Source organism: Schistocerca serialis, chromosome 6, assembly GCF_023864345.2.
Source record: "Schistocerca serialis cubense isolate TAMUIC-IGC-003099 chromosome 6, iqSchSeri2.2, whole genome shotgun sequence".
Classification (NCBI taxonomy): Eukaryota; Metazoa; Arthropoda; class Insecta; order Orthoptera; family Acrididae; genus Schistocerca; species Schistocerca serialis.
The window spans coordinates 304,553,457-304,841,814 of record NC_064643.1 but is presented as its reverse complement, the minus strand read 5'-3'; the positions used below and the strand labels follow the sequence as shown (position 1 = coordinate 304,841,814).

General features: G+C 41.1%; 2 protein-coding genes across 3 annotated transcripts; one reads left to right on the top strand and one right to left on the bottom strand.

Moving 5' to 3' along the window:
* Positions 1-82,123: 82,123 nt before the first annotated feature.
* On the top strand, positions 82,124-119,861 carry LOC126485120 (adenosylhomocysteinase). The gene is made up of 8 exons (XM_050108755.1): positions 82,124-82,267; positions 82,503-82,693; positions 85,482-85,634; positions 92,919-93,107; positions 95,814-96,029; positions 118,275-118,472; positions 118,547-118,741; positions 119,250-119,861. The coding sequence occupies exons 1-8, from the start codon at positions 82,240-82,242 to the stop codon at positions 119,379-119,381; spliced, it is 1,302 nt and encodes a 433-aa protein (XP_049964712.1). The 5' UTR covers positions 82,124-82,239; the 3' UTR covers positions 119,382-119,861.
* On the bottom strand, positions 119,808-273,736 carry LOC126485119 (eukaryotic translation initiation factor 2-alpha kinase 1-like). Of its 2 annotated transcripts, none has more exons than XM_050108753.1 (11): positions 273,558-273,736; positions 250,547-250,648; positions 215,849-216,094; positions 215,228-215,393; positions 214,907-215,092; positions 198,882-199,070; positions 197,609-197,900; positions 193,516-193,698; positions 135,938-136,135; positions 135,297-135,434; positions 119,808-120,844 (listed from the first exon to the last, which is right to left on the bottom strand). In XM_050108753.1, exons 2-11 carry the CDS (start codon positions 250,626-250,628, stop codon positions 120,584-120,586), a joined length of 1,941 nt encoding a protein of 646 aa, XP_049964710.1. In that variant the 5' UTR covers positions 250,629-250,648; positions 273,558-273,736; the 3' UTR covers positions 119,808-120,583. The 2 variants fall into 2 exon arrangements, with proteins under 2 accessions (XP_049964710.1, XP_049964711.1); XM_050108754.1 differs by lacking the exon at positions 273,558-273,736 and adding an exon at positions 273,430-273,448.
* Positions 273,737-288,358: the final 14,622 nt, after the last annotated feature.

Sequence of the window (288,358 nt, the reverse complement as noted above, 5' to 3'; positions counted from 1 at the left end):
CAGTGTGGGTTTAGGCCTCTCAGAGGTTGTCAGGACCAGATCTTTAGCTTACGGCAAATAATGGAGAAGTGTTACGAGTGGAACAGGGAATTGTATCTATGCTTTATAGATCTAGAAAAGGCATATGACCGGGTTCCTAGGAGGAAGTCATTGTCTGTTCTACGAGATTATGGAATAGGAGGCAAACTTTTGCAAGCAATTAAAGGTCTTTACATGGATAGTCAGGCAGCAGTTAGAGTTGACGGTAAATTGAGTACATGGTTCAGAGTAGTTTCAGGGGTAAGACAAGGCTGCAACCTGTCTCCACTGTTGTGCATATTATTTATGGGTCATATGTTGAAAACAATAGACTGGTGGGGTGAGATTAAGATATGTGAACACAAAATAAGCAGTCTTGCATGTGCGGATGACTTAGTTGTAATGGCAGATTCGATTGAAAGTTTGCAAAGTAATATTTCAGAGTTAGATCAGAAATGAAGATTAGCATCTCCAAAACGAAAGTAATGTCAGTGGGAAAGAGATATAAACGGATTGAGTGCCAAATAGGAGGAACAAAGTTAGAACAGGTGGACGGTTTCAAGTACTTAGGATGCATATTCTCACAGGATGGCAACATAGTGAATGAACTGGAAGCGAGGTGTAGCAAAGCTAATACAGTGAGCGCTCAGCTACGATCTAATCTCTTCTGCAAGAAGGAAGTCAGTACCAAGACTAAGTTATCTGTGCACCGTTCAATCTTTCGACCAACTTTGTTGTATGGGAGCGAAAGCTGGGTGGATTCAGGTTACCTTATCAACAAGGTTGAGGTTACGGATATGAAAGTAGCTAGAATGATTGCAGGTATTAAAGGTATTAAAATTCATGGAGAAGAAATAAAGACTTTGAGGTTCGTCGATGACATTGTAATTCTGTCAGAGAGAGCAAAGGACTTGGAAGAGCAGTTGAATGGCATGGACAGTGTCTTGAAAGGAGGATATAAGATGAACATCAACAAAAGCAAAACAAGGATAATGGAATGTAGTCTAATTAAGTCGGGTGATGCTGAGGGAATTAGATTAGGAAATGAGACACTTAAAGTAGTAAAGGAGTTCTGCTATTTGGGGAGCAAAATAACTGATGATGGTCGAAGTAGAGAGGATATAAAATGTAGACTGGCAATGGCAAGGAAAGCGTTTCTGAAGAAGAGAAATTTGTTAACATCGAGTATAGATTTAAGTGTCAGGAAGTCCTTTCTGAAAGTATTTGTATGGAGTGTAGCCATGTATGGAAGTGAAACATGGACGATAAATAGTTTGGACAAGAAGAGAATAGAAGCTTTCGAAATGTGGTGCTACAGAAGAATGCTGAAGATTAGATGGGTAGATCACATAACTAATGAGGAAGTATTGAATAGGATTGGGGAGAAGAGAAGTTTGTGGCACAACTTGACCAGAAGAAGGGATCGGTTGGTAGGACATGTTCTGAGGCATCAAGGGATCACCAATTTAGTATTGGAGGGCAGCGTGGAGGGTAAAAATCGTAGAGGGAGACCAAGAGATGAATACACTAAGCAGATTCAGACGGATGTAGGTTGCAGTAGGTACTGGGAGATGAAAAAGCTTGCACAGGATAGAGTAGCATGGAGAGCTGCATCAAACCAGTCTCAGGACTGAAGACCACAACAACAACACTAGTAGATGGGAACAATGGCAGGAGGGTGTCCACAATGAGGAAATCAAAGAAAAACTGGGAATGAACTCTACAGATGTAGCAGTCAGGGCGAACAAGCTTAGATGGTGGGGTCATGTTACACGCATGGGAGAAGCAAGGTTACCCAAGAGACTCGTGGGTTCAGCAGTAGAGGGTAGGAGGAGTCGGGGCAGACCAAGGAAAAGGTACCTGGATTTGGTTAAAAATAATTTTGAAGTAATAGGTTTAACATCAGAAGAGGCACCAATGTTAGCACTGAATAGGGGATCACGGAGGAATTTTATAAGGGGGCTATGCTACAGATTGAACGCTGAAAGGCATAATCAGTCTTAAATGATGATGATGATGATGATGAGGATTCTGTCTTTAATATTGTATCTCATGTTGTGATCCAGATTTCTCGTATTTGAATGGTGTGTAGTATTTCTCATATTTTTGTTCAGTTAACAAGTTTCTCGTACGAAATTTAATAGTCCACTGCAGAACATGAAGAATTAGTAGTGTTTTTGGAAATGTCAACAATCTTGACTGTAATAAGACTGACAAAACTTTGTATCAATATGTAGTACATGTAGAAATGATCAGGTGTTGTCTATTTGAAAAAGGGATTACTTACAGACGTTTCCAAAGTGGAGAAGCTGGCGTGCCTCAACGAAACAGATAACAATAACAAAGGTGCAGCTACAAAGAAGGTATGGCTGAGGAGAGGCCAAACTAACTTCTACTTCCTGAAGAGGTGCAGCAGTCTTTTCAATAGTTGTAGTCTGGATGAATGACTGATGTGGCCTTGTAACAATAGCCGACATGGAGCTGCTGTGTTGGTACTGCGAATAGCTGTAACAAATAGGAACCTACAAGTTTTATATTTCCCGAGAGTACGCGGCGCATGAAAAGGAAGCGGTGGTTGGGAAGGGAGTGAGACAGGGTTGTAGCCTATCTACGATGTTATTCCATCTATATATTGAGCAAGCAGTGAAGGAAACAAACGAAAAATTTGGAGTAGGAATTAAAATCCATGGAGAAGAAATAAAAATTTTGAGGTTTGCCGATGACATTGTAATTCTGTCAGAGACAGAAAAGGACCTGGAAGAGCAGTCGAACGGATTGGACAGAGCCTTCAAAGGGGGACATAAGTTGAGCATCAACAAAAATAAAACAAGGATAATGGAATGTCGTCAATTAAATCAGGTGATGCTGCGGGAATTAGATTAGGAAATGAGACACTTAAAGTAGTAAAAGAATTTTGCAATTTATGGAGCAGAATAACTGTCGATCGTCGAAGTAGAGAGGATATAAAATGTAGACTGGCAATGGCAAGAAAAGCGTTTCTGAAGAATTTGTTAACATCAAGTATAGATTTAAGTGTAAGGAAGTCTTTTCTGAAAGTATTTGTATGGAGTGTAGCCATGAATGGATGTGAAACATGGACGATAAAGAGTTTAGACAAGGAGAGAATAGAAGCTTTCGAAATGTGGTGCTACAGAAGAATGCTGAAGATTAGATGGGTACTGAATAGATTTGGGGAAAAGTGGAATTCGTGGCACAGCTTGACTAGAAGAAGGCATCGGTTGGTAGGACTTGTTCTAAGGCATCATGGGATCACCAAGTTAGTATTGGAGGGCAGTGTGGAGGAAAAAAATCGTAGAGGGAGACCAAGAGATGAATACACTAAGCAGATTCAGAAGGATGTAGAGGCAGTAATTACTTGGAGATGAAGAAGCTCGCACACCATAGAGTAGCATGGAGAGCTGCATCAAACCAGTCTCTGGACTGAAGACCACAACAACAACAACACGCAAACCTTTGGAGACAAGAGAAGCAGTGCCTGAATACCAAGAATTCAGATGACAAGAGAGTGCTTACTAATGAAAAAGCTGAAAGATGGAAGGGATATATAGAAGAGCTATACAAAAGAAATGAATGACAATAAAGAATGACCGGGACTGACGACCTTAGCTGTTTAGTTCCCCTTAAACATCCCAACAACCACCACCATCCCAAAGAATGACCGATTGAAAAAGAGACATTCACTGTAGCGTACTGTATATAATCCCAGTGGGTGAATGTGCTTGCTAAGAAACGACGTGGTCGTATTCCCAGCTGCTCAAGTGGAGATAACGGCTTCGCAGCCGTGTATTTCTGGAGAGCTGTTTTCACAGGTCGTTGCATGATGGTTTCCTCCCGATCAGCATAAAGAGCAATTATCCAATTTCTTGTCGCAGAAGAGGAGCATACTTCACAGATTTATAGCAGCACGGAAGGGGGTACTCAGAGCAGTGTCTCGCATGGTGCACAATATCCCAGTGGTGTCAGCGTTATGAGGCGGGACGAGCAAACATGAAGGCCTGGGTAGGTGCACGTTGTCGCTACCAATGCTGCGATTTCGGCTGTGAAGGAGCTCATACGGACGAATCGTCGGATCGCCACAATTTTTATTGCTGTTGAGATGTCAATAAGCAAAGGAACTACGCATCACATAGTCCATTGTTTATGCACAGTGGGTGCCCAAACATCTTTCAGAGAATCAGAAGATGGCAAAAATGGATGTTTGCATGGCCTGCTTGTTGAGATGCACAGAGCTAGGAGGGGATTTCATTGCTCAGATTACGGCTTGTGATGAAACGTAGTTTCACCACTTCGACCCTGCCTCCAAATGGATGAGCATGGAGTGACTGCTCACCTCGTAAAAAAAAAAAAAAAAAAAAAAAAAAAAAAAAAAAAAAAAAAAAAAAACACTCTGCCCAGAAGGCCAAAAATGTGATCCTCAGTTTCTTTTTTGGTAAAAAAGGACCTCAGCCCATCGACTGGCTACCACGGAGAGCAACAGTTAATGATGAGCAGTACTGAAACAGGTTGCTGATTGTAACGGGACATTCTCCTCTAGCATTACTTTTACTTAACAGTAGTTGTCGACACCAGCAATATTTTTCGAATTTTGGGCAAATGAATATTGTCTCAGCTGCTTATCTGAAAACTTTCATATAATTTTTTACACAATTTGTTATTTCAAGTTGAAATTTATGAAAAGGAATTACTTTATTTTGGATGTTATAATCGATAAATACTAGTTCTGAATAAACAGTTAAAATTTTTTTTTAGAAACTTTTGAAATTATAAAATTATTTGGCACACTTAAAGTTTCTATTATTGATTGGGCAATCTAGTACTGTTTACTATGCTTATTTCTGGATTCATTTATGAAATAATAATCCCCAATGAATAGAAATTCATTTGTCAAGAAAAAATTGTAAGCCCTTTGCAATATGGTTATTTCCGCAGAGTGAGGTTGTAGTAAGCATGCCTCTGATGTGATCGGACGTATTTTTGTATTTTGGGCGAATAATGCAATCTCAGCCTTGTTAGTGTGAAAATTCAGAAAACTGTATGATATACAAAAATGTGACAAAGTATATTAACGTAACAACAAAAATTGTGCATCAACAATCTTCAATTTTATTTAGATCAATTCAACCACAAGGACCTAAAATGTGAGAATTTTAGCTCGAAGAATCAGACCCCTAGACAAGAAGAACTGGTGCCAACTCTACACGAAAAGCTGAGTAAACTAGAAAGTTTTTTGCAATCTTCGCTTCTCTCAAATTTTCATAAAAGACTTTGCTTATTGTGGAGAATAACTGGAATTAGGAAGGAGGAGGGGGATTACATGAGGCTCAAACGGATCATCTTGGACACGCACAGGGGCAAGCTATTGGATGAGATAGTTCTTCTCCAGGACAACGCTGCGCCACATGTGGCTAAGAAGACCCTAGAGCTCCTTCAAAAATGTCAGTGGGAGATCCTAGAAATCCTCCTTACAGACGCAATATCTTCAAATGTGGCTCGCGTATCTTCAACCACTTAAAACAATCTCTGAAAGGTCAGAGGTACACCTATGACAATGAAGTACAAGACACCATGGAAAACGGGATCCGTCAGCAACACCTCTGTTTCTACACTGAAGCCATCCACTCCCTACGAGTATCAGCGTCAACGGCAGTTATGTATAGTTAATCTTTTCAATAAGAACTGTAATTGTAATATTGTTATTATAATATCTTTATATATAACTGTAGGCTTCTTTTCATTTCGGAACACCTCATGCAAAAAGGTGGGAGCAAGTACATGAAGATACGAGACTGAAGATATGATACTGCGTGAAGAATTCGACAAAGCAGTGTAACACAACATTCCCTCAGAGTTATTAATATCCTGGTAAGAGCTAACCTTTTCAGAACTATTCCACCTGGCGTGCAAGATACAGGCGGAAAACCATCAGACTTCAAGAAGAATTTAATCATTCGAACACCGAAGAGGGCAGGTGCCTAAGGGTGTGAATTGTAACGAACCTTCGTGTAATAAATCAAGATACTGACCCGAATTATTTACAGAATTGTAGAAAATTGTGGAAAAGCGCTGGAAATGAACCACCAGGTCATCGAATGCGTCAGTCGAATACAAGAGCCGCCCGGCGTGGCCGGGCGGTTCTAGGCGCTTCAGTCTGGAACCGCGCGACAATTACGGTCACAGGTTCGAATCCTGCCTCGGGCATGGACGTGTGTGGTGTCCTTAGGTTAGTTAGGTTTAAGTAGTTCTAAGTTCTAGTGGCTCTTAGCACTATGGGACTTAACTTCTGAGACCGATGACCTCGCTGTTTGGTCTCTTCCCCCAAAAAACCAACCAACCAACTTAACTTCTGAGGTCATCAGTCCCCTAGAACTTAAAACTACTTAAACCTAACTAACCTAAGGACATCACACACATCCACGTCCGAGGCAGGATTCGAACCTGCGACCATAACGGTCTCGCGGTTCCAGACTGTAGCGCCTAGAACCGCACGGCCACCCCGGCCGGCAGTTCTAGGGGATGTTAAAAGTCCCATAGTGCTCCTAGTCATTTGAACCATTCGAAGACAAGAATCCCCAACACTGATTCGGCACCTGGTGGCACTAAAATGTCTTCTTCCAACATCTGTGTAACACTTGATGACAAGAGGCTATAAGACGCGCAAGGACCTCTTTCTCTAGCTGTCTGCGGAAAAGTTAAATATTTCTTACATGCAACCAGAGTGAACTTATAGACATATAACTATTAAAATAAGTCACTCTTCAGTATTGCCTCCCACGTTCCTGCGTTTCTCCGTAACGGTTTTTCCATTCTTCTGTAAATACACTGACGGTAAAAAAACTAAACAAACGACAGTTGGTAGGCGTGTTTCTATATCTGAAAGATGATATTTATTCAGATTCCGACCTGTCTCATAAAAGTGGCGCTAGTAGCGTCACTATTAGGATGCAAATCAGGTTTGCTTTAATACACTCTGTAACGGTCGTGAGCGTTTGTTACGTTTGAGATTGGACGTGGTGAGTTAATGTTAGCGAAGAATGACTTTAAGACAACAAAGACGCTTGTATCAACACCTCACTGAGTTCGGGAGAGGTTATGCAATAGAGCTACTATAAATTGGATGTTCCTTCTGGGATATTGCAGAAAGACTTGACAGGAATGTGGCCACTGTACTTGACTGCTAGCAGCGGTGGTTACGAGACTACGGTCGCAAGATGCTATGGCTGCGGACGGCCACGTGACATTACCGAGAGGGAAGCCCATCTTGTTCGGCGTATGGCTCTGACGCACAGCACTGCAGCTGCAGCAGCAATCTGAGCAGCAGTTGGCATCACAGTCAAACAACGAACTGTTACAAATTGGTTACTTCAAGGACATCTCCGAGCCAGACGATCTGTAGTGTGCATTCCACTGACCCCAAACCATCATCATTTGTGACTTCCGGGTGTCAAGCGAGAGCTCATTGGAGGTCGAACTGGTTGTCTGTTCTGTTTTCTGATGAAAGTTCGTTCTATCTCGGTGCCAGTGATGGCTGTGTGTTGGTTACAAGGAAGCCAGTTGGAGCCTGCACCCAATCTACACCTACATCCGGAGTTAATGGTCTGGGGTGCGGTTTCGTATGACAGCAACAGCACTCTCGTGGTTATCCCATGCAACCTGACTGAAAATTTGTATGTCACTCTGATGATTCGATCTGTTGTGCTGCCATTTATTAACAGCATTCCAAGGGGTGCTTTCCAACAGGATAACGCTCTCCCACATACCGCTGTAGTAGCCCAACATGCTCTACAGAGGGTCGACATGTTGCCTTGGTCTGTTCGATCACCAGATCTGTTTCCAATCTAGTACTCATTGGACATCATCGGACAACAACTGCAGCGCCATCCGCCACCAGCATTAACCGTCCCTTTATTTACCGACCAAGTGCGACAGCGTGGAAGTCCATCCCACAAACTGATATCCGGCATCTGTAAAGCACAATGCATGCACGTTTGCATGCTTGCATTCGACATTCTGGTGGTTACAACGGTCATTAATGTACCAGCATTTTTCATTTGCAACGGCTTATCTCGCGCTTGCATTAACGTGTGATCTCGCTATGCTAATGACTTATATATGTCACCTAGGCAAATGTACTACCGAAATTTCATTACTGTATATTAATTAGCTTATGGCGTTGCAGTTTTTCCCGTCAGTATAATTCGTATCAGTATTTTGCAACTGATTGTTCGGTAGTATTCAAAACTTTTCAGCAGGGGCATTCTTTGGAACCGGATTTGTACATTATTCTTGAAGCCTAAGGTATTTCGCCTATCTCGTACACACGATCTGACCAAAATTATTAGAAAACCACCATGAAATGCGGAACTGTCCACTAGCTATCACGAGAGGCGGACCCGGCAGTGTAAAAGGAGGCTGGGAGTATTGTGTTGTCAGTAGAGAAGCGGTAACGGGAGAGAGTCAATCAAGTGAGCTCAGTGTCTTCGGATGTGGAGTTGTCATTGGATATCGCGTTAGTAACATGTCCACCAGAGACATTTCAACCCTCCTAAAGCTGTTCAAGTAGACGGTTGGTGATGAGACTGTGAAGTGAAAATGCGAATGTACAACCATAGCTAAACGAAGACCAGGGAGACCTCATATATTGATAGACTGGGATCGCTGCGCATTACGGAGGGTGCTTGTAAAAAATCGTGTGAAAACATCAGAAGGAACAGAAGGAATAACTCGTGAGCATCAAAGTCCGACCAGCAGTCAAGTACGGAAGAGGTGATATGTGGGGGTGTATTACATGCTTAGGGTGTAGTCTCCTTATTGCACTTAAGAAAATGCTAAATGCAGAAGGATATGAAAACATTCTAGAGCATTGTGTACCGCGTACAGCAGAGGAACAGTTCGGATAAGGTGACTATCAGCATGATAATACACCCCGTCATAAAGCAACAACTGTAAGGCAATGGTTTCTGGATTGTTAACATTCCTGAAGTGGTCTGGCCATCCCGTAGTTACCACCTGAACCAAGTGGAACACCTTTGGGATAAATTAGGACGTCGACTTCTCTCCGCACCGCGGAGTCCAACAACACTGCCATCTCCGGTTTCGGCTCTTGAGAAGGAATGGGCTGCCATTTGTCCACAGACTTTCAGACACCACACTGAAAGAGTCCCCAACAGATTTCAGGCCGTTATAAAGGTGAAGAGTTGACAAATCCCGCATTAATGTCTCGTAATAGGTGTCTGAATACTTTTGACCGAGCGAGGTGGCGCAGTGGTTAGCACACAGAACTCGCATTCGGGAGGACGACGGTTCAATCCCGCGTCCGGCCATCCTGATTTAGGTTTTCCGTGATTTCCCTAAATCACTCCAGGCAAATGCCGGGATGGTTCCTTTGAAAGGGCACCGCCGACTTCCTTACCCGTCCTTCCCTAACCCGATGAGACCGATGACCTCGCTGTTTGGTCTCTTCCCACAAAACAACCGATACTTTTGATGAGGTAGTGTATCTTGCATACCAGGTGTAATAGTTTTATCATGGCTGACTCCCCCCCCCCCTTTCGATGTCAATTTCTCACTATTTCATAGAAATCCGTGACGTATCAACCCTCGTTCTCACCTTTACGCTGTGTAAGTAAATGCTCGCACCTCAACGTGCTTTCTGTGTTCTATTAGCCCGTTGCTGATGCTGCGGGTGCTAAACGTAGCATGACAAGGCAAATGTGTTGCTATTGCTACCGCCTCGCATCATAACCGACGTGGCATTCTCTTAGACATGGACACATGTTCCACAAAGTTTCTGAGCTGGAGAGTAAAAGAGTACTCCTGGCGAGTGAAGCTGCAGCTCTGTCGTGTGTCACAGTAGTTCCGAGAGCAAATAGCGCCTAGAGGTCATGAGCAGCGAAAATGTAGTGGAGAGGTGAAGTCAGCCTTTCCGTATGGAATTTGAATTACATTCCTGCCGACTATGAATCTATCGTACAGTACATAACTTGTCGAGTGTGAGCGGTTTATTTTTTCTAATTTTGAACAAGAAGACAAGCGGGGAGGAAGATTAGGGTTTAATTCCAGTATCCCGTCGACGAGTCACCAGACACGGGTCACGCGCGGTTAGGATTAGGGAGGTAAAGTCATCATGTTCTTTTCAAAGGTAGGGGGCCTGCATTACGCCTGAAATAGTTTAGCAAGACTCCGAAAGATATAAGTATGGTTGGCGACAGTTGAATTTCAACACCGTTTCTCTACAATAGAAGGAATCATCTCGCAGGTACATACCAAAACACTCTTCCTCATAAGTATACTTCCATTTGTTGCAAATTGTCTGGTACCTCCAATTAACATTCTGACTGAGAAAGTTGTGATCCCATACCTGGCTGATAACCTAAATTACCCAGTTTCAGAAATTTTATGCTTCAAGAGATGCGTTTAACACAACAGTTTTATATATACCGAAGCGCCAAAGAAACTGGTGTAGGCATCTTTTAACGAGTTACAGTTTCTCTCTACAAAAAATTCTGCTACCTGAGAGAATAGAACTTGAAAAATGCAGAACTTGTCATACTCTAATTGGTTAGTTATATACTGAAACAAAACACCCAGAGAAACTTGCTGGAAGGATTCATGAATTTTTTCGTCTATTTGCTTTACCAGTTGGTTACTGATTACGCGAAGGATAGGTACTTCTGCCAACATCATGAACGTTCATCCTTCCACTTTTAAACGAACGAATCGGTTCACGAAGAATACCTTCGATCATCACAGCAGAAATTTTGCGAAGAATGTCAACAATTTTGAGATTTATTTTGTCACGAAATACCGTATCGCAGAACGGATTTTACATTTGTCCTGATTTTCAGCTGCAACACTACAGTAGGTGAACGAGAAGCAAAGCTGCTTTAAAAACGCTGAGCTTTAGCTGAGCCAAAGAAGGAACTGTTCCGTTCCCACCACTACCTCCCATGACACTTGAAAACAAATGTTACTCTCTGAATACCCATCATACATCACCGTTGACACCTGCACAATTGTGCAAACTCGTATAGAGTGTTACATGTGCTGTGTTTGTAAAGAAAACGTTTCCATTAACTCATTGTTCCTGCCTGCCTTCAGACTTTAGTTGTATACTGCTGAGTTATCTCTAAGGTTTTCTTTCCGACAGAGCTGTAGGCAAGCAGTAATACACAACTGACAGATATACAGACCATGCACGTAGCTGCGGGATGTACACCATCTCATCATAGATATCCAGACACCAGTACTGGCCATTAATATGGGGTGTCTCCCAAGGGCGCCCATACGATAGTTTGGAGGGATGGGGGATAGGCTTGGGGGTGTGGAGTATTCTTGATACTTTGGAAGACGAATAACGCCTTGTAGGTAGCCTTTAAAAAAGTCCAATTCCGACCCTGCCACAACCCAGTGTAATACTGTCTTCCAAATCGTTTTCTTGAAAGAAAAACACTTGACTAGACTATATTTTTTCCTTTCCTTGAGAGCTAGGTGGGGGAGGGGCTTGACCTCCCTCCTCGCCCACTACGGGCGCCCTTAGTATATTCACTCTTTGCCTTTATAACTGTTTGAACTGTACTAGAGAAACTTTTCATTGATGTGCCTGAATGTCTTTGGACGAGTGACAGCTCATTCTTTCTCAAGAGCCGAAACGAGACAAGATAGTGGTGTTGGACACTGGGGTTTGGTGCGAACTCTACGTTTTAACTCACCCCAAAGCTGCTCTGTTGGGTTGAGGTCGGGACTGAGGACAGACCAGTCGATTTCAGGAATGTTGCTTTCCGCAAACCGTTGCCTCACAGATGTTGCTTTATGACAGGTTACAGTGTCATGCGCCGGCCTGTGTGGCCGAGCGGTTCTAGGCGCTTCAGTCTGGAACCGCGCGACCGCTACGGTCGCAGGTTCGAATCCTGCCTCGAGCGTGGATGTGTGTGATGTCCTTAGGTTAGTTAGGTTTAAGTAATTCTAAGTTCTAGAGGACTGGTGACCTCAGATGTTAAGTCCCATAGTGCTCAGAGCCATTTGAGCCATACAATGTCTTGCTGACAACAACAATCATTTTCTCCGAACTGTTCCTCCACTGTAAAATGTGTTCATCCCCTTTTGCATTTAGCATTTTCCTAAGCATAAAAGGGGACTACATCCTAACCACGAAAAGCACCCCTATACTGAAGTAGCTGGACATACTAAAAAACTGTACTGTATGATCGATTACACTGAAGTATAAAACACTTTTTTCTGAAGTATAGAGCATCGGGAAGTATCAACACCCTGTCGACATTGGCCTACACTCATGCTCATAAATTAAGGATAATGCTGATACATGGTGAAGAAACGCTCTGGTGGGCGGTTTGCGGTTTTAAATCATCTCGGGGTATGACCATGCGGTGCGTTTGACGTCTGGTCGTCGCACGGCGGCGCTGGCAGCAGTTCACATATGCAGAGGTGTGTTGATACATGTCAGAGTACGGTGCAGCGAGTAAGTGTGCAGACGTTATCAGACGTGCTACTGGTGAATGTGTGTTGAAAATGGCTCAAAGAACAAATATTGATGACGTTATGAGGGGTAGAATAGGAGGGCGACTGGAGGCTACAGTACGGGACGTCCACTAGAAGACATGTATCTCACCTTCAGTGTCCGCAGATGGCCACAGAGTACTGCAGGTAGCCTTGCTCGTGACCTCACTGCAGCCACTGGAACAGTTGTCTCCAGACACACAGTCTACAGACGACTGAACAGAAATGGTTTAATCACCTGGAGACCTGCAAGGTCCATTCCACTGATCCCTGGTCACAGGAGAGCCCATAAAGCCTGGTGTCAAGAACAGAGTACATGGTCATTGGAACAGTGGTCCCAGGTTATATTCATGGACGAGGCCAGGTATAGACTGAACAGTGATTCTCGCCGAGTTTTCACCTGGTGTGAACCAGGAACCAGATACCAACCCCTTAGTGTCCTTGAAAGGGACCTGTATGGAGGTCGTGGTCTGATGGTGTGGGGTGGGATTATGATCGATGCACGTACATCACTGCATGTCTTTGACAGAGGAACTGTACCAGGTCAGGTGTATAGGGACGTCATTTTGCACCAGTTTGTCCGCCTATTCAGGGGTGCAGTGGGTCCCACCTTCCTCCTGATGGATGATAACGTACGGCCCCACCGAGGTGTCATCGTGGAGAAGTACCTTGAAAAAGAAGATATAGGTGAATGGAGTGGCCTGCCTGTTCTCCAGACCTAAACCCCATCGAGGAAGTCTGGGATGCTCTCGATCGACGTATCGCTGCACGTCTTCAAACCCCTAGGACACTTCAGGAGCTCCGACAGGCACTGGTGCAAGAATGGGAGGCTATACCCCAGCAACTGCTCGACCACTTGATCCAGAGTCTGCCAACCCGTTCTGCGGCCTGTGTACGTGTGCATGGTGATCATGTCCCATATTGATGTCGGGATACATGCGCAGGAAACAGTGGCGTTGTGTAGCACATGTGTTTCGGGAGTTTCCTCTACTTATCACCAATACCGTGGACTTACAGATCTGTGTAGTGTGTGTTCCCTATGTGCCTATGCTACTACCGCCAGTTTTGTGCAGTGCCACGTAGTGTGGCACCACATTCTGCAATTATCCTTAATTTATGAGCCGGCCGCGGTGGTCTCGCGGTTCTAGGCGCGCAGTCAGGAACCGTGCGACTGCTACGGTCGCAGGTTCGAATCCTGCCTCGGGCATGGATGTGTGTGATGTCCTTAGGTTAGTTAGGTTTAAGTAGTTCTAAGTTCTAGGGGACTGATGACCACAGCAGTTGAGTCCCATAGTGCTCAGAGCCATTTGAACCATTTTTTTTAATTTATGAGCATGAGTGTATATGTGTCAATATCAACCCCCTCACACATCAAGGCGGGGACAAGGCTTTAACGGCTTTTGCTTATGTTCGGAAGTTACAAAGGCTGTGCTAAAAGAAGCACTAAAAAAGGTACTATCTACTTACGTTATAGTTATTACCGTTAAAAGAGTATTGAAACGCTTACTCCAATTTAAGCATAACGTAGTAAGACTGTTATTAACGAGAACTCGTCGCCTCCGCACCCCACTTCTGGCACCATCCTCAATGCTGCAGCAGCAGCAGCGCCCATAGTCTACAGCGCTACTAAGCTGAAAGCCGATAGTGTCGGTATTGTCTGGTATGTGTTCCTAGATCTTCCCTCCCCGGGGTGATAAGTTGCAATACAGCATCACCGGTCTATTGCGGTCTAACTGTGTCGGTGAGGCAGTAAATTTCCACAGGGCAGTGACTGCGTCACTGCAATTCACTTTGGAGGTGTGGCGGTGGGACTTGTAGTCCCGTACCACCCTCTGACGGTGATAGTGCTACATGAGTCAGGCAGAAGAGTTTTGCTTAACATGGGCAGGTGAAGGTGTGGCAGTGGGACTTGGACCCTCTGACGGTGATAGTACTACATGAGTCAGGCAGAAGGGTTTTGCCTAACATGGGCAGGTGAAGGTGTGGCAGTGGGACTTGTAGTCCCTCCCTACGAGGCATCAGTAATCAGCAGTTTTTGTTGCCGACTGTAGGTGTCCTCCTAGAGGCAGATCTTCAATATACGGTATCTGACGATAGTGGCTGAATATTTGAATGAGATCGTAGTTGTGTACACCAAACAGACGAGCAACTTCCACCCAGATTGTGTGTTCGCTCTAAGCCTGGAATGACCCACCGACGCTTGTCGACAGATAAACAGCAGAACATAAGCCGCGTTATTCCATTCACGAGTGGAAACACAGCACGCAGAACTGCACTGAAAATGGAGAATGAATTTTTCCTCCTTTGCACGGTAGGCTTGTTCGTAGTGGTTTCTTTTTCTCAATAATATAATGTGAGGTAAATTCTAATGCAGAACTTTTTTATCTGTTTAGTAACTGTCTTAGACTAGAACAGTACAGAATCATCGAGTAACACTGAAGGAACGAAGTATGGGCCTGAAGAATTATTTCGATACAAAAGATTCGCCAGTGAGTACACATCAACATTCCTTTTAAATGCGCACTTCGAAGAATACCCTTGTGGAGAGAACTAGCAGAGCAGCAAACGCTACTTTTTATTAATAACGTGTGCAGGCAGTGGAACCCAGTGGATTATAAAGCGCAGTAATGCAGTGCTGAACTTCCTACAACTTCTATTGTTCACAGATGGATTAGCCGGCCGAAGTGGCCGTGCGGTTAAAGGCGCTGCAGCCTGGAACCGCAAGACCGCTACGGTCGCAGGTTCGAATCCTGCCTCGGGCATGGATGTTTGTGATGTCCTTAGGTTAGTTAGGTTTAACTAGTTCTAAGTTCTAGGGGACTAATGACCTCAGCAGTTGAGTCCCATAGTGCTCAGAGCCATTTTTGAACAGATGGTGGTGTTTTCAGGTAACGAAATAGCCATGTCTGTGGTGGTGAGTATCAGTACTCCACGCTAGTCTCTACTACTACTTGTTGCCTGTATTTATACAAGATAAGGAAAAGTGTCACTGTCATCCCGTTTGAATGGTACACATTAGCTGGTGTTCATTTGAGATGAACTCCCACCATTGTTGAGTACTGTGTCTCTTGTTGCCAAGATACAGTTTCAACACGCTGGCGCATCATTCCAATTCGACATTAACGTGCATGAGCACCTAAACTACAGATAACCTGATCAGCAGACTGAAAAGAAAGGTAATGTCTCATAACAATCGCGACCACCGCATCTCAGTGCTATGGATCTGTACAAAGTTACATGAAGTCACTGATCATAAAACCCAGTACAAACTGAAGAGAAATTGGTTAGTAAGATCTTAGCTGCCTGTGTCATTCCACTACAGACAATAAACGAGTATTTACAGGGGAGTAACGTAAAACGCAACATCCCTTTTATTTCGTAAACGGTTATACGTATGGAAACGCGGTTTTTGGCAAATGTTAGAGCGTCGAGGGACACGTATGCTTTTGTTTAGTTAATGTTTTTAGCGTTGGTATTAACGGAGATATTGAAGCAAGTATTTTTTTAAAAATGGAACCGCATACTTTTTATATCTGCATTCGATAGCTCTCGCGAAGATAATTAAATGTGTGTGAATTTCTAAGGGACCAAACTGCTGAGTTCGTCGGTACCTAGACTTACACACTATTTAAACTAACTTACACTAACTTACGCTAAGAACAACACACACATCCATGCCCGATGGAGGGCTCGAACCTCCGGAGGGAGTGGCCGCGCAATCCGTGTCATGGCGCCTCAAACCACGCGGTCACCACGCGTGGTTTGGCTGTGTGCTTCTTAGAGGTAAAATACATGCTGTAAAACAACTGTCTCTACCTACACTGCTATAAATTATGTGATATGGGATACATTCATTGAACGAAACATTTTATTAAAAATATTTTGGTTACCACCTGCACACTGCAAAACAAATATTCTTCGTAACGAAATGTCAATCCATGCTGAACGTAAGCGCGTAATGACAGTGTTACCAGCTATGTGCAATACACGCTGTCAACTTGTTTGACGTTGCAGTGCAATTTCGTACACATGTAAATGAAATAAATAATTTACTAACAGTGATTTGGTAACCATGTAACTAATGTTACATAAATTTTGTCTTCCAAAAAAATAAATTTATCCTTTATTTAAGCACGTGTCAAACTGTTGGCCATGGACTTGACCGAAAGGCACATTTGCAACCTCCGTTCGAAAGAACGATGAACAGATGTAATTACAGTGGATGATATGGTAGAGCATGCACTGCCAGTTGGCTTCGTCATATACTGCATCTTTGAATACTCCCCAAAGAAACAAATCAAGAGGAGTCAAATCAGGATACCTCGCAGGCCATTTGACAATAGAATTTCGTCCTATTCAACGTCCAGGGAAGTTGTCATTTAGTATCTGTGTTGCAACAAGGAACAAGGGAGCTGGACAACCATCGTGTTGCAGCCACATTGCCGGCCGGTGTGGCCGAGCGGTTCTAGGCGCTTCGGTCTGGAACCACGCGACCTCTACGGTCGCAGGTTGGAATCCTGCCTTGGGCATGGATGTGTGCGATGTCCTTAGGTTAGTTAGGTTTAAGTGGTTCTATGTTCTAGGGGACTGATGACCTCAGATATTAAGTCCCATAGTGCTCAGAGCCATTTGAACCATTTTGAGCAGCCACATTCATTGTCGAATATTCGGTGGTCCTCTTGTAGAAGAACCGGTAGAACGTTCGTCAGAAAGTGTGCATATTGCATAAGAATGTTCATTTAGAACGCCTAGGATGAAGTAATGTCCCACGATGTAATTTCGTATGATACCACACCACACGTTTACGCTCCGCGGCCGGTGATGTTGTATCTGACGTAGCCAGTGTGGATTTTCGGCTGCCCAGTAGTGCATGTTAAGCAAATTTAGATTAGCGTGGTTAGCAAACGTTGCTTCATCGATGGAGAGCACACATTGTAAAAACGTAGGGTCGTCTCTCAGCTGCTGAAGGGCAAACCGATAAAATTCTGTACGACGTTCGAAATCCCGGTCGTAGAGTGGCTGATGTAGTGACTGATGATGAGGATGATGATGATGATGATGATGATGATGATGATGATGATGATAAATGATGATGATGATCATCATCAAGACTGATTATGCCTTTCAGCGTTCAGTCTGGAGCATAGCCCCCTTATAAAATTCCTCCATGATCCCCTATGCAGTGCTAACATTGGTGCCTCTTCTGATGTTAAACCTATTACTTCAAAATCATTCTTAACCGAATCCAGGTACCTTCTCCTTGGTCTGCCCCGACTCCTCCTATCCTCTACGGCTGAACCCATGAGTCTCTCGGGTAACCTTGCTTCTCCCATGCGTGTAACATGACCCCACCATCTAAGCCTGTTCGCCCTGACTGCTACATCTATAGAGTTCATTCCCAGTTTTTCTTTGATTTCCTCATTGTGGACACCCTCCTGCCATTGTTCCCATCTACTAGTACCTGCAATCATCCTAGCTACTTTCATATCCGTAACCTCAACCTTGTTGATAAGGTAACCTGAATCCACCCAGCTTTCGCTCCCATACAACAAAGTTGGTCGAAATATTGAACGGTGCACAGATAACTTTGTCTTGGTACTGACTTCCTTCTTGCAGAAGAGAATAGATCGTAGCTGAGCGCTCACTGCATTAGCTATGCTACACCTCGCTTCCAGTTCTTTCACTATGTTGCCATCCTGTGAGAATATGCGTCCTAAGTACTTGAAACCGTCCACCTGTTCTAACTTTGTTCCTCCTATTTGGCAATCAATCCGTTTATATTTCTTTCCCACTGACATTACTTTCGTTTTGGAGAAGCTAATTTTCATACCATAGTCCTTACATTTCTGATCTAGCTCTGAAATATTACTTTACAAACTTTCAATCGAATCTGCCATCACAACTAAGTCATCCGCATATGCAGTCATATATATATATATATATATATATATATATATATATATATATATATATGATATCTAAAATATCTCCTCACCGGTGTACATGTCGGCACGTAACGAATGTTGAAGGAGAAGTGAGCGGCCCGCAATGCAGACAAAAAATGGTTCAAATGGCTCTGAGCACTATGGGACTTAATATCTGAGGTCATCAGTCCCCTAGATTTACTACTTAAACCTAACGAAATCCATGCCCGAGGCAGGATTCGAGCCGGCGACCGTAGTAGCCGCGTGCGCAGACAAGTAAGCAGGCAAATGTGTTGGCATTCCGACACAGCGTAGCACGAAATCTCTGCTTGGTGGTGTTTGCATCACTAATACCGATTCCGGCCACCGTACTCCCAATTTGTAGAACGTTTCTCGACTTTTTTAACGCCAGTTTCAACGTGAACATTAACAAACGCTAATCACCGTAATTGTCTTCTCAATAGCTATCGAATGCAGTTATAAAAAGTATCGGCTCCACTTAAAAAAAACGTTCTTGCTTCAATATCTCCGTCGACACCCGCGGTAAAAACATTAACCGAACAGAAACATACGCGTCACTTGACGCTCTAACATTTGCCAGAAACAGCGTTTCGATGTGAAACCGTTTACGAAATTAAATGGATGTTGCCTCTTACGTGACTCATCCTGTATATTTGAGAGAATGCCGCAGATTTTATGTGCTATTGTAATCCTTGCATCGAAACTGGTGTTCGTCACTTTCGATAGTGTCTCAGAACTAATTTCTTGGTCCGAGGTACAAGTTAGTTATTTCTATAAACAAGAAAATATTTTCCGACCAGTAGTTTCTTGCCTCAAAGTACTCGTTTTAGGTAAGTCTGCAATCTGTAAAATTTTGTTCCTAAAGGTTTGGGACGTCCTATTTAAGTAGGCATTTCCAGAAAGTAAGGTACACAGGTCAATCGACTCTAAGATCATTGCACAACAAGAGAGGTGCGTTTTTAGATGAGAATACACGTTCCGGGTAGCCTGTAGACACAGCTCTGCTGCGATACGGACAACAGGTGCATCACAGTACGTGCGAGAAATGGCGCAGCAATTTGAAACGTAATCCAGGGTTGAAGTACGAGTTACAGTACGATTCTTGCGGGCAAAACGTCAAAATTGCACACAGATTCACCGTGAAATTATGGCGATGTATGGAACAACTGCAATGTCGCGCGCAGCCGTAGCGATACGGTGCCAGGTACTTGACCGAGGCGGAACAGCCGTGGATGGTGGTGGCGGTCGGGAAGGGAGGCCATCGACACTGGTCAAGTCCGACAATTTACAGGCAATTTTTCAGGAAAGCTGAAAGAAAAATCTGAGGAAAGAGATTTTCCAACTATGACGGCGTTCACACAGCGGTTCTCGGTTGACTGCGTGACCAAGGAGCGGATTTCTGTCGTCAAGGAATTGAGAGATTGGTAGAACGTTCTGGTCGTTTTCTACAGATACTTGATGAAGTTGCTGAAAAACTGTGCCACATATCTGTGTCACTTTGAAGTGCCGTGCAGTATTCAACAAACTTTACTTGGCCTGCCATAAAATGTGTAACTTACTTTTTTTAAAGTCCTCTCGTACTTTCCATTGTGTTACGGCGACGTTTAGTGCATTGTCGCCACACCAAGAAACGAATGAGATGCTGTCAAAAACCAGGGTCGTTTCACAATAGAATTAATGTTAACATTATGACGTATCATCTGATAATGAAGAGACGCTAAGTCTCGTTATATCATTACATTACTATAGCGTAATCTCCAATTTCTGTTTTTCAAAAATTGCCATTAATAGGAATTTGTGGCCTTAGTCGTAGTTTCCCATGCCAGTATACGGGTCTGGGTAAAGTTATTCTGTGCCGATGCAAACGCTTGGAGTTTGCGCTGATGTCGCTGCCTGTAGCGAACGCCCGACCTTATCTCTGAAACGTGTCTTGCTCTGTGCAACACTGCGACTATCTGTATTGGTGACGTATGTTCGCTCTACCCGCCGTCCTTGTCTCACGCTGATGGATCGAAACGGACCCTACTGACAGTAAAACTTGGCCGTTCGAGGTCTGAGATATTTTCTTCAGCTTGTTACACCTCTGGTTTGCATGAAATTAAAATCTAGGCGACGAACACGATTTTTAAGGATTTCCAGAGTGAATGACGGAGGGCATTCTCATGGCCAACTGAGCTGAATTCCTTTCCTGTCAAATGTCCCTGTCCCTACTTTTCCTACCGGCTTAGCCCTGGCTGTTAACTGGTCGCCACGCCTTTCATATCTCAATTGTAGAAATATTTCTCATTGCATCTCAGCTGCTTGCAGAATACACCGTATCGCCATCCGGTTCAAATGGTTCAAATAGCTCTGAGCACTATGCGACTCAACTGCTGAGGTCATTAGTCCCCTAGAACTTAGAACTAGTTAAACCTAACTAACCTAAGGACAACACAAACATCCATGCCCGAGGCAGGATTCGAACCTGCGACCGTATCGGTCTTGCGGTTCCAGACTGCAGCGCCTTTAACCGCACGGCCACTTCGGCCGGCTCGCCATCCGGCCATGAAATGAACGTTGCTTTCGTAACCTTGTTTGTCCTGCTAGATAAACACGATCTGTCCCAAGGTTATGAATTTTTTAATCATGTTTTAGAAGCAGGTCGTTTTATCTCAGATTATTTCTACTACACTTATACTTCATGACGTCTTTTGGAACTACAGCATATTCTTTAGATATCTTTTCCTACTGCAGAAGAATGCAGAGGATGCCGCTTATAAATTTACTTATTTGTTTGTGGGTCTGTTCTAGCAAATATTTGAGTCCTAGATGACCCTGAAATTAAATTTAGAAGATCTTGAGTACAAGGTAAGTCCAGCGCGTGTTACACACTTGGCTGTAGTAACAGATGGAGGTCCTCATCTCTGCCCGTTGGCGAAGAAGTGTGGTACCCACGCCCTAAATATGTTGTGTCCGCCAATACAGGGTAGGGAAGATCACTGCTAACGGTACTCTCTTCTTCCGAGTGGGCGCTCGGGCTAAGTTTTGCTCTCCATATTTCAAACCTGTGCTTTTGATGGACGTTCGCCTAGGTTCTCTGCAGCTTTTCCTGCATTGTAAAAGTTTATCAGCGGAAAAAAGATCTTGTGTAAAGTGATTAGGATCTACCCGGAGGTAATGTTGCCAGTTGCAGTACGGAACCTATTCTTCAGATCAGTATTTCAGCGCTGTGAAGGCGGACTCGACATATACTACGTCCCTTGTATTTGTCGTTCACCTGTGAGAAGCCGATTTGTTAGACCAATAATGTCACAGTGACGTTTACTCTTTCATTGTATGTACACTCTCTCAATGACGTTCACAATTCATTGCCACAAATATACAATAAGTACCATCTTCTACGAGGCACGAAGCATTCGCCACAGGTCTGTACAAGATCAGTCAATAATAATCACTTCTTCGTCTATATGTGTACTCTGCAAACCACTGTGAAATGCGTGTCAGAAGGTGCTTCCCATTGTATCACTTATTAGCGCTTTATTCCATTCCATTCGCTACGGAGCGCCGGAAGAATTATTGCTTAATTCTCCCTGTGCACGCAGTAATTAGTCTGATCTTGTTTCGGAAATCCCTAGGGCCTAGAGGAAGATCTGCTGTGTGTTGTCGGATATTAATTTCCTGAAATTTTAAGTTAGGCTCATGCGGGACAGTGGGACAGTTGGAGTTTATCTTCAGACGTCTGACAGTTCACGTTTCTCTGTATCTCCATGGCGCTCTCCCACGGGCCAAACAAATAAAATATTATAGAACTGGCCACAAGAGTGTTTTATAACCAACACCTACTTTGCTGATTGATTGCATTTTTTCAGTATCCTACCAGTGCCCATAGCTGTGTCTCTGCGTCACCTGTTTTATCTATGTGATCATTCTGTTTCAAATCCCAACAATTTATGGCAACCAGGTATTTAATTTATAAGAGTTGATTGATCCCAACAGCGACGCATTAGAATTGTAGTAATAAGATGCTATGTTTATTTCGTATTGTGAAGTGCACAATTTTACATTACTGAATACTTAAAGTGAGTTGTCAGTCTTCGCACCTCTTTGAACTCTTTTTAAGGTCCGAGTGAATATTTGTGCAACGTTTTTCAGACATCACTTCATTAAAGAAACATTATCACTTCCGACAAATCAGAGGCTACTACTAATATTGTCTGCCAGGACACAAATATGCAACATGAAGAGCCACGGACCCGCTTCACGCACCTGGCCACAGCTGTAGTTACTCCAGCAGCTGTTGATGGCTTTCCATCCAAGATAAATTTCTGTGTCGTCCCTACCTACAATTTCTCAACTCAGTCACTAATTTTGTGTAACGCACAGCGTGACAGTATTTTTGTTAATAAGAGTTGGTCTCGTACAGAGTCAAAAGCTTTTCAGAAGCCAAGAAATACTGCATCCTGCTTTGATACATAGCTTGCAGGATGTCTGGAGGAAAATTCCAAGTTGGGCTTTCGCACGAACGATCTAATCCCTACCTTCCTCTACACTTTTTGTCCTATACAGTTCCCTCTAGTAGCATGGATGTTATTCCTTGATGTCTTAACAGATGTCATATCACCCTGTCCCCTTTTCTGATCAGTGTTTTCCGCATATTCCTTCCTCGCCGATTCTGTGCAGAACCTCCTCATACTCTTACATTATCATTCCACCTAATTTTCGACATTCTTCCTTATAAACCATATTTCAAATGATTCGAGTCTCTTCTGCTGCGATTTTCCCACAGTCCATGTCTCACTACCATATAATACTGTGTTCCACAACACAGTACTCCATGGTATATTGTTGTTAAAAGAGGGGCTAACTCAGCCGCTATTCTTGGATAGAATTTGGGGGGGGGGGGGGGGTTTCCGTGCGCTAATAAAGATTCGTTCAGTTTTAATGATTTTAGCTCTTCTCATCGCCACTAGCACTAATATCCATGCAGTCACACGTAAAGTAAACTGAAGCAATATTTCTTGATATTCAGCGTTCCGTAACTCAATCGGTTAAAATGAAACCCTTGTAGGATCACTTTATTGTCTGTCTGCTAAGACCCCATTTTCTCAGGATCGGATAGAGATATCCGGTTGAAATTTATATCAAATACTAAGGTGTACGATCCACTGCCGATGTAAAACGATTTAAGCTTCTAAGTCAAAGCAATCAAAAGATACGACCATTTATGTCACATATTTCTATACTCGCAGACTCACTCAACAAAACTTATTGGTAGGGTGACCATACGTCCCGATTAATCGGGATTGTCCCGTTTATTGAGGCTCAAAAATTTGTCCCGACTTTTTTTTTAAAAAACAAGCAATTCGCCCGATTTTCAAGGATTATTTTCAGACATTTACAAAGTGGTTAAAATATTTTCTGAGTGTCGATTTTATAAACTATCAATTGAAATTGACATTCCGTACGTTGGTACCCCCTGATAATGTAAAGCTTAAGCATTATAATTGTTGCGTACTCTTATTTTCTTTCCTTGCTTTTGCTTGCCATTGTTGTCAGCACTCAGTATCAGTTTCGTGAAGTGCTAGCACGTCGTGGCGATGCCGAAACGAGAATCAAAGTTTTCGGAAGAGCTTCAGAGGAAATTTCCTTGCTTCACTGCTACAGACAATGACTGTTCAGCAAAATGTAACGTATGTAACTGTGCTATATCCGTGTCTCATGGCCGGCCGGAGTGGCCGTTCGGTTCTAGGCGCTGCAGTCTGGAGCCGAGCGACCGCTACGGTCGCAGGTTCGAATCCTGCCTCGGGTATGGATGTGTGTGATGTCCTTAGGTTAGTTAGGTTTAATTAGTTCTAAGTTCTAGGCGACTGATGACCTCAGAAGTCAAGTCGCATAGTGCTCAGAGCCATTTGAACCATTTCGTGTCTCATGGTGGTGCTGCAGATCTCAAGCATCATATGGAATCAGAGAAACACAGGAAGAATCTTCGATCGGCTGGTTCCTCGCAAAAAATGACGAGATATTTTGTAACTTCCAATACACAGGAACAGAAAAACGTAGCTGCAGCAGAAGGAACCCTGTCATTCCATGTAGTTAAACACCACCAAAGCTATCTTTCTAATGACTGCAGTGTTCAACTAAACAAAAAAAAATTTCCTGATGATAAGGTTGCAGAAAATGTTTCGTGTGGAAGAACAAAGTGTGAAACAATTATTAACAATGTTATAGCTCCGCATTCCCAGAAACAGGTAATAGCTGCTGTAAACAGTGCAAAATACTTTTCAATATCTACTGATGCTAGCAACCATGGGCATCAGAAAATTTTTCCTGTGGTAGTTCAGTATTTTTCTGTAAGTGAGGGTGGACTGCAGACGAAATTGCTTGATCTTGATGAATTGCAGAACGAAAAGACCGAAACAATTTCCAATTATCTTTCTCATGTTATACAGCCATTCAGTATCGTCTCAAAGTGTGTTGCATTTGGTGCAGACAATACTAACTGTAATTTTGGGGTGTTAATGAAGAAAGAGAGTAATAATGTTTTCACACATCTGAAAGAAATATTTAAAAACTCTAACATTGTTGGCATAGGTTGTCCAGCACATGTTGTTCATAACACACTTCAAAGTGAGTGCTTGTGATGTTTTACCTGTTGACATTGACTGCATTGTCATGAAGTTGTACAACCATTTTCATATTTTTTCTATTCGTGTTGCAGAACTCACTGAATTCTGTGAATTTGTTGGTATCACTTACAAAAATTTACTTTCCTTTTCCAAAACAAGGTAGCTTTCATTGTTGCCAGCCATAGAAAGGATCTTGAAAATGTATGAACCTTTGAAATCTTACTTTTTGTCACAGTCTAACTCAAAGTGCCCTGCAATCTTAAAGAGTTTTTTCAGTGATCCTATAAATGAATATTATTTACTTTTTGAGCATTCACAAATGGGTATTTTCCAACAATCCATTCTGAGCATTGAGAAACAGAATAATTCCATATGTGAAGTATTGGCAGTCTTAAATAAAGCTTTGACAAGTCTAAATTCAAGGAAACATGAACATTTTGTACCACTAAGTGTAAAAAAACTGCTGAATGATTGTGATGACCAGTCTGTTAAGAAATTTGACATAGCAGTATCAACGTTTTATGATGCTTCAATAGACTATTTATCTTCATGGTTACAGGGAATAGCTGCGTTTTCTGTATTCTCATGGATGATGCTCACAGAACCACCAGAATGGTCAGTAATTGAAAATACTTTAATGTGGCTAAATGAAAAGGGCATTCTAGTAAATGACAGCCTCTTATTTGATGAAATAGTTCATATACAATCATTTGTAAAACAAGTGGAAACAGACAGTGAACAATGGAATCAGTTGATGGCACATGAAAAATGGCGTAGGTTTTTCAGATCTTGCCAGTCTAATGAACAGTTCAGAGAATCGCTTAATATAGCGCAGTACTTCTTTTCACTCCCTGCCCCCAATGCAAATGTTGAAAGTGTTTCCAACTTACTATCGTCACAGTGGCCAGATGAGAGGAATAGATTTATGGAGAGGAGCGTTAAGCGTATTTTACTGACCTGTTTAAACATCAGTAAATACAGTTGCACTGACTTATATTCATACCTGTTAGGCAAACCTGAGTTGCTGAATGAAATTTCATCTTCGAAGAAATATGATTGCAGTGTGGAATCCACAAAATCATAAATTCCTGGTGTTCACTAAGAACTTTTTTGTAGTGTTTGTTACTGTATATCTTTCTACATTCTGTGTTATAAATGTTACATTTCTTAGTAAGTAAATTTCTGAAAACTTGAAATGTACTTCTTTCCAGTCTTTCCATTCTTTGTTTGGTTTTGTACACACACACACACACACACACACACACACACACACACACACACAAATATCAGTGAAGGCTATATTTGCAGAGGAAGAAGAAGTGTTAGCATTAAAAGTGATATTTAATGAGAAATAAAAATTGTCCCACTTTTTGGCCAAGAAAATGTATGAAAGTCCCACTTTTGTCCGAAGAATATATGGTCACCCTAGTTATTGGGTACTTCCTGTTGACCTAGGATCATGAAATTTGGCAGGAAGTAAGCCTTCACAGTATCAGTAAAGGAAAAAAATCTGAAAAATTGTTAATTTGTAATTATGTTACACAAAAAATATTTTTTGACATTTGTTGTCCGTCCGTCTATGTGTCTGTCCACGAACGGGTAGATATATCAAGATGAAAATAATGTGAATACTAAGGTCTACGGTTCCCTGGCGCTGTAAAAAAATTAAGCTTCCAAGCCAAGGCAGTCAAAAGTTACGACAATTTTTATGCTTCGTATTCTGATACTAGCAAACTCAGTCATCAAAACCTGTAGATGACCTATCTATATACGTAATAAAGTTTTTGCGGAACTTTCAGAGCGCAGACTCTACTCGTACTTAGTCAGGTTTTTCTTTGTGAAGAAACATGTGAAAACGGATTACACGATAGCTGATTCTGCTTTGTTGTTCTCAATTTCAGTCCCAGTGTCATCCATGAGTGTCGGGAAATTAACTTTGAAGCTTTCACAAATGACGAGAATTTCTTTGGGTTTTGTGAGAGGTATTTCTGCTTCGATAGCCGTTGAAGGTTTCACACATTTCTCTCCTGACAGCCAAGCGTGTTTCCTTTAACATTCCTCTATTTATAACGCTATGTATGCTCGTAAACCGGTTGCGTTGTAGTTGCAGTTTCTTTAGTTGTTGTGGTCTTCAGTCCACAGACTGGTCTGACGCAGCCAGTTTTTTTAGTTGTTGTGGTCTTCAGTCCACAGACTGGTCTGACGCAGCTCTGCATGGTGCTCTATCCTGTGCTAGCCATCTCCGAGTAACTTCTGCAATCTACATCCTTCTAAATATGGTTAGTGTATTCATCTCTTGGTCACCCTCTACGAGTTTTACCCTCGACGTTTGTCTCCAATACCAAATAGGTGATCCCTTGATGCCTCAGAACGTGCCTTGCCAACCGATCTCTTCTTCTAGTCAAGTTGTGCCACAGATTCCTCTTCTCCCCATTTCTATTCAGTACCTCCCAATTAGTTACGTGATCTACCCATCTAATCTTCAGCATTCTTCTGTAGCACCACATTTGAAAAGCTTCTATTCTCGTCTTATCCAAACTGTTTATCAACCATGTTTCACTTCTATACATGGCTACACTCTATACAAATACTTCCAGAAATGGATTCCTGACACGTAAATCTATACTCGATGTCAACAGATTTCTCTTATTCAGAAACGCCTTCCTTGCCGTAGCCAGTTACATTTTATACCCTCCCTACTTCGACGGTCATCAATTATTTTGTTTCCCAAATATAAAAACGAATTTGCTACTTTGTATCATTTCCCAATCTAATTCCCTCAGCATCACCTGATTTAACTCAACTACATTCCATTATCCTCGTTTTGGTTTTGTTGATGTTCATCTTATATACTCCTTTCAAGACACTGTCCATTGCGTTCAACTGCTCTTCCAAGTCCTTTGATGTCTCTGACAGAAATAAAATGTCATCGGCAAACCTCAAGATTTTTATTTCTTCTTTATGGATTTTAATTCCTACTCCAAATTTTTCTTTTGTTTCCTTTACTGCTTGCTCAATATACAGATCGAATAACACCGGAGATAAGCTACAACCCTGTCGCACGCTCTTCTCAACCACTGCTTCTCTTTCGTGCCTCTCGACTCTTATAAATGCCATCTGGTTTCTTTACAAATTGTAAATAGGCTTTCGCTCCCCGTATTTTACGCCTACCACCTTCAGAATTTGAAAAAGAGAGTATTCCAGTCAACATTGTCAAAAGGTTTCTCTAGTCTACAAATGCTATAAACGTAGGTTTTCCGTTGCTTAACCTACCTTCTAAGATAAGTCAGTATTGCATCGCGTGTTCCTAAGTTTCTACGGAATCCAACCTGATCTTCCCCGAGGTCGACTTCTGCCAGTTTTTCCAATCGTCTGTAAGGAATTATTGTTAGTATTTTGCAACCGAGACTTAGTAAACTGATAGCTCGGTAATTTTCACACCTGTCAGCACCTGCTTTATTTGGAATTGGAATTATTATATTCTTCTTGAAGTTTTTGTAGAAGTTTATTTTTTCACACTGTGCACCATTGGGGGTCTGTCCCATCGCGATGTGTTCTGCTAGATAGATGCACTGATGAACCAAAAATTCTGTGTAGTGAGTACTGTACTAGTCTTTGGTAGATTTCCGGAGGTAGCTAGCACTGGATTTCTACGCACAGATCGAACAATACCCATAAATTACGGACTAGTGCTTTTTTGGTGCGAGCTGGCTCCGTCGGGTTGAAATCAGTCGAATTTGATGGCCATGACATCAACATGAGTTCACTATCACCCTCTTCAAGCCACCGTAGCCACGGACATTTATCGTGCTGCGGTGTCCAACGGAACCTTAGGTGAATGTTTACGGTAATACAATACTCCCCCATTAGCCTGCAGCCATGTTTCAAGCAGTCGCTCGCCTAGATGACAATGTATCTGGGCACGAGCATCGAACTGCTGTAGCAAGAAACGTGATTCATCCCCTCAGGCACGCATTTCCACTGGTCCGTGGTCCAGTCTCAATTATTCCGTGCCCACTGCAATTGTAATTGACGATGTCGTTGGGTCAATAACAGAACACATAGGCGTCGTCCGCTGCGAAGTCTCTCCTGCTTTACAGAATGGGCAAGCCTCCGACATCTACGTTCTGTGACGAGACGTGGATGTCCAGAACTTGACGCCTACTCGGGGTCTTACCGTCCTTCAAACTTCCCGTAGATGCTCACGACATTAGCACGCAAACAGCCGAGTATCTTCGCCGGTTCCGAGATGCTGATTCCAAGGCGCCGGGCCATAATATCCTGCCCTCTGCTAAAGCAGATTTTCCAGCAGCCCAACGTCGCTATGATTCCTCATTCGTCTCAGCTTCGCTTGTATACTTTCCTTAGCGCGCCATGTGTGCGCAACGCCAGCACGTGGCATTTGACATTGCGATGGTCTGTGTCCATAACGTTTTGGCTCATCAATTTTTGTATGGTCAGTTATTCTTCTAAACTTCAGGCACAGTTTCTCTACATGCTCATAACCAGAGTTAAAAGTTAATGTTTCTCATTGCGATACGACGATACTGCCTCTTCATTTAGTTTGCTGAACATCTAAACCTTTTACTTGTTTTTGTTGCAATTTGCACTTTGGTAAGCACTGATGCTACAGCTACCTCAAGTTCACTGACACCAGTTTGAAGGCTGACGTCGTCAAAGTGTCTAGGTCTATTTATTGTCTTTCTCTATAATATATTTTGATGATGAAAGGGATTCAAGACGATCTGTTCTAGCTGAACTTCAGAAAAGGCAATTACTATTGTTTCAGAGGGTGTCTTGCCATGCTTACGACTTACAAAAATCTAACCATCCCAGTCGATGTTTCGTCCAATGATTTCGTCGACTGATGACAGTATGATAAGTAAACATTCATACCACAGAAGTGAAATTTTCTCTGAAGTCCTCTGTTACATCAGGGGATGAGACTGGTGGGCGATAGAAAGATCGGGTTATAAGTTTATGCCCACCATTGACACTGAGTCTTGCCCGAACAACATCGCATGTAGCTTCAGTTTTCTACTCTGTACATCTGAATTTTGTTCAGTCGTTGGTAGTCGACACAGAAACATCATGTGCCATCCTTTTTCACCAGGACCACAGGAGAGGACCAAGGACTCGTTGAAGGTTCAGCAGCACCTTTTCTACTTCATCCTAGATTTTCCACTGTTCAGCCTACGACACCCCATACGAGCACTGGCCTATTGGCGGATAGTCCCCATTTTTGTTACGATGTCTTAACATGTCCATTTGGGCTGTCTTTTCTCCACCCCGAATTTGAAAGCACCGTAAAACTGAGACGGAATGGCTATTACCTGCTGACGTTGTTCTTTGCTCAGGCCAGATCGTTTTGGTAGTTAGATACTAACTTCCTTCTCTACATTGTCGGTTGTGGTAGCGGCGCCTGATTCTTCGTCTGTGACACCAAGCTCCCCATCCTGGACTGGTTTGGCTGTTCCTCCACACAAGTTGTGGCTGCTCATGACAAATAGTTTTTCAAACTTCTCCTTGACCACCTACAATGCTCGTGATCGCCATTGACATGTAGATTTTTGTTATGAGCATGAGCAGCTTTTTGCAATCGACAGAAGCTCCACAGTTTAACTGGGCTTATCGACTGACGACTGGACCTCATCTCGTTGATAATGATGGGTTGACAAATTCTTCAGTGGCTAAAAACCGCCCTGAGCGATGTTTGTTGTATGTACTTCTTGGAACAGCTTCGTCTGTCTGGATCTCCGATCTTGCACGTTTTGTGAATGCTTGTGATGCCTGCCAGAAAGCCTATCCCACCATAACGTTACGACCACATTCTGCTAAAGCGACAAATTCGAAGGGCTGCGTTCTACTGTTAATGGTTATTCTTGCAATACATGTTTCTGTCAGCTGATGGTATATTTCCTAATTGTGATCTACAGAATAATTGTTTTTGTATCACGGAACAGTCTTCTTTAACTGACGAGAATAAGCATTCAACGTTACAGAAAAAGAATGTCTTGAATCTTCTAGCAGCGGCATAGGTTACTCGTTGAGATTTCATGACAGCAGCGGGGACAGCATCTGGACGACGCCAGGCTACATTGTTGCCTGATTCCCCCTCCCACCCATGATGTTATGCAGCATTGCCACGTTTTCCACTCCCATTCTCCCAAATCCTCTGTTAAAGTTCAATTGCACTATATGTGAAATGAAGGGAAATACGAAAATTCGCAGGAAATTCAAAATGACTTATTTGCTCTGTATGTAAAATAGTGGGATAATCCAAAAATAGTTGGAAAATTCAAACAGTCCAGTTGTGGCAAATGTAAAATGGTGGGAAATTCAAAAATCCGAAATGGTCAGTTACCCTATTGATTGAAAAGCTAAGTAGATCACTTGTGCTGAATAGGGAAACCTAGATGGAGCACCCAGGGAAACAGGCCCAGCCTGTGTGGTTGTTTGATATTCTCCTCCTAAGTTTCGAAATGACTTGCTCTAAGTTTAAAATTATCTGCTGTTCAAACATTTACAGCAGCAACAGGACATGAACAAATGCATCTTTATTTAAACAAAAATGGGATATGGTCTCTTCTGTGGTCTCTGAATGTGGCGATCGCAAAGTTTGACGCCATAATAAGCATTTCGAAAGGAAATTCAAAATGTCACAGAAGTACATTCATCCTCCTGGGGATAACTTCTACAGTGGCCAAACAGCCAAAAATTAAAGAAAAAAGATAATTTAGGCTCTACGTTTATGAAGTTCAACAAAAAAATTTGTGTGGCATGGTTGGCAGCTATTAATACGGGCAGTAACATGACTTGTCCATAGCCAATCCACAGTTCTGCCTTAAACCCAACTAACTTATATGCACCTGGCATGTGGTGAAAACTTTACAAGTTGAATCACGATTATCAAAAACATGGCAGATGCATGTGCCCTAAAGAGAAGGATATTTTACGACAGTAGTCGTCTATAACCTACTTGTATACAGCATTTCAACAAGAAAAAGCAGTTGCCAGCGTCAAGTGCAGGAACGGGCGCCATCTAGATATTGAACACAGTGATCCAGTGGCATGCAAGAGCACCCAGTCCATTCTGCTACCTGCAGTCCAAGAGAGAGAGCCACCCTTCATAAACACAGTGCAGCTACATTAGTCACACAGTCCAACTGACCACTAGCAGCTGTGCTCAAGACTAGTGGTGTTTTCTGCTGGCTAAGAGCACAGGGATAGCAGTGGCACTAGACTTGGCAATAGGCCTCTAACCCCTGTAAGAGGTTTTCATGCTCATAAAAAATTGGTGCGGGGTGGCACTTCTATCTGCTAGCAGTGTGGAACATCACGATATACTGCATACATACAACAAATCGTTGACTTTACGTCGACATCGGTCAATTTTGCGATGAAATCAATGAATATCGCAACAAAATCAATAAATTTCGCATCACACCTCCTCGCTGTCGTTACACTTCCGTCTGGGCTAAGCATACGTGTTATGTGTGTAGCAGGGCATTTCTGATTTCGTTAGATATTTACTGTCGCGCTTAATTCATAAGCATTGCAAACAAACAATTTAGAACTGATCATACTAGCATCTTCTATGCCGTTTCCTTTACAGTACACAACATTTTCCGAGAACCATTCCAACAAATCCATTTCATTCGCTTTTCCTAATCTTGTTTTTATGTCACTGTCTTCGTTTTTGCATCAAACCTGCTCCATACCGTTACATTTCACATCATTACGACCCTAGCGCTAAGTCACTCTTTTCGTTTGATATCTGTTGTCGTCCTTACTTCATAAGCACTCCAAGATAACCTCTAGAAGTGTCTTTCTAGAAAGGTGTGTTTTCAGCGAGCTTACATGTTTCCACGAGATTTCTAAGTCGCTCTGATGAATAGTGGAAATAAAGTGCAATAGCCAATAACAACGCAAATGTATTCAGATGTGGCTTCTTCAACAAGATCACTACAAATTTATATCGTCGTCGGTGGTAGCTAGCATTTTATTTCTGAATCTCTAATGATACTGATGCAGGCAAGAAGTTAAACTCCAGTCATCCTTACTACAAACAACAAATGCTACTGAGCCAAATGCATGTGAGTCTACAATGATGTTTACAACGAGCCCAGCATTCAGAAAATACTTGGTTACCGCATTGAAAAACGAGGCAGGAAGATTCGAAATGAAGGTATGCGAGCATCAGTACGGAGATGAACTGATTCGAAGAAAGGCAACATTCTAAAACGATAGAAGAGGAAATGGACATACGCAGTATAACGCATACATACAACAAATAAGTCAGTTTTACATCGAAATAAGCGAATTTCGCGTGGAAATCATTGAATTTCATACCAAAGTCATTGAGTTTTGGGTCAAATTCCAGCATATCAATCAATTTTTCCATCGAAATCTGTCTGTATGTCAGTCAGAAAGACGCTACATACAAATAGTGAACTTCACATCGCCCATTCGCTTCTTGTGTGACAGACTCCAACGTTAATAGGGAATACAGCTTGACTTTTTCAATTTTATGTCGAAATCACTGTATTGTACATTGAAAAAAAGTTTTCGGGCACTTTGGGTTCAAACTAAGGAAATTGTGGTCACCACAGCAGCATTTTTAAGATCGCAGTTTGTAGCTAAGCACGAGCAACGTGAAAGCCTCTTACCTGTATGTGTTGCAAGTAGTTCTAGATCATCATCATCATCATCATCATCATCAGTGTTCTGCCAAAAGGCAGGTTTTCACATGGTAGTTCTCCAGGCTGTCCAGTCTTCTGCCATCCTCTTCAGGTCCGCATAATTTCCTCTTCCCTTTATGTCGTCTATCATCTTGTATCTTCTTCTTCCTTTCAGTTTTCTCCCACAAACCAATCCTTCCAAAGCGTCTGCTAGCAAGCACTCCCTTCTCAATGAATGTCCCAACCAGTTCTTTTTCCTTTCTCTTACAAACTTCAGCAGACATCTTCTCTCACCAACCCTTTCCAATACTCTTACATTACTCACTCTTTCTATCCAGCTTATTCTCTCCATTTTCCTCCACATCTCAAATGCTTCTAACCTTTTTTCATCCTCTCGTTTCAGCGTCCATGTTTCTGCACCATATAGTGCCACACTCCAGACAAAACATTTGCCAAGCCTTTTCCTTAGACCTTTATCTAATTTGCCACATAAGAGTCTCCTCTTTCGGTTGAATGTCTACTTCGCTATGGCAAATCGAGTTTTCACCTCCTGGTGACATCTCAAGTCTTTAGTTATTGTGCTTCCAAGATATTTAAATGCACTTACTTGGCTAATGGTAGATTGTCCTATTTTAATATTGGACAGTCTGCGTCTTGTACTGATGACCATACTCTTTGTTTTTTTTGTGTTTATTTGCATCCCAATTCCACCTGAGGGATCTAAATACGACAGAGTAAATCCTTCGATTGATGAAAGCCGTGCCATGCTCTGCACTAGATGAATGCTGATAAGTGTCATATGTTTGCAGTTAAAGGTAAGTGGTGGCACCATATACTCTTTTGGAAACGTGCGGTCAGTTAATCATTAGACACAGACAAGGCACGTCTCCACAATACTTTTAGTTCATTTTTGCCGTATTCAGCTGAGGTCCCTTAAACACGACTTTGGTGTTAAAAGTCTCTTGCTAACCAAAGGTTGTGGATGGAGATGACATCGAGGATCTGCCGTTGCAACTGACACAGCATTATACATGACAACTTGGTGCTGTAGGCACATCAAACACTCTAGCAAAGCAGTACTACAGAAGATCCTTCTGGATGCATCTAGCATTGCATGTTTAACACACAATTCCATTAAATGGTGGGTGCTGAGGTAACAACCAATAACGTTCCAGATGCTTTCACGTCAGATAAATGTAACGGTAAGACATCAGTGTTAGTGCTCCTCTAGCCACTGGAATATGACTCATATGTCTTACGCCACAAACAGTTATAAGGGCACTTGTGCAGGAGGTATTTTGCTGGTCAAGGTTGTGAGAATCAGGAGGAGTGATGTGAAATTGTTGTGCACGTGGATTTGGAGGAAATTCAGCAAGTTTGTTAAGTTGTGAGACATTGAAATATGTTCAGCTATAGTTAGACTTTGAAATATGTCCAACAATCATCGAACTGAGAGTTATTCCATATCTTATGGAGTTTCATTTTTGACGGCTTCTCTGAAATTTGTTGGATGAATTTCATACTTTGAATATTTCTTATGAAGCAAAGTATATTGGAAACTGAACAATTCGTGCAGAAACCACATAACGCCTCACATCTATATGTTACATCGAACTTGCAACACAATACCTGTGTTACAGTAAAGATTGTGACAAAATTGTAACAAATGACCACATGTCAGAGAAAAATTGTAACGAAACGCCCCACGTTACAGAAAAATTGCAACAAAATATCCTATGTTACAGCAAAAATTATAACTATTTACTCTGTCTTACAATTTAATTGCAACAAAATGCCCCATGTTACAGTGAAATTGTAAAACGAAGCCCCATGGTACAGCAAAATACTAACAAATCAACCCATGTTACTTTAAAATGGTTACAAACTTCCTATGTTACAGTGAATCTATAACGAATTACCCCATGTTACAGTGCAATTGTAACAAATTGCCTCCTGTTAAAGAAAATTATGACCAATACCTAATAGACCTCTATGTTACAGTAAAATTCATTAGACACCTACAAGCTGTAGAGATCAGTGAGAGCTTTAGGGCAGACCCAACATGACAAGTTGGTACTAGTTCTGTGTCACCCAAATACTGATCATGTTGATGTAGTGCTATTAGTAGAATCAGTGTCATAGCTTTTACAAGTGTACAAACATTTACATTTGCAGTGGTATTACGAAGGATGTCTTAGCTCCAACCAAGTTGTTTCTTACTGAGTTTATTTACACTACTGGCCATTAAAATTGCTACACCAAGAAGAAATGCAGATGATAAACGGGTATTCATTGAACAAATATATTATACTAGAACTGACATGTGTTTACATTTTCACGCAATATGGGTGCATGGATCCTGAGAAATCAGTACCCACAACAACCATCTCTGGCCGTAATAACGGCCTTGATACGCCTGGGCATTGAGTCAAACAGAGCTTGGATGGCATGTACAGGTACAGCTGCCCATGCAGCTTCAACACGATACCACAGTTCATCAAGAGCAGTGACTGGTGTGTTGTGACAAGCTAGTTGCTCGGCCACCATTAACCAGACGTTTTCAATTGGTGAGAGATCTGGAGCATCTTCTGGCCAGGGTAGCAGTCGAACATTTTCTGTATCCAGAAAGGCCCGTACAGGACCCGCAACATGCGGTCGTGCATTATCCTGCTGAAATGTAGGGTTTCGCAGGGATCGAATGAAGGGTAGAGCCACGGGTCGTAACACATCTGAAATGTAACGTCCACTGTTCAAGGTGCCGTCAATGCGAAAAAGAGGTGACCGAGACCTGTAACTAATGGTGCCCCGTACCATCACGCCGGGTGATACGCCAGTATGGCGATGACGAATACACGCTTCCAATGTGCGATCTACGGCGTTGTCGCCAAACACGGATGCGACCATCATGATGCTGTAAACAGAACCTGGATTCATCCGAAAAAATGACGTTTCGCCATTCGTGCACCCAAGATCGTCGTTGAGTACACCATCGCAGGCGCTCCTGTCTGTGATGCAGCGTCAAGGGTAACCACAGCCTTGGTCTCCGAGCTGATAGTCCATGCTGCTGCAAACGTCGTCGAACTGTTCGTGCAGATCGTTGTTGTCTTGAAAACGTCCCCATCTGTTGACTCAGGGATCTAGACGTGGCTGCACTATCCGTTACAGCCATGCGGATAAGATGCCTGTCATCTCGACTGCTACTGATACGAGGCCGTTGGGATCCAGCACGGCGTTCCGTATTACCCTCCTGAACCCATCGATTCCATATTCTGCTAACAGTCATTGGATCTCGACCAACGCGAGCAGCAATGTCGCGATACGATAAACCGCAATCGCGATAGGCTACAATCCGACCTTTATCAAACTCGGAAACGTGATGGTACGAATGTCTCCTCCTCACACGAGGCATCAGAACAACGTTTATCCAGGAAACGCCGGTCAGCTGCTGTTTGTGTATGAGAAATCGGTTGGAAACTTTCCTCATGTGAGCACGTTGTAGGTGTCGCCACCGACGCCAACCTTGTGTGAATGCTCTGAAAAGCTAATCATTTGCACATCACAGCATCTTCTTCCTGTCGGTTAAATTTCGCGTCTGTAGCACGTCATCTTCGTGATGCAGCAATTTTAATGGCCAGTAGTGTACAATGTCACAGTGGAAGTAGGTCACTTGTGCTAAGTACAAAATCCAAGATGGTAATGCAAGACGGTGGACCTATGATGACAGAATTAAAGCTAGAGATCCAGAATATCATCAATGACAACAGAATTCGAGATGGTGCTCGAAAGTGAACTGCTGATGCAGGCGGAGACCAAAATAAGTGTTCCAATTTCTATGATGCTGCAGTCCCTTACTTTTCCACTGAACCTCAGTGTACAGCCTCACGATCCATAAAGTGGACTCACCACTTGTGCTCTGTACACCATAGTGGAAGGTTGGTTGTCATGAAGTGTCATCAGAGGTCTACCACATCCAAATCGAAAAATCTTTCTTGCACAGTTGGAAGTAAGTACTAAGGTTTACTATTGTTATCATTATGTATGTTTACCTGTCCGTGTGGTCCTGTGGTTTTCTTTTATGTCTCCCTTAACACAACAGCTCACTTATGTAGACGAAGCAGTGCCTGATACATTTGAGAAACAACAGAATTCATGTCAGCATGTAGACATGCTTCATGACACAGCTCCCAACATATTGGAGTGGAAATCAAATGAAAGACTGTTTTCAAACTCTGAGGATCCACTATATCCATCACTAGCACCGCTATGTCAGCACACTGACAAGATCTCTGATGCAGGGCCTGATATGTAGAAGTAGGATGCAGAATTGTTTCCAGGCTTTAAGCTTTCACTATATCCAACACCTGCACTAGTAGTCAAGTATCAGTTAAATTGTTTCACAATGCTACTGTTCAACACTACTGATCAGTTGATCACCAACAGCTCAAACTTTGATAATGTTGTTTTAGTATCTGCTATAGACTTCAGTGTTATAGTAGAAATAGAGCATGTACGGCAAGTAAAAAAGGAACAGTTCATTAATAATGGGTGGAATCAATTGTATATCAAACTGAAACACATTGAGGATTGCTTTACAACCAACTACACTCCATTCCCTCAAGATATCTATGTTTTCAGCAGCGACAGTGTATTTACCATCAACACCTTATGAAATGATATGATGACATTAATAGCTTAGGACGCATCACAGTGCACTTATTTAAAGTGTCCTAGTGTTGTGAACATGCACATCTTGTAGACTGCAGTGTGGACTGCCATGGACAGACTCAATCTATGGCAAATGCATGTTATACTGCTCTTCAGTGATGTTTTCAGGTCTGTTGGAACATAAAGTTCATGATGAGGAGAAGGAGTCAGACATCTAGACAAGTACCAGGTGATCAAAAATTCAGTATAAATTTGAAAACTTAATAAACCACGAAATAATGTAGATAAAGAGGTAAAAATTAAGACACATGCTTGGAATGACATGGGGTTTTATTAGAACCACCCAATATTGCTAGACGCGTGAAAGATCTCTTGCGCTCGTCATTTGGTGATGATCGTGTGCTCAGCCGCCACTTTCGTCATGCTTGGCCTCCCAAGTCCCCAGACCTCAGTCCGTGCGATTATTGGCTTTGGGGTTACCTGAAGTCGCAAGTGTATCGTGATCGACCGACCTCTCTAGGGATGCTGAAAGACAACATCCGACGCCAATGCCTCACTACAACTCCGGACATGCTTTACAGTGCTGTTCACAACATTATTCCTCGACTACAACAGCTATTGTTGGGGAATGATGGTGGACATATTGAGCATTTCCTGTAAAGAACATCATCTTTGATTTGTCTTACTTTGTTATGCTAATTATTGCTATTCTGATCAGTTGCAGCGCCATCTGTCGGACATTTTTTGAACTTTTGTATTTTTTTGGCTCTAATAAAACCCCATGTCATTCCAAGCATGTGCGTCAATTTGTACGTCTCTATCTACATTATTTCGTGATTTGTTCAGTTTTCAAATTTATACTGACTTTTTGATTACCCGGTATATGTGCACACCGCACCTGAGTCTGCTAGTATAAACAAAAATTCCACAGCAGTTAACATATAACATACCTATATTTGTTAGTTCTCTAAATGGTTCATGTGCAATACAAACTGAACTCAATGCATAAAAAAATAGTTATTTAGAAAATATTGCATAGAACCGACGTAGAAGAAAAAGAATGACAATGTTTTAACGTTTTATGACAGGGTTGGCAAGGGGGCTAGTGGACTCTGAGTTGTAACATCATAGGAGGTAGAAAATGAATGATTTTTTAATTTCCTGCCAGGACAGGATTCTAAACTTAGAAAATGTGAAGTCAGACAAACATACAGCCTGGGCCAGTGTATCTAGGTTCGCCATATTGGATTCTGCCTTCATAAGGCCGAGGAAAGCTGACAGTGATGAAGCCTGGACTCAAATCTCTCAGATCCACCGTCTTGATATCTAATGACATAGGACAGACGAAATCTGACAACCTTGCAAGCTGGGCCCATCTCCATGGTTCTGCCATGTTGCATTCTATGCTTCACACAAGTAACCAATTTGCACTTTCAACCAATAGCATAATTCACCATCTTTTATATTCGAATTTTCTGATATTTTACACTTGTCACAATTGGACTATTTGAATTTTCTACCATTTTTTTTAATTTCCCACCATTTTATACATTGGGCAACTGACCTATGACATCTTCCGATGTTCTATGACTTCATAAGGGGCGAGGAGGTGTGGAGGGAATCGAGGAAACCTGGCAACAATGCGTCCTGGGTGCATTTTCTCCAAGCCCCATTACTCCAACATCAAAGGAAATGTTGTCCATGAAGGATTTCCATCCGTATCGGCCTCTCCTCTGCCGGCCGCGGTGGTCTAGCGGTTCAGGCGCTCAGTCTGGAACCGCGCGACTACTACGGTCGCAGGTTCGAATCCTGCCTCGGGCATGGATGTGTGTGATGTCCTTAGGTTAGTTAGGTTTAAGTAGTTCTAAGTTCTAGGGGACTGATGACCACAGATGTTAAGTCCCATAGTGCTCAGAGCCATTTGAACTATTTTTAGCCTCTCCTCTACAGATGGACTCCTTGGTTAGTTTTGCAGATAGGTTGGTGGCTGATACCACTGTAGGGTAACAGAGAGTGACTGCAGTGTTAGGGAGCGACTTCACCCCATAGGTTGACTCTACACCGATAAGCCAGAACATTATGACTACTGCCCACCGCGACGCTGGATGCCGCCTGCGGGTGTTGCGGGCACGTGACACGGTAACAAAACTATGTATGTGGAGCAGACATGGACGGGAGTTACCCTAACGAAGATATCGGCTGCAAATGTGGAAATCCATTCAGGTAAGCGACTTTGACAAAGGACAGATTATTATTACGCCTAGTCTGTGAACGAGTATCTAGAAAACAGTGAAGCTGGTCAAATGTTCATGTGCTACTGTCGTGAGCATCTACAGAAAGAAGTAGAATGAAACTGCTGCTAAGGGATAAATGGTTGGACGTCCACGACTCTTCACAGAACGTGGGGTTTGGAGGCTTTTATGCACTGTAAAGCAGGATAGATTCTGATCTGTGGCAACTCTGCTGAAAGAGCGCAATGCTAGTACATACACAAGTGTTTTGGAGAACACCGTTCATTGTACATTGCTGAACATGTAGTTCTGCAGCAGACCTCTCCTAAGTGATCACATGTTGACCCAAGGACATCGTCAATTACGATTGCAGTGGGCACGGAGCCATCAGGATTCGATCTTCACTCAATGGAAACCGTCAGCTCTTTCGGTGAATCACATTTTTGCTGCAATAGGTCAACAGTCGTCTCCACAAACACCGTCATCGAGGTGAATGTGGCTCGAAATGTGCAGCGCGTCATGGATGCAGGTTGTTGGGAGCAGTATTACGCTATGGGGGACATTCTCCTGCGCTTGCGTGGGACCTGTGGTTGTAATCAAACACATACTGATAGTTGCGAACCACCTGCATCCCTTCATGCTTGATGCCTTTCCTGGCGTGATGTCATCTTTCAGCAGTATAACTGTCCATGTCTCGAAGACAGTACCATACTACAGTGATTTGAAGAGCATTATAGTGAACTCACGTTGATGTCCCAGCAACCAAATTCACCTGATGTAAATCCTATGGAACCCGTCTGGGTCGCTAATTGGCGCCATCACCCCATACGCAAATCAGTGGCCCGTTATTTACACGAATTTCATGACCAGTGCGTTGACATAATATGCGACATACCTCCATAAACCTACCAACAAACTGTCGGCTCACTGATACGCGGAATCAGTGATGTATTTCGTTCATAAGATGGACAAACAGGCTATTAAGCAGGTGGTCATAATGTTTTGGCTCATCAGTGTAATCGTCTGCAGTCGACTGGTGTGTTTAGGACTGTTTTGGTGTTCGATGTCTTGTGGCATAACAGTCATTGCACGCTCGTCTTCTTTCTTTACAGTAGTGCATAATGTGTCCAGGGCGTCCACACTGAAAACATATCAGAATGTTGTTCTCCAGCCTCCAAATGTCTGTTTTTCTGTGTAGCATTGTGCTTGGTGGAGAAGTTGGTTTTAGTTTTACTGGCCGGACGCTGGGGTATTTTTTGACTGTTGCGGTGTATGTTCGAGCTGGTCAAGTCCAGTCTTCATGACACTTTCGGCTAGTGGCAGAGATTGGTGGCAAAGATTGATACACATCTTCTGCAACGCTCTCTATTACTCCCTGACGTATGATGTCGATATCCTTGGCTGCTATCTCTTGTGCACGCTGTCTGACGTTACTGGCTGTATCTCTTCCCTTACCATTTGGCGTTTGAGAGAGATGAGCTCATGGTGGTCTTCAACAACTGCCGTAGGGACCACATTCAGCATTCGGTCATACGTCTTTTCCTGATTATTTTCTGTTGCATTTCCTAGATTCGGTAGCACCACTTCGTTAATTCCTCTGTTGTTGTGACATCATTTAGCCAAATAACTTCGCACATGTCTTCTGTAACTCCTTTCATCAAGTGTGAGATTTTGTCGGATTCTGTCATACTCGGATTTACAGTGTGGTAAATGGCCAAAACATTCTTCACTTACGACCATGTCTTTCCTCCAAGACATTGGATCCTGTTCTTCGTTTGATCTTCTGTCATGCAGATTTGCTGCTGATTGTCACCAAACATTTTCTTCAGTTCCGCCTGGAATTCGTCTGAGCTATTGAAATTCTCTTCATTGCTCTCGAACCACACTTGGACTGTGTCACCCAAGTGAAAGTACACATTTGCCTTACTCATATCCCCCACCCCCTCTTCTATATGGCGACTCAGTCGATTCCTTTCAGCTATTTACTCTGGCTCTGACCAAGGTCTCCAGAGAGCAGCTATGGGATGATTGCTGTGTGGCTGACTTACTGCTGTGTTGGAATCTGTCTGTGTCCTCAATATACGGATCTTAGGATTGGTGTACTGTTTGAATTCCGGTTCCTGTCCATGTAAGCGAGGGCTGTTATATTGCGCAACTGGAGCCATAATGATGTAGATGTTTTGAAGTACCCAGAAACTTCACCCAACAATGCCATTTCAAAACTGTAACCAATTCAAAATATGAAGGGACGGCCGTCAGTGAAGTACAATACTTAGAACTGAAAGTACGTCTATTATTGACACCAGTGCACAGCCAGAACAGAACTGATCTGCTGGAGAGAGTGTGCAGCTATTTACACAAACAACGAATATTCCAGAATGCTGGTATTTATACAAATAACGAACATTGCACAATACACAAACATTATAAACATGAGATACTTCAAGAATATTTCGGAAACGATAAATAATAAATAACAATTAACTGCTGGTAATCTGGTCTGTACTGGCGACCAGTAGCGCTCCAACATACACCACACCACATGCATCATAGCTCATGGCATTATTGTCAGAACACCAGTTCTGGCTCGTCATGTACATTCTCCAATATCGATTCTATAAATGTTGTTTTGGCTGTCAAAATTCAGCTCCTACAATCGATTTTCGCTCTATATAACCACTCTTCCACATTTGAGCTGTGACTGAGTTGTAAAAACGAATGTCGTCTGGTGTGGTTCGCTAGAAGACCCCAAAGGGGTCCCTCCCTGGAAAGGTTTTTCCTATAGTTTGCACACACTGGCTCCTTTTTGCTGAAGTGTAAGAGTTGTGTGGTTAAATATATCTGGTACGAGACTGAAACTGAAGCTACGGGGAGCGAAACAAAAGCAAAAGTGGTTAACTCTCTTTCCAAGCGTTGCTTTACAAAGGAAAACCCAGGAGTATAGCCATAATTTAATTCTCGTACCAGTGAAAAATCGAGTGGAATAGATATTAGTGTTAGTGGCGAGAAAGAACTGAAATCGTTAAAACTGAACAAAGGCCCAGGGCCCAAACGAATCTCTACCATCTTCTATACCCAATTCGCAACTGTTCCCTTGTTAATTATAATCTGTTATAGATCCCACGAATAAAAGAAGTGCCCAGTAACTGGAAGAATGCACAGGTCTCATGTGTCTACAGGAAGGGTAGCAAAAGTGATCCACAAAACTACCTTCCAATATCCTTGATATCAATTTGTTGTAGAATCTTGGAACACATTCTGAGCTAAAAAGTAATGAGATATCTCGAACATTTTTAGAAATTTCTTCCTCAAATTAAGGCCTATGTATGATACCAGTAGACTTAATTTGGCCAGGAATGCTGTTTTTGCCAGTGCTAGTCTGCTTTTGATGTCCTTCTTCCGTCCGTCATTGGCTATTTTGTTGTTTAGGTAGCAGAATTCCTTAACTTCGTCTACTTCGTGGCCATCAAACATGATGTTAAGTTTCTCGCTGTTGTCATTTCTGCTACTTCTCATATCTTTTGTCTTTCTTCGATAGTCTTTCACCATGAATTTTAATCCCACACCTGAACCCTTCTTGTATTTCCATAACTGCTTGTTAGATATACAAATTGAACGGTAGGAGTGAAAGACTACATCCCTGATTTTCTGGCACGCTGACGTCATCGATAACTCACGGGGTTTCCCTAAAACCCCACCCCATCTGAGAAAGGCCAATTGCCTTATGTATAAAATGATAGAAATTTTGGCAGGAAGTTCAAAATTTTGGAGGGAAATTCAAAAGTAGCCCAACTGCTGTAGTGCAGAAGTAGGGCAGTTGTCCTAAGTATAAATTGGGCGGAAATTCGAAATGATGCATTGTTATGCCGGTTCACTTGGAATACTGGGACATGGAATCTGAGACTTGGAACGCCAGGACAAGCTCTGTGACATCAAAATACAAGATGGCGATGCAACATAACCAACCTGGGTAAAATATGACTGACAAAAGATGGCTGACATGAGATTGTGATTCAATCTTAGTATGTCATTGCAAATTAAGATTTGAAATACTGGCACAGTCTTGCTATGATGTCGGAAAACAAGGAGGCGGACATGGATAAAAAAATGACCAACACAAGATGGCCGATCTGGATAAAACATGACCGACCTGGAATTCCGGTGCAATCATAGTACGACGTCAGAATCCAAGACTTGGAATATTGGTGCAGTCTTGCAATGGTGTCAGAATACGAGATGGCAGTGCAAGATGACTGATCTGGAATACTGGGGGAGGAAATCCAAGATTCCGAATACTGAGACACACTCTATGATAACAGAGTTTTGTCTGCAGGTCCAAGCCTGTCTGCTGACATGTTTTCCCTGCAAACTACTACTCTTTCAAAGGTGCATACTCCATCTGCCCTTTAACAGTACGCTGGGATGGGAGGAGGGGGGACACTCTGCTGCCACCCCTGACAGCCCACCCCACATACCGTGTGCACTGCACTAGCCCTGGCAGCTGCCCTGCCGCGGGCTGCTCCCACTGCCAGACAACAGCCCTGACTTGCTCCCCTAAGCTAAAGTCCAAATTGTACATTGCGTAGTAGAAACACTTGCATCTTTATTTATACAAATGCCTTGACAGGGAGAGCTCTCTATTCCACCATCGCAAATTTCAGAATCACCAGACTGGTTGAGAAGTCTGCCATTATCCCGTCCTTGGTAATCCTGCTAAGAGCCAAGTTAAGATGAGAACAACTGAGTCTTTATTTAAACAAACACCACGCTGGGGAGGCTCTCTTCCTGTAATTTCAACACATGTTGAGTGTCCACAACCACTCACGGGACGGCCAGGACTGCGCACTGCCGTAGAGAGCAGACTGGCGTGGCACACTGCTGCCACAGCCATCTCGCCAGTGATGTAGCGTGTTCCTTCTCGCCAAAAGACAGATTTCGCTACCGCAATCCTCAGAAGTTCACTGCACATGTCATATTCGCAACTGGTCATTAGACGCTCCAACAGGTGTTAGGTCACCTGTACCCACCTGCTTTCACCTGGCCAGCATCACGTCATAGCGTTATGAATGCGTACAGATGTTTGTGTCTCCTATTCCTGCACTGCCACTCCCAGGAGGATGGACAGAGCTGACTTTTACAAGATGAATCGCAACTATCAAAGACGAGGTAAATATAGACGATGAAAAAACATCTTTGGAGAGTAATGGCCTGTATCGTCCTTATCTACAGCATTTCAACGCGAAAAACTATCACCAATATCACACACCTGACCACAGTGCGTCTTGCCGATATTGTCTAGATAGTGCGGGCAAATGGAACCCACAGTCCACCCACGTAACGGCTAAGCATGATGCTCATAGCCACACACCACGTCGGTAAATACCAAACGATGCCTGGCTTGGTGTAAGGAGCGTTAACATTGGATGACTGAACAGTGGAAAAACGTTGTGTGGAGTGACAGATAACGGTACACAATGTGGCGATCCGATGGCAGGGTGTGGGTATGGCGAATGCCCTATGAACGTCATCTGCCAGCGTGTGTAGGGCCAACAGTAAAATTCGGCGGCGGTGGTGTTATCATGTGGTCGTGTTTTTCATGGAGGGGGCTTGCACCCCTTGTTGTTTTGCGTGACACTATCACAGCACAGGTCTACATTGATTTTCTAAGCACCTTATTGCTTCCCACTATTGAAGAACAATTCGGGGATGGCAACTGCATCTTTCAACACGATCGAGCGCCTGTTCATAATGCACGGCCTGTGGCGGAGTGGTTGCACGGCAATAGCATCCCTGTAATGGTTTTGCCTGCACAGGGTCCGCACATGAATCATATAGAACACCTTTGGGACGTTTTGGAACCTTCGTGCCAGGCCTCGCCGATCAACATCGATACCTCTCCCCAGTGCAGCACTCCGTAAAAAATGGGCTGCCATTCGCCCAAAAATCTTCCAGCACCTGACTGAACGTATGCCTGCGAGAGTGGAAGCTATCATCAAGGCTAAGAGTGGGCCAATACCATATTGAATTCCAGTATTACCGATCGAGGGTGCCAAAAACTTGTAAGTCATTTTCAGCCAGGTGGCCGGATACTTTTGATCACGTAGTGTATGTTGGCATAACACGTGATATAGTACCTCTTCTAATAGATTTGTGACTATCGCCTCCTACTTTACCCTCGTTCAAGTAGGCTAGATCTGATATTACGTATTATTAAGACGAACTGTCAGCTGCAGGATAAAGTGTGTGCCTAATCGTTGGTGTGAAATTACACTAGAGAGAAGAGGTTGACTTCAGTCAACTGTTACAACACACTGTATTCTATTACTTAAGTGTCCCTCGTGTTAAGACTCAGAGTGACTCGAATAGGATGGTTCACAACGCCTCAAACTCCTTCCCTGAGCTGCACAAAAGGAATTGAGTGTTGAAGATCACACCAAAAGATTTGTTTCAGCCTTATGTAGGATTTTCCTGCTTAAGATCAATTCTGCTGGTGTGTATGTCATCCGTTCTCATTTCGAAATGTGGGTACGTCTTCCAGAGACAGAAGACCGCTTTCACTGGTATGGGATGACTTTGTCTTCTGACATCATGCATAGCTGCTTGCTCTGGCGTTTCTGGAGACATACATGAATTCGGAATTCTCGTTAGAAACTTGGATGATTTGTAGAGGAGAGTGAGTATATGATATTTTGAATAGGAACCCATATCTGGACCGTCTCATTTCAGCTGTGTAACGCGTCCACGTCTGCTGAGGGAAAGAGGAAACTCTCAAGAGTTGGTTGTCCTGATCAGCGATGGAGTACACAAAAGCTACGTCAGAACGGTCGCCTGGCGTCATTTACCGTCTACCTACTATAGAGACAGAGGAAGATCTGCTGGCACTAGAAGTTGGAGAGACACCAGGTGCGACGGAGAGTGTATGCTATAACATGCTTCGTAGGTACAACGTCTGTAATGATGTTGGTGGTCACCACATCGAGCCGCTGTTTTATTGCATCAGTACTGTTCCGTACGTACATTACGCTGTGTTCTTTTTTGGTTCGGAATAATGTAAACACGTGATGTTTCAGTGTTAATACAAACAAACGTGCTTAAATGATACATGGATAAATATCTGCTGGAAATCTTAGATGTCCTATGTACATAGTAAAACATAATTTATGTGGGGAATCACTTAAAAATGCAGTTCCGGCCCAGACAATAGATCACATGCTGATTATAGGAACGACGGCTGGAGTTTAATGTTTCATTGCATGTATTTAAAAATTTCCATCACACCAAGCCATTTCTACGACGAAAATTGGCGTTAGTTAAAAAATTTACATTGCCGGCCATCAAAAGAGTGTGTAGGTCGCTATGACAACCTGGCTGACAATCCTACAGTTAATTGGGTATGTTTTGCAATCTGAATTAGCCAAGGGAGCCTACTGTTTGAACCTATTGAATCTACTACTACTACTGTTACTACAAAAGCTAGTATGGTATAAAAATATAGCACATTTATATGTACAAGCATCTCTAAGAATCGTCAGAAATGAAATGTGAGATGTGCAGTTTCTGGTGTGTGTGTGTGCTGTTAGAGACTTTGCTTCAGATAAACCTTAAACCCTATTAAGAGGACTATGAATACTCAGTGAGCCTGCATACAACACACTGTAGAATATCGTTGCTAGTCAATCCCTTTTGCAATTTCACATGCATATGGAGCAGTGGGAGAATGGATATGTGTCTCTGTGAAGTAACTTTAAGCGTTCAATTGTGGTGAACCCGTGTCACCTTGTACTCTGCAGTGTGGATTCCTATGGGGAGATTCAGTCTATAGCGGACATATCATAACTGCTCTTCGATTATGGTGTCAAGTATGTGTTATAACATAAAGTTAGCGTTCCTGACTTCTGGTCTGTGTTAAATACAGGGAGTGCTGTGGTCTAGCATCTGGCACTGGTGACTGTTTTTTGTACTGAAATGTTGGCTGTAAGAAGGGAGCAGTCTACCATGAGGAGGATGAATGTGCATCTCTTGATTTTCTTGAGATGCACATTGAGAGAGAGAGGAGTGGTGCTCATCCAACTGCGTATGGAGCAAGGAGAACGAAAATGTGCCTCTGCCAACTGATTTTGAGCGTGGTGAATCTGTGCGACTTGTACTCTGTAATATGGATCGCTATGACGTTACTGTAGCACACTGTACGTTCGGATCTCAAACGCTGCTCTACAGCGCACGATTATTTCGTCAATGAGTTCACCTACAGCTCTCGCAGAATGTTAGCTACAGCTTTGGACTCTGACAGTAGTGTGTGCTTCACTCATTGGCTGATGTGGGAGTATCTGATGTCTGCCCGTGTCTCGTGCACAAGCAGAGGGGACACAGCTGGCACCATCCGTCACCCCGAGCTACCACACACATGTGACAAAACAGTCTGAGCTATTATGCTGGGCTTTGTATCATTTGGCATGCATCGCCCATGCAGACTGCATCAATGGGTTGTTCAGTTTTCACGTCAGGACGAGTGTTCTGTAGTTAGGAAGCCAGCAGACTTCCCATTATTTTAAACTTAGGGTAAGTTAATTTCCTCACCTTTTTAACTTATCGTAGCTGGTGTGGAGGCGTAAATTGTTTAAACTGTAATATCGGAGAGGGTGTCGATGGCTATTGGAGCATAGCACACGTGAACTTGAGGGGATGGGGGGGAAGTGAGCTGGCATAGGGTGGAGCAGCTTTCCCTTCCAATGTTCGTTTAAGATATAAAGTGTAAGGATGAAAACACAGAATTAGGAGCCACTGACTGTATACCTTCGAGGGATCTGCATGATCGAATGCTACACTGTTACAAATACACCGACAGGTCTGAGCTGGATTGTGAGGCTATGATGTCATAGAGCCAGTAGTAGTATTCCAAGTCTTGAATTCTGTCGTCTTGCAGTTGTGCCAGTATGCCCTGATCGCCATGTTCACTCGCCATATGGTATTCTGACGTTATAAAGCCTGTCCCAGTATTTCAAGTCTTGGATTCCAACGTCACAGAGCCAGTATTCCAGGCCAGACATGTTCGGCCGCCATCTCGTAGTTTGACATCATAGAGTCTGTCCCAGTATGGGCAGTATGGGATTCCAAAGACATGGAGCCAGTAATTCAGATCATCCATCTTGCATTGTCATCTTCTATTCTGACATCATAGATCCAGTGGAAAAGTTTGATGTCATTATACGTTGTGTAAAACATGCCAAACCATCGAGTAAAGATTCTTTAGCGAGGTTCTTACGTTCTCATCATGCCCTATTCTACAACAAACACATGCACGCACACACACGCATATACATCGATAGTGATATGTTCTGTAAAGGAAAACACTCGTACGATCAATTTTAGAGGTGGTCTCGCATGAAATCATAGACGTCCTTTTTGTTGGGCAACATTTATGTGTAGTTCAGACGAAAGTGTAGCAGTATGGCGAGAATTCACATCTTTCCGTAAAAATGTATCGATTTAAGCACAAAGTTGGCTGATTTGGCTTGGACATGTGCTTGATGAATGGAAGAGTTTTGCGTTGCACTGTGATCTTGCTTCCTGCGTTGACGTTATTGATCAATTTGTAATCGTGGCAAACGTGCAGCTGTCGATTGTATCAATTTCATATCTAATGGTTCTCAGTAAAGTCTCACAAAAAGAATGACTCCACACATACCACAAAATTTGTTTCGATCTTTTCCCAGCTGATGTGAGGTGAGGCACTGTTGTGCGCTATAAAGGGAAAAGCACAGAAGACGCTTGTACGATCAGTTCTAGATTCTAATTTTTAAAATTCCACTGGCGAGGGCTATACATTATATTCAACTTGCAGCCTTTTTCTCAATAGATTCTGTGTAAAGTATAGCACTAATGTTTCACGAATTAAACGTCCACATGCCTCTGAATTGACTCATCATAAACATAGCCTTAGCGAATTTCTTCTTCTCATGATTCCAAACGGAGTACTGAACACACCTGTACCACAATTCTTTGTCCTTCCCCCATAGGTAAATCTTAACGTGATAATTCAGTTGTCGAAATTTGTGGATGTCTTCCTACCTGTGGGCGCTGCTGTGTACTGTAAAAGGAACAGCATAGAAGATGTCAGTATTATCCATATTGTGTGTATATCCCATATTGCTAATAGAAGTACCACTCCACGTCAGTCACTTACGAGCACAATTTCATTACCGTGACTGATTGCGGCCGTGTAGGTGGCAGAATGCCGGCGTGCTTCATAGTGACACTTACCGACCATATTAGGTCGAAAAGGACGCTAGAGCGGATGTGAGTTGCAACAGGACCAGTTGCGGGCAAGCAAGAGTGTTATGTGTTGCGAAGAAAAACATGGCTGACAAGCAATGCGAATCAGAGCCAGCTGGGTGTAGTCCAGCAACAGCCAATGCTGCAATATACTTGCTACGACAAAAATGTTGGGATTGTCTTAAGCCCTAAACGAACATAGTCTGGAGTGAATAATTACTCAGTCATTCATGTACTACAATGGTTTCCTCTCAGTATCATAGCATACACCACGAGTCTGTGACACCCGGAACGACATCCTCGAATGCAGTATGGGGTCTGCTGTTCACAGCTGGCCCTGAGTCACAAAAGCAGCAGCCACTGGAGCAGAGAGGCGCCTGCTTGCTGAAAGGCGGTTATGGCCGCATTTGTGGAATGGTCAGCTGCGTTGCCACACTGTCATCAGCCCTGCTCTTTGTGGTGTCAGCAATTCCGGATGTCTGTTCCTCCACCAAGCTGTTCCAGACATATGCGGCTGAGGGCTTGAATAAAGGAGTTAATTAAACAAATCTACTGTCGTCCTGACATCTCATTTCAATCTCAACAGGTGACCAATAGCCTAAGTGTGCTGTGAGCGTCATGCTTAGCCATTGCACTGATGGACTGGGGATTCTATTTGCCTAAGCGTTCCGGAGAATGTTGTCAGGATGCGCTGTGGTCTAGCATATGATATTTGTGACAGTTTTTCGTGCTAAAATGCTGTGGATAAGAAAGATACAGGCCATTACTCTCGTAAGATGTTGATTTTTCATCATCTGTATTTACTGCAACTTTAATAGTTATAAGTCACCTTGCAGATGACAGCTCTGTCCAACCTTCTGGCAACAGCAGTGCAGTAATAGGAGGCACAAACATCTGCCTGCATTCCTAACATGATGCTGGCCAGCTGTAAGCAGAGAGTTACACATGACCTAACAGCTATGAAGTGCCTAATGACCAGCTGCAAATACAACACTTGCAGTGTAACTTCTGAGGTTTGCAGTAGCGAACTCCATCTCTCAGTGACAGGGAGCACGCTGCAACACTTGTGAGGTGGTTGTGGCAAGCAGTGAGTCTCACTGGTCTTCTCTATACAGCAGCACATAACTGTGTCAGTTCCGTGAGTATTCGAAGGCGGTCCACAGGTTGTGAGCTTACCAGAAGAAGACCTCCTGGCTGTGGTGGTTGTTTAAATAAAGACGCAGTTGTTCCCTTCCTATCTTGTCTCTTGGCAGGGGTACCTCAGACAAAGTGGTGGCAGACTTCTCAGTCAGCTTGGTGCGTGTGAACTTTGAGACAGTGGAATAGGTATTTGTTTAAATAGAGATGCTAGTGTTCCTGCTACACAGCATACAGTTTGGGCTTTAACTTAGAGGAGTAAGTCAGGGCTGTTTCTCGGCAGTGGGAATGACCCATGACTCATCAGTGACGTCGCCAATGACGTCAGCACGCCATAAAATCACGCCAGAACCTGCATAACTATACTACTAACGCCAATACAGCGTCAGTTTCACAGAACCTCAAAATCGGATGTGCAATGCCCATGTTACAGTACAGAAACAGAGAGCAACAGTAGTACTCCAAGTGGCCTAGCAGTGACCTTCTAATTCGGAAAAATGCGGTGTAATAAGCTATATTGCTTTGTGAAATACGAGTACTAGACAATAAAATTATTCTTTTATACTTTGTGAGTGCGTCTGGTAGTGCGGTGGTAAACTGTATGTATTTGTAAAACTCAGTATTACAATTTCAACGGTGTGGCTGTTTTCAAGTGGAAATTACGATCCTTATTAAGACCTGCTTGTGTGTATTGCGCACATTGAACTGCATTGTAAATATGTTGCTTGTATTCTGCTTAATTTTTGCTCTTATTCACAATATTCGGTGGCACAAATGATTCTGTATTTGTTTTTGTTTCATATGAAACAAAACTGGTTTTGCCACATGGTATTCTGTGGACTCATGTCTATTTTATGGTACTTACGAATCCATATGTGAACCGCTCGATTTAAATACGTTATAAATATATTCTGGTTTTTCTTTTTTCTTTTTTTTTTTTTTTTTTTTGTACTCACACATTTGATGAAGAAGACAGAAATTTTCATTGCTTCCTGTTAAAATCACGGTTTGTAGCACCTGTTAATAATGTGTGAAAACACTGACAACAGAGCATACTCATCTAACCTACTTTCATACTCTGCAAGCCACACTTAAATTCATGGTACTAGGTGGCAATTCAAAGCAGAATTCCATACTCATTTAGTGACCTTTAACTTTTAAGCGCATGGAAATTATTGTTCTGAATTCTGCATGTACAATGAGGTGACAAAAGTCACAGGATAGCGATGTACACATATACAGGTGGCGGTAGTATTGCGTACACAAGTATAAAAGGGCAGAGCTGTCATTTGTTCTCAGGTGATTCATGTGAAAAGGTTTCCGATGTGATTATGGCTGCATGACGGGGATTAACAGACTTCGAACACGGAATGGTAGTTGGAGCTAGACACAAGAGAAACTCCATTTCGGAAGTCGTTAAGGAGATTCACTGTGACAAGAGTGTGATGAAAATATCAGATTTCAAGCATTACCACTTACCACGGGCACCGGAGTGGCCGACGGCCTTCAAATTAACTATCTGTTAGGACAGTGCCGCGAAATTTGGCGTTAGTGGGCTATGGCAGCAACGACCGAAGCGAGTGCCTTTGTTGACAGCACGACTTGTCTTACAGCTCCTCTCCTGGGGGAGCAATGACCTCTATGTTTTGTCCCCTCCCCCAAATCAACCAACCAACCAAACCTCTCCTGGACTCATTACCATATGGACTGGACCCTAGATGACTGGAAAATCGTGGCCTCGTCAGATGAGCCCCGATTTCAGTTGGTAAGAACTGATGATAAAGTTCGAGTATGGCAAAGATCCCCCGAAGCTATAGATCTAAATTGTCAATAAGAAACTGTGCAAGCTGGTGGTGGCTCCACAATGGTGTTGGCCATGTTCACATGGAATGGACTAGGTCCTCTGGTCCAACTAAACCGATCATTGACTGGGAGTTGTTATGTTCGGCTACTTGGAGACCATTTGCAGCCATTCATGCACTTCATGTTTCCAAACAACAATGAAATGTTCGTGGATGACAATGCTCCATGCCACTGAGCCAAAATTGTTCGCATTTGGTGTGAAGAACATTCTGGACAGTTCAAGAGAATGATTTGGCAACCCAGAGCACAGGTCATGAGTCCCATCGAATATTTATGGGACACAATCGAGAGGCCAGTTCATGAACATCCTGCACCAGCAACACTTTCGCAATTATAGACAGCTATAGAGGCAGCATGGTTCAGTATTCCTGCAGGGGACTTCCAACAACTTTTTGAGCCCATGCCACGTCGAGTTGCGGCATTGCGCTAGGCAAAAGGAAGTTTGATACCATATTATGTGGTATCCTTTGACTTATACCACTTCACTGTGTATCAATGGGCATCCACATCAGTGTAGACTTTTACTTTAAGAGTAGTTTTTACGGCAGACAACATTCATACCAAACTCTACACATCAACGTACTGCTAATTTCCTGAGAGCACTTTTCCAAGAAAAGTCTAACAAAAATCTCTTGGAATGATGAAATTAGAGAAATTTTAGCATTACAGACCCTTACCAACAACTAATCTTCTCTCACTCCACCATGAATTGTGCTGAGAAGTAAGAGGACAGGGATAATGATAATGACATACAACTTTAAATGATTCTGATTGGACTAATCTACCTCTCCCCTTCTTTCCTACATCTTGTGTTGAATCAACATTCCCATCTAAGTATATAGCCACTTGTATTTCTTCAACAATTATTTGCAGAATCTTATTTCCCACTAGTTCAGTTGTTTATTCACAAGTTATGGAAGGGAGAGCTTTCCTTGTCTCCATATTTCTCTCATAAAATCAAACTTCTAGATTCTCAGTATAAGAGTATCTTGGGGATTTTAGAAATAATATCAGTAGATGACCCTTGAGCTGTCATTTATCCAAATATGGCAATTTATTTATTTAAATACATAAAATAACCAGCTGATTTCAGAGTTAAGGTTAGAGGATGATCCTCCTTTGAAATATCATTTAGTCTAATGTGGTAATTTATTTATTGGCATAAAATTATTCAAATAAAAAAGCTTTTTAATATAACACATTTTAACATAGACTAAAAAGTATACGAACGTTTCTCCTAGCGCCAACCAGTTTCCTAACTTCCTACAGATAGTTTTGAAAGTTTTTGGTTGTAAATTTTTAGTAGTTATGACAGTACCTGTGAAATTTAAAAAGAAAGATGTGGGACACCTGCAGTACACACACAACTGATGCATGATAAGTTCAACTCGGTCACTAACAGTTTTATGGCTCTGGATACGTAATTGATCTGTTGTGTGATTTTTCACAACGACATTACTCACCACACCCCTAACGATTACCTACTGTATGTGACCCACGTTTTTGGTTTTAATTTTTACGTTTATTGTCACAACTATAACAAATTTACAAGCAAAAATTTTCAGGACTATTTGTATGGGGTTATGAATCTGTTTGGGGCTAGGAGAAATTATTTTACTCTTCTTAGTCCATGTTAAAAATGTTTACTATTAAGAAGTTTTTATTTAAATAATTATTTGCTGCTTTATAGGCTCGTGTGAGTGAAATTTTTCAGTCAATTTCAACATTTGCATGACAATACAACAGGGACTAATGGTAAATTTAGAGCTTATTTCAATTACTCTTCACCTGGATTAACCAGTATATTGCATCCTTTACCTCATATATCGTGGAAAGAAAGTGAAGATAAAAATTAAAAATAGTCGACCTCAGACAGAGGCCACGAATCACTGCTGCTGGAACAGAAAAAAGGGTATGTAGTGGTAGGACACAAAGTACCCTCCGCCTGACAAGAAAGCGAGGAAATATCGAGTTGTCATCCAGTTCTAAGCTAAACTGAAAGTTCTAAGTCTCTAGCTCATTGGTAACTTAGTTTGAAATCAATCACAAAATTTGTAACAAACAGAAAAATGGACAGAAAAACAAAGTACCCTCACCACATACTATAAACAAATGAGACTTAATATAATATTTTGATCAATTTCTGCGCTTTATTGGAAGTTTAAAGTCTCTAGGTCATCAGTAAATTAGTTTAAATTTTAACTGAAAAAATTGTACCGAAAAGACAAGCAGACAGAAAGGTTAAGTACAGTCCACCACACACAAGACTCGACAGCAGGTTAATATTACATTTTCATCCTGTTCTGAGCTATGATGAAAGTTTCAAGTCTGTAGCTCATCGGAAAAGTAGTTTAAATCAATTGCAAAATTTGTATCAAACAGACAAGAAAGCGACCTAATAAAAACGTGTTAATATATAGGTAACCATACTTGGCTAAATATCATTTATATAAAAATGGAAATTTATTTATCTAAATAAATAGCCATATGTGGCTAAGTGACCACTCAGCAAAGGGTCATCTACTGACAGTAACTCCGAAATCCGTAAATAGTGACTGTTATGTTGAGAATCAAGGAATCTAATTTGGTGAGAGAAATAGGATCACTGCACTGCTCTTTACAGAAGTTTAGCACATTATTCATGTTATTTATTTAACTGAATGGCATAACGATGGACTAGGGATAGCATCATTGATTAGTAATCAAAACATTCTCAGATCCAGTATCGAATCGTATCACCGATTGAAGTTTGGATAAAAATGATCAGCAATAGCTGCCAAAGACTTCCAACATTAGAAATAACTCTCACTCTACTAATGGCTTGTCATAGTAGGCGGAGGAGTGGAAAGAGGGTTCAGGGTACTCTCTTGCCCTTAGGGTGGGAAACTGCCCCTAAAGGAAGGAAGAATGAGTAATGATCAACGACATGAGGCTGCAGAAGTTAATTGAAACCACTGCATTAAAGACGCATATGTAGCCTGTAACTGAAAAAGTGTAATGATGACCTCTCCATTGGCAAAAGATTTCAGAATAGTTCCCCGTTGGGATCTCTGGGAAGAGATTGCCAAAGGGGAAGTGACCATGAGAAAAAAACCGAATAACCAAGGAAAAGATAACTTTCTACGAGTTGGGTCGTGGAATGTCTGAAGTTTGAATGTGGTAGGGAAGCTAGAAAATCTGAAGCAGGGAATGCTGACTAATGCGCAGTCTACGTATTGAGAGAGTCAGTGAAGTGAAGGATTTCTGGTCAGATGAGTATAGGGTAATGTCAACAGCAGCAGAAAATGATACAATGGGAGTAGGATTCGTTGTCAGTAGGAATGTAGAGCAGAATGTGTTCTGTGAACAGTTCAGTGATTAGATAGTACAATTATACATGCCAATGTCGCAAGCAGAAGACGAAGAGATAGAGAAAGTGTATAACGATGCTGGTTAGGTAATTCAGTATATAAAAGGAGATGAAAATCTAATAGCCATGGGGTATTGGAATGTAGTTGTAGGGGATGAAGTAGAAGAAAGGGTTACAGGAGAGTATGGCCATCGTACTAGGAACGAGAGAGGAGAAAGACTAATTCTGCAATAAATTTCAGATAGTAATAGCAAATACTCTGTTGAAGAATCACAAGAGGAGTAGATATACTCGGGAAAGGCCAGGAGACATGAGAAGATTTCAGTTAGATTACATCACGGTCAGACAGAGATTCCAAAATCAGATTCTGGACTGTAAGGCATACCCATGAGCATATATAGACTCAGAGTATAATTTATTAGCGGTGATGAGTAAGGTTGTTGTTTAAGAGATCAGTCAGGAAGAATCAATGTGCAACAAAGTGGTATAGAGAAGTACTGAGGAATGAAGAGGTACACTTGAAGTTCTCTAAAGTTATAGATACTGCGATAAGGAATAGCTCAGTAGGCAGTTCAGCTGAAGAGGGATAGACATCTCTAAAAATAGCAATCACAGAAGTTGGAAAGAAAAACACAGTTACAAAGAAGGTAATTGCGAAGAAACCATGGGCAACAGCAGAAATACTTTAATTGATCGATGAAAGAAGGAAGTACAAAAATGCTCAGCGAAATTCAGGAATAAAGAAATAAAAGTCACTGAGAAATGAAATAAATAGGAAGTACAGGAAAGCTAAGACGAAATGGCTGCAAGAAAAATGTGTTGAAATCGAAAAAGAAATGATTGTCGGAAGGACTGACTCAGCACATAAATGGTTCAAATGGCTCTGAGCACTATGGGACTTAACTCCTGAGGTCATCAGTCCCCTAGAACTTAGAACTACTTAAACCTAACTAACCTAAGGACATCACACACATCCATGCCTGAGGCAGGATTTGAACCTGCTACCGTAGTGGTCGCGCAGTTCCAGACTGTAGCGCCCAGAACCGCTCGGCCACTCCAGCCGCTCAGCACATAGGAAAGTCAAAACAGCCTTTGGTGAAATTAAAAGCAAGGATGGTAACATTAAGAGTGCAATGGGAATTCCACTGCTAAATGCAGAGCAGAGAGCAGGTACGTGGAAAAAGTACTTTGCAGGCCCGTATGAGGGGGAAGATTTGTCAGATTTGATACAAGAAGAAATAGGAATCGATTCAGAAGAGATAGGGGATTCAGTATTAGAATCAGAATTTAAGAGAGCTTTGGAGGACTTCAGATCAAATAAGGCAAAAGGGATGGATAACATTCCATCAGAATGTCTGAAATCATTGGGAGAAGTGGCAGCAAAACGACCATTCATATTGGTGTGTAGAACGTATAAATCTGGCGATATACCATCTGACTTTTAGAAAAATATTATCCACACAATTCTGAACACTTCAAGAGCTGAAAAGTGCGAGAGTTATCTCACAATCAGTTTAAGAGCTCTTGCATCCACGTTGCTGACAAGAATAATATACAGAAGAATGGAAAAGAAAACTGAGGCTATATCAGATGACGGTCAGTTTAATCAAGACATCTTCATAGGATTTTTCGACCTGGAAAAAGTGTTCGACAAAGTAAAATGGTGCTAAAGTTTGTCATTCTGAGAAAAATAGGTGAAAGCTATAGAGAGGGATGGGTGACATACAATATGTGCTAGAACCAGAACTAGTAAATAATAAGAGTGGATGACCAAGAACGAAGTGCTCGGATTCAAAAGAGTGTAAGACAGGAATGTAGTTTTTCGTCCCTACTCTTCAGTCTGTATATCGAAGAAGCAATGATGGAAATAAAAGAAAGGGGCAGGAATGGGATTAAAATTCAAGGTGAAAGACTATCAATGATATGATTCCCTGACGACATTGCTATCTTAAGTGAAAGTGAAGAAGAATTTCAGAATCTATCGAATGGAATGAACACTCTAATGAGTACTGATATGGACTGAGAGTAAATCGAAGAAAGACGAAAGTAATGAGAAGTAGCACAAATGAGAACAGCGAGAAATTTAACATTGGAACTGATGGTCACAAAGTAGATGAAGTTGGGAAACCAACAACAGAAGAGAAACGAAGCGTTTGAGATGTGGTGCTACAGGCGAAGACGAATGTTGAATATTAGGAGAACTGATGAGGTAAGGAATGACGAGATTCTGCACAGAATCGGAGAGAAAAGGAATATATGGAAAACATTGACGAGAGGAAGGGACACGATAATTGGATACCTGTTAATACATCGCAGAATAACATCCATGCTACTAGAGGGAGCTGTAGAGGGTAAAAATTGTAGAGGAAGACAGAGATTGGAATACATCCAGCAAATAACGGAGGACGTGGGTTGCAAGTGCTACTCTGGGATGAAGAGGTTGGCACAAAAGAGGAATTTGTGGTGGGCTGCATCAAATGAGTCAGAAGACTGATGACTCAAAAAAAGAACTGGAAGTTCAAATGACTGTCAGTGTCCCTGCATCAGTTACAGATCATGACTCAACACTCATATCAAGCTTTGCATTACCTTCACGCTTTTCCATTCCCCTGTGATGTCTCTTTCAAACCAGAAAATTCATCAGCTGCCTGACTTTGGCTCTTACAAGTTTCACCAACTAGGACTCAAGGGAAAGTGTAAACATGATATGTCGACTGAGAACACATTAATCATTCTATTTCGATTTACTCACAAGCAACTTGTTTCCAAAGGTCGTGAGACAAGACAATTCTATTTTACATTACCTACCTTCTTGAAATAGAAGAACGCAGTGAAAGTGCTGGCATTCTTTAAATTCTCATTTACAACGGAAATCCTTTACTTTACCGCTAAAGTTTCGTCACTATCCGGTGTGAAACTGATATTGTGGTCTTAGGTCGTCCCTTTTCCAACGAGATAAATTCATTTCTGTCTCGGTTTCGGCTGTACTCAATAATTTAATCATCTCATTGTCCTTGGTAATCAGTTCAAGAGGATGACCTGTCACTATTGTTGTGCTGGCAGGTGTTGTGAAAAGCTCTGGATGTTATGACTTTGTTGGCTTACAGGTAGATAGAATTTGGGCAAACCTGAATGTTTTTCAGATTTGTTCGCAAAGTTCCTTTTTTTCTTGCTGTTAACTTAACTGCATGTTTATAAAACCAGTTCAAATTAATAATAATACTTTAGTCCAGAAAATAAAAAGTTCTTGTCTAGCTCACAAATGAGTAAAATTAACTAAAGCTACATGTCAATTTATTTCATCCACTCGTATGCAAAGTACTAAACAGTATCTACACAACACACAGAAATCTACATTGAAATTTTTAAAACCGTTATAACAACTTTGTCACATAACTATTAGTTGAACAACTTTTAAATTAGATAATCTTTTGACATAGACTGTAATCGTAACTAATCTGCATATTTAACGAATAAAAAACGACGAATTGGGTGAGCTGCATCTTATAACTAAAAATTTTTAAATATTGCATGTGGAATGTCAATTTCTTTCACTCCTTTTCCTGTTCATTCATATTTTACGGTATCATCATTTGCAACAACATTTTAAACTTAGGGCTGTGGAGTGTATAGAAATTATTCCGTGGGGAGGGAGGAGGCAGAATTTATATTTTGCTTTATAGCCGAAAAGCGGAATGGAAACTGTTGAGTACACTTATACTATAAGGATATTACCTAACATAATCACAAACAATAATCTCCAGTAATCGTTTCTGAAACTTATTCTCCTACTGACTATTGATTTATTCTCATGACTTGTGTTGTTACTTCATCAGTTAAATGAGAAATCGGCAGCATCAGTGGAAGCTGCTATATGTATTTGATTATTATTATTATAAACATTACATAATTTAATTTTGTTTCCTCACAGAATAATTTTTGCATTTAGTTTACAGCACTTCTCGAATGAGGCCATGTGATCTCTTTCAACCCTAAATTTCATTTTTTTATATGTGTGGTGTAGAAGAAAAATTAAAAGCTATTGTCAGTAAAATGCAGGTGAGCTGTGATGTGCAGAACATTATGAGGCTTTCCTCAGTGGGTGGCACTCATCCGGTACTAAATCTCTATACATAAAAGGTAGTGTCCTGACCGACTGACTGACTCACTGACTCATCATCACCCAGAAACTTCAAATTTGGAGAAGGTGTGAATCTTGAACTGTAAGTGTCGTTTAAGGATTTTTCGGAATTCCAACTTTATGGGGATGAAGGTCTTTTTAAAAAAAATGTCGCTATTAAGGCAATTTTGAAGCATGGCCTACGAAAATTGGTATTTGGTTTCTTAGTCAGGAATAAAGAAATATGTGTTTCAGCATTTTTGGAATTTTTAACCCTATGGCAGTGAAATACTGGGTGATAGCTCTTTTTTTGGAAGTATATCATTATCAAAGCACTATTTAAGTATTTTTAAAGCTACATCTATAAACATTGGTCTTTGACTTCTTGGTTCCAAATAAACAAATACGTGTTTCAGTGCTTTTGTAAACTGATCCCCTAAGGCCGTAAAACAGGGGATGGTTTTTTTTATGAAAATATGTTATTATGAAAGCATTTTTAATGTTAAATCTATGAACATTTGAATTTGGCTTCACAGTTAGAAATAAAATATACACATGTCACTTTTCCTGGAAATTCAGGCCCTAATGGGCTGAAATAGGATCAGACTGTTTCACTGACTCATCACTGTCCTGCCCAAACCATTAAGGATAGAAACTTTAAGTTTGGAGAGGGGGCAGATCATATACTGTAGGCTTTGTTTAAGGAGGGATTGTCAGAAATCCAACTCCTAAGGGGGTGAAATAAGGGACGAAAGGCTTTTTGAAAGTATGTCACTATTAAGGGAATTTTTAAGACAGAACTTCGAAAACTGGCGTTTAGTTTCTCACTGAGAAAATAAAAAATAAGTCTTTCAGCATTTTTGTAAATTCAACCATTAAGGTAATAAAACAGTGGGTGAAAGTTTTTCGAAAATAAAGAATTACTAAAGAACTACTAAAGGATTTTTAAGACTACATCTATGACAATTGGTAATTGACATCGCAGTTAGAAATTAAAAAAAAAACATATTTCAATGTTTATGGAGATTCGTCTTCTAAGGGAATCCATTATGGAATGAAAATTTTTAAGAAGATATTCTGTTAAATTAAAAAATTTAAAGCTAAATATATCGAAATTAGTATTACACTTCTCTGTTAGATATAAAGAAATATTTGTTATGCGATGAATGTTGATATGGAAATATCTCCAGAAGAACGCAAAGGCGTGATAAAAAAACCTTTGCATCACAGCTACCAGAATCGCTTTCTGGTCAGAAGTACATTCGGAAAGACTGTGCTTATATGGCCCTAATTAGACTGAAAAGCTTACAATCCATTGCAATTTTGGAACAACACACAATTCGAGTAAATAAAAACAAAAGAAATCTCTACAGGCCATACAGTCGATGAGAGCGAAGCAGTGGGTGCTAAGCTAGTAACAAATATAATGCCAATAGTGAGATTTCTATATCATGACAAACTACTGTAATATGAAGGCGATATGCCTATCTCTCTGCAGGATTCCTACCATGCACTTTACTTTCATATTATTACATGGTTAGCTGGTAAAAATAACCTAATAGCATCACATCACAAATCACAGATAATGGTGTTTACTCATAAACATGTACAGCATCTTGCTCCACAGACGAAGTTGCGAGACCATTCCATGTTACTAACCTCAGTTATAAAATTCTTGGAGCTAATCTGTGAATCACAACTGGCATGGCATTGCAGCACCCTGAAAGAGTTCAGCAAATAAATAGTAAATTGCTTGAAGTTTAATCCCAGGCATGGCCAGGCAGTACAGGCCAGCTAGGGTTATGTTCTAAGGAGATAAGCCGCTGGCAGCATTGTCGACATTGTGTAAAAACATGCTAGCCAGATGGGCTTGTTAAGCTGGTCACAGGCGAAGTGTGTAGAGCCCCAAAAGACGCAACGCAACATGACCAAAAGTGAAGTAATATTTGCATGCTACCAAGAAACTCGCATGTTGTAAATTCAACTGGGCCTAGCAACCTGTGCTTAGGGCAGACCAAGCTAAGGAATGCTGACAGCACAAGTAATAGCGAGGAAACTTACTTGCCCCTTCAGTAAGTCTATGTAAGAAGCGTAGCTATAAGGCTATAAATAATCGAGCTTAGGGTCTCAAATCATTCAGTGATGCCACCATTCTGTCTGCATCTTGAACCAGAGAGAATTATGGGATTTTGAGTTTCAGAGAAAGCACGACCCACCATGGCGATGAAGATTGGCTGCACATCTGCCACTGACAGTATCATCGAGTTCCAGCCCAAGGCGTGCCTTACCTGTGGCAAGGCTGCTGTAGGACTTCAGGGAAGTTTCACCTATGTGGGAAGTTGGGGTACAGCCAGCTTCCACCCTCTGAGTGACTTTTCCCAATGGAGTGCAAGCTGTCTATGATCTATCTGGGAGAGATGTGCCCTTGTGATCTCATAGCCACCTAGATGTCATCGGCCACTGTCCTTGTCTACCCCTGGGAGTGACCAGTGCACTGCTGCTCGGTATAAGGATATCTAGCATCGGTTACTGCAACCAAACGCATGATGTGGGGACAATGGGTACAAGTGGGGCTGCTTAGCCAACACGGCTCTGGAAGGCATTGGCTACCACTCTGGTCTTTGCCTGCTAGCAGCCCATGGGTGCCATGGCAGCTGTCGCCATGGCCTGGGGCAACAGACGTCATCGGCATGATCGGAGCGACAGCGCATTCCCCAAGTGGCTGCATTTGGATGTACACAGCACATTCCTGAGGCAGGCTAGAGTGCTGCATAAGTCTGCTTCAATAAACATCTGTCAATGCTACTGCCGTTTGACTGCACGCCCTGGTGTGAATCTGCCCTTTCCCTCACCCGATGGGTAGCGACCCCAAATAGACTGGATCATTACATTTGGTGTCAGTAAGTGGTTATTACATTTCACAACACAAGTGCATTAGTAGTAGCAGTACGTTTCTACAATTTTGCGAACTTTACCTCTACAGAAATTAGTACCAGAAACACAAATAACCCATTAATACACTCAAGAAAACTTTTTCCTTCACATCATCATCCAGTTACACTCTGAACAGTCGAGTGCCAAACGACCAGCCAGGTTTTCTTTTTTGTTGAGAGAAGTGATTGTTGGGCAGCTGTTGATGTCCAGTCACTGTGGTGTGATATAGAGCATAAAGGCTGCGTACTTTAGTAAAGTGCATATGGACAGTGGTATTTGTCATACCTCCACTTCAGTAGTAATGGCTCAGCATAATGGGGTGTAGTGAGTTTCACTTTGTTTATATTTAAATTCAGTATTAGTGGAATATGGGCAAGAGTTTGTGTAAGGTTACATTTGCAAGGCCATATGCATTAGTGGGCTCACCAGTAAGGTGTCAGTTTTGCACTCTTGCAGGGTATGAATTGCTGAGCAATAAGGTTGTGTTTTACATATAGACATGTTGGTAGCTTGGTTAGCGATTGTTCAGAGTGTAGGTGGGTGATGATACATGGGAGAAAGTACTTTATGAATTTTTTTGGAGTATTGGTGGGTTATTTGTGTTTCTGGCACCAGTTACACTAGAGGTAAAGTACGCAAAATGTTAGAAACATGTTTTGCTGCTACTAGTACAGAGTCTGCTGCTGCTCTAACAGAGCAAGTGCAGGTGTTAACACAGGAAAATTTTCAGAAAAACAGGAGTATGAGGACCTCCTTCGTAGATTTGAGGCTTTGGAAGCCAATAGGTTTAGTCGCAGCCTGAGTCAAGGGAGCTTAAGGATAGTTGGGGGTAGTTTCTTTATCTTTTGACCCATCACTAGCTGCACTTTTCGATCCCTCTTCGGCTAAAACAATGGCAGCTGTGTTGGTTTTCATTAATGATTTTACAGCTAGTGCTGCAATGAGCGGTTGGTCAAATGAAGCAACCCTTCGTGTGGCTGACTTACGTTTAACAGAGGAAGCGTAGACATATATGGTATGCATGAGACCGTCAGCAAAGCACAGTCATTTCAGCAGCTGGTTGCTGGACTGCTCCATCGTTACCAAAAACAAAATAGCTTTTTCGCGAGAAGCTCTCAGTACATTGAATTTGAAATGTAATGAGTCGGTGGAAGTGCAGAGACCACTATGCTGTTACTACAGGAGGCAGAAAACGGGGCGCTAGACGTTTTCTTGCGAGAAATTCCTGCAGAAATGTCACAAAGAGTCTGCACTGAGAATCTTAGTGATTTAACAGTAGCATTTAGAATTGCAGCGCCATTGAAGGAAATAGATTTCGCCATGAAGCAACGGGTAGATCACCATGTGTTCAATTCTGAGGTCAGGTACTATAGGTGTGGACGTAAGGGCCATATGCAGAAACAGTATAAGCAACCACATGTTACTCATGTGAGTAAGTGGACCACCTGAGTGGGAAGCAGCTCCTCAACTCAGATGGGAACGCTTCAACAGTCAGAAAGCAGTCCTGATAGATTTTAACACTGCACAATTCAGTGCACAGATGGAATGCTGCTTAGTGGGCTTAGTGAGTGACATGGAACAGAGGTTTCCTGTAGACACAGTGGTGCAAGTGTCTGAACCTAGTGAGCAGAAGGAGACTGCGCCACCACGATATAAGTTACGTGGCATTGGCGATAGTAGTGTTGTGTCATTGTTTATGTTGGTAGTTGACTATACCAATGGGGGAAATGGAAGTCTTAACGTATGTGGATGTAGGATATTCAGCAAGTCTTGGACTACATTCAGCCTGACTGGGTTGCCTCCAAACATGTCTCCACCAATTGTCTGGTTGAAGGCGTATGTGACACTCATCAGTGAGGAGAACGTGATACCAATCCCGAGCGGTCCATTCGGCATATTATTGGGCCCATTTTTGCCGCGCTGCATGGTGTCGTGCTTCCAAAGATGGACCTCGCCCTGGACGTCGGGAGTGAGGTTGCGCATCATGTAGCCTATTGCGCACAGTGTGAGTCGTAACACGTCGTTCTGTGGCTGCACGATAAGCATTATTCAACATTGTGCCGTTGCTGTCAGGGTTCCTCCGAACCATAATCCGTAGGTAGCAGTTATCCACTTCAGTAGTAGTCTTTGGGAGCCCCGAGCAAGGCATGTCATCGACGGTTTCTGTCTCTCTGTATCTCCACCATGTCTGAACAACATCACTTTGGTTCTCTCCAAGACGTCTGGAGACTTCCCGTGTTGACAGCCCTTCCCTGGCACAAAGTAACAATGCGGACGCGGTCGAACCGCGGTATTGACCGTCTAGGCATGGTTAAACTACAGGCAACACGAACTGTGTACCTCCTTCCTGGTGGAATGACGAACTGATTGGCTGTCGGACCCCTCCGTCTAATAGGCCCTGCTCATGCACGGTTGATTACCTATTTTTGCTGGTTAAATGTCATCTCTGAACAGTCAAAGGGACTGTGTCTGTGATTCACTATCCACAGTCAACGTCTGTCTTCAGGAGTTCAGGGAACTGGGGTGATGCAAAACCTTTCTTGATGTGTGTATTACGAAAGCATCCGATAATTTGAGTCACAGTCTTTACTTTACTACAATGGATGTAAAAAGTGGTAATCATCAGATAAAAGCAACACTTGACAATAGACCAAAGACAGCATTTACTGTGACATATGGACATTATCAGTACAAGCAGATGCCATTCGGTTTAAAAAAATGCACCTGCTGCTTTACAGTGGTATTAGATGCAGTTTTAAGAGGGTTAAAACCTAATACCTGAATGGTCTATTTAGATGACATAGTAGTCTATTTAAAGGATATACAAGAACATGTGAGATGATTGAAACATGTTTTTAGTTGTTTATGGTCAGCATGTTTGATGCTGAAAATGCACAAGTGTTATTTTGCTCAACTCAGGGACATATGCAGTGTGCAGACTGATCCTCATCTTACAGAACCAGTTAAAATTTTCCAGTACCACAGACGACCAAACAGATACAGTCATTCATTGGCTTATGCAGCTACTATGGTAAATTCATAAAGGATTTTGTAAAAGCAGTTGAACCTTTGAACAGGTTACTTAGAAAGGCTGTAAAGTTTCAGTAGACACAAGAATGTCAGCTAGCATTCGAGAAACTAGAGGATGCATTGAGTTGAAATATACAGGTTTCTTCAGATTTTGAAAAAGAGTGCTTCTGATGAGGCAGTTGGTTGTATTTTGGATCAGATGATCAATGAACAGGAGTACCCAGTAGCATATGTTCTGAGGCAGTTGAATAATGCAAAACCTAGCTACTCAACAACTGAAAAAGAAATGTTAGTAGTCACATACGGTATTATGTATTTCGGGTGTTAGTTGTATTTTAGAAGAAGTAAAGTTATGACTGACCATGCATCAGTGAAACGATCTAAAAGACGCATCTAATTGTCTAACACTTTGGCCTATCAAGTTTGGTGAGTTTGATTATGAAGTTGTTCATAACTCAAGTAGAAAACACGAAAATGTAGACACAATAAGTTACAAAGTAGCCTTGACGAGTACAGTGGGAAAGAGTGTGTGGGAATGGCAACAAGCACAAGCAGATGATAAAGACTGTCAGACTTTTAAGTTTCAGCTACGGTATATATATATATATATATATATATATATATATATATATATATATATATATATTTATATATTTATATTTATGTTGTGCAGTCACCAAATGTGGACCATGTGTCATGCTCCTGGCAATTTTTTAAATGGAAGTGTTAGAGCAGGCTCATGATTATGTGTTATCAGGTATGGTGGCCGATGTACAATAGATAGGCACATTGTGGAATGAAATGAAATGCAGTGTGGCTAGGCCTTCCTGTTGGGTAGACCGGTCGCCTAGTGCAAGTCTTTTTAGTTGACGCCTCTTCAGTGTCTTGTGTGTCAATGGGGATGAGATGATGATGAAGGCAACACAACACCCAGTCCCTGAACGGAGAAAATCTCCGACCCAGCCGGGAATCAAACCCAGGCCCCTTTGAATGGCATTCTGTCGCACTGACCACTCAGCTATCGAGGCGACCATGTTGTGGAATGCTTTTGGTGGAGGACTGGGAAGTGCACCAGGAGCAGTATGTCAGAGACTGTGTACTATTGTAAGATGGCTATTTTTTATGATGTTATTGGATGTGTTAATATTTGTAAAGGAAAATAATATACTCGAAGAATTGTGGTCAGAGAAACATTTGTTAAGCAACAGTATCTGTGTCTGCAACTGCAGCACTGTGGAGTCATAGAATCTTTGACAGCCAGTAGTGGATAGCTGCGGTGTGCAGCAGGAGGATTTTTTCCGTTGACTTTACAATGTAATACACAGACGCATTTTAGGAATTTTGTGAGTTTCAGATGTATTACAAGGAGGAATGATGGCTCAGACCAGTGGTTGGAATACATACAGACATACTGTAATGGATCATAAATGGTGAAAAACTTTGACTCAGGTGCGGCGAATTATTAATGCTGAGAGTAGTATAAACTGCCTGTGAGAATTGGACGTTCTGTGCTACAGACGCATCTCTCTGGAATAAGTAACCAAAGGTGTAAATTTGAGGACTCTGTGTGAAGCGATTACAGAGATCGGACGTGTTTTATATTGGAGAGATTTTGCTATTGTTGTGCGACGCTGTTAAGCTCCATTGTGAATGTTTAGTTAGTCGACAGCACAAGAAACATATTCAAGAAAATAATACGTATTCAAAGTGTGTATTTATCGATTTATAAAAGATAGGACAAACATTCTTTAGATATCACGTGATGGAGATCGATCGGAGGTGCAGTGTGGAATGATACTGCGAGGCTGCATCTTTTCATGGTCAATATTCTTCGAGAGAATATCTCAGAAGCAATAAACTTTTCGTTGATAAAAAAGTTAGACACATCAATCTATATGCATCATACAACATAGCACATAGTTCTGCTGAACGATCTTCCTAACGAAATAAACATTTTAGAGATTTCAGGTGGAGCAGTTCCAATGAGGAGTATCAGCGAGATCGACGCTGCGGGACATATATCTAGATCTCCTGTGGTATTTAAAACCAAAGACTTATATTCTTTAGCTTTTAAAAGACTGAAGCTAAAACCTAAATAAAACCACTGGAAATCATAAATAAGAAGGAGAGAATTTTCTTAAATAAATTTCTTAAATAAATAAATAAAATAAATTAAAATGCGATAAAATACAAAAGGTTTTGAAATGTAAGGCAAGGTATTATTTGATGAGGCAAAAAGTTTATTTTTATTTTTGTAGACTCCTATTGTTGGTCCACTTCACGTTCAACACAGTCAAATTTTTTTTTGTTGTTCTATTGACTGATCTCCTGAGTTAATTTACTGTATGATGGAAGTTATTAGATTAGATGAATTTTCGTATTAGAGTCTATAATTGTTTTCTTTAATAAGTTACTTCCTAAATGAAATTTCAGAACTGGAAGATTGATTCATGTGTTTCATTGGAATTCTGTGACAAGATTATGTACCCAATTTGTCTAGACCAACTGCAGTTAGTTTTTAGCAGCATTTTTTTTAGCTCCTGCAGAGTCTTGCTGGGTTCAGAGTCTTGCTGAGTTGCTGTTTATCCCAGTACTTTATTTTGCAGGTGAGGTTCATAATATGTAATTGTTTCATTTCCTTTGCACAATGTAGGTTCTGTCTGTTTCTTTATTTTACCAGGGCCATATGTCAGTGCAGAAATTTTCGTGCATTTCAAGTTACAGTCTTATACAGGTCGACATTACAGTTTGGTTTGTTTCTTCTCTTTATTTATAAAGTTACGTTTTTTTTTTTCTTTTCAAACAGTTTGCACCCAACTGAGTCGACTGAGCATGAAATTATTGATTTGCTTATTTATTTGCTTATGAATGAGATCGGTTTTCACGTACACAGGATTCTTTTCAATTTCATGTAAGTGATGAGGCTTTGAGCTCAGTAGTACATTTAGGTTGTTAGTTCACATTCCCAGGTTTGTATTTAAGGTAACACACTATGAAGTAAAGGCTACTAACTTACACTATGCATGCAGGAAGTGGATATTTCGCACCCGAAAATCACATTGCAGAGATTACCAGAGGCGTCGAAGCCATTTGCAATGCTTGGACTCGACACTGTGAACCATATAACAGAACATCTGCAGGGAATAGGTTTGTTCTTACAGTCATCGACCTTCTATTTCTGGAGCAACAGGATACTACTTTGGCACAGTTGGATATTGAAGTTTGGAATGCCTGATCAGTACTCACAGCTTAATGTACGAACTTCGTTTCGGTACTTAATAAACAGCTATGCCATTTGTTGCATTTTCAAAAATTATGAACGAGTCTGTACCACCCTCAGACCAATGGTAGGATGGATCGCGTCCATAAGACTGTTTCGAAAATGCTAAACTTTTATGTGAATGCTAGACGTGAGGACTAGGATATCCATCTTCCATGTGTTGTTTCCATGTACAGCTCAAAGATTCACACAGAAACATGCTGCCACCATTTGAGGTAGAGTACAGGATGAAGATACAATCAATCTTTGGAGTTTTAAGGCCTAAATTATAACCGAACTGCGAATCAGTTAAGAAGTTTACGAGTAGAACATGGGAGGTATGGAGAAACGTACAAAAGGCTAACACAAAGGCTCTGGAGCGCCAGGAACAGCTAACCCGCCCCTTGGGCAGACTACCACAGTATCGAATAGGGCAGTGGACATTGCCCACTAATCCCTATACACGAAAAAGTTCTTGACCAAATATCACAGACCATAGCAGGTCGTGGAGATTACCTCATTACTTAATGTAAAGGTACAGTTTCCTACAAAAACGTGTATCATGTACATCAGTTTGGAGAAACCATTTACGGGTATGGTGGGTGCAATACCACAATTATCTGTGATATATCCGGTACACAAAGGTGAAGTAGGCTGAAATAAGGAATCTCTAGTGGTTAGGAACATAAGGCAAAAGACATGCCCTATGCTTTGAAGTCATGTACTTATTTAAGTTCTTAGATTCTTTGCAATGTTATTTTGGTGCAGATGAATTCTTGATTTGTGTTACGTGTGCTTTCCATTGTGTTGCATTTGGGTGGATTCAGTGTTTTCATATCATTATCAAGAGTATTTTTCTTTTATTATTGCAGGGTTACTGTCTGGTTTTCGTTGGTGTTGTTTCTCGTTTTCTATTTGTCGTTGGTTACTTGTTTCAGAAGGAGGAAGGAGGAGGTGGCTGGACTGTTTCCTCAGCTGGTTACTTTGTGGGTAATAGTAAATGGATATGTATAAGAACACAGGAGGTACTGTTGATTTCTGATAGTAGCGAAGCTCATGTGTTAATGTCATTAGTGCCTTTGGAGAAGTTCACTCAAGGGCGTATTGTTGTCTATGCAGACAGACTGATACAGGCTGATGTGAGGCGGGTATGTTTTTAGGGAAAGCGGATGAGACAAGTTGCGAAAAGGAAATTTTGCCCATGTGGTATTGGCTGTACTCGGTCTTTTTGCCAGAAACTGTGTGGGGAAACTTCTAGGAAAAAGGGAAACTTGAGGGGTTGAGAAAATTAGAGTTGTTAGGAAGAAGTATTATCATTAACAATATGGCCTGTGAGATAGCCAGGAAGGATTTCCGCCCTCAATCCACACTCACTGGTACAGCTGTCATGGCACTGACACACAACATTTGGTATTGGCCAGTCCAGTCATGAAGGGTATTACTCACCCAGAATCTGACTTACTTCAATGCCACCCTCAATCCTGAACTTATTTACTCATTAGATAAATTTATCAAATCACAATAGGATAAAATTTCAGATTTTACAACATGTTGAAAATTTTCAAGAAAATCCTCAAATCAAGATTACGTCAATAAGCATTTCAGCTTCCGGTAGTGACATGTCTGTACTAGGTCTTGGCAAATCTATTTCTATAATAAATACAGATGTGCACAGTCGACAGATACTCTAACACAGCAGTTGCCAGTCTAGTGGTAGCCAGCATAGGCCAAGGGCACAGTTGATGGAAGTAAAACCTCTGTATTAAGTAGTATAAGTGTTAGTTTAAGTCTTGTATTATAAAAAGGTATGGGAGACCGCACTTTCAAAGTAATGTCATGTTAGTAGTGGATAAGGGAGAAACCAATGGGGTGAGCTCATGGTGGGAGCTGGGAGTTGCCATCAACATGGTAGAGAGGTTTCTGTGGCTGAAGAGTAATTTTAATTAAAGACTCATCTTGGAAATTTTGGACAAATCTTTCAAGAGAGGGAAGACATGCCCCCAAAAAGTTCAGCATGCGAACTGTCAATTTTTTAAACTTTAGTTGCAGCCATGGCCTGGTAACAGAGGCCAGCTTGGGCAATGTGTTAATCTAGTAAGCCACTGGGCAGTATTGCTGACATTACATAAAAACATTCTGGCTAGATGTGTTTGCTCCCTGCCGCCGTTGGATAAGCAGCTGCAGCAGCAAGTCGTATACTCCTAGCTCACTCATTTTACATAGTTTAATTCTTAATTTCTTTGCGTGTTTTTGGTACTTGCATTGTGTAATTCATAAATTTCGGGCGTATTATAGTATTTGAGAGTTGTAGCATCGCGTTTTAGTACCTGAATAGTGTAAATTCGCGTAGTCGTTTGTCTACTGTTTTGTTTTGAACGGCCAGTGTCGGTTGGTCGCAGTCAGTGTGCTCCCTGCCGCCGTTGGATAAGCAGCTGCAGCAGCAAGTCGTATACTCCTAGCTCACTCATTTGTTACATAGTTTAATTCTTAATTTCTTTGCGTGTTTTTGGTACTTGCATTGTTTAATTCATAAATTTCGAGCGTATTATAGTATTTGAGAGTTGTAGCATCGCGTTTTAGTACCTGAATAGTGTAAATTCGCGTAGTCGTTTGTCTACTGTTTTGTTTTGGACGGCCAGTGTCGGTTGGTCGCAGTCAGTGTGCTCCCTGCCGCCGTTGGATAAGCAGCTGAGCAGCAAGTCGTACACTCCTAGTTCACTCATTTGTTACATAGTTTAATTCTTAATTTCTTTGCGTGTTTTTGGTTCTTGCATTGTTTAATTCATAAATTTCTGGCGTATTATAGTATTTGAGAGTGTAGCATCGTGTTTTAGTACCTGAATAGTGTAATTTCGCTTAGTCTCCTTCCGCCGCCGAGCAGTGTCAGCAGTGCGCAAGTAGCAGCATTACTGCATTTACTAGGCAATCTTGTATTTTAATAACCGTTTAAATTTTGTCGATTTGTTTGCGCTCTCTGTAGATTAGTTCAGACGTTCTTAGCAAAACAGTTTTTAGCATGGATAGGGACTGCAACTGCTGTGTTCGGATGCAGGCTGAGTTGGCATCCCTTCGCTCCCAGCTTCAGGCAGTGTTGGCTTCGGTCACACAGCTTGAGGCTGTTGCCAATAGGCATCACTGTGGGGGTCGGGATGGGGGTTTGTCGGGGACGGCCAGCTCGTCCCACGCATCCCCTGATCGGACTACGACTGTGGTTGCCCGGGATACTGCCCGCATTGAGGCTGATCCCTCACCTGTGGTAGAGTGGGAGGTCGTTTCAAGGTGTGGCAGGGGGCGAAAGACATTCTGGAGGGCTGAACGGAAAGCCTCTCCAGTTTGTCTGACGAACCGGTTTCAGGCTCTGTCTCAGGCTGATACTGATCTTCGGCCTGACATGGCTGCTTGTCCTGTTCCAGAGGTTGCCCCTCAGTCTGCAAGATCCGGGCAGTCGCAGAGGGTGGGCTTACTGGTAGTTGGGAGCTCCAACGTCAGGCGCGTAATGGGGCCCCTTAGGGAAATGGCAGCAAGAGAGGGGAAGAAAACCAATGTGCACTCCGTGTGCATACCGGGAGGAGTCATTCCAGATGTGGAAAGGGTCCTTCCGGATGCCATGAAGGGTACAGGGTGCACCCATCTGCAGGTGGTCGCTCATGTCGGCACCAATGATGTGTGTCGCTATGGATCGGAGGAAATCCTCTCTGGCTTCCGGCGGCTATCTGATTTGGTGAAGACTGCCAGTCTCGCTAGCGGGATGAAAGCAGAGCTCACCATCTGCAGCATCGTCGACAGGACTGACTGCGGACCTTTGGTACAGAGCCGAGTGGAGGGTCTGAATCAGAGGCTGAGACGGTTCTGCGACCGTGTGGGCTGCAGATTCCTCGACTTGCGCCATAGGGTGGTGGGGTTTCGGGTTCCGCTGGATAGGTCAGGAGTCCACTACACGCAACAAGCGGCTACACGGGTAGCAGGGGTTGTGTGGCGTGGGCTGGGCGGTTTTTTAGGTTAGATGGCCTTGGGCAAGTACAGAAAGGGCAACAGCCTCAACGGGTGCGGGGCAAAGTCAGGACATGCGGGGACCAAGCAGCAATCGGTATTGTAATTGTCAACTGTCGAAGCTGCGTTGGTAAAGTACCGGAACTTCAAGCGCTGATAGAAAGCACCGAAGCTGAAATCGTTATAGGTACAGAAAGCTGGCTTAAGCCAGAGATAAATTCTGCCAAAATTTTTACAAAGGTACAGACGGTGTTTAGAAAGGATAGATTGCATGCAACCGGTGGTGGAGTGTTCATCGCTGTTAGTAGTAGTTTATCCTGTAGTGAAGTAGAAGTGGATAGTTCCTCTGAATTATTATGGGTGGAGGTTACACTAAACAACCGAACTAGGTTAATAATTGGCTCCTTTTACCGACCTCCCGACTCAGCAGCATTAGTGGCAGAACAACTGAGAGAAAATTTGGAATACATTTCACATAAATTTTCTCAGCATGTTATAGTCTTAGGTGGAGATTTCAATTTACCAGATATAGACTGGGACACTCAGATGTTTAGGACGGGTGGTAGGGACAGAGCATCGAGTGACATTATACTGAGTGCACTATCCGAAAATTACCTCGAGCAATTAAACAGAGAACCGACTCGTGGAGATAACATATTGGACCTACTGATAACAAACAGACCCGAACTTTTCGAATCTGTATGTACAGAACAGGGAATCAGTGATCATAAGGCCGTTGCAGCATCCCTGAATATGGAAGTTAATAGGAATATAAAAAAAGGGAGGAAGGTTTATCTGTTTAGCAAGAGTAATAGAAGGCAGATTTCAGACTACCTAACAGATCAAAACGAAAATTTCTGTTCCGACACTGACAATGTTGAGTGTTTATGGAAAAAGTTCAAGGCAACCGTAAAATGCGTTTTAGACAGGTACGTGCCGAGTAAAACTGTGAGGGACGGGAAAAACCCACCGTGGTTCAACAACAAAGTTAGGAAACTACTGCGAAAGCAAAGAGAGCTCCACTCCAAGTTTAAACGCAGCCAAAACTTCTCAGACAAACAGAAGCTAAACGATGTCAAAGTTAGCGTAAGGAGGGCTATGCGTGAAGCGTTCATTGAATTCGAAAGTAAAATTCTATGTACCGACTTGACAGAAAATCCTAGGAAGTTCTGGTCTTACGTTAAATCAGTAAGTGGCTCGAAACAGCATATCCAGACACTACGGGATGATGATGGCATTGAAACAGAGGATGACACGCGTAAAGCTGAAATACTAAACACCTTTTTCAAAAGCTGTTTCACAGAGGAAGACCGCACTGCAGTTCCATCTCTAAATCCTCGCACAGACGAAAAAATGGCTGACATCGAAATAAGTGTCCAAGGAATAGAAAAGCAACTGGAATCACTCAACAGAGGAAAGTCCACTGGACCTGACGGGATACCAATTCGATTCTACACAGAGTACGCGAAAGAACTTGCCCCCCTTCTAACAGCCGTGTACCGCAAGTCTCTAGAGGAACGGAGGGTTCCAAATGATTGGAAAAGAGCACAGATAGTCCCAGTCTTCAAGAAGGGTCGTCGAGCAGATGCGCAAAACTATAGACCTATATCTCTTACGTCGATCTCTTGTAGAATTTTAGAACATGTTTTTTGCTCGCGTATCATGTCATTTCTGGAAACCCAGAATCTACTATGTAGGAATCAACATGGATTCCGGAAACAGCGATCGTGTGAGACCCAACTCGCCTTATTTGTTCATGAGACCCAGAAAATATTAGATACAGGCTCCCAGGTAGATGCTATTTTTCTTGACTTCCGGAAGGCGTTCGATACAGTTCCGCACTGTCGCCTGATAAACAAAGTAAGAGCCTACGGAATATCAGACCAGCTGTGTGGCTGGATTGAAGAGTTTTTAGCAAACAGAACACAGCATGTTGTTATCAATGGAGAGACGTCTACAGACGTTAAAGTAACCTCTGGCGTGCCACAGGGGAGTGTTGCTTTTCACAATATATATAAATGACTTAGTAGATAGTGTCGGAAGTTCCATGCGGCTTTTCGCGGATGATGCTGTAGTATACAGAGAAGTTGCTGCATTAGAAAATTGTAGCGAAATACAGGAAGATCTGCAGCGGATAGGCACTTGGTGCAGGGAGTGGCAACTGACCCTTAACATAGACAAATGTAATGTATTGCGAATACATAGAAAGAAGGATCCTTTATTGTATGATTATATGATAGCGGAACAAACACTGGTAGCAGTTACTTCTGTAAAATATCTGGGAGTATGCGTACGGAACGATTTGAAGTGGAATGATCATATAAAACTAATTGTTGGTAAGGCGGGTACCAGGTTGAGATTCATTGGGAGAGTGCTTAGAAAATGTAGTCCATCAACAAAGGAGGTGGCTTACAAAACACTCGTTCGACCTATACTTGAGTATTGCTCATCAGTGTGGGATCCGTACCAGGTCGGGTTGACGGAGGAGATAGAGAAGATCCAAAGAAGAGCGGCGCGTTTCGTCACTGGGTTATTTGGTAACCGTGATAGCGTTACGGAGATGTTTAATAAACTCAAGTGGCAGACTCTGCAAGAGAGGCGCTCTGCATCGCGGTGTAGCTTGCTCGCCAGGTTTCGAGAGGGTGCGTTTCTGGATGAGGTATCGAATATATTGCTTCCCCCTACTTATACTTCCCGAGGAGATCACGAATGTAAAATTAGAGAGATTAGAGCGCGCACGGAGGCTTTCAGACAGTCGTTCTTCCCGCGAACCATACGCGACTGGAACAGGAAAGGGAGGTAATGACAGTGGCACGTAAAGTGCCCTCCACCACACACCGTTGGGTGGCTTGCGGAGTATCAGTGTAGATGTAGATGTAGATGTAGTCACAGATGAAGTGTGCAAAACACCAAATGCTGCATCACAGTGTGAAGAAGAGTGAAGTAATATCTTCTAACTCAGAGCACTTACGTGCTGCCAGGTAACCCACACGTTGCAAATTTAAATGGGCCCAGTAACCCATACTTGGGGCAGAGTGAGCTAGCTGACAGGACAAGTAATAGGAGGCACACTTACTCATCCCCCTCCAGTAGGACTACATCAGAAACGTGACTATAAGGGTATAAATAATCGAGCTTAGGGGCTAAAAACATTCAGTCGTGCCACAATTTGTTGGCACCTTAAACCAGAAGAGTTACAGGCTTTTGAGTTTCAGAGAAACCAAGATCCACCTTTGGTGATGAAGATTGACTGTCTATGGGTCGCTGACTGACTCATTGATTCTGGCACAAGGCGCAGTGGGACTTTGGAGACGTTTCACTGAAGCTGGGAGCTGGGCTACAGCTAACTTGTGCCCTCTGAGCGACTCCAGCCAATGGACTTCAAGAAACTGTCTACAATGTAGCTGGGAGGCTCACCCTCACAGCCTCCTAGGCACTTGGACATCGTCGACCATCGTGCCTACCCCAGGAGGGGGCGCGGGCGGGTCCGGGTCATTGTTACACGGCATCAGCACATTTTGTGTCGGCTATCGCACGATATGGGGACAACAAGTGTGTACAAGTGTGCTTAGTTGACTCTGGAGGGTCTGGGCGGCTACACTTGCCTTCCCCTGCTGGAGGCACTAGTGTCATAGCAGCTGCTGCCATGATCCAGGACACCTGATGTCATCAGCGTGATTGAGGTGTCAGTGCGCACTGTAATTGGCTGCATTTGTATGCACACATTGTGGCTGTGAGGTGGGCCAGACTGCTGTATAAGGCTGCTTGAATACAGACCTGACAATCCTACCACTATTTCACTGCACGCCCCGATGTGAATCTACCTACTCCCTCCCAGTTTCTCTTGGCCATCCTGAACCGTAATGATGTGGAACAGGTTGGGTTGTTACAGTTTGTCCACTTTAAACATTTACTTCTGAGGCTAGAACAGCTACAAATGTGCTCCATGCATTGGTACATCGTTGATGGATCTTTAGCCGCAACAACCCTCAACCTATACTGATAGCAGGTGTGAACACAACTGGATTGTGGTGTGATCTTCTACCACAGTGACATCCAATTAGCACTAAATAAATTACACAAAAGTGAAGCCTTTAGTACAGATCAATATACTGCTCTTAGAAGCAATGAAAATACCTTTTCATATTTGCACCAGTTCCCAGTGGAAAAATTTATTTCGAGGAGAAACTTGACTCTGGAACCCTCAATTGTTCAGAAATTAACTGAGCTTATCTCTTGAAACATAAATCCTGCTCCTGAATGTTGATAGCTATTTAACCAGGAACAGTTGTTCCCTACCAATTTCACTGGTGAAGCAAGCGCTTTGAAGTTTCTTTTTCTCAGCTACTCAGTGTGTTTAACATTTGTATACGCCCTAAAAGTGAAAATTTGGCCAAGTGGGATTAGGATTCAAGTACTGAGGGTTCCATAGAAACTTAATTATGTATATAGACAGTTCATCAATACTGGGAATCTAAAATATCGACTATTTTCGGTTGTTATCGATATCGACCACGTAATGTATCGTTCTCCAAGAATTACAAAGCTTTCCAAAATGTTTTAATTTTAAGTTTTAAGTTGGATAACAAATGACAAAAAATAATTTGTTCGTATGATGTAATTACAGATTGAAAATTTTGGTATTTTTGCTCTTATTTGTACCATGACACATTGGTTCTTGTCAAATTTCATCATTCTATAGCAACGAGAAGTATCCTATAAGTTTTGATGATTGAGTCTGCGAGTGTCAAAACTTAGTATGTAACATAAATAGCCATATCTTTTGGTCGCATTTACCTACAAGTTTAAATTTTTTGCGCCACTAAGAGACCATAGACCTTAGTATGTGACACAAGTTTTAATTTGATATATCTACCTGTTTCTGAGGAAAAGGGTTCTTAATTGTGGAACAGAGAGACAGACAACAAAGTGATCCTATACGATGGCTTTGCTTTTACTGATTGAGGTATGGAACCCTAAAAATCTGGTATTAAAACGATTTTCAGGATGACTGTACAGAATTTACATTTAATGCAGTGGCCATATGCAACTGAAATATTCTATGACAGGTATTATGAAATAACTTGTATATATTATATGAAATAAATTGTCAATCAAATGAAGATAATATTTTCGTTTGTCATAAACTCCCAATGTGGAATGTTTATACTTGCTCCTCCAAAACAGCATTAACGAGTACTACAGAGGCAATGGTCATCATGCAAGATTTCCAATTTGTCAAGCCACATGTACTGAACATCACATGAAAAGATGAGTGGGAGGAAGCGGTGATAGAGAGACTGGCAGCTTAACATGTACAGCAGGCTCGCAAGGGAGATTGTGGTTTATGGAGTCGATATGTGACTAACAATACCTAATAACAAAGATAAGAATGCACTTCCAACACTTAAATTTCATCAGTCATTTCTGAAGAATGGCATTGGACGAGCTTTAACTTGTTAGTACTACTTAACAACAGATATATTTTTCATGTGTGTGTATGGCGATGAGCAACTAACTTTGTGCAAGAGATTAACCTGGTGACTGAATCACCAATTTCAAACTAATATCGCTACTACTCCTGCATCACAAAATACAAGGACCTAAAAAGAATCATGGCCTTTTAAAAAAATGATAATTTATGTACATAATTGCTCTTACATATTAATGATATAAATATGTTGCAAAGTTCATAAGTCTCTGTATTACTTGGTGCAAACAAAAACATATTTTTGTTGGGCATACCGATTTTTATAAAACACTTTGATTTGCTATTATGATGAAATCTGTGTTGCACTGTTATTTACCAAACGTAATGATATGTTAAATGTAGCATTATAAAATTTCGTTTACAAGATGTTGTTTTAATTTTAATCACACAATTTAAGCCAAAATGATATGTCTGGTACTGTCACAATAGATAATAAATAAGTACATGGAAAATAACCAGATATCACTGAAACTGACAATGGGCTTACAGCAACATCCTCTGTTGTTTTATTTCAAACTTATCCAGACACATTTGTCTCATTTGTTTAACCTATTTTAAGCATTACCATCATTTAATTTTACCTAGTGTGATATTTTCTGCCCAGTGATTTGACTGTGAGAAATGCCGAACATAAATAAAGCTGCTGTGTAAAATAGATGTCAAGTTTTCAGTTTACTGAGCCTTTTAAAATAAAAAAAGGTCTCAAGGTCTTGTACCTGAACTGGGCACATGAGCATAAATTGGCAGTATGGCATGTGGATGCAGTCTTGATGAGCTGCCAAGAGAATAATTTGTACACTGGTGGCAGACTTATTGTTAGCATGAAGAATTCTTCTTAGAATTGGCGATGCTGGACAGTAGTAGATAAGGGTCTAGGCTCTAATTTATACCACTGGTTTGTTCATTCTTGCCTGAACCGCTTTACTGTTACATAAGGAGATGGTGATTTTGAAGCTCAAGTGAAAGGTCTCATTTGTGGGAAGAGGCACCCATTGAGGATGAACTTTATTGCACTCATTTAGGCTTATAGTCTTTTACTGACTTTGATTTTAGATTACTAGTGAATATTATGGCCTGTAATAGATGTCTTCATGACACTGATGTTATAAAATGACAAAGCCATTTTAGATTAATAATGTGACATCAGGGGAACAAGGACAAAAACAATCTGTTTGTTGCAGGTACTCATTTTCGAACCATATTCTGAAAAGGTGTTAATAATTAATGAATCCGAGTGTGGAAGTCATAAATTGCACATTATTGGAAGTGCCCTATGGAACACACATTTATTAAGCAATATTTGGGAATCGCATGCAATTCACGGTAAATAAACATTGAATGAATCTGAGGTAAGTACATATTTTTATATATCAACTGTTTTCAAATTTATTGTTGGAGTATTCGAGCTTCTGACTATAAATTACAGTTAACTGGGTTGATGAAATATAAACAAATATGACTATTCTCCGTTTCTGATTTCTCTTTATCTTGTTTAACATTTTAATATTTTATGATTGTATGTATCTAAAAGATGAATTTTGTTTGATCGCTGCACAGTATTCGTCAGTAGCAAAATGAGTGCTGCTTATATCCGTCAGTAGGTTCAAAATGGTTCAAATGGTTCTGAGCCCTATGGGACTTAACATCTGTGGTCATCAGTCCCCTAGAACTACTTAAACCTAACTAACCTAAGGTCATCACACACATCCATGCCCGAGGCAGGATTCGAACCTGCGAGCGTAGCGGTCACGCGGTTCCAGACTGAAGCGCCTAGAACCGCACGGCCACAACGGCCGGCTCCGTCAGTAGGAAAATGACCATTACTGTGCTGATATTCACAGTTTTGGTACTGGTAATAAGGACTTGTGAAAATTTATTTTATTTTAACTAGTTTGTCTGTCTTGTCAGAAGTGAATTTAGGAATTCCTACATACAAAATATTGGCGCCAAAATTATGTGCATGTTGATACATAGTTCTAGAATGTATGTCTGCACGTTTGCACTCTGAAGTGCAATTTCTTTGGACCAAGAGCGTTATATAAATAAAGCGCGCTCGTGTTACCGGGGATTTGGGAGAATAGGAAGGAAGGAATCTTGTTTTTCGGGTGGAGAAACATGGTCTCTAAACCACCGTATAAAATAGGTGAGTGCCTACAAATGGTAAGAAACTGTAACAGGTCTTGTCAACGCACATATTTACTAGACGGTCTTAGAAACAAACACGTGCTGTTGCCGGCGAGTGACATGTTTTCAGCGATACTTTCTCGTCGTTGAAAATATTTTTGTTACATGAAGAATTGTGGGAATTTTTACCAATATTTCCCGTAATTTTTCCTAAAGCAGTGCATATTTAGAAGACTCTTCTGTTGTAAATTTAGCTGACATCAGCCTGGCCGAATGGGGCCGTAAGGAAATTACGCTTGCTGAAAATGAAATGCCAGGACTGATGGCTATCCGGGCGAAATACGGAGCAGAAAAACCTCTGCAGGGCGCTCGGATAAGCGGGTGCCTTCACATGACTATACAAACTGCTGTGCTGATCGAGACACTGTTAGAATTAGGAGCTGAGGTAGGTAAACATAATTACACTCTTAAACTAATTTCTTGGTTAGTACTAAGTGACACGATGCATGGACTTACTCGCTGACAATACCAGCGTATAAGGTACTCTTAATATATATATCCTAAGAAGTGGCATGTTGCAAGTGCATCTACTTCAAGGTATAATAAATGGGCTATACACAATTTGTCATCTGTTTATTATGGCAGTATGTTTGTGAATAGCCTTCTCAGTCCAGCAAAAATATTGAGTTACAAAGAGCTGTTCGTTTTCAAATACAGGAGTAGACTTCATTGTCTTACGTTGCGGTCACAGGTTCGAATCCTGCCTCGGGCATGGGTGTTTGTGATATGGCCTTTGGTTAGTTAGGTTCAAGTAGGCTAGTTCCAAGTTCTAGGGGACTGGTGACCACAGCAGTTAAGTCCCATAGTGCTCAGAGCCATTTGCATTCTCTTATAGAATCCTAGCATATGTAGTTTTTTTAATATCTGATCTTCCCCAGGGCAATCAGTTACGTGGCAGGTTTTTAAGTATTGTTGGTCTTGAGCAGAGGGGTGCTATTAGAGAGAAATGTTGCCAGACCAGCATCTGTTTGTTGCTTACACAGTAGGAGCACACTAATGAATTAATTTTTTTAAAAAAATTTAAGCAATTTAAGCACAGTCCTGTGTTTTTCATTTAATATATATGTTGAGTTACTCCTTGAACATATTCAGCTTCCATTTATTTGTTCATACAAAGCTGAAAAATTTATAATTGTGTGATTGTACAGCACAGAATTTGTGCAGTTTCCCAAGTTCACACAGAGACTGTGCACTTTCTTGAATGGCATTCTCTTCAGTAAGTATTAAATATAGTCCAAACCACAACTGACGGCATTTCGTGCAGCTAAAGACATGAATGAAGATTGTGTTGTTGCCGATTCCGAGGAATGGTTGCGGTAAGTGCAAGTGCTGTGAACTTGATGAAAGCATGTGTACTGCAAATTGTCTCTCTCTATTGCTTTCCCAGAATTTGTAGCTTATCACCACAATCGGCTGTGACAATATGCAATAAATGGTATAAAGATTGAGTAAATAGTTCACTGTGATCACGTTTAATGCTCGCATTGGTTAAGTCATCCAGAGCCAAGAACTCTACTGAACACTTGTTGTCAGAAGGCGTGACACACACACACACACACACACACCAAAAAAAGGTTTGCATTACCTCGGTTCTGAGAGTTCCAGAACCTGTACAGAAAATTGGAATAGAGATCAACATAATCATTTCTGCCCTTTTTATTGCTCATGAAAACAACACATTGCATGTTGTACCAAAATACAGCGAGACTTTAAGAGGTGGTGGTCCAGATTGCTGTACACACCAGTACCCAGCAGCACGTCCTCTTGCATTGATGCATGCCTGTATTCGTCGTGACAAACTGTCCGCAAGTTCATCAAGGCACTGTTGGTCCAGATTGTCCTACTTCTCAGTGGCGATTTGGTGTTGATCCCTCAGAGTGGTTGGTGGGTCATGTCAACCATAAACAGCCCTTTTCACTCTATCCCAGGCGTATTTGATAGGGTTCATGTCTGGAGAACATGCTGGCCACTCCAGTTGAGTGATGTCATTATCCTGAAGGGAGTCATTCACTAGCTGTGCATGATTGGGGGGGGGGGGGGCGTGAATTGTCGTCCATGAAGACGAATGCCTCGCCAATATGCTGCTGATGATTGCACTATCGGTCAGAAGATGGCATTCACATATTACACAGCCATTACTGCACCTTCCGTGACCACCAGCGGTGTACATCGGTCCCACACAATACCACCCCAAAACAGCAGGGAACCTCCCAGCTTGCTGCACTTGCTGGACAGTGTATCTAAGGAATTCAGCCTGACTGGGTTGCCTCCAAACACGTCTCTGACGATTGTGTGGTTGAAGGCGTGAAGGCATATGCAACACTCTTCAGTGAAGAGAACATGATGCCAATCCTGTGCGGTCCATTCAGCATGTTGTTGGGCCCATCTGTGCCGCACTGCATGGTGTCATGGTTGCGAAGATGGACCTTGCCATGGGTGTTGGGAGTAAAGTTGCGGATCATGCAGTATATTTGCACACAGTTTGTCATAACACGTCGTTCTGTGGCTGCACGAAAAGCATTATTCAACACAGTGGCATTGCTGTCATGGTTCCTCAAAGACATAATCTGTAGGTAGTAGTCATCCACTGTAGTAGTAGCAGCCCTTGGGCGGCCTGAGCAAGGCATGTCATCAACAGTTTCTGTATCTCCTCCTTGTCCCAACAACAACGCGTAGGTTCACTGGGAGATGCCTGGACACTTTCCTTGTTGACAGTGCTTCTTGGCACAAAGTAACAATGCGGACGTGATCAATCTGCGGTGTTGACTGTCTAGGCATGGTTGAACTACAGACAAGACGAGCTGTGTACCTCCTTGGTGGTGGAATGACTTCTGATCGGCTATCGAACCACGTCCATATATGCGCTGCTCGTGCGTGGTTGTTTACGTCTTTGGGCGGGTTTAGTGACATCTCTGAACAGTCAAAGGGACTGTGTCTGTGATACAATATCCAAAGTCAAGGTCTGTCTTCAGGAGTTCTGGGAACTGGGGTGATGCAAAACTTTTTTTTGATGTGTGTAGATGTGCAGAACAAGCCTAATCTCAACTGCCATTATGCATGACTGCAATTATAGATATGAGGCCTATCTTGCCGTCTGTCATGACAATTGCGATTTATCATTAAGATTCAGAGTACCATTTACAGAAATTTCTAGTGTTTAACTTTTTTCATAGGTCCAGTGGTCAAGCTGCAACATATTTAGCACCCAAGATCATGCTGCAGCCGCCATCGCTAAGAGAGGCATCCCAGTGTACGCTTGGAAGGGAGAAACAGATGAAGAATATATATGGTGCATTGAACAGACACTTGTTTTTAAAGATAATAAGGTATTCAGTTTTGATTGATACATTTGTGAGACAGATAATTGGTAATGATATACTACAGTTTCAAACAATTTTCATTACGACTATTTGGCTCAGAAAGGGGAGGATAGATGGTAGTATAAGCATCCTATCACTGAACTTTGTCCCAGTGTCCTGATAAAAAAAAAAGATCACCACTTCACACACACACACACACACACACACACACACACACACACACACACACACACACACACACACACGCGCGTGGGGGGGGGGGGAGAGAGAGAGAGAGAGAGAGAGAGAGAGAGAGAGAGAGAGAGAGAGAGAGAGAGAGAGAGAGAGGAGTCAAAGTGGTGTTGACTGGAAAGGCTTGTTCCAGGTATATTATTAAATTATTGATCATGAAGATGGATATGTATAGGAAACCTTGTTATATTTGTGTATGTTCCAAGAGACAATACACATTATCATTACACTGCACTGTAACTTCTGTCTGTATCAGTATGGATGATGGATATGCGTTCATTTGTTTGTCGCAGTAACACCCCCCTCCCCTCGGGGATCTTGTGGCTCTGTCATGAGTTCTTGCAGGGCGCAGGTGCACACAGAGCCCCAACTGTTGTGGCCTTTTTTTTGTTCCCGAGCTGCATTCCATTCCTTGGGCCCATTACTCCCTGCCCTCGCTCCTTCCCCTCTCTCGGAGCCCTGCCTTACATAGGCCCACCTAGCCTCCTGATTCGTGCTACTGTATGGTTTTGTTTCTCTTGTTCTTTTTTGGTGTTTGGGTCCCCCATTGGGGTTTGACGTCCCCTTCTAAATTTTGTCACTGTAATGTGAGCCATCTGAGGAAGAACACCTTACTTTGCATCTTCAGCTTGTGGCTGTACTGCCTCTTTCATTTTTCTTGAACGCCATTGTCTTTTATGCCACATAGCCAGCATGGTACTCAGCCTGTGTGGTAGGGTCGTTATTTACCCTTTTGTTTGATGCTTGTTATTCTGCAGCATCAGAACTCCCAGCAATGGCTACCATGCCAGACGGCACTTGCTTTGGTTCGGTTACGTGCACAGGGAGAGCCCCTGATTAGAGTGGGTGGTATGAGGATGGTGGCTTTGCGCATGAAACACGTTAAGCTCCAAAAAAAGTGGCCATTCTTCTACTACAACCATTTCTTTATTTTGGAATGGATTTTTTAATGCGGTTTTGTTATGACCTTGCAGCCTACCCTTCCCTGGCTGCACACTGGGAGAAGGGTCGGGTTTGTTGGCTTGAGGTGAGAGCCTTTCTCTGCTAGCTGATTCACCCCAGTATTGACAGGGACACTTTCACCGCCACCAAGCCGTTATTTTTGTGTGGAAACTATCAGACTAGTTTGGTGAAGTGGGCCTCTGAATAAGATATAGCCCTTACTTCCTCGACCTATGAAAGAGTAGTAGTAGTAGTAGTACCAGTACCAGTACCAGGACAAGGCCCCTCCGGAGCCCCCAGAGGTGCCAACTCCCCATGACAACTAGTCTGACCTCTTGTTTATGAATGCCACCCCGTCCTTATTGGGAACGTATAATGACCCATTGGCGTAACCACCTTCAGACCATTTACCTCCCATTTGGATCCCAATGCTGTACTTATTCAGTGGCATTGAAATGGGTATTAGTCACCTTCCAATCCAGAGGTTGTCATTCTTCAGGACTCTCATGCTGGTGCTCACTCAGGTTCCATGCTTTGTCGGAACCGGGTTTCTGGTGGCATTTGCATGTTGGTCTGTACAGACGTTGTTAACACGTGGACCCTCTTCGTACCGCATTAGAAGTGGTTGCTGTCCTGGTCCACATGGACTCCGCAGTCATGATTTTCAATCTCTCCCTTACCTCCTTCTCTTGTGGGATTTTAATGGCCATCACCCCTTGTAGGTCACTGCTTTTTTGTCTAGCCGAGGTCTCCTCGTAGACAGGTTTCTTGCGGACCACGATCTGTGCCACCTTAATGATGGTTCCCATACCCATTTTAGTCTGCTTATGGCAATTTCTCTGCCATTGATCTTTCACTGACTTTCCCTCCCTTCTCTCTTCATTATGCTGGTCACCATGTGATAGCCTATGCAATAGCAACCAATTCCCATTGATTCCCTCATTCCCTTCCCACCTCCCAAAACCCAGTGTACTCTGCTGGGCTTTCCATTGCACTGATTGACCTCTGTATAGCTCCCAGGTTGTTTACCTCTTCTTTGTCAGGTTGTATTGACAAGCTCATCCATGATATGTCCAATAAGATTATTCTCACAACTGCCATTTTTGGCGTTACACTATGCACACTCCAAGGCTGCCAAGTGGTCTTTGTATGGATCCATCAGTTCTTGTGGAACATCTTGCAGCCCATTTTGCGACAGCATTGGTGTCAGCCTCCTATCCCATTGCCATCCTCCTCTGGAAACTGGGGGCTGAAGTTTTCAACTTAGGTTTTACTTCTTGTTAGGCAGAATCGTATAATGAACCTGAATGCGAACATTTTCTGACCCTCTACTCTTCCCAAAATTAAGCCCCTGGCCCCAATTCCGTCCCTAACCAATTGCTTCAACACCTCAGTCCTGCACAGTAACCATATCTCCTTGGGTGTTCAACCATATTTGGCTCTAGATGTTTTCCACTCTCATTAGAGGGACAGTATTGTGGTTCCTGCCTGGTAAGGATCCATCATCCCTCAATCGTTACCGGCTGATTAGTCTGACTAGTGTTCCCTGCAAGTTATTTGAATGGATGGTGACTCATCAGCTCTGTTGTGCCCTCGAATCTTGGGAGTTTAGTTTCCTGTCAAATATGGCTTTCAGGAGGGACAGTCTACAGTCAATTATCTGCTTCAGTAGGCCTTTCCTCAGTGCCACCGCCTTGTAGCAGTTTTCTTCAATCTTCATAAGGCTCCACAGCTTGGCGCCATCACATCTTTCGTACACTCCTTGTAGCTGGAAACATGCCTGACCTTATCGATGGTGTCAGTATAGAGACGGGGATTAATGACTGTGTTGTTGTTATAGCGACTGTTGTTATGAAAATTAATAAATTGGTCAAGAAGGTGAGGAGAGTTTCTGCTAGAAAGAATAGAAAAGCAAATGTTAGCATCTCGCTTAGACAATGAATTGCAATAATTTAGTTTCATTAAGATGGACACAGAGGAATTATGGGCCAAGTTCAAGCAGAATGTGAATCTTGCTCTGGACAAGTATGCACCTAGTAAGTGGTTAAGGACAGAAAAGAACCACCCTGGTTTACCAACGAAATTCAGAAAATTCTGAACTTTTGTTTCAAGAGAGAATATGCAGATGGCAACAGGCAAAAGTTAGAAGAGATTCGTGCATCTGTGAAAAGATCTATGCACAAAGCATACAACTGCTGCCACTGTCATACCTTAGAAAAAGATCTGGCTGAGAACCCGAGAAAATTCTGGTACTATGTAAAAGTGCTAAGTGGGTCAAAGGCTTCCATTCAATAAATCATTGAACAGTCTGGTGTGGCAGTTGAAGATAGCAAAACGAAAGCGAAAGTTTTAAACACTGCATTTCAGAAATAGTTCGTGCAGCACAACAGTACAAAGACCATTGTTTGACTGTCACAGAGTGTCCCATATGGATGACGTAGTAATGGTAATAAGCATCCCTGGCATAGAGAAACAACTGAAAGAGTTAGAAATAAAAAAATCGTCAGGTCCAGATGGGATCCCAGTTTGGTTTCGCAAAGAATACTCTACAGCATTGGCCCCTTAGTTTGCATTCATTGCTAATCGCTCACCAAGCACAAAGTCCCCAGGGTCGATAAAAGTGCAGGTGACTCCCATATATGAGGGGTAAAAGAATAGACCAGTATCTTCAACAGCACTTTGCTACAGAATCCTTGAACATATTCTCAGTTTCAATATATTTCATAGAGGCCAGAAAGCTTATGTCCACAAATCAGCATAGTTTCAGGAAGCATTGCTTGTTTGGAACTCAACTTGCCCTTTCTTCACACAATTTAGTGTGAACTATGGATGAAAGGCAACAGGCAGATTAATTTCCATATTTCTAGATTTATGAAAAGAACTTTACATGGCATCCTACTGTAGACAGTTAACAAGGTTGCAAGCATGTGGAATAGGTTCCCAGATATGTGAGTGGCTTGAAGACTTCTTAGTTGATAGAACCCAGTATGTTGTCCTTGATGGTGAGTGCTCATCAGAGACAAAGGTAGTGTCAGGAATGCCCCGGGGAAGTGTGATGGGACATATATTATTTTCTATATACCTCAGTGATGTGGCAGACAGAAAGGGTGGCAGTCTGCAGTTGTTTGCTGCTGATCCTGTCCTGAACGGGAAGGTGCCAAAGATGAGTGCCTGTAGAAGAATACAAGAGGACTCGGATAAAATATCTAGTTAGTGTGATGAATAGCAGCTAGCTCTAAAAGCAAGGAAAACGTAAGTTAATGAAGATCAGCAGGAAAAAAGGAACCTGTAATGTTCAGATACAGCATTTGAAGTGTCCTGTGTGACAAGGTCACACCATTTAGATATCAGAGTGTAACGTTGCAAAGCATTATGAAATTGAATGGGCATATGACGATAATGGTAGAAAAGGTGAATAGTTGACTTTGGTTCATTGGGAGAATTTTAGGAAAGTGTGGTTCATCTTTAAAGGAGATAGCTTATAAAACACTAGTGCGACCTATTTTTGAGTACTGCTCAATTGTTTGGGATCAGCACCAGACTGGATTAAAGGAAGACATCAAAGCAATTCAGACGGGCTACTAGATTTGTTACTGATAGGTTTGAAAAATATGCAAATGTTACTGAGGTGCTTCTAGAACATGTATGGGTATCCTTGGAGGGGGGGTGGTGGTGGTGGTGGTGGTGGTGGTGGTGGTGGTGGTGGTGGTGGTGGTGGTGGTGGTGGTGGTGATCTTTGTGAGGAACACTGTTGAGAAAATTTGGAGAACTGGAATTTGAAGCTGATTGCAGAACAGTCATACTGCCACTAACATGCATTTCGCGTAAGAACCCTGAAGATAAGATACGAGAAATTAGGGCTCATACAGAGGTATATAGACAGTCATTTTTCCTGTGCTCTAAGAGTGGAACACAAAAGGAGACAGCTAGTAGTGCTACAGGGTACCCTCGGCCACGCACTTAATGGTGGCTTGTGGAACAAGTGCATAGATGTGTATGTATGTAAGGTCCTCCTTGGCACTCCGTATGGTGTTGGTAGCTTCATGCAGCATATATACGTCGAATGATAAAATACAAAACAAATATTTGAACTACTACAGGATATCACATACATAAAAATGACATTTTTCTGTAGTCTTTAACTAGCATAAACAAATTAAAATTGTAGATATGCTTGCTTATTTATAGACAAGGTGGCATGCCATATAACTAAGTGTACCTCTGTTTTTTAAGTAATCTAATTAAAATGTGAAAGTGTACAATAAGTCATTCTTTTTACTTGTACTGGATACTATATTAATCATTTCTTTTGTTTCCTTCTCATTCCTAAACCTAGTTAAAACATTTGTATCATTTTGGGTTTGCTTTTGTAAGGTACTTGTTTGTAAGTTATAACAGGCAAATATATACATGTTTTCGTATTATTATTACCCTTAATTCATCATATGGACTTCAAGAGCATCAGCTCTCTTACTGTCCTAATATTTCTCTATAATAACATATCTGTAACTTTCCTTTATGATTGAAATTTAAAGTATACCATGTGCAATTATGGTTCTACTTAAAAGGACCTGTCACATCAGACCTATCACGATCTTCCACTTACTGCAATGAAAGGGTATACTGACCTTCCTGTGACCATACCATAGGGTATTTAAGTGGGATTTCATTTACATGGAATACTTATTTCATACTTGATATCTACAAAAAATGTAAAGTTCCTTTTGGTGCAAAAACATAAATACCTTGGCTATAAGCTATGTGGATATTTGAACAAGACTACATAGTGGATTTACTGATGTCACTCGTGCAGCCCACGGTTTAAAATCACTTAGTATGGCAGAAATGAGAAAAAGCTTGACTTCTTATGCTACAGTTAAGCTAGCCATTTTTAAAAAATTACACACACATTTATCATTCAGAAAATTCAAACACTACAAATTATCTTTGTGTAAAATCTATAGCAGATTGTGTTACTGCCTCGTAAAAAATAGTACAATCTCATACCAGTTGTCGCCATTTAATAAAGTGGGCCTACAAAATCCAGCCATAAAAAGTGAATTTATTGCAACTGTAACCTTGATAACTAGTAACTGGACTCGCAGTAAATTAGAGCATAGTTTTCATTGTGGAAGGCCCCAGAGGATGTTCTCTGTCCTGCAGTATTGCCCATATTGGAATTACCTTTTCTGGTAGACTTTGCAAATAGAAAAAAAATTGTAACGAGAAAAATTGGTACTTCCTTATAGCAGTCATACATTCAAAATTGCATCCCGTTTCTAGACTTTGCAATTAGAGCTGTTTATGTTTCCTGAACCTGCCCTTGCCCTCCTCCTCTCCCCATTTTGCCACTGAACCGCTGAGGTACTCATCCCACCTCTCCAGTGCTTGATCTCTCTCTCTCTCTCCCCTCTCTCTCTCTCCCCTCTCTCTAGCTGCTGTTTTCAATCAGTCTTAAAGGTGTTTATTTCCACCTTTAATAACTTATGCCTGGGGGTTATGATAGCTACAAGAGTTAACATGCTATGTAGGTCCCCCCCCCCCTCCTCCTCCTCCTCCTCCTCCTCCTCCTCCTCCTCCTCCAATATGAATGAATGATGTACTGATGGTAATATTCAGCAAAGTGCCTGCCTTGAGTGGTCAAAAAACTTTTTTTTCTTCATAGATTTAAATCCAGTGAAGTTGTTTACAGAGTACAGTGGTTTGACTACAGGGAAAGTTTTCCACATTTCTTGGAACACAGCTATTGCCCCACAGCTGCATTTTGCCACTATACACTAGCACTTGGCAACAACTTCGTCAGGATTGTGCCCAGAGCAAGATATCAGTAGCGCAGTTCGTGAAGTTGATAAATTATAACCATAACTGTATTTGATTTCCATACGCTCTCCAAGAAACTTAAGAAATTGAATATGTCCAAGCATCACTGAAAAATAATGTGTGTACAGTTTTAGTTACACTTTCCTGTTTCAGTTGCAGTGATTTATCACTAACATTAGGAATTAATTGTTAATGTTTTCTGATAGTTACTTTATCAGTTTTATCTTCCTCTTCAGTTTTAATAAGTACAATTGTAATGTTGGTATATGTGGAAATTAACTTCTTTCTGATTTTTAGCCCCTGAACATGATACTGGATGATGGTGGTGATTTGACTAATTTGGTGCACACAAAATATCCAGAGTATCTGAAAGACATACGTGGCATTTCTGAAGAGACGACGACTGGTGTACATAACCTGTATAAAATGATGAAAGAAAATATGTTAAAGGTTCCAGCATTTAACGTGAATGACTCTGTAACAAAGGTAGGCTTGTAAAAAGAAAAGAACAATTTTCTTGCACGATTTAAAATTAAATTGTAAAGTTTTGCTGCAAAATTTATTTTTCCAGATTAAAAGTTTATACAATGACATTAGATTATGCTGGCAATCGTATTCAGATAATAAAATGTTTCTGTGTGTAATTTGTCAAACATTGTGCAATCAAGAACTGAGTCATATTTCAGTACACAATTCATTTTTCTGCAAATTTCCAAATAAAAAATATTATCCTGTTGTCCATCTGTCACTGTAGGAAACATTTTAAAAATTTGGTAATGTTTTCATTGCCATTGTGCTTTCTCACACCTTTACATAACTTGGTTTACTTGTAATTGCTGGAAGTTTACCTATCTTCCATTGGTTAAATATGCTTACCAAACTGCCATTCTCATGCTTAAGTTATATGATTTTGTGCAGAAATTTTATTTTTCTGTGCATAAAGATGTGGGAACATTCACAATCAATGGAAAAGAAAAAACTTATCTTTTCAGTCTTAATCAAGGGTTTGCTAGTGTGCAAATGTCATTGAATGATTGATTGTGGTAATATCAGCTACAGGAGTGACCGGACACTTAATAAGAATAGTTTATACATGTGTCCCCAGTGTGCACGCATGCGCTGACGTAGATTCTTCCCTTGAAAATTAAAATCGGTCTCATTTAGCAATTATCTAGCTGCTGATTTTTAACCCCTATTTCACTTTATGGTATTTATTGCAAATAATAATTTCAGTTTAAGTGTAATTTAAACTACCAGAAGATATTGGAAATCTATAAATTCAAAAGTAAATTAAAAAATGTCTCTTGTCAACAATGTCTAAAATTTATTACTGCTATTTATTGAGCTTGTACCCACTTGATGAATAGTCAACTTCTGCAAAGTAACAAATTGTGTAGAGTAAAGAATTAGGAACCCTTGTTGGCTGTGCGGCAAGTAGCAGTGTTCATCATGTAAATATTAAGCTAATAGTAGAAGATAGTCATTTAATATCACTAAGCTATTCAGAGTAACAGCTTTCCTAATTGTACTGCTCTTGACATGAAAAAAAAATTGTCTTGACTCAACTGTTTCGAATAGGTTGCTGGAAAATGTAAAACGGCTAGTTTCATGCCAAGTCACCCACAGCAATCAAATGATACTGTGTGCTGTATTGTTGTGTTTATTGTAGCAGGTTTGGTCATTTTGCTGATACAAAATTTCATAGCAATAAGTATCATTATTAAACTTTCCCAGTGGAATTCAGTTTATTTTGGTTATATGTGCAATTTAAATGTTTATCTCCATATACTGCTTCCATTCACTGCAAAGCACTGACATGTCATTTCCCAGGTGGGAAACGATACATGTCATATACCAGCTGTTGTGTAAACACTGTTTGGCCTTTTACATTGGCATGACTAACACCCAGTTGTTCAGGATATAGGGGCAAAGGCAGAGGGTATATACAGGCAACCCACAATATCCTGTTGCAGAAAATGCTGTACAAAATGCCATGACCTCAGTGCCTGTTTCGCCACACGTGCCATTTGGATTCTTCCCCCAGACACGAGTTTAAACTCTGCAAGTGGGAACTAACACTATAACATGTCCTTAGTTCTCGCCACCCACATGGCCTTATTTTACATAAATTCCTCAGCATGTATCCGACTAACTACTCTATTCTTCACTCCATTTTAGTTTTCTAGATTTTTCATTTTCTGTTGGCTTTTCACTGCCCCTCCTCCACCTCAGCTACATATAATGTGCTTGGCTTTTCACTCTTTTTAATTTGTGCAAGATGTTGTAGAAGTAATCTCTGTCTTGCATATTATCCTGTCTTCCACCTTTAAGGTCTCAGGTTTTCAAATCTTGCCCGATGCAATCCCCAACAATCAGTCTTTCCTTCTCATCCCAGGTGGTAAGTCTCCCTTGACACAGGGTTCTGGGTGACTTTTCTGAACTACTTTCCTTTTCCTAAAACCCTACAGTCCTTTTCCTTCACCTCTCTTCCTTCCCCTTCAACTCTTCTACCAGGAGGAGGAGCCACTGGCTCCGAAAGCTTGTAAAAGTTAAACCCTTTTGTGTGTGCATTCCCTGCTGCCGCTTAGTAATTAGATTTTTTTATCTATCGATTTACATTATATTATCAGTAATTGATTATTTTCATTTATAGGATTTGTATGTTGTGGTAAGTGGATGATTAACAGTGATATCATTTATGTTTAAATCTGTGTTGTAGTATGTACCATGCCCTGTAAAATTGTAGAAGAATTACTGATAGTTTGGAATAGCCCATTTCAGCAGTCACTCTGTCAGTCAGTCTAAATGTCCACCATACACAGTGGTGCACAGGAGACATTATTTCAGATTTACAAGCAGAATTTGGGTGATTAATTTGTCTAAAGCCACACAGGTAGGTCATCAAATCTGGAACTGTTAAGACATTGATCTTACTACAGTTTCTTTTTTCTTCTGTAGAGACTTTAAGTGATATCTCTAAAGGGATGGTATTACTGCTGACTTAATGTTGGGTAATCCTAGAGATTGAGTGCTAAACACCACATTGAAGCAGTACTGCCTTTTTTAGCCTTTTCTATCTAGGCAAGGCATGTTAGTGTTTTAGAGCATTGGTGCCTAGTGTTTGCGTTTGTGTGTTTGTGTTTTCTACTATTCATTACAACAGTTATTAAAGTAGAAACATTTCATTTTCAGAGCAAGTTTGACAATCTGTATGGTTGTAGAGAATCCCTCATAGATGGCATAAAACGAGCAACGGATGTCATGTTAGCAGGAAAGGTTTGTGTTGTTGCTGGTTATGGAGATGTAGGCAAAGGTTGTGCTCAGTCACTTAGAGCATTTGGTGGTAGGGTCATAATTACAGAAATTGACCCAATAAATGCACTTCAGGCTTCAATGGAAGGCTATGAGGTAAGTTAATGATATATGGATTATGTTAAAGAAACATCATTTGTTTTTAAATGAGTGTTAAGTGCATGATGATGAGGAAAATTAATTTTGGTGGCATTATGATTATTAATAAGGCCTGTAACAGTGAACCACACTTTACTTTAGGTACAGCTATTAGTTATATAAATATGTGGGTTCACACTCCCAGAGAAGCTCAATGTTATGGTTTCAGTGTTATGTGAAGCCAGACATCCTGCCATCCATGAGGTTTTGCCAGTATACGTGTTTCGGGCACATGCCTTTCCCCTGTACAGTAAACCCACTATGTGGTGAATTTGGACACCCACTCCATGAGGGGAGTGCTGTGTTCCACCACCTGTGTGCTTTATCATGGCCCCAGGGGCTCAGCATTCATTTGCTGAGTACGGGCTTGGCGACCCCGAGGTCCTGAGCTGGGGACTGGTAAGCGCCGCCAGTCTCCTGTCACCGTAACCCCCGGACATGCTTCAGCGACCACCGTATGGCGCAGCGGTGGAATGTTGTGTGCTGCGGGGAATGGTAATCTTGGCATGACCACCTGGATTGTGAGGAAGGTCTACATCTATAAAAAACCCTCAATCTTACAGTGTGCTGCGCGCCTATAAGATGCATGGTTGTTGAGGTGGAACAGTCGCAAGCGGGCAACCTCTGGGGCACCTGTCGCGCCCCAGTTGTATAAGGCTTACTCAGGCACGCGGGGCTCTGTCTGAGCGGACCTTTGGTTCCCTAGCTGCTCGTGGGACCGCAATGGACCCTTTGACCTCTACGTTTCCCCCTACCAGTGGATTGGGTGGGCCACTGGTAGGAAAACAGACCCCATCGAAAAAGTGACTTCGTGCTGCGAGTCCTCCAGTGCCTGGTGCTACTAGAGATGTATCAGACTGTCGTAACAGAGCACATGCTGATAACCAGAATGTGTTTTTGATTGTCAAACGGAAGGTGGGTAGCTTTGAGAGGGTTTCTCCCTTTTACATCCACAAGGGTCTTGAGGGAATTGCAGGAACACTGAAATCTGTGAAGCGACTGCGCAATGGGACCCTGTTAGGTGAGACTTCTAGTTCCCGTCAAGTTGCTTCTCTTCGGAAAGCAACCTGTCTTGGAGAGTACGCTATCGAGACTGAGCTCCGCTCCACTTTGAACTATAGTAAGGGTGTTGTGACATGTAGGGACTTGGTGGATATCCCCAAAGACGAGTTGAAATCTGAGTGGGCTGACGAAGGTATTGTTGACGTGCAGCATATTATGAAACGAGTCCATGGGGACCTAGTCAAATCCGACTCGTTTCTTCTCATGTTCAGTTACCTGAGACTCCCAGAGCATGTTAAGCGGGTTTCTTACGTTTGCCAGTACGGCCATATTTCCCCAATCCAATGCGCTGTTTTAAATGTCAGTGCTTTGGGCATACTACGTTGGGGTGCAATGGGATAGCCACTTGGGGTAAATGTGGTCAGCCTGCCCATCAAGGAGCCAATTGTTCATCGCCTGTGAAGTGCGTGAATTGCTCTGGGAGTCACCCTGTCTGGAGCCGGGTCTGCCCCATTTGTCTCGAGGAACGGAAGATACAAGAGATCAAAACATCTAAGCGCATCCCCTATGGTGAGGCCAAGAAGCTCTTTAAGGCCATGCAGCCTCCTGTGTTTACAACATCTTTCGCTTCCGCTCTGTAGAAACCGGTGCAGTTGGCCACTGTTGCTACACAAACGGAGGTTGCTAGTGTCAGCATTAATACCTGCGTTTGCCAGTGCACTTGTGCTGCTGCGGTTGTTTTGCAACCTGCAGCTCTCCCCACAACGTTGGAAAGGCCGTGGTTGCTGACATTGGTGTACTTCCTGCCCCTCCCCATATAGCGCCTTCTGCCCAGGCGAGTAAAACTCTGTTGACAAGGTTCTGCATTCTAAGCCCCTGTTTTGGAACACCCTGCCAGCGTCCACTAATGGGTCGACCATGTTACAGCCGTGATCTCCCATGCTGCTGAGTTGTCAATCCCACAGTCCTCAGGTCATCTCAAGAGGCGTCCTGTCCCTTGGTGGACCACTGAGTGCCGCTCAGCCATCCGAGCCCGCCGTGCAGCTCTGCGCCACTTCAAGTGCCGTTCCTCAGCTGACAATCTTGTGGCCTTTCAGGTGGCAAGGGCCAAGGTGCGGCGAGTGATTAAAGAGAGCAAACGACGGTCATGGCAATCGTTCTTGAACTCAATCTCTCGCTCCTCTAGTTCTACGAATGTATGGGAAGCCATCAGGAGGATTTCCAGGAAATGCAGCCAACTACCTGTCATGGCATTGCTGCATCAGGGATGTCTCCTCACGGCGCCCAGAGACATTGCCCAGGCATTTTGGAGAATCTACCGCCACTATTAACTGTGATCCAGATTTCTGCCGCTACCGCACTGCCATCGAGAGGGGTCACTTGGACTTCCGGTCTCCAAATTCTGAACCCTACAACTGCCTTCACAATGTGTAAACTGGATTCGGCGCTGTCTGTGGCAATGATACTGTGCCCGGACATGATCAAATCCGGTACAGCATGCTGCAGCACTTGTTGCTGCCATCCAAGGAAGTTCTCCTGAATTGTTTTAATATGATATGGTTACTGGCACGTTCCCTGACTCATGGAGGGAGGCGATTTTGATTCCCCTCCTCAAACCGGGGAAAGACTGAACGCATCCCAGTAGTTATCAGAGTATTGCTTTGACAAGCTGTGTCAGGAAGACGTTGGAATGCATAGTCAACCATCACCTGGTTTGGCTGTTCAAGACCAGGCAGCTCCTTAGCCACTCTCAATGTGGCTTTCGGAGATGTCGTTCAACTATAGACAACTTGACCCTGCTTGAGGCAGCCATCCAGCAGGCCTTCATGTAACCAGCATTGTCTAGGTGTATTCTTTGACATTAATAAGGCGTATGACACTACTTGGCGCCGCCTTATCCTCAATCAACTCCATCAGTGTGGCTTTCGTGGCCATCTCCCCGTCTTCATTCGGTCCTTCCTTTCCCACCGCCTCTTTCGATATCGGGTTGGTAATGTGCTATCTGATTTGTATGTGCAGGAGAATGGTGTTCCTCAGGGAAGCGTTTTAAGTGTCACCCTCTTTGCCGTTGCCATTAACAGTATCACGTCCACTATCCGGAGTCCTGCCCAGTGCTCCTTGTTTGTGGACGATTTTGCTGTTTCCTGTTCTTCCTCCGGTCTTGTCACAGCTAGTCAGCAGTTGCAGCATACGATAAAGCGATTAGAGGCATGGACTGCGAAGACAGGTTTTACCTTTTCTGCAGACATACATGTGTGTGTGTGTGTGTGTGTGTGTGTGTGTGTGTGTGTGTGTGTGTGTGTTCGTTTTAATCGTTCTAGACATCTTTTTACCTCCCCTGAATTGCGGCTGAGGGACACCATTCTTCCTTTTAGAGACACTGTGAGGTTCCTGGGCCTCACTTTTGATTCCAAGTTGTCGTGGTTGCCACACCTTAAAGACCTCAAGGTGCGGGCCCTGAATATTTTGAAGTGTCCGAGGCATCGGTCCTGGGGAGCAGATCGGGCGCGTCTGCTGCAGTTTTATAGGGCTTTCGTCCGGTCACGTCTTGACTATGGATGCACCGTGTATGGGTCAGCGAGGCCTTCGTATCTGAAGATTCTTGACACAGTACACCATGAGGGTATCAAGCTGGCCACTGATGCCTTCCGTACCAGTCCCATCCCCAGGCTGTGTGCTGAGGCAGGGGAACCGCCGCTCGCCATCCGGCGGAAACTCCTCATGGTGCGACGGGTGTGTCCATTCCTTGCCTGTCCTACCTCCCCTGCGTACACTACTGTTGCCCAACCGTCTATGGAACGTCTCTTTTCCAGTCGTCCCAGGGCAACGAGACCATTTGGGATTCGTGCCAAGCATTTGCTCGAGTCCCTTGGTGTGGAGCATGTGGCACCCCAACTCCAGGGTTTTACCGGCCTGCCTCCCTGGTTGCTCCAGAGACCCAGCGTCCTTTTAGACTTGTCAGAGTACCGGAGGAGCTGCACTCCTGTGTTTGTTTTTACCTTCTTATTTTACGATATTTTAAACCAGCATCCCAACCATGTACCAGTATTTACAGATGGCTCTAAACAGGGGGACTCTGTTGGTTGTGCTGTTGTTTTCCCTGATCGAGTCGTCAAGTTACGGCTTCCTGTGGCTTTTACCATCTTTGATGCCGAATTGTTTGCGATCTTGCGGGCATTGGAGCAGATGAGATGTGTTCCCAGTCTTAAGTTTCTCATCTGTTCTGACTCCCTGAGTGCCCTTCAGACCATGCAACACTTGTACCCAGCGGATACGGTCATCCAGAACATCGATGATGCCCTACTCCACCTCCAACGGCAGGGGAAGGAGGTTTCTTTCTGCTGGGTGCCGGGTCACGTGGGTATTAGGGGAAACGAACTGGCGGATGTGGCTGCCAAAGATGCATGTTCCCTCCCTCACTTTGTTGAATGTGCCATCCCCCTCCATGCTGTTACCTCCCTTTGCGTTTTCGTGTTACGCGTCAATGGGAAGAGGGGTGGCTGGCAGTCGGTAAAAATAAGCTGTGTCTGGTCAAGGCCACCACATGGCCATGGCGTACGTCCTACCAGTCATGCATGCGGGATGAGGTTCTCCTCACTCGCCTCCGCATTGGGCACAGTCCCTTAATGCGCAGTTTTTTACTCCGGCGGGAGGACCCCCCAATCCGCAGTACTTGTAGTGTTCAGATTACTGTCCGCCACATTTTACTTGACTGTCTTTTATTCTCTGACCAGAGGGCGGTGCTTTCCTTGCCACCGGATTTGCCCTCTATTTTGCAAGACGACGCAACGACTGTCGTTAAGATCTTAAGGTTTTGTGTACTGTCCAGTTTGCTGCCTCTGATTTTAGGGAGAGGATTTAAATGTTCTGCTGGTTGACTGGCTCACCCAGGTTTTAGGTAAGAGGTCTGCCAGTCACGATTACCTACTTGTTTCAGTTCGATTTCTGTTCTCTTTTCCTTGTGTTTCCTTTCCTTTTTAGTGTGTTTCTTCTCCTCTTGTTTTGCCTGTATGTGAGGATTTGGAACTGCGTCAGGTCTGTGTCTTTTAGCCGTTCTCCTTGTTCGCTGTCCGTCTTCGTCCCTTCACCGCATGTGTTACTGTTTCTATGCATTTGGGCGCTGATGACCACGCTGTTTAGCGCCCGAAAACCTCAAACCACACACACACACACACACACACACACACACACACACACACACCTTGTAGGACCGAAGACGGCGAACATTCCATTGGAGCAGAGTCGTCATGATGAGGAAGAGATGTAGGGGTTGTAGGGGTGTCGCCGCCTGCAGAGTGACAGCCGGGGAAAAGTCGCCACTACAGGGCACAGAAGCAGTAGGATCCTGCTCCGTGGGGTCATCAGCTTGCTTGTGCAGTCGGCCTGTGGAGTCTAACCCTGAAAAACGGTCGTTGGTGGTGCGCACCACTCCGGGGAACAGATCCTCCAGTGTCTTCCAGACTGGATGCTGTCACAAGTCAGTTGGGGAACCCGTAGCCTGAGCACCCCACGTCATCCACTCCCTCTCGGTTCTAGATCTCACTAAAGTTTGCCCACTCTCTCTCCTGGCCCTGCCTTCGTCAACCCATGAAAGAGCAAGAGGAGGAGAAGAAGAAACAGAAACATAAGTGCTCCTCCTCCTCCTTTGAGATTTTAATGTGAATCGCCCCTTGTGGGCCCGTGTTTCTTCAGCTAACTTAGGGTCTCCTCATAGACAAGTTTCTTATGGGCCACAAGCTGTACCTTCTTAATGATTCCCCTACCCATTTGTGTCCACTTTATCTGCTACAGATTTTTCGCTTACTTTCTCCTTCCCCTCTCCCTTCATCACATTGATCACCAAATGATGACCTCTGCAATAGTAACCACTTTCTGTTCATTCTGTCATTCCCTTCCCATCAGGTTATGCCACTAGGCTTGCCAATGCACTTATTGGCCTCTTTATACTTCCCATGTCATGTTTACCCCCTCTTTGTGAGGTTTTATTGATGAAGTCATCCATAACGTGTCCAATTCAAGTATTTGCGCTGCTGGCATTGCTGTCCCTCACTTGATGCACCCCTTTCACTTCTTCAGTCTCGTGGTAGAGGACAGCCACAGCCATTGCCATCTGTGATTGCTGCCAGGCCTTGCAATGACTTAAGCAGCACCTGTCCTCTGCCAGTCTTGTTGCCTTTAAAGATCTTCATGCCAAAGTGCGTTACTTAAGCACGACAGGTTCTTCTGTCCCTTCATCATGGCTGTGGGCTACACCCGGCACCCTCCAAGCTTGCCAACGGTAGTCTTCCGTCCTGGGCCTTGCCCTTCCAGGTGGCTTTTGCTCGGATCCATTTTGTGATTGCATCCATGTCGCTCCTATCCTGCTGCCTTTCTTCTCCAGAAACAGGGGACTGAAGCTTCCCACTTAGATTTTACCCTCGTCAGGCAGAAGCCTACTGTGAAGCTTTTACTGAATGCTAACTTCTGGCTCTCACCTCTTACCACAATTTTCAGCCCCTGGCCCTGATCCCATCCATAATCAATTGTTTAAACACCTCAGTCACCCACTCTTTGGCAGGCTCATGCTTGGCTACCATGAGGCCCCAGCCTTTTGCAGCATTTTCTTCCATTCCGTGCTGCATGTCTGTCCTCTTGCTGTTCTTTTTCCCCTTCCTTTGGGAATGTGTCTGGGGTATTATTGGGAATGTTCTGCATTCTGTTGCTGACATATGAACAGTCTCACCTTTGCTTTTTGCTCCCTTTTCCTTTCTTTTTTCGCCTTCTCTCGTTCCTCCGCTTCGGCATTTGAGGATCCTGTTTTTATTCTTCCTCCCTGTGCGCTCCTGAAGGCTGGCCCAAGTGTCTGACACATTACAGGTGACTGGGTAACACACAATTCCCAGCTCCCGGTCGACAGGTAGGGTTCACATGTAACCCCCTGGTACAGGCCAGGCCCAGGGAGGGGTGACTGCCTGAGCTATAACCTTCCCAAAGTACCGATTGGCCCCTCTGTCAGGTGTTCGGGTGGTGTGAGCTGAGGTGTGAACAATCACCTAGGTGGGTACGCCCCTTGTGAAGGAGGCCCCAGTTGAAAGGAGCACGCCGTCAGAGACTCTGGCAATCGTGGGGGATTTCCTTGTGATGAGTCGATAATTTTCCCACTCAGGGTCTACAAAACGTAAATGTAATGAGGCTAATGATTTACAGACCCTTCCTGCTGCACCATGGTTCCTCGTGGTCTCGTGTCCTGAAGACGGTTAGTCCTTCACCACCATAAATACATTTATTATTCAGAAAGGTGTTGATGCAATTGCATGCCCTGTGAAATCCTGCTCTTGTTTATGGAATGGCACTTTGCTTCTCAAGCACAAAAACTGCTTGCTGCCTCGCTTCTCCATGGTTACCCTGTTCATGTCGAGGCCCATTCACTTCCAGTTCTTCCCGTGGTGTAATTTACACCAGGCTGTTCGACAGACTAACCGAGCCCAAAATCCAATCTTACCCCTCAGGGTGTCATTACCATCCATTATGTAATGAAAAAGGTAGATTCCTCCTTGGTGCCCACCCATACTCTTTCTCGCCTTTGATAGAGTGGTGCTTCCATCCAAGCTCAAAGCAGGCTATGAAATTATCACAGTCCGGCTGTACATTCCGAACCCGATGCGCTGCTACCAGTGTCATTGTTTCAAACACACTAGGACGTCTTGTCGACACCCAGCCAAATGTGACACCTGTGATAGGGATGCGCACGAGGGGGGTTGCCTGCCTCCTTCTTCCTTCTAGATCAACTGCAATGGCGGCCATGCCTCCTCCTCTTGGGATTGTCCCATGTTTCTTGATGAGTGGGCTGTTAAAGAGATGTGGGTAAAGGATAAAGTGCCTTACCCAGTCACTTGCAAGTTACTGGCTAGTCGAAACCCTGCGTTCTTCTGTTTGGTAGCTATAGTTCTCTTCTTGTTAGCCCTCGCTCCATGAAGGACATGGTCACGCAGAAACGACCTCCAATTCAGCTCCGAGGTTGTGATATCGCACAGTGTCAAGGTAGCCTCACCATCGCTCATCCAGCTGTGCAACAAGTCATCAAATTCTTGCCTCAAGGGACGAAGCCACCAGCTACACAGCCAGTAAGCCAGAAAGGACAGAAGGTGTAATAGTGTGAAGACTTCATCCGTCCCTCCAGCCAAACCACACCCTGAGTCTTCTTCCAACCGGAAAGGCTCAAAGAAGTCCACCAAAGGCAAACGATCTTCTCCTTTGCCAACTCGAAGATCATCTTCGATGGTGTTGCCATGTGGTACCTTAGCCCTGCCAGTCTCTGTGTCGTCGGTGCGCACCACCAACGACTGTTTTTTCAGGGTTAGACTCCACAGGCCGACCGCACAAGCAAGCTGATGACCCCACGGAGCAGGATCCTACTGCTTCTGTGCCCTGTAGTGGCAACTTTTCCCCAGCTGTCACTCTGCAGGTGGCGACACCACTACATCTCTTCCTCATCATCATGACTCTGCTCCAATGGAATGTTCGCCGTCTTCGGTCCCACAAGGAGGATTTACAGCTGCTTTTAGCATCACAGTATCCCCTTGTACTCTGCCTTCAGGAAATGAAATTGCGCCCTAGCGACCGCTTTGAGCTTTCACATTGCTTACCGATTCATTTCGACCTTCCCCTGAGGTTGGCATTCCATCTAACAGGGGCGTCATGCTGCTCATACGGGATGACATTCATAGTCAACCCACCTTCCTGACTACCTACCTTCAAGCTGTTGCAGTTCGCTTTTTCCTTCTCCGCCTGTCTTTTTTCCTCTGTACTGTTTATCGTTTGATGTCACCAGGGCAGCTACCGCCCCCATTTCTGCTACTAGGTGACTTTAATGCACGTCATCCCCTTTGGGGTTCTCCCAACACGTATCAGAGAGGTGCCCTCTTGGCTGACCTGCTTAACCAACCTATTAACCTCTTCTGCCTTAACACTGACGCACCCACTTTCCTTTCCAACTCCTCTCATACCTATTCCCATTTGGACCTATCCTTGTGCACTGCCCAGCTTGAGTGGTCCATTCTTTCTGACACCTATTCGAGTGACCATTTCCCATGTGCTATCCATTTGCTGACTGGCAGCTTTACTCCTCCCTGACGACCTTGAAAGAAAAAGATTTCCCTAGTTGTGATGATCAGGTGGAATATCTCTCAAACATTATCCTTACTGCTGCAGAACGTTCCATTCCCTGCACTTCCTCTTTACCACGTCATGTCCCAGTCCCTTCTTCAACTGAGGCATGCCGCGACACAATTCTTGCATGGAGACATGCTTTCTGCATTTTTTAACCACCATCCTATGATGGCAAACTGCATTCTTTATAAACAGATGCATGCCAAGTGTCGTCGTGTTCTTTGGGATAGCAAAAGGGCTAGCTGTCCTTCATTCACTAGTTCTTTTAACAGTTTCACACCTTCCTCTGTCATGTGGGCCAACCTCTGACAGCTCTCTGGGACCAAGATCCATTCCCTAATGTCCGGCCTGACAGTAGCTGACAGTGTCATCATGGAAGCTAGTGCTATCTCCAACACCTTGGGCCACCATTTTGCGGAAGTTTAGAGCTCTTCCCACTATCACCCTGCCTTCCTCCATCGAAAACAAGTGGAGGTGGCTCAGGTGATACCCTTCTCTTCTCTGAATCGTGAGTGATACAATGCCACCTTTACTATGAAGGAGCTAGATCGTGCTCTCAGTTCATCCCAATCCTCCGGCCCAGGGCCGGACTCCGTCAACATTCAGATGTTGCAACACCTTTCTCTTGCGGGCAAACACTTTCTGCTTAACATGTACAACCGCATCGGGGCAGAGGGAACATTTCCCGGACGCTGACATGCAGCCACCATCATACCCATACCTAAGCCCAGTAAGGACAAAAACCTTCCTTCTCTCTTACCAGCTGCATTTGCAAGATGATGGAATATATAATTCTCGCCCAGCTGGTGTTGTGGCTCGAATCTAGCAATTTACTGATGTATGCACATTGCGGATTTAGAGTGCGGCATTCTGCAGTTGATTGTTTTGTTACGTTGTCTACCCATGTCATGAATGGTTTTCAGCAGAAATCTGACTGTGGCTATGTTTTTCGATTTGGAGAAGCCACGACACCTGCTGGAGAATTAGTGTCCTCCGTACTCTTTACATGTGGGGCTTCTGTGGGTACCTGCCCTGTTTCCTGGCATTTTTAAAAGACAGAGTTTTCAAAGTGCGTGTGGGTACTGTTTCCTTTATCCAGGAAAACGGTGTGCCTCAGGGTTCTGTCCTGAGCGTCGTCCTCTTTGCTATCGCCATTTAGCCCTGTAATTGTCTGTCTCCTGCCGGGCATCTCGGACTCCCTTTTTCTTGACGATTTTGCCATCTATTGCAGTTCTCTATGGACCTGTCTCACTGAGCGGCATCTTCAGTGATGTCTTGATCGTCTTTACTCCTGGAGCATCAACAGTGGCTTTCACTTTTCCACTGACAAAACTGTCTGTATGAATTTCTGGTGGATGGTTTCTCCCACCGTCTTTACATCTTGGGCCTGTTGCCCTTCCATTTGTTGAAACTACGAAATTCCTAGGGCTCATGCTCAAGGGGAAACACACTTCCATGTGTCGTACCTAGCAGCCTGCTGTACACGATTCCTCAATGGTATTTCCTGGGGGGCTGATCAAATCACTCTCCTCTGTATGTACCGGTCCCTTGTCTGTTCGAAACAACTATGCATGCTGCTTGTGCGTGCGCGTGTGCGTGCGCGCGTGCGTGTGTGTGCATTGTCTTACATTGTCTCAACAGGCACCTTTTACACTAGCCCAGTTGTCCGTATGCTGAAGCTGCTGAAATACCACTGTCCTACCACTAGGACTTCCTCCGCCATGCGTGGCCACCTATCCTATGTCCCCTTCTTTGATGATTCCTTAGATTGCCTGTATGGGAATGGGGTCCCTCTTCTCTGTTACCTCCTGCAGTCCACTTTCAGCACATGCTATGGTGGCTTAACTTCACACTACTTGCAGCTTTCCCATTTTGTGTGTGTGTGTGTGTGTGTGTGTGTGTGTGTGTGTGTGTGTGTGTGTGTCACCATCTTGGTTTCGTGAAGTGGCCTGTGTTAACTTCGGCCTTCGTTTGCTTCATAAGGATGTTACTCCAGCTTCGGCTCTCGTACTGCCCATGGTGCTGTGTGTGCCTTCATCATTGGCACCAGTGTTTTATTATATCAGCTTCTGGCAATCTGCTCAGCATTTACAGCTGAGCACTTAGTGACCTTCAAAGTCTGTGTGCGCTGTACACCGTCCATCCCTTAATGCAGCGGGTGCAGGAAAACTGTCACTTGCTAACTCTTGGTGGCACCAGTGTGATGCTTCTGTGGGTTCCTGGTCATGTCGGTATGACAGGAAAGGAGGCTGCTGACAAGGCTGCAGTCCTTGTACCTCAGTCCGTGAGTTCCTAAATTCCTTCCAGTGATCTGTGTTGCCGTCTGTCAGGACGTGGTGTCCCTCTGGCAATGCCAACGATCTTCCCTTCATGAAATAAGCTCCGGCTAGGTAAGTCTCTCCCAGCGGCTTGGACGACCTCCTCTCAGCCCTTCCGCTGGGAATAGTTCATTTTAACTAGACTGCGTATTGGGCACTGCCTTTTTAGCCATTGTCATTTGATAAGTGGCGCTACCCCACCACTTTGTACACATTTAGCCAGAGTTTTAACTGTCCCCCACTTCCTGATGGAATGCCCATTTTTTAAACTGTTTACGTTTCCACTTGGGTTTGCCGTCTGAGCTATCGGCCGTTTCCACAAATGAGGCACAGGCTGTCGACCACATTTTACTTTTCATCCGCTAAAGCAATATGGCAAAGGCCATTTAATTTTTAGTTTTGGACCTCCATTTCAGTACGGTGTCTGTTTTAGCTCTTTTTACATGTGCCTGTTTTTAGTTGTCTTCTATTTTGTCAATAGGGACTGACATTAGTCGTTTTTAACTAGTCCTTCTTTGTGTTCTATAGTTTTGACTTGGACGCGTATGACCCCAGTTGTTTTTTGCAAAGCAAAGCAAAACAAAACAAAACCAAATCAAACTAAAAACACCAATATCTTGTCCGGGCTTCATTATTTGGCTCAAAGGCATTTACCCCTCTCAGTGAAGTGACAGTATTGTGGTTCCTTTCGTTAAGCCCAGTTAGTCTGTTGTCCCTTGATAGTTAGCAGCTGATCAGTCCGGCCAACATCCCCTGTGAGTTATTTGAATGGTGACTCGTTGACTCTGCTGGTTCCTCGGAGCTCAGGACCTTTTGCCCCCTTATAAGTGTGGTATTTGGGAGGGATGATCTCTGATCAATCACCTGCTTCGAATGGAAACAGCAGTTCAGCAGGCGTTTTCTCAGCGCCGTCATCTTCTCACAGATTTCTTCAATATTCAAAAGGCCTATGACATGGCCTGGTGCCATCTTATCTTAGTTACTGTGTGGGTTGGGTTCTCAGGACCGCGTCCTGATTTTTTTTTATCCATCAGTTCATGTTTAATGGTTGTTCTGAGTTTGGGTTGCAACATTCTCAGCTCTCCAAAGACCCAGGGCTTCATTTTCTCATTGCTACTAATGGACTAGAGGCCTCCACTGGACCATTGTTCACCCCCCCTGCTCTGCATCTAAATCTACATCTACATTTATACTCCGCAAGCCTCCCTACGGTGTGTGGCGGAGGGCACTTTACGTGCTACTGTCATTACCTCCTGTTCCAGTCGCATATGGTTCGCGGGAAGAACGACTGTCTGCAAGCCTCCGTGCGCGCATGTGGATGATTTCTGTATCCGGGCTAGTTCCCACTCGATGGACTTTGTGGAATGACAGCTCCAGAGTGCCATTCGGAATGCTTCTGTGTGGACTCAGTTTTCAGTTCTCGCCCTTAAATTGCAGGTGGTGCATTTCTCACCATACGATCATCCATCCTGATCTGAAGAAGTACCTAGGTGCCCAACACCTCACCATGGTCCCCCAGTTCCATTTCCTGGACCTTCTTTTTGACAGCAAGCTTGTTTGGATGCCCTATATCTGCCTTCTGAAGATTGGCTGTTTCTGTAAAGTCAAATTTCCTTCACTTCCTTGCTCACACCTTTTGAGGTGTGGATAGTTACTCTGCTCTGCCTTTATTGGGTGTTAGTTCTCTGCAATCTGGACTATGGTTATCAAGTTTATGGCTCAAGTGCCCCTTCCAAACTGCTCTTCTTAGGCCTGTTACACCATAGTGGTATCCATTTGGCCACTGGTCACCTTCAGGCTATTGCTCAGTGTTTCTCCCCCCACCTCTTGGTCTTTGCCGTCCACGAACTCCTCACTGATCTCAAGTGTGCTGTTTGTTCTCTTGGTTTCCTTTGTGTTCCTGGTGACAAAGGTATCCTCAGTAATGAGCTTGCCTATCATCTGGTTGGGAGGAGGAGGAGGAGGAGGAGGAGGAGGAGGCAGCAGCTACCTACCCCTATTGTTTGTGATCCCTGTGGAGGCAAATTTGTGGTTTCATGTCAAAATCCTTTTTGCTCAGTCATGGGCTAACTTGTGCCACGAAGTGGCATTATTCCCTCTGCCTCTCCTGGTGGGAATCTACCATCCGCTGCTGTCTTCACATTGGCCAAACTTTCTCCATAATGAGCTGCCCCCTTTTAGTTGTGCCCCCTCTCCCCCCTCACGGTGATCCATATTTTGCTGGACTGCCCACACCTTATAGCCCTTCACACTAAATATACCCTCCACATTTCTTCATGTGGGTGTTAAGATGACACCTGCATGGTTAACTCACAGTACCTCATTTAGCATTGGCGGGTATGGGAGGCCATTGCCCTTGCCTCCACACCGACCAGGTCACACAACCCCCAACTCCTTTTTCCCTTATGTTTTGTCTGGTCTTTTGTACTGTTAGGTTTTTACACCGTTCTTGTCATTCTCACCTGGTGTGTTGCGATCATGCTATGCTATGCTATGGTATGAAGATGGGTTAGTGGCAGTGTTGGTGCCCCATCATGCATAGTGCCTTTAGGGCACTGCATGCTGTTGCCCAGTCCTGTTGTTCACTCTTTCTGGTGCCTTTACTACATCTTTTCCTCTTTGTGTTAGTTTCTGTCACCTTAGATCGTGGGATTCATGACCTCGCTCGCTGTTTGGACCTCTGCCCTAGCCCCCTAATCAATCAAGTACCCACCCTTTCCAATCTTTCCTCAGTCTCTCTCTCCCCCCTAGATGAGGAAGGATTTAATTGTTCTGAAAGCTAAGATTAATGCTGGGATTGGCAGTGCTGGAATATTGCCTTCTTAAGAAAGATAATGGCCTGCCAGTTCCTCTCTTTGTAACTTTATAATTTCCTCAGGGAGCTTTTCATTTTGATATAGTTACATAGTATGAGCTGTCACAGATATCTATGACAAAGTAATATTTGTAGGTAACACTTTAATCACATAGTAAGATTAGTAATACATTTGGTTGTTTATTCACTTCCCTGTTGAATAAATGGGAGACAGTAGTGTATCTTTGAGAGTGGAGTTACTTTTCAAGGGCTCATCACAGTACCAAACATCAGTGGGTACTGATATGATCCTTCTAAAATATTTTTAACTTTGAACTTGTAAACTGTTTTCCATATCAAACTTCTGTTAAAAAAAAAACAACCTTGGCAACATGTATTAAATTCATGAAAACAACCTATTTATGGTCAAACCAGATTCTGCTTACACATGAAGAGTATAGCGTTTTTTGTCAGCAACACATTGCAAGTGTTATCACTACTGCTTTGAATTTGCTAATGGGATTCTGGTTATAGCAACAGTATCCAGTTCATTTAAATAGTATTAACTAGTGAGCTGTTGAATGATACACCATTTCTTGATATAGAGATGAGGAAAGCTTGTCTTGTGCAGAAGAGTGTTTCTGAATTGACCTGTAGGACATCATCTACACAGTTTACTAGATATCACCAAAACCTTTATTTCCTATAGCAAAAATATGGGTCATGTCTCATGCAAAGACTACATAGTATCCTAAATATTTGGCGTGACACAATTGGGAACTACACTGTCCAGTCACATGTGACAGCTTGTCATAAACCTGAATAACCACCTTTTGTAGTGCAGACCTCACTGTCAGTGAGGTTCTGGAAGGTACTAACAGGCATGTATAGCCATGCCAATTCCAGTATCAAGGCCAGTGGCACAAGGTTTCAGTTGTCGTGAACAGCCCAATTGAGATGGTCTCAGATTCTCAGTTGGGTTTAAATCCAGAGAGTACAGTAAATTCCTCATGGTACTCCTCAAACCCTGCAAATACACTGCCAGCTGTGTGACGAATTGCATTGCCTTGCTGGTAGCTGCCAATGTGCTTAAGAGAAAAAAACTGCGGATGGGGATGAGTATGGTCTCAAAGGGTGGATGTTAAACTTGTTAGAGGTCTGCAGACAGAATGTTTTGTTCATTTATACTCGCCCACTGTGTTCAAGCATGGGCTTGCCAGAGTGCAAATGCTCAAAGTGGCAGGCTGTGACTGAATGAGGCGCCGTGGAGAGGGCAGCTCTCGCTGTACTGCTGTTGCAGTTTTTTCAGTAGCATCTTTGTGTGTCTGCAGGCTGGTGTCGCCCCTGACATGCTTCCACCAGCTGATGGAACTCTTTTCAGATCCATTTGGTTGCACTATAGACATACAGGGCTATTACAAATGATTGAAGCTATTTCATAAATTCACTGTAGCTCCATTCATTGACATATGGTCACGACACACTACAGATACGTAAAGTTCTGTTCGGCTGAAGCCGCACTTCAGGTTTCTGCCGCCAGAGCGCTCGAGAGCACAGTGAGGCAAAATGGCGACAGGAGCCAAGAAAGCGTATGTCGTGCTTGAAATGCTCTCACATCGGTCAGTCATAACAGTGCAACGACACTTCAGGACGAAGTTCAACAAAGATCCACCAACTGCTAACTCCATTCGGCGATGGTATGCGCAGTTTAAAGCTTCTGGATGCCTTTGTAAGGGGAAATCAACGGGTCGGCCTGCAGTGAGCGAAGAAACGGTTGAACGCGTGCGGGCAAGTTTCACGCGTAGCCGTGGAAGTCGACGAATAAAGCAAGCAGGGAGCTAAACGTACCACAGCCGACAGTTTGGAAAATCTTACGGAAAAGGCTAAAGCAGAAGCATTTCTTAAACAGGAGATTGGAAAACCGATGGATCGGTCGTGGTGGAGATCATGATCAACAATTCATGTCATGGCCTCCACGCTCTCCCGACTTAACCCCATGCGATTTCTTTCTGTGGGGTTACGTGAAAGATTCAGTGTTTAAACCTCCTCTACCAAGAAACGTGCCAGAACTGCGAGCTCGCATCAACGATGCTTTCGAACTCATTGATGGGGACATGCTGCGCCGAGTGTGGGAGGAACTTTATTATCGGCTTGATGTCTGCCGAATCACTAAAGGGGCACATATCGAACATTTGTGAATGCCTAAAAAAAACTTTTTGAGTTTTTGTATGTGTGTGCAAAGCATTGTGAAAATATCTCAAATAATAAAGTTATTGTAGAGCTGTGAAATCGCTTCAAACATTTTTAATAACCCTGTATATTCGTAATTGTGATTGATAAGAGAAACTTTTTATATATAAAAAACAACAGCAGCAATATGACTAATTATTTATCATATGCTTTGATTCAAATGTAAATCTGTGAACTTGACCACCTAAACAAAATTATCTCCAAATTACTCCTTGTTACCATAATTACAATGAATTGACTCATTTTGGCTCACGTCTGCTTTGTCCGGCAGAGAAAAGTTTCCATGCCACACTGAAATTTCTTTTGCTAGTCACATTTGAGGCTGGAACACCAAACACTCTTCTCACTAAATTAGATAGCTTGGGAAAGAGACTGTGGTTGTGCTGTCACCCCTCAAGCTATCACCACTTTTCATTCAGGTTAAATAAAAGTTGGCATCTCAAACAGTCTAGTCACAGTGAAAGCAGAGACTTTGTGGTTTTAGCTGCTGAACACAGCTGTCATGTGCTTAACAGTCCTAAATAAATGTCTACAAATATAACAAAAATATGGTAAGGTATTACTGCCATGTTGTTCTAACATACGAGGAACTGAAATTTCATAACATATTTGACTGACAGTATTTAATGTCTCATGTCTATTGGAGACACAATTTTCAGTAAGTGAAAGGGTGACCACAGAAGTGTTACTATTCTGTGCAATGTCCGAATGTTGACTGTCTCCTCTGAGAGATGGAGACAGTGCTCATCAGCATTCGTAGTATCTACAGTTAATAGATGACAATATAACAGCCATATTGTATTGCCAAAATGCCGGAGATATTGAAATTGGCATTTTGCAATTAAGTGCCTTTTTCATTTTATGGTCACACAGCATTTATGAGGAAAAAAAAGAAACTGGCTCTTCAGTAATCTAAACATATCTCTGTATCTTTGAGCCCTGTATTACTACGACTTTTCAGCCTGTGTACCCATAACAAAACAAACTGAAATGTTGCATGCTTATCACCTTCCGGCATTCTTATTGCACCTTTGAATGGCTCTAAAAATGTTAGGTTTTTTTTTTTGCAGTGTTATCATAATCGGTAATTTTACCAGAGACAGAAGCATTTCCATGACTTTTATTATGCTGCCTAACTGCAAACTAGTATCCTAAACAAATGTTTCACCTACTCTCAATTTCATGCTTCAAGCTTTTCTGTATTTAATTCATGTGGCCAGTTTTCTTCATAAAACAGATATTTTCTTTGGCAGTGTAAGTCTTGAAATAAAAAACTGCAACCTCATTTATCAAGTAACTCACCAAAATGTGGTTCAGGACTGTTGAAAACATGTGTAATGTTTACACAATGCTGAAAGGCTGCAGCGTCTTGCAGATATTACTGCCTTGGTCACTGAGAAATGAAATCTTACTAAAATACTGAGGATCTACTCCTAACAGCTTGAATAATGTTTCATCAGTGTAGTTCTCAATAAACTCCCCAGATTTCTTGATAAAGTATATGTATCGGTTATATATCCACAGTACATCCATATTCATGCACTCTCCATATATCATAGGCTTGTCTTTCACTGTTTCATGATATTGTCATAAGATGAGGCGAGATGTTTGAGATGTCTTTGTGTACCAATTCTGAACCAACATTTACAAGATCCTGAAAGTGTGAAATCCTACACCCAATATTAATAGATATGGGTGAAGATCTCTGGCACACAGTTTGAAGCCCTTTTGAATCACCATAACTTTCAATGAAACTGGTAATGCTTCAGAACTTGTACTTCGTGTTTTGCAGATATGTGTCTTTAGATGTGTTACGGTAGATGTGTAAGGAGAACAGAACACTTACCACATCCTTCTGTGTCACTAAAAAAAAAATCTCTCGCAGACATTTACACCCGTCGTCTTTCGCACTCGGGATATATTCTTTCAAATAAAGTTTTGCATTCACACCGCCCTTCATGTCAGGTTCATGCCAAGATCCTACAGTGGGTAAATCAGTGGCACTTGGGTAACTATAGTAGACGACCAGGCAAGTAGAACATGACACACTCGAATGAGCTTCAAGGAAGTTAAGTGCAACTGCTCTCAAAGTCCAAAATGGCTGTATTGACATCTGCAGGACTTAAGCGGAACTACATACACTGAGAAATTCAAGCGATCATAAACATCGGATGCCGATCTCTAATACTTGTGTTGATTCATTGTCTCTCCCAAATGACAGTTTCACTCAGGGAATGCCAGAAAAGCTTTCCTCAGACCAACCTTCTGGCCTGCAGCCTTCTGATGACTGTTGCTATGCATTTGACTTTAGAGGCCTCGTGCTGATGGAGCTAAAATGAGGTTCATCGGAAGAGGCCACATGTCACCATTCAGTGGAAGTCCTATTGTAGTACTGGCATGTAAGTTCCAGCCTTCATCACCAATAAACAGCACTCAGCATGGTTGCATGAACCAGGCACCTGCTGTGGAGGCTCATATGCAGCAATGTTTGCTTAATAGAGGCCCCTTGGTTCACCTGGGCAGTCAGTTGCTCAGTAGTTGCACGTTAATTTGCCTGTACACATCTTCGCAGCCTTTGTTCACCTCTATCATGAAAGAGGAAGCCTTCTGGTAGAATTTTGCACAGAGCATAACTTAATCATAGCTAACACTTGGTTCAAGAATCATAAAAGAAGGTTGTATACATGGAAGAATCCCGGAGATACTAAAAGGTATCAGATAGATTATATAATGGTAAGACAGAGATTTAGGAACCAGGTTTTAAATTGTAAGACATTTCCAAGGGCAGATGTGGACTCTGACCACAATCTATTGGTTATGAACTGCAGATTAAAATTGAAGAAAGTGCAAAATTTAAGGAGATGGGACCTGGATAAACTGACTAAACCAGAGGTTGTACAGAGTTTCAGGGAGAGCATAAGGGAACAGGAATTAGGGAAAGAAATACAGTAGAAGAAGAATGGGTAGCTCTGAGGGATGAAATAGTGAAGGCAGCAGAGGATCAAGTAGGTAAAAAGATGAGGGCTAGTAGAAATCCTTGGGTAACAGAAGAAATATTGAATTTAATTGATGAAAGGAGAAAATATAAAAATGCAGTAAATGAAGCAGGCAAAAAGGAATACAAACATCTCAAAAATGAGATCGACAGGAAGTGCAAAATGGCTAAGCAGGGATGGCTAGAGGACAAATGTAAGGATGTAGAGGCTTGTCTCACCAAGGGTAAGATAGATACTGCCTACAGGAAAATTAGAGAGACCTTTGGAGAAAAGAGAGCTACTTGTATGAATATCAAGAGCTCAGATGGAAACCCAGTTCTAAGCAAAGAAGGGAAAGCAGAAAGGTGGAAGGAGTATATAGAGGGTCTATACAAGGGCGATGTACTTGAGGACAATATTATGGAAATGGAAGAGAATATAGATGAAGATGAAATGGGAGATGCGATACTGTGTGAAGAGTTTGACAGAGCACTGAAAGACCTGAGCCGAAACAAGGCCCCGGGAGTGGACAACATTCCGTTAGAACTACTGACGGCCTTGGGAGAGCCAGTCCTGACAAAACTCTGCCATCTGGTGAGCAAGATGTATGAAACAGGCGAAATACCCTCAGACTTCAAGAAGAATATAATAATTCCAATCCTAAGGAAAGCAGGTGTTGACAGATGTGAAAATTACGGAACTATCAGTTTAATAAGTCACAACTGCAAAATACTAACGCGAGTTCTGTACAGACGAATGCAAGAAGTGGTAGAAGCGGACCTCGGGGAAGATCAGTTTGGATTCCGTAGAAATATTGGAACACGTGAGGCAATACTGACCTTACAACTTATCTTGGAAGAAAGATTAAGGAAAGGTAAACCTACATTTCTAGCATTTGTAGACTTAGAGAAAGCTTTTGACAATGTTGACTGGAATACTCTCTTTCAAGTTCTGAAAGTGGCAGGGGTAAAATACAGGGAGCGAAAGGCTATTTACAATTTGTACAGAAAGCAGATGGCAGTTACAGGAGTTGAGGGGTATGAACGGGAAGCAGTGGTTGGGAAGATAGTGAGATAGGGTTGTTGCCTATCCCCGATGTTATTCAATCTGTATATTGAGCAAGCAGTAACGGAAACAAAAGAAAAATTCGGAGTAGGTATTAAAATCCATGGAGAAGAAATAAAAACTATGAGGTTCGCCGATGACATTGTAATTCTGTCAGAGACAGCAAAGGACTTGGAAGAGCAGTTGAACGAAATGGACATTGTCTTGAAAGGAGGATATAAGATGAACATCAACAAAAGCAAAACGAGGATAATGGAATGTAGTCGAATTACGTCGGGTGATGCTGAGGGAATTAGATTGGAAATGAGACACTTACAGTAGTAAATGAGTATTGCTATTTGGGGAACAAAATAACTGATGATGGTCGAAGTAGAGATGATATAAAATGTAGACTGGCAATGGCAAGGAAAGCGTTTCTGAAGAAGAGAAATTTGTTAACATCGAGTATAGATTTAAGTGTCAGGAAGTCATTTCTGAAAGTATTTGTATGGAGTGTAGCCATGTATGGAAGTGAATCATGGATGATAAATAGTTTGGACAGGAAGAGAATAGAAGCTTTCGAAATGTGGTGCTACAGAAGAATGCTGAAGATAAGGTGGGTAGATCACGTAACTAATGAGGAGGTATTGAATAGGATTGGGGAGAAGAGAAGTTTGTGGCACAACTTGACTAAAGAAGGGGTCGGTTGGTAGGACATGTGTTGAGGCATCAAGGGATTACAAATTTAGCATTGGAGGGCAGTGTGGAGGGTAAAAATCGTAGAGGGAGACCAAGAGATGAATACACTAATCAGATTCAGAAGGATGTAGGTTGCAGTAGTTACTGGGAGATGAAGAAGCTTGCACAGGATAGGGTAAGCATGGAGAGCTGCATCAAACCAGTCTCAGGACTGAAGACCACAGCAGCAAAAACATCATCTTTGGCCTGTGGAGCATAACAGTTGCCCCGGTGCCAGTTTTTGGATTGCGACATTTTGCCATGCCATGGTATACTTAAACCAGCATTCGAACAATTTACAAACTTAGCCACTTAGGAAGAGTTTCCAACCTTGGCCTGAAAGCCCTTTCGAACATCAGATAAATCTTCCTGCTCCGCATTATGACAATGGGTGCACAGTTTCCTTTTGTTTTAGTGTTAATTACTGGTGATGTAAAGTGTCAAAACCCGCCTGTGTATCTGTGAACTGATCTGAACCCATCCCTCATTACATGAGGTTTAAGTTGCAGAATATAAGGCTTCTTGCCTCATATCGGAAAATGGACACTCACATTCGTACGAAAGAGGCATTGTCCATCACAGAGCCTCACTCACAGTCTTATAATATTCAGTAATTGTAGAGAGCTGTACGATATGGTCAATTCTTTGCCTGCTAATGACTTGAAGGGAATAATGCTTCTCCCCCCCCCCCCCTCCTGATACCAAAAATTGAATAACATTTCTATAATAGCTCATTTTGAATTATTTTTAGTAAAATTCCATTGGCTGCTGACACTTTGTTATCAAAATTTGATTGTTACTGGCCACCATAATTCTTTTGTTTGCGGTCTAAGCATTGAATAATGGCTTGTTAATTTCTGCATCATTAGCTTTTTGTGGCCTAAGTATACTTCATTAATTTATCAAGAATTTTTTTCTTAAATCACACTTGCAGGTGACGACAATGGATGAAGCATCCAAGGAAGGCCAAATATTTGTAACTACTACTGGTTGTAAGGACATTATAACAGGAGATCACTTTTTGAATATGCGTAATGATTCTATAGTATGTAACATAGGCCATTTTGATTGTGAAATTCAAGTGACATGGCTTGAGAAAAATGCAGTTGAAAAGATAAACATTAAACCACAGGTAAGAAAGGAACATGGTTTTCTCTATGTATGGCCACCTGCTGGAATGTGTACAGACTAAATCTGCTGTTTCAGGTGGATAGGTACAGATTGTCAAATGGAAGACATATAATTATTCTTGCTGAGGGTCGTTTGGTAAATTTGGGTTGTGCCATGGGCCACCCATCATTTGTTATGAGTAACTCATTCAGTAACCAAGTACTGGCTCAAATAGAATTGTGGACAAAACCCGGTAAATACCCTGTTGGTGTTCACATGCTTCCTAAGAAGGTAAATATGTTTGGGATATCAGACTTTGAAATATGTTGTAGAAGTTCTGGTAGAATGTAAATACTTTTGGATTAAAGGAGACCACTCACCGAAAAAGAAGGTATGTTGAGTCATCAGTAGGCACTATTTGTCCAGTCGACATCATCATCTCTCTCTCTCTCTCTCTCTCTCTCTCTGTCTGTCTGTGTGTGTGTGTGTGTGTGTGTGTGTGTGTGTGTGTGTGTGTGTGTGTGTGTGGAGGGGGGGGGAAGAGAGAGAGAGAAGGGGGGGGGGGGCACGGGCGCGCTCTCTTTTTCGAGCTAGAAAGTTTTAATTGTGTGGGTATTGACTCCTCATTGATTTTGCTTTAATCCAAAAGAATTGAGTTCAAAATATCTTATAGAAAACAAATATAAAAATTGTTTTGTTACTTCATAATTAATTCAACAAAACATTAAGAGAATCACTTTTAGCGTTATAGTTCTACTTCCATTATTCATACATTCTTTAACACTAAACTTTCTCACAGCTGGATGAAGAAGTCGCAGCTCTACACTTGGAACACTTAGGAGTGAAGCTTACTAAATTAACACCAGAGCAGTCTAAATATCTTGGTGTTCCAACTGATGGGCCTTTTAAACCAGACCATTACAGGTATTAAACATCAAATGGAATTGGTCTGTTCTGGAATAAGACAGTTGTCAGATGCCTTGGCTGATTCAGAACACACTGTGGTGTGGTACTTGAATTTCCCTGTTGCATTTTGTCAGTGGAATGCATGTATTTATAATTTCTCTTTTGTGTGTGATATGAATGCCCTTGGCAAGCCATAACTTGTCTGTTTATTTGTAAGAAATATGTAACAACTGGCCACATGCCAGTGAGTCTTCCCCCTCCCCTCCCATTACACTTCTTATTTCTAAAAGGAGAATAATTTATCCCTACATGCATTCCATTGAGTCCCATTTATGTACTTATAGAACACTTCCTGAAGTGTTAACTACTGGATGGAACCTGGTTGTACTGCAGTTTGCTCACATTATGTTATACATCCACTTGTGTGATACTTTTTACTGGCATTTGAAGCTTTCTTGTAAAAAGAATTTTATTCAACAAATACAAAAATACATTTTATAATAAAGTCATGTTACTTCACTTATCCTTATCTTTCCAACAAGCCCTAACCTATTGCTTCTGAAGTAACATTAATCCTTAAATACTGATAATGTGTAAGAGATCACATGTCTTGTCATTCATTTAAAGATACACACATCTTGTACAAATAGAATTTAAGTAATGTGGCAAAAATGAATCTCCAAAAGTGAAACCACCAAGTATGGTGGACAAGTTAAGTAGAAATAAAACTACAATAATAGCCACAAAACAAAAATAGTGCAGAAGTGCCTTCAAGCACTTACTGAAACATGAAACAAATTTAAGTAGTTTGAATTTAAATTCCTGTCTGCCATGATTTGGGGTTATCTAACTTGCCACATGTGGAGATGGTAGAGCAACATGTGTAACATTAACGTAATGCTTGAAAGATTTGTCAGTTTCTGAATCTTCTCTTCTGTCATAAGCTTCATCCACTACCACCCAGAAAGCACTCTTTTTTTTATCATGTTATTAACATTTGGTACAATAAATAGGTAGTGATAATGACACATAATAAAGGAACACTATGATGAAATTAATCAAAGTTTTTAAAATTGGCACATGGTCTGCATGGCTCCACTTTCCCTCACATCTTTTCTATCTAATTAGAGTATTTGATACCAAATAGCTAGATACTGGGCATTGTCTTATATTCATCTGGCAATGAGTAGAAGTTGAGCACATTTGTAAAGTCTAGGAAGATTTACACTAAATTTTTGATGACATATCTAAAGTCTCATATCTCTCCAATTTAAGTTTCAGTTCCAGTATTTCTTGCGCATACTGTCTCTTTTCATGCTTCAGTTCTTCAATTTCTTTATCACGTTGGCTTATTTCACTTAACAGATGTTTTATTACTGAGCTCTCATTAGTATTGTGGCATGATAAGTAATCCAGCTGAGCCAACAGTTCTTTTGATGTAGGTCTTCTGTCCAAAGAACATGAAGTCAAGCGTATCATCATCTCAACCTGTAAGTGAATTAGTGGTTAAATGCAGATATTAGTGTTGTTGATATGATGCATTAATCTTCATAAGGTGATGATGAAAGTTATCAGCAGTTAAAATACATTACTACACTAACTAGAGGAGGGTTTAAGTTGCTTAAATTTTTGTTAGCTGAATTCCAAGAGTTAGAGGTTAAAATTAGATGCTCCCCTCCCTCTGTGCAGGGTTAGTAAGAGTTGATTACGTAAGGCACTGATAACGGACTTAGACTCTGCAGGCACCAGCAGGCGGGCAATATAGCGTACGCGCGCTCTAGTCGTACTAAGAGCGCATGTCTGCTGGTGCGCCGGCCTAGCGCAGAGCCAAGCTGGTTGCGTAACTGCCCGGCTAGGCGCCCAGCAGGCAGTGCGGCACTATGCTTTGTTAATTTTTTAAAATTGTTGCATCCTTGAGCCCCCGATTACCAGAAGTACATCTAGCGGTTTTAGGCTGATGCCCCCGGTTACAGGAGTCAAGGAAAACTCTTTATTAATAATTATAATACAAAGTAATATCGCCAGTTATAGTTACATTCTCAACAAGTACACCAAGTCCTTTCATCCATACATGTATTTTCTCATCATTAGAAACTTTTCTACATGAGCGGGTATACAGAGTAAAAAGCATATTACTATAAACAAAACTAGGTCTACTTTGCGTCTTCGGTTTGATTCCACAGTGCCAGGTCTTGTAGGCGACGACATCTCAGTCGGAAAAAAATTCAAGTCCAGGTAGAGATGCGTTCTCACAGCGGACAATTGCAAGTGTAAAACCCCACTGCCCGCTGCCCCAGTTGCGACATCAAGTGAAAAATTTACTCGAATCCACGGAAAAATATTGGTCCATTCAGAATATTTTTCACTTGATGTCACAACTGGAGCAGTGGGCAGTAGGTGGTTTACACTCGCAATTGTCCGCTGTGAGAACACACCTCTACCTGGACTTGACTCTTTTTCCAACCGAGATGTTGTCGCCTACAACAAGACCTGGCACTGTATTTGTCTGTCTGTCTCTGAGCATCTGACCACTGCCATGTTCTGCCAAGTGACAAATTCTGAAGCTAGGCAGGTAGTCAGGATCTCCAAAATGAATATGCGCAAGATAATGACTACATTAAACTCCAGTGAAGCACTGACCAGCTTCCCTCGCACCATACCAGTCCACCTCTGTAAATGGATGTAATATGGCTGAAATTTTATAAGTGCACAGTTCCTGTGAGCTAACCACCCATGCATGCAGCCTGATTACTGTGTGGGCTCCCACTTTTGGCCAGAACCCCAAGTGGATCCAAGGTGTCGGCAACAGGAGACGACAAATGTTTGACATTGTGGCCAACCAGTGAGCATATTGTCACGTGTTATAATCGGCTCTGGCCACTGTAAGATGTAGTGCCGCCGCCGCCCCCCCCCCCCCTCCCCCAATTACAACTGAGGTCCAGCGTAAGTTTCTTACCAGCAACTTTTTGTATCCACACCAAACTACCCATTGGCTTGTAGTCCACCTTGAAGTTTAGGTTTATTTAATATCATACATAAGCATATGAATTAGACAGGCCAAGTTCTTATTCCCTGTGGAGCGTACCACTGTCTTACTGTTAGGTGGTTACTAAAACATGCCCAGACCTTTGCATCAGTTCTGAGGTACTCATCACATAGCTTGGTGACCATTCCCACTAACTCTGCAAGAAATTGTTTTAAGTAGTCTGACATTCCTGCCTCTAGTCAGGCAGAAAGATCACCACCAGGTGGGAGACGGCAAAGGTAATGTTGCCATCACACTACAAAAGTTGCTGTCATAGTGTACATATGCAAATAATATCCTATGGGACTTCTAGAGTTGTGTGTTGAGGAGATCTGTACCTTCTGAATATGGAATGGAGCAAGCATTCCAACACTGCTACAGGATCATCCTCTTCCGCTGGCCGATCTTAATGCTCTCCAGTCCTCACACACATGACCAATGGGAACTTAACCTTACCTGACCGATACACATACATTCATGGAAGTCACCATGATGCATGCATGCTTAGCAAAGCAAGCCAAGATCTTGTTCCCTGTGACACAGCATAACAGCATCATGCTGCTAGTTCACCACTGAAGCATATCCACAGCTTTAAGTTAGTTCTCTGAGGTGCTCACAAGATACACTGAAGCGCCACATATTCAAACAGAGATATACATAAACAGGCAGAATATGGTGCTGTGGTCAGCAAAACCTATATGACAAGTGTGTTGCAGTTGTTAGATTGGTTACTACTGCTACAGTGGCAGGTCATCAAGATTTAAGCAAGTTTGAACATGGTGTTATAGCTGGTCACGAGCGAAGGGTCACAACATCTCTGAGGTAATGATGAAGTGGGGGATTTTCAAGAGTGTACCATGAATATCAGGAATCCAGAAAAACATCAAATATCTGACATCACTGCAGCTGGAAAAAGATCCTTCAAAAAAGTGACTGACAGCAAGTGAAGAGACTCGTTCAATGTGACAGAAGTGTAACTCTCCTGCAAATTACTTAAGATTTCAATGCTGGGCCACCAAGTGTCTGTGTGCGAACCATTCAACAAAACATTACTGATATGGGCTTGTGGCGCCAAAGGCCCACTCGTGTATCCTTGATGACTGCAAAACGCGGAGCTTTATGCTTCGCCTGGGCCCAGCAACACCGACACTGGACTGTTGATGACTGGAAACATGTAGCTTGGTCGGACGAGTATTCCTCAAATTATATGGAGCATGTGGACGTGTACGGGTATGGAGACAACCCCATGGATCCTGATGTCAGCAAGGGACTGTTAAGCTGGTCAGGGTGTATACGACCTGGGAATTTTTTTTATTGTTTTAGTTTTCAGTTAAATTTTTGTAACTTTAACTGGTAAGAACCAGTACTGTAACAAAGGATATTTCTGTATCTCGCTATTACGGAATAATACTGGAGCTATAAAACATGAACAAGAGAAAAAATGAAAATAAAACAAGTTGCAAAAGAAATGTGCCATATACAACAACAAACCACAGTTCTTATACAAGTGCCTGCCAACAGCAAATTGTGTCAAAGGCTTTAGAAAGACTATGCAATGCTTCATAACAACAAATTGCCTCTGGTGAGCGTGACGTCACAACTGCTTACATTAGATTCATTTGAGCCGTTGTGAGCGAGCTCGAGTGCTGTAGAGTTGCGTATGAGTAGTAACTTCTCCCACTTCTGGCTACCCAAGTGTGGCAGTTAGCTGTATAATCAATAGCAGCAAGATGCTGCCAGATACACGTGTGGTCAACAGGCCTGGATCTAGGGGGCGGTGGGCAAATCGGGGTACCTGCCCCAGGCGGCAGTTTCACAGGAAGGGGGCACCAAATTCATATTCTCGAGGAAAAAGACCTTGTTTCACAAAGCGCCTAGCATCCAGTGCACATTGGTCTATCAATTATTCATATGATTTTGAAATGCATCCCTATTCGTTTTTGAACAAATTCTATGTTGATTTCTGAATGTGTACATATTGTACGTGATGTCTCTCCAGGGGAATCCCTGTGGCATCTAGAAATGAGCTAAGGGGAATAAAGCCGAACGGGTGAATGCCAATGCGGTTGACTTTTGTGAATTATTAGCATTGTTATAATTACTGGCGAAATCCATGGATTCAGACTACCAGAGTAGAAATAAACAACTAACAGCAGGACAAGGAAAAAAAATTCCCGGATTTCCCGGTTAAAAATACACTTTCTCCAAGGTGAAAACCTACTTTTCCCCTGTTGACTGACAGTATAACTTATCAGTCCTTTCAATGGTTATGGTTTTATACACGGGCATAGAATTTCCTGGCGCCTTAGAAAACGAAACACAGGGGGGAAAAAAAACACGTTTTGGATAGATCTTTGATGAGCAGCAACATGTATGCTGCATATTTTCGTATTTCGGAAGTATAAATTCGAATTCCAGATTGCGAGGCGCTTTTGTAAGCCAGGCATAGCTCATGTCGTGTGATCTTGCCAGCCGATGACAGCGGGTATTCAGAGCTTAGGACGTGATGTTGTCAGCCAATAGCAACATCACTGTTAAGAAGCGCAAACACACAAACAGAGAAAGCTAATGGTTTAAATTAATATACATAGTGTTGTTGGGTGAAAAGCAAAGCTTTCACATATAATATTGGTCTATAAGATTAATATGCTGCAAGAGAAGCTAAGCTTCCACATATAATGTTGGTCTTTTATGCGCGTATTACAGTATAAGATATATCGCTCAAATGTGCTAGTAAAATTTTTAATAATGACATAAATGTCTGATCTGAGCTCAAAATTCATCTAAATGGCTTGTCATCAAAGAGTTGATTTTTAAATGAGTCAAACGCTCTGTAATTAAAAAAAAAATCATTGTACGTTCTTGCACATAGTTCAACTTGCATAAAAGGAAATTTACTTTGATAGCAACGCTTTTCAAACCACCATTCGGAATATTTTCCCACGACCTATGAGAAACAGGTTCGTTTCTGCAGTTGCCAGAGAGCACCAGATGGTGGGCGTCGCTGCACTTGCGCAGCTATGATGTCGTAGGGAGCCCGTATGTTCATATGTGTAAAATATTAAAAGATCTTCCATTATGTTATAAAAGAAACAAGGCATCAGAGGATGCTCGAAGAGCAACGGAATCTCATGAACCAAACTAAAATGTGCACATTCATATGTCCAGAATTCCCAGTGAAGTAGGCCACGACCTGATATTAAGCTTTTCAATGTAGTTTTCGGGATGTAAATTTTCTTGGAGTACCAGTGCTAAGTTACCTCATGTTTGGTTCTTTATTATGGCATAATGCCATACGTGCTAGAAGTTGAAAAAGTGCACTTGAAATGCAGCGAACAGTGTGTGGAATTAAATACTTCGTTTCAAATATATTGTCTGCCGCGGTGGAAAAGATTAATAAAAGAAAATTTCTTTAGCAAACCGACAAAAATAACTCCACTGTTCTGCAAGGCAATTAATACTTGGCCGTCAGAAAAGTGGAAATAAAATAAAATCTTTGTTTTCATTTGACGTGAGAGCAGTAAATGAAGAGGAAACAGTAAAATCACTAGACGTAAACACGGGTCATGTTGAGACTACCCGCTTCCCCACTGTAGCTCAGACTGCTCTGTGCATCAGCCCCGGATCTTCGATATTTCCAAACCGGGGCAATACCCCGCCACTCCCGCGAGCGTTTGAGATAGGACATAAAAAATGAAAAAATCGAATTTTCAAAACTATATTCATTTTGTAGCGCACATCTTTTTGAAGAGTCTAATGCATAAAACACATGTGTTCGAGGAAATGTAAGACATGTTATTTGGTCGTAAGTCTGCCAAAGTGAAGTGCCACACCTATTCACTCAGCATTCTCCTATCACATGTCACTGTATTTTGCTCTGTGGAATTGAAACGTGAATATTTTGGACATGGAAATTAAAATGTCCTGTAGTGCCTCTCATGCTTAGTCAGCCGGTTTGACATCCTGTCCGCCCCGGCCCCTTTTTTAAACTCTCTTCAGAAAATTTGCACCCTTTATTACCTATCAGCTAACAACTTGCTGCTTTGTGTGACCTAAAATTAAATATAGGATACATAAAATCATTAAAGACATTAGACAAGCAAGACAATACACATTTCTTTAATCCTTAACTCCTAGAATTTTCTTCTCTCTAATCTTGCTACAGCTTTACATGGCGTGCTGTGCTTTCTGCGAGTCTGTTACCTCATCAAAGTTCGTCAAACATTTTGCTACATGAAAAATAGAAATACTGAAAAAGTTGTTAATACAAATAGGACCCAAGATTGGTGTGATTTCTCGATCTGATTACGCCTGTTTTGTCACTTTCTCCTAGATAAAACAAAATAGGCCTTCTAATACTGCACAAACGACAGAATATAATTCACAAAGTACCAATATCAAATGCCTATGAGGCCTACTACAAGCAAAAAGCTTTACTTTAGGAAATACTTTCACACTTCATTCATACGCTCCAGTTTCTCAAGCATGAGATCGAAAAGTAGTAGTACGAAATTTATGTACAAACTCGGAATCGTCATATTGTTCCATAATTTGTGTGATGTCGCGGTTTTTCTCCTCCCTCAACTAACAAAGAGTCTTGTTATCACTAATTCTGTAACTATTCCTGTCAATTTCAAAGCTTATTCGCTGGTTAACTTCACTAATTCTTCCAGAATTAGCAGTTTAATTATCCCGCAATTATTCTCTGGTTAGGCGTTGTTAAGTGTTCATACAACGCATTTTCCATGCTACTTCCAGAATAGAACTTAAAGCGGCTGCTGGCGGGGGACTGTACAACTGGCCCTTACTAGTATAGCGATCTCGTCAAAAATTTTTTGTCAAAATATCATTTTCTTGGATACACCGAGAAGGTAATACGTAATTGCCGGCCACAGTGACCAAGCGGTTCTAGGCGTTTCAGTCTGGAACCGCGCGACCGCTACGGTTGCAGGTTCGAATCCTGCCTCGGACATGGATGTGTGTGATGTTCTCAGGTTAGTTAGGTTTAAGTAGTTCTAAGTTCTAGGGGACTGATGACCTCAGATGTTAAGTCCCATAGTGGTCAGAGCCATTTTAATATGTAATCTTTCTTACCTGTAATTAGTTTATTTCCACTCCGGTAGTCTGAGTCTGTGGATTTCGCTAGTAATTATAACAACGCTCATCATTCGCAAACCCAATGAACCACACAGACAGCGGTTCACACTCATCCGTTCGGCATTACTCCGCTCAGCTCATATAGCCCCTTTTGTCTGTAGGAAAGTTAGGTCTTCTAGATGCAACGAGGATTCCCCTGACAGAGACATCATGTACACTATGCACGCATTCAGAAATCAACTTAGAATGTGTTCAAAAACCGACAGGGATGCGTTTCAAACTCATATGAATAATCGATAGACTAATGTGCGCTGTATGCTAAGTGCTTTGTGAACAAGGTTTTTCCCCCTCAAGAATATCAATATGCCCCCCCCCCCCCCCCCCATGCGCATGCATTAATCTGGCAGCTTGGGCACTCCAGTAAAATTTTTCCCAGTAGCATCTAGCTGCTTGCTCCGACTGCTTACACAGGCAATAGCCACATTTCTGTAGCGAGAAGTGGGAGAAGCTACTACTCAACTGCGCATACGCATGATCCCACTCTTAACTGCTAAAACGAACCTAATGTAAACAGTTGTGATGTCATGCTCCTCGGAGGTAATTTGTTGTTACGAAGCATTGCATAGTCTTTCTTAAGCCTTTGACATATTTTGCTGTTGGCAGACGCTTGTATGAGCACTGTGTTTTTTTGTTGTATATGGCGCATTTCCTTTGCAGTTTTAAGTTTTATTTTCGTTTTTTCTCTCGTTCATGTTTTATTGCTGCAGTATTACTCTGCAGTAGCGGAATACAGTAATATCCTTTGTTAGAGTATCTGTTCTTACCAGTCAAAATTACAAAACTTTAACTGAAAACAAAAACAATGAAACATTTCCAGGTTTTTCCCGGGTCGTATACACCCTGAACAGGAATAACAGGTGAGAAATATTACTTATTCTCGGTGTATCCAAGAAAGTGAAATTTTAACAGAAAATGTTTGGCCAGACTGCTACATTACTAAGGACCAGTTGTACAGGCCCAGCTAACAGTCGCTAAATTTCTATTCTGGGAGTAGCACGGATAACGCTAACTGGAGAATAAATGCAGCATAACTAATCGATGACTGTGGCAGGGTTAGTGTAGTTAACCGGAGAATAAGTTTTGGCACTGTCAGGAATAGTTACAGAATTAGTGATGAGAAGATCGTTTGTTAGAAAGAGGATGGAGAAGAAACAGGGACACCACACAAATTATGGATGAATATGACAATTCCAAATTTATATAAAACTTTCGTAATACCACTTTTCGATCTCATGCTTCAGAAGCTAGAGCGTGTGAATGAAATGTGAAACTATTTCCTAATATAAAACTTTTTGCTTGTAGTAGACCTAATAGGCATTTGATATAGGTACTTGCCAAAACAGTCTTGTTTATGTGGTATGTGTTAAAATTGCTGCAATACTAGGCAGGCCTGTTTCATTTTATCTAGCAGACAGTGAGAAAATGCACATAATCAGATCGAGAAACCACACCAGTCTTTGATACTATTTGTTTTAACAGCTTTTTCAGTATTAGACAACGACATTTTGTTTTTTCATGTAGACGATCTTTACTGGGGTAATAGATTTCTTTCCCAGAAAGGAAAGCTATGCCATGTAAAGCTGTAGTAAGATTAGAGAGAAAAAAATGCTAGGACTTAAAGATTGAAGAAATGTGTACTGTCTTGCTTGTCTCTTGTCTTTGCTGGTTAATTTTATGTCAGACAAAACAGCAAGTTATTAGCTAATAGGCAATAAAGAGTGCAAATTTTCTGAAGAGTTCTTGTTCTCCTGGTTACAAATAATCCCATCCAGTATTAACTGCGGTTTTGATTTTTTAAAGAAAAAAGAGGGGCAGGATGTCAAACCGTCCAAACGGGAGCACGAGAGGCACCGCAGGACATTCTAATTTCCACTGTCCTGGATATAGTTTGATGCCATCCATTACAAAATATACACATTTCAATTCCACAGAGCGAAATACAGTGATGTGCGATAAAAGAAAGCTGTGTGAAGAGGCGTGGCACTCCACTTTGGCAGACTTAAGATCAAATAACATGTCTTAGACTTACTCGAACACATCTTAGACTTACTCGAACACATATGTTTTATGTATGAAACTCCTCAGAAAGATGTGCACTACAAAATGCACTTATTTTTGAAAAATTCAATATTTTTTTAAAATTTTTGACATCTATCTCAAACGCTTGAGGGAGGGGGAGGGGCCACTATCTAGTATTGCACCGGTTTGGAAATGTCATAGACTTGGGGCTGATGCACAGAGCAGTGCAAGTTAGAGTGGGGAAGTGGGTAGTCTCCACGTGATCCATGTTTACATTTAGAGATTTTGCTGTTTCCTCTTCATTTACTGCTCTCACGTCAAATGAAAACAAAAAGGATTTCTGTGGCCGGGAGCTATCACATGAATTAAAATATTCACATAATTGCAGAATGCTAAAATATGTTATTAGTTTCAGATTTTATTTTATTTCCATCTTTTTGACAATCAAGTATTAATCGCCTTGTAGAACAATGAAATTATTTTTGTCGATTTGCTAAAAAAATTTGGCTCTTATTAAACTTTCCGGCTGCAGTCAATTTATTCGAAACGAAGTGTTTAATTCTGCACTATTGGCTAGTTTCAACTGTTCCCTGTGCACGTTTTCATCTAGCACCTACAGCATTATGCCATAATAAAGAGCCAAACATGAGATAATACAGTACTGGTACTTCAAGAAAATTTACATCAGAATCTGGACTTACGAATGTGCACTTTAAGCCGAATTTTACTACGATCCACGAAATTCCGATGCTCTTGGGCATCCTCTAAAGTCTTGTTTCTTTTATGACATAATGTAAGATCTTTTAATGTTTTACACTTACAGACATACGGGCTTCCTGCATCATCATAGCTGCGCTAGCACGGTGACACCTGTTACCTGGCGGCACTCTCTGGCAAAACTTAAATCACAGAGCGTTTGACTTTTATTTAAAAATCAACATTTTGAGGATGACCATTTAGAATAATTTTGATCACAGAAGATAACACATCTATGTCGTCGTCAAAAATTTTACTGGAACATTTGTGCGATGTATCTTAAAGTGTAAGACGCGCAAAAAAGTTCAATATTATATATGAAAGCTTAGCTTCTCTTGCAGCTTATTAGTCTTAGAGACCACTATTTCACGTTAAACTTTTCTTTGCTTCTAGCAACACTATGTACATTAATTTTTCCTATTTGTGTGTTCGTGCTACTTCACAGTGATGCTGATATCGGCTGACTGCATCACGAGTCCTATGCTCTGAATAGCCACTGTCATAAGCTGGCAAGATCACGTGACATGAGCTATGACTGGCTTGCAAATGCGCATTGCAATCTTGATTTCAATGCTTCGGAAAGTAACATGTGGTGTTTGGTGGAATTCGAATTTATACGAAAGTATGCAGTGTACATATTGCTGCACATCAGACATCTTTCCAAAATGTGTTTTTTTCCCCCCTGAGTTTCCTTTTCTAAAGTGCCGGGAAATTCTATGCTGGTGTATTAAACCATAACCATTCAACGAATTGATAAGTTTTACAGTTCCGAGGAAAAGTATACTGTCACTTAAAATGGGAAAAGTTTATTTTTAACTGGGATATTCGGGAATTTTTTTTCCCTCGCCTGCGTAGACAGCCTGCTGGTGGAGGAGCTATAATGGTGTGGGGTGTGTGTAGTTAGAGCGATATGGGACCCCTGATACGTCTAGATACAACTCTGACAGGTGACGCATACATAAGCATCCTGTCTGATCACCTGCATCCATTCATGTCCATTGTGCATTCTGACGGACTTGGGCAATTCCAGGACAATGAGACATCCACACTTCTAGAATTGCTACAGAATGGCTCCAGGAACACTCTTCTGAGTTTAAACACTTCTGCTGGTCACCAAACTACCCAGACATGAACATTATTGAGCATATCTGGGATGCTGAGCAACATGCTGTTCAGAAGAGATCTCCACCCCTCGTACTCTTACAGTTTTATGGACAGTCCTGCAGGATTCATGGTGTCATTCCCTCCAGCATTACCTGAGACGTTAGTAGCGTCCATGCCACGTTATGTTGCGGCACTTTTGCATGCTCACGGGGTCTGTACATGATATTAGGCAGTTGTACCAGTTTCTTTAGCTTTTCGGTGTGTATTCGAGACCATATCCTCAAACTCTGTAAGAAATCCATTGTAAGGAGCCTTAATTACATTAATAACAATATTATAACACTTAAATCATTTCAGCCCTATCAGTCTCTGCTTCCCACTGCCTTCTGAGGTGTCCTATGACATATTCATTTCTGTGCTCTATCTGTACGTATGTAAGTTCGCAACAGAATAACAGATATATAGATATGTTTTAATGATGGAATTTTGTGGCATCTTTAGAATTATCACCTGATTCCATTTGCGTAGTTAAACTCTTTAGATGCAGTTGGTATTATCATGTTGAGATGCAGAGGAAACTCCCTACCACACCCTCTTCTGACTTAGTGGTAAGAGGGCACAGTGGACAGCCCATCAAAAACTGAATGTGGTTCAAGCATGAAAACAGGAAGAAGGGGAGGGGGGGGGGGGGGGGCAGCAAAATAGCAACCGTGAACAGCAACAGTGTCTCAGTAAAGCTGTCACGGTGTTGGAACGTTGGGCATGCAAGCCATTTTCGAAGCTCCCACATGCTATTAATTTTTTTTTTTTTAATTTTTTTTTATTTTTATTGTTATCCGTATCATATTTGTGTCTGTGTCGTGGTGTAATGTCTGTTAGCAACAGAAAGGTGTAAGGAAGGGACCTATAATCAAAGTTGATTCTGCATAACTACGCTATTAGCAGCCGAAAGGAAGTGGTTTTCGAATGGGAACCACAAACATTTGATGACAAGGCAACAAGTCAACCGAATCAAAAAACACATCTGGTCTGTCATACACAGCATTAGTGACAGTATGTGTGTCATATGATAGGAATCTCTTATCGATGCACATAATTTCTATGTCTGGTGAGAGATATACCTCCTTGCTCAATTTAGGTGTTCGTATGAATGTGCATGTGATCACTCCCAAGGAAATGATGAAAACATAATAGTTTGTCATATAAGCTGCAACAAATGAATGCAACAGTTTCACTGTGCTCTGTCAAAACATGTTTTTGAAGCTGCTTCCATTTTGGACGTTTTGACTCTGGAATTCCTTTGTTATAAAATAGTTCACCCCTGTTTATTTGTTGTTTTCATTTCTGTGAGGCGTCTATGTGGTATCTTGCCTGCTCTCACTACTCATCACATTTACTTGTGATGGTGATATATTCTTATCACCTGACTCATACTCTATAACCAGTGTGTAGCAAGACAACTTCCAAGAGTACAGAAAGAGGACAAAGATTTCAGTGACTGGAAGGACAGTTCATAATGCTGTGGAAAAAAAAATAACAATAATAATAAATATGCACCAGGGTATTTTGAACACGCCTTTGCCACTTTGTAGTCCAGCACCGTGACCACTCAACCACGATGCTGTTGCTCTTTCACTTTGCTCAATGTTGCACTTATGAAGCTTGGACCATTCACTGTTTCTATCCTGCCTTTTTTCGCATTTCAGTAAACCTCCTTCCTGTTTTCATGCATGATCTGTGTTCAGGTTTTGACAGGCTTTCCACTGAGTCACCTTACCAATAAACCTGAGGAGTATGATAGGGAGTCTACCTTGTAAAACTAGTCATGTTGAAGATGAAAGCGGTAATGTTTCACTTGCACCAGTCATCTGTAATAGAAGCTTTAATTGATAAATACCTGGAGTTATGATATGGCTGCCATAGCAGAATAGGTTTTCTATCACATTTGAAATAAAAGACAAGCATTTACTGAATACCTGTGTAAAGAGGGACATCTGACAAGTTAAATAATCGAAAAAGGGGTTTGTCTTCAGAATATATTTTTTTTAATCTATCAGTGTAGAGTTAAGGGCAAGAAAAAGGGGAAAAAAAAGTATGATGCACATATGTGTGTATGTCGATAACCAAAGCTGAGCTACCAAGTGAGATGGCACTGACAGTGATTGAAAAGTTATCATAGGATTGAGCTCAAATCACTTTTCCTTCACAAGCAATGTGGGAGTCATCAACTGCTAGTGCATGCAAATATCTGCTGTTCAGACCTCTTCTATAATGTGAATGGTTGCCTTTCCTCTTATCATTGTTTAATTACTTTAGTTTAGTCTTAATGTGCACTGAGGAGAAACCATGAAGGGACTTCAAAAAGTAAGTTAAATAACTTATTGAATGGACCACAACACTTAAGTGACACAGATACATAACACTATTTTTCGACATAGTTACCAAGTCTTTATAAAGAACAGTCAAAATGTTCTATCAATTCCTCAACAATACGAACACGCTCCTTGGTCATGGAGCCTTTCAAGAACCGCACTGTGAACATCCTCATCATTGTAAAATCTAAAAGTGCTGCAAATCAGTTCCTCGACTGCCTGGATATTGTAGTCTGTGATAGACGTTGATGAAATCCATTCCCAATCATCATCACCCCCCCCCCCCCCCAAAAGTGCCCCCTTGCTGTCCCAAAAAACAACTGTTATTAGTTTAGTTTCCACACAGAAAATGATTTGCAGCACTTTCAGTGCTTCGGTGGTAAGCTAGTGTGGCCCCACTTCAGTGACAGATTTTTTGCCACAGCATTGATGTATGCAACCCGTGATCCAAGAATTTGTCCCCTCCTACATCGTACTAATAAGAAATGTTAACATTGCTCCCAATCTCTATGTATTGCTGGATTCAGTCTTTGTCCACAAAATTTGTGATAAATAAGATAATCAGTCACATTTTCATAAATTGTCCACTATATCTGAGGGAAACTGACCGATAATTCTGTAATCGTGACCAGACCCTTTTATCTGAGTCTGCCATCAACTTTTGTTACAAGTTAATTTACCACAACAGTTAGTCATCTACTTCTTTCTTTACCCATGATGTTAGTCCAGTCTTCCCAAAAGAACCTTCACTATAAATGGAAACATTCCTTTTCTGAGAAGTCGTCAGTAGTGAACATGATGGACCAGAAACTGCTTCATACTTCATTCCAGTTACAAGTAAATGGACAGTACAATGATCTCTAAAGGGCTACTACGCACAACATTGTTCAACTGCTAAGGTATCTGTAGCCATAGCCATACAGAAAAATAGCAATCTGAAATCTTGCAAATTCTCCCAATTCAAAACAAAGAAGCCAAGCACTAAAGAAAAAGTTTGCACACTCTAAGAAATTCTTAAAGGGCAAATATCAACATCAAATTGAGCATACATTTCTCCAGCTGTTACATATATCTAGAAACAGAGACTGGTAATAACTGCAGTTAGTACATTTAATGTGTTTTAAGTCTCAGTTCCTACAGAACTCAACTTTGTTACCTGCTGATAGCTTCAAGTGCACTCACTATTATTTCCACACGAAAATCACAGAATACAGGTTACATAACTTTTTATTCACAAATACCTAGAAATGTCAGTCATAATCTTTTGTGTGAGTGAGGACTGCATAATGCTACGTACAGATAGTATCATTGTTACTCAACTGCTTGGGACTATTTACCTGCCTACAGTTTTTATAGGCTTAATTAACAGTGGAGAGAAAGTTCAGTGAAAAACAGAACAACTGGAAACTGGTATTGTAGTTATATTTATATTATCTAACATGAAACAGTTATGCACAAATTAACTGCAAACACACACTTCAAGTGTACTTGCCTAGTAATGACTTACCAGTTCTGGTGCTGCTGCACACAACTCCTGTGACACAGCACCATCTTTTAGATCTTTTATAAGAATGCTCTTCTCCATGTCTGTATAACACGGCTGAAGCAGTTCAAACAGTACAATTCCCAAACTATATAAGTCACTCTGCAATAAATCACAAAATATTACAATGACATGTGATAACATTTAAAAAGCACAATTACCTGTACAATCAAACAATGGAAAACCCAGGATGGAATGCAGCAATACTGTAAAAAGGAAAGTTGCTACTCACGATATAGCGGCAATGCTGAGTTGCAGATAGGCACAATATCTGCGACTCAGAATCTCCGCTATATGGTGAGTAGCAACTTTCCTTTTCACAGTATTCTTACAAGTAACTGTACAACTTAGACATATAATACAATGGTTATGGCTAAAGAGGGAATACAACGGAAGCTTCACTTCCATGGCAAAGTAAAAGCAGTGACACTTGGCAGCATTTTACTGATATCTGAAAGTTAGCTTTGAAATGCTTTCACTATTATGAAAAATAGCTGCACATGACTCAAACTACCTTCGCCTGACTGTTTGTTTTGATCAGAAATGACCAACATTTGTTTAGATCATAATGAATCAGATGTTGAGAAGGTTCTTCTTAAGCTTACCTTTTGATTACAAACACCTTCAAGCTGTTCAGGAGCAGCATATGTTTTTGTTCCAATTTCCATATTCCTGTGGTCACCATACAACGTTGGCTGTGATAATAATGCAACATCCTTGTGTGAATGTTGCAGAAAACATGCAAGGCCAAAGTCACCCACTTGGACTTGACTCAGCTCACTATTTACAAAAATATTGCTTGGCTAGAAAAAAAATTAGAAAAGAGAGACAATTAAGTTTGTTTTCATACACATGCAAACTTACTTACTCATTTATTTATTCATACATTATGTTCTGTTAAGCTCATAATTAAGAAAATCCTTTAGAAATGTGTAAAGAGTCAAGTTACATATTAACTGATAGAAGCAAACATTGCAAGCTACTTCAGTAAGGCATACTAACAAACAATTACAACTAAATTGTAGAGCACATAAAATCTTTACTATTGTAGTAATAGTCTTCTATCAAATTTTGATATAATTTCTGAAAATATTTTTACTGTTTACCTCTCTCAAGTTTGAAGGGACTTTTTCTAGGGTTTTTGGTCCTGCACATGATGGCTTTGATATTTATTTCATGCAAAGAGATAGAGGGGCTGGCCAGTACTTACCTCAGCTCAGTACAGCCGATAGATACACATAAAACAGAACTGAAAATTTACATTCCTAGCTTTCGGAACTTTGTTCCTTCATCAGGGAGGAGAGAGGGGAAAAAAGGGAAGAAGGGAAAGTGGATTCAGTTACTCACAACCCAGGTTATGAAGCAACAGGGAAAGGTAAACAGGGAGGGTAGCAAGGATGGAGGCATGGTTGTCAGAGGGAAGCCAAAGATATTCTACTGTAAGTACTGTGCCAGCTTCAAACCAAAGAGGATGCATACAGAAGTAAAGAGGTATATAGTATAAAGATAAACACAACTATGTAGGATGAAAAGATGCGTGAATGGCTGAAGAGGAAAGGGAAAGAGGAGAAGACTGAAGAGTGAATGGGAGTGAGGTTGTTTAACGTAGGTTCAGTCCAGGGGGATGGCGGGATGAAAGGATGTGTTGGAGTGCAAGTTCCCATCTCCGCAGTTCAGAGGGACTGGTGTTGGGTGGGAGAAGCCAAATGGCACATACGGTGTAGCAGGTTCCTAGGTCCCTAGAATTATGCTGGAGGGCATGCTCCGCTACTGGGTATTGGGCATCTCCTAGGCGGACAGTTCGTCTGTGTCCATTCATGCGCTCAGCCAGTTTGGTTGTTGTCATTGCCGATGTAAAAGGCTGTGCAGTGCAGGCATGTCAGTTGATAAATGACATGTGTAGTTTCACACGTAGCCCTGCCTTGAATTGTGTATGTTTTACCAGTAGCGGGGCTGGAGTAGGTGGTTGTGGGCGGATGCATGGGGCAGGTTTTGCAGCGGGGTCGGTTACAGGGGTAGGAACCGCTGGGTAGAGAAGGTAGTCTGGGAATATTGTAGGGTTTAACAAGGATGTTACGGAGGTTAGGGGGGCGACGAAAGGCCACCCGAAGATCTTCCAAAAACCTCGTTCCTTATCACACTTACCAACTTCATCCTCACCCATAATTACTTCACTTTTGAAGGCCAGACCTACAAACAAATTAGGGGAACGGCCATGGGAGCCAGGATGGCTCCCTTCTATGCCAACCTCTTCATGGGCCGCATGGAGGAGGCTTTCCTGAAGACCCAACAGCTGCTTCCCCTGGCCTGGTATAGGTTTATAGATGACATCTTTGTGGTCTGGACTCATGGTGAAGAAACACTCCTTAATTTCCTCCATAACCTCAACTCCTTTTCGAATCTGAATTTCACCTGGTCCTTCTCCAAAACCCAAGCCACCTTCCTGGATGTTGACCTTCATCTTGTTGAAGCTCACATCCACACCTATGTCCATATCAAACCCACAAACAAACAACAGTACCTTCACTTTGATAGCTGCCATCCTTTCCACATCAAACGCTCCCTTCCCTACAGCCTAGGTATTCGTGGCAAACGTATCTGCTCCAGTGACGAATCCCTCAACAACTACACCAATAACCTGACCAGTGCTTTCCTCTCCCGCAACTATCCTGCAGACCTTGTCCACAAACAGATTTCCCGAGCAATACATTCCTCCCCGTCCAACAACAATGTTCCTACCCCCAGACCACACAGAAGTATCCCCCTTGTCACCCAATATTATCCTGGCCTCGAAAACATCAACAAATTACTCCGCCAGGGATATGACTTTCTCAAGTCAACCCCTGAAATGAGATCATCCCTTGACAAAATTCTCCCCACACCACCCAAGTGGCCTTTCGTCGCCCCCCTAACCTCCGTAACATCCTTGTTAAACCCTACAATATTCCCAGACTACCTTCTCTACCCAGCGGTTCCTACCCCTGTAACCGACCCCGCTGCAAAACCTGCCCCATGCATCCGCCCACAACCACCTACTCCAGTCCCGCTACTGGTAAAACATACACAATTCAAGGCAGGGCTACGTGTGAAACTACACATGCCATTTATCAACTGACATGCCTGCACTGCACAGCCTTTTACATCGGCATGACAACAACCAAACTGGCTGAGCGCATGAACGGACACAGACGAACTGTCCGCCTAGGAGATGCCCAATACCCAGTAGCGAAGCATGCCCTCCAGCATAATTCTAGGGACCTAGGAACCTGCTACACCGTATGTGCCATTTGGCTTCTCCCACCCAACACCAGTCCCTCTGAACTGCGGAGATGGGAACTTGCACTCCAACACATCCTTTCATCCCGCCATCCCCCTGGACTGAACCTACGTTAAACAACCTCACTCCCATTCACTCTTCAGTCTTCTCCTCTTTCCCTTTCCTCTTTAGCCATTCACGCATCTTTTCATCCTACATAGTTGTGTTTATCTTTATACTATATACCTCTTTACTTCTGTATGCATCCTCTTTGGTTTGAAGCTGGCACAGTACTTACAGTAGAATATCTTTGGCTTCCCTCTGACAACCATGCCTCCATCCTTGCTACCCTCCCTGTTTACCTTTCCCTGTTGCTTCATAACCTGGGTTGTGAGTAACTGAATCCACTTTCCCTTCTTCTCTTTTTTCCCCTCTCTCCTCCCTGATGAAGGAACAAAGTTCCGAAAGCTAGGAATGTAAATTTTCAGTTCTGTTTTATGTGTATCTATCGGCTGTACTGAGCTGAGGTAAGTACTGGCCAGCCCCTCTATCTCTTTGTTAGTATTTGTTTCACATCTTATATGAGATTTTCCATTAATCATATTTATTTCATGGTGCTATGTGTGGGTTTATGGACGATGTTCAACTGTCTCATGTCTTGGTTGTGTTCTCTCTTGCTCTATCTTGAGTATCAGGAACATTTTAATAAAGACTAGCTATCATTCTTATCACTCTTCATGTGAAATGTCACCTTTAATGGTCATGTTCTCAATCACTAAGACTTCCCAAAATATCTGAGAGTAACTCTTGATAGAACCTTTTCGTACAAGAAACACATAGAAAACACTGCAGAAAAGCTGAGAACATGCAATAACATCAGACAGAAACTGAGTGGTTCCTCATGGGGTGCAAGAGTTACAACAGTACGATGCTCTTTCGTAGGACTCGTCTGCTCTGCTCCTGAATACTATGTTCCATTAGGGCATAATTGTTCAAATGCGAGAAAAATTGATGTTCAGCTAAACACAGCTAGCTCCACTGTGGCATAATAGTTCAAATGTGAAAAAAATGACATTCAGGTAAAAACAGCAATGAGGACAAGAACAGGCTGTATCCGATGTACCCCTCTTTACTGTTTACCAACTCTAAACAACATTAAGCCATCATATCTTCAAAGACAGAACGCCCTTCTCAAGCAATATGAAAAATTAATTACAATTCCTCCACTCCCTATCCACTATGACATGAGTGCACTTAAAATGAATTGATTAAAATAAAGGCAGTCACCTATTATACTGGCAGCATCGCTACAAGCAGTGGATTTCAACAAGAGCAAGAAGTGGTCAGAAACACGGAATAATATTGCCAATGATGAATACTAGACCCACATAAGACAAGACACAAGACCAACTGGCACTTAATTACCATGGCATGCTTAAAAAACTATTAACATGATTTGTACAAGCCACAACATTTGCGCAGAAAGCCTCCACAGATGGGGAAATGCTTCATTTCTCAATGTGACTGTGGCAATGAACATCAGACCATTGAAAATATTGTAACAAGGGGCAGCAGATAGTCTCACCCTGGAGATCTAGGAGATTTCTGTAAAACAATACAGGCAGCCCTTCAATGGATTGAAAATTTAGATATTAATTTGTAGATTTAGTCATTTAGTTCTATTTCTTTTTTAAAATTATGAAATTCTTGTATGTAAGTTTCAGTTCAGTTTGCATTGCCATATCCACATACTTAGGCCTTGGCAAGGTTGTACAAAATGCCATCAAGGTTATTGTTCTTGTTTAATCATGGCCTAACTAAGTTTGTGATCATGTATTGCTTTTTGTGTAGATTAACGGAAGTGAAACTGAACAATAATTAAAAGGTTATGGTCAGAAAAGTGGTTCAATTTCTGTGGTATGCCATCTTCTCAAAACATTTGAGAACATGGGAAGGAGGGAGATGGACCTATAATTAAAGATCACTTGTTTATCTTCACTTAAAAAAAGTGTTGCTACTGCATATTTCAGTCTTTGATAAAATGCACCTTGATTCACTGACTGATTAAAAACCAACTTGAGGTGGAGAGGGAAAAGAAGGAAAGTACTTCATTCCATTTTTTGAATATATAGCAAATCCCATTATACTTATATTGTACTTACAGTAATGTAATACTATCTTGCATCCTTGTAGGTCCACTGCATAATGTCTGTGACTTCAAAAGGATGTTACATTAATTACAATACACAAGCAGAAATACCTTCCGATTATTCATTTCCTTGTAGTAATATGAGAAACTCATCTTTCTTATGTTCAGATGACGAAGTTCAAATGCGTTTCCTTTAAATGTTTGTGGTGTCCAAGGTGCAGATTACATTTTCCAGTACTTCTACTGTGTCTACAGTTCTTTGTAAGCTCTGTTTTTCAGAAACATGTACCCACAAAAGCACCCAGTGGAAACATTGGAAATCACTGGGGTTGAACACACAGTACTCCGCTGACAATGAATGCTTCCAAGAAACTAGGCCCAGGTACACACTATGTATGTAAATATCTATAAACTTAAATATCAAACAAATATAGCAAATGATAACCAGTCACTCACTGAAACTGAATGGCACTTGAAATATTTAAACTAATACAACTGGACCTGTGAAAACTGTCTCAGAATTCAAATACTGGTGGGAAAGTAAGAAAATAGCAAGCAGGCCAGATTGAGCTACAAAACATCCTCCACAGAACAGTTAAACCCTCCTATTTCACTCAACCTACCTGCTACCCATTCTACATAAAATACTTCAACCACTTATTGGAACATTTCAAATCCACCCCTACACCTCTCATATGTGCAGCCCTCCTTGTTGCCATACATTTAATCTTGTCCTACACAAATATCGTGCATGGCCTCCCATCTATAGAACATTACCTCTTCCAATGCTCACATGAAAATTTTCCTAAAATCTTGAACAATGGAAACTCCAGGTAGGGACATCAACAATGTACAAGAAGATAGATTGCTACATATTGTAAAAAAAAAAAAAAGACATGTTAAGTTGCAGACAGGCACAATTAAAAGATACTTACATTAAGCTTTTGGCCACAACCTTCATAAGCAAAAGAGAAACGTACACCATTCATACACACAAGCAAGCACACCTCATGCACACATGACCACCAACCCCGGGAACTTGGGTCAGAATGCCATTCAGCCATTCTAGCCTGAGCTGCAAGAGTTGGCAGTCATGTGTGCATAAGGTGTGCTTGCTTGTGTGTATGAATGTTGTTTACCATTGGCTGATGAAGACTGTGGCCGAAAGCTTTACATAAGCTTTTAATTATGCCTGTCTTCTTTATAGTAAGTAGCAATCTTACATTTTCGTACATTCTCCCTAAAATACTGTATATATCCTTACCCTAACTGTTTCACATTCAAGGGACAGACCTACAAACAAAGCAAGGGGAACCACCATAGGAACCAGTATGACTCTGTCTCTCTGTCTTATGCCAAACTTCTCATGAGTAATTTGGAAGAAGCCTTCCTAACACACAAAAGCTCAACCCCTTATCAATGACAGTTTTGAAGTCTGGTTGCATAATGAAGTTCTCTTCATTAAAAACCATTCAAAGGCCAAGATTGCACAAAATATTTTTTATTCAACACAACCAGTTTCAACAGTTTTAGCTGCCAACTTCAGGTTTTAAACTTGTAAACCATGTTCATTTTATGCTACCTCATGCACAAGATGTCAAGTGGATAAAACTCAACAAATGATAGACATTTGTCATCCCTAAAATATTTAGAAACACACAGCATATTGTCCAAAAGGCCATGTTTATATATACATTCTTCACAAGATGCTTGTTACATGATACAAATATGGTACATAATGGCACATCTGTTAAAATATGCTGGACACATACTAAAAACTTCTCTTCCACTCTTGTAGGAGCTGAACTCCTTTTTTCCAATTCAAATATGCCTAGTCTTTTTCCAAATTCAAAACAACTCTCCTTTAAGAAGTCCTTCATTTCACATCCGCATTTCATACCATACACATCTGACAAATAAACAGCAATACCTTAAGTCTGATGGGTGCCACCTCTTCCACATCAAACAGTCCCTTATCTATGGCATTTCCAGACTATCCTTGCCACAAGGTGAGCACTTCGTTGCACACTTTCAAGTATACAACTATCCTGTTTCCACCAGGAGCAGGGCGGAATTTTACTCTCAGACTAAATGGGGAAACAGAGTAATTTTTCATTAATGTATAGACAAGGAAAGCAGAAATTTTTCCATTCTTCCTGTAACATGGCCAACAAATATCAGATTTTGGGCAAACTGATGAGTGGATGGATTGATAGATTTCTTTTTGGGTACTAAACACTGACATCATTGGAACCCTTTCCGCAAGATAACATATTGAGACCAGTGTCATTCAGATTTTTAATATGGGCTATTTCTCCCAAACACATTGGTGAGAAGTTCTGGTAAACCACAGAAGTTTAATAATTTTTCTCCATCATCTGATCACTGCCAAGAATCGAAAGTAAATCCTTGGAATGACAAATGTTTTGCCTCTTTTTAGCACTTACAGCACAGGAAGTTTAAATGTGTTGCACTGTGAGAGTCATTCTATCATTCTAGCTGGTCTTATTGGAGAGACAAGTCAGTGGGCAGTGTCTGACATGAGGACTATTCCGTCTATCTTATGAGACTGGAAGAAAATGCACAACTGTCAGATTGTTGGCTATACTGACCACAGCTCGTTGCTTGTAAATTCACCCTACTTCCTCCTCCACTCAGACATCGCCCTCTGCATTACCTACTATGATCGAACAGCTTGCAAGCAGATATGATGATGAGCAGCAGTTTTCCTGGCAGGCTGCTTTGCTTCTCTGTTCCTTATGTCCATGTGACATATCACCTCCTCTTTTTGTCTTTGTACTGTTTGGAATATTTCATCTCCTGGGTCCATGTGCTAGACTGCCCGTAAAGCAGTTAGGGAGGAAGAAAATGCAAGGAATGTCCCAATATTTTAAGACCTCATCCATCCCAGTATATTTGTAATTGCTCATATCTTAGCATATTACACCAAGAAGATGTTTAGTAGGTGGATTAAAAACTAATTACATTACAAAGGAAAATAAATGCGTACCTGTCCCATGTTGCCCTCTTTGTCGTTATCAGATAAAATGCTGTTAAAAACTTAAAAACAATTAAGTAACACTTATCTTACTGTACCCCAACATGGAGGTTATTTGCTACATTTGTGTTTAAGAACTAATGTCTGCAACACCAAGTACCTCTAAGAATGTTTATTTCTTTGTTTGGATGGAAAATAGCTGTATTGTTCGACAGTTTTTGTAAAACATCCACTACTTTCTATGCAGTCACAGCACCAATGCAAGGAGACTGGCAAATATCAAACTCAACCTATGTGTCACGCTATGAGGAGATGCCGCTGTGTACCTCAGAGACTAGGTTACGGGGCTTGTTTGATGGTCCCTGTGGCCAGTCTAATGCCCTCTTTGTTGACTGCATCCAGTACCTTTACGCAGGAACGTCTTGATGATCCTGTACAATATGCAAGTCATGATTGAATGAAGGTTCAAAATGTGACGATACTGATTCAATCCGCACCTGTTCTTACTATTGAGGTACTTTAGGATACCAGAGGCCTTCACACAGCTATATTTCAAATTGCCAAAGCAAGGCAGCCATGAGAATTTTGTGTTAGAGACAAGTGCCAAGAACTTCACAGAAGTTTTATAATTGAGACTGGTACACTTCATCTGAAGTATAATTACAACATACACAAACAGTTTATCTCATGAAAATTTAAAATCAGGTATATCAGCCCAGGTTTCCAACCTCTTACGTATCAACTGGCACTAGTGAGCAGTGGTTTTGGGGCTCTGGGCAGAAACGAATAGAAAATTTGTCCACAAATAATTAGTACTGCACTGGCCTTCCTCCTGTAAAGGAAATACAGGAAAGGACAACATTGAGAATACTACCATAGGAGACAAAAATCTGTTGAGGGAATTAGATGGAATGCATGTCACCATCTAAATAACAAAACCACTGTTCAGGGAGGAAGAACAGCAGTAATATGAGGAGGTGATAATAAAACACAATCTGAGTAACAGATGATACTTTGTCACCATATCAAAGAAGATATTAATAAAGTATTGTCTGTGCAGGGAAGACTCTTATCACTCTTAGCTGGATGAGAATGTTGGTGCATGTAGCAGTACTCCTGAAACCAAGACAGAAATCGGAACATTAATTCTATGGTTTCAGTGGTACTCAATAGGCATAAGTTAATCACCTGTTCAATGACCACTCCTGTACATCTAGTGAGTGCTGAGGAACTCAGTACTTTCCTGATTTTAGAAGTAGTGTCATAATTGCTTCCCACAGTAAATATGGGTGGCAACATAGGATTTCTTTTGCCAGATAGCACATATTACAGTGTCCACATGCAGAGAGGTCAGCTGTACAGCTGTGAGTTATTGGGTGAGAAGTGCTACTCTCCACGTATTCCCAATAATGACAGAAACTGGGATTTACATTATGAATGGATGTCGCTATGTTCCTATATTTTGTTTGTGCAGAACACCACTGTTCGGTATGTTAGATTTTGGACGAGAATTTTATTTCTTAATATCCTCCTAACTGAATCCCATTCATTTGTTCATCTTGTGGAATTGTTTATGAGTATTAGGAATTCTGTCTACAATCTCCTTTAAGACTTGTCTGGCTTCAGCACTAGTGATGTAAAAGCTTGCAAGGTTCCCTACATTTCATCTATTTCTGAACATACTCAGGGCTGCTTGCATGTTCCTGATGGTGAAGTTACATTTCTAAATCCATCAGCACATAGTTTCTTCTGGATGGCTAAAAGAAACTAGTATTGAGGCATCAGTAACACACACCGTATATGTGATTAATATCAGCTTCCCCCCTCCATGAACCATGGACCTTGCCTTTGGCGGGAAGGCTTGTGTGCCTCACCCATACAGACAGCCGTACCATAGGTGCAACCACAATGGACAAGTATCGGTTGAGAGGCCAGACAAATGTGTGGTTCCTGAAGAGGGCAGCAGCCTTTTCAGTAGTAGCAGGAGCAACAGTCTGGATGATTGACTGATCTGGCCTTGTAACATTAACCAAAACTGTCTTGCTGTGCTGGTACTGCGAATGGCTGAAAGCAAGGGGAAACCACAGCCGCAATTTTTCCCAAGGGCATGCACCTTTACTGTAAGGTTAAAGGATGATGGCATCCTCTTGGGTAAAATAGTCCCCCACTCGGATCTCCAGACGGGGTCTACTCAGGAGGACTTCATTATCAGGAGAAACAAAACTGGTGTTGACATCTTCAACTTTTATAGTCCTGTCTTCCTCAGTTGTGTGTAATATTACGGTATATTAATAATTTTTACTTATGGACTGTCTGACAGCAACTGAATAAAACACAATTTTAGTGCCATACGCGTTTCGCCTTTATTTTCTGCAAGGCATCATCAGTGGCAGGTTGCGTGGACAATTTCCTACATATTACGCTCCTGTTGCATTTTTGGTGTTGTTCTTCTTCTTATGAACGCCAATTTGCCGTTTTTTTCCCCATTCCACAACACTATGCACTGAACGCTTGTTTTAAAGCAAAAACATTGCTTATACATGAAAGAGGCCTGGAAACACTGGAAGGTTTCAGATCGATTATGTAATGGTAAGATAGTGTGTTAGGAACCAGGTTTTAAATTGTAAGACATTTCCAGGGGCGGATGTGGGCTCTGACCACAATTTATTGATTATGAACTGTAGACTAAAACTGAAGAAACTGCAAGAAGGTAGGAATTTAAGGAGATGGGACCCGGATAAATTGACTAAACCAGAGGTTGTACAGAGTTTCAGGGAGAGCATTAGGGAATGATTGACAGGAACAGGAAAAAGAAATGCAGTAGAAGAAGGATGGGTAGCTTTGAGAGATGAAATAGTAAAGGCAGCAGAGGATCAAGTAGATAAAAAGACGAAGGATAGTAGAAATCCTTGGGTAATAGAAGTGATATTGAATTTAATGGATGAAAGGAGAAAATACAAAAATGAAGTTCATGAAGCAGGGAAAAAGGAATACAAACGTCTCAAAGATGAGATTGACAGGAAGTGCAAAATGGCTAAGCAGTGATGGCTAGAGGACAAATGTAAGGATGTAGAGGCTTATCTCACTAGGGGTAAGATAGATACTGCCTACAGGAAAATTAAAGAGACCTTTGAAGAAAAGAGAGCCACTTGTATGAATATCAAGAACTCAGATGGAAACCCAGTTCTAAACAAAGAAGGGAAAGGTGGAAGGAGTATATAGAGGGTCTATACAAGGGCGATGTTCTTGAGGACAATATAATAGAAATGGAAGAGAATGTAGATGAAGATGAAATAGGAGATACGGTACTGCGTGAAGAGTGAGACAGAGAACTGAAAGACCAGAGTCGAAACAAGGCCCCAGTAGTAGACAACATTCGATTAGAACTACTGATAGCCTTGGGAGAGCCAGCCCTGACAAAACTCTACCATCTGGTGAGCAAGTTGTATGAGACATGCAAAATACCCTTAAACTTCAAGAAGAATATAATAATTCCAATCCCAAAGAAAGCAGGTGTTGATAGATGTGAAAATTACCAAACTACCACTTTGGTAAGTCACAGCTGCAAAATACTAAGAAGAATTCTTTACAAAAGAATGGAGAAATTGGTGGAAGCCTACTTGGGGAAGATCTGTTTGGATTCCTATAGAAATGTGAGGCAATACTGACCCTATGACTTATCTTAGAAGACAGATTAAGGAAAGGCAAACCTACATTTCTAGCATTTGTAGACTTAGTGAATGCTTTTGACAATGTTGACTGGAATACTTACTTTCAAATTATGAAGGTGACAGGGGTCAAATACAGGGAGCGAAAGGCTATTTACAATTTATACAGAAACCAGATGGCAGTTATAAAAGTCTAGGGGCATGAAAGGGAAGCAGTGGTTGGGAATGGGGTGAGACAGGGCTGTAGCTTATCCCCGATGTTATTCTATCTTTATACTGAGCAAGCAGTAAAGGAAATGAAAGAAAAATTTGGAGTAGGGATTAAAATCCAGGGAGAAGAAATAATAACCTTGGGGTTTGCTGATGACTTTTTAATTCTGTCAGAGACAGCACAGAATTTGGAATAGCAGTTGAATGGAATAGACAGTATCTTGAAAGGAGTATATAAGATGAACATCAACAAAAGCAAAATGAGGATAATGGAATGAAGTTGAATTACATCAGGTGATGCTGAGGGAATTAGATTGGGAAATGAGACATTTAAATTAGTAAATTAGTTTTGCTATTTGGCAAGCAAAATAATTGATGACTGTCGAAGTAGGGAGGGTATAAAATGTAGACTGGCTATGGCAAGGAAAGCATATTTGAAGAAGAGAAATTTGTTAACATCGAGTATAGATTTAAGTGTCAGGAAGTCTTTTCTGAAAGTATTTGTATGGAGTGTAGCCATGTATGGAAGTGAAACATGGATGATACATAGTTTAGATAAAAAGAGGGGGGTTGATTTGGGGGGGGGGGGGAAGAGACCAAAAAGTTAGGTCATTGGATTACGGAAGGATGGGGAAGAAAGTCGGCCATGTTCTGTCAAAGTAACCATCCCGGCATTTGCCTGGAGCGATTTAGGGAAATCACAGAAAACCTAAATCAAGATGGCCAGACATGGGACTGAACTGTTATCCTCCCAAATAGAGACAAGAAGAGAATAGAAGCTTTTGAAATGTGGTGCTACAGAAGAATGCTGAAGATTAGATGGGTAGAACACGTAACTAATGAGGAGGTGCTGAATAGAACTGGGGAGAAGAGGAGTTTGTGGCACAACTTGACTAGAAGAAGAGATCAGTTGTTAGGACATGCTCTGAGGCATCAGGGGATCACCAATTTAGTACTGGAGGGCAGTGTGGAGGGTAAAAATTGTAGAGGGAGCCCAAGAGATGAATACACTAAGCAGATTCAGAAGGATGTATGGTACAGCAGTTACTTGGAGATGAAGAAGGTTGCACAGGATAGAGTAGCATGGAGAGCTGCATCAAACCAGTCTCTGAACTGACGACCACAACAACAACAATCAGCTTTCGAACAGCAGAGCAGAGAGTGCTTCATATCACTAGTATTTAGCATACCCATTTCTTTTGGCAGTAACAACGTCTCAGTCAATCAACCACTGTGGCAAATGCTGGAGAAGCTCCACAGCACACTGTATGCATGTATGTATTCAGTAAAGAAAATGGACAAGGGAGATGTACAATCAGTTCAAGTAATGTCAGGCGGCAGCAGCAACCGACCAAGAGAGACGCAGTAACAGGGAAGTAGCCAATTTTGTGACTTTTATGAGTTCCTAACCAGCACCGAATTGTATAATTTCATCTGTGTGCTTTGATAGTTTAGTTCTTGAGTTTCTGCATGTTAATTTAATATCTAATTGACACAGTTCTGGCATTTTCTTTTGTGTTGAAAAGTAAACCAATTTTGTAACCTATTACAAGTTCCTAATCAGTGATGAATTATTTAGTTTCACCTGATTGCTTCAGTGGTTCGGTTTTTGAATCTCTGTGTATTTATCCAATTTATTAGACAGAGTTCTTGCATTTTCGTTGGGGTCTAGACTAGAGTTCCACAGCATGTATTGATAGTCCGTTTGTCTGAGTAGTGTAACGTTCCACAGTCTTTAGTACGGATATGGACTGCGACTATTGTGTGCAGATGTGAAACGAATTGGTGACACTTCGCTCTTAGCTCCAGGCTGTGTTGGCTTCAGTTACACAGCTTGAAGCTACAGTGGATGGGCATCACTGTTGTGGGCCGGCCGTGGGGATCCCACGGACATCCAGCACATCTGGGTCCTCCAATCAGTCCTCACCGGTGACCAGCCCAGTTACTGCTCTCACTGAATTGATCCCTCACCTGTGTTCACGCAGGAGGTTGCCTCGGGGTGTCGGGTGGTACCCTTGATATGTTGTCAAAAATACATGTTTAAATCTGAGGTACGCATAAAACCCCACCCGAAATTGTGCTAAATGCATTCTTTGTAAATTATTTCGAACAGTTAGTTCATGAGCCCACGAGAATAATAAACAGCTGTGAAAACACACTTGACCTCTTAGCAACAAATAATCCTGAGCTAATAATGATCATCAAAATGGATTCATGGATTAGCGAATGCAGGGTCGCTTTAGCAAGATTGAATATTGTAACCCCCAAATCTTCCAAAAATAAATAAAAAATATACCTATTCAAAAAAGCAGATAAAAATTCACTTGATGCCTTGCTAAGATACAATTCCACTCCTTCCAAATTAACAATTAAGTATAGACCAGATGTGGCTTGAATTCAAAGAAGTAGTATCAACAGCAATTGAGAGATTTATACCAAATAAATTAACAAATTAACAAACGATGGAACTGATCGTCCTTTGTACACAAAATAGATCAGAACACTGTCCCAGAAACAACTAAAAAGACATGCCAAATTTAAACGAATGCAAAATCTCCAAGACTGGCGATCTTTTACAGAAGCTCGAAATTTAGCTCAGACTTCAATGTGAGATACTTGTAGTAGTTTCCACAACGAAACTTTGTCTCAAAACCTGGCAGAAAATCCAAAGAGATTCTGGTCGTATGTGAAGTGTGTTAGCAACGAGAAACAATCAATGTCTCCTCTGCATGACAACAATGGAAATACTATCAATGACAAAGCTGCCAAAGCAGAGTCACTAAGCTTAGCATTCTGTAAGTCTTTCACCGAAGAAGATGAATTAAATATTCCAGAATTCAAATAAGAACAGCTGCCAACGTGAGTAACATAAAAATATATATACTTGGAGTAGTTAAGCAACTTAAATCACTTAACAAAAGCAATTCTTCTGGTCCGGACTGTACACCAGTTAGGTTCCTTTCGGAGTATGCTTATACAATAGCTCCATACTTAACAATCATACAAACGTTCACTTGATGAAAGTTACACAGGTCACACCAATATTCAAGAAAAGTAGTAGGAGTAATCCACTAAATTACAGGCCCATATCATTATCGTTGAAATGCAGCAGGATTTTGGAACATACATTGTGTTTGAACGTAATGAATTACCTCTAAGAGAATGGTCTATAGACACACAGTCAACCGCATTTAGAAAATATCGTTCTTTTGAAACACAGCTAGCATTTTACTCACACGAAGTGTTGAGTGTTATTGACAAGGGATTTCAAATTGGTCCCATATTTCTAGATAGAAGGCTTCTGGCGCTGTACCACACAAGCAGCTTGTAGTGAAACTCCATGCTTATGGAATATCATTTCAGTCATGAGACTGGACTCGTGACTTCCTGTCAGATAGGTCACAGTTTGTAGTAATTGATGGAAAGTCATCGAATAAAACAGAAGTGATTTCAGGCATTCCGCAAGGTAGTGTTATAGGCCCTTTGCTGTTCCTTATCTATATAAATGATTCAGAGACAATCTGAGCAGCCATCTTAGGTTGTTTGCAGAGGATGCTGTCATTTATCAACAAGTAAAGTCATCAGAAGATAAAAACAAATTGCAAAATGACTTGGTGCAAAAAACTGGCAATCAACCTTAAATAACGAAAAGAGTGAGATCATCCACATGAGTGCTAAAAGGAATCCACTGAACTTTGATTACACTGGAAATCAGTGAAATCTGAAGGCCATAAATTCAACTAAATACCTAGGAATTACAATTACGAACTTAAATTGGAAGGAACACACAGAAATTGTTGTGGGGAAGGCAAACGAAAGACTGCGTTTTATTGGCAGGACACTTAAAAAAATGTAACAGATCTACTAAACAGACTGCCTACACTACGCTTGTCCGTCCTCTTTTAGAATACTGCTGCACCGTGTAGGGTCCTTACTGTACAGGATTGACAGAGTACATCAAGAAAGTTCAAAGATGGGCAGCATGTTTTGTATTATCATGAAATAGGAGAGAGTGTCAGTGAAATGATACAGGATTTGCGGTGGACATCATTAAAACAAAGGTGTTTTTCATTGCGGCGGAATCTTCTCACGAAATTTCAATCACCAACTTTCTCCTCCGAATGTGAAAATATTTTGTTGACATCAATCTACATAGGGAGAAACAATCATTTTAATAAGATAAGGGAAATCAGAGCTCGCACAAAAAGATATAGGTATTCGTTTATTCCAGGTGCTGTATCGAGATTCAAATAATAGATAATTATTGTGAAGGTGGTTTGAAGAAACCTCTGCCAGGCACTTAAATGTGATTTGCAGAGTATCCATGTATATATAGAATGCCATATTGTCCAAAGGTTCTGTGGTAGAATGTACACAGAACATATTATTATTTGGAATGGCACATATATTGCAATGGTAAATATACTGCACAAGATGCTGCTTGTGTGTCAGTGACATGGATGAAACAAAACATCTGATTGGGAACATGAAAGTGAACTCCTACACTACGAACCCATCTTTTACTACAACAATTAAGTTTGAAATATGTCTCAGAAAGAGTGTCTACCGATGGTCTCATTACGGAGTGATTGGGAAGTGGTATGGGACTAGCAAAACACAGAATTCCTATAGCAATAGCGACAGTGTATGTAACAGATACTAGATGAACACAGAGAAAGAAAGAAGGGTGAAAACAAAAGAATTATCTATGAAATAAATTTTTAAAGAGTTTAAGAAAGACGTGACAGAGAATGCTAAACAGCACATCAGAAAATGACTTACAAAATTACTGGAAGATTCCGCAAAACAACTGGAAAGTGGGGGGAAGGGGAAGAGGAGGAGGAGGAGGAGGAGGAGGAGGAGGAAGAAGAAGAAGAAGAAGAAGAAGAAGAAGAGGAGGAGGAGGAGGAGGAAGAAGAAGAAGAAGAAGAAGAAGAGGAGGAGGAGGAGGAGGAGGAGAAATGGATCTACCGCTGCATAAAACCACTGTTATTTTTATGATCTAGGGATTTTACTTCCGGCAACCTGATGAACAGTGTCCCTGCATTTATACCTGGATGCAGTACTGCTCTCGTGATACATATCATAGATTCATCTGCAATATTTCGGACTCTAAGGCTTTTTTGTTTTATTTTGTTTCTTTTTCAGTCCATGATAGGATTCTTTTCCCCAGACAAATTTCAAAATAACCATTTTTCTTATGATCTAATTTCTTCATTGTCTAAACTCTCATCCATATAGGAATACTGGAAAAATACTGGTTTCTGCCATTTTTATTTTGGTTGGTGGTGACAGTTTTCTTTCCTTTAACAACTTACCTAAGTCAGATTCAGTAGTTTTTCCAAACAATATTCTTTCTTCTTATTATTTACTCAGTACATGAGCTGCTTTTTAAAATAATAAATGTTAAAAATTGGTTTTTGTAAACTACCCCTATTATTTCTTAAACAGTTATTATGTTAATTTTCATTCCTATTATTTTGTTCCTTTACAATTTAGAGTTGTGCCTATTTTTACATTTATTTTTGTATTTCTCCAGGATACTTGTAATGTCCTATTTTTTGTGTTGTGTAATCAGCACAGCTTGAACTATTGAATAAACTCTTCCCATTATTTTTCCATATGTGTTACATCTGCAGTCCTCATTTGTTATACTCTTTACAGACTGAAAAGGAAAGGATATATTATACACTTCTGTCTAATGCATTTCCATACCCCCCAAAATTTTGTGTATGTTTTCTGTATACTTTCTGTTGTGTCTTGATTTTTGTACAAGTTTCTAATTAAATTTATCAAGTGCTCTGATAGACTTCGAAGCCTACTGCTTCCTACATTTTTAGTGAATTATGCAGCCACATGCTTTGCTGTAGTTTATGAAGATACCAAAATCTAGTATCTGTTAATTTGTAAAAGAATATATATCAGTTCATACAGCATACTCTGTAAATTTGTTATTTGTGACAAACCTCATATGACTTCTCAGTCATCTGAGTCATCTGTACACACAAAATTACAGTTTGCACACAAACCTCTCTATACCCAACATACTAGGAAATGTTTACTCTCAAACAGTTATAATCTTGACAACCTTGTTTTACAAGGCTTTTAACACTTAAAGAGGAAGTAAGCGTGATATTCCAAAACTCCATTTAGAGTTTCTTGCACTGCATTTGCAAACCGTCCGAGAAAATTGTGTGTTTAATACTGCATTATGCAACCACCTACCTTCAGAAATTTTGTGCAGCAACATATAATTTCATTTTTATTGCATTCAACAGAGAATTGTACAAATGCCAAATCCCAAACTTAATTTTTTTTTATAACGATTTGTCATTGTCTCTGGAATCACAGCAAACTTCATTTGCAAAGCTGAAATCTTGTTAACAGATGTTTCTTTAATAGTACAGCTCACCAAGAACATCAGTTTCAAACATTCTCATTGTACTTTTCCCCATATTCAACTCAAATATTAATAGACTAAGTGCCAAAAGTGTTGAAAACAAAACTACATTATGCAGTATGTTATAGGGCAGCTCATTTAATGAGATTGGACAATACTGGGGTCTCGTTGTTGTTGTTGTTGTTGTCATCTTCATTCTAAAGACTGGTTTGATGTAGCTCTCCACACTGGTCTATCCTATGTAAATCTCTTCAGCTCCAAGTAAGCACTGCAGCTTATAGCCATTTGAACCTGCTTACTGTTTGCATTCATTGGTCTCCAGACTTGCTTCCATATCAAATTTACAATTCCCTGATGCCTCAGAATATGACCTATCAACTGACACTTTTTTTTTAGTCAAGTTGTATCACAAATTTCTTCTTTCTTCAACTCAGTTCAGTACCTCCTCATTAGTTACAAGATCTATCCATCTAGTCTTCAGCATTCTTCTGTAGTACCATATTTCAAAAGCTCCTAGTCTCTTCTTGTCTGAACTATTAATCGTCCATGTTTCAATTCCATACAAGGCTACACTCCATACCAATACCTTCAAAAAGCCTCCATAACACTTAAATCTATTTTTGATGTTAACAAATTCATCTTTTTCTGAGAAACTTTCCTTCTCTGAGGCAATCTGCATTTTATATCCTCTCTACTTCAGCCATCATCACTTATTTTGCTGCCCAAATAGAAAAATTCAAATACTATTTTTAGTGTCTCACTTACTAATCTAATTCCCTCCAAATAACCTGATTTAATTCAACATTATTCTATTACTTTTGTTTTATTTTAGTTAATATTTATTTTATAACCTCTTTCATGACCTTAACCATTCTGTTCAACTGCTTTTCGAAGTCATTTTCCACCTTAGAAAGAATTACAATGCCTCAGAAAATCTTAAAGTTTTTATTTATTCTCCATGAACTTTAATTCCCTTTTCAAATTTCTCCTTGGGTGTACAATGTACAATTGAATAACATCAGGGATAAGCTACGGTTATGTCCCACTTTCTCCTCAGTTACTGCTTACCTTTCATGTCTTTTGACTTGTATAACTGCAGTCTGCTTTCTATACACATTATAAATGACCTATCAATCCCTGTATTTTACCCCTGCTACTTTCAAAGTTTCGAAGAGTATAGTGTGGTCAACACGGTCAAAAGATTTTTCTAAACCTACAAATTTACGTTCATATTTCTTCAACTTGTCTTCTAAGATAAGACGCAGAGTCGAGTATTGCCTAGCATTTTCCTATATTTCTCCGGAACCCAAACTGATCTTCCCTGAGACCAGCTTCTACCAGTTTTTCCATTGTTCTGTAAAGTCTGAAGCCTTATAAGTTCAGATCTCCATGCACAGTGATTAAGTGATGATTTTCTCTAGACAACTCGTATATGAAACTGATACATTTTCCATTCAAGTGAAAATGAGGAGCTTTTTCCAGTTTCATTAGAAGAAAACACTTTACATTGAAGAGAAAAAAAATCATACACTAGCCCTGATTCCGCTTATTTACCTAGGTTTGATTTTGGATACATAGATGTGTTCTGCATCAGCTCCAGTGGCAAAGTATTATCAGATTGACATGGAGATGCTAATTAGCACTTAGCTTTATGAGTAGAAGCACACTGCCTTCTAATCACAACAATCAAGAATAAATTTTGAGCAATGTCAGTTAAGGTTCTACAGAGCATTTTGATATAACATGATGTGAGATTTGTGCCTTAGGACGGTCTGTCTCAAATGAAGTATTGTGCAGAGCTTGAACATAGAATCATTTCGATTCATGCTGGGACTTACAAAGCTGGATGTGACTTTGAACTACTGTGCCCTAAATGTCCAATGTATTATCACTTCACTACCTACCTCAGTGTATGCAAGTGCATTGCATGAGTGACTGAGTTGATTTACATAGTTATAGTATCAAATATTGATTGACTTTTAGTTTAATATTGCTTGTCAGGAAAGAACATTTTTAGCTGTTATCATGAGCCATGTGTGTAACAACATAAGAGAAGTGAAACTATTGCGTATTGACTTTGTCAGTTTCATATCATAACTTTTCTTCTAAGTTCTACCCTGGATGAGCAAATTTGAACTTTACAGGTGAACTTTATTTTCTTGTGCAATTATTTTGATTTGAACATAAAGATTCTTCCTTTCAGACGAGTCACGACATTTAACTTACTGGGGTATGTATACCAACTTTAGAATTGTCTGAAGAACTTCTTCTTCATGTTTACGTTTTTGAAGAAGAGAACATATAAAATTTTCTTTAAAGTGAAGTTCCTCATTTATGTAGTTAGAACTACCAGGATCATCTTAAATTATTCTTTCCCAAACAGCAGTATGTGAGGGGCTTCTCCAGGCTTCAGCTGTGGTGCCAGCAAAGCAAAAGAAAGGGAGGGAATCATATTTTGTAGCTATTTGCAGATACTGTGACATTTCATGAAGTCCTCACTGAATGGGCTGCAGAGGGACTCAATTTACTGAACATAAAAATATAGGTGCTCTCAATTTGTGCAACAGAACTGCAATGTCAATGGTTGCAACAAATGGAACATCAACTACCGAATTTAACAAAATGAAGTTTGCTTCGTGATGTTATTTAACTATATAGATCTGAATGTCTGTAACCTCCTATCATACATTCAAGACACTGCTCACTTCCTTCACCACCTGTCTACAGTTCCTGTCCCCTTATGACCAGACTCCTTGTTGGTCACTGTGAATGCAACTGCATACCCCACGCCCATGGCCTTGCAGCTATGGAACACTACATTTCTCAATGTCCTCCTGATACCAAACTCACCAGCTCTTTCCTAATCCTCCTAGCCAACCACGTCCTATCCCACTTTTATTTTACTTTCAAAGACAAAATACATAAACAAATCCATGGTATGCCATGAGTGTTCACAAGACACCAGCCAATACTAACTTATTTATGTGCCATCTGGAAGAATCCTTCCCATCCACTCAACAGATGAAATCCCTTATCTACTTCAGATTCACTGATGACTTCTGATGATCTGGACTCATGGCAGATACAACCTTTGCTCCTTCCTCTGTAACGTTAACACTTACTCCCAAATCCATTTCACTCCTTCTCAACTCAATGAGCCACCATCCTGGATGTTCATGTCCACCTCTCAGAGGGCTCCATAAATTTGTCTCTTCATATCAGGTACACCAATCATCAACAGCACCTTGACTTTGACAGCTGTTACCTGTTTCATATCATAAAGTCTCTTCCATACTGCCTCACCACTTATCAATGCCACATCTGCAGTCAAAATATGCCAATACCTTACCAGAGCCTTTTCAACAGACAATATCCGATCCAGCTCCTGTGCCATCTCCTCCTCTAACACCAGTAACCCTGATAACCAACCACACACCAACACTTCTTTAACAACCCATTATCACCCTCGCCTGGAAAAGCTCAACCACATCCTTCACCAGGGCTTTGATTACCTCCCATGCCCTGAAATGAGGGATACCCTAGTAGGGTGTATACGCAGAGAAGGAAAAATAATTCCCAGATTTCCTAGTTAAAAATACACTTTCTCCCGGGTGAAAATACACATTTCCTGTGTTAAGTGACAGTATACTTTCCCTTGGAACCGTAAAACTTATGTCCTTTGAATGGTTAAGATTTTACACACTGGCGTAAAACTTCCTGGCAATTTAGGAGATGAATCCCAGGGAAAAAAAAAATGCATTTTGGTTAGATCTTTGATGTGCAACAACATGTACGCTGCATATTTTCTTATTACTTAAGTATGTAGTACCAAACACAGAGCGTTAGTTTCCGAAGTATTGAAATTGAGATTGCGGTGCGCTTTTGAAAGCCAATCATAGCTCATGTCACACAATCTCTCCAGCCGATGATAGCAGATTTTCGCCACATTAAATGGGGCTCCCAAAACCAAATTTCGTAAACCGATTTCCCAATACCACTTTGGGTGGTCATGTAAACACTTGAAAATTTATTCTGGAAATCCGCTTCTGGTTGCCAGTTTTCCAATTGCGCAATCAATTTTCACTCCCTTGTAAACGCAGCAGCCAGTATTGAAACTTGCTAGGGGCCGTCAGGTTTCATCTTGTTTTTAAAAATTTTCAGCTAATGCTGACGGAGTGGCCTTTTTAAAGCGTTTTCCGAAATTCGCTTTTTGTCTTTCGGAAGATGTGTCACAAGTAAACGTAGTGATTCAGACCATAGGATATATGATCCAATCAGCCTTTAGCAATATCACTGTTAAGTAGCACAAACACACAAATAAGAAAAGTTAATGGTTTAACTTAATGTACACAGTGTTGCTACAAGAAAAGCTAAGCTTTCACATACAATATTTGACTTTTATGCATGTGTTACACTTCGATAAATCATACAAATGTGCCAGTAAAATTTTAAGCAATGACATAAATTTCTGGTCTTCTGATCTCGAAATTCTTCAAAGTGACTGGCCCTCAAAGTGTTAAGCTTTAAATGAGACTCAAACACACTGTCATTTAAGAAATTCAAAGCACGTTTGTACACATAACATAATTCACGTTGCGTAAAATGAAATGTACTTTGAAAGTAACACTTTTCAAACCACCAATTGTAATATTTTCCCGTGACCTGTCAGAATTCGTTTCAGCAGTTGTCAGAGAGCACTGGAAAACAGCGTTACTGTGCACGCGCAGCTACAATCATGAAGGTAGTCCATATATTTGTACATATAGAGCATTAAGAGATTTTATATTATACGTCATGAACGAAACAGGACATCAGAGGGTACTACAAGAGCATCGGAATATCATAAACCACACTAAAATGCATGATTCGGCTTAAAGGGCACATTTGTATGTCCAGATTCACAAAGAAGTAGGCCCCAACCTGATATTAAACCTTCAGGTGTCGTTTTTGGGATGCAAATTTTCTTGGAATATCAGTTCTGTTATTATGTTATGTTTAGTTCTTTATTACGGCATAATGCCACACATCCCACACGATAAAAATATACACTTGAAATTCCACAAACAGTTAACAATAGCAAATACTGTTTCAAATAAATTGACTGCCTGTGTAGAAAAGATTAATTAAAATAATTTTTTTTTACCAAATCAACAAAAATAAATTCATTGTTCTGCAAGGCAATTAATGCCTGACTGCCCAAAAACCTGGAAATAAAATGAAATCACAAAACTGAAAGTAATAACATATTTTAGCTTTCCATAATTATGTGAGTGCATTTTAATCCACTTTACAGCTCCCGGCCACAGAAATGCGTTTAGTTTTATTTGGTTTGGGAGCTGTAAATGAAGTGGAAACAGCAAAATCACCAAACATAAACACGGTTCATGTGGAGACTACTACCCATCCCACTACAACTCAGACTGCTCTGTGCATGAGCAAATCTGGCAGCTTGGGCGTACCAGAAAAATTTTTCTGGTTAGCATCTGGCTGTTTGTTGCTATTGCTGATACAGCTAAGGACCGCACTTCTAGCAGCCACAAGCAGGAGAAGGTACTGCTCACACGCGACACTACTTCGCATGCGCATAAACCCGCTGGGGACTGCTCAAACGAACCTAATGTAAACCATTGTGATGTCACGCTCGTCGAAAGCAGTTTGTCGTTACTAAGTATTGCATAATCTTCATCCTAAAGTCTTTCATACGTTGGACTGTTGGCAGCCTTTTGTGTTCCACTGTGTTTTGTTGTTCTAAATGGTGCATTTCCTTTGCAACTTAATGTTTTATTGCTGCAGTAATATTTTGCAGTCATGGGCTAAAGTAAAGGAGATTGCTGTGTTGGGAAGGAGGAGGGATAGCAGGGTAGGGGTGGGGGATGGATGGTGAAGTACTACAGGGAGTGTGCCAGTATGAGGTGGAGAGAGGGTAGAGAAGCTAGGTGCAGTTGGGAGGTTAGACGGAGGGCGGGGGATCTAGATCTACATCTACATCTACATGGATACTCTGCAAATCACATTTAAGAGCCTGGCAGAGGGTTCACAGAACCACCTTCGCAATTCTATATCATTCAAATTTGTATAGCACATGGAAAGGACAAACACCTATATCTTTCTGTACGAGTTCTGATTTCCCTTATTTTATTGTGGTGATCGATTCTCCCTATGTAGGTCAGTGTCAACAAAATATTTTCGCATTCGGAGGAGAAAGTTGGTGATTGGAATTTTCCGAGAAGATTCCGTCGCAACGAAAAACGCCTTTGTTTTAATGATGTCCTGCCCAAATCCTGTATCATTTCAGTGACACTCTCTCCCATAGAATTCTAAAAGAGGATGGACAAGCATAGTGTAGGCAGTCTTTTTAGTACATCTGTTACATTTTCTAAGTGTCCTGCCAATAAAGTGCAGTCTTTGGTTAGCCCTCCCCACAATATTTTCTATGTATTCCTTCCAATTTAAGTTGTTTGTAATTGTAATTCCTAGGTATTTAGCTGAATTTACGGCCTTTGGATTTGACTGATTTATCATGTAACCGAAGTTTAACAGATTCCTTTTAGCATTCATGTGGATGACCTCACACTTTTCGTTATTTAGAGTCAACTGCCAATTTTTTCACAATACAGATATCTTTTCTAAATCGTTTTGCAGTTTGTTTTGATCTTCTGATGACTTTATTAGTTCTTCTGATGACTTTATTAGTCGATAAATGACAGTGTCATCTGCAAACAACCGAAGACGGCTGCTCAGATTCTCTCCCAAATCGTGTATATAGATAAGGAACAGCAAAGGGCCTATGACACTACATTGGGGAACACCAGAAATCACTTCTGTTTTACTCAATGACTTTCCATCAGTTACTACGAACTGTAGCCTCTCTGACAGGAAGTCACAAATCCAGTCACATAACTGAGACAATATTCCCTAAGCATGCAATTTCACAATAAGCCGCTTGTATGATATAGTGTCAAAAGCCTTCTGGAAATCAAGAAATACGGAATCGATCTGAAATCCCTTGTCAATAGCACTCAACACTTCATGCGAATAAAGAGCTAGTTGTGTTTCACAAGAACGATGTTTTCAAAACCCATGTTGACTGTGTGTCAACAGACCATTTTCTTTGAGGTAATTCATAATGTTTGAACACATTATGTGTTCCAGAATCCTGCTGCATATCAACGTTAATGATATGGGGCTGTAATTAAGTGGCTTACTCCTATTACCTTTCTTGAATATTGGTGTGACCTGTGCAACTTTCCAGTCTTTGGGCATGGATCTTTCGTCGAGCGAACAATTGTATATGATTGTTAAGTATGGAGCTAATGCATCACAGCATACTCTGAAAGTAACCTAACTGGTATACAGTCTGGCCCAGAAGACCTGCTTTTATTAAGTGATTTAAGTTGCTACACTACTCCGAGGATATTTACTTCTATGTTACTCATGTTGGCAGCTGTTCTTCATTCGAATTCTGGAATATTTACTTCGTCTTCTTTTGTAAAGGCATTTTGGAAGGCTGTGTTTAGTAACTCTGCTTTGGCAGCATTGTCTTCAATAGTATCCCTGTTGCTATCGCACAGAGAAGGCATTGACTGTTTCTTGCCACTAACATACTTCACATACAACAAGAACCTCTTTGGATTTTCTGCCTGGTTTCGAGACAAAGTTTTGTTGTGGAAACTGTTATAAACATCTCGTATTGAAGTCCGCACTAAATTTCAAGCTTCTGTAAAAGATCACCAATCTTGAGGATTTTGCGAGTGTTTAAATTTGGCATTTTTGTTTTGTTGTTTCTGCAACAGTGTTCTGACCCATTTTGTGTACCAAGGAGGATCAGCTCTGTCGTTTGTTAATTTATTTGGATTAAAATCTCTCAATTGCTGCTGATACTATTTCTTTGAATTCAAGCCACATCTGGTCTACACTTATATCGTTAATTTGGAGGGAGTGGAGATTGTCTCTCAGGAAAAAGTCAAGTGAATTTGTATCTGCTTTTTTTGAATAGGTATATTTTTCGTTTATTTTTGGAGGATTTGGGGATTACAATATTCGATATCACTACGACAACCCTGTGTTCACTAATCCCTGTATCCGATTTGATGCTCAGGATTATTTGTTGCTAAGACGTCAAGTGTGTTTTCACAACCGTTTACTATTTGCACGGGCTCATGAAGTAAGTAATCGAAATAATTTTCAGAGAATGCGTTTAGCACAGTTTGAGGCGATGTTTTATGCATACCTCCAGAATTAAACATGTATTTTCACCAACGTATCGAGGGTAGACTAAGGGCTCGACCAGCTATAATCATATGAGTTGGGTACATGTTTGAAATCAAACTCAAGTTTTATTTGAACCTTTCAGCAACTGTATCATCTGAATTGGGAGGTTAGTAAAAGGATCCAATTATTATTTTACTCCGGTTGCCAACAATGATCTCTGCCCATACTACCTATCTACTTCTCGCGACAAGACAAACTACTTCTAACAGCAACAAACACATCACCGCCAACCATGTGTAGCCTATCCTTTCGGAGTGCTGTTAGGTTCTTCGCAAAAATTTCGCCTGAGCTTATCTCCAGCTTTAGCCAGCTTTCAGTGCCTATAACGATTTGAGCATCAGTGCTTTCTATTAGCGCTTGGAGCTCTGGTACTTTCCCGACATAGCTACGACGATTTACAACTGTAATACCAATGGTTCCTGAACCTACGTTCCTCCTATGTTCGGCCTGCACCCTTTGTGACTGAAGCCCTTCTTGTGTTTGCCTGAGACCGTCTAAAGTAAAAAACTGCCCAGTCCACGCCACACAGCCCCTGCTACCCATGTAGCTGCCTCCTGCGTATAGTCGACACCTGACCTATTCAGCAGAACACGAAAACCAACCACCCTCTGGCGCAAGTTGAGGAATCTGCAGCCTACATGGTCAACCGTCTGAGCTTGGCTCTGTACCAGAGGTCTGCAATCGGTCCTGTTGACTACGCTGCAATCCTGTTGACTACGCTGCAAATGGTCAGCTCTGCTTTCATCTTGCAAGCAAGACTGGCAGCCTTTACCACTTCTATTAGCCACTCGAAACCAGAGAGAATCTCTTCTGATACAAAGTGACACACATCATTGGTACCGACGTGAACAACTATCTGCAGTTGGCTGCACCCTGTGCTCTTCATGGCATCCAGGAGGACCTGTTCCACATCTGGAATGACTCCACCCGGTATGCACACGGAGTGCACATTGGTTTTCTTTCCCTTCTTGGCAGCCATATCCCTAAGGGGCCCCATAACGTGCCTGAAGTTGGAGCTCGCAACTATCAATAATCCCACCCTCTGTGATTGTCTGGATCTTGCAGGCTGAGAGGTTTCCTCTAAAACAGGACAGGTGACAGCATCTGGCTCAGCAACAGTCTCAGCCACAGACAGTGCCTGGAACCTGTTTGTCAGACAAACCGGGCAGGCCTCACATGCGGCCACCTGGGAAGTCTTTCGCTGCCTTGCTATGTCCCAGGGTGACCTCCCACTCGACCACAGGTGAGGTGTCAACCTCAGTGCAAGTAGTAACTTGGCTGTTCACCGGTGAGGACCGATCAGAGGACTCGGATGTGCTGGATATCCGTTGGATCCCCACGGCCGGCCCACAACAGTGGTGGCCATCCACTGCAGCCTCAAGCTGTGTAACCGAAGCCATCACAGCCTGAAGCTGAAAGTGAAGTGTCACCAACTAGGCTTGCATACACACACAACAATTGCAGTCACTGTCCATACTAAAGACTGTGGGAAACTAACTATGCTGATACATGGGCTATCGGCATGTGCTGCACAACTCTACTGTAGATCCTGACGAAAATGCAGGAACTGTGTCTAATAAATTAGATTAACATACAGAGATTCAAAAACCTAACTACCGAAGCACTCAAGTGAAACTAAATAATTTGCCCTGATTAGGAACTTGTGGTGGTAGTAGAAAACGAGAGAAGTAAAAACACTCACTGTGTTGGTGGTATAGAGGGCTGTGTAGTGCTGGGATGGGAACAGGGAAGGGGCTAGATGGGTGAGGACAATGACTAATGAAGGTTGATGCCAAGAGGGTTATGGGAATGTAGGAAATATTGTGGGGAGAGTTCCTATCTGCATAATTCAGAAAAGCTGGTGTTGGTGGGAAGGATCCATATGGCACAGGCTGTGAAGCAGTCGTTGAAATGAAGATATCATGTTTGGCAGCATGTTCAGCAACAGTGTGGTCCACTTGTTTCTTGGCCACAGTTTGTCGGTGGCCATTTATGTGGACAGACAGCTTGTTGGTTGTGTCTGTCATCAATTTTTGACAAAGGCAGTGTTGGCTGAAAGCTTATTTTGTAAGTCTATTTGGTGTGTCGATCTGCGAATCAGCATCTCCGCTATATGGTGAGTAGCAATTATCCTTTTCATAACATTAGTACCTAGACAAATATATTCCCAAAATTTCATTACTGTTACATTAATTATTTTTTGGTGTTGCAATAGTTTTCCCATCTGTATACCTTCCCTCCTGTCTCCCTCTTCATCACCACCTTCCTGTCCTTTCCTCCCCTAGTCTCCCTTTCTCTATCCCTTCTCAATTCCTCAAGAGACCTGCCTCACACTACCTTGCCATCTCCTGTATGCCTCATGCTTCCTACCCTGCCCTGTACCCGTCTCCATATACCCAGGCAATGGCTTTCAATAATTAATAATCAACAATCAGACTAGTGGCTAAGGCAGGTGTGTTCTTTTGGTTGTCTGTGTGGCTGTGTATGTGAATATTTGTGCTCTTACCAAGAAAAGAGCATGAGCTCTAAATCTAGTGTTAACTGTTTTCTATTATGTGTTTCTGTGCATCACATGTCAGTCAGCTGTAGGTAAGTGGTTGCCTTTCCCTTATTTTGTGTATTTTTCCATCTACACCATGAACTGTCAAAAACAATTAGCAATCCTCTGTTGACTATAAACTTTCTGGAAAATTACCATTTACTGGCATGTACCATTTGTTGTTTGTTTATTTTATACACTTCTATATTGGCCTATCGTACAGCCCGATATTTTTAATGTTAGTGTGCCATTTACAATATAAGTCAACAATTTCAGTCCACTGCCAAGGTCAATGGTTTGATTTTAATGGAAGAAAACAGGGATGGTTAGTACTTAATGCCCTGCTGACACTGAGATACGCTGAAGTGCCAAAGAAACTGGTACAGGCACGCATATTCAAATACAGAGATATGTAAACGGGCAGAATATGGTGTTTGAGTCGGCAACGCCTGCATAAGATGACAAGTGTCTGGCACAGTTGTTACATCAGTTACTGCTGCTAGAATGGCAAGTTTAAGTGAGTTTGAACGTGGCGCTACAGTCAGTGCACGAGCAATGCGGCACAGCGTCTCCGAGGTAGCGACGAATTGGGTTTTACCTATACAACCATTTCACGAGTGTACTGTGAATATCAGGAATCTGGTGAAACATCAAATCTCCAACATTATTGGGCCAGAGAAAGATCCTGCAAGAAAGGGACGAAAGGCGACTGAATAGAACCATTCAAAGTGACAGAAGTGTAACCCTTCTGCAAATTGCTGGGCCATCAACAAGTGTCAGCATACAAACCATTCAATGAAACATCATCAATATGAGCTTTCGGAGCCAAAGGCCCACTCATGTAACCTTGATGACATGCATGACCCAAAGCTTTATGCCTCGTCTGGCCCCATCAACGCCAACATTGGACTGTTGATGACTGGAAACATGTTGCCTGGTCAGATGAGTCTCATCTCAAATTGTATCGACTGGATGGATGTGTACAGGTGTAGACATAACCCATGAGTCCATGGACCTTGCATGTCAGCAAGGGATTGTTCACGTCTGGTGGAGACTCTGTAATGGTGTGGGGTATGTGCAGTTGGAGTGATATGGGATCCCTGATACGTCTAGATATGACTGACAGGTGACACATACATAAGCATTCTCGTCACCTGCATCCATTCATGTCCATTGTGTATTCTGACAGACTTGGGCAATTCCAGCAGGACAATGCGACACCCCACACATCCAGAATTGCTACAAGTGGCTCCAAGAACAATCTTCTTAGTTTAAACACTTCCACTGGCCACCAAACTCCCCACACATAAACATTATTGAGCATGTCTGGGATGCCTTGCAACATGCTGTTCAGAAGAGATCTCTATTCCCCTCGTACTCTTATGGATTTATGGACAGCCCTGCAGGATTCATGGTGTGTTTCCTCCAGCACTACTTCAGACATTAACTGAGTCCATGCCACATTGTGTCACAGCACTTCTGTGTGCTCGTGGGGGCCCTACACGATATTAGGCAGATGTACCAATTTCTTTGGCTCTTCAGTGTAATTAGAGAGGAAACACTAGCTCGAATAGATAACGATGGCTGAAAGAAACACCCCATAGCCTACTTAAGGAATCATCCAACCACTTGCCCGAAATGATGTAAAGAAATCGCATGTAACCTTAGTCCTCCAATATATGAATTCTATTACTTAACCACTTTATATTTTGCTCAATTTTTATAACTAGTGTAATCATACATTGTGGTAGCATATTATTGCAGCCAGTGAATCATTGAACTGCAGAATTTTTCAGTTTACTTTGACAAATTACCTATACAACTTCTTACTGGGCACCATCTGAGTGAAACATGCGTCTGTGCTTAATCATATCATCATCTCTCCCATTCTCCATCTCCTTTCTAGACTCACCCTCTCCACCTGAGGGCCCCTCACCCCAGTCAAGCCACAGTGCTGAAACAGTTTAATCAGTTGGGGCAATTTACCCATGTTTGTGTGTGTTTTGTATTGGTTAAAGCCATAGAATGACATTACCTGACCCTCAGCAGCATTTTCAATCTTGCCTTTGTGCCTGTGCCTATGTGCCTGTCAATGGCTCCAAAGAAAGAAACACTGAATGGCACTGCTGGATGGGAGATCCCAAGGGGTACGCTCAGCCACCTAGTTGTAAAGTGTTTTCTTCCCCCATGCATAATAGCCCCTTTCATCGTGGTGTATGAGAGAGTATCTTAATGGTGTCTGTAGACTGTAGGTGACTGTAATGACCTCGCGCTGTACGCACTCTCACTGCAGTCAACACCTCAGTATATGGTAAGTGGCGAACTTTCCTCCTTCCATTATTCAAATTTTGATCAATTACAAGTCTATGCTTTCACAGTTACTTGAGTTTGATGCTGTGTTTTCTTCCAGGATTGTGTCACGAATGTATTGCACCTGTCATATGTGAGACAACTTCAGTTACTGCATGACTCTGCTATGACCATCATGTGTGTAAGTCTTCCCGGTTATGTAAGTCCTTTATTGATCATATATATATATATATATATATATATATATATATATATGCTGCTGATAAGTTCATTTCAGTTATTCCATAGAACCTTTTATGCATGGCTTAATTTCAACCTACATTGGTTATGACACACAGACAATTCAGTTAAAAAGCAATCTTTGGTGTGAAGAAAAATGAAGTAAAAAACACAATTTTATATTTATTACTTCATTTTCATTGGTGTACAGTAGCACAGTTTTAGTTTCTGTGCATTATTTTTACATTTAAGTCAAACTACTGATAAAGTTTTAAGTTGTAACAGTAGGTTTTAATTTTTCAATTCAAACTCATGTAGAAAATAATTTAATGTTTATGGGAGTGTAATTTTTGTTACTGGAATGAATAATAATAGCTCAGAAACACAACAAAGCTCTTGTAAAGAAATTATGTAACCATTTTTTAATGCAAAGTACTTTCTACAGTTATCGTAGATAGATTACCTTCCAATTCTAAGAGTTATAGAAAGCAAATTTCATTTGACTGCTGATGGCTTTCCATATACTCTGGATTAGTAGTATCACTCAAAATTAGTGATGAACATCACCAATATGTGCACTGTTACAGAGGGATTGAATGTATCCTGGATACTGTATACCATTTGTCTTCTAGAGACTTTGCACAATCCAGCAAGCTAAAATGCATGAAAATGAACACAATACACATGTGCACATTCCCCTTCCCCCTCTCTCCCTGACACACACACACACACACACACACACACACACACGCACAGACACACAGTATGTTAGCAGAATTTACATGTTTAAACAGAACGCGAAGGAACTCCTTCTTGCAGTGGTGTACCGTAGGTCTCTAGAAGAGCGTAGCGTTCCAAAGGATTGGAAAAGGGCACAGGTCATCCCCGTTTTCAAGAAGGGACGTCGAACAGATGTGCAGAACTATAGACCTATTTCTCTAACATCGATCAGTTGTAGAATTTTGGAACACGTATTATGTTCGAGTATAATGACTTTTCTGGAGACTAGAAATCTACTCTGTAGGAATCAGCATGGGTTTCGAAAAAGACGGTTGTGTGAAACCCAGCTCGCGATATTCGTCCACGAGACTCAGAGGGCCACAGACACGGGTTCACAGGTAGATGCCATGTTTCTTGACTTCCGCAAGGCGTTCGATACAGTTCCCCACAGTCGTTTAATGAACAAAGTAAGAGCATATGGACTATCAGACCAATTGTGTGATTGGATTGAACAGGTCCTAGATAACAGAACGCAGCATGTCATTCTCAATGGAGAGAAGTCTTCCGAAGTAAGAGTGATTTCAGGTGTGCCGCAGGGGAGTGTCATAGGACCGTTGCTATTCACAATATACATAAATGACCTTGTGGATGACATCGGAAGTTCACTGGGGCATTTTGCAGATGATGCTGTGGTGTATCAAGAGGTTGTAACAATGGAAAATTGTACTGAAATGCAGGAGGATCTGCAGCGAATTGACGCATGGTGCAGGGAATGACAATTGAATCTCAATGTAGAAAAGTGTAATGTGCTGCGAATACATAGAAAGATAGATCCCTTATCATTTAGCTACAAAATAGCAGGTCAGCAACTGGAAGCAGTTAATTCCATAAATTATCTGGGAGTACGCATTAGGAGTGATTTAAAATGGAATGATCATATAAAGTTGATCGTCGGTAAAGCAGATGACAGACTGAGATTCATTGCAAGAATCCTAAGGAAATGCAATCCGAAAACAAAGGAAGTAGGTTACAGTACGCTTGTTTGCCCACTGGGTGAATACTGCTCAGCAGTGTGGGATCTGTACCAGATAGGGTTGATAGAAGAGATAGAGAAGATCCAACAGAGAGCAGCGCACTTCGTTACAGGATCATTTAGTAATCGCGAAAGTGTTACGGAGATGATAGATAAACTCCAGTGGAAGACTCTGCAGGAGAGACGCTCAGTAGCTCGGTACGGGCTTTTGTTAAAGTTTCGAGAACATACCTTCACCGAAGAGTCAAGCAGTGTATTGCTCCCTCCTACGTATATCTCGCGAAGAGACCATGAGGATAAAATCAGAGAGGTTAGAGCCAACACAGAAGCATACCGACAAGCCTTCTTTCCACGAACAATACGAGACTGGAATAGAAAGGAGAACCGATGGATGTACTCAGGGTACCCTCCGCCACACACCGTCAGGTGGCTTGCGGAGTATGGATGTAGATGTAGATGTAGAATGCTATGCATATGTATCATAAGCCTAATGAGGAAGACACTGAACAACACTAACTGAAATTTAGGAAAAGCAAATAAACACAGAACTAAAAAGACTCCAACTTCTTGTTACTGTGCAGAAAATATTGAGAGTTCTAAAGAGCTCTCTTTGCTCAACAAGAAAATAGGGCTGAACCAACACCAGTCTTCATAAATGCTGTACGGGTAATGCAGTTTCCAGCCATTTGAACTGCGCGCACAGTACAAAATCTTTTGTATAAGATTTATCAAAAAATAAAATAAAATAAAATTGACAGTATAATAGAGGCCTAAGTCTGACCATCTGCTTGCTCTGGCAACACTGTAGGATGTGAAAGTTTCGGGAAGACAAGTTTTCTTCCACTCAAGTTGTCGTAGTGCTGTATCTGCTCATGGTTTAGTGGGAAATATTGTACAACGAAAACACAAAATTGCGCATTCAAGTCTACTCCTTCCTTTACTTTTTACCACATTCTGAATATCTGCTAAAAATATAAGTTTGATGGAACCTCAAAAATAATTTACTTCACTTTCTAATCCATCAGTAATAGCAAAACCACCCAGAAACATTCTGTGAAACAGCTCGTGGCTGCATCAAGATCAGAATAATTTATGATAAAGCGTTTTATCGCCACACAGTGACCACCAACCATGCACTTCCAATTGCCTGACATCAGCCAGTATCTACCCAGGTGATCACAATGCAGCACACCATGGGCACATTTCTGCTTTTGCATTGGTGAACAAAAAATTATTTATAAATGTAGTATGATTGTCCACACAAAATAGCTTTTATAAATCAAATGAGTAAAGTTTAGTAACACAACACACATAGGCTGCTGTGAGTATGTGTATCAGTTGTCATTTTTTTATTCGCATATACTGTTGATGATTAATTTTGTCTCAATGTTTACTGTTGTGTTCAGTAAACTATTGGAAAAATGCTATTACAATATACACTGTACCTACCACGATATCCTTATGACAAATGTCTATTTTAATAAAACAAAGTATCTGCAACATGAGTGTTCGTCAATCAACATGAATTCATAAGATGATATGCAAATTTTACTTTGAAACAGTCTTTGTTTACATGCTATACTGTATCATACTCAAGTAGTACAGAAATATGGCAGTTGGAGTAGATGCATAAAGAAAATCAATTAAAAGTTATTCAGTGCCGTAGTTTCATAAATAAAATTGTGTATTCACAAAATCCAAGAATTATGTTGGCAGAAGTAGAAAAATGCATTTCAAGTGTGCAATACCTTAAGTTTCTCACTCATAGACTAATGTGTACTGAAAGTAGTGAGTGGACTTATGATGAGATGTTTCCTTATGATGTCCTTGTTGATTTTCGATCTGAATGCTTGTACCTCTGTCACAGAATAAATATAAAACTGGCCTCCATCAAGATTAGAATGGTTGTCATCACTTACAGCTCAACACCATTATGTCAGAGCTAGCTAACAACTCCAGCATCCATCTCTTTGTCATTGCCCCAAAGTGGCTTGGGCAGAAGATCACAATGTAAAAGACAAGATTAGTTGCAGTTTCTGCATGGAACAACCTTTCTGGACTCAAAACCATGAATCAATAACCTGATGTCACACAATCACTCAGGTTCTTGAATAGAAAAGACAAGAAGATGTCACATGAATTTAGCAGATAATGCTGTGCCACCTAGAAAGCCACTCAAGGATCACACAGTTACCAAACATATTCTGTGTTTTTGGGAAGTTTCTGTTATACTACCAGCAAAAGGAATGTGTTTTTGTGCATGCCCAGACATGAGTACAACTTCTGTCTCAAAGAAATGTACTACTGAAAACTGTAAAGTTTATTCCTCATATGTGACGCACTTTTTTCAAGCTTATCCAATGGTGATACTATGAACATTATGAGTAGGAAAAACATTTTTTGATCGTTATAGACTTAAGAGTCATGTTATTGGCACACAAATGGAGCAACACAAATGGAGAGACAAAAATAGATCATTGTTGCGAAACAAAAAATCCACATAGAGACCTTATAAGCTACAAATAGCTAAGTTCCAAATCAAGAAAGTCTACTGTGCAACAAACCTATACATAATGACTCAAAAAGTGAGCTCAAAAAGCCATGGAGAAAATGAATGTGTGCAGTGCAAGTTCAATTCCAACTTCTGCTCACATGAAAGGAAAAGCAGCTGCTATCGAAATGAGGAACAAAGAACACAAAACTCTGACAGTAATTAGAACCATTGTCTTCATGGCGATTGCACTTATGTACTAACCAGTCGGGCCTTAGTGCCTGAACATACAATGGCCACGTTTGTGTAAGTTATGCATGTGTGAATGTGTGCATTTTATGTAAAATAAGGAAAAGGTAATCACTTACCTATAGAATGACTGGTGTGTGGCATAGAGAAACATGTAACAGAAAACAGTTAACACTAGCTTTCAAACAGATGCATTTTTTTTTGTAAAAATACACACATTCAGACACACAACCATACAGACCCCCAAATGTACACACCCATGGTAGCATGTACATTTGAGTGTTGTATGACTGAGAATGTGTGTACTGTTACTAGAAAAAGAGCAAGAACTCAAAAGCTAGTGTTAACTATCCTCTATTACGTGTCACAGGACAGTGGTAGCCTTCCCACTATTTTATATATATATATGTTTCCATCAATGAATTTCCATTACTGTTACACAATGTGTGCACTTCGTTTTGTTTACATCTGATGAAGGCCTTAGCCCAACAGTCTAGCAGTCTTTTTTTCGATGTTCCTGTCTGCAGCTCAATGCTTCCTCTATGTGGTGAGCAGCAACTTATCCTTTTCATAGTGTTGTTATTCCATCCTGTGTTTTTGATTGTGCTACAGTAATTGGAATAACTCATCATTAGCCAAAATTGAATTTCAGTCTATAAATAGCGAAAACATGACAAGTATCATTACTTGTAATGATTAAAATGAAATTGCTGCTGCCACTTTGACAACAGAAGTGAATAGTGTCCATGCTGAAGAACGTTAAGTGCAGTATGCTTAAGATAAAGTAACCCAAAATAGGTTCACCAAGCTGAGCGTGGTGCTGATTTTCTATGCAGTGCCTGAAAGTCAGCATTGAGTGTTATTAATTTAGCTCCCCCACCCATACTCTGCTATCCCTCTCCACTCCCAATTTCTGATTGTATGAATACGTGCGTGTGTGTGTGTGTGTGTGTGTGTGTGTGTGTGTGTGTGTGTGTGTGTGTTTGTTTTTCTTTCTTTTTCCCCTTTCTTTTCTGAAGAAGGCTTTGGCTGAAAGCTTAGTGTGTAACAGTCTTTTTGTTGTACCTATCCGCAACTCAGCATGTCGTCTTTATGGTGAGCAGCAATCTATTCTTTTCATAAGTCCTAATATTCCAGCCTGGACTTTCCATTGTTTGGAATTATTACATTGGATGCAGTCTAATGTTCTGTTATTTCAGTATAGTTCTCTGATTTAGCTAAACCTATTTGGTAAAGAGATGGTGCACCTGGTGTATCACTGACAACAGCATTAGCAGTAGATAAATGAATTTTTTTAATTTCAGCCCTTCGTTGAAATTTTTTCAGTTACATTAGAGAAGGAAAAATAATATCTGGCTTTAGATATACCACTTTTCCAGTAAGATTTGAATGTATGAAAACATTAGGTAATTTCACTGTAATTTTTTCTGTTGCACTAGAGAAGGAAAAATAATATCTGGCTTTAGATATACCACTTTTCCAATGAGATTTGAATGTATGACAACAGTTGCAATAACAAGTGCTCAATTTGTGGTGGTATGGACCACTACCTAAGAAGAAAAAAAATCATAACCACAGATTTTGAGATGTGGTACAAATAGACTCTTTGCTGCGGTTGAAGTGATGTAAAACAGATGTTGTATGCTTGTGTCTGTATATGTGTGGATGGATATGTGTGTGTGTGCGAGTGTATACCCGTCCTTTTTTCCCCCTGAGGTAAGTCTTTCCGCTCCCGGGACTGGGATGACTCCTTACCCTCTCCCTTATAACCCACATCCTTTCGTCTTTCCCTCTCCTTCCCTCTTTCCTGACGAAGCAACCGTTGGTTACGAAAGCTAGAATTTTGTGTGTACGTTTGTGTTTGTTTGTATGTCTATCGACCTGCCAGCGCTTTCTTTTGGTAAGTCACAACATCTTTGTTTTTAGATATATTTTTCCCACGTGGAATGTTCCCCTCTATTATATTCAGATGTTGTATTCACATTTTTAAAATACTCATAAAAGCATTAAAATGACACTTTAAGAAGTCTAAACTTCAAAAATAGCCCATGGAAAATCACAGTATCAAAACCTTTTTTTCCCGTTCCAGATCAAGCACTGCTTACAACCAAAATATTATTTGTTTTATGTGATTATATTTCTGTATATTTATCCGCATAATTCTGTAATGAACAGACAATTGTGTCATAAAGATTGTCAAAGATGAAAGCTCTTATGTAAAATTTTGTATAATGAGCCATACAGACAGTAATGATAGTTTAGTTATTTGTCTAATATTAGACAGTAATGATAGTTTAGGTATTTGTCTCATCCATATCTACATATACATCTACATCCACAATCCACCATACGGTGCGTGGCGGAGGGTACCTCGTACCACAACTAGCATCATCTCTCCCTGTTCCACTCCCAAACAGAACGAGGGAAAAATGACTGCCTATATGCCTCTGTACGAGCCCTAATCCCTCTTATCTTATCTTATCTTTGTGGTCTTTCCACGAAATGTAAGTTGGCGACAGTAAAATTGTACTGCAGTCAGCCTCAAATGCTGGTTCTCTAAATTTCCCCAGTAGCGATTCACGAAAAGAATGCCTCCTTTCCTCCAGAGTCTCCCACCCGAGTTCCTGAAGCATTTCCGTAACACTCGCATGATGATCAAACCTACCAGTAACAAATCTAGCAGCCCGCCTCTGAGTTGCTTCTATGTCCTCCCTCAATCCGACCTGATAGGGATCCCAAACGCTCGAGCAGTACTCAAGAATAGGTCGTATTAGTGTTTTATAAGAGGTCTCCTTTACAGATGAACCACATCTTCCCAAAATTCTACCAAAGAAACCGAAGACGACTATCCACCTTCCCCACAACTGCCATTACATGCCTGTCCCATTTCATATCGCTCTCCAATGTTACGCCCAAATATTTAATCGACGTGACTGCGTCAAGTGCTACACTACTAATGGAGTATTCAAACATTACGGGATTCTTTTTCCTATTCATCTGCATTAATTTACATTTATCTATGTTTAGAGTTAGCTGCCATTCTTTACACCAATCACAAATCCTGTCCAAGTCATCTTGTATCCTCCTACAGTCACTCAACGACGACACCTTCCCGTACACCACAGCACCATCAGCAAACAGCCGCACATTGCTATCCACCCTATCCAAAAGATCATTTATGTAGATAGAAAACAACAGCGGACCTACCACACTTCCCTGGGGCACTCCAGATGATACCCTCACATCTGATGAACACTCACCATCGAGGACAACATACTGGATTCTATTACTTAAGAAGTCTTCGAGCCGCTCACATATTTGAGAACCAATCCCATATGCTCATACCTTAGTTAGGAGTCTGCAGTGGGGCACCGAGTCAAACACTTTCCGGAAGTCTAGGAATATGGCATCCGTCTGATACCCTTCATCCATGGTTCGCAAGATATCATGTGAAAAAAGGGCGAGTCGCAGAAGCGATGCTTTCTAAAGCCGTGCTGATACATGGACAGCAACTTCTCTGTCTCAAGGAAATTCATTATATTCGAACTGAGAATATGTTCAAGAATCCTGCAACAAACCGATGTTAAGGATATTGGTCTGTAATTTTGAGGATCCGTCCTTCTACCCTCCTTATATACAGGTGTCACCTGAGCTTTTTTCCAGTCGCTCGGGACTTTACGTTGGGCAAGAGATTCGCGATAAATGCAAGCTAAGTAAGAAGCCAATGCAGTAGAGTACTCTCTGTAAAATCCCATCAGGACCTGGCGATTTATTTATTTTGAACCCACTCAGCTGCTTCACAACCCCAGGGATGTCTATCACTATGTCCTCCATACAGGAATCTGTACGAGACTCGAACGGCGGTATGTTTGTACAGTCCTCCTGCATGGAAGATTTCTCAAATGCTAACTTTAAAATTTCAGCTTTCGTTTTGCTGTCTTCCGTTGCCAGGCCAGAATGATCAGTGAGTGATTGGATGGAAGCCTTCGACCCGCTTACAGATTTTACGTAAGACCAGAATTTCCTTGGGTTTTCAGCAAGATCTTTTGCTAAGGTATGACGGTGGTAGTGGTTGTATGCTTCGCGCATCACTCTTTTTATAGCAGCACGAATCTCTGCTAGCTTTTGCCTGTCCTCATTCTCTCGATCTTTCTTGTACCGCGAGTGCAACTGTCTTTGCTTCCTGAGCATTCTCCAAATTGCGCTGTTAAACCACGGTGGGTCTTTTCTGTCCGTAACCCACTTTTTCGGCACATACTCGTCCAATGCGTGATTTACAATGTGTTTAAAATTTGCCCATAATTCTTCCACGTCCATTGTACCGGAAGTAAATGAAGTCGATTCATTTACTAAGTGGGATGCTAACAACTGCTTATCTGCTCTTTCTAGTAAGAATACTCTCCTAGCCTTCTTGACCAACTTTTTAACTTTTGTAACCACAGTCGTAATGACAGCATCATGATCACTAATCCCCGTCACAACACTGGCGCCGTTGATGTGGTCTGGTCTGTTCGTGGCTACCAGATCCAAAATATTTCCATTACGCGTTGGCTGTCGATTTAGCTGCTCAAGACAGTTTTCAGATAATGTGTTCAAAAGTAATTCACACGACGGCTTGTCTGTACCACCTGTAATGAATCCATAGACATCCCAGTCTATATTAGATAGGTTGAAGTCGCCTCCGAATAATATAGCACGATCCGGGTACTTCTGTGATACAGAGTGTAGACTCCCTTTGAATGGATAATATTATAAACATCGATAGTGGTGATAAATGGGGAGGAGCAATGCCACTGTGGTGTGTTGGCTGACTGAAGAATGATGTAGCACACATTAACTCTAAATCACAACACCTATTCCTGTAGTACATAAACACAAATCCTCATAAATTTTATGACATTTATTATTTTCATAAAAACACACTATAATAAATTGAAGATATAATAAAACTGGTATAATTCAAAACAAAAACATCTCTCAACATTAGTCTGCAAGCTTTTTGACTCATTTTGAATGTCTCAATACTTCAAAGGTTGAAAGTAAATAACTTCATTTACCTACCACTAATGTCACTAATGCAGTAACCAAGTAGGAGGTCATTCTGCAACATCTGTTAACCAAAGAGGTTAAACTAAAATAAGGAACTATACTGAAATAACATCAGTCTGCATTCAGCAATAAATTTACGACACATTCGTAGTGGGGGTGGGGGATGGGAGGAGGGAATTTGATAGTGTGATCCACTGTAACTATTGTTCATCACCTCCACAACGAGATGATGGTCTACTGCGAAAGAAATTATGTCACTGGCAGAAAAATGCAAGCAGAGGGCATTCTGCTGTATTTAACTGCCATAGAATAGACCTGCATTGTGTGTATAGTGCAGGGGTCTTACTGCTATTTGCACGCTGTTGAGCAAGTCTTTTATAGGTAGAAATTAAGTCTGGGTTATAATTTGGCTAACAATGACAGCTTTTACAAAATGTAGTGCAAGTTTGGCATCATGAACCAGCAGCATATTCCAGAACTGTGTGTCTATCTGTGCTGTTGCATAACACCTCAATAATTTTCTTATAAATATTACAGCTACCTAGGAATCATTCATATGACTTCACCTGGAACTAAATTAACAATACCTTGCACTGACTGTGGGAGGCTCCACAGAAAAATCAGCATTGCACTCAGCTCGGTGAACCTACTGTTACCTTGGGATCGCTGTGTCTTAAGCATACTGCTGCTTGAAAAGCTCTTCAGGATAGGCGCAATTCGCCTGAATTGGAAGTGTCAACATTGTAACCATTACAACGAGATGATACTTGTTATCTTTCAGTAATTATAGACTGAATGACATTTTTGCTCTGAAGATGACATATTAATGACATATTCTCATTACTATCAATGTTTCGTGTTATTTATTCACTGTTCTGATGACAACTGTTTCTCCTTTCATGCTATCAGAAGCTGAAATCAAACTTGCACTGCACACATTTGTTGGTTTCATTGTCTTCCTGGCTTTTTGAGCCCACTTTTTGAACATTGTGTATGGTTTTACCTGTACAGTACACTTTCTTGATTTGGAACTTCGTTATAAACTGTTAAGATTACGAAATATCTCTGGGGATTTCTTGTTTTGCGACACTGGTCTGCTGTTGTATTTTCATTTGTTTCCTCTGTTCTGAGGATAGTGCCAATAACAACATTCTTAAGTCCATTAATAATCAAAAGATATATTGCCTACTCATAATGTCTGTAATAACACCATGGAGTTTGCTTGAAAAAAGATCCTCTAATCTGGGAATTAGCTTTACAGTTTTCAGCAGTACACTTAAGACAGAAAAACTAAAATAATTGTGACTATTATTGATTCATGATGTTTAGTTTAAATTTCCCTCAGGGGTCCAGCATTCATTTCTGGGTACAGGCTTGCTAACCTCAGGGTTCCTTAGCTGGGGAGTGGTAAGTGCCACCAGTACTCTGACACCGTAAGCTCCAGGTATGCTTCAGTAATCACTGAATACTGCAGTGAAGGAACGTTGTGAGCTACAGGAACAGGGATCTTGGTTTGACCACCCAGATCAGGAGGATGGGAAAAAATCCTCAATCTCAAAGTGTGGTGCACGCTGATAAGATGCATGGCTGTTGATGTGAAACAGTTGTCAGTGTATCAGCCTCTGGGAAAACTGCCACATCTTAGTTGTACAATATCACCTAGCAAGTGTGGCTCTATCTGGGTGGACCCTTGTTACCCTAGCTGCTTGTAGGACTGAGATGGAATCCTCGGAATTTTCTCCTCTACCACCCAGTGGAATGGATGGACGCTGGTCGCTATCAACACCCAATCTAACACAAGGGGGCTCATGCAGCCAGTCTTCTCGACTCAGGAATTTTTCAGAGTTGTAGTATTATATACTAACAGAATGCACATGCTAGTCAGAATGTTTTTTTTTTAAGTTAAACAGAAAAAGGCAGCTTTGAGAACGTTCCACCTTTATACATTCAAATAGGTTTAGATGACACTGTTCGAACTTTAAAATCTGTCAAGTGACTGTGAAATTGGTTGAATCTTTTAGTTTCCAAAACGCAACAAACCATTGGAAAGCTAAACGCATTGGGGAATACACCATCATAACAGAGTTACACAACACACTGAACTACAGAAAAGGTGTTGTATCATGAAGAGACCTTACAGTTATTTGCAAGGAAGAACTGAAAGATGAGTGGGGTTCAGAAGTAACTATCAATGTACAAAAATCATGAACAGGGTGGATGGGGATCTAGTAAAATCCGATTCCTTTACCATGACCTTAAACAGCACAAAACTCCCAGAGCATAACAAAGGCAGGTTTCCTTCACTTAAGCATGTCGCCCCATGTTCCAAATCCAACTTGCTGTTTTAACTGTCAGTTCTTTGGTCATATCACACTAGGATGTAACGGAGAAGCCATTTGTGGTAAGTATGGCAAGGGTGCCCTCAAAGGTGCCATTTGTCCATCCTCTTCAAACTGTGTAAATTACTGTGGGGACCACCCCGCCTGGAATAGAGACTGCAACAATATATCTTGAAGAAAAGAAGGAATGGGAGATCAAAACGACAACCTTCCACATTCATTACATCTTTTGCTGCCACTCTTAAAATTCATATTCTGACAGCCAGTTTCACAAATGTAGATTGTTACTGTCAGTCTGCATTTGTCAGTGCAATTGCAAAGCTGCAGTTACTTCAGAGATCATCGATCTCCCCCCCCCCCCCCAACGTGAGAAACAAATGGGAATCATCAACCACAGGCAAAAACAGGTATCAAACCACGCCAACGGTGAGTCTGCTTCGGAGCTAATGGCATGTCAAGTCTGCCAGGGGCAACTTTCTCACCCCCTGACTGAATGGAGGGAGAGTGTGAAATCGCAACCCCCTTGACAAATGGCTTCCACACTAGAGTGGAACTGAAACTTCTAGCACAGACACACCTCCTGTGCTTGCATTTGCAAGAAACACATTTCAAAGCCACTGGCGCCCCGTGCTATGGGGTTATAACTTCCACTGCAAGGATAACTTTATTGTGGAAATATCCAAGGAAATGATTGCTGTGTTTGTCAATAATGCACAGCACTTCTCTACTCTCTTTATGGTCACTGCCCTACAAGCAGTAGCCACTGAAGTTCCATGAGGTCAGAAGATTACTATCTGCTTACTGTATTTACCTCCGCAGCATGTGATAGACTCTGACGTTCTCACACACTTTATACAACAATCCCCTGCCCATTTCTTCAATGCCCATAATCTATTATGGGGCTCAAACTCAACTTGCTCTAAGGATTTAATTGATTATCCTCTGTCACTGACCTTTCTTTCTGCTCCCGAGCTCTTGCAGACTCCATTCAGTGGGAAGTAACTGATGCCCTTCATTCCAGGGACCACCCCCCACTGTGGATCAACCTACTGGATGGAGCATTACTTGGAAGGAAGCAGTGGAAATGGATGGTCAGCAGAGCTAACTGAATGCCGTTCAGTCAACTGACTGTGTCTGAACACTGAAGCAGTGTCCAGGAATGGCTGGACGACATCACACAAGTGATCCACCATGCTGCTGACTTACAGGAGGCAACCTGTACCTTGGTGGACAAACGAGTGCCGCTCAGTGATCTGGGCTAGGAACATGGCTCTCTGACAGTTTACATACCACCAAACAGCAGACAACCTCACAGCCTTTTGCATCATGGCAGCCAAGGCTCAATGCACGACTAAGGAGAGCAAGAAATGGTCATGACAAGCACTCCTGAACTCTAGCACCCATTCCACTTGTCCCAAAAAAGTATGAGACACCATCAGAAGGACTCCCAGTAAATACAGTCGTTTAGCAATAGCTGCAGTGCTGAAACAAGGGTATCTCCAAACAATGTCCAGAGACATAGCTCAGATAATTGCAGAGCATTTTGAAATGACTACTACCAATGCCATCCAGGATCAGGTGTTCCGCCACTACAGTGCATAGAGAGGGGCCAGTTGGACTTCATATCTAACAAGTCTGAATTTTCAACTGTCCTTTCTCCACGTGGGAGCTGAATTCGACACTGAGGCTCATGATACTGCACTAACTACAACCAAATTCAGTACAGCATATTTCAACATTTCCAAGCAGCATTAAAGAAAATCCTCTTCAAATGTTTTAATTTGATATGGGAGACGTGCCACTTTCCCAACTAATGGAGAGAGGCAATTTTGATATCTCTCCTCACACCTGGAAAGGACCGAATGTAGCCCAGTAGTTACCAGAGGTGTGTAGGAAAAACTCTGAGACGAATGGCTAACCATCATGTAGTTTGGATGTCAGACCTTAGCTGCTCTCAGTGTGGATTCAGATTTCAATCCACTGTTGACAATTTGACCCTCCTAGAGGCAGCTATTCAACAGGCTTTCCTACACAACCATAAGTGTATCGGTGTATTCTTTGACATCAGTAAGGCATACAACACTATTTGGAGACACTGTATTCTAGGGCAGCTCCACCAATAGAAATTTTCGTGGCAACTGTCCTGAGTCAGCAACGTGCTGTCAAATCATTTTAAGCAGGAGAATGGTGTTCATCAGGGCAGTGTTTTAAATGTTACCCTCTTTGCCAAAGCCATAAACAGTACCACCTATACGGTAAAGAGACTTGTACAATGCTGCTTATTTCTGGATGATTTGCAGTTTTCTGTTCTTCCTCCAGTGTAACAAGAGTAAGATGTCAGTTACAACTTACAGTGCAGAGGTCAGAGGGGTGGGCTGTAAAGGCAGATTTTCAATTTTTTGCAAATAAGAGTGTGTGTGTGTGTGTGTGTGTGTGTGTGTGTGTGTGGTCATTTTAACTGTTCTCAGCCTATTTTTAATTTACCTGATTTGAACATAAGGGACACCATTCTATAGGTTTCTGGGCCTTAGTTTTAACTCCAAATTGTCATGGTTGCTGCACCTGAGAGACCAGAAAGCCAGAACCAAGAAGCCAAAAAACATCTTAAAATGCCTTAGCCACAGGTCTTGGGGAGTGGACAAGGCATGTCTGCTTCAGATTTATTGGGCTTTCAAGTGATTGCGGCTAGACTATGGGTGCAGAGTGTATGGGTGGCTGAAGCTGGTGAAGTGCCACTCACCATTCAGCAACAGTTCCCCATGGTGCAAAGGGTATTTAAGTTCCTCGCTGCTCCAAATTACCAGCATACCATACTGTTGCTCGTCCATCTCTGGAATATCTTTTCTCCACTCGTCTATGAGGAGCAAGGCGATTTGGGATCCACATGCAGAGTGTGCTGGAGAAACTTGGTGTGGACCAAGCTCAGCCTCAACTCCAAGATCTGAACTGTCTTCCACCCGATTACTGCGGAGGCCCATAGTAATTTTAGATTAAGTACAGTATAGGAGAAGTTGCACTCCTACATATATTTTTAATACCAATATAATGGAAGGAAACATTCCACGTGGGAAAAATTATATATAAAAACAAAGATGAGGTGACTTACCGAACAAAAGCGCTGGCAGGTCGATAGACACACAAACAAACACAAACATACACACAAAATTCAAGCTTTCGCAACAAACTGTTGCCTCATCAGGAAAGAGGGAAGGAGAGGGGAAGACGAAAGGAAGTGGGTTTTAAGGGAGAGGGTAAGGAGTCATTCCAATCCCGGGAGCGGAAAGACTTACCTTAGGGGGAAAAAAGGACAGGTATACACTCGCACACACGCACATATCCATCCACACATACAGACACAAGCAGACATATTTCATATGTCTGCTTGTATTTATAGATGGGTCTAAACATGAGGACACTGCTGAGAGCTCTGTAGTTTTCCCTGATTGTGTCCTCAAGATCGGACTGCCTCAATACTTTAGTATCTTTGACATAGAGTTATATGTGATCCTGTAAGCACTGGGACAGATGAAACATGTTCTAAATTCCTTGTCTGTTCCGATCCCCTGAGTGCTCTTCACTCTCTACAATGCTTGTAGCCAGCAGATACAGTAGTTCAGAATATCTAGGATGCCCTCCTCCAACTACAAAGGTTGGGGAAGGAGGTGGCTTTCTGCTGGGTACCAGGGCACATGGGTATTGGATGCAATGAAAGAGCACTTGTAGCAACCAAGGAGGCATGTCGCGATCCTCAATTCATTCAGTATGCTGTCCTCCTGCATGGTATCACCTAGCTGTTGAGGTACAGAGTCATGCGAAGATTGGCTGTAAGTGACAGATAACAAGCTGCTTCTTGTAAAGTCCACAATGTGGGTATCGCGTAACTCTTTCCAGTCACACAGGGAGGATGAGGTCCTCATTACTTGAATTCAGGTAGGACACAGCACTATGACACATGGCTTCTTGCTCCATTGAGAGGACCCTCCAATGTTGAGTGCATGCAGTGTACAGATCACATGCACCACATTTTACTAGACTGTGTATTATTTTCAGACCAGAGGGTGGAAGCTCATTTGGCGAAAGATTTCCCCTCTAGTTTAGCTGTGCAGCAAATGAATGTGGTACATTAAAATATTGCCAAATTTGTTGCCTAAAATTTTGAGATGACTTTTTTGATGTGTTGTTAGGGTAACTGGCTCATCCGTGTTTTTAGTGAGTGATATACTTTCACTTATTAGTTTTAGAACATTTAAATACTTCTAACACAATCTTCCATGATGTGAGCTAGTATGATTGTGCAGATGCTCATGGGTAAGACTGAATGAGAGAGAGAGGACGCGATTTTACCTTGTATTACTTTTTATCTCTTTTCTCGCATTTTCTCCATTTAGCCACATTTTTTTCAACTAATTTTACACACACACACACACACACACACACACACACACACACACACACACACACTACACACACACACTAGTTTGCAGTCGGTGCCTCTGAGTATCTATGACGTATCATTTGAGACATAAGCCACGCTCATTTCCAAATCCATTCAAGAAACGCATTGACTGTGGACGCATATTCTTCCTGCAGGTAGTGAAGTGAAACTTGGCAACAATACAGAATATGTATGGGAACTCTGTAATCCTCAAGTTGTTTTCTGTATGGTACAGCATTATCCTGCTAAATTCACTTGGTGTATTCTTGTCATCTCCATTCTTGAATCTGAGTGATTTTCACTTAACGTGGGACACTGGGTTATTAATTTATGGTTTTGAGTTTAAAAAAATTGTTCCAAACAGAAATTCCAATTAATCTTGTCTTTTAATTTGTGATTTGTCTGTCCTAGCCACCATTGGGGCAATAAGGGAGAAATGAATGCTGAAGATGTTCATTGGCTCTGAGGTAACGGAGTTGAGCTGTAAAGTGGAGGTTGCATATCTCAATGGAGGCCAGCTTTTGACCTCTTCTGTGACAGAGCTAGATGCAGCCATATCAGAATCAAAAAGGAAATCTTATGAAAACTTCTCCATCATAAGTCTTCTCGTTACTTTCAGCTTCCCATAGTCTTAGAGCGAAAACCTTAAGAAACTTTGTACTTGATAATGCCTTCTTCCACTTCTGCTAACATAATTCTTGGGTTTCATGAACACACAATTTTATTTATGAATTTGTGGCACTGAATAATTTATTAACTGGGTTTTTTATGCATCTACTCCAACTACCATATTTGCATGCTACTTGAGTGTGACACAGAACACCACGTAAACAACGATCATTTCAAAGTACAAACTTCATAATATCTTATTAATCACGCTGATTTATGCTTACTCATGTTACATATACAGTAATTTATGTTTTATTAACATTGACATTTGTCATGAGGATATAATAGTAAATACAGTGTATATTGTAATATGGCATTTTTTTCCATTAGTTTACTGAACACAACAGCAAACATCAACAGGAAATTAATCATCAACAACATACTCAAATCAAAAATGGTACCTGATAAACACACTAAAAGCAGTCTACTTGATATCTATTACTGCACTTTGTTCACACAGTTTACTGAAGGTAATTCATGAGGATAGTCAACTACAATAATAAACAATTTTTTTGGTTCCCAATTTGAGAGTAGAAACATACCCAAGGTGCACTGCATCACAATCACCTGGGCAGACAACAGTTGGCAACAGGAGACCAATGTCAGGATGGTTTGTGGCTGGTGATTGGCAGTTGTTGGCTGTTGTGCGGCAAGGAACTCCTGAGCATAAACTGTTCTGATCTTGATGAAGTCACAATCTCTTTCTCAGAAATGATTCTGGGAGGTTTTGCAATAACTGGTCGGTTAGAAAGTGAAGCAAATTATCTTTGAGGTACCATCAGGCTGACACTTTTAGCTAACATCTGAAATGTGGTTAAAAAATAACAAAAGGAGTGACTCAAACTTGTACCTTCATGTCTAAATTGCACAACCTTTCCCATTAGACCACAAACAGATTCAACACTACAACAGGTCGAGCAGAAGACAACATTTTTTGCAGAAACTTCTGCTTCCTACATTGTTCCCATGTTGTGCAGTTGGTCAGATTTAGAATCTGAGGGAGGCCAGTTTTATTTGCACCTTAAGTGAACAACTTGGGATTTTGACTACTGCAGCCAACCAGTAGCCAGGTTTTGTGTCATAGACTGTACCCTAATGGTTCCGTGCCAGCACAGTTCTATACCACTGCATCCATCTGTCCCTGTCATCAGAAGTTTTCTTATAACTGAATGATGGCAGGGAGAAGAAGGGATGCCAATTTTCTTTATACTTCTCATGAAAAATTATGTTGATATAGCTATAGTTCAGTGTACAAGCTAGATGTTCTTTACAGATTTATTTTGAACCTGTAACATCTGTATATGCACACCCTTTGCAGCCAACATTGTGTCTACAGTAGTTTCATACAGTTTGGAGAATAGGCCAAGGATGATTTTGAGAAGATAAGAGATGAAGATGGGTGTGTGTTACATGATACACCTACAAAACAACTTTTCTCCAGAATTCTTCCAGTATGGATAAGTGCTGTTGTTTTAGCAAGATCACCCAACCGCTGTCGGTTACATAAAAGTGGTGCAGATGAACAGATGCCAAGTGATTTATATCAGGAGGCATTCCATAGCTTGTCCATTTTCTTGTTTGGCTATATATTGTAGGCAAGCATCGATAAAACTGGAAATTGATGAAACTCTGGCCCTTTATACAAAAAGTAACATGTCATTTCCTCCAAGTCCTTCAGAATTTCTTCGATGTTACCTGATTTTTAAGTACTGTACCTCAAACAGGAAAAAGGAAACCTTATAATATCATTTTGTTGTCCATCTGTCTGTCTGTTAAGACCCATTTTCTCATGAACGGCTATAGGTAACAAGCTGAAATTTATGTCAGTTACTGAGGTGTAAAAAATTTAAGCTTCTACATTAATGTAATCAAAAGATATAGTCATCTATGTCATGTATTTTGATACAAACTCACTCATCAAAGCCATTAGGGTACTTCCCATTGACCTAGAATCATAAAATTTGGTAAGAAGCAATGTTTCATGGTACAAGTAAAGGAAAATAGTCATAAATTCGCAGTCTGTAAGTACATCACAAAAAAATATTTTCCCTTTGCTATTTGTTGATCTGTCTGTCTGTTTAAAGTCCTTTTTCTTAGGAACAGGTAGAGGTACCAAGTCGAAATTTATGTCAAATACTAAGGTCTAGGTGCTCTAAAAAAGGTAAGCTTCTAAGTCAATGCACTCAAAAGATATGGCCATATACATACACAATTTATTGATATTTGCAAACTCACTCATCAAATCCTACTGATGAACTATCTATTTACATGTCAGGCCTAGTACTAGCTTCAGAAGTACATATACTGAAATTGGAATGATAATGAGAAGGTCAGAGGACTGGCCATCCTCTGTATTTTTTTTTAAAAAAGGACTGAGTGAAGTTCTCATCGATGGAATCTGAAATATGTCATGGAATATCTGCCCTGAACCAGTGATGAAAACACAATGAACAATATCAATCTGCAGCTCTCAGGTTCAAATCTTGGTTATAAATACAAAAAGGAGGTCTAGCATTAAAGCACATAACTAGAAACCGAGGGGCCAACGGACTGGATCTCAGTTGGACCATGGTTTTTCAGCCTTCATTTTAACCTAGCCCTCACTTCTCTACAATGTGAGGAGTTGCTAGAAACAACAAGAATGGCTGGACCACATCACACAAGTGATCCACCACGCTGCTGACTTGCAGGAGGCAACCTGTACCTTTGTGGACCAACAAGTGCCACTCAGCAATCTGGGCTAGGCATGTGGCTCTACAACAGTGTGTCTATTTGATGATAAAAGCAATCTAGATGAATGTTCACTCCTTGCTTATTCACCTAATCATAGTTACAAAACTGCATCTTCAGAGCCTTTTTCAAAAGATTGTTTTAATTTCAACTTACAATGTAGTCATTTATATTTCATTTTTAGCAGTTGCCAGAAAATGCAAAGAAATATTTACACTACATTTGCACAAATATTAGGAGCAAACATTCTGTCAACGATGAGGTCATTAGAGATCGAGCATAAGTGTAGATTGGGGAGATGTGTATGTATTCAGCAAGGTCCTCTACAAATGAACCCTCCCAGTATTTGTCTTAAACAGTTTAGTATAACCTACAGAAAACCTACATCAGGATGGCTGGATGAGGATTTGAACTGTTGTTCTCCAGAATGCAATCCCGTGTCTTACCACTACAATGTCATGCACAGTTAAAAAAATAATAATAATAATAATACATCAACAACTTGCCATACAACATAAACTAATAAAACAACACGTTCCCACATACAAGTATGCACCACAAAATGTAATGGAGAATGATGAATACAAATTATACTGAAACAAAACCATTATAACAGATGAAACAACACCACATAACAAACCTGACATCATACTCACCAATAAAAAGAAGAAATTAACACAACTAATTGAAATATCCATACCCAGTACAACAAATATACAGAAGAAAACAGGAGAAAAAATTGAAAAATACATCCAACTGGCTGAGGAAGTCAAGGACATGTGGCATCAGGATAAAGTTTGTCAATTATACTATCAACTACAGAGAGGCAAAACAAGCAAGAGAAAAATACCTTGATGATCTCTGTATTTCAGTTGAGGACAACATGAGCAAGGGAAATATCGACAAGACCTATAAATGTGTGAGACATTGCTTTGAAGACAGAAGAAACAAATGTAGGGCTGTGATGGACGAAAATGGCAATATGTCGGATGACGATGATGAAGTTGCAAGAAGATGGAAACAATATATAGGAAAACTGTACAGCGGACCAGACCTGTCTGAAAACATCATGGAAGAAGAAACAGAAGTAGATGCACACAACATAGGTGAACCTATATTAAAGGTAGAGTTTGAACTAGCTCTGAAAAAATTGAAAAACAACAAATCGCCTGGTATAGACAATATCCCAGCCGAACTTCTGAAATCTGGAGGAGCAAAACTGAATCAGGAGTTGTATAATCTTGTTTTCAACATGTACGAGCAGGGTAAAATTCCTACAGATTTTGAGAAAAACATTATGGTCCCCATTCCAAAGAAGGCAAATGCTACAAGATGTGAAAATTATAGGACACTCAGCCTAGTTACTCACGCCTCTAAAATATTAACCTCAATTATCCTAAAATGCATAGAACAAAAAGTCGAAGCTACACTCTCCGAAGACCAGTTTGGATTCCGGAAAGATAGAGGAACCAGAGAAGCAATATTTGCTCTAAAACTAATAATAGAGAAACGACTAGACAAAAACCTGAAAATGTACATAGCTTTCGTAGATGTAGAGAAAGCCTTTGATAATGTTAAATGGGATAAGATGTTTGAGGTACTCAAAAAAGTAGGAATAGACCATAAAGATAGAAAAATGATATGGAACCTGTACAAAAATGAGACAGCAGTTATCCGTGGATGGACGAAACAAGAAGAGGTGCAGATACGGAAAGGTGCCCGGCAAGGTTGCGCACTAGCCCCTGTTATCTGTAACGTATACATTGAAGAGGCGCTGAAAAAAGTATCGGAAAATTCACAGACAGGTGTAGCAATTCATGGCCAACGAATAGATATGATAAGATATGCCGATGATATAGCTGTCCTGGTTGAAAGTGAAGATCTTATAGTCCTACTGAATATAATGGATAAAGTTATGGGTGAAGAATATAATATGAGACTTAATAAAGCAAAAACAAAAGTAATGGCATGCGACAAAGAAGATCAAGTGAAAGTCCAAGTTCATGTAGGCAATGAACTGCTTGAACAAGTTGATAAATTTACTTATCTGGGCAGTAATATTACCAGGGATGGAAGGAGCAAGGCAGAAGTGAGAAGTAGAATAGCTCAAGCAAAGGCTGCTTTTAACAAGAAGAAAAACATATTAACATCTAAGAGCATCAGCCTTGAAACCAGGAAAAGATTTTTGAAATCATATGTGTGGAGTGTGGCATGCTATGGGTGTGAAACATGGACTCTCTGGACAGAGGAACTGCAGAAGCTAAATTCTTTTGAAATGTGGTGCTATAGACGCATGCTCAAAATAAAATGGATCGACAAGGTCACAAACGAAGTGGTTCTGGAAAGAGCAGGTGAGAAGAGAAGCTTCTGGAGTTTCATTGTTAAAAGAAGAGTGCAATTTACAGGCCATCTATTAAGACATAAAGGACTCCTGAACACAATCATAGAGGGATATGTCGAGGGAAAAAGACCAAGAGGAAGACCACGACTGAGGTACATGGATCAAATCGTGAAAGATGTGGGATGTAACACCTATAAAGAAATGAAGAAAAAAGCTGAAAGACACACAGAATGGAGACAAGCTGCCATTGTAGCTGTTGCAAACCAATCCTTGGATTGGCCACTACAGAAGAAGAAGAAGAAGAAGACTATCAACTACAGGAGTCATACCACATAATATCCACCAGTACATCAACACAATACAGCTACACCCAAACTTATATATACAACTACAGAAATCTGTAATTATTGATACATGTTCAATTACCCGACAGTTCCTAAATGCAATGTAACATATACCGTACAGTAAAAGGAAGTCACGCTTGATCAAGGTCCACGTCACTTTCCATTTTTGACCAGACATAACGTCTGAGAAAAGAAAGAATAATAATAAACAAGATGTTAAATGGGCCCTGACACCGCTTCTAAATTGTCCAGAACACAAAGAGAGATTCCTGAAAGTGCAGCCAGAAATCTTAGCACAGAGCTCATCACCATCAGCATAAGAAGAGATTTATGTGCACATCAAGAAACTTAAAAGCAATAAAGCATAGGGGAGGACAGAAATGTAGCAGAACTCTTGAAAAATTTAGGCTCAAATTCACTTAAAGAAATTACTCAAATAATCAAAAACATCTGGCAAACCGAAAAAGTCCAGGATCTACATCTACATCTACATTGATACTCCGCAAGCCACCCAACGGTGTGTGGCGGAGGGCACTTTACGTGCCACTGTCATTACCTCCCTTTCCTGTTCCAGTCGCGTATGGTTCGCGGGAAGAACGACTGTCTGAAAGCCTCCGTGCGCGCTCTAATCTCTCTAATTTTACATTCGTGATCTCCTCGGGAGGTATAAGTAGGGGGAAGCAATATATTCGATACCTCATCCAGAAACGCACCCTCTCGAAACCTGGCGAGCAAGCTACACCGCGATGCAGAGCGCCTCTCTTGCAGAGTCTGCCACTTGAGTTTATTAAACATCTCCGTAATGCTATCACGGTTACCAAATAACCCTGTGACGAAACGCGCCGCTCTTCTTTGGATCTTCTCTATCTCCTCCGTCAGACCGATCTGGTACGGATCCCACACCGATGAGCAATACTCAAGTATAGGTCGAACGAGTGTTTTGTAAGCCACCTCCTTTGTTGATGGACTACATTTTCTAAGCACTCTCCCAATGAATCTCAACCTGGTACCCACCTTACCAACAATTAATTTTATATGATCACTCCACTTCAAATCGCTCCGCACGCATACTCCCAGATATTTTACAGAAGTAACTGCTACCAGTGTTTGTTCCGCTATCATATAATCATACAATAAAGGATCCTTCTTTCTATGTATTCGCAATACATTACATTTGTCTATGTTAAGGGTCGGTTGCCACTCCCTGCACCAAGTGCCTATCCGCTGCAGATCTTCCTGCATTTCGCTACAATTTTCTAATGCTGCAACTTCTCTGTATACTACAGCATCATCCGCGAAAAGCCGCATGGAACTTCCGACACTATCTACTAAGTCATTTATATATATTGTGAAAAGCAATGGTCCCATAACACTCCCCTGTGGCACGCCAGAGGTTACTTTAACGTCTGAAGACGTCTCTCCATTGATAACAACATGCTGTGTTCTGTTTGCTAAAAACTCTTCAATCAAGCCACACAGCTGGTCTGATATTCCGTAGGCTCTTACTTTGTTTATCAGGCGACAGTGCGGAACTGTATCGAACGCCTTCCGGAAGTCAAGAAAAATAGCATCTACCTGGGAGCCTGTATCTAATATTTTCTGGGTCTCATGAACAAATAAGGCGAGTTGGGTCTCACACAAACGCTGTTTCCGGAATCCATGTTGATTCCTACATAGTAGATTCTGGGTTTCCAGAAATGACATGATACGCGAGCAGAAAACATGTTCTAAAATACTACAACAGATCGACGTAAGAGATATAGGTCTATAGTTTTGCGCATCTGCTCGACGACCCTTCTTGAAGACTGGGACTATCTGTGCTCTTTTCCAATCATTTGGAACCCTCCGTTCCTCTAGAGACTTGCGGTACACGGCTGTTAGAAGGGGGGCAAGTTCTTTCGCGTACTCTGCGTAGAATCGAATTGGTATCCCGTCAGGTCCAGTGGACTTTCCTCTATTGAGTGATTCCAGTTGCTTTTCTATTCCTTGGACACTTATTTCGATGTCAGCCATTTTTTCGTTTGTGCGAGGATTTAGAGAAGGAACTGCAGTGCGGTCTTCCTCTGTGAAACAGCTTTGGAAAAAGGTGTTTAGTATTTCAGCTTTACGCATGTCATCCTCTGTTTCAATGCCATCATCATCCCGTAGTGTCTGGATATGCTGTTTCGAGCCACTTACTGATTTAACGTAAGACCAGAACTTCCTAGGATTTTCTGTCAAGTCGGTACATAGAATTTTGGAAAATTGTTCTGATTCATCCACTACATAAAAAAGATAATAAATGAGATGTAAACAACTATAGAGGGATCGCTCTATAGCCAGTCACCTACAAAATTCTATCAGCTTGTCTCTCGAATAGAACACAATAGCAACTAGGACCCAAAGCAGAAGACTATCAAGCAGTATTCAGACTGAACAGATCATGTCCTGAGCAAATTTTCAACCTCAAATACATATTCAAAATGCGAGCTCTCAGACAAAAACCTGAAGTATGCACATTTGTAGATTTCAAAAAAGCATATGATTCAATAGACCGGCTCACTATGCCAAATTTTAGAAGAGAGGCGATTAGATCCCAAAACACAAGAAATCATAAAACAAACACTATTTGGCATGAAATCTAAAGTAAAGCCTTCGACATTCAAACAAGTGTGACACAAGTTGACATTCAAACAGGTGTGACACAAGGTGATGGACTCTCTCCTATTCTGTTCAACGTAGTTCTAGACAAAGTTATGGACGAATGGGAAAAAGAACTCAAGAAATGTGGGTTTTGGAAGCCAATCCTACTGGGCATTGCCAAAAACAACCTTTACCTACCATATCTTACATTTGTAAACGACCTGGTGATATTAACAGAGGATGAGCAGACTGCAGTCAAACAGCTGGAAATACTTAAAGAATGTGCAGAGAAAGAGGGTTTACAAATTTCATTTGAGAAAACTGAACTCTTTTTGTTCAAAACCAGAAATTGCAAGCTTGAAGACAAAATAGGGTGAAATTGACAGGGTCCCATACATTAAATATCTTGGAGAATTCATCGACCGACAGGTACTGAAAACATCTCACAGCAACATGGCCTCCAAAAAATTAAAAAAGGGGTAGGGTTAACGGAAAACCTCTACAACAAAAAATCAACGTCAAGAGTGCAAAAATTCTACATTACAATACTGTCATAAAACCAGCAATCCTCTACGCAAGTGAAACGCTAACCCTTAACAGAAAACAACAACTTGAAGACATCAAAACAGAAGAGAGAAAGATCATCAGGAAAAATCTAGGGGAAAACATACCCAAGACAGTTATAGGCTACAATCAATTAAAACGACAGAAAAGTTTTCAAACATTGAAATTGATATTAGGAAAATGCAAATGAAATTCTTTGGCCATCTCAGCTGACTACCAGAATATCAAATGACAAAAGAATAACAGATTATGTAACCTCACTTAAGAAATCCACACTTTGGTTAGATGAAATTCGAAAGGACCAAAATAATGCAAATATAAGACCAGCCAAAGAGACACCTTCAGACACAAAGTAGACAAATTGGAAGTTATATCAGAGCAACCAAAAGCAAAAACAGTATAGAACACAGTCTGAGCATAAACAAGCCTTAAAAATTGATCGAGTTATTTGCCAATAATAATAATAATAAATAATAATAATCAGTAGGGTGTTAACATAAACACAGACAGATCGAATATAAATTTCAATCAGAAAATTCAAAAATCATAAGGAAGTGTTTTACTTGAATTGCTTTACCTTAATGTCATGATGAACTATCCCTTGGGAATGGATGTACTCAATTCCGCAAACCAGATGGCGAAATCCTTTGAGGCATTGTGTAATATCTATGGGTATCTTTTTATTATTTCTATTATTTAGCCATTGCAGAAGTGTTTGATCACATAGCTGCATCTGTATATAAAGTGTGGCACAATCTCTCTGAAACATAGCAGAAACAATGGTTCAGCTCAATTACCATTGCTACCACACATATCATCATAACATTGCTACATTACATTGACAAAAAATATGGGAACTAACTTCTATGGTAACATCTAGTGTCACTTCTAAAACAAAACAGGAAAGATCTCAACAATTTGGAAGCTTCAGTATCACAAAAATGCCTTTCATATCTACCAGAACTATAACACACACACACACACACACACACACACACACACACACACACACACACACACACACACACAAAGTAGTACATATATTCTTTTCTTCAGTATCTGCCTTCTTGTTAATGTCCTTGTCTATATTTCAAAACTTCCTCTTCCATGAAAGAAAGGAAAGATAGGATAGGAAAGGAAATACTCTATGTACAAAAAACCATTTCTTTATTTGCCTAAATCAGTTTAGGGAAAACACGGAAAATGCGGATGGCTGGACAGCGATCTGAAATACCTTCCTTCCAAGTGCAACCACACAAAGTACCTACACACTTAATCAAGTAAGGGAAAGCAGTATTCAGTTTACGGTCTGCAGTCTGTCGGATTTTTTTTTTTTTTTTTTTTTATTTATTTTTTAACAGGGGAGGGAAGCGGGAGCTGGTAAATCTGTTGTTTGATTATGATGAAGCCAGAATATAGTTTAACATCAGCCATGAATGCTTTCCAACACTGTGCAGGTGCTGGGCAATTTTGGAGCTTTTCAGCATCTCTAAACAGCCCACTGCATACATCTCATTGACATTATCAGCAGCACAACTAAACTTCTCAAAAACTGAAAAAGAAGCATTGGACATATTCTGTTATATAAACAAATCGCTAGTTTATCTGGTCAAAACAAAGTTTTATCTCACCATAGATCAAAAGCTCTTGACATCACTCTTTGGTACCTAACCCAAAGCACAGCACAAAGCCTACAACAGTGGGTCCTATTTTTAAGTAACCCAATGCCCACCACCCTACACCAATGCATAAGGGGTTTCACACTTACCAATAAAAACCAATTAAAAATTTGAGACAGTAGGTGTACTGATTCCAGCTGGATGCAAACACATGGCATATGCTGGAAAAATTCCTCACATCTAATGAAGCAGTCAGATCAATATGACAGAACTGCTACTGTAGAGGGTGATACGATATGTGCAACATGGCCACACATTGACAGTGATATTGAATGAATGGTCTCAGTACACTATTTTTCTTCATGATTCATAATTAAGATATCTTGGGAGCCTGTGCACATGTATTCTGCTGGCCCTTTCAAAAAGGGATTGTAGTTGCCAGTGGAACATCCTCTCTAAATGCCCAGATACTAATGACCACCATATGAGCCACAATACAGGCTGTGGCATCAATTTTCGCAAGTGAAGGAGCTCTTCACACCACCATTATTTGAGTAATGACCAGTGATTTTTCTCTGAGGCATTCCAGAAGTTTTTGCAAACTAAATGATATCTACGACCTGACCATTGTTTCATTAACACCAAAGCAGAGCAGTTGGTCAGAACATTTGAGCCTAACATACACGAGGCAATTACGCCTGAGAAAGCTGCACACTTCGCTAGCACTATCACTGCCTGCACATAGTACATAGAATTTTAGTTGGTGTAGATCACAACCCTAACTTCCACCTCTAGCAAGATAGTCATATAACCATCACTCACATAATCACCCTTCTCCACAGAGGCAATCAGAGTTTTGACACGTTTTCTTGCTATGAACCTCTATGCTCTCATTCATGACTGCAGCCTTACAGAGCTGTTCCAAAGGTGCAGATGTAGGATGCTCTTGGACACGATTCAATGAGTTCTAGAAACATTCCTCTCTCTATTATCATATAGATTCATCTGTCTGGGCATGCACCTTCAGCAATACAGCAGGGTTGACATCGTCGTTTTTGGGCACGAGGGTGTCAACTGATAAAAGTGATGGACAGCCAAGAATGGAGAATATGTCAGCTGTGGCTCCAATAGCTCTGATACTACACGTGCGCGCGCGCGCACACACACACCCACACACACACACACACACACACACACACACACACAACTACTCAAAACAACTGTGACACAGACTCTAGACTGCTAGCTGCTATAGGTCCCAAACCTCACTTCCACCTCTAAGTAGACAGTATTACGACCTCCAACCACACTACAGCCCTTCTCCACAGTGGCAACCAGGGGGTTCTGGAAACTACCAATATATTTGGGTCACGAAAGAGGGGTACCTTTAGCACCCACCATGATGACAGTCAAAGCCACCCCTTCCCCACCCCTGCATCTTGGGAGATATGGATAAGTACAGTGTTGCAAATACTGATACGGACTCCATCAAAGCAGCTTAGATGATGCTGCACCTGACAAATGCAACTGACACTCTGAACAACCACTCTCTTGCAATTTATGAAGCTTTCACTTTGCACTTATAACTGTTAATTAATTCAAACTTCACTAGCTGATCTAGACTGCTGCTAATGTCTGGGAATGCTAGTTTGCAATAAAAAGCAAATCAAGTGTAGTCTTAGAAAGAGCTGCTAATAAAATATTTTTGGACATTAATCACTGGTTCCTAGGCAATCCTTTGTCATTCAACTTTGAAAAAAAACACACTACATGCAATCTAGAACTTGTAAGGGGTGTCCCACGAGTATATGCGTAACATATGGTGACAAGCAGATAGAAGTGGATAGTGTTAAATTCTTGGGATTACAGCTTGATAATAAATTCAACTGGGAGGAGCACACCACAAAACTGCAGAAGTGTCTAAACAAATCTTTATTTGCAATATGAATTCTGTCAGACATAGAGGGTATACAAATGAAAAAGCTTACTTTCACTCTGTAATGTCATATGGGATTATTTTTTGGGGTAAGTCATCAAGCCAAGCTAAAGTTTTCCAGGCACAAAAATGTGAAATAAGAGTTATATGTGGTGTGAACTCAAGAACATCCTGGAGAGGCCTGTTTAGGGAGCTAGGGATATTAACTACTGCTTCCCAACATATTTATCCCTTAATAAAATTTGTCATTAAAATATATCACTTTTTCAAACTAATACTAGAAATCAGCCATAAAAATCTTAACAACCAATGATATTAAGTTTAAGAGAAGCCTAAAGGATTTATTGGTGGCCCACTCCTTCTAACTCCATTGATGAATTTCTCAGTAGAACCAACTTTTGTGTGTGTGTGTGTGTGTGTGTGTGTACAATCTAACTTCTGCATCATTTCAGTGCAGTAATGTGTTCTTTGTAAATAAGTTCTGTAGTAGTTCTATTGTATGTTTATTACATTATAAATAAATAAAAACATTTTTTGAATTTTAAATTCAGTGCATTAATGCGATCTTAGTAAATGTGTGTTGTAAAATTATCCTTTCATACAGTGTTTAAAAAAATGATGATGATTCTTCACATGGGACCTGTGGAAGGTAAATTAGCTTATTTGTTTTAGTTGTAAATATTTGTCATGTATTATTGTTTTTCTGACATGTTCTATATACTGGAGGACCTCGTCACTAGGGATCAATTGGAATGGAAGTAAATCTAATCTAATCAGTATACAACAAATTTGGCTTTGCGTAACAGTATTAACTTGGCTCATTAATTTCATTGTGTATTTGCTCATTTAAGACAGATTCTTGTACTGGACTGTGTTGAGCATAGTGTGACAGCTTTTGAACTTTATTTCAGTAACTCACTCCATGCTTTAATGCTGGGTCAGACATAACAAACTGAAATCAGACCCTGAACAAAAAGGTTTCTTTATGTCTTCGTTTTGTTCATATAAAAAAAAGTGCTATTATATGTTACAGGTTCCAGAAGACGATTTTGCAGTTATGTATTGCTGTCAGAACAGTAACAGTGGCAATAACAATAATAATAGCTACAACTTACCTCAGGTGGTATCAGTCGTTTCAGGTTTTTACATGTTATTTCCTCTAAATGGGATGGCACACAAATAGCCTTATCTTCTGAGGATTCTGTACTTGTAGACTTTGAAGAGCATTTATCGGCTGAATCATAGGATTTCTCTTTGCTTTTTAGATGCATATGTGATGCAGATACATGGCTTACTTGTTCATGACTTTCACTGGCACTGCTCTGAGAACTGCTACTGTATGTTGCATTTCCAGACAAAGCATAATTTGCTCTCTGCCCATTACACATCTCACTTGATGGAGACATCCTGTAAGAAACAAGTGGGATTCTCCTTAAAACATTTGTGTTTGAGAAACTAAAAATTTGATTTATTATATCCAGCCATTTCCAGTTATTTGTACATCAGGTCATATGAGGTCCTATTAACTTTCTGAAGATGCAAAATTATGTAGTGAATTCCATATACTGATGAACTGTGCTGGCAATGCCTTTGAAACATCTATTAGCCAAACTGTAAAAAGATAAAAGCTACACACATAATTTGTAGTGATTTTCCAACACACACACACACACACACACACACACACACACACACACACACAGAGAGAGAGAGAGAGAGAGAGAGAGAGAGAGAGAGAGAGAGAGATTATTTACTAATGCTTATCATTTCACAGCTTAAATCATAAATGATCTAAAACTAATACATCAATCAACATCACTGTTGTTATGCACTGCCTGGTGGGGGCCTATAGTGTGTCTGTCGGTTCTTCCTCAATTTCTAATTATGACTCTTCTTTTCTCAAGCTTCAGTTGCTTCTTTTAATTGCCAATAATTTCTGTTGATCTTCAATTCATTAATCACGTGTGTTCTTTGTTCCACTCTACATTTTCGTTCTGTCTTGTGTTTTAGCATCCTATGCAGAAAACACGTCTAACATTTGTGAGCCTAAGAGGTTACTATGAGCAATATTCCCAAAAGTAATAACTAGTGCTGGTTTTATTACTTGACTGAACAGTGTTAAGTTCACTATTACGAAAATCTTTGTCATTTGTGTTCATAAGACAGCTTTTATGAGTAACTCAACAACCAACTCTGATGGTGAGAATACTGAGTTTAGGACATGACTGCTTGGTCATGCCCCACTTGCTTTTTTTTATTTACAAAGGATTACTGTGAAAGTAAGTAAAATATGTTCGATGGTATATTAAAAGTGATAAAATTTTCAGTACATTGTGTGGTATATACTGCATAGAATTTTAATCAGAAATGAGCTGAACAAGTACATACCCATCAGAGGCATCATTTAATGATGTGCTAAGGGAATCATCAGTAATACTGCTTTGACAGTCTAAATTGGAACTCTGCTGGAACGGTTCTAGCCAAGCTGCTTTATAAGCAACAATATTGGGATGATGCAGTTTAGCCAAAAGCTTTACCTCTTGCAGGCTTTTAAGAAAATTATCAACTCTGTGATATCTGAAAATAAATTGTATTTATTATATTTATAACATTTTGAAACGCTTATGCACAAACTGAAATACATTTTATAATAGATAAGTGATAAACAGTTTATTTGTTACAACTGTGTCAAACGTACTTTTAAATAAATACTGTAATGGAAATTCCTGTTGGAATATAGGTACTTTAATGAGTAAAGGTAACAAATTACTGAATAGTATAGGCACTGAGCTGACAAGGTTTTTTTTAGATTAGGCAGCTCTCTATCCAATCCAGATACTGATAGTTGTAGGAAACACAAATGTACCAGTGTAAGATCAAAAGAAATGCTTCCCACAGGGGAGAGTATTAAAATCCTAGTGGTGAACTGGTGAGTATTCGCGATGAAGTGCAAGAGTTCGAAGTACTCCTGAAAAACAGTGAAGCTCACAAAATACTAGGTACAGAAAGCTGTTTGAAACCTGAAATTAATTTGCTGTAAGATTTTTGGGGAAATTTTCATTGTATATTGAAAGGATTGGCTAATAGGAAATGGAGGTGGCGTATTTGTTGCAGTAGACAAGAAACCCAAATTCACTGCAATATAAATTGAAATTGCATGTGAGACTGTTTGAGCAAAATGCAGTATAAAGTGTGGTCATAAAATTGTAATTGGATCCTTCTGCCACCCACTAGACTCCTCTCCCGATGTGATCGAAAACTTTATACAGCCAACCTCAGTTCACTTGTACGTAAGTTCCCCAACGATACTGTGATCATCGTTGGAGGCTTTAACCACCCAACAGTTAACTGGGAAAATTATAGTTTTGTTATTGGTGAGCATGAAGACTTCCTGTGAAATATATCTGAATGCCTTCTCTGAAAACTATCTAGAACACGTAGTTTAGAACCTCACCCATGATGGAAATATATCGGATCTAATGGCAACAAATAGATCTGATTCTTTTAGGATATCCACATCAAAACTGGTATCAGTGACCGTAATGTGGTTGTGGCAACAATGATTAGCAAAGTACAAAGAATGGCTGAAACAAGCAAAATGATATATATGTTTTGTAAACTAGATTTAAAAAATCAGTAGTGTCTTATCTCAGTGAGGAATTTGACTCTTTCAGCACAAGGCAGGAGCATGTAGATGAATTATGGCTCAAGTTTAAAAGAATAGTTGACCCTGCACTCAACATATATGTATCCAGCAGAACAGCTCAACACGATGTGGCGAAGCAAGCTGGGATATTTTTTCTTCCACTCTTGTTTTGCCATCTGCGTCCTTAAAATTAATTTTTTTGTTTTTGACTAATTACTGTTAACAAACATGACTATAAGCTGCATTTTCATAAAAGAGAAAGGCTGGCCATCAGTTTTAAAGAATATAGCACCAGATCTAATTTTATGTTTAGTTTTATGTATGTAATTGATTTTCTAATTTATTTTGACTATTACTAGTTAGTATCTTTTGTTATAGGGTAAAATCAGTAATTGTTTCATAGCTCAAATTCTACTGTTGACTTATAAACAACTATACATTCTGTACTAATTGTAAACATTTGGAGGACCAACTAATAGTATTCTTAAAGAATCTATTTGGCTCTATTTGAAAACATGTTAGCAAAGCCAGCCCTTAATTAATTCCAAAGTAATTAACAGTTTGGTCAAAAGTATTGTTTGTGTAATGATATCTGTTAATTTCATCATTTAAACAAATAATTCAGCTTAACTCTTGTGGTAGAAGAAACTGTTAAAAAGAAGGAAGTTTTTACTGTATTCAGTTAATTGAATGAGCTAAGTTTTAATTGTAATTTCTGTAAATTAAACATCAAACAATGTGTAGTTTCAGTGCCTATTATTGTGAGGATATATAAGGGCCCAATTTTTGGTCCCGACACAGTCAGAACAGTACTGAAGTGGATGAGATCGTTAAGGTTAAGGAGGAGGAACCTAGTAGAAAAATCAGCAAGGGAAAAAGTTTACGGCAGACGGAAAAGTGGAAGCGATGTTAATGAATATTATGAGTAGTATGTGTATGAAAAATACATTAGTACTATGAAATAAGACATTAGTAGGGTAGAAAGCAGTATGAAAAAAGACATAAGCAGGGTGAAAAAGAAAACTGATAGTATTATAACTGAAATGGGAGGATGATGAAATAAGACATTAGTAGGGTAGAAAGCAGTATGAAAAAAGACATAAGCAGGGTGAAAAAGAAAACTGATAGTATTAGAACTGAAATGGGAGGATGAACTGAAGAAAGAAATTAAAAAGGAGATTAGGGTAGTCAGCCATAATCTTTAAGAATTGAATAAGAAGGCTGAAGCAGTAGTTAAATATTGTGATGAAAAGATAAAGAAAGTAGAGCAGAATACTAATGAGAAATTAACTTTAATGAGTAGTAAACGTGTAGCAGAGAGAAAGAAGCTATGTCATAACTATAGTACGAGGGTGGACGCTTCTGAAAAAGATGAAGTCAAAGCTGCCAGGAAATTTTGTGCTGAAAACAGGGTTAAACTTGAGAACCAAATCGATCACATTAAAAATGATTCAGAAACTGAGGCAGAAATCAAATGTGCAATAGTGGTAGAGGAAAAACTGTTAAACGTAAATGAAAATGTAGATTCAAAATTGACTGAAACAGAGAAAAAAGTGTAAAAGGTGCAAAATCTAAAGCAGAGAGAACGTGAAAGTGGGTCTGATTCTGACAGTATTGGTAATGATGATAGCAGTCACGAATCCAGTGGTGATGAGAACGAGGTATTTGAATTTATAATAGATAATGATGTCAGTGTGTTAAGTAAAGAAAGAATAAAGGAGGATACTATTAGGCCTAATCAAGAGTTAGAGTTTGAAAGCCCTAATGAGGAAGAGAGCCATGCTTCCTGTCATTTGACTGTGTCTGATAATTATTTTGGTAAGCAGGATGATAGTTTTTCTAGGGAAAAGATTAATGAGGATTTGTAGTATGAAGAAGATCACATGGTAAGTAAGAAGGAAGTGGGTCACCCTGTAGTAATGGCAAGGTTATAAGGTATACATGTTAATAAGTGTTTACTGGACAGTGGTAGTGATTTGAGTGTCATTTCATGGGCATTTTTTGAATCTATTAAGAAAACAGAGCTTATAGTGGTGACGCAGGTGTCTGGAATAAATCTTATTGGTGCTACTATAAACAGAGTGTGAAGCAAGAGGTACTATTAACTGTGGAATCGGCAGGACAGCTGCTGGTATACAATTTGTTGGTGATTTGTTTAATATTTGGGACTAATTTCTTGTGCGATTAGCAAGTAGGGGGTTCAACATTCTGTGTTCGATTCGTTATGTGGCGATAATGCTTATCCCAGCTGTCTGTCTCATTTTTCATGTTTCCTGAGGCAGTCAAACTCTTCTCCTATCCTATCTGTAGTTTATAAGTGAATCAGAAACATTCTTTCTTTGACTGTCACATAATTTGGTACAGCAGCATACTTTAGTACAGAAGTATTTTAGAAAAGGTTTCTCCAGTGTTATCTATGTATACAGGGTGTTACAAAAAGGTACGGCCAAACTTTCAGGAAACATTCCTCACACACAAATAAAGAAAAGATGTTATGTGGACATGTGTCCGGAAACACTTAATTTCCATGTTAGAGCTCATTTTAGTTTCGTCCACCTACGCTCAATGGAGCACGTTATCATGATTTCATACGGGATACTCTGCCTGTGCTGCTAGAACATGTGCCTTTGCAAGTACGACACAACATGTGGTTCATGCGCGATGGAGCTCCTGCATATTTCAGTCGAAGTGTTCGTACACTTCTCAACAACAGATTCGGTGACCGATGGATTGGTAGAGGCGGGCCAATTCTGTGGCCTCCACGCTCTCCTGACCTCAACCCTCTAGACTTTCATTTATGGGGCATTTGAAAGCTCTTGTCTACACAACCCCGGTACCAAATGTAGAGACTCTTCGTGCTCGTATTGTGGACTGCTGTGATACAATACGCCATCCTCCAGGGTTGCATCAGCGCATCAGGGATTCCGTGCGACGGAGGGTGGATGCATGTATCCCCGCTAACGGAGGACATTTTGAACATTTCCTGTAACAAAGTGTTTGAAGTCACGCTGGTACGTTCTGTTGCTGTGTGTTTCCATTCCATGATTAATGTGATTTGAAGAGAAGTAATAAAATGAGCTCTAACATGGAAAGTAAGCGTTTCCAGACACATGTCCACATAACATATTTTCTTTCTTTGTGAGTGAGGAATGTTTCCTGAAAGTTTGGCCGTACCTTTTTGTAACACCCTGTATATTATATTATGTTGTGTTAGCCATAAGTAATGGAGTCATAAGAGGATGGAAGGAAGAAAAGTGGTACCATGCTTAAAGAATTTCTGTCAAACAAAGAGGTAAGGTAAATGGAAAACAAAAGGTGTCAGCATATGTGGAGGAGAAGGTGCAGCTTATCTGAAAACATTACCATCTGAAGTAATCAGCTCATTGGTGTAGCAGCAGAGGCAATATACAGTAAAAACCATCTTAAATATCAGATCTTAATATTAATTATTGTATAATACAAGTGTTTGTGTTCAGTGCAATCAGTATATTGAGATAACTATCTATGTATAGAAGTGTCATGGTAAAGCCTTGTTTAAAATTAAGAATTTACAACTTTAAACATAGTTGCCTGGAGTAATGTGTGTGGAAAGAATAAGAAATGTTTGAATGTATATCGCCCTTCAGGCTAAAATCTTAAGCAATTTGACAGAATACGGTGAAGTAATAGTTTTTGTAAGTGATAGTTTGGTCTGATCAGTAATGAGGGTTATGTTTGGCTTAGCATAAGGATCTGTTACTGTGGAGTGTTTTTCAGTAGAATCAATTTTGCAGTGAATAAGCAGAGCAGGTGTTTATTTATTAGTTAATGAAGCAATAATGAAATAGTAAAATAATGAATAATGTTAGGGTCTCAATGGTTAGGGAGCCTGTCTCTGCAGAAGGGATATTTTTTGAGAATGCATTCCGTTAGTTAACAAGATAAGAAAAGTAAGTAAAATAATGGAGCTGACAGACATGATTGAGTAATGAAAAAGATAACTGGATACAAACAAATGTGGTGTAACTGTATTGATGATCTATTTTTGAACTAGGCAACGTTTGGTACTGTTTATATTGTGCAATCCATGACATTGCAGCTGGGAATGAGAGCTTAACTGAAAGAGGAATATTTTAGTGAAGTACAAGTCATATAATGCTGCATTATTGGATCTATGGTTATCTGGAAACTTCTGTTTGTATTCTGAGGAATTATGAGCTAAAAGTGGTAACACTGGGATGAAGAAAAGTAATTTTGCTGATTAACTGATAACTGTGGTGCTAGAGTGGTGGGAGTATTTCAGACAGGACAGGTATTTGATAACATTTTGTGAGGATTTAGTTTTCTGTTTGAATGAGAGTAGTACTCAGAGTGGAGAAATAGTGCAATGATTTGGTACAACTTCAATCCCCTTAATCTTGATTTGAATAGTAATTATGCTATGTGATGGTGACTATTCTTTTTTCATAACCTAATGATGCTATGCTACTTGAGGTTTTGCTATTTTGCAAGTGGGAAAGAAACAAAAATCTTTCAAGTTTAACCAGTTTCAGACAGAGGATTTAGAGTAAGGTTTTGCAGTGTAACGTGCTCTTGATTTAAAATTTTTTCTAGTCCACACCTTTCATACTATAGTCAAATTTAGTGCTAATTATTGCAATGTTATGAGAACTATGTAATATATTTATTTACATGTAATGACTATCATTTGCCATTAGTGTTCAACATTTTTTTTTTTCTTACACTTAAGTTAGAAGTAAAAGTAAGTGTACTAAAGTAGGGTATTTTGTCTCATTTTTTTCACATACTGTGGCAGAGGAGAGCCACCTCCAAGTGAACTGATAGTAGTGCATTTCCTGACTATCTGCCACTTGCACCTGTTGAAGGCGTGGACAACTTGGTGAGAAAAGGTGTAAAAGCTCATTAAAAATGTTAAAGTGCTTGTGGAAAATACTAATCATTGAGCAAGCGAAATTTTCTGCCTAAAATGTTAACTGCAATGCGCAGAGTAATTTAACTTTTTGCGACCCATGAGGATTTAATTTTCCAAGCAAGACAGGACTTAAATAAAGTGATATGTATGTTCGAATATGTAATTATCACTTACCCAAAAAGGACATCACTTATGATGAAGATGCCTAATTTTTTGTTAAAAGTATAAATTGTGGATATTTTGTGCAATTGTACAATACATTGTATGTAAATATTTTGTACGGGTATCTTGAAATCGCCAGTTCATATAAGTATAAATTTGAAAAAAATTATGTACTGTAGTTTCTGATAAGGAGATTTTTTATGAAATATTCTTTTGTGTGTAGAATGTTAAACCCACTTTCTGGGCATTACACAGTTAGCTATATGTGATATCTGTCTGGTCAGTCCAATAGGGTGATGTGACAAAGCAAGCTGGGATATTTTTTCTTCCACTCTCATTTTGCCATCTGCCTCCTTAAAACTCATTTTTTCATTTTTGACTAACGACTGTTAAGATACAGGTGTACAAGCTGCATTTTCATAAAAGGGAAAGGTTGACCATCACTTTTAAAGAATGTAGCACAAGATCTAATTTTATTTTTAGTCTTATGTATGTAATTGATTTTCTAATTTATTTTGACTATTACTAGTTAGTATCTTTTGTTATAGGGTGAAAGCAGTAATTGTTTCATAATTTAAATTCTGTTGTTGACTTATAAACAAATACACATTCTGTACTAATTGTAAACATTTGGAGGAATTACTAATTGCATTCTTAAAGGATCTATTTGGCTCTATTTGAAAACATGTTAGCCAGCCCTTAATTAATTCCAAAGTAATTAACAGTTTTGTCAAAAGTATTGTTTGCATAACAATATCTGTTAATTTCATCATTTAAACAAATAATTTGGCTTAACTCTTGTAGTAGAAGAAACTGTTGAAAAGGAGGAAGTTTTCACTATATTCAGTCAATTTAGTGAGCTAAGTTTTAATTGCAATTTCTGTAAATTAAATATCTAACAATGTGTAGTTACACTGTCTATTATTGTGAGGATATATAAGGGCCTGATTTTTGGTCCCGAGACAGTCAGTCCACGGCTGAATTTCAGATGAGAAACCTGTAATGGTTAGATCAACAATAATGTATCAAATTAACTGTGAAATAAGTGTAACACAATTAGGCCATGTGTTACAATAATGACAGTGTCTGTTCCATAAGTACCTTTTTATTCTGTGAACTGTGTGGTTAGGTTTTTACTGCTTGTAGTTGTTCGGCAGTAAACTATTGTAGCAGTATGTGGATGTTTGCCTGCAACCTATTAATGAGGCTTATCAAAAGTTAAACAATATTTAACTGGCCACATAATTGTGTATTATGGGGGAGGGGGGGGGGGGGGGGGGGGGGGGGTTGTGAACACTGAAAGTAAAGAACTGTGATATGCAACTGTGCACCTGTCGGCTACATCATTTAAAGTAGTCAGTGTTGAACTTCAGCCCCCCCCCCCCCCCCATTTTTCAGCCATTATCACAAAACAGTATGTCAACACTGAGGACAACCAATGATGAAATAAATAAGATGAACATCACAATGCGAGGGACCCTCCATCGTATACAGTCACTGTAAAGAATGTTCTAAGGAAACAGACTACTGCATAACAGGTGTAAAACAAAGCATAGGGCTACAAATAGAGAGATGCTCAATATCGTCAAATGATCTTTCACAAAACCCAAAGAAATTCTGATCATATGTAAAGGCTGTTCGTGGTAACAGAGTTAACATCCAGTCCCTAGTGAATGAGGCAGAAATTGGAATTGGGGGCAACAGAGCAATGAGAATCCCAGAGAACTGCCCCAATTTAATCCTTGTACCACTTGAGAAGATGAGTGAAATCTGTGTTAGTGGTGTTGAGACACAGCTGCTACAGTCTATCATAGGTACCTCAACCAAAATACTGGGCCCAGTAATTGGAAGAAAGCAAAGGCAACATGCATCTACATGAAGGGTAGTAGAAGTGATCCACCAAACTACTGTCCAATATCCTTGACATCGATTTGTAGTAGAATCTTAAAACATATTCTGATCTCAAACATAATGAGATATCTTTAACAGAATGAGCTCCTCCATGCCAACCAGTATGTATTCTGAAAACATCGACAATGTGAAACTCTACTCACACTTTTTTCACATGACATACTGAAAGCCTTAGATCAGGGATGTCAGGTAGATGCAGTATTTCTTGATTTCTGAAAAACATATTACTCAGTACCACAACAATGCTTATTGTCAAAAGTTCAATCAAATGGGGTATCAAGTGACATTTGTGACTGAATTGAGGGCTTTTAGGTAGGGAGGACGCAGCATGTTATCTTGAATAGAGAGTCATCACCAGATATAGAAGTAACTTCGGGTATGCCCCAAGGAATTGCGCTGTGACCCTTGCATTCATGTTGTATATTAATGAACTTGCAGACAATATTAATAGTTATCTATAATGAAGTACTGTCAAAAAGAAGCCACATAAACTTTAAGTCAGATCTTGGTAAGATTACAAAGTGGTTCAAAGATTGGCAACTTGCTTTAAATGTTCAGAAATGCAAAACTGTACACTTCACAAAGCAAAAAAATGTAGGATCCAATGACCATCATATCAATGAGTCACAGTTGGAATTGGTCAAGTCATTCAAATATCTGGGTATAACACTTAGCAAGGAAATGAAATGGAATGATCACATAGGTTCATTTGTGGGGGGCAAAGCAGGTGTTAAAATGCAGTTTATTGGTAGTGCAATCAGTCTACAATGGTAATTGCGTAAAAATAACTTGCGCGACTGGTTCTGGAATACTGCTCAAGTGTGTAGGACCTGTATCAAACAGGACTAACAGGGGATATTGAATGTATACAGAGAAGGGCAGCACAAATGGTCACAGGTTTGTCTAATCCATGGGAGTGTGTCACAGAGATACTGAAGGAACTGAACTTGAAGATTCATGAAGATAGGAGAACACTATAACTTCAGGAAGTCTATTAACAAAGTTTCAAGAATCATTTTTAAATGAGGACTCGAGGAATATACTACAACACCCTAAGTATCACTCACACAGGGATCGTGAAGACAAGATTTGATTAATTACAGCACGCACAGAAGCATTAAAACACTCATTCTTCCCATGCTCCATATGTGAATGGAATGGGAAGAGAGAGAGTGGAATATTGGGCTGTAGCCTCTACCATGCATTTCATGGCAGTTTGCCAAGCATAAATATAGATTTAGATGTAAATTCTATATTTTTATATAACCAATAATTAGTGTACATGCAGCTCGTGGTCTCGCAGTAGTGATCTCGCTTCCCGAGCATGGGGTCCCAGGTTCAATTCCTGGCGGGGTCAGGGATTTTCACCTGTCTCGAGATGACTGGGTGTTGTTGTGTTGTCTTCATCATCAACATTCATCCCCATTACGGTCGGAGGAAGGCAATGGCAAATCACCTCCACAAGGACCTTGCCTAGTACCGTGGTGCGGGTCTCCCGCATCGTTCCCCTATGTTCTGTGAAGGAGTATGGGATTTCATCATCATCATCATCATCACCAGACAAACAAAAGGGAACTGAATCTACACATGCAGGAATTAAGAATTATATGTTCTAGATACTGTGTTGAACTTTTATCGTCTTTATTATGCAGTGTACACATACAACATTAACCGTGTGAATGAAACACGTGTTGTCAAAATATCTGTGGAATTTTATGAATCACGTAACAAAAGAGATTTGCTTTTCATGTATGAGGCATTTATTTTTAACCTTCAAATACATCTATTTTAAATGAATTTTTCTTCCTTATAGTACAACGAAGGGTACTAGTACTAGATAACAGAAGGAGTTGTTAACAAGCTGTAGCATTACAAGCGGTATGTCCACTGTACAAAGTAGTAAAAAAAACTGAGGGTTTAGTTGAGCATCATGTAGCTGTTAAGTTGTCATGATGTGGGTAAATGGAAATGCCGTGTGGCTAGGGTCTCCTGTCGGGTAGACCGTTTGCCTGGAGCAAGCCTTTGGAGTTGACGCCACTTCGGCAACTTGCATGTCGATGGGGATGAAATTATGATGATAAAGACACCCAGTCCCTGAGTGGAGAAAATCTCTGACCCAGTCGGGAATCGAACCCGGGTCATTAGGTATCACATTCTGTTGCACTGACCACTCAGCTACCATGAGGTGGATGAATGCTGCAGAGTGCTCAAAGCCACAAGGGAAAGATGGGGGAGGGGGTGGGGGGGTTGGATCCAGCAGACTGCTGACTAGATGTAACTTGGAATTTCCATGATGGTTTGTTAAAATCGTACTGCCACATGCTTATGAATGTCAAATAATATGGCCAAGGTCAGACTGTGCTAATATTGAAAGCTTCGAACATTCATACGCTAAAACACAAAAACCACTCATAGATATGCTCTGAAAAATCTGATGACAGCATTGAAATCACAATAAAGAGGCAAATTCAATAAAATTATTACCACATTTACAAAGCAAGAAATAACTAAGTTAAACAACGGAAACTCCACGTAGGAATACCAGTAATGTAGGAAAAGACATGTTACTACTTACCACTAAGAAGACATGTTAAGTTGCAGACAGGCACAATTAAAAGACACTTACCTGAAACTTTTGGCCACAGCCTTCATCAGCCAAAGAGAAAACACACCATTCATACACACAAGCATGCTTACCTCACACACATCATGACCACCAACTCCAGCATCTCTGGCTGGAATGCAACTATCATGTGGGATCCAAGCGGCAATCTGGAGGGGGCGGGGAAGGGGAAGGGACAGTAGTGTACAGGTGGAGAGAGAGAGACGAATGCTGTCTGGTGGAGTGTCCAGGGACTAGAACGCCAACAAGTGCAGCACCAGGAGGTCATGGGGCAGGAAGGTGGGGGAAAAAAGGAGCAAAAATTGAGAGGAGTGAGAAAAGATGGGTGTACGTGTTGGCAGAGGGTGGAAAATAAACAGGGTGGGAGATGAGAATGGGGAGGAGATGATAGGACAAGGGGGTGGAGGGTGTGAGGACAATATGTTACTGTACGTTGAGGCCGGGGTAATTATGGGAGTGGAGAATGTGTTGTAAGGGTAACAACCATTTGCGCAGTTCAGAAAAGCTGGTGGTTGAGGGAGGGTTGCAGATGGCTCGGGTAGTGATGCAGCCATTGAAATAAAGTATATTAATTTTAGCTGCATGTTGTGCCAAAGGGTGGTCCTCTTTGCTCTTGGCCACAGTTTGGCAGTGGCCGTTCATCCTGGTGGACAGCTGGTTGGTAGTCCTACTAATGTGTGCAATGATTGCAGCAGAGCTAGTAAATGACATGGCTGCTTTTACTGCCAGTCTGGTCCCTGATGGGATAGGATAAACCTGTGACAGGACTGGAATAGGAAGTGATAGGTGGGTAGATTGCGTAGGCCTTGCACCTCGGTTTTCCGCAGGGATATGATCCTTGTGGCAAGGAGTTGGGATTGGGATTGGCATAGGGATGGACTAGGATGTTGTGGAGGTTGGGTGACTGATGGAACACCAATTTAGGAGGGGTGGGAAGTATCTTGGGTAGTATGTCTCTCATTCCAGGGCATGAAGATAGATAACAACTGAACCACATCCTTTTCCAGGGCTTTGATTAACCTACCGTCATGCCCTGAAATGAGGGACATCCTACCCGAGATACTTCCCACCCTCCCTAAACTGGAGTTCTGTCACTCACCCAATGCCCATAACATCCTAGTCCATCCCTATGCCACTCAAAATCTCAACTCCTTCCCATAAGGATCATGTCCCTGTGGAAAACCCAGGTGTGAAGGCTACCCAATCCACCGACCCATCACTTCCGTGAAAGCAGCTGTGTCATTTACCAGCTCAGCTGTAATCATTGCACAGCATTTTACATTGGTAGGACTAACAACCAACTTTCCATCATGATGAATGGCCACTGTCAAACTGTGGACAAAAGCAAAGTTTACCACCCTGTGGCACAACATGCAGTTAAAAAGAACATAATTGATTTCACTGGCTGCATCACTACACGAGCCATCTGGAACCCTCCCACGACCACCAGCTTTTCTGAACTGTGCTACTGGAAGTTAACCTTACAACACAGTCTCTGCTCCCGTAATTACCCCGGCCTCAACCTACTGTAGCATACTGTCCTCACACCCTCCACCAAACAGTTTCCACCCTCCTGTCCTATCATCTCCTCCCCATTCTCATCTCCCACCCTGTTTATTTGCCAGCCTCTGCCAACACACCTGCCCATTTTCCCCACTCCTCTCCTTTTTCGCTGCCTTTTTCCCCACCTTCCTGCTCTGTGACCTCCTGATGTTGCACTTGTTTGGCATTCTTGCCCATGCACACTCCACCAGATACCCTTTGTCTCTCTCCCCACCTGTACACTACTATCCCTTCCCCTTCCCCTCCCCCTTCCCTGCCCCCTCAAAATTCCCACTTGCATCCCATGTGGTAGTTGCATTCCGGCCAGAGATGCTGTAAGCTTGTGTGTATGAATCGTGTGTGTTTATCTTTTGCTGCGGCCAAAATCTTTATGTGAGTGACTTTTAACTGTGCCTGTCTGCAATTTAACATGTCTTCTTTATGGTAAGTAGCTGTCTGTCTTTTCCTACATTGTTTTAATTAACAAAGTTACTAATGTTTGTGTGTAAAATTGTTTATGACAACAGTAACAAAAGCTATAAACACAACATAAATGTGGAGAACACCATTGGACAGGTCTCGAAGTCAGCTACAAAATGCTCACATTTATCTTATTATTGAATTAATACAAAATTTATTATAAAGAATTTATTTTATATTTATCAATATAGTGCCAAGACAAAAGTTCTCCACAGATACATGACAGATTAGCAGCAGAATGAATGATTTGTTCTTTTATTCTGATTTGTTTATGTTTGTTTTATAAGTTGTTCGTAAGATGGCTGTTTAAGTAGCATAGCATGGCAGCAGCAAGCTGAATAGCTCTGTGAGTTTGAGTAGCTCTTGTCATTCTGTTTGTGATGTATAAAATATAAACCAAAGTTAATTATTCTGCACTGGTTAACGTATAATAAAGTAATATCTGTCTGCAAACTGTCTAAAATGTATGTTATATTTGTTTAAAAGATGTAAAGGTTATAAAATATGTACTCATCAGGATGATGCTTACTTGAGTCTCATGGGTAAGATCTGTGCTGTTTAAGTATAGTTCACAGATAGACAACAAAATGGCCCCATCAGAGGCTGGGCCACCTGTGAAAACATCCATGGCATATATCAGGTCTGCTGCAATTACTGCACAGCTTTTTATATTAGTATGACTACCAATCAGCAGCCCACCAAGATGAATGGCTACCACTAAACTGTGGCCATGAGCAAAGTGGACCACCCTGTGGCACAACATGCATCTGAGCAGGACGAATATGTGAGCCGTAGCACCTCAGAAGCGAAATGCAACACCTGGAAAATGTTCTGAGGAGCAATGGGTACTCCACAAATTATATTAGAAGTGTAACAGAGCCAAACATTTGGCGAAGTAAGGAATCAGAAAAAGAAATGTGGGTATGGCCTTTCTGCCATACATTCCCAGAGTGACAGACAGAATCAGCCGTATATTGCGCAAACATGGCGTAAACGCAATATTCAAACCGACAAGGAAGATCAAAGAGTGTCTTAGATCAGCAAAGGAGAAAAGGGACCCACTTGAAATGTCGGGAGTATACCGTATACCATGCACATGCGGAAAAGTTTATGTCGGAATGACTGGACAATCAATCAACACCAGGATCAAAGAACATAAGTGACATTGCGGGTTGGAGCAGGTAGAGAAATCGGCCGTAGCAGAGCACGCACTGAGTGAGACCGACCACGTAATAGAATTTGCCGACACGGAAGTTCTGGCTGTAGAGAAACACTATCACACGCGCTTGTTCAGAGAAGCTGTAGAAATACAAAAACACGCAAACTGCTTCAACAAGGAAGAGGAAAGCCTTAACGTAAACAGATCATGGCTTCCCATACTGCAGCAAATGACTGTCGCAGGTAGCAAGAGGAGAACCGCACCGGAAATGACCGTGGAGAAGCCCTCTGACGTTGGCGCGCCAGGTGCATATAGTCTGCGGCCGTGAGCTCGCCTCCAGTTCACCACCAGCAATGGAGGGTGAAGCTTTGACAATGCCAGCCACTCGTGCTGGCGAAACATCAGTAAAATCATTAGATGAATGTCGGCTGAAGAACCCGAGACAGAATCCAACAGGAAATTTTTCATTCTACTGATCCACGATTCAATCTCGATGATCCCATGACCACTGCAATCATAACTGATGATATTGTTGGGTCAACATGGGGATATGTAGGGGTCATCTGCTTTGGAAGCCTATGTTCAACAATGTGTGCTGAACAGTGTGAACAGTGCACTCTGAAACACCTGTGCCTTCACCAGCATTGCATTGTTATATCTGTTATACTGTTTTACAGATCAGATAATCCTCTCAGACTTCCACATTCTGTGATAAGGTGTAAATTTCCAATAACTTGCTGCCTACGTTTTGTTTCACCGTCCTTCTACCACTTACTGTGTGATAAGGGACTACTAATTTGCAGTTGGGCCAAGTCTGATGGGGAAAAAGAGGAGCAGTACCTGTTTTTGAAGTCCTGAACAATGTCACCAGCTTACGAAGAAAGAGATATCCCAGAAGTGTTGTCCATAACTGCAGGATGTTCGTACATAGAACGATAGTACTGAGAGTGAGGAACGGGAAGCCATGTGATAACGGGCTATAAACTGTGGAGAGCCAATGGAGAAAGAGAGAGATGTTCCTCATGCAGGAAGTTAAGTTGCTTGACATGGGTTGACACTGGTCAATTATGGCAGATATCCTTTCAATGTGAATGCAGTAACAATCCACAGTGGCATGACAGCATAATTACGATTGTGGGTTTTGGAAAGCATGTCAAGTTGGTGTGGGGTGAAAGGTTCTGGTATGGGCAGAGGAACCTGTGAATCCATTGGAAATCAAGCTGAATTTCTGGAAAGAGAACCAGACAACAAGCTCTTGTTACAAGAGGTATGTAATAATTAGCAGAGACAGTCTGCATATTTTCACATATGTAGTGAAGCATTTTTCTGCAGGAAGAATAATCTAAATGAGATCTGTTTTAAAACTGTGAATGATGCTCTCTCCCTTGTCATGAGACCTTTGTTATCAGGAAGGCACTTGGTGGAAAAAAAAACAGGCATGGTTATTTCCCATTGCGGAGATGTTTATAAGTATTCAAAGTACCTAACAACCAGATCTTTAGTGCTCAATCTAAGTTATTATAAGATGTGTGGTACAAGGTAAGAGCGAGGCACAAGTGTGGCCTACCATAAAGTAATGGATCTGCCCTAAGTATGTTTTGTTATGAAAAGGTCAACTGGCTGCAAACTGTCCAAGTTAATGTGTTGGTAGTTCGTTTCAGAGACTCCTATGCCTGGTCTACAGTTCGAGACAGAGGTGTGATACCAGGAATTAAGAAAATCATTAACTTCCCTATGTTGAGACAGAACAGAAAAATTAGAATTCTATGACAATCTTAGAGCACCAATAAAACAGTATATTTAATTAGTTAATGATTTTAAGTATCAACTTCTCTCTTACAGGTGAAGGAGAGAAAGTAACTATTCCATGTAACAAGTTACATCAATGTAAGGAACTGAAAAGAGAATATATTAAGGATTTCACTAATAGTATCAGAATTGTACCATGAAGAAGTGTATGAAATTGATCAAACCTTACCTCAGACAAATTTTCTTTATAGCATATTCACCACCATCTAATTTGTTTCTTGCTTTGTAAACATAGCCAAACCCACCATGTGCTATATACTCCAACTCGACAAATTCCGTTTGATACCGAGATGATTCAAACAATTTTTCAGGGACCAGGAGCTTGCTGGGCAAAGCTTTCTTGAACGAATCTTTCCTGGTTAATAAGGAGACCAATGTTAAGATTAAACATACAGAGAGAGAGAGAGAGAGAGAGAGAGAGAGAGAGGGAGAGAGAGGGAGGGAGGGAGGGGGAGAACTGAAATACGTTATGTATATAGTTTACTCATACCTGGCAACACTGATCAATCTATTATTTGCTCCTGGTTCATTTCCTATCTTTGCAATTTGAAGAAGATCCCAAACTGCTTGCACATAACGGTTTCTCATAAACTCGAGTTCTTCTATTGCATATGTACCATCAATTAATTTCAGTTTGAAAAGAATACGACAAATAGCTGTAAAATTTAAAAAAATGAACAGTTGAAACAAGCTATATAATGATATTGCACATCACCAATATTTTTCACCATTAATCCACAATATAAAAACTGATATGGTTTGATTCTTCCAAAATTGAAATTGGCGTTTCACTGAATACTTACACTAGCCAATAGTTTCAGAGACACGCAGAAATGTCTCCTAATCTTTATTCGGAAGAATAATATGTTTTTGGAGAGGTAACAAAAAGAAGGTACCCTGCTAAATCTTTCCTGCTGCTCTCTGAGAAGAGCACATACAAGTAAGTGTTATAAGACTTAAAAAGAAAATCTACATACTATAATGAAGCCTATTGATAGAAAAAATATTAGAATGATCACGCATTGCCAAATTATTAACTATAATCATCCAGTCTACACCACAGATAAAAATAAAGTTTACTTCTTTTTTCTCAAATTGTCAATTTACATACCATCATACAGAGCTCTCTGTTTGGTAGCATTTTTCTCTACGAACTTGCAAAGTTGTTTAACCAATGATTCAATTAAAAAACTCGTTTCCTGTGAAGGAAACTCTGCTTCTACCACAAGACCTGCATCATCTTCTCCAGCAAGTCGAGTAACTTCTGGCCTTATTAGACTTCTACTTGCAACAACTGGAGAATCTTCAAAGCAAAAACCATTTTCAGTATCAGTAGGCTCAGGAACATCACCATTTCCTACAATGATAAATCAAGAAATAATCATCATTACTCATTCATAGTTAACTGTACTGTATCTATTATACCCCAGAGAATAAAATTGTGGTGAAAAATAATTCTGTAGTAACAAGTTTTTTCTAGTAAATGGAAATAAGTGATTAATTACTTGGTACTTATTCCTGAAGTTAGCCTTTGTAATATTTCTACTAAAAGCAGATGAAAGTGTAGCTACATAAATGAAGAAAATGGGTAATTTTAAGAGACTGAGTTCTCTAAATGTGTAAGCTTACCAACATAAAAAAAAAAAATTAATTTACTCGTAATGAACAAAAGAATTAAGAATTTTGTGTTTATATGCTTCCAATGGTAACAGCGAAAGTGCCTTAAAAAAAAAAAAAAAAAAAAAAAAAAAAAAAAAAAAGGCAGTGCTATTGTTGCTGAAGATTCAAGCAATAAATATTATAATATGTAGAGATTACAAAATTGATGTGGGAATGAAATTAAAACTGAAACAAGAACTAAACAGGGTCTTAAGAGAGTGGTTGATTAAGGCCAATCACTTATAACACCACCAGCAATATTGATAAGACTATGAATCAAAAATTCAGGAAACAGCTATCTCTGATCACAATGTGGTGCTCTGCAGTAAGCACACAAACAAAAAAATCCAAGAAACAGAACAAGTCAAGAGCAAAGTCAGGATTATAAATCAATGAAAAAATTAACATTTGGTTGAAATGCTCTAAGCACAAGGTGCAAACAACAATTATGTTCTGTTTTTAGTAGACTTTAGCACTATACTGACACATCATACTCTAAACCTACCTGTTGGAAGAACAAGGTTGATGCATACAACTACACATCAGTTATTCAACATATATAAACAAAATAACAGAATTATAGTTTGTTCACAATATCCAGAATGAATTCTCAGAGGTGTGCAAGGAGTGGAGGAAGCAAGTTCTGCCCGGACATGGGCTGCCAAGAGGGGTGAGGCTGTGTGGGGGAACAAACCATGCTTTCATCACACAGTGCTGGCACTAGACACTGCTTACTGGTTTGGCATGGCACAGCACCATAATTAAGTCATAATTAGATCATCTATGTTGGCAGTGACTTGACAAAAAAGATTAGCATGCCAAAGTTGACCACTTGGCCCTAATGTGGTAAGATATCCTGTAAACTTTATTAAATGCCTTTTCTGAAAAATACCTAGAACAGACAGGTAGGAACCCCACTCATTATGGCAATATATATGATCCAATGGAAACAAATAGACCTGACATTTTTGAGGATGTCCACATCAAAACTGGTATCAGTGACCACAATACAGTTGTGGCAAAAATGATTACCAAAGTACAAAGGACAACTAAAAACAAGCAGAAAGATGTATATGTTCAGTAAACTAGATAAAAAAAACCAGTAGTGTCACATCTCAATGAGAAACTTGCAACTTTCAGTGCAGGTCAGCAGCATGTCAAGGAACTCTGGCTCAAGTTTAAAAAGATCGTTGACCGAGCACTGGATACATATGTACCCAGTGGAACAGTTCATTGTGGGAGGGAACCTCCATGGTACACAGTCACTGTAAAGAAACAGAGATTACTGCATAATAGCTGTGAAACAAAGCATAGTGCTATAGACAGAGAGATGCTGAATGAAATGTGTTTGGCTGTCAAGAGAGCAATGTATAACGCCTTCAGTAACTACCATAGCAGAATACTGACAAGTGATCTTTCACAGAATCCAAAGAAATTCTGGTCATATGTAAAGGCAGTTAGTGGGATCAAAGTTAGTGTCTAGTTCCTAGTGAATGAGACAGAAACTGAAACTGAGGGTAGCAAAGCCAAAGCTGAAATGCTTAATTCCATTTTCAAATGTTCCTTTACAAAGGAAAACCCAGGAGAACTGCCCCAATTTAATCCTTGTACCACTGAAAAGTTGAATGAAATGAGTATTAGTGTCAGTGGTGTTGAAAAACTGAACAAAGCTCCAGGCCGCAATTCCCTGTCAGATTCTATATTGAATTTGCAGCCAAGTTCACTTCTCTTCTATCTATAATCTATTATAGAGCCCTCAAACAAAAAATTGTGTCCAGTTTTTGGAAAAAGGCACAGGTCACACCCATCTACAAGAAGTGTAGTACAAGTGATCCACAAAACTACTGTCCAATATCCTTGACATCGATTTGTTGTAAAATCTTAGAACATATTCTGAGCTGAAACACAATGAGGTATCTTGAACAGAATGACCTCCACAGTGCCAACCATCATGGATTTCGAAAACATCTATCATGTGAAACCCAACTCACATTTTTATGATGTGACATACTGAAAGCTTTGGATCAAGGCAACCAGGTAGGTGCAGTGTTCCTCGATTTCTGAGAAGCTTTTGACTTAGTATCGCACCTATGCTTATTGTCAAAAGAACAATCCTATGGAGTATCAAGTGAAATTTGTGACTGAATTGAGGATGTTTTGATAGGGAGAACACAGCATGTTATCTTGGATGGAGAGACATCGTCAGATGTAGAAGTAATTTTGGGCATGCCCCAGGGAAGTGTGCTGGGACCCTTCCAGTTCATGTTGTATATTAATGACATTGCAGACAACATTAATAGTAAAATCAAACTTTTTCAGATGATGCAGTTATCTATAATGAAGTACTATCTGAGAGAAGCTGCATAAATATTCAGTCAGATGTTGTTAAGATTTCGAAGTGGCGCAGAGACTGGCAAGTTGCTCTAAATGTTAAGAAATATAAAATTTTGCACTTCTCAAAATTAAAAAAAAAAAAAGTCGTTTCCAATGACTATAATATCAATGAGTCACTGTTTGAATCGGCCAACTAATACAAACACCTGGGTGTAACATTTTGTAGGGGTATGAAATGGAATGATCGCATAGGTTCAGTTATGGTTAAAGCAGATGGTAGACTTCAGTTTAGAGGTGGAATACTGGAGAAGTGCAATAAGCCTACGAAAGAGATTGCTTACAAATCACTCATGCGACCAGTTCTAGAATGTTGCTCAAGAGTGTGGGACCCATACCAGATAGGATTAACAGGTGATATTGAATGTATACAGAGAAGGTCGCAGTTTTGTTTAATCCATGGGAGAGTGTACAGAGATACTGATGGAACTGAACTGGCAGACTCTTGAAGACAAGGCATAAATGCCCAGAGAAAGTCTATTAACAATGTTTCAAGAACTGGCTTTAAATGATTTCTCTAGGGATATACTTCAACTCCCTACATATTGCTCACATAGGGATCATGAGGATAAGATTACAATAATTACTGCATGCACAGAGACATTCATGCAAACATTCTTCCTGTGCTCCATATGTGAATAGAACAGGAAGAATGCCTAATAACTGCAAAATGGGAATGCACCCTCTGTCATGCGCCTCATGATGGTTTGCATATTATAGATGTAGATGTAGAAAAGTAACATGAGCGAGCCCAGTGGCAGAATTTTGTGGACATATAGTAGTAATGCAATTAGATTAATTACATTCCCCATGAAACACAGTAAACTGATCACAGCTCTACATGGTTTCAAAAAATTTATTTCAAACTGATTTGTCTAGACTAACAAAACGATACAAAGTATCTGCAATGTTTCTATATCTGTTAAAATCTTATCACACTAGTTAACGGAATAACTGCTACGTGGACACACAAAGCGGAAATCTTATGATGGAAAAAAGCAGTTTGTGACTAATAAATAGAATAGATGCAAATCTGAAATCAGGGTCATAAAGCATAGGGTGCCACAGGACTCCATTGAGGGTCAAATATTGTTTAACCTGTTAACAGGCAATGTTGAAGTTAGTGACAATGAACAGAAAGCACTGGACACAGATTACAGAAAAAGCAGTAAATGAAGAACAAAATCTGAAAACACATGAAAGAAATGAATTTATTTTAGCCAATAACACAGTACAATGGAGCAATCAATGAAAACTGCTTCATTTGAATTAGACAATGTCCATGGTACTTATCAACAAAAAAGAGGTAATTATTGATAAAATGTAATGGAAATATGTCACCATCATAAAATTTTGAGAATTTACACTCAACAAACTACAATGGGTAAATTTTAAACAATAGCTGCTGTAAAACAGCACTATAATATTTGTTATTAAGTAGCTTCCACAATATAGTGACAAATATATCTAAATAAAATGATATTTTGTTCCCTATGTGTATTAGTGTCTACATAAATGTACAATCAATTTACGATTTTAGCACCTTAACTGCAGTGTTAGATAAAGGTAATATCACTGTGAAGTATCACATTTGTTAATTATTTTCTTTAAAAAATAATAGAAAGCATAAATACAGTGGAACTTTGCTTATTTGGCCCTCATTAATGCAGATCTCAAAATCATCATTATTATTTTTGTTTCTTAGTACAGCAACTATATTTTATTTGATACTCTGAAAGTAAAAGCAATAACAATTGATGACACAACCATTAAATTTAGAGTCAGTCAACTGCCAGACACAAATCCTAGCAACGGTGCTGTTAACAAGTTGAAATTGAATTTGCTGCAAGTGTAAAAGACGTAAAAGAGGAACATTATTTTTTTCCAACAATTTTCCTTTATCCACCCCAAAAAGGATATTTAATGTTTTGTCCATGAACAAAACTCCAGTGGTATCATACTGGAAGAGCAGCATGAAAAAAGTGAAGACTTTTGTTCCAAAATGATAATAAAGGACAGTTTACAGAACTAGGGGGAAACCAAAAAAGCAAAAAATGACTCGCCAGATGACGTACTTTACTAGAGGTTTTAGGGGTTCAGGCCTAATATTGCAGGAAAGAGGAATAAATTTAAACAAAACACTTTTTAATGGCGATCATAACTCCACAGTCAGCCAGCGCTGGCTGCAAAGGTAGATAGATTGACACGGACATTGTCAACTGTCAATGACTGGTGAAACCCTTCCAGTGACTACAGTAGCTGCTGAAAATTTCAAAAAGGAATTAAAAAAATCATATGTCCTTTGACTAATTGACTCCATAATAAGTTTATAATGCTGATGAATTTGTTTATCAGATGCTATCCAATAAGACATCATTAGATTCCAGATGAGATGACTCCACAAAAGAAAAAGTACAGTGTTACAATAATGGCTTGCAGTAATGCGGCTGGGAAACATAAAATCCTTTCTGTGTTAAGAGAGAAATAAAATATCCTCATGCTTTAAAACACACAAATTGTCCCTCCTAGCCATGTTCTCTGAAAATTTTTTGCCAAGGTTTGCGTTTGAATGTCATATTGTTGACTGACAATGCTTTGTCACATCGGGAAGTAGAACAAGTCAGGGTCGCTTCAAAGTAAAATTTCTACTACCTAAAAATGTAACAACATTTGCAGCCAATGGACCAAGGAATTCTAGAAAATATTAAGTGTGTGGAGAAGGACAACTATTGAGTAAGTTTGTCGAAAAATTCCGTACGACCAAATTGAGGAGCAAATCTCCAAGGTCATGGAACATGTCAGCACACAAAATTATAACATAAAAGTAAAAACAGATAAAAATAAAATGTTTATGAATCCGAAAAAGTAAATTTATAAGTTTAAGAAAACACAATCAACAATACAGCAAGAATCGGCTTAATTTTTCAAGGAACTCCTCGACAATAGAAGGAGTGTCCCATGAGGAAACTCTTCAGTTTCGATTTGAAAGCATGGGGATTACTGCTAAGATTTTTGGATTTGAGTGGTAGCTTATTGAAAATGGATGCAGCAGTATACTGCACACCTTTCTGCACAAGAGTTAAGGAAGTCCGATCCAAATGCAGGTCTGATTTCTGCTGAGAATTAACTGAGTGAAAGCTGCTTATTCTTGGGAATAAGCTAATATTGTTAACAAGAAATGACAGTATTTATTTATTATCTTTATTTTTTGAGAGGCCAATGTCAAAATACCCTGCCTCGTGAACAGGGGTCGACAAGAGGTTCGTGAACTTACACCACTTATTGCACAAACTGCCCGTTTCTGAGCCAAAAATATCCTTTAAGAATGGGAAGAGTTTCCCCAAAATATAATACCATACGACATAAGCAAATGAAAATAAGTAAAGTAGACTAATTTTTGTGTCAAACGATCACTCACTTCAGATACCGTTTGAATAGTAAAAATGGCAGCATTAAGTCTTTGAACAAGATCCTGAACGTGGCCTTTCCACGACAGTTTACTATCTATCTGAACACCTAGTAATTCGAACTGTTCAGTTTCACTAATCATACCTATTCTGTGAAATTAAAATGTCAGGTTTTGTTGAATTGTGTGTTAGAAACTGTAAAAACTGGGTCTTCCTGTGATTTACCATCAGTTTATTTTCTACGAGCCATGAACTTAGGTCACGAACTGCACTATTTGAAACTGAGCCAATGTTACACACAACATCCTTTACTAACAAGCTAGTGCAATCAGCGAACAGAAATATTTTAGAGTTACCTGTAATACTAGAGGGCATATCATTTATATAAATAAGGAACAGGAGTGGCCCCAACACTGATCCCTGGGGCATCCCCACTTGACTGCACCCCACTAAGACCCCACATCACAGCCATTCTCAACATTGTGAATAATGATCTTTTGCTGTCTGTTGCTAAAGTAAGAGGTGAACCAATTGTGAGCTACTCCTAGTATTAATGGTCCAACTTCTGGAGCAATATTTTATGATCAACACAATCAAATGCCTTAGTTAAATCAAAATATATGCCCAGCGTTCAAACCTTTTGTTTAACCTATCCAGAGAATATAGCATTTTCAGTTGTTAAATGACTTCTAAAGCCGAACTGTGTATTTGATAGCAAATCGTGTGATATAAAATGATCAATTATCCTTACATACACAGCCTTTTCAATAACTTTAGCAATCACTGATAGAAATAGGTCTAAAATTGTCTACATTATCCCTTTCTCCATTTTTATAAAGCAGCTTTAGTACTGAGTACTTTAATCATTCAGGAAAATGACTGTTCCTAAAGGAAAAATTACAAATATGGCTAAATACAGGACAGTACTTTAATATTCCGCTAGGCACTCCATCATAATCATGAGAGTCCTTAGTCTTTAGTGATGTAATTACCGACTCAATCTCCCCCTTGCCTGTATCACTGAGGAGTATTTCAAACATCAATCTCGGAAAGGCATTTGCCAAGAAAGTTATACGATTCTCTGTAGAAACTAAATTTTATTTAATTCACCAGCAATGCTCAGAAATACTATGCATACATCTGATTTATCAGTAACAGAAATATTTTTACTACAAACTGACTTTATATCGTCGACCTTGTGCTGTTGAGCAGAAACTTCCTTCACAACTGACCATATCGTTTTAATTTCATCCTGTGAATTAACTATCCTAACTGCATACCACATACTCTTTGCCTTCCTAATAATAGTTTTAAGCACCTTATAATACTGTTTGTAATGAGCTACTGCAGCTTGATTGTGATTACTTCTAACATTTTGATATAATTCTCACTTTGTTCTACATGATATCCTTATCCCACTAGTCAGCCCCACGGCTGCCTATTACTGCTGGTACCCCGTTTAGAACATTCTAATGGAAAGCAACTCTTAAAGAGCACGAGAAATGTGTTAAGGAAGGCATTATATTTATCATTTATGTTATCAGCACTATTTTACACCCTGCCACTCTTGTTCCTTGACAAGGTTTAAAAAACTCTCTATTGCTGTTTGATAAACTTTCCTATATTGTTTGTAATTATATGACATTTGTTTGAGTACAAAAGCCTCTTAGTGTTAAAATTTGTGCCTCATGCTCTTAAGGGTCATTCACCCTTTTACTAACAGAATGCCCATCTAGTAATGAAGAATGAATAAAAATATTGTCTATGGCTGTGCTGCTATTCCCCTGCACCCTAGTTGGAAAAAACACAGTCTGCATCAGATCATATGAATTTAGGAGATCTACCAACATCCTTTTTCTTGCACCATCATATATAAAATTTATATTGAAGTCACCACACATAACTAATTTCTGGTACTTCCTACAAAGTGAATCAAGAACCCTCTCTAGCTCGAGCAGAAATGCTCTGAAGTCATAGTTAGGGGACCTATAAATAACAACAATTAGAAGTTTAGTTTCACTAAATTCAACTGCCCTTACACAACATTGAAATATGTGTTCAGTGCAGTGCCTTGGTACATTATGGACTCAAATGGAATACTGTTTTTTATGTACATGGCTACTCCCCCACCCCACAAGGAAATCCTCGAAAAAGTGGTGCTCCGACATAGCAATAATTTCAAAGTCAACATCTATAAGCAGTTCACTAACTTTATCTCAAATACCTCTTATATTTTGACAAAATATGCTACTTCCTTCTCTATTTGGAAACATGACATCCTCTGAAGGTAAGCCCTTAGTTAGAGGGACTCCCTTTAAGCAGGTACACCTAAAGCTGACTTCAATCTAAAAAAGGTGCAGCTCTAATACCAACTACTACAGGAATTTTTCCATGAGTGATCCCACAACCACCTACTACACTGTCACCTACAAGGCTACAGAATGGCAACGATGCTGGCTGTGGTGATGACATTTGTTAATCTGCAGACAACAGTGGTAGAGGTGATGGATTGGCTGTCGAAGCTGGTGTTCAATCTGCATCCATTTTGACACATAAAGGGGAAACAACCTTCCTGGACAAAATAATGGTTTATTTGGAATGGTGGGCAGAAACAACTTTAGCTGAACAACTGCTTACCAAATGTTTGTGTTGTAGTGCTGCACATAAACAACATACAAATCTTGTTCAAAAGAAATTTACTGAATAGTTCAGTGTATAAAACTCACTGTTAGTATTTTTTTCTTATGTGTGTTCAATATTTATCTGAAAATAATATAGTTTGTGTGTTTACACGGAATCAAACATAGTCTATGTCTTTATGGGATCATAATTTTTTTTCTGAACTTCGCAGTTATCCAGATTTTTTATAGAAGAACTACGATTCCATACTGTCTGGATAGTTTAAATTCCACTGTCTTAAGAATTCAGAGTAAGCTTCGTACTTCGTATGCATTAAAAGTGCTGATCTTATACTGAAAAATTTCTTTCTTTAGTTCTGCTACTCACCAGTAGTTTTACTTTCTTGTTTTCTCTTTCATTCTGAGTAATGAATAAAGAAAATAGGTTACAGAACAAAATTTTCACTTGTAAATTATAGATTGCAGTGATCAGTCATCCTTTTTAAATTTTATTGTGCAGATCTATATTTCGGCTAGAAGCTAGCCATTCTCAATGCACTATTATTTTCGCTCAATGCATGTAATGCCTGTTGGTCAGGCTTCATACACAGCTCATTGAGTATTCAGACATAGGTATTAATGAAGTAAATGACTGGCTGAATGCACCAGCTTCGTCAGCCAATCCATCACCACTACCACCATTGCCTGCAGATTAACAAATGTCATCATACCACAGCCAGCATCTTTGCCATTCTGCAGCCACTCATTTACTTCATTAATACCTATGTCTGAATACTCAATGAATGTCTGAATGCTCAATGCATGTAATGCCTGTTGGTTGGGCTTCATCCACAGTTCATTGAGTATTCAATGAACTGTGGATGAAGCCCGACCAACAGGCATTACATGCATTGAGTATTCAATGAACTGTGGATGAAGCCCGACCAACAGGCATTATGTGCATTGAGTGAAAATAATAGTGCATTGAGAATGGCTAGCTTCTAGCCAAAATCTAGATCTGCACAATAAAATTTAAAAAGGACGATTGATTGCTGCAATCTATAATTTACAAGTCAGTATAACAGTCGCTGAGTGCAACAGCTTTCTGAATGCAAGGTAACCTAACAAAATTTTCAGTAATTACCTTAGATCCCTACCAATGTATAAGCACTACAGTTTTAATGAACACAGTGCCTTGGAAATAATTATATCCTTGAAACATCTATTTTTATTCTGGATTGCCAAAGAAAGCTTTAAGTACCCATATTAGTAATACCATAAACCAAAGATATTTTTTACTTCCTTGAAATGTACACATATAACAAATCATGTGTACCTTACCCTCATTTCTGCTGAGTCAGATACCTGAAGTGATGCAAGATGTGAATCTTACAGTGCTCTAACTAGGAACACAAAGAAACACTGGCAATAAAAGAGCTCCAGTTTATTGGGTCACTGAGTGACATCCACAAGAATACAACAAAAGTAGTTAACACATCTCAAACACATTTAACAACTGGGCCCTTATAAAGATGCTATACAGATCAGGTGTCACTGATGTACTGCTGCAAGCACATGCCAGACCTGGCGACGGCGGCCGGTGACCAGGCTGATGGGCATGGACATGGACATGGACATGGACATGTTTGTATGGGCACATGACAGCAAGCTCTTTAGCGCCAGTGCGAAAACAGATTGTGACGAGTGTCAGTAAAATACGCAAAACAGGAAGATAAAACAGCACATAAAATGGAGTTAACAAAAGCTGAAAAACTATTACCCACTCAGAATCACGTAATGAAGTATTGTGTCAGTTGTAAAACATTAACGACATAGGAAGAACATGGTGTAAGGAGATAAAACAATATAGCAGATGGCTGATGAGAAGAAAAAAAAAAGGAAGAGCGAGCCACTGTGCAACACACTAAAACCTCCAGCCTTAAAGTTTATACCAGAGTCCAGACAAATCACAAAACTTTAAAACCACAGTCACACTCGTCTCATTATCAACTAAGATAAAGGGCATATCTCCACCAATATTTGCATCTGCCCTTGCATCATGATATAAAACGAACTACATTAAAATATGGTGGATAGAGATGTGCATGCCACAAGCATCACAAAACGGAGGATCCTCTTGCCTTAGTAAAAAGCTATGTGTGAGAGGGCAGTGTCCAATTCTAAGACACGCGAGGGTCCCTTCATCCCGCCTGAGCAACTGGCAGGAGGAACACCACAGCTGGGTTGTTGACTTCACCAACCACAGCTTATTGGCCGTCACCACCAGCCATTCCTCATCCCACAACTGCATGCACTTCCTGTGTAGTGCAGAAACTACAGGCTTCAAGGGAATAGGACACTGAGCCACATCCTGTCCTCTGCAAGCCTCCTTGGCAGCCTGATCGGGCTGTTCATTTCCCCATATCCCTAAGTGAGTTGGCACCCAGCAGAATGACACCTGCTTACCCTGCCGTTGGATCAAGTACAGTTTGCCATATATCAGCCGGACCAACTCCTCAGCTGGGTACAGGTTCTGTACTGATTGTGAGGCACTAAGGGAACTGGAGCCAAAGAAAACCCATTTGCCCCAAATACGATGCATCTGTTCCAGTGCCGCGTGTGGGGCTCCACTGAGAAAATGGTATACTCGTCAGGAAGGCAAGTCCTGGTGATGTGGTCGGGGAACACGACAGAGCAGCCAAGGGAATTCCCTTGTTTGAAGCCATCAGTGTACACTACTTTGAAACTGTGATGCATTTCTAAAATGTTACAAAAATAGAGATTGAAATGTAAAATCTGAATATGATCTTACTTAAAATTTGTCAAGTCTAAAATAAGTCTGGGCCTCTGGAGAAGCCAAGGTGGAAATCCCGCAGTGGCCAATCGAATCCCTTCATGGTGCACCACATCCAACATCTTTAAATAAGAGGATCTCACAAACACATACACCATGCACCCATAATTGAGCCCGGATCGCACGAATGCCCTGTAAAACCAGAGCAGACATGTCCTGTCTGCTCCCCCTGTACCGTGACTACGACATTTTAAAATACTCAAAGCCTTAAGTGAGCATTTTTTCAGGTCCTTAAGATATGGTAACTACATAAGCTTAGAGTCAAATTTGAGGCCCAGAAACCTCACTGTGTCTTTAAAAGTAAGGTCAGTGTCCCTCATCCTCAACTCAGGAATGTTTAAAATGGAACGAGAATGGTTAAAAAGAACACACACAGACTTCTTGGTGGAAAACTTAAAAGCACTCTTCTGCGCCCATTCATCCAAACGTGGAAGAGTTAATTGCAACTGATGTACTGTTGTTGCGAGGCTTGAAGAAGAGCAAAACAGAGAAGTCATCCACAAACGAACACTGGACAGGACTTTTCACTATGGACATGATGCTGTTAATAGCTATGGCAAAGGCAGTCACACTTAAAATGCAACCTTTAGGGATACCGTTCTCCTGCTGAAAGTGATCAGACAGGATTCACTGACTTGTTATCTCAAATATCGTGACGAGAGGAAGGACTGAATAAAAATGGGAAGACAACCACGAAAACCCCCATTCGTGAAGCTGCTCCAGGATAAGAGGCTTCCAAGTAGTATCATAGGCCTTCTTTATGTCAAAAAATATACTTAGAAGGTGCTGCCAGTATAGGAAAGCCTGTTGTATAGCCGTCTCCAGGAGGGCAAGGTTATCAAAGGCGATAACTCCTGAACCCACACTGAAAGCGACTAAGGATTTGCCTGGATTCTAAAATCCAGACAAGGCAATGGTTGACCATCCACTCCAAGGTCTTCCCCATGCAGCTAGTGTGAGCAACACCACTATAACTACTTGGGCATGTACTGTCTTTCCCAGATTTTAAAAGAGGAGTTAAAATTGTCTCACACCACGAGTCGGGAAAGTGACCTGACGCCCAAATGGCATTAAAAAGTGTGAGGTGGATAACTTTGTTTCGACTTATGAGGTGTTGCAGCATACTCTAATGGATCCTGTCATAACCAAGGGATGTGTCACGAGCTGCAGACAATGCAGAACCCAGCTCCCACATGCAAAATGGGCAGTTGCAATCTTCATCAGAGGCGGACCGGAAGTCCAAACTACACCTCTCAGCAACTGCTCTATGGCGCTGGAAACCTGGATCCTAACTGAATGTTGCAGTAACTGTGGAAAAATACACTGCCATAGTCTGGGCAATGTCTCACGGGCTGGTTTGTAGAATGCCGTTCCCCATTATAGCAGCCATGGGGCACCTGTCTCCTCTCCCAGAAATTCTCCTGATGGTCTCCCACACAACAGAATTTGTTGTAGAATGATTAATGGTGTTCAGGAACTGTTGCCATGACCTCATTTTGCTCTCTCAAATAATTCGGTGACACTTTGCTCTCGCGACCTGGAAGGCTGCAAGATTCTCTGCAGTTGGTCAACACTTGATCCTAGGGAGATCCGCACGCCTGATTCTGATTGCAGAGCAACATTCAGCACTCCAACAAGGGTCAGGTTGCCTCTCCTGTTGCCCGATAGACTGTGGATTGAATGCTGTCCAGTGAATCGCTTATCATTTTGATAATATGATCCACCAATGCCACAACATTCGCACAATGTTTGAACTGGGCCAACTGGTTATAAAGTGTCCAGTTGGCTCTAGCGAGCACACATCGCGATGGTTTCCTTTTGGGTTCCATCCCATCTGACTGGTGAATCCATATCAGGAAGTGATCATTTCCATCCAACTCATCAACCACTTCCCATTGAGCAGCGTGAAAGAGAGCTGGAGAGTGAGGCGAGAGATCAATGGCAGAGAACGACCCAGTTGCTGTGCAGAAGTGAGTACTCTGTCCTGCGTTTAGCAAGTATGCACATGATGACACAAGAAGCCTCTCAATTGCCCTACCCCCGGGGCAGGTAGCTTCAGAGCCCCAAAGCACATTGTGTACATTAAAATCACCACAGAGGATGGAAGGGGCAGGGGAGCTATATAATAAGGTCGGTTAGGGCCTTTTGATCAAGTGCATCACATGGGGACAAGTAAGGGAACGTATTGTCAATGGATGACGTATGTGCACCGATACAGCAACTGCTTGTAAAGTCGTTGGAAGTGAGAGAGGCGAGGAGTGGTAGTTGGTACTGATGAAAATACCTACGCTTCCTCAGCTCTCTCTCCAATCAGGTCGTCCTTTTTGTGGAGTACATAGCCTTGTAGCTCAAGGGTGTACGATTGATGGAAAAGAGTCTCCTGGAGACACAGACACAGTGGTCGGAGTTCCTCCACATGTGTCCTGAACCCCTGCAAGTTCCACTGCAGGATGGGAGCCATTTCATTGATGTGGTTTTAATTTACCTTTATCTTTGCACCACAGAGGTGAAGCACTTGTAGAGTGAGGGGGAGTGTAGGGACTGCCTGCAGCCAAGGCACCTAACTCCATGGTGTTCTCCTCATCAGTCAGACGTGAAAGAATGACATGTGACGGCACTCAGGACAGCTTTTGACCCAAACGTCATGAACCTTTCTCTGCACCCTGTCCCTTCAAGGGTGAGGGGGAAAAGGGGCATTGAGAGAGACTTTGCTTGTCATGTGCCTTTGCTCCACAACCTTAGGAACAGGTTTCTATGCCGTGGACACATAAGAAGTGATAAAGATGGGAGGCTTTGTAGCCTTATATTCCTTTTTGGCTTCAGCATAGGGGATCTGCTTGGTGACTTTTGGTTCTTGAAGTTTTCGTTCTTCTGCAAAAACAGAGCAGTCTCAGCTCCAGACTGGGTGACTCCCAGAGCAGTTACTGCAGACTGCTGGAGACGGACAGTCAATCCCAGCTTCATGGGCTGCCTTTCCACATTTCCCACAGGCCGCTTCACTCCTACGACTCAGTGTTGTGAGACCACAACGCTGGCATTTGCAGCACCACATAGGGTTAGGTGGATAAGGCCTAACCCTAACTTGGAGGAAACCAACAGTGGTGTGGTCAGGCAACGTTGGAGAATTAAAGGTGTCGGCCTTCTCAATTTCTCCATTATTCCTACACATCCTTTGCTCCACATCCACTATCCCCTGTAATGCCCATTCCTGTTTAAGTTTGGCTATTGTAATGACGCAAAGGGTACAAATTTGTTATAAAAGTCAGTAAATTACTCAACGGACAGTATTTTTCAGTACAGGCATTTCACTCATTCCAAGCAAGTATCAATTCATGACAACATTGACTAGACATGAGTTGACCATAATCTGAATACGTTTTAGCAAACTATTAGTTTCTTTCAGGTGATAACATTTTATTGATTATGAAATACAAGTTCTTGAATTTTATTCAGATTGGGAGATGTTAATTAGTAACTGCAGGCCATAATTTATCTGTTTAATATAAAGGTGTTTGAATTTTGTGTTCATGAAAAAGTGTGAATTTATGTGCGGCTTTTACTCTGAGATGAGTTATCACTTAGAATGCAAAAAGGGTGCATGTACAATTCGCTGACCTGTGCGATGAATTTTATTTTTTGTGATTTTGACCCGAATGGAGACAAATCCAGTTTCATTTCGACTTTACATGAGATAGACATACCACGTTATTACAAAAGACTCGTTTAGGGAAATCTGAAACCTGCGTGCTCGATTTGAAAAACGTTATATGCTAGTACGTGATCGAGCTGTCCAGTGAATCGCATACAATAGTTGCAAACATGCTTGGACTTAATGCAAAAAGTTGGAAATTAATTTTGAGACAAGTGCTGATTTTGACAAAGATGAACCGAAAGTTTATTCAAAATATCAAGGCTCTGTTTTGAGACACATATCATCTTGTTGATCACGTTGCTTAGCAACACTGTAATGCAGATTAATTAATTCATTAGAACGATTTGTGACACAATAAGTCCCATTACACATACAAACTGTTACACGAAATTTGCTGACCGCATGAGAGTATGAGAGTGATTTTATTTCCAGAAATGCCAATAAACCGGTGGTTTCAAAAGTTAAATTACTAACTGTTGTGTAACTTCATTGATTGTCCCACGCCACTACTGAATGTGTTGTAACGTCTCTCTTCACAAGAGATCTCAAGATGCTGGGATAAACAAGAAACAAGAAGAAGACTAAAGAAGAGGCATCGGTATACTATGTCGATATCCATAATGTCACGGCATGTGACCATACTCCTGCTAGAGTTAAGGAAGTTATGCAGTTCAACAGTTACGTCATATTCACCCAATTTTTCAGTCTTTGTAAGTAGTTCCACCTGCTTCGCCCTGTTAGTTTCCACCAGTAGGGAACCATTTTGCAGCCGCTTAACAGACTTCAAGCTTACAGCTAGTTCTTCCAAGCCTTTATGGATATAGAAGGGGGACACTTCTTCAAATGTCCCCTCCTTCCTCTTAATGACCAAAAACACATTTTGGTTTATGACTCCTTGAGCCTTGTCAACATAATTCAGTCAATGCAGATTAACAGGATGGCTAGCGTCCCTCATTCGTTTGGAGGATTGGGTGTGAATACTCCCAGGTGGTACACCCTACCCACTGGGAGGAAGAGAAGATGATTTTGAGGGTTCCATCTCGGTCCCACAAACAGCAAGGGAAACAATGGTCCACTCAGACAGAGCCCAGCATGCTTGAGTAAACATTTTACAACTAAGGTGCAGCAGGTTCCCCAGAGGTTGCCTGCTAACGACTGTTCCACCTCAACAGCCATGCATCTCACCAGTGCGCAGCACACCTTGAGATTCAGTGATTTTTTATGCAGGTTTTTACCATCCTCGTGATCCGGCTGGTCAAGCCTAGATCCCCGTTCCCTGTGACTCATAACGTTCCATTGTCATGCCGCACAGTGATCACTGAAGCATGCCCAGAGCTTACGGTAACAGGAGATTACGGTAACAGGAGATTGGTGGCACTTACCAGTCCCCGGCTCGGGAACCCCCATACTCAGCAAACGAATGCTCGGCCCCTGAGGGCATCGGGCTGATGACCACCTCAGGTAGTAGCAGATGTGCCATCTGAATGTCAGTGTGCACAACACTTGCCGCACTTGCCCAACTTATGTCTGCTGTGGGTAGATGTAGTAACCAATGGGTTACTACACTTCTACTTCCTTGCGGAGGGAAAGACCATGCATCACCATCTGTGATGCTGCGACTGAAGAGGCATCCCTGCCATCTGCAATTAGGTAGATTTTTTTCCTCAGGACACAAAAACAACTAGGGTTATAAATGCCCATATCATAAGCTTAGATCATCAAGAAGTAAAACAATGTCAAAGCAACTATACATTAAGCCCTATCAATAAAAGAAAAGCGAGCTAAGAACAATGTCTTCCTCACGGAGAAAGGTCCACAAAATACGCTGTAGAAACAGTGGAAGTTCAAACCAAAAATTAAATGTCCTTCGCCATGTTGCTAAGATGGATATAAAGTGAAACACAGTCAACAGCCCACATGTCATTCGCTCAGATGGCAAACATACACGAGAATGTAAATGGTTAAAAAAAGGGAATTCAGTCAGGAAATGGCGAATTGTCAAATGTTGACGACAATGAGACCAAATTGGTCACTTAAGATGATATTAAAAAGCATGGTCTTCCGTTTTAAAAAGTTACATGGACGAAAACTGTTACTTGAAAAAGCTCATGTCGTTGCAGCTCGTACCATTTTCTTACACAAAACTGTAGGAAGGGACATACACTCAGTCATATGGTTAGACAAAACCTGGGTCAACACTGGAGAATCAGTTGAGAAATGCTGGACAGATGATACTCCGAATAGCAGCAGTCATCAGCCAACAGGAAGAGGATTCCGATTAATTGGGACCCATGCAGGGTCTTCAAACAGCTTTGTGCCAGAAGGACTTTTAGTTTTTCGATCGAAGAAAACTGGTGACTATCATGAGGATATGGACCACCCACGGTTTCTACAGTGGTTTAAAAATTTGTTGCCCCAGTTTAGTGTTCCAACAGTGTTTGTGATGGACAACGCACTGTACCATTCCGTGATTTTAGATAAAACTCCCACCACTAGTGACCGTAAAGAAATTATGGCACAGCGATTGCAGGCGAGAGACATTGCTGCTGACATGAGACTGACAAAGCTGCTGCTATACTCGCTCATAAAACGAAATAAGCCTGTGACACCTAAATACGTTGTAGATGAAACTGCAAGCAAACAGAGTCACTTGGTAATTAGGCTACTGCCTTATCACCGTCATTTTAATCCAATTGAATTGGTTTGGAGTGAAGTCAAGTGTACATTAGAAGTAACAATAAGACTTTTAATACAACAGAAGTGGAAAGACTGCTATGTGATGGTCTTGCTACTGTAGACGTTACCTTATGGTGGTAAAAAGAAGACCATGTTGCTAAACTCATAATGGAAGCACAGACTATAGACGGCAGTTAAAATGAAACCTAACAATTAATGATTTCTCTTATGATGACGATGACGATGATGATGATGATGATGATGACGAAGACAACGGTTTTGGCACCGATTCCGATGATAGTGAAGGACAACTGGATGGAACTGTGCCATTGACAATGTCAATTGGTGAGTGTAAATGTATACAGAATTAAAGCTTTCTCTCTGCAATCGGGTAGGCTATGCATGTTTTGGTTTATTTCCTTCTATAAGTGTGGACAGCATGTTCTTTGGTATGCTTAGGTTTACATTATTATACAACGTTTTATGTGCAGCTATTACGGCAACAATTTGGAACGACTTTTCACAGATATTGTCATTAACTTCGGGTGTTTTTATTTCCCGGTTTCATACACTATCAAACGCTTAGTCTCTGTTGTCGTTCTCTCCATTCTTGGAAAAACGTACTTTGTTGCACTTAACATATAAACGTTGAGTGTAGCTTACATTTACAAAATGTACTTCAGAGTTGTGGGCATGTGCGGTGGCAGTTATTGCAACCTCACAATCACAGTATAGCCAACCACACGCGAGATGTCAAGTTACATGTTTCACCGGCCCGTGTACAGGACACAGAGAGACCAGGTACAGCGTGCGGCCAAGTAAGACACGTGGGACGAAGAAAGTTTTCTATCAAGCACGAGACCCAGAAATTTCATAGTTTCAGCAAATTGAAAAGGAACAGGCCCAAGATGTAAAGACGATGGAAGAAACCAACTGTGCCACCAGAAATTCATACAAACCGTTTTGTCAGTGGAAAAGCAAAATCCACTGTCGATACTCCCTGAGTAAACGCAACTAAGTCATCATTGTAGATGCCACTCAAGGAAACAGGTTTGTGGAGAACTGCAATAGATTGCAGAACCGTCAACATAAAGGGAGCCAGAGGTGCCTGGCAGGTGACAGGCCACAATAGGGTTAATGGCTATGGCAAAGAGAACGATGTTCAGGACAGAGCCTTGAGGCACCTCTTTCTCCTGGATGAAGGTTTCTGACAAAGCTAATGCCACATGTACCTTGAAAACTCAATCTTTTCAAAATTCCTGAAGGAAATGGGCCTCAGAAGCCCCACGTGTAGAGTACGAAAGATACCAGTCCTCCAGCAGGTGTCACAGACTTTCTCCAAATCAAAAACATGGCCACACACTGGTATTTCTGCAGAAAATCATTAATGACATGGATTGACAAAGTAACGAGATGGTCAACTGCAGAATGGTGCAATCGAAATCTACATTTGTGCAGTGGTTAGTACATTTGCGAGATTCAAGCCACGATACCAACCAGCCATGAATCACACGTTCCTTCACCTTGCAAACACAGCTGGTGAGAGAAATGGGGTGGTAGCTAGAAGGAAGGTGTTTGTCCTTACTGGGCTTAGGTATGAGAATGACAGTGGCTTCACATCAGCATCTGGGAAAGGTAGCATCCGCCCAAACGCAATTGTACATATGAAGGAGAAAGCGTTTACCCACAAGGGAACGGTGCTGCAACATCTGATTGTGAACATCATCTGGCCCTGGGGCAGAAGATCGGGACACAGTGAGAGCACTCTGCAGCTCCCTCATACGAGAGGTGGCACCGTAGCATTCATTATTCTGAGAGAATAAGGGTATCACCTGAGCCCCCGCCACTTGGAAACAAGGGTGAGAGTGAATGGAGCTTGAAATTTCCACAAAATAGCAGCCCAAGGTGTTGAAGACAGCCATACGGTCCACAGTGACATCATCTACTACGATCAGGCCAGAAATCAGGGTATAAATCTCGGTCCCAGAAAGCCGATAGGGGTTCCCCCACACAACGGAAGAGGGAGTGGAACTGCTAAGAGAACTAATAAATTAAATCCAGCTAGCTTGTTTGCTATCACAAAAAATGTGACGATACTGCGCATGCAACTGCTTATAAAGCAACAGTCTGCCATCATAGGATGATGATTAAAAACGGGGAGACCATGTCTCTGCACACGAATTGCACCACAGCATGCCTCAGTCCACCAGGGGACCAGGACACGATGTGGTAGAGATGAAGTGCGAGACGTGGAATGTTCTGCACAGTAAGGATAATGTTCGTGAGGTACACTATCTGGTCATTTCAACTGGGGAAATGTTGTTTGTTGAAGGTAACCAGAGAGGAATAAAGCCTCCAGACAGCCTTAGGAAGCTGCCAGTTGGGTTTACACATAGGGGTGGGATAGGAGTCAGCAAACAGATAGCACACGGGAAATGGCCGCTGGAGTACGTGTCAGAGAGAATAGATCATTCGTGATGGACAAGCTGGGCACTGCGAAATGAGGGATCCAAATGGCAATAGGTGTGCGTTGATTCTGAAAGGAATGTGCATGGTCCAGTGTTACGACAAATGAGGTTGAGTTGACTGAGAATGTCAGCCGAGAGCGCACCTCTCAGATAGGTTCCGGAAGAGCCCCAAAGGGAAGGATATGCACGAAAGTCACCAAGCAGGAAAAAGGAGTGAGTTGATCAATAAGCTGTAGTAAGTCTGCCCTGGTGACACTGAATGATGGAGAGATGCAGATGTTGCAAAGAGAAAACATGAAATGAGGAAGGATAATGTAGACTGCAAAAGCTTGCTGCTCTGTGTTCAGTGAGATGGTTTGGTTATGATCATCATTCTGGATGAGCAGCATGAGGCTTCTCCATGAGATGGAGTGCTGTTCTTGGGGGAAAGGGGGGGGGGGGGGGGGGGGAGAGATCAAAGCAGAGAGAGAGAGAGGGAGTTGGTATCTAATGGGTGCCCAATGGTGAGATCACCAGCACACTTACACCTATCAAAACAAACTTATGTGGTGATAACGGGCACACAGTTACTATCTCACATGCACCAAAACCAATTAGGAGGGAAAGTAGCCATTCGAGAAATTAAAACACAGAGAAAACAAAACACAGAAGAGCTAAAAGAAAAGCACAGAGAAATGAGATTGGCTGACCACTTTCAAAAAACTTCGGTGAACCCTGTTGACACATTAAAAACATTTCCTTAAAATTTTGTTAAAAACATTGTACAATTCACAAAACTCTAAAATTTGAACCAAATTGGTTTGAACATTGCTTAAAATAGAGGACAGACCTGTCAGTAAATCCGCTGCAGTCTGCTGGTCAGCAAATAAAATGCTCTCCAATAAAATGTAGCGCACCATCATCTGCATACCACAAGCACCACACACTGGAGGGTCCGTTTGCCGGAGTAAGAATCCATCTATCATGGGGCTGTGGCCTATGCGATGATGAGTAAGAAGGACCTCATCCTGTCGATGTGGCTGGAAGGACGTACTCCACAGCTGAATTGTGGGCTCTACTACACGGAGCTTGTTGTTGGCCACTTCCAGCTTCTCAACTTTCCATCGACACATGACTTTTTACCTCAACAGCTAGGTGATAGCATGCAGGGGGCTAGTACACTGAAATAACTGAGAATCATGACATCATGCCTCCTCGGCTGCTCGACCTACCCTCTCATTCCCAGCAGTTCCCATGTGCCCAGGTACCCAGCAGAACAACACATCCTTACCCAGTCATCGTAGCTGGGGGGGGGGGGGGGGGGGCATCCTAAATGACTTTATCTGATGGGTACAAACATTGGAGAGAGTGAGGGGCACTTAGAGAATCTGAACGGACAAGAAATTTATCACTGGGAGAACATCTCTTCTGCTCCAGTGCTCGCAAGATCGCTTATAATTCTGCCCTGAAGATAGTAAATTCTTGAGGCAGTCGGACCTGGGAAAACAGCAGAGCAACCAATTAAGTCTCCCTGCTTAGACCCATCCATAAAGACGGCTACATAGTGGTGGTGCTTGTATAAAATGTCTGAAAATACCAAGTTAAAAGCAGAAGCAGGAGTGCAATCTCTCCTGTACTGCACTAAATCTAATATGATGCTAGGCCTCTGCAGCAACCAGGGCAGCAGACAGTTAAAACCCTGGATTTGGGGTTGTACACGCTCAGCACCAAATGACTCTAGCACACACTGCATGCCAATCCCAAACGACATTGTGGCTCGTGGACAGTGGGAGAAAAGGTGTTCCAGAGGTATATGAGCAAGAGTATGCTGTGTGGGTGAAGTTGGAGCTGTGAGGATCTTACACTCCTGATGCACCAAGAAGAGCTGTCACCGGATGGTAAGTGGCAGTTCTCCGGACTCAACATAAAGGTTGGATATGGGACTGGTCCTATAAGTACCCGTGACCGGCTGAATCCCTTCATGGTGGACGGCGTCACAGATCTTCAAATAAGAAGACCTTGCTGATCCATATCCTGATGCATAGAGGTTGGATACGGGACTGGTCCTATAAGTACCCGTGACTGGCTGAATCCCTTCATGGTGGACAGCGTCACAGATCTTCAAATAAGAAGACCTTGCTGATCCATATCCGTGTACCCATAGTCCAGCTGCAAATGCACGAAAGCCCAATAAAACTGGAGGAGATGCACACTGTCCACCCCCCAAAACCTGTGGCTAAGGCACTTTAAGAAATTCAGTGCCACCAGGGTTCTGGTTTTCAGGTCTCTCAGGTGTGGCAACCTCAATGATTTAGAGTCAAAAATGAGGACCAGAAATTGCACTGAGTCTCTAAAATGTAGGATAGTGTCCCCCATATGCAAGGCAGGCAAATTAAAAATATGATGAGAAGAATTAAAATGAACACACACAAACACACTTATCCACAGAAAACTGACAACCCGTCTTTGCAGCCCACTCCTCTAACCTCTGCACTGCAAGCTGCAACTGATGGCGAGGAGGAACAGAAAAGAGCCAAATTGTCCCCAATTAAGGAGCACTGTACAGGAATCCTTACCGTAGATGGCATACTATTTATGCTATGGCATAGAGCGTAACGCCTAAAACACTGCCCTGAGGGACAGCATTCTCCTGCTCAAAACGATCTGAGAGCCAGTCCCCAACTCGAGTCTGAAAAAAATGTTGAGAAAGGAAAGACCATATGAAGATGGGGAAGTGGTCACGAAAGCCCCACTGATGCAGTTGTCTCCAAGTAGTATCATAAACCTTACTGATATCAAAGAATATACTGAAACAATGTTGGTTGCGTAAGAAAGACTGCTGAATAGCTGCCTCTAACAGGATCGGGTTGTCGACAGTGGACCAATATCTCCGGAATCCACACTTAGAGGGGCTAAGGAGATGTCTGGTCTCTAACACTCAGACCACACAACAGTTAACCATTCACTCCAGCATCTTTCCTACACAGCCCTTTAAGGTGATACTCCTGTACCTACCGGGAGATGTACAGTCCCTTCCTGGTTTCAGGAGAGGTATCAGAACCGCCTCCCTCCATGAGTTCAGGAAGTTGCCTCTCTGCCATATAAGATTTCCTTGAGGAAGATTTCCTTTGACACCGCTGGCAAATGGCAAAGCATGCAGTACTGGATTTGGTCATGACCGGGTGTAGTATCACAAGTCTCAGACAGTGGCAATTCAAGTTCCTGCATGGAGAAAGGAACAGTTGGCTCTGACGTCCAACTTGCCCTTCTTGACAGTTGCATAGTAGCAACAAAATGCCGGATCCTGGCTTGCATCAGCTATAGTATTTGCAAAATGATCAGCCAGTGTCTGAGCGATGTCTGGGGGTGTCATTTGGTGACACCCCTATTTCAGTGCTGCTGCTATTGGTAAACAACTGTGTTTACTGGAAATCCTCCAGGTGGCTTCCCATACTTTTTGAAGAACAAGTGGAACCGTTGATGTAGTCCAAGAGTGCTTGCCATGACTGTTTCTTGCTCTTCTTAATGACGCAGCAAGCTTTGGCTCTTGGGATTCGAAATGCTGTGAGGCTGCCCACTGTCAGGCAGCATTTAAACCACCTAAGAACCACACATCTGGAACGATGGCTGAATGGCTCTTCTGTCCACCAAGGTACAGGTCGCCTCCTAAGAGGACCAAAAGACTGTGGAGTGGATAAGCAGCAGCACTATGGATCACACACGTGGTGTGGTCCCAACTGGCTGAAAAGAGGCCAGGTAGCCCTGGCAATCATCCATGTTAGTGACTCTGCTCAGCAATCCACCATGCAGTATGTGAATACAGACTGGGCAGTGGTCACTGGAATGAAGGTCATCAATGACCTCCCAGTGAACAGAGTCAGTGAGGGCTGAAGAGAGAGGTCGATGGTCGAGAATGAGTCAGTAACAGCACAGAAATGAGTTGGAGTACCAGTGTTTAGGATGCACAGCTCATGAGATGTCAAGAGGCTCTCCAAAACCCAAACCCGAGGTCAAGTTGAGATCAAGCCCCACAGGACATGATGGATACTGAAGTCTCCCAGGAGGAGAAATGGTTGAGGGAATTGTTCCATAAGATCTGTGAGAGCCTCAGAGTCTACTGCATCCAGCAGAGGTAAATAAAAAGAGCAAACTGTAATCCTCCAACATGCATGGATTTCAACTGCAACTGCTTGCAGGTCAGTAGCCAGGGGGAGAGCAGAGGAGTGGTGCACATTATTGACAAACATGGCAACTCCTCCTTTGGCCCTTTCGCCAGTCAGGTCATCCTTGTGATGTAGCATATAGCCTTGTAGTACAGCAGCATCAGATGCTTTTAAAATGTGTTTCCTGTAAACATAAGCATGGGGGCAGTGGTGGGCTAGGAGTTTCAGTTCTTCTACATGTGTCCTAAATCCATTAATGTTCTGCTGTTTAAATGGAGCCACCTATCATGGGGGTAGTACTTTCATCCTAACTTTCTGCCAGGTAAGGGAGCCCACAAGTCTTGGGGCGAGATGATTGCCCCAGTCCGACATCAAGCTCCACTGCCTCTGCAGAAGATTCGAAAGAGACGTCAGATAGTATATCAACATTATCTGACTGTGTACCTCATGTCTCCTTCAGTGGGTGGTTCTTCACATTCAACTTCGATTTTTTGGTCTGAGCTGGCTTTGAAGTCACAACCTCGGAAGTGGTAGTTGTGGTAGCAGTGCTGGGCAATGCACAAGACTTGACCTGTGGAGGGGCAGGAAGTTCCATGATGTCAGTAACCACAGCCTTTTCTGAAGTTCTAGGGGGAGGGGCAGGCTTCAAAGGAACTGTAGCAGCACAAGTGCATTGACAAACACAGGTGCTAGTGCTGACAGTAGCAACCTCTGTTTGTGTCGCGGCATCACTTTTAAGGACTGGCTGTTTCAATATGAAAGAAAAGGGGTCAGTGAATGTGGGGGACAGCATGGACTTTTATAACTTTTTGACTTCACCATACAGGATGCACTTTGTTGTTTTGATCTCCTGAATCTTTCATTTCTCAAGGAAAATACTGCAGCCCTGCTCAACATCCAGAGCAGCTGACACACTTTGGAGGAGAGGAGCAACCAACTCCATCAAGGGGCAACTTTACCACATTTCCCACATGTGGCTTCCTCTTTACAGCCAAGCATGGTGTGTCGAAAGTTTAAAACACAGCACTGGATTTGGAAAATAAGGTCATACACTTAGGTGTAAGAAACCTGCCTTGACATGCTCTGAAAGTTTGGTGCTATTGAAAGTTTAATGATAAAAGAGCCTGATTTCACAAGACCGCCATAATGTTTTGCACATTGACAATGCCTTCCTGAGGTCATTTGGCTTTCAGCTCTTCTCAGGGAATGTCAATTACATCCCTGCAAGTCACAACACCTTTGCTGTAGTTCAAGGTGTTGCGCAATTCAGTGTCTATTGCAGACTCCCTGAGGCATTGAGCTTTCTGTAGGTTCTTTACTTGCTGGAAGCTAGATGTTTCGACTGACAGAGTCCCATTGCACAAGAACTTAACAGATTTTGATGTGCCAGCAATGCCTTCTAAGCCTTTCTCTATGTAAAATGGTGAAAATTTCACAATATTCTCCTATCTTCTTTTAACTATGCGAAACACATTCTCCAAAACAGCATGCATTCTGTTACAATGGACCCATTTAGGAAGAATGGCTACACAAGCCCTCTTGTTAGACTGGTTGTTGTTACCTTCCAGCGGCCGACTCTTTCCGCTGGGAGGGGGAAAGAAAATTTTGAAGGATCCATTACAGTCCCTCATGCAGCTAGGGAAATAAAGGTCCAATCAGACAGAGCCCCACATGCCTAAGTAAGCCTTATACAACTGAGGTGTGGTAGGTTCCCCACAGGTTGCCCGCTAACGACTGATCCACTTCAACAGCCATGCATCCCATCAATGTGCAGCACACCTTGAGAGTGAGGGACTTTTTATAGAGGTTTATTCAGTCCTTATGATCCATGCGGTCAAGCTGAGATCCCCGGTCCCTGAGACACACAACGTTCCACTGCTGCACAGCATGGTGGTCGCTGAAGCATGCCCAGAGCTTACAGTGTCAGGGGACTGGAGTTGCTTACCTGTCCCCAGCTAAGGAACCCCAGGGTCACCAAGCCTGTACCCAGCAAATGAATGCTGAGCCCCTGAGGGCACCAAAGCAGGCGGAAGAAAATGAACGACGCCAAGACGATCGCAAGGACACAGTTTTGTTTCTTGGAGTCAGAGAAAGAGTGGATATTGCAATTCCAAGAACAGCCATAAATTTCTCCTTGTTGGTTCTAATGCTGCAAATGTTCCACTTACGAAGAGTCATAACAGGGATTGGGGAGGAGGGAACAAATGAAGGGCAGTCACCTCAGCATCTACCGAGTGCCAGCCTTCGAAGACTGCTGCGGGGCACGCAGACTAGAAGATACTGTTCCTTAAGATCTGCAGAAGTGTCGGCCTGTGGATTCTAGGGCAGAAAAATGGTAAGTGGTGTGCACCAGTGAAACGGCCACACTACTGAAGAGGATCTCCAGGTCAGGGAAGGGGAAGACTGCTTGCCTTTGTTTGATTTCTTAGAGCCTTTGTGGTTGGTAAATGAAGACTCAGATGTTTGTTTGCTGTAGGGACATAAAAAGTCTTCACGGGAGCATTCCTTTTGTCCTCTTTGGCCTGCCAGTTGTGTAACAGGTCCATTGCCACCACAGGCTAAGATTTGGTGGTTTGTTGCACAGCTAGAGGAGAATGAGACTGGGATACTACCATGATAATGTGCAATGTTACAACTGCAGTGCTAAATTGGAGGTCACAAGTCAGTGTGGCCATGTCCTTTGTTGAGCAAGGCGTAGCAAGAACGGTACTGTGAGTGCCGGATGGTAGAGATGCAGGGCTTTCGACTAGCCAACAACTTGGGAGCGACCTACACCTGGTTCTCCTGGATGGCCCACTCATCTAGATACATGGGACACTCACGGGATGAGGCGAAATGGTCGCGATTACAATTGACACAGCAGGGAGAAGATGGTGGGCAATAGCCCTCATGAGCATCCCTAACACAAGTAACACATTTGGCCGTGTTTTTACAGGACATCCAAGTGTGACTGCAACGTTGACAATGGTAGCAATGCATCAGGTTGGGAATGTATGGTCGGACCATGATGACTTCATAGCCTGCTTGGATCTTCGATGAAAGTACTACTCGATCAAACGTAAGAAAAAGCATGTGTGTAGGCAATAAGGTTTCATCAACCTTTTTCATTTCTCGATAGACTGCAGTCATGCCCTGATCAGAGAGGTAAGTTTTGATTTCTCCCTCAGTTACACTATCAAAAAGCCGAGTGTAAATAACACCACACAAAGAATTCTGCATTCAATGGGCCTCAACATGAACAGGATAGCTGTGGAGGAGCGAAGCTGTAAGCAGTTGTTGGGCTTGAAAATCGCTACTGGTCTCCAGGAGCAAAGCCCTATTGGATAAATGAGAGCAGGATTTCACAGGGCCTGCAACTGCATCAACATGTCTCTCAACTGTAGAAAAGGACTGACCTACAGTATGTGATACCATGAGGAACTGAGGTGCAGCTACGAGAGTCTTTGAATCTTTAGCCACTTCCATTTATGTTTAGTAGACGTGGACTGAGATGGTGACTGACTCATTGTGAAACGAATCCGCCATGATTGCCAGTGTCTCCAATGGCATGCTCCTTCCAATGGGGGCCCCCTCAGAGAGAGGCTTACCTGCTTTAGATAACTGTTCACACCACAGGACACACCTCCCGAACTCCAGACAGAGGGACCAATTGGCAATTTGGGAAGGTCACAGCCTGCAGTCACCTCTCCCTGGGCCTGGCCTTTACCAGAGGGTCTGTGCGAACCCTACCTGTTGACCCAAGGTTGGGAATTACATGCTACTCAGTCCCCTATTATACATCAAAAACTTGTGGGCTGGACTTCAGGACTGTACAGGGAGGATGAAGAAACAAGGAGGACCCTCAAATGCCAAAGCAGAGGAAGGGTAGGAGATGGAGAATGAAGAAAGAAAGAAAAAACAGTTGAAGGACTGTTCTGATCTCAGCCTACTAAAACTTCAGAACATATTCCCAAAAATATCTCAGACATGTTCCCCAACAGAGGGGATGGAGAATAGCAGGAGGATAGACATGCAGCATGGAAAGGGAAAAGGTGTTGCAAAGGATGGGGGCCCAGTGGTAGCCACGAACAAACTCACCAAAGAGTGGTGAGCCCCCTGGGGGGCATTCGTAATGGTGCTGGGGGTGGTGGTTGCAGGTGCGAGAAGTGCCCAAGCTGCCCAGACCAGTGCATACAGAAGAAAGTTGGTGGGATGATGGCACCCTTGCTGCTTGTGGACCCTGGGGCAACTGGTGGACAAGACTGGCGACAGGAGAGGGAGGGGGGGAGCCACCATTTGCACATCAGATTTCACGGCGTCAGATGCCAGCAGGGGCAGCAATGATGGTGGAGAGCCTTTGGCAATGGAGACCTGGCTTCCATCCTTGTTAACAGCAGCATCTGCTCAGCACCATGAGAGGTGCCAGCATTGGCTGCAGGAGGCAAACTCATCATCGGTGATGCCTCCACCCTCAAGAGTGGCCAAAGCCAATGAAGAACGAGGTGTCAGTCCCACACGAGGAGGGGAGCCTGAACCCATCCTGGGACACAAATGGGTTTGGTGGCATGTCACAAGTCAATCTTTGGTGTAAAACATGAAGACACAGCAACCACACTGGCTGTGGACGATGGCTGGAATCCCATGAGGGCATCATCAAAATGCCCTGGCCCAGACTGGTGTGGCAGATGTGAACGTCAACAAAAGGGGTGCCATGGGGGACACCTACCCAGCAACAAGAGGTTGAGCAGTGTCTATGGCTAACGACCAAGCAGGAACTTGGTAGGGCTCTTGCCCCAATTGGCATCATTCAGTAAGAGCTTAAAAAAATATGAGAGCCTTCTCTGACAGGATACCTTCGAAGTGTACCTTCAAAGTGCTTGCGCATCTGCATATCAAATGTTCAGAGATGGCATTCCACCTCGCTGTTGGATTGCAGATGGAAAGGATCTGCTTGACATGGCAAGTGGCATAGTGTGTACAATATTTCCTTGAAAGACTGTGCCTCGAACTGAGGACCATTGTCCAAATCCAGTCCACAAGGAAACCTTCTATGGAGAACATCTCTGACACGCTTTGACAATCACATCTGCTGTTGCAGATGGACAGCGAACAACATAAGGAAAATGAGAAAAAGCATCAACTGCCAATAACCAGAAAGTCTCTAAAAGGGACCAGTGAAATCAACGTGGACTCTTTCCCAAGGCAATGTAGGGGCTGACTATGGCAAAAAACAGTGTGCGGCACCATCTGCTGACTGGGAACACTTGTGGCATGTTGCAGCAAGGTGTTCCACATCCCGATTGATGCCTGGCCATAACACATGGTGGGTATGCCAACAGTTCTGTATGCAAGTCCCCCAATGACCATGATGTAATAACCAGAGGACCTCCCCACATAATGCCGCTGAAACCATGATTTGGGGAGTAAATCCTTCCGTTGACAGGAGAATAAGACCATCCAGGAGGGAGAAACGAAAGCACAACGCATAAAAATTATGTAGTGGGTCAATGTCCAACCTATTGGACAGTCAGGGCACTAATGTTGTATCAGGTGTACAAATTGCCAGAACACCAGACCTGCGCCACAGCAGACGCAATGTGGGCAACTTGTGATGGGGAAGCCATCCACATAATAACACACAATCAAATAGCAGGTTACTCTTTTTAAAAGAGGTTATGTAGGTGATCCTCCACGATAGCACCTGTCATGACAATCTCATCAAGGTAGCTAATGCAATGAGGGATGACTCTCAAAAGATGTGCTAAAAATGTTGAAAGATGACATGTGCAATGAGAGACAATCATCATAAGCTGATCTAAAAAATGTTGAAAGGAGGCAGGTGCACAAGTGGCCCCAAACATTAGTCATCGATAGTGACAGGTGTTGAAAGGTGTATTAACCACAAGCAGCTGGTTTGATATCTCATCCAGTGGAATCTAAAGGTGGGCTTCAGCCAAGTTGGTTTTCGGAAAGAGCTGACCACCAGCCAACTTTGTGACCAACTCCTCCAGGCAAGGCAGGGGGTAAGAAGTGACCTTGAAGTTGCCAAAGAGCCGATGAAATTTTCTAATCACTCCAAGTAACATTAAACAATCCACCTCTGTGTTAACTTGATCATATACAGCCACTGGCACTGACCTTGGCCATAGAAAGTGAGAGCAAGCAGAGGTTTTGAGAGTGATGTGTGCCGTGAAATTATTTGCACATCCTAATCCCGGGGTAAACAGAACCGAAAACTCAGAACACGAGGAATCCAATTTGTGCAAGGGCACTTGGTCTTACACCAGATGCACCATATTCACAATAAAAACCAAATGTAGCAAAGGCATCTGAACCACACACATTTTCAGTACGTGCATTATTATCCACCAAGTATGTAATGAAACAGACAGCTGAATTCATAAACTGTGACCACCATGAATTACCCAAGAATAGGAATTTGCTGTTTGTTATATTGTAACCAACCAATGCACGATGCATGCCAATGGTGGGGACCCTAACTTGGCATATGACTGTGAGTTGACTAGGGACACAGCAGCTTCCGTGTCTACCTGTAGGATTAATGGCTTATCCATCACCCACACTTCAATGAAAAGTTTGTTTTGGCCCACAGACAACAGTGAACACAATGACCAAACAATATGAACATTGGTGTCCATTGATTCCTGCAATGACTCCTGGGAGGTGGAGGAGGAAAGGGGAGGTAGAGGGGGAACAGGAGGTAGAGTGGGGGAGGGGTCAGAGAGTGACACCCCCCCCCCCTTTTTTTTTTTTTTTGCAAGAGTTCTACCGCTTGGGGCAGGCCATCTGCTGATGCTGTGTGAATTGATGAGCACAAAGGAAGTCGTGTTCACTGTTTCTGTCGCTGACAACATGTTTTCTGCATCGAACCCGAAGGTCGGTTTGTGCTGCAGCTAGTTCTTCTCCCAGCATGCTAGTCTCCATGCTCCATAGCTGCATGCTGTCAACAAGGGTGACATCACGCCAAGCCTCTAATTGGAGAAGCAGGAGATCTTGAAAGATTGTGCAATATTTAAAACCTCTTCTAACACAGGGTTCCACTGGCACACCTCCTTATCTTGGATCAAACAACTGATTGCGCCTCCGACCATACTGTCCGCATAAGACTCCTGACACTTACGAAATGAGGTTGTGAAGCTCAGCTGCACAAGCTCGATACAATTCCTGCAGCTGTTTGCGGCATCAGTGGGATTTAACACTTTCAGTGACCACATGGTCAGTAGAAAGGAGTGAAATAAAGATAACTTGCAATGATCAGGATATCACAGAAGCAAACCACGTGAAGTTCTTAGGCCTAAATCTTGACAAAAATTTAAATTGGAAGGTACACATAGATTACTTAGCAAATCAACTGAACAACTTAGCATTTGCAATGTGTATTTTGTCAGGTGCCACAAACATAGATACCAGAAAGATAGTTTATCACTGCTACTTTGAGTCAGTTATTCGTTATGACATAATCTTCTGGGGAAATTCAGCAAATGTCACTAGGCTCCTAGTATTACAAAAGAAAGTAATTAGAAACATGTGTGTTGCAAAAAAACGGGAATCCTGTCGACCACTGTTAAAAAATTTAAAAGTACTATCTATCCCCTCACTTTACATATATGAGATGGTGGTGTTCCTATATAGAAATCAACATACACTAGACAATTTCCGTTTTGACCACAACTACAGCACTCGCCACAGAGATAACTTCAAACTTCCAACACGTCGTTTAAAACTTTATGCCCAAACGCCAGAGTATACGGGGTTAAAAATTTTCAATAAAATAAAAGGCAGTAATATATTTAAAATGGAGATTGGTTCACTGAAAAGATTGCTCTTTACTCTCCTGGTGGAAAAGTGTTATTATTCTGTCGATGAATTCATTGAGGACAGCTTCACAATCTGAACACAGGGATTGTAATACATTTATTATTTTATGTACATGTGTAGCTGTAACTTAGAAATGTAAAATATAATGTAAACTTTTGTAGTTCTCTTAAAAAAGTGAAAAAAGTTTCTTTTGTAAACCTTGACATGTCTCCTGTACATCAAATCAAATGATTTGAAAATTGTATGTAATGAGATGAATAAACCACATAACATAACATAACATGGATATGGTTGTGGTGAAAGGAGAACAGTAAATTACACATATCATCAAAAGAAAGTAAAGCTGATTCTTGAAGAGGAGCTAACTGGCACAGTTATTGATACATAAGAGGGGGGTACTCACAGTAAAAAATGAACCTTAGAGCCCTCTGTGTCAATCACCCACAAAGCCATGAAATGTTGAAGAAGATGACAGGTGCGATGAGAGACAACAATCATAAGCTGTTCTAAAAAAATGTGAAAGGAGGCAGGTGCACAAGTGACTGTGGATTCATCATAAGGGGGGAACAGCAGCAAATGAACAGCCGTCAGCTCAGTCTGGGTCACAGTAGCCAACAACTGTTCTAACATGGCCATATGCACCTGCTGTAGTTGCAGAAGTAACCTGACTAAAGCCTACATGAAAGAGTCAAATGGCAGAAAAACCAGAATCCAAAACACACAAAAATTCGATCCTCAACATCACCACTTGTACTCTAAATAGGAACACAAGGAAACAAATGGCCATAAAATCAGACACAATTTAATGGGTCATGGAGTGATATCCACAAGAATAATGTGAAGTACAAGGGTCGTTCATAAGTAATGGCCCACATTTATTTTCCTCAAAACACATTTACTGTTAAAGAGTCAGAATTTGGTGACATACATATCAACATGTCTTGTTCATGTCCTATTTTTCTACGTAGTCTCCATCACGTTCTATGCCCATATGCCAACGTTGTGAAGAGCATGTATTCCGTGCTGGTAAAAGCTCTTTCCAGCGCAAAGTGGTACACCAAACTTTTGTCCCCCGTTGCGATCAGTAACAGAAAGGCCTCTTCATCGGTCTCAGAATGCTCCAACAATTCAGATGAAATGGCCTTTCTTTGAATCTTATGGTCCACTGTGAGCACCTCTTTGAATATCCGAGAGTCTCGATCATTGCAGACACACTCCCAATGCTGACCGACAACTGTAGAGCCAATTATCGAGTTGTGATGCGCCAATCGGCATGAATAATGCATCCGTACAATTCAGCATGTCTGGAGCAGAGGCCGTGACAGGACATCCCGAACATGGCTGATCAAGGAGTTGTTTTTCTGCATTTCCTGAGGCTGTCACTTTGTTTACCCATCGCACAACTGTACTCCTATCAGCTGCAGCAGCACCATACACTGCACACAAACGTTTTTGGCTGTTCACCACAGTTTCCTTTTTTGCCCACAAGAATTCAATAACAGCACACTGCTTGTAATGTGAGTTGTGTGTAGACACCATTTTGATGTTGTACTATGGCTCTGCCATCTGCCAGAATGGTTAAACTTCACAGAACAAACATTAAATATGAAGCACCACCAACGAAGTTTGTCTATGTGTCTTAATGGCTTTTTAAAAAAATGTGGGGCCTTACTTATTGAACAACACCCATACTTTACACGTCTCAAACACATTTAAGAATGATTGGCTCAGAGGTCTGTGCATGCCCTTACAAAGATGCTATTCATGTCAGGTGTCACTGGTGTAGTGCTGCGTGCACCAAGCAATGCTGCTGATGACGGTCAGTGGTCAGACTATCCTAGTGTTGGCAGGCATTACACTTGCCATAGAGGGCCGACTTATGTCCGCTGTGGGCGAAAGGTGCAGTAACCAACAGGTTACTACATACAGAACTCATTTCCCAAGAATGGTAAAAACTTTTTGGCCCTGGAGGAATTGCCAGATATCTAAAGATTCATTACATATTTCTTTGTTTATGTATAGTTCTTAATTCACTGGAAGTTTTGTTAGTGCTGGTAGTGTTACTCACTTATTATGAGTATTACTTAATATTAGATAACATAACACAATAGTAGAAGCTCATACCATCATCAAAATTCGTGACTGTTTGTAAAGATGGCAAGACATCATCATCATCATCTCCCTGCTGATGTGATCCTGCATCCATATTGGAACATTTGCTATATCCTTTAAAAAATAACAACAGACCATAAACAAGCTTGCAACACTGTTAAATTATACATTAATATTTCAATATAATAACCCGAAACTTCAAACAGGCAATATGTATAGCACACACACAATGTGAGATTGGAAGAACTGTGCAGTTATTGTTGAGTGGTTATAATTGTATCTCTACATCTACATGATCACTCTGCAGTTCACACTACATTGTTCAGCAGAGACTATTTAACGAACATTCCACTACTGAACAGCAGTCAGTGTTGCAGTTATAAAGTGAAGTAACTGCTGCCTCATCCGTATAAGGAAAAGCACTTAACATACATTACCATTACCTCTGAGAGTTATGCTAATATTACATTCGTTTATCATATACATATTGTTTCTTCCTCTTGCATTATTTAAACAAGGATGTAAATAATTCTATGTACAAATTCGTGTCATGCCGTACAGTACTCACAAGAAACAAGGACAAATTGTTCATAGATACTGACAACTGAAAAAAAAAATTTAAAAAAATCACAAAAAGTATATGGTTGACTGCTTACAGTCTACTGGAAACATGCTAACACTTTCTGTCTAGTACACAGAAGCCAGGAAATCACACAAGGTGTTAAGAGAAATACAACAATGTACTAACAGCTAGAATAAAAACAGGTCTCCTCCTCTCCAAAAAGAACTTAGAAAATGTTATAAATCCCAGTATTTGTCCTTGGTAGCAAATGTTCATCAGAGATAAGGATACTGTCTGGAGTGCCCATGAGAACCGATAAGGAGTGCTCGTGTTCCTTCTATGCCAGGCTATAATTAAAGTGCAGTTACTCACAGAGGGTCCAGAGTGGGCTGTAATTACCACATGGCAGCAAAACTTGGTAGATATTCTAATGCATTAATGCAGAACTGATTTATGCTGAAAAAAGAATTAGTTCCAATTTCAGCCACCAGTTGCAAATCTGGGACTATGAATGCAAGAAAGATGTACAGAAATGTTTCCACATGTAAGGGATTAGAAACGGGATGTGGGCAGGAAAGGTCAGGCATGTGAGGCAGGTGTAATATTGATTTTCGTATTAACTGGTGCTTACACAATTTGTTCAGTATGAGCACTGGGTACATCAACGAGATGCTGCGTCCATAAAATTACATGATAAACATTTGCTTGCAGCAGTTCTGGTGGAATCCGAGCAATGTGTTCCCGTATACTGGCCTTCAGATCGGGTAGAGACCAAACATGTCCCTGGTAAACACAATCTCTTAGATATTCCCAGAGCCAAAAGTCACATGCGCTCAGATCAGGTGATCTTGCAAGGCCATGTATCTGGACAATGTATGGATGTAAAACATTCATGGAAGGTTGCATTAAGCAGATCTTTCACTGGGTGAGTGACATGAAGCGTTGCAGAAAAACAGTGGTTTCCACACAGTTATTTTCTTCCAAAGCAAGAATCATACACTGTACAAGGAGATATCAATGACAAGCAGACATTGAAGAATCACGTCATGGTACACCTCACAGGTCCTCTGGGTGTATTCTCTTCAAAAAAGAACAAACCGAGAATAAAGGGGCAGGTGAATCCACACCACACAGCCACTTACAGTGAGTGCAGTGGCTCTTTGTGCATGACACACGGTTTAACACTATCCCAAATCCAGCAGTTATGTGTATTCATTGCACCCTGTAGTGCAGAATGTGCCTCATCACTACATAGAATATTGTTTGGTCACATGTCTTCAACTTCAATCTGTGACAGAAACCCAAAAGCAAATTCAGAACATTTCTGCAGATCACTAGGTCCCATTTGCTGCACAGTCTGGGTCTTCTACAGGTACCATTGTAAAATAGACAGCAAATTTTTCCGTACTGTTGACCATGGGATGGACAACTCTCAGAGCACCAGCACTACCCAAGGCACATGCTGCATGGTAATTTACAGAAACAACAGCCTCATCAATAATTTCCACTAGCATAGGATGCATTCCTCTTCCAGGTGTCACTCTGAGCTTATCCGCATTTTCAAATTACATTAATACGTTCTTTAAACCATTTAAATGTATCAGGCATCTCCCCAGACCTTTCAGTCACTGATACTCTCTCAAAGCTGCTGTTCACAAAAAACAGTTTCACTAAAATCTCACAGTCTATCTTCTCAATCACCATACTCTTCACTCATGTAATGGCTTGCCAAATGACAACATGGATGTCATACAATCATACAAACAGTGCACAGCACCACATTTGTCCTTGGTAGCCAGAACTGGAACTAATTTGTTTTCAAGCATAGAACTGTTCCACATCAACGCATTAGCATATCTATCATGTTTCTGTGAATAGGTGCACTTCAATTATAATCACCCAGTACATAAATTATCTGCCAGGTAGGGTGAGAATAAATCTGTGATTGTTAGCTGATGACACTGTAATATACAGGAAATTATTGTCACTGAGTGGCTGCAGAAGGGTATAGGATGACTTAAGACAGAATTTCTATTTGTTGTGGTGAATGGAAACTTGTCCCAAATGGGGAAAAATGTAAGTTATTCAGACAAGTGGGGAAAACAATCATGTGACGTTCAGATACAGTCTTGGTGGCATGCTGCTTGACACAGCCATGTAGATTAAATATCTATGTGTAATTAAGCGAAGTGATATCAAATGGAACAAGCACATAAAGACAGTAGTAGTGAAGGCAAATGGTCGACCTTGGTGTATTGTGAGAATCTTAGGAAAGTGTAGCTCATCTATAAAGGTGACTGTGCAACCCATTCTTTAATACTATCCATGTGTTTGGGATCCCATACGCGATTGTTACAGAGGTGCTAGATGAATTCAAATGGGAATATGTGGAGGGAAGACAACATTCTTTTTGTAAAAAACACAGAGAAAATTGAGAGAATATGCACTTACAACTGTTTGTAGAATGATTCTACTGCCACCAATGTACATTTCGTATAAGGACTGTCAAGACAAGATACGAGAAATAGGGCTCATATGGAGGCATACAGACAATCATTTTTCCCTTACTCCATTTGTGAGTGGAACAGAAAATGGAACAACTAACAATGATATGAGGTACCCTCCTTCCTACAGGGACAGTATGTATGTAAATGTAGATTAAACCTTTCAGGTACTGACTGGGATACTCTGATTAGAGCACAAGAATAAAATATAGATTCATGTGACATTGTACTAAACACCTTATCTGACTCTGAGCAGTCAGTTAAGAAATGACTCTTGATAACAAACTTGAATCTCATGACGACAAACAAACCCAAAATATTAGAGAGATGTAGAAGAGGGCATCAACGATTATAATGCTGACTAAAAGTATTAAAAAGAATGTTAAGAAAGGCAGAAAAACATTTATACTTTGCAAGTTCAAGAAGAAATAGGCTGATGGCTGCTTGGGCAGTTAGCATCAAATTTTCATCTCCAAGACTAAAAATGTGGAGTATCAATGGTTAAAATTCAACAGTGTTGTATGTGTCAAGTGAGCTTATTCATAACAGGAATGGCCCACCATGGCTCAATAACCATATCTGAAAGGTGCTGTGAAAGCAAGGAGAGCTCCACCACACATTTAAATGAGCCAAAGCTTCTTGTACAAACAAAAGTTGAATAAAGCCTATGTAAAGCCACTAAACAGGTCAAAGTCATCAATCCAGTTGCTTTGTGAGTACACTGGCACCAAACAGAGCAAATGCTAAAAATCACCATTTTCAGAGTTAAACCATGCCTTGTTATCTAAAAAGAATATTAGTAAAATGACAAAAGTGAGTATAGGGGGCGGCGGCTGTCAAAGTAGGGAAAGGTCCAGCTGGTGTTTTCCCAGGGCTGACAACAAGGGCTCGAGATACACATTCCAGTCCCACTCACCATGCTCTTTTCTGTAGTCAGCAAGACACAGTGTCCAGTATTCAATAATAATAATAATAATAATAATAATAATAATAATAATAATGACCTTTTTTTACAATTACAAAGTCTAAGACATGATGTTCAAAGATCTAAGAGTGGGGGAATGCTTGAAAGATTCTGAAACATTCATAACTTACGTTGGTTTCAGGACCAAGCACAACTAGTAGTCTCAGAAAGGGGGAAAGGGGCAGCTATTTCAGGGCAAGAGATGCTCCCCCTATGCTTGTCCCAGAGATAGTAAAACACTGTAAATACCGCTATATTTTAGAACAAAAATCAATCACTCTCTTAATAAACTGTATGACCTAATATACTGCTCACACATCACCTGTGGGCACAGAAGGTAGTAAGTCGCTCTACTCTAGTTTTCATACTAATTCAGTTATACTGGTACACTAGACAAAAATGTGAGCTACTGTTGGGACAGGGACAGCACCATAACCACACTAGAAAGGGTCCACTTGCTGTCAGATGAAGCTGAGGCCGAGGGTGAGAATGAGCCTAGTGGGGCCATTATGCAATGAACAAAGAACCATTGATTCTTTCTGAGAAGTTCAGAAGGTGTATCATCCTGCAAGAAAGGATCCCTTGATTGTTTGTAGTTTATTTAGGAGGGCAACTGATTTTCAATCTTTCAAAATTACATGCCTCAATTCACCTCGCACAATCACTTCTAGTACTCCTTTGGCGCTGGCTTATTGGTCAACTGATCAGCAAGTTTCTATCCTCAAAATTCTGTTTGACTTGGAATCCATGTGAAAGTTGTTAATGTCAAAAAGTAGAACTTGAATACTTGATACTAGTGAATAACATTGGTCTATCAATTAACAACTAGTCATTGAAGTGCTGGATACTAGGAACTATGTATGTTTACGTGCAAATGTAAGGGCTCTTGTGATGGCTATAAATTCAGCCACGAGTGTGTTCGGCAATGAGTTTTAATCCTGACCCTCTATGTATATGTGAACAGAACCTACTTTTAACCCATCTTCATGGTTGGTTTCTGAGTTAGAGTATTTGTGTTGGACAGAGCTAAACACCAAAAGTTGAAGGAATATCCAATTCCTTTGATTCTCTGATCAGATCCACTCAATATTGAGGGCAGTTACACACTGTGTGATAGCTTGTACAAGAGCTCTGTACATAGAGCCCAAAGTAGGGAGCCAAAGTTCCAAATAGTGTTAGTGCGTATCACCATCGATTACCTGTTTTAAGGCTGCGTTTATGCTGCTACCTCACTGCTCACTTGCATGGCCTAGTGATGATGAAACAAGTTCACTGAGTCTTACCGGCCCATTTAAACTTCACCATCGCTGCTGGTCCCACTGCTCACTACAGTCCTTGTCAGGTGAAGATATCAAACTTGTTTATATTTCGCACTGTGACCATCGTTGCATGCCCTGAAACTTGAGCTGTGACTGGCTACTTCAAGGTCACTCCAACAGTGCCATGCTCAACTCTGCTAGCAATGTGAGCATAATTACTCCTGGCAAGCATAGAGGCTGCAGCATAAATGCAACAAGGCTCCCAGCAAGCAGTGAGGTGTCATGTGCCAACTGCGAGGCTGCAGCATAAATGTACCCTATAGTGATTTATGAAGACACTAAACCCTTGAGTATTAAACAAGACCAGACTGGACAAGACACAACCAGATTATTAAACAAGACCAAATTGGGGAGGTTGTTATTGCATAATTTGTTATGAAATGTTGCGGTCAAATGCACAATGGTGGGATACCTGATTCAGCTCGCAAACACAGTGCCAATAGCATTACTGATCCATATTCTAAGCCTTGGTAGCCCATACAGACCAAAACTGGGGTGTTGTAGAAACATGCGACAAATGAGTGGTTTGCTACCCAGCAGATGTTACAGAAGAAATGGGAAGCATTCAGTTTTGTGATATAACTAGTCTTTAGCTGATGTATATGTTAATAAGTTATCAGATAGGAGCCTATGAAGTGGGATTTTTATATTATTTCAACTACTTGATCACAGAGGTAAAGTTCCGCATGTGGCTGTATTGCCTTGAATCAGTGAAAGTACTCAGCACGAGTTTAATTGGCGGAACATTAGTATACATTCACAGGTGTCCTCCAAGCTGGGGGAGGGGTACATTTGGTCCCTTCTGGAATCTGCGTACAGGCTTCTTAAAGATAACTGTCAGGAAATGCTGTGACTTTAGCAGCCTCTATATACCTTTGATTTCCTTAGTTGTCTTTCTTGTTCGTGGGAAATTGTGATGATTCCTTGATGTGGCGACAGTTTTTCCACTGTTCTGCAATCAAGCAGGATGTCAGTCTTTACAGAACCATGCTAAGTTCGTGTCTTCAATCTTTTCCTTATCACTTCCTCATTCAGCCCTTATTGTGCTGCAGAAAGTAGTCAGTCCAACCCTTGGCATGCTGATCAAGTCATCAGTATCCAGAACATCATAAAATAGCAGCAGTTAACATGCATATGATTCATCCTAAATTCACATGACACTCTCCCTCTTTGCAAGACAAAAGAATCACAAAAGTAATATAACATGTGCCTGTGCATGAAGACAACCTGTGATGGCTTGCTGACAATTTCTTCTCCTACAAACAAATCCATGGTAAAGCCACAAGCACCTACATGGCACCATCCTATGCCAACATATTCATGGACCATCTAGAGGAATCCTTCCTAGTCACAGAAAATTCTAAAAGCCTCATCTATTTCAGATTCACTGATTACACCTGCATGACCTGGACCAAGAGTGAGATCATACTATCCACACTCCTCCAGAAACTCAACACTATCTCCCCTATATGCTCCACCTGGTCCTCCTCAACCAAATAAGCAACCTTCTTCAAAGTTAACATTCATCTGAAGCATGTTGACTTCGCTATCGTGTAATAAATGATGATAGGTCACATGTATTGGAGCGTGAGGTGAGCACTCAAGGTTTCGTCAGTGGTGGCCGATCCATTGCATCATCAATACCTCCATCCTACAACCTTCATCTCAAAGCATGGCACCATCAGTACCTCCATCCTACCAACTACCAAAAATACCTCCGTTTCAATAACTGCCACCCATTCCACACCAATAATCAATTTTATACACACTAACCACTCACACTATCTGATCGAAAGACTCCAAACACCCCTACGTAAAACAGACTTGACCGCTAGATATCACGAGAGACAGACCTGCAAGTGTAAAAGAAGTTGGGGAGCACTGTGTAGTCATTAGAGAAGGAGTACCAGCAGAATGGGTCAGCCAGGAGAGCTCAGTGACTTTGAAAGTGGACTAGTTGTTGGATGTCACCTGAGTAACAAATCCATCAGGGACATATTACCCTTTCTTCGGCTGCCCAAACCAGCTGTTGGTGTTGTGACTGTGAAGTGGAAATGCGAAGGAAAAACAATAGCTAAACCTAGACCAGGCAGATCTCATATAGTGACGGACAGGGATCATCAAGCATTGTGGAGAGTGATCGTAAAAAAAATCACATGAAATCAGCAGAAGGAATCACTCGTGTGTTCCACAGTGCTACCAGCAGTCCAGCTAGTACAATGACTGTGCTTAAGGAGATAAAAAAAAATGAGGTACTATGGTCGATCAGCTCCTCATAAGCAGCACATTTCTGTAGTACAGCTCCTCATAAGCAGCACATTTCTGTAGTAAATGCTAAGTAACGCTTGAGGTGGTGTAAAGAGTGATGCCACTTGACAGTTGATGAATTGAAACAGTTGATTTGGACTGATTAATCATGTTTTATCCTGTGGCCTTGGAAGGGCTTACGTTTGACAAATGCCTGGAGAACATTACTAGCCGTTACGTATAGTGCCAAAAGTGAAGTATGGAGGAGGCAATGTTACATTATGGAGGCATTTTTTGTGGTTAGGGTGTTGTTTCCTTCTAGCACTTAAGAAAATTATAAACACAGAAGTATATGAACACTTTTTACAGTATTGTGTACTGTGTACACTAGAGGAACAAATCAGGGATGATGATTGTTTTTATCAGCATGACACCACATCCTGTCACAAAGCAGCATATGTGAGGCAATGGTTTCTGGACAGTAAATTTCTTTAAACTGACTGGTTTGCCCAAGAATCCCAACCTGAGCTCAATGGTACACTTCTGGGGTGAGTTACATCGACTTGACTCCAGATGCCAGTGTCCTACACCACTACTTAGTCTGGTTTTGGCTCCTGATTAAGAATGGGCTGCCACAGTTCCACAGGAATCCAGATACTTCACTGAAAGTGTCCCCAGCAAAGTTCAAGCCATCATAAAGACAATGGTGGACACACTCCATATTAATGCCCACTAACAGGTGTCCACATGCTTTCGATCAAATAATGCATGGTCATCACATCTGCCATGATAATCAGTCCCTCTCCAAATATAGCAAAGTCACTCTAGGTGAGGCCTTCACAGACTGAAATTACCCTTCTCGCCTTGTCCAGAAACAGATCTCTAGCACTGTCTTCCCAGACACCTACCACCCCCCAACTTACCTTCACTGTCACTCAGCACCATCCAAGACTGGAATATCTGAATCATACATTCCACCAGGGTTTCAACCACCTCTTGTATGAGAAATATCCTTCCTGCTATTCTGACACCCTTTCCTGCTTATTCTCTAGATTCACACATGCCCTCTGTCCCCCCACTACACTTACATAGTTCTTTCCCCTTCCTTGCTTCTACCTTCTTTTCTCCCCTCCCCCCCCCCACACACACACACACACCCAACACTGTCTCACTATGCTTCACCTACCAACCCACCGTCCTGTTCCTGCACACTACAAATGCAGTATCTTCCCCTAGCCCTACCCTTCAACCCCTTCCCCTTTCCATCTCAGGCCTCTTCTGAACCCCCACTACCTGCCCCAACTGGGATCACAGTTCACTGCAGTCAGGCCAAAGTGTCCGGAGATGACAGTAGATGCATTTCTGTGTTAGGCGTATGTGAATGTTTGTACGTGTTTCTACCTCTGAAGGAGGACTCTTGTCTGATTCATTACATTATCTAACAGTCTAGACTTTCTGCTGCTGGCCGCCTTCCCTATGTGGCTATCCATTTTGTATTGATCATACATCTAAATGACATGGAAGAGAAATTTTAGTGCCTTTGAAGCACATGGCAATGCTATACTGTAGTTGCTTACATCTATTCTCAATCTGTGAACCAACTGCATGAATAAAAAAAATTTTAAAAATTTAAATTCTGCACTAGAAACAAATAATGTGACATTTCAAGATCAAAATTCTCTAGGAATTGGGAGCTTCTCTATGGTGTGCAAACACAGAAATACATGCAGACAAAGTCACAAATTCAGCAGTCCACTTGGTATGGCTGCACAGTACTGTGACAAACTGGAGAGATAAGAATTGTCTTTATTCAGTCCTAGACTATTAAAACCTACCAACCAACTACAATGTGAATTTTCCACATTCATCTAGAGGTACTGGCCACCGGCCATAATTTCTCTACACAAGCCAAAAATTGCACCTTCCAGAACACATTTTGTTTAGTTTTAGTTATGCCAGTAAACACTTAAAAAACAGAATGCGTGGTGGTAATGCAATAACTCCAGTAACATGATCAGACTTGAAGTTCTGTAAACAAATAATATGTTGTAGATGGCATCAGTGTTGAATAAGACTATTTTTTGAAGTTTATTCCTAGTTTCAAAACTTCAGGGAGGGGGGGGGGGGGGGGGGGGAGAAGTGTATTTATGTGGCATTTTTTGTTTATTTTGCTGATACACGACAGGATTTTCTCAATCACTCTGACTTTTTTTTTCCATTTCGGATTTTCAGTCTTCTGTTTAAGCTAATATTAAGGGAATATGAACAAATATTTTTGTGAATATTTCCAGGTTTATTTAAAAATCTGTTGGATGTCTTGGATTTAATTGTATGAGGATGTAATTTCCGAAGCTGAATCAAGAAAGTGTGATCTATATTCATTTTAATAACATATACACACGTACCTTGGGCCACTGAAATATACTTAGAAATATTAAGTCATTTGAGATAAAAAAGTTTTGTGTATTCAGATTTAGTTCTTGGGGCACCACATGTTTTCACATTCACGAAATCAGCTATATCAAAACTGGAAAGTACCTTCTATCGCTCTTCTACCCCATACATACATCAACCCCCCCCCCCCCCCCCCCTCCAACCTGTTGCATCCCCAGAACACAACTTATTCCCTAACACAGTACTCATGCACTTAGATGTGGTACATACATTTAATATTTGTTTTTCGCCCATTTCATTTAAACATTAATTTTATACTGTAAAAACAAACTTTTTAATAATCTATGATTTTTCCATCCCCTGCAGTGAAAAACTATTAGACATAGATAAAAAATGAATAGGAGCTTCTTTTGTAGGCAATTTAATGCACTTTAATTTTGTCCCAGGAAACATTTTTATTAGAAGCTGCAGTTTTTTAGCTATTCATAAAAAAAATCAAAAAGTGACTTTTCAATGCCCCACCATCCCAATACCCATGTCCCATCGGTCATGATTTTTAGTATGTTGCTCATTGAACTCCCTCTACCAGTGTGTAAAAATTTGCGACTACACGAACTTTTTTTCGCCAGCTGACTTCTTTTGTTCTTCATTGACTGTGGTATGCATAAAGACTAGAAGGCACCCCAAAATCCTCCAACATACAGTGTTGAATGTAAGTAGTGGTGAAAAGTAGTTTCTTACATATTTTGCAGGACAACTAGATCTTCAGGGACAAAAGCCTTTTGGATTGTGATCTCCAAATGTTTCAAATGGTATACCTGCTCCAGCACTGTATATAAGCCATTCCTTAGGCTGACTGGCCCATAGTTATTAGTGAAGTGTGATGTTTTCTCTGGTTTCAAAATAGGGATGATTATTTTCCTATTAATGGGACAAAAATTCAGCTCCATGCCAAATACAGTTAAATGTTGTGAGACTGTGTCTTATTATCATTGCTCAGGTGCTGGGTTTCGTCATGTTCTGGTTCAGCGATGAGGTTGGGACTAAAACACCATGGGAACCCATTAACTAAAGCATAAATGAAATGGTTCTCGGTTGTGTCTACCAAAAGTAGATTGCAATTACATTCAGTATGTTGAATGAGTAATTGCTGACTGGTCTTTGGTATCTTCTGCTGGCTGTTGGTTCAACAATATTAACTGTGCTGTGTGGGGCCCAATATGGAGGACTTCCCATTCTGGCACTTGACAAAAAGGGTTGCGCCTATACTTGATGGCCCAAATACTATGCTGAGTGCACTGTAAAAGCTCATCGACATGTTCAAGATGTCCAAGTTGACACAAAAGCACATCCACGATGTTTAAACAAGTGACGGCTTGCTAACAATTTTGGGACTGGAGGTGGGGATTGCAGTTGCACATCTGTGTTGGCAGCACACCGGTGTTGTCTTCTGCAGCAACAGTCTCAAATTTGAACAGCATGATTTTATAAAAGAATACAGGTGACATACAGTTAAAGCTGTGTGCTCAATCTTGCTACTTTCTCCCTATATTAAAATCAGTTCCTGTGTCACGAATAATTATGTATTCATTATTGCTGTTAAAAACTAACAGAAGTTAGATTCGAAAGTTTGAAAATAATAACAAACATTTTCCTCGCCTGAAAGATACTCACGCTTTGCCATCAGGATTCAAACTGCCATAGCTTCTAATGTAGTATTGAAGTTACATTAATTGTCATTAGGATTCAAACTTCCTTAGCTTCTAATGTAGTACTGAAAGTACTTGCTTGCTGCAGGTATCTCAGCACACCAGCTTGCAGTCTACTCCTGACTCATTCAGTATTGACATTTTCTGTAATAAGTGTGATAGCTTCTGAGAGTTGGATGTTGGTTTTCAAATACTCTCACTTCTTGTAACACAAAGTAATCCAGAAGGTGGATAGCCATCCATTTTAGGAGCTTGGCCAGACAAAGAAAATATCCATTACAATTTCACTGGATTATTACCTTGTGTGGGCACACGAGCATCGGTTACTTTGCTATTTCTTTATGTTCAGTCTGTTAGTGAGGTACTGTGCCTACATTCATGGGCCATTTCAGACCAGATAACATCTGCTGGGTTGAAGCTATCAGATCTGTTTCACCTTCAGTTTGTTCTTGTCTTATGGACCTTGTGAGGATTTTCCCCAATTCAGTTTCTGGACGGCGAAGGAGAAAGTGATCTGCCACAAGGAGGCTGTGATTAAGACTATGATACTGACTCCACAAGCAGATGATAATTTTTCTACCTGTCCCCAACTAGATTGCAATTCCATCTGCTGGTTGTTTGTTTCAATATGTTGAGTAAGTGACTGGTCTGCGGTATCTTCTGCTGGCTTTTGGCGCACCAATATTATCTGTGCTGTGTGGGGCACAATATGGGTGAATTCCCGATATGGCACTTGGTAAAGAGAGAAGTGCCTAAGCTTGCTGATCTAGATACTGTGATGAGTGCATTGTACATGCTCATCGAGGTGTTCAAGATGACCAAGTCAATACAAAAGCACGTCCACAGTGTTTAAATGAGTGACGGCTTGTTAACAATTATGGGACTGGAGATGGGAACCGCAGTTATACATCTGTGTTGGCAGCATACTAGTGTTGTCTTCTGCAGCAACAGTCTCAAATCTGAACAGCTTGATTTTATAAAAGAATACCAGTGACATACAATTAAAACTGTGTGCTCAATTTTGCTACTTTCTCCCTATTTATTTAAATCAGTTCCTGCATCATGAATAATTATGTATCCATTATTGTAGTTAAAAATGCACAGAAGTTAAGATTCGAAAGTTTGAAAATACTAACAAGCACTTTCTTTGCCTAAAACATATTCGTACTTTGTTTATACAATGTTTTATGTTACATACCGCTAAGCAACTTGTTTAAATTATTCTACGTGGGCATGCGCGCACGTGTGGGCACATGCATGCATTCGTGTGTGTGCACTTCTGTTAACTGACTGCATTGTCATTCAGTGTCACATTATGGCATTCAATGATTTTATTATTTGTCTCTATTGTGTTTCATTACATGCCACAATGTTCAAGTGTTTCCAAATTAAATTGAATATAACCTGGAAGGGAATTCTTTCATGTTTCATTGTGTCCAGTAAACTGATGTTCTCCCTAATGATTGGTAAGCTGATCTTTGCCATAATCAATCCAGTTCCACTTAAAATTGAATTACAGGTATACTAAGCAGTGAGATAAACTTCAAAGCCTGTTACTCCCCAGCAGAATATATTTTGTACACACACTTATGGTGCTGTCATGTTGTCGTAGGCTGAACTCTGTATTGTATGTGCTAGGAGTTGTTCTGCTTCAAGCCATTTGCTGATACCTGGTTGTCGGTTTGCTGTATGATGGGAAGAGGACACCAGTGAGAAATTCCTAGTCAGTGGTTGTCAATCTGGTCTCTACCACCCACTAGTGGGCACATTCCAGCTTTCATGGGGGGGTGGGGGGGGGGGGGTGGGGGGGGGGGGGGGAAGCTGTTGGTGGTAGGGGTTTTACAAACATTTTCGTAAACCTTTAACAAAGTATTTGGTAAGTAATTGTTGTTATATGCTTTTCCCTGTTGCAACTCTGCTTTATAAATTTTGTAAAGTAAAGGTATTTCCTTATTTTCTTAATTGCCATTACTGAGGAATTGGTGGGCATTTCGAGAATTTTGCTGCTAACAGTTACAAAAGTGGGCGGCAGGTAAAAAAGATTGTCTAACCCCAGTCTATGTGATGCCAGATGAATCTGGTATTACATAAGTTCCATACGAGGACTTGAGTTCCCCGATACAGGTGTCTGATGTCTTCTTCCTCCGGCAGTTTGTCTATTTAATACTATGGCTAGACCAAGGTGTTGGCAAAATTGTATGTCTTGCAGTCTTTCTATTAGCTCAAGTTTTTGTTACTGTATTGGCAAAGTTTTATTAGCAAACTGACAGTGTGTAATCATTTGCACTTTTCCTGGAATCATTAATTATCAAGTGTTTTATTTATTTATTTTTTTCTTTTTCTCAACGCATGGCATATTGATGAATGGGACAACTGTTGTTCTTGACAAGTTAATGCATGCTGTGGATTGTTCACACATAATTGGGGGGAAAGTTTGTCTTCTTTAGTTCCGACAAAGGGTATCGCTCTAGTTCATAGGAAGAATGTGCACCCAAAGCTCATACACTTGAAACATGTCATGGGTGGGAGTGTTACTGTTTAATGTTGTATAACCTCAACCTCCTCTGATTGAAGGGTGTGTGCTAGAGGCCCAGATATCTACTTTCTGCCAGACTCTTCTGGATGTGGCAATCAATTAGAAATCAATTGAATAGGAATGTGACACACGGGCACTGCAGCTGATGAGTTTGTGCAGTAGAAGATGGCAAAGGAGTGGATTGGGAGGGAAGCAGGATAGAAGAAAGTGAGTCTTTTCAGTGGAGGGTACGGGTGCAGTCTACCTGCTGAACTGCAACCATTGTATGTATGTGACAATGTCTCAAAGCATTGCCTCCTTAGCTGTTGCAACTGCTAATTCTTATTTCTGCCTTCTATCCTCAAGTGCAAAGAGGTATGAAATTCATATAGCACGTTAAGTCTTGGGCACTCATTTAGGAAAAGTACTATAGCTGTAGAAATATTATGCAAATGGCTGAGAAACATTATAACGTATTTTATTTCAGAATGAGGTAAGTTAAAGCAGTCTTTTTTGGAAAGTTCTATCCTTAACTTAGACACCTTCTTCATCTAAGTATGTAGTTATACATACAGATGGTGCTACCTTGAATTTTAGGCTATTAGTGCAGAAGCAGAATGAAAACTAATTTATATTTCTTACAAACAGAGATTAAGATATGGTATTATGTAATGTCACATTGTGTTAGTCTATTATTGTGAGACTCATAAACTGTGGAATTTTATTCAAAGAGTGATCATTTTTTATAGATGAATCTACATTTTTTTTTTTTTTTTTTTTTTACAGAAAAATCACACTAGGCCTGCTATATATGTGCCATCTAGTTCTTTAATCCCGGTGGGTGCTTCACCCACTGTGCACATGGAACTAGGTTATGATGATCTCGAAACTGTACCCCTTCGGGACACATATTTAATAATGTTAAGGGCATAGTCATGTGAAGATTTTTCCATGTGCTCTGACAACCATTAATACCAAACTCCAAACAATGAAGGAATTTAATGACTCACGTGTTGTATTTCTAAAGAATTTTTCCCCCCTGAATGATATGTGGACAGCACAGAAGAAGATGCACAACACCTTTACTTTATACCTGCAGCCTGAGTTTGCTGAGCACCTCCATAAATGATCCCGCGACAAAACACACCACTTTCTGTTAGGTCTTTTCTGTCTCATCTATGAATCCTACTTGCTACGAGTCCCAGAATGATGAACAATACTCAAGAATTGGTGAACAAGTGTTTTGCAAGCCATTGCATTTGTGGATATACTACATTTCCTTCCATTGATACTCAGTGTGACATCTACTTTGTGTTATGTGGTAATTCAACTTTAGTTCACTCGAATTGGTTATTTCTAGGTATTTTATGGAGATTACAGTTTCAAACTACTTGTCATCAACAGCTTAATCAAACAGTAGTGAAACTCTTTGTCTATTTATGTACAGTACATTGCATTTACTTATGTTCCTGGTTCACTGGTAGTACCTGCAAGGATCGTTGGTGCTCTGCTGGTCTTCCTGCATTTTGCTAGTCTTCTGGCATTAAAACCTCTCTGTAGGTAACAATATCATCTATGAATAGCCTGATGGATCCTCCAACGTTATCCACTAGATCATTAATATAAATTGTAAATAGTAATGGTCCTGTAACAACATCTTGGTGCACTCCCAAAATTACCTTTACATTTATCAGTTTTGTTCCATTATGCACAACATGTTGAGTTCCATCTGCCAGGAAGTCCTGTATTCAATCAAAAATCTGGGCCAATACTCTAAGGTGTATTCTGTTCACTAAATGACTCTGTGGAACTGTACCAATTGGCTTCTGAATGTCAGGGAACATGGTAGCAACCTAAGCACCTTCATCTGCAGCGCTCTGGATCTCTTAAGATTAACAGCGCAAGTTGAGTTTTGGAAGCCTGTGTTTGTGGAATCTACACCGATATTTATGGAGATTTTTGTCCTCCAAAAATGTTATACCACACAAGCATAAAACATGCTCCTTAACTTTATAATCAATGGACATCAGCAACAATTTGGGCCCATAATTATCCACGTCTATCTGGTAACGCTTATTGAAATTGGGACTGACTTGCAGTGTTTCTAATTGCTCGTTACGCTTCGTTGTAGCGGTGACCTATGATAAATTACTGCTAAAAGGGGACCAATTTCTTTTGGATAATATTTGTAGAACCTCACAGGTATCTCATCCCATCCTGTTGCTTTACAACGTAGAGCAGTTTTAGTTGACTTGCTACCCTGCAATCACTTATCTCAATATCTGGCATTTCGGCATTCGTTCGACAATTAAAAAGAGGAACCTTATCTTCTTCCACGAATTTCGAACTGAATTTATTATTTTGGACTTTTTCTGTTGTTCAGTGCCACTCATTGAATGGATGATTTCAGACAGTGTACTGATTTTATGTAAGACCAAAAGTTATTAGGATTTTTTGTCAGATTGTTCGGCAAAATTTTATTTTGAAATTTATTTCACCCTCCCAATACATTCATTCAAGTTTTGATCATACAATGTAAGCTTTCACGGCCGGTATTATCTTCACTTAAAACTTTCGGGCTGATAGGCCGTGCTCTAAGTATAAACTCTCCCCTAACGTTTCGTCTCCGACTGCGGGAGACATCCTCGGAGGTACAGCGGCGAACTGCGAAGAGAACTCGAGGAAGCACTGATTATATAGGCAGTACAGTGGAGCCCTCTGTACTGCCTATATAATCAGCACTTCCTCGAGTTCTCTTCACAGTTTGGCGCTGTACCTCTGAGGATGTCTCCCGCAGTCGGAGACGAAATGTCAGGGGAGAGTTTTATACTTCGACCACAGCCTATCAGCCCAGAAGTTTTAAGTGAAGACATTCAAGTTTTGTTTGTCTACCGGACTTTAACTTAAATTGGAGAAGTTCTTTGGTTTTACAGCAACTTAATAACGCAGCTGTTAAACTACAGAGGTTTTTTTCCATCCCTCACAATACTGTTCCCCACACACCCATCTAAGATATATTCTACAATACTTTTCAGATTTACCTATTTGTACATCATGGTTTCGTCCTCTGAGCTGAATACTTTAAGTTTACTACTTAGGTACTCCGCAATTTCTACACTCATTTTTGCTAATCAAAAATATTTTCCTACTTTATTTAAACTTTTCTAGTAATACCTGTGGTTACTGATGCTAACACAGCTTCATCACTGTCCATACCCTCCTCAATGTAAATTGATTTGAAAAGTTTAGGGTACTAGTTAGTCATTGCTCTTGTGCATTGGTTCTGTAACTATCTATTGGGTGTAATTTTTAGACAAGCCATTGAAAAATAATCTCATACGAATCCCTTTCTCTGGTTCCAGTTTTAATTATACGATTTTCTTCCATTCTACAGTTGACCTTTACCCACAATCTCACATCCAGAATCCATAATAACCTCACTAGATACTACAGACATTATGGCAACATGTATGCCCCCCCCCCCCCCCCAACACCATCACTACCAGTGCCTAGCCTGTTCTTGCTACTATATGTATTCCAATTGGAATCTGGAACTTTGCTGCTGTTTCAGACAACTTTCTGTTCCCAGTATTACACGAGTATCATTATAATAAACAAATTTTCGGATTACAAACAGCACAGAAACCAAATCAAGTATCTTGTTAAAGTAATTATAATATTAATGGTGACTTTTGCTGTTTCTTAGTTACTTCTTCATCTAGTTTTCCTGTGAAGTATGTTCACCAGAATCCTATCCTGTTAACTGGATGGAAAGATGAAATACAGAAATATTTTACGGAAACCCTTGTGCCAGAAGTTTCACCAGCATTTACCAGAGAAAAAAAAAGGTGTGGTCATCCTGGTTATAAATATTTTTCAAATAAACTTGTGAAATTATGTCTTAGTTGAAAATCTCCATCCAGTCTAACGTTAAAGGACATCAACAGCTTACCAGACTTTAAAGACAACTGATGCCAGAAACTTCTACACCAGTCTATTTTCAGACAGACCTGTGCAAGACATTAATAGCTAAAAGAGTATCCTTGATTTTGATGGCAAGGCTCAAGACACAGCATTTGTCACCATCTTCAGGCTCAGTAATAAATATTTAAGTTTTTTTTAGTAATTATGAAGAATTTGTTAGACTATGTATTTCTCTTATAGCAGTGCTAATCATAACTGCAAAGTTAAAAGATCTTTTATAATTTTTGCAATTTGTTAAGTTTCTCATTTCTCAGTTACATTAGTGTGTTGGCTGGCCTGTTGTTCCTCACAGCAGACCTAATATGCTAAGAATATCATTATTATTAATATTACTGGGTGGCTAAAAATATTATTACTGGGTAGCTAAAAAGTTTTGTGGGGAACAGACCTGGAGACAATGGAAGGTTTCAGATAGATTATATAACGGTACGACAGATTTCGGAAACACATTTTAAATTTTAAAACATTTCTGGGGGCAGATTCTGACTACAACTAATTGGTTTTGAACTGTAGATTAAAAATGAAGAAACTCCAAAAAGGTAGGAAATCAAGGAGATAAGACCTGAATAAACTGTAAGAACCACAGGTTGGTCAGAGTTTCAAAGCAAGCATTAGGGAATGACTGATAAGGACAGGAGATAGGATTACAGCAGAGGAAGAATGGGCAGCTTTGAGAGATGGAAGACTGAAGGCAGCAGAGGACAAATAGGTAAAAAGATGAGGCATAGTAGAAATTCTTGGTTAACACAAGAATTTAATTGATAAAAGGTGAAAATATAAAAATGCAGTAACTGAAACAGGTGAAAGGGAACACAAACCTCTAAAAAATGAATGCAAAATGTCTAAGCAGGAATGGCTAAGGGGACAAATGCAAGGATGTAGAAGCATATATCACTAGGGGAAAGATAAATGCTGCTTATAGGCCTTTGAAGGAAAGAGAACCACCTGTATGAACATTAAGAGTTCAGTAGAAAACTAATGCTAAGCAGAGTAGGGAAAACTAAAAGATGGAAGCAGAATGTAGAGGGACTGTACAAGGGAGATGTACTTGACGGCAGTAACATAGAAATAGAGAAAGATGCAGATGAAGATGATATGGGAGATACAAAGAATTTGATAGAGTACTGGAAGATCTAAGTCAAACGAGGCCCTGGGAGTAGACAACATTCTGTTAGAACTACTCATAGCTTTGGGAGAGCCATCTATGACAAAAGTCTTCCATCTGGTAAGCAAGAGGTATGAGACAGGCAAAACACCCACAGACTTCAAGAAGAATATAATAATACCATTTCCAAAGAAAGCAGGTGCTGACAGATGTGAAAATTAATGAACTATCAGTTTAATAAGTCATGACTGCAAAATATTAACACAAATTCTTAACAGAACAATGAAAAAACCAGTAGAAGCCAACCTTGGAGAAGATCAGTTTGGATTCCGGAGAAATGTAGGGACACACGAGTTAGTATTGACCCTTTGACTTTTCATTTGTTGCATTTGTAGAGTTAGATAAAGCTTTTGATAATGTTGATTGGAATATTCTCTTTCAAATTCTAAAGGTGGTAGGGGTAAAATACAGGGAGTGAAAGGCTATTTACAATTTGTATAGAAACCAGATGGCAGTTATAAGAGTTGAGGGGCATGAAAGGGAAACAGTGCTTGAGAAAGGAGTGCGACAGGGTTGTTGCCTATCCGCAATGTTATTCAATCTGTATACAGAGCAAGTAGTAAAGGAAACAAAAAAAAAAATAATTTGGAGTAGGAATTAGAGTCTAGGGAGAAGAAGTCAGAACTACGAGGTTTGCCAATGATATTTTAATTCTGTTAGAGGGAGCAAAGGACTTGGAACAGCATTTGAGTGGAATGGACAGTGTCTTGCAAGAAAGATACAAGATGAACATCAACAAAAGCAAAACAAGGATAATGGAATGTAGTCAAATTATATAGTGTGATGCTGAGAAAAATCGGATTAGGAATTGAGACAAAGTAGTAGATAAGTTTTGGTATTTGGGCAGCAAAATAACTGTGATGGCCCAAGTAAAAAGAATATAAAATGTAGACTGACAATGGCAATAAAAGCATTTCTGAAGAAGAGAAATTTCTTAACATTGAGAAGTCTTTTCTGAAAGTATTTGGATGGGGTGTAGTCATGTATGGAAGTGAAACATTGACGATAAACATTTTAGACAATAAGAGAAGAGAAGCTTTGGAAATGTGGTGCTACAGAATAATGCTTAAGATCAGATGGATAATCACGTATCTAATGAGGAGGTACTTAACGGAATTGGGGAGCAAAACAATTTGCGACACAATCTGGCTAGAAGAAGGATCATGAGACATCAAGAGGTCACCAATTTATCAATTTATTACTGGAGGGAAATGTGGGGGCAGAGGGGGGGGGGGGGGCGGTCTACAGTGTAGAGGGAGACCAAGAGATGAATATAGTATGCAGATTCAAAAGGATGTAGGTTGCAGTATAGTTACTCTGAGATAGGCTTGCACAGGACAAAGTAACATGGGGAGCTGCATCAAACCAGTCTTCAAATTGAAGACCTCAACAAAATAGGCAAAGAATAGATTGATACTCATGGGAAAGATGACCCATTGAGCTGTAGGCCCAATGAAGACACTTACATATTATAGCTTTTGAGCACAACCTTCTTCAGTGGAGAAAAAAGTGCACAAGCAAGTATATCTCACGCACAGGTCAAGGGAAGCGTCCAATTCCTGTAGATTTTTGTAAATTCTTTTTTGTGTTCGTCATTTTGTGTGTTTTAGGATCGTGTTTTGTTATATGTAGTTTATCCCCACCCTAAAACCCTAATTTCCCCGTGGTTGTCCTGTTAATTTGATTGTAGTTTGGAGGGAGATATTGTTTTCTTTATATGTATTTTTGTGTTTGTTGCTCTGTGTATGTAGTGACATCATAGGTACCGTATTGGAGACGCTTAGAATAGCCATTCCGCCATATGACGACGTCATGGGTCAAAGCACAAGTGGAATCTGACTCTTCTGTAATCCCTCACACACACATGACCACTATCAATGGCAGCTCTGACCAGAATCCATAAGAGAATATCCACTAGAGGATAAAAATATGCAAGCTATAATAGACTACTCATTTATGTCTACCTAAATTTGGCAACTATTCTTAAGGCATTAGAATTGAACATAATTATTTCAAAAGATCCACAATGTAATATTTCTCGTCTAAATTTTCACCAATAAGTACACCCAAAACTTTTAACTTGTTTTTCGTATGTCATGTCCTGTTGTAAATCTTTATGAACCATTTACTTTTATTTCTGGTTAAATGCCACCCAGTTTGTGCAAAAGATGGTAATAATTTCAAAAAAGATAATTCAGTTTACATTGCTAGACCAGATGACTCAGGGTGCGCACTTTTCAGCATTCTACTATCATATGTTACTGTGCAAATATACTACGTAATTACTTACCCTACTTGTAACATACAAGAACACAGATGTTTGTGATGACAAACTTGAAAAAATGTTTCTTGGTTTTGTTTGTAAACATAGTTAGCAAAAACTCCGAAATCTAAGACACACTTCACACAAGATATGTTGCAACTTTAAACTACACAAAATGTTAGGATTGGTACAATTAAGTAACATGGAAAAGATACAAAAAAATCTCAGTTGGCGATATTTTACATCTAAAACTTTATTACTTAGATGATAACTGTATGTACACAATCATTTCATTACAAAGGCACATCTGCATTGCTATATTTATTTAGTGTACACTACACAATAAACCAAAGCTAACAAATAGCTATGCATTTTGATGATTTAAACGTGGACAGCCGAATGATGAGTTGTGAATCTCAAACTGTGTAGCTGTCAACACAGCTTTATTGTGTACTGAAGTTACTAAATTAAATGTAAAATTTACTTTATAATCACTATCTCTAGTAATTAAAATGGGTAAGTTACAAAGTCCTTCTAAATCATAAACTGCATTAGCCAAATACATCGTTTGTGTACAGGAACTACAATTCAGTACATTATCTCTGCAAAAATTGTGGAAAGTGATTAAATAGTGATGGAGACTAACAAATTACACTGAATGTATAATCATGAATTGAACTCCATATATCATGGTCATACCTTTCTTGTGCATTAATGCACATACTATTAAGTACAAAGATGTTATTTCGTTTAAAAGTGTCAATTTTCCCTATTTCTCAAGAACATGCGGGTGAAATTGAATTTTCTGTCTATTGCTTTCTCAGTGTGAAACATATGCTACACGTACATGTTCTTTCATAACTTCCACTATTTACCTAAATCGAAATACCATCGTTTCCGCCTTTTTTACAACTGTCCATAATGAATTAATATTGTATTCTGAATAATCAATCATTCTGCATATATTATCTCATCAAAAGTTTAATTCCGCATTCTTCGATGGGTTGGAATGAAACTGATAAGCAAACTTACCATGATGTCCACTGATTAAATCATTCCATGAACGAAAGAATACTAATGCTCTATGGAAGGAGAAAACAAAAACAAACATAGGCCTATTTGAAAACAAGTAGCAGTGTCTGGTCTTCAATTTCACGGGTTCAGGGTAGACTTTTGACAAAATGGAACAAATGTATTCTTCTTTGCAGTTATATTAAATAACAATTCAACGTATGAAACAAATCTGTGAATGAAAAACTATTTTCTTACTTAAAGCGTATGCTATTACAGAACTGCCCACTTATTTACTTCGAAACAAACTGACTTCTGTATGTCACAGAGACACTGAATCGAAAATACAGCCCTTCTATAATTTTTGTGCCTGATACTATACTCACAGCTGCAGCACCTGTGAAACTTTTTCTCCAACTTCAGCTTATCGGCTAACACAAATCACTTCTAACCAACAATACACAAAGGCAACCTGACAAGTCCAAACTAGACCCTACATGCTTATACCGCACAGCACTCAAGCGTGCGCCGACCTGCCGCTAAATAACATCTCAGATAATTCTTACACAAACGTTGGAGCCGAATGGCCTCAGTGATAACTGGTCATGTATAGAAAATGCACCTGTTTATTTGTAACCGTCGGATGTAAGTGGTGGAGAGTGAATATTCGAGACTATCTATGACGCATGCAAGACGATTCTCGTTCGACATCAGCCCAACTCAAATTTTTCATCAATCAGGGCACTTGTTGCCAAATATTGCCACACTTTATCTGTAAAATGTGGAGAGGGAAATGTTTTAGCACCTCCTCATGACGCCAGTTCTACTTACAATTAAATGGGAGCTGTTTTTACCTCATACGGATCTTCAATCGTATTTCGTTCAGTCGCAGGTATTTCTACGTCTACGTCCGTACTCTGCAAACCTCTGTGAAGAGCATGGCAGAATATACTTTTCATTGAATTACTTACAGTGATTTTCTCCAGTTCCATTAACGACTGGAACGCAAGAATTATTTGTAAACCCTTCCTGTAATTAGTCTAATGACGTCCTCGTGATGCATACAGGAGCGATAAGTAGCAGTTGAACTGCTTCGTGAATCGTGTGATGAAATACGTTCAGAATGTGAAGTATGAGAGCACAAAGGCCAGTTCACACTGGCCATCATGTCACGTCATGTTCCGTCTCATCAAAACATTCCTCGATGCATTTCATATGGCGGAATCCACACCAGCCGTCTTGTCAAGCCATGGAATGTCACAGCACCGTCAACGTTTATTTGTAAAAAATTTGACGACTGACTTCATCCGTCCTTTGCTTATCACATGACCCACAAGCTCATTTCCTCCTGATCACGGCCATGCAAGAATCTTCATATTTCGTTTCATTATTTCTTTTTTTTTTTAATTTATAATAAATGACGACAGATTAACAGAAGCAGTGAGACAGCAGTCTGAATTGTACCACATGAGCGTACTAAATTACTTGCCCTCTACTAAATCTATGAAGTGAATTTTTATAGATACCGGTACCATACAATGAAATGTATTGCAACATGGCTGTGACAGCAAGTGAAAAAAGTATTGTGGCTAGAATCAGATGGTTTAGTAGGTGGAATTTATTTGTATGTTGTCAGGCATCTGTAGTGTTACATAAATAAATGCGCTGAAACCTTTAGACACTGCAAGTTGTTTGTTGAAATACCGATATGCGGCAGGCCTATGTATTATTAAGCACCTCTCTAGGTTGTGGATGATGTTTGCAAGTGGCAGTGTTCAATATTTATGTGGTATATGTAAGGCGCTCGAACTATTTAGCCAAGTACAACATGTAAAGAAAACCTATATATCTCGAAGGGGAAGATTTTGAGCGTGAGATGCCCATTGCACAAAAATTTGCACTGGTCTAGCAACTAAGTTAACCTTAAAACAGGCCAAATTTTCACGGGATCTAATGGCACCTCGTAACACTGTGTTCCTTTTCATTAATTCTGGCTGCAATTTTACGAAACAGATAAAAAAACTGATGCTTCGACTTTCCAAAATATGAAATGCAGATTACTCTTCCTCAAGTTCCATGTATAGTGTGTAAAATTTCCCTTCTGTCCCACGTAATGATATTTTAACGGACCGACGCACATTCTTTGTGTTGCTTTGCAGTTCTGTCTCTGAAAGCTGCAAACCCAAATATGGACAATGACGCAGCGTGTCACACGGAATACGAATCCGTTAATCAAGGCGTCTTCTCTGCTGGCGTACATACAGAGGTACCTGCGCAACATAGAAGCCCGACCACCTCGGCTGTATGGATTATCTAAGATCCATAAAAATAACGTTTCACTAAGACCGATTGGACTATATGGATTACCTAAGATTCATAAAAATAACGTTTCACTAAGACCGATTGTTAGCACTCCTGGCTCACCGATGTATAATCTGGCAAAACACTTGGCCTCTCTGCTCCAGCCACGTGTGGGAAAGACTGACACATATATAAAGGAATCAGGACATTTCATTGAGAAGCTGAAGAAACTAAAACTTGCACCAAACGACACCCCCTCAGCTTTGTTTCCAAAAGCGCCACTTAGTGACACATCTTCCCGCAACACATCACAAAGCTCTTTCACGCATGTCTCACCATGAGCTATTTCACTTGGAATGAAAACTTCCAGAAACAGCTGGAAGGCGTCGCCACGGATAGTCCTCTTAGTCCATTGGCAGCCAACTTCTTCATGGAACACTTTGAAACACAGGCACTGGGCTTGGCACCTTGTAAACCTAAGGTGTGGTACAGATACGTCGATGATACCTTCGTTGTGTGGAGCCATGGTGAGAACAGCTCAGTGACTTCCTGTTGAGTAGTCTCTATACCAGCATAAAATTTCTCATGGAAGTAGAAAAGGACAAAAAACTACCATTTCTCGATGTGCTGGTCACAAGAAACAGTGAAAACCTGGGACACAGCGTGTATCGAAAATCGACACACACGGGCCAATACCTGCACAAGTTATCGAATCACCACCCAGGCCAGAAAAAAGGCATGTTAATATGCTCGTAATGTGGGCAAGATGTATATTTTTAGCTGCAGCACATCAAATGCGAAATACAACACTTGGAAAGTGTTCTGAGAAGCAATGGGTACTCCACAAATTATATTAGAAGTATAACAGAGCCAAACACTTGATGAAGTGACAAATCAAAAGTAGAAATGTTGGGCACGACCTTTCTGCCATATACTCCCAGAGTGACGGACACAATCGACCGTATATTGCGCAGACACGGCTTAAAGACTATTTATAAACTGACAAACATGATCAAATAGTGTCTCAGGTCGTCAAAGGAGAACAGGGACCCACTTGCAACGCCGGAAATATATCTTATACTATTCACATGCAGAAAAGTGTATGTTGGAATGACTCGACGATCGATCAACACAAGAATCACAGAACATAAGCGACATTGCTGATTGGGGCACGTGGAGAAATCGGCTGTGGCAAAGCACTTTCTGTGTGAGGCCGACCACGTAGTAAAATTCACTGACACGAAAGTTCTGGCTGTAGAGAAGAACTATCACACCACCTTGTTCAGAGAAGCACAAAAACACGAGAACAGCTTCAACAAGAAAGAAGAAAGCCTCAAGGTAAACGGAACCTGCCTTCCTGTGCTGCAGTGAACGACCGTCGCAGGTAGCAGAGAACCTCACTGGAAATGATGGCGGAGAAGCCCTTCGACGTTGGCGCGTCAGGCACATATAGTTTGCAGCTGGGAGCTGGCTGCAGACCACAACCAGCAATGGAGGGTGAACCTTTAACAATGCTAGCCACTCATGTTGGCGAAACGTGAGAAAAATCATCAGATGAACGTCGGCCGAAGAATGTGAGACAGAAGCCAACAGGCAGTTTGTCAGTTCTCTGTAGGTTAGAGTTCTAGCATGTTCATGATTAGGATGAGGGAATGAAATATAGCTAGCTTTTTATTGCTAATGGTGTTGGCTGACACGAAAGCAGACATAGTTTTGCTGTAAATAACTTTGAAGTATGTCCAGTATGCTTGACATCCATTTGTTGCAGAAATTTAGGACATGTTCTGAGCTCAAACATAATGAGGTACCTCTGACAAAATCAGCTTCCAAAAAAATTAGTCATGCAAAACCGAAGTACACTTCTCTGAAACGACATTCTCACAGCCATGTATTAAGGCAGTCTGGTAGAAACAGTATTTCGTTACTTCAAAAGGCATATTACTCAGTACCATCGCTAAGTTTACTTTCAAAAGTAAGATCATAGAGAGGATGCAACATGCTATCTTGTATTGAGAGTCATCAACAGATTAGAAGTAACTTTGAGTGCGCCCCAGGAAAGCATGTTGGGACCCTTCCTATTTAGGTTTATGTTAATGACTTTGTAGACTATGTTAACAATAAACTCAAACTTATTGCAGTTGATGTAGTTAGTTACAATGAAGTATTGTCATAAAAAATCTGTACTAACGTACAGGCACACATTGATAAGACTTTAAAGTGGTGCAGATATTGGCAACTTACTTTAAATTTTCAGAAATGTAAAGCAGTGTAACTTGCAAAATGAAACATGTAGTATCCCGAACTTATACAAAACGGAACTAACAAGGGATACTGAAGATATACAAGGTCAACGTGATAGTCATAGATTTTTTTGATATATGAGGGAGAATTGAAGAATTTTACTCATTCATACTTGAAGGTAAAAACAAACTATACCAATAAAATCTATGTACAAAGTTTCAAGAACCGCTTTAAGTGATGAATCTATGAATGTACTACAACTGCCTAAGTATCACTGAACTTGAAGTAGAGTCTGAAGAAGACGGAAAAAATTAGTATGAGGAAAATTTGGCCAGAATTTTTCAGAATCCAAAGTGTCATGTGCTATGTCAGAATAGAAATTAATTTCTTGTTGAATTTCCTGTGTTATGCTTTAAGGATCAGCTTATCACAATAATGAGTGTAACAGGATAGTGATGCATTTGAGGATATTTAGCTCTAGGAGGAGCTGGAGGTCTGAGGAAAGCATGTGGACCAAACAAACATTTCATATATACAGGTATGCAAAATTTAATGATGGCAGTAACTTTTGCATAATGTGTCACTGCCAAGTAACATAGCCGATGAAAGTTGGACCATATATAGAAAGAACTGCTACAGTATAGTACAGTACAGTGCAGTATACACCCTCCGGTAACTGAAAGAAATACGCAATGAGATGAACAGAAATCACACTCTTATTCAAAGATAAAAGTTACACTGAGGTCACTGCAATTAATTATCCTTCCCTGGAGATTAAAAAACGCGGGCCATGATTATTAATACGATGTGTGATCCAGTTAGACAGTTCATACTATGCAACATTCTCCAATGATGACCACAAGGTTGGTAAGGAGTTCTTGTGGTAGGGTGTTCTATTTCTCCAACAGCATTCTCGACAACAGCTGGATGGCTGTTGGTGCATGTGGACTTTCTTTTCTAAGTACATTTTTGTTTAAATGTGATTATCGGTTCATTAGCTACTAATATCTTATTTATTTTAATTGCATTTGTTATTTATTAGTAATACACTTATGTATGATAAGTTTCAGTTAAAAACTAACGAAAATAATACATTAAGTACAGCATTTGTTATCAATAAAAAATAAATAAATTGCGTGTACCAGCTACAAGAACGTAATGCACCTCATAATTACTTTTATGTATGAGCAAAGTATTCATTTTAGACCGCTTCATGGAAAATTGTTACCCTTAACAAAATTACTTTTACAAGACAAGAATTTATAGCATGTCGCACACACAGCTGCAGTCTCACTGGTTTCAGTTGCCTGAGACTGCACTCATGTGTGTGTGTGTGTGTGTGTGTGTGTGTGTGTGTGTGTGTGTGTGTGTGTGTGTGCGCGTGTGCGCGTGCGTACGTGTGTCTATTTTTGACGAAGACCAATGGCCAAAAACTTCAATCGTGAGAGTCTTTTTGTTGTGCCTAACTGCGATTCAGCGTCTCCACTACATGCCAAGTAGCAACTTTCCTTCTCATAATATTATCACATTCCATCTTGGATTTCACACTGTTTGAATAACAGGCCTGTGGTCATTCTGTTAAGGAAGAGCTCAGGACTGCTTTTCCAGATTCACTCACAACAAATTAAATTTAATTTTATATTTATGTGAAAAGATATATTTTTGAGATATTTTGGAGCCCTGCAAAGATTTTCATAACTTAAGAGTGTTCTGAAAAGCATGTTCTGTAATAAATCGGTGGTTGTGATTAAAGTGTGTGTAAATAAGTAACATATCGTGTCACATTAGTTCTGTCTTTTAATAGGAGTGTACTGAAACTAAGCTCGATCCCACAGGCAATTCTTGAATGGAGAGCTGGGGATTTATCCTAATTACAGTACCTTAACACCCAATTGTTTCAGTAACCAAATGAGCTACCAGATCTGGCAACTCGCTTGCGCCACTAGAGCACACACTAATGGCAGCTACTCAGAGCTGCAGGATATACTTATTTCACTACATTTTAAAACTATTATCATTCTTGCCTTCTGATGCAGACGGATTTAAATTCTCTAATAACGGAAAATTTCGTAATCGCTGAAGTATAGTGTCCATGGAATCCTGTGCCTACTACTGCAGCCTTAACAGTAGTTTTAAATATCGCCAGTGGATTCCTTCAAATCACAACAGCCATCAGGACCACCGGTATCTACCTACAGCCTCGCTTGAGCTGCACAGAAATTAAATCCAATTCAACATGTTGCCTGGCTAATCCGCACAGCAATTAAAATCCACGAAATTTCAATCAGCAACTACAGCAATTCAGATGAACTCAACAGCTGCCCACTTGATCTGAACAGCACCGTAAACCATTCGTAAATTTAAACAACAAACTACTACAAAGCTAACGAATACAATGCCTGCTCAGCTGATCTGTGCAGCACTTAAAACCACGTGAAAACTTAATCGAAATTGCAACAGCCCAAACTAATTCAGTAACTGCAACATTTAAGACCACATTCACATTTGAACACAAGTCTAAAAACCACTCATGACAACCGTCAAAAAATTCATTCAATTAATGGAAAATACACCACAACAACCTCGAGATGGCGCACAACTCCACTCACTGAAACACACTCGCCAACAACCTCCTGCATCGTGACACTGTCGGAGCTCCACACTTACCTCACCTACACGAGATGGCATTGCCTGCTTACCTTGAGCGCTACGGATCGAACCAGCAGGTCTTTCGAACTATACCTCTAGCGGACCTCAGTCGAAAAGCGAGAGATATGCTTGCAGCAATTACCACATGACACAGTATATTGTCTCCAATTATCGTACATTGACGCTATTGTCGAATTTTCTGTGACCATGACTGAAAAACGCTTCAGAAAAACAATAAAACTTGCACCAAGTTATCTGTTGTTGCGATAGGTATCTCGTTTTTGGCTATGAATCACTTAAGTTCCAAAAGGTCACTGATAACATTTATATCATATCGCACATAAATCAGAAGAGAAACAGCTAGTTTAGTATGAAGTTACTATATGTAATATACTGCACCAGGCTTAAGTTATTTCTTTACAGTTCACTAAAATATTGCGCCAGATACAGTGCAGCCCCACTCTGTTTGCTGTTCTCAGGCAAGGAATGAGTTGGTTGCTATTAATAAGCACCTGGAAATCGCCCTGACTTCTGTCAGACGACGAGAAGCTGCAGGAAGTACAAGGAACTCGAAACTTTCCACACACGACAGGAAAATGAAGGGGAACTATGGCTCAAGTTAAATGACTAGTTGACCAAACACTGGATTGATATGTACCCATCAGAACAGTTCATGATCGGAGAGATACTCCATGGTGTATAGTCAAAGTAAAGAAACCTCTATAGAAACAGAGTCTACTGCATAATAGGCATAAAACAAAGCACACTGCTATAGATTGAGAAATGTTGAATGAAATATATGTGACAGTCTAGAGAGCAATAAAGAGAGCCTTCAGTGAGTACCACAGCTGAATATTGTCGAAATATCTTTCACAAAACCTAAAGAAATTCTGGTCATGCGTAAAGGCCGTTAGTAGCATCAGAGTTAGTGTCCAGCCAAACGTGGACAAGGCAGGAATTGAAGTTGAGAATAACAAAGCGTAATCAGAAATGCTTAAATCTGTTTTCAAACGTTCCCTTACAACGGAAATCCAGGAGTAGTGCACCAGTTTAATTCTCGTATCACTGAAAAGATGAATGAAATAGATATTAGTATTAATGATGCTGAGAAACAGTTGAAACCATTAAAACTGAACAAAGCCCCAGGACCCAATGGAACCCCTATCACATCCTATATTCAGTTTGCCACTAATTTAGCCCCTCTTAACTATACACTACAGTGACGAACGTCATAGGATACCCACAAACATCGTCACTGACCTTTTTTTGACCGGTGTGGGGCAACAAACAACTCGACATGGAATGGACTCAACAAGACATTGGAAGTCCCCTATAGAAATACTGAGCCATGCTGCCTCTATGGCCGTTCATAATTGCGAAGACGTTGTTGGTATAGTATTTGGTGCAGGAACTGAACTCTCGATTATGTCCCATAAATGTTCGGCGGGACTCATTTGGAGCAATTTAGGTGACCAAACATTCTCTCTAATTGACCAGAATGTTCTTCAAACCAACTGTGCATAATTGTGCTCAGATGAAATGACACATTGCCATCCATAAATTGTCTACCGTTGTTTCGCAACATAGAGTACATGAATCACTGTAAGTGGTCTCCAAGTAGCTGAACATAACCATTTCCAGTCAGTGATCAGGTCGACTCCATGTAAACACATAGTCTACACCATTATGGAGCCACCACCAATTTCCACAGCGCGTTGTTGACAACTAGGGTCCATGGCTTCGTGGGGTCTGCACCACACTCGAACTCTACCATCAGCTCCAACTGAAATCGGGACTCATCAGATCAGGGTAGGGTTTTCAGGTCGTCTGGGGTCGAACTGATATGGTCACAAGCTCAGGGGAGACGCTGCAGGCGATGTCGTGCTGTTAGCAAAAAAACTTGAGTTGGTCATCTGATGCCATAGCCCACAACGCCAAAATTTCGCAATACTGTCCTAACGGATATGTTCGTCGCAGATTCCACATTGATTTCTGCGGCTGTTTCACGTAATGTTGCTCGTCTGTTAGTACTGACAACTCTACAAAACGTTACTGCTTTCAGTGGTTAAGTGAAGCCCATCAGTCACAATGCTGTCCATGACGAAAGATAATGCCTGAAATTTTGTAGTCTCGTCACACTCCTGACGCCATGGAGATCTGAATACTGAATTCTGTAATGATTTCTGAAATGGAATGTCCCATGCATTTAGCTCCAACTGCCATTCCGCGTTCAGAGTCTGTTAATTACCGACGTGTAGCCTTAATCACGTCGGAAACATTTTCACATGTATCACATGAATACAAATGAGAACTCCACCAATGCAATGCTTTTTATACCTTGTGTACTATCATGCGCAAAAGTACCTGAACGACCTGAATTGTGATAAGCCTGATTTGCGTGCAACCAACATAACGTAGCTGTCTAGCGGATCCTCTAATCGCTTTGCGGTACAGTCGTTCGACTATACAAAATGGATACCACGAGAGACACCCAGACAACACTGTTCTTTAAGTCAATCAGTGCGATGTAACATCACACCATGATACTGCTATACAAAATGGATACCACGAGAGACCACTAGACAACACTGTTCTTTAAGGCAATCAGTGCGATGTAACATCACACCATGATACTGCAAAAACTAGAAAAACAAGTAATTAGAGATGAGTTAGTCCCTAACACTTGTACAGCTTACAATGATTTTCAAAAGCGTTACCATCTCATTAAAATCTGAACAACTAACTATGGCACATAAACTATGTAGCAATCCTTAAACAAACTAAGTGTTTATATGAACAAGATATTCTAAGACAATGTCTGTACTAATAAAGGTCTATGACAGATCGAAGTATTTTTCCTCTGTATAAGGTTTTCCCACACCTGCTAAATGTCCCAGTGATGATTGGCTTTTGCATAAACTGGTCGTTAAAGGAACTAGTTAAAGAAAACATGATAAACAGCGGTAAACGCTCTATAGAACCCGCAATACTAATGGAGTATAATCACTACACTAATTATTCATGAAGAATTATTTGCCCACATGTTTGAACTATAAATGACATGACGAAATTTTTTCTTCTGGATCTGGACAGAAACCCAGCAGCCGTAGCCAATACCAACTAAAATACACTTTCGCGCCTGTCCGGGACTTGATCAAGGCAACGATCATCAATGCTCACTAGCCGTAAAGAGACGTGAAATATAAAGGTTTTCACCAGTATTAGTTAACACATCTGAACGTGAAACGAAATGACGAAATTATTTCTACTACATCAAAACCACTATCGCCCTGTTAACTAACCATGAAAGACGTTTAATACACTCTCCTTTACAATTAACCAAGTATGCATGTGCTGAAAATTGGAATGCTATGATTTAAAATGTTGACGGGATTTTATAACCAGCACGTTGTCGGATTGCTAACTAAGTAAAATCAGATGTTATAAATCGAATTTATTTACCAGCAGCGAGCTGTATCAATATGAGACGAGGGTACAATTTGTTCTGCTTGCCCGGGAATCGAACACGGCGCGTACTGTCGCTGTTTCCTATCCATAAATAGACGTTAAGTATCAACTGCTAGCTCACCAATAGTGAGATGCTTGCATGTTTCACTGGAAATAACGGTACCTATCGTTATTGTTGAATATTCATGAACTGACATTAAATATGCAAATTATTTGTCGGTGGTAGGTCAGTGTGCACATGCTAGGCTCTGACGCTGTTGGTAGTGAAGGGATATTTCGTTTAATGCGGATTCTGAACCACTGTGTGACCTAACATTCTGGACTTGGCGTTACCATAGGTGAATTAGATCTTTTCGTGAATGTTAAAAATGGACGCTACGAGTGAGAATCGAGCCTCTGGCCGGTGTTGCTATCACTTTGACATGGACCTGAATTAACAAACGTAAAGGTCAATTAGCTACCGATTGCAACTTGAACATCAGATATAAATATCGGGGAATAATTTACGGGGTTCTCCTATTAAGTAGCTGTCGTAGAAATTTTTGTTGTAATTTCTTATAAGCACTGCAAACTAAAAAAAAAAAAAAAAAAAAAAAAAAATTATTCTCCAGAAGCGATTAGATTCTGTAGTATCACCTGACGCCGTTAACAGAATGAGTAAATAATATTCTTTTTGCTATTAAATACGTGAAAATAATTTTTATTACGTGGGATTTCTTTGGCACTACTGCTGACACATAATAAAACAGAAGAAACCACAACATGACACTAATTACAAAACGGGAACATCAACAAAGACATTTCATAAACTGCGAATAACACATTGTTTCATCTACATCTATATTTCACAAGCCACATTAAGGTGTGTGGTACAGGACACTATATATACCACTATCATTTCCCCATTTGTTTACTCCAGGCGCGAATATTTCGTAGGAAGAACGATTGATAGTAAACCTCTGTGGGCGCAAGACTCTCTGTAATTTTATCTTCACGGTCTTTCTACATATAAGTAGGAAGAAGCAGTTTATTGCCAGACTATTCAAGTTACCTACGGTCTAGGTATTAAACAGTAGACAATACCGCCGTGGGGGCTGCCTCGTTTGCAGCGTCTTCACGTGGAACTGAATGAGCAACTCTCTGACGCTTTCGTGCTTACTAAATAATCCAATAACTAAAGGAATACTTGGATCTTCTCTATTTTGGCTATCCTACCTGGTACGGACTCAGAATGATGGGCAGTATTTAAGTATTGGTCAAACGATTGTAAGAAGTCAAGATTGTAAAAAGGCAAGGAACATGGCATCTACCTGGTCACCTGTGTCTACTGTTTACTGGAATCTCGTGGGCGAACAGAGCGTTCTGAGTTGCACACGACCCTTGTTTACGAAAATCGTGTTGATTCTTACAGAGTAGATTTTGAAACTCCGAAACTTGTTGAATGTGCGAGCTTGAAACATATTACGAAGTTCTACAACAGTCCAACGTCAGAAATGTAGACCTATAGTTTTGTGCATCTTTCGGAGGACCCTTGCTGAAAAAGAGAATAACCTGTGCTTTTTTCCAATCATTAGGATGACTCATCAGGACATCTACGGTAAAATGATGTTACGAAAGGAGTAAGTTCTTTCGCATACTTTGTGTATAATCCAGTTGGTATACTTGCAGGTGCAGTGCCCATTTATCTGATGAGTGATTTCTGTAGCTTTACTATCCCGTGGTCACGTAGTTCTTTTTGGGGCGGCGTTCGTAGCGACAGGCAATTCGCTGTAGAAACGGCTTACGAAGTCACCGCCACACTTTTAGTAGCGGGCCGACCGGTCCGCTGGAACAGTGAACAGAAAGAGGAAAACCCAAACACTCTGATTAAATAAAAGTCGGTACTTATCTTTATTAACGAAGATACAGCAACACAGTAGTGAACTCCGTGTCTACAGAAATCTGTCTAGTTCGAGTCGGAGCGGCTAGGTCAGCGTCGGCTGACGACAAACAACAACTCTGCTGCGATGAACACACAACTGACTAGCACGTACACAATTCGGTGGCGAGTATACAACTGAGCGGCGAATACAGAACTGTCCTAGCGCTCGCGACTCCAGCGCTTAAGAACCCAGAAGCCAGCGGTGGCGCGCGCAGACTTGCGGCGATTTCCTGTCTCGCTGGCGCTGCTTATGCGGACGGCGTCCGGACTTTGATGCTGCCAACCTTTTGGCAGCGGGCTCGGGTGGCATTACTGGCTAGGATATAACAGTTCTATATCTATTTTGTCGTTCATGCGACGATTTTTAAGGGGGGGGGGGATGTTTCGTTTACAGAAGTAACAAAAGTCCGTATTTGGTATGCACTATACTCAGAAAAATGAAATACAACTTATCACGATAAAGGTACAAAAAACGTCTGTCTGATTAATTCAGAGTACCCCAAGTCGTTAAGGATTACCAACAGATTATGTAAATTCGGCCGCGAAATGCCCTTTGTCTATGTTCAGTCCACAGTCATACAGGAGCGTCATAGAACTACCACAAAAGTTGGGAAATTAGCAGTGTGTGAAGATACATAAAGTAATAAAGTACAAGTAAAGGAATAAATCCAAAAATTATTGATTTGTAATGATATGGCACGGAAAAATACATTTTCTTTACCATTTGTTATCCATCTGCCTGTTTTTCCGTCTGCCAAGACCTCTTGTTCTCAGGACATGTGAAGATATGAAGTAGAAATTTGTGCCGCGTGCTAAGGTCTACGGTCCCGTGGCTGTGCAAATAAATTTAAGCTCCTAAGTTACTTCTCTCGAAAGAAACAGCCTGGTATGTCAAACGTTCTGATACTTGCAAACGTAATCCATAAAAGCTACAGACGAATATTCGTCCGAAGTATTTAGCCTGCTGGTTTAGCGGTAAAGTGCGTGCCTGCAATTAAAAGAGTCTCAGGATCGAATCTCGTTTATACGATGGATTTTTCAATCTTCATTTTAACCTAGTGTTCACTTCTCAATGATGTAACGATTGGCCAGAAACATCACGTGTTTCGGTTTACTTGTACTTGGCTTCTCCCTACTTAGATGACTGGAGTAGTTTAGGAACACACAAGTCAGCGAAGTGGTGTCCAATACAAAAATTTGCACCAGGGCATTAAGTAAAAGGAATTACTGTTATCTAAGTACATAACTGTGTTTGTACAGAACTCACACAGTGCGAGTCATACTAGCGCTTTTCTGATTATTCGCTTTCGGTATTGTGTTTTCCACTCAGTATTAAATAAAAATAATCTCTCTTTTATGCTCCCGTCGGTATTGGAGTCCTACCTGCACAAATAACTCAAAGTAATACGCCTTCTCATTGACGTCACACAAAATTAATTCTTTCACTTTGATGGCCTCATCGAATTTGACGTCATTTTCCACGTGAAAAAAAAAAAAAAAATGTTCCCATAGTCGTCTTGATCTTCTTGATCAATGATAACAAAATGATTTAAAATCAATAGACCTTTGAATGACTGAAAAAGAGTGACATAGACTAATTGAGTTCTGTGTATATTAAGGACTTCTTCTTTCAATTAAATGTAATAGCTGGTGATGATGAATCGTTTTCGATTTAGTTATATTACACCTTCATTTGAAAAAAGTTGAAGGCAAACACACATTTTCCTTTTGTTCATAGTAACGTAAATGCTCAATAAGAGTAATCGAACAGTAAACAAAACGTTCTTTTGTCATAAAGTTTCCTCCCTAATGACACAATGATTCAGTATCGTGTCCAGTTTCCATCCTCCTCTACAACAGCATTTAGCCTTTGGGGAACAGTGGCAACAAGTTTCTGGGTGAATCTGTTATTCTGCTACAGCTCTTCCCATGAATCATGAACTGCTTCGGGCAGCGATGCCTTGGTTGTTGGTGTAGGTCTTCTACACCTAATAATTTTCGCTATCTCTGCCCATACGTGCCCTACAGGATTGAGGTCAGCACCTTTTGCAGACCAGTCCAGGAGACCGATGTCTCCATTCATTTGAAACCATTGTTTTACACAGTTCGCTGTATGGACTGGGGAATGGTCATATTGGAATATTATACTGCCTCCCGAAAACCTCTGGCGAACAGAAAGAAGCATTATGTTCTCCAGTACTTGACTGTAGCAATGACTAGCAAGCGGATGGTCCAGTTCCCACAAAACGCCACAACCATCTGCTGATATCCACCCCCAAACTGTGACAGAAGTTCGGCTACACCTTTGCCTCTGATGAACATAATTTCTGCTGGCAGCTGAGACCGAGAGGTTCTAGGCGCTTCAGTCCGGCAGAGCGGGGCTGCTATGATCGCAGGTTCGAATCCTGCCTTGGACATGGATATGTGTGATGTCCTTAGGTTAGTTAGGTGTAAGTAGTTCTAAGTCTAGGGGGCCGATGACCTTAGATGTTAAGTCACATAGTGCTTAGAGCCATCCAACATGGTTTATGTCAAATCTCGCACAGTGGTTCAGAATCCGCTATTAAACACAATATCCCTTCATTACCAACAGCGCCAGAGCCTGTT

Bases quoted from the DNA above. Each gene is read 5' to 3' on its own strand.
- LOC126485120 (XM_050108755.1), top strand. From the start codon at position 82,240: ATGGTCTCTAAACCACCGTATAAAATAG. The intron at 82,268-82,502 runs GTGAGTGCCTAC...TTGTAAATTTAG, and splicing joins TAAACCACCGTATAAAATAG to CTGACATCAGCCTGGCCGAA. The intron at 82,694-85,481 runs GTAGGTAAACAT...CTTTTTTCATAG, and splicing joins TGTTAGAATTAGGAGCTGAG to GTCCAGTGGTCAAGCTGCAA.
- LOC126485119 (XM_050108753.1), bottom strand. From the start codon at position 250,628: ATGGATGCAGGATCACATCAGCAGGGAGATGATGATGATGATGTCTTG. The intron at 216,095-250,546 runs GTATGAGCTTCT...TTATCATTGTAG, and splicing joins AGTCACGAATTTTGATGATG to GAAATGGTGATGTTCCTGAG. The intron at 120,845-135,296 runs GTAAGTCATTAC...ATTCACTTACAG, and splicing joins GTGCAGCAGCACCAGAACTG to GTTGAGATGATGATACGCTT.